The following is a 255,144-nucleotide window of genomic DNA, read 5'->3' on the forward strand; positions in this document are numbered from 1 at the left end:
CTGCCACTCGACCAAAGTTTTGAATCAGTTGTAATACTCTTTTCATACTAGATTCCGGCTCCTGTAGTGTCAAAACTAGGTCATCTGCAAAAGCTTTAAGTTTATATTGTTTCGCTCCGACCTGGATCCCTTCCACCAACCGGTCCCCCCTAATCATATTCAGGAGCACTTCCAGAACCGAAATAAACAGTAATGGGGAAATCGGGCAACCTTGTCGTGTACCTTTTTCAATTTTGAACCCTTCTGTAACCATATTGTTAACTATCAGTTTAGCCTTTTGTTCTGAGTATATTGCCTCAATCCCATTTTCAAACCCCCGTCCCACTCCCATTTCTTTTAAATTCCCCTTCATAAATTTCCAGGATATGTTGTCAAAGGCTTTCTCCGCGTCTATGAAAATTAGAACTGCTTTAGTGTTTATGTTTGTTTGCAAAAGTTCCAATATGTCTATAATGTTCCTTGTGTTTGCAAACATGTGTCTGCCCGGGAGGAAGCCTGCCTGGTCTTTATGGATTATCTCACTTAAAACTTTCTTAAATCTTCGTGCCAAAACATCTGCAAATATTTTGTAATCCACATTTAAAAGGGAGATGGGACGGTAGTTCTTAAGTTGTGTCTTTTCAGTTTCCAACTTTGGTATCAATGTGATAAATGCTTCCTTCCACGATTCAGGCGCCTTCTTCCCCTCCATTATTTCATTACTGACCTCCAACAATGGTTGTATCAAATAGTCCTTCAATATCTTGTAGTAGTTAGAGGTCAGTCCATCTGGCCCTGGTGATTTGCCCTGTTTCAAACTCTGGATGGCCTGCTCAATCTCTTGTCGCGTTATTTTACTATTCAGAATTGATCTATTTTCTTCTGACAGCTTTGCTAATCCATTTTTCTCCAAAAATTGTGTAATCTCTGCTTCATCTTGTGGCCCTTGAGTGTATAACTTTTTGAAATACCTCTGGAAGCACTTTCTAATCTCTCCCGGGTTCTGGATGTTCCTTCCTTCAACCTCTAAGTTTGTTACTGTATTCAGTCTTTGTCTCCTTTTCAACTGCCAAGCTAGCAGTTTCCCACATTTATTAGCCGACTCAAAGGTTTTTTGTTTCATTGTTTTGATCTTCCATTCTATTTCCTGATTTATCAGTTTAGAATATTGTGCCTGATGAAGTTTAATTTCTCTCAGAATCGGTTGGGACTTCGGGTTAGATCTTAACTTCTTCTCCAACTCTTCGATTCTTTCCAAAATTTTGTCTTTCTTTTCATTTTGCAATCTTTTCTTTAAAGAATTCTGTTGAATCAAGAACCCTCTCATCACAGCTTTGCTTGCATCCCAGATAGTTCTTTTTTCCACCGTGGTGCTCAAATTAATCTCGAAGTAGTCCTTTAAAGTTTTTTGGGCCTTCTTTACGATTCTTTGGTCTCTAAACAGGCCATCATTCATCTTCCATCTAAAGGAGCCGGTTGGGATCAGTGTCATGTCCATTCTCAAAGCGTTATGGTCGGAGCATGTTTTGGGGCAGATTTCCACCTTCCTCACCTTAGGTGCCAGACTTCTAGTTATCCATATTTGGTCGATTCGTGTCCAGGTCAATTGGGCTTCAGAAAAGAATGTTCCTTCTCTCCCCAAGGGGTTTCTCACTCTCCAAATGTCAATCCAGTCCATATTGTCAGTCATTTCAAAAAAAGTCTTAGGTAGTCTTCCTTCTTTGGTAATGTTTTGGTTCTGTGACTTATCCATATTTGTTGATACGACCCCATTCATGTCCCCCATCATAATGACGTTGTTATAGTCCAGATAATCCAGCATGGTCTCATGCAACTTCTTGTAAAAGTCCGATTTTCCTTCATTTGGAGCATAAATTCCTAATATCAAAATTTTTTCTCCTTGGTATTGTACTTCTATTGCGAGGATTCTTCCACTTTCGTCTTTAAAGAGAAATTTTGGTGAAAGGCTCTCTTTTGCATAGATCACTACACCTCTCTTTTTAACTGTATCCGATGATATAAATTCTTGACCAAGCCTTTTGTTTATTAACACCTTTCTGTGGAGCCTAATCACATGTGTTTCTTGTAAACATATAATGTCCAATTGTTCCTTTTTTAAAATATGAAAAATTTTAGACCTTTTTTCGGGGCTGTTACAGCCATTTATGTTCCAGCTCAAAAGCTGCAGAGACATCCTGGATAAATCTGGTTATTCTTTCTGGGGTGGTACCTTGTTCTCCGGTCCTTGAGGATCCGAGGGGGCGGGCTCCCCTGGAGGTTCTGGCGCTGGCAATCCAAGTCCTTTGTGGAGGTCTTCTCCGTGTGCTCCCAGAAACTTGTCTCTATCTTCCACTGTTTTGATTTTGATCTTTCTCCCTCTGTAGGTAAAGGATAATCCTTGTGGGAACTCCCACCTGAATATAATTGCGTTGCTTCTTAACAATCTTGCCAATTCCGTGTAGTTAGATCTGAGGTCCAGCAACTGTTTAGGAATATCCTTGTAGATTTCAATTCTCTTGCCCAAAATGTCTAGTGACTTTTCGTAGTGCAGGCCCAAAATCTTGTCCCTTTCCTCCTTTGATCTCAGTGTTATCAAACAGTCTCTGGGCTTCTCTATCCTTCTGACTCTGCCAAGCCTAAAAGCAGATACTATTTTAAAGTCTTTTTCCTCTAACTTCCAAAACTTGGCAAATTCCTTAGTTAGAAATTCAATAAAATTATCTTCTTCCACCTCTGGTATTGACCGTATCCTCAAGTTGGTCTCCCTGTTTCGCAGTTCTGTCATCGAAAAGTAAATCTGATGTTCTCCAACTTGTTTACTGAGTGGTCTTACTTCTTTCTCAAGTTCCTCCAATCTTTGACTAGTATCTTCAGCCAGTTTCCGATTTTCACCTACAGCCTCCTTTAATTCTCCAATAGACTGGGCATTCTGTGCAACTTGTCCAGTCAACTTATTCAAGCTTTCTGTGTTCTGTTCAATTTTAGCTGTATGCAAATCAGCCTTCTTGTCCAAAGCCTCTAGTTTCTCCAAAATTTTCTCCAAGACAGAGCTACTTGTCCCTGAAGCCATATCTTCCAGGTGCAACTCCTCTGTCTCGCCCTCCCCTGCCTGTATTAGGGAGGCCGCCTCTATGTCTGGAGGCAAAGTGGAAGGCAAGGCCGGCACAGATGATCTACGCTGTGAGGCTGCAGATAAAGTCAAAGTTGTTTGTTTAGTTCTTCCTCTTCTCCTTGCGCCACTCATTCCAAAGTTATCTGTAATCCAAGGTCAATCCAAGTTGTTCCCATGAGAAAGTGAAGCCCCAGATACAATAGTCAAACAGAGGCCAGGAAAGGGAAAGTAAAACAAAGTCACTGCTGTAAGACCAAAATCCTCTAGAGGGAGTTTAATGCATCTTCAGGGGAAAAGATCAAATCCAAGTCAAACTTATAAATTTAATTCCATGTCCATCAGCCTCCACAATGTATTATTTTTAGCAGAGTAAACTTAAAGCAAAACAGTGTTTCTAGCAGTGCCTTGACTGCAACAGTTTCAAAGTATCCAGTTCCAGCTCAGAATGTTTCAAAACCTAAATTCAGTGTATCCAAAGTTGCAGACTGGTGCTCAGCCAGGCAGCTCCAGCACCAGAGGTTCTCATTTATTTTGTAATCCACTAGTGCAACAGAAGAAGGATATCCTTGCACCCCAATATCACCAAAAAAGACAGTAGCTCAAAGTCTTTCACTCAAAAATCTGCTTTAGCAGGGTGCCAGCAGTTGTTTAACACATAACTTTTTGTCTCCACTCCTCCTGCTCTTTGCTTAAGGTTCAGTATAGCGGGAGGCGGGCTTCCTGCTTGTCCTCACTCCGTTTTCAGCCAAATTTCAACTTTTTAAAAAAAGTTTTAAAAGTTTCAGAAAGTTCTCAAAAAGTTTCAGAAAGTTGTCAAGAGTTTCAGAAAGTTCTCAAAGTCCAAATTTACTCACGGGTTGTAGTTTCCAAAGTTCAGAAAGTTGCAGGAAGAAAGGACAGCGCTGACCGGCAACAGCAATGCGGCTTCACTTCGCTGCTTGCGGAACGACCCACAGCGCCGCTACCCCCTCCGCGATCCGGAGCCCCTTACGGGGTCCCTTCAACGTTTTGGGGGCTGCTTTTGGCGCCCGCCGGGTCCCAAGACCACAGGCTTCTGCCACCTGTGGTTTTCCTAATTGGGTCTCCGCTTTGCCGTAGCGGACGACCCGTTTGCAGCGGAGCTCCCTTCTCCCTACTCGGAGAAGGCAGCCATTACCGGTCGCGCCGCCTCCGGAAGTCCCCATTTCTTCCCCTTCTATTTGCCAGGAGGTGATGGGACCAGTGGCCATGATCTTCTTTTTTTTTGATGTTGAGCTTCAGACCATATTTTGCACTCTCCTCCTTCACCCTCATTAAAAGGTTCTTTAATTCCACCTCACTTTCTGCCATCAAGGTTGTGTCATCTGCATATCTGAGGTTGTTGAAATTTCTTCCGGCGATCTTAATTCCGGCTTGGGATTCATCCAGCCCAGCCTTTCACATGATGAATTCTGCATATAAGTTAAATAAGCAGGGGGACAATATACAGCCTTGCCGTACTCCTTTCCCAATTTTGAACCAATCTGTTGTTCCATATCCAGTTCTAACTGTAGCTTCTTGTCCCAGATAGAGATTTCTCAGGAGACAGATGAGGTGATCAGGCACTCCCATTTCTTTAAGAACTTCACATAGGATTCTCCAAATGTTTTGGCCTACAACTCCAATCAAGCCAAGCCAGCATGACCCATCCACACAAAGGATGGAGCAGTAGTCCAGAACATTGGAAGAGGCTATCCTAGGCAGGGAAAGGCAAGGGAAACAACAGCAAAATGGGAGGTGGGGTAAACCTTATTTTTGCATTAGTCTTCCCAAAAGCTGGTACCCACGATGGATCTTTTTGGGGATGGTGCCGAGGTGATGCAATGCCATCCCTTGGAGATCTGTTGTGCCTCTTTAAACACTGAGATGTCCCTTTAGCATACCGAAAACTGTTTTGTTTCAGCAAGCCTTTGGCTCTTGAGTTTTTATCATGATGCAGCATCTAGTATTTTAATCTGTGCAGCTGTCTTTGTTTTCACAATTATTTTTATAGTGCCATCCTATGCATATCTACTAAGAACTAAGCCCGGTTGAGTTCAATGGGTATCGCGGCTTTAGGACACAACCCTATATACCCTGATGTGGAAATCTTAGTCAACCCAATGGTAAACAGGTACAGAATATTTAATTGTGTAGGTTGCTTTGTGCATCCAAGAACAGAAAAGCAGGGTGAAATTGACGCATGAGACAGAAACTATTCTTTCTCTGACATTCTATACAGTATTCTTAATTTAGTGAACTGATGGGTATGTGCTCAGACATGACTTTCCTGGTACCACCTATACCAAAGAGGCTTCAGGTGCAAGAAAATACCCACGTCCTCCTTTTCTTTGCTCTCCCTCGCATTCCCAGGTAGGACAGGGACAGACACCCCTCTGAAACTTTCCAGAGCCACTGTCAATCAATGTAGACCAGACGTCACCAACCTGGTGTGAGCCAAGTGTCTTGGACTATGACATCCATTGGCTCCAGCCAGTGCAACTGGCATAGACAATAGTGACCCAGATGGACCGCTGGTCTTTTTGGTAGAGACCTTTAAAAGTATGAGAAAGCTTCACCTGAGTTCTGGAAATGTATACATCCATATATAACGGTGAGCTGATTTACTTCATATCAAGAGATCTGAATATAGATGCTAACCTGGTAATTGAAGCTATAAACTATCCAAATTCTCACAGGGGTGCATATTCTCTGCATCAGGGTTGAGGTACATCTGGAGAGTAATTGAATCTTCCACCTGCCATTTAACTGTTCCAAGGTTAAAGACTATTTCAGTCTTCAACAACAAAGGCTGACTAAGCGCCAATATCCTTTTCTAGAAGGGCAGAGCTTAAGTATATCACTGAATTAACTGTCCGGAGATTATCTTGAAGTCTGACTCACCAAGTATGACACAGAAAAAGCAATTGGAGATGTTCAAAAATATCTTTTCATTGTGCGAGGGTTTTTTTTTTAAGCATCTCTGGATTTTTCCATCAACAGTTTTGTCATCTCCCTGAAAATGGAGTAAAATTACCAGTCTTATAAAAGTGGTGCTGATCTCGTTGGATAATATGATAAGTTCAACATTTAGAATTGCGATATGAAATTCAAGGTGGACGTGGAGCGTTCTGATCTGCCAAAACAGCTCTGGCAGTTCTGAGGGAAGGTAAAATTATTTTGATGTCTATGGAAATGTCAAATGTGTGTTTTCAAGTCCTGCAGTCAAAACAAGAGGAGAAACCTAGCTTTGAAGAAATGTCAACTTTTGGGTAGTGCCCGTATTTGCATAAATGACAAATCTAGTTCTTTGGAACATTTTTCTTTCTTTTTTGAAGAATATTGTTGATATTTGACATTGATATTGCAGTGTGACCCAGAACAAAAGCCTTGGCCTGTACATCTTAATAGAAAGAGCCACAGAGAAGAGGCAAAACCAAAGACATGCACAACTGAAGAACAATTCTTATTTTGAATTTGTTTAATGTGAATACAGTCTTCATTATTATTGCTGCAACTTCCTTTCTAGCAGATATTCAAAATGTGCGCCAGTTGATTTCCTGCTAGTTATGTAGCATAAGAGGGACGTGGGTGGCGCTGTGGGTTAAACCACAGAGCCTAGGACTTGCCGATCAGAAGGTCAGCGGTTTGAATCCCCGCGACGGGGTGAGTTCCCATTGCTTGGTCCCTGCTCCTGCCAACCTAGCAGTTTGAAAGCACGTCAAAGTACAAGTAGATAAATAGGTACCACTCCAGCTTGAAGGTAAATGGCGTTTCCATGCAGAGCTCTGGTTCACCAGAAGCGGCTTAGTCATGCTGGCCACAAGCTGTACGCCGGCTCCCTCAACCAATAAAGCGAGATGAGCGTCACAACCCCAGAGTCGGTCATGACTGGACCTAATGCTCAGGGGTCCCTTTACCTTTACCTATGTAGCATAAGGAGGCTGCTAAAATTAATTTTTAGGTTCCACCGCAGAAGCTGAAGGAAAAGTGGACTTTTAAAAATGCATATAACAAAATACCAATTTGTTTCTCTAGAGTGAACTGGAACAGGTTTTAAAAATGCTTTCCTAGTTTTCTTGTGGGAGGCATCAGCAACCTGGCAGTCTATAGCCTATATCAAGGTTGCCCCGGAACTGTTGAGTTTTTCAATGCCTGATTTGATTTGGATATAATAAAAAATAGCCTACAATAAAGATTTAGTACGTTATGATTCCTTTTTCTGCTGAAACAAATTGTGCTGCCTTCTTTTTTGTTATTTTATGAAAATCACATAAATAAATACAAAAACAGATCTGGCAGATGCTCGCCTTTAGACCTGTCATACTTTCATCAACAAGCATTATGGCTTCCAGCAACATCTGCAACTTCACTATGTTTTAAAACTTTTGGTGCCAAACCATCTCTTGTTACTTTGCCAAATCTCATAATATGGAGCACAGGCTGGAATGAGATAAGCATGCATACATTATAAGCACTTGTTTATACAGCTTTAAGACTACAACACCCATGTGAGGTGCGACTGCGAGAGAATACTCCCAAGTTAGAATAACTGTGGGTGGAAGCAGCTATATGGCTGCTAAATCTACAATGTACAGTGGTACCTTGGGTTACATACGCTTCAGGTTACATATGCTTCAGGTTACATACTCCACTAATCCAGAAATAGTGCTTCAGGTTAAGAACTTTGCTTCAGGATGAGAACAGAAATCGCGCAGCGGCAGCAGGAGCCCCATTAGCTAAAGTGGTGCTTCAGGTTAAGAACAGTTTCAGGTTAAGAACGGACCTCCAGAACGAATTAGGTACTTAACCCGAGGTACCATTGTACTACATAATGGAGGAGCAAAAACACGTGTATAAAATCTAGCTCATTTGGAAGAGCGTGAGTCTCTTATCAGGGCCATGGGTTTGAGGTCCCTCTTGGGCAAAAGATTCCTGTATTGCAGGAAGACAGAAGTGCCTGGCGTGCTCTGGTCCATGGGGTCACGAAGAGTTGGACACGACTAAACGACTAAACAACAAATTGCAGGGGGTTGGACTAGATGACCCTCATGGTCCCTTCCAACTCTACAATTCTGTGAATCGTTGATTCTAATGAATTTATGAAACAGAAAATTTATTGTGAAATGAAGAACTTGAATTAAAGGAAAGAATGAAAGTGCATCATTTGTACATCCATGTATATCTTTGCAGTCAGGAAGGCTAGGCTAGAAACACTTTGTCAGTATTCAGAAACACTTAATGCCATAATAGTTTACTGGGCACTTTGAAGCTATTTGTCCTATGCAGGTAAACTTTATTTCTTCCAGTGATTTGCAGTCAATATGCAACCGGTGACACGCTAGCTGACTGCTAATCTTTGATGTCCTTTTTTTATATAGATGGTTGAAACAGTCTCAGCAACAACAGGACTTCAGGGTATAAAGTTACAATTTGTCCTGTAGTCTGATTAGTAATGTTTCCAAAAATTTATGGGCTGTATTCACCTAACCTTTTGCATAGGTTCAAAAATTAGCACTAGCACAAGGGGATTTCTCCCCAAAACATGGGGATTGCTCTGCAAAACAACTGCAAATCTTTGGCGCCAGTTTGGAAAGGATCCCAGATTTCAGGGTTTGTAGATAATGAAGCTCAATCTTTGGGCATATTTGAAATTTAGGGAGTGCATTGCAGCAGGAGAAAAGGTTCTGTTGTAATTGGTTGGAACATTCAATTAATTAAGACTGCTTTGACTATAACCCTCCGGCTTACATTACCAGTAGATGTGCTTTAAACCTGCTCTCTGTTCTTTGCATTCCCAATAACATTAACTGGCTAATGTGTGTATTTTAAAATAATTTTAAGGGTGTCATACCTCTAATACATCATCTTAATGAAACTTTCCTTCGACTTTGCATCTATCAACTGATTTATAGTCACTTTATGAACGTTTGTCCATTATTACAATATGTACATGTTTATTCTTTGTAAGCTGCTTTGAGATCCAGATAAGGTGAAATGAAGGGTACACATCTTTAAAAATAAAGAAATATATTTTCATATTAAGCTTCTCTTCTGATTTTTTTATATCTATAATCGGGAATCTTTAACTTTAAAATAATCACACAAATTTCTGACAGTGCAACTTCCTGTGATTTTGCTGCTTAACAAAATATTTTTGAAGGTTATTGCTTATATATATATATATATATAATTTAAACATTTTTAAAAAACCTTCTCTATATAGGATTGGCTTCAGACGGCTCAAGGGTTGGAAAACTCAAAACCCTCCTACATTTCTCCAATGAAAATAGGGACGTCCTAAGGAAAAGCGCAACATTCTGAGGTCAAATCAGAAATTGGGATGGCTTTTGTAAAACCAGGACCGTCCTTGGAAAATAGGGACACTTGGAGGGTCTGTATTCATAAATCCACAGTCCAAATTAGAATGATTTCTGGCAACGTTAAATCATAGTGAAGTGATTCCAGAAACACAAGTTGAAACCTGCATCTTCCCCTCATACTTTCATAATTGTTCTGCATATGACATTATTTAACAATGTTTCATTTGGTATCTTTTCCCCACTAGCCAGATCCAAAAGGACAAAGGGATTTCTAAAGCAACTCAACAATTATTCTCTGAGCCGCCAAGGGTGCCAGATTTGCATGTCGAGGTCCCCAAGCCACCCCCCCCAAATAATTTTTAAGGTTTTTGGCACAATTTTGGCCACAACTTTATTAAAATACATAATGTGAGTGGTTGCGTAGGCATTGGTTACGACTATCTGTCCCCCTACCCAGGGACAGAACTGACTTCCGGATTCCAGCGAAAGCCAGTAAGGGAAAACAATATTGGGGAGAGAATGGGGCTGTGCACCATACCGTCACCCCTCTCCACATGCTCCCAGGGGCTTGCACGGCCCTAGCCCCTTGCCAGGGATACGGACAAATGTATGGCAAACCCCTGGATTCCTTTAACGGAATTCTTTTGCAGCAGCAGCACTGGAGGGGCAGGCACAGCCAATCCTTACCCCTCCACCAACCAAATTTTAAACAATGCCTAACCGCAACCTTACAAGTTGTGACAATTTGCTATGCAGTTTTGGGATGCAGGTAGCGCAGTGGGTTAAACCACAGAGCCTAGGGCTTGCCGATCAGAAGGTTGGCGGTTCGAATCCCCGCGATAGGGTGAGCTCCTGTTGTTTGGTCCCTACTCCTGCCAACCTAGCAGTTCAAAAGCACGTCAAAATGCAAGTAGATAAATAGGTACCACTCCGGTGGGAAGGTAAACGGTGTTTCCGTGCGCTGCTCTAGTTTGCCAGAAGTGGCTTAGTCATACTGGCCACATGACCCGGAAGCTGTACACCGGCTCCCCCAGCCAATAAAGCAATGGTCAGGGGTCCCTTTACCTTTAGGCGAAAACAAAATGGCACCAGCCAATCTGCCAAATGGACAAAATTCCTACCAGGCCCCTGCCCCAAAAGCAGACGACCCCATGACAGGCATAGCAAGGTCAAACACAACAGCCCTAAATTAGGGAAGGAGGGCGGGCGATCTGATGCACGCAGCAAAAGAGACTGAAAAAAGCTGCGTGCCAAGAATATATAACCTTCAGCCAACCCTGTAAATGGTACCATCAAAATCTCCCCAACAACCCAAATTGGCCCAGTCAGAGTCATGGCCATCCAAACAGTCCCGCCCAGTAACCAAGAGGGGGTGTCCTGTTAGACCCCATGAAGGAGAACACGCTTTGTTGAAATCACAGCAAGGTTTTCATTGCCACAGGCTGCTCTGAATCAGGAAGTTTTCTTCTTGTCAGTATTCAGAAACCATTCTGCAAATACTAGGCCACTCAGAAGGGAAATGCATACAAGCTGAATACTGAGAAGAGGAAAACTTCCTGATCCAGAGCAGCATGGGGCTCTAAAAGGGACACGTCTATCGTGAGACGTGTTATGTCACCATGGCGTTCAAACACAAAAATACATAAAAAGGCATGTAAGGATGATTAGGTGCCCTTTTTGGAGCAGGAAAAGCCATCACAAATGTGCACTGAATTCTCCCTGCCTAGGGTTGCCAAAGGACGCAGGTGGCGCTGTGGGTTACACCACAGAGCCTAGGACCTGCCGATCAGAAGGTCAACGGTTCGAATCCCCATGACGGGGTGAGCTCCCGTTGCTCGGTCCCTGCTCCTGCCAACCTAGCAGTTCGAAAGCACGTCAGAGTGCAAGTAGATAAATAGGTACTGCTCCGGCGGGAAGGTAAATGGCGTTTCCATGCGCTGCTCTGGTTTCGCCAGAAGCGGCTTAGTCATGCTGGCCACATGACCCGGAAGCTCTACGCAGGCTCCCTCAGTCAATAAAGCGAGATGAGCGCCACAACCCCAGAGTCGGTCACGACTGGACCTAATGGTCAGGCGTCCCTTTACCTTTCTTAAGGTTGCCAAAATTTAGTTTTGCAAAAAATAATAATTTGAATATAGTTTTTGAACCATTTTTAAGGAAGTTCAGCAAAATCTAGGCTTCTGACATGGGTTGCCATACTTCTGGATTTTCCAGGACATTCCAGCAATTTCCGCCCAGACACTGCTTCTGCCATTTTCTGGCTATTTCCAGGAATTTCCGGACGTATGGCAACTCTACCCCCTGCCCCAAAGAAAGCTAAAGTGGGTAGGGAGGACCTTTGATGCTGGGAAAACGTTAGGTGCTCTCCTTCCCACCCCTTCTCTGTTCTCAGTTGACCTCACTGGCTGCAGCTTTTCCTGCTGTAAAAAGCTATCCTTAGCTACATGCTTATCATCACATGTGTGTTGCACTGCAGCATGTAGTTTGGGGTCCGACGCACGAAGAAGCGCGGGCAAACTCTGTCGGCTCTGCATCTGCCAGCCGTTCTGAGCCTTTAATTTTTCAGGAATGCTTTCAAGTTATATTTAGGGGAGCTAAATTCGGGATAACTAGAGTGCCGAGCACATTGTATATAGGAGCGCTTTACCATTCTTGTTTCGCAAAGCGCACGTCCCACACCAAATCCAGGGGGCACACGAGTTTTCGCCAACAAATATCAACCACTATTCTCTGACTTGGCTGGTGGCACTTTGAAGGAAGACCAGACAGGTCTCTGTAACGTATTTTCTTGAAAACGATGTTTGGGTTAGAGCAGAATTAGACACTTTCCTTAGTTTAGGCCAAGAAAAGTTTTCTTGCCTTATGAGGGACTACATTTTTGACAGCTAGTTTCCAGACATCTTGGCTCTGAGATAGTTTGCATTTGGCATTAGCCATCCTGTTTTTTTATTTTTTGGTATTGCTTTGGTGTCGAAGGGCCAAATTACACTGCCGTGAAATGTGTTACATCGGCCTATTTTTAAAACAGTGTTAAGCCGTCTGGTCCCCGCCCTTGAGACCAACAGCAAAGAACAAACCAAGCAAAGGCCCAATGGTAAGATTTGCTCTATTTAAAGGGAGAAGAGCTACCAGCAGGAATATTATCATCGTTTATTAATCACTTGTGAAAAAGCTGCACGAAGCTTGTGCAGCGAAACTTCTCCGTCTCTTTTGTTTGTTGTTTTTATGTTGTGCACTGCTTAGATATATAAATAGTGATGATAAAATAAATATTTATTTATGCTTTAAAATAAATAAATAGTAATGTTGGTAAGCTGCCGAATCTTTCCCTGCAAACGATAGCTTAGAGAAGCATTCTTAGGATGCATTCTAATTTGCAGAGCAACTTCCCTTACCCTAGGCAGAAAGGTGGTTTCTTTGCAAAAGTGTTGCGAAAAGTAGCTTTTTTAAGGACGCCACCAAAATTGCTAAGTTTTTTTAAGCTAAACCCGAAAGCTGTTGAGTTGGGTTTCCCCCCCACAAAAACACGCTTTTTCGATTGACTTGCTTAAGATCCAGGACAAAGCGCCGCCTTTCGGAAATTCTCCCCAGACATCAATTCCGCCTTTGACATCCCAATAATGTCTGGGGAAACCGGACGTATGGCAGCCCTATGAAAAGGGTTCCTCGGGGTACAATTTTTTTAAAAACACATGCACAAACACACAGAAACAGAAAACAGATAATCAGATCAAACCATTTATCTTATTTAGACTCCTGGGAACTTGTTTGGGTGTCTCGTTTTTGAGGGAAAGCTCAACGTCCAGGAAATCATTAGCAAAGTTTCTTGAGACCTCTCCTTATCACCAGACAAGGAGACACTGGGTTCATAAACTCAGTGTTTAGTTTTTTTTAAAAAAAGACTGCTACTATCGCAAAGTTTATAATGAGAAAAAGGCAGCTGGCATAAAGGCATGCCTTTCAGGGGCCCTTCCTCTCTCCTTCTCCCCAATTATTTCTGGAACATTTGCTCTGCGATCCCACATCGAGGGAGTATTCACACTGAACTCCCGGTCCGCGCTCAGATAAATAGTGCCGAGTGTTTACTGGCCTAGGTTCAACATGACTTAATCCAGCGTTAAAAGAGATGCAAAGACACCTTGGGTCGAGTCACAAAGTATTTTTAGAGAGAACATTTGCCTTGTTGGGCTGAACGAATCTTCTCCGCTGATGCCTCTGAGGCTTAAAGTAATAATTAGGGCAAGCCGTTCGCGTCGGAGGCATTAGCACTCTGGACTTCTAAGGGAAAGGCAACTTCTGTGAGTGAGCGTTGGCTGTGCTCGGGTTTGGATGGCAAGCGCAGGTGCCAGGAAGCCAACACACACATTTCAGAGGCCTCCCTCGAAAGATAATGGACCCACAGTGCTGCCTCGATTGGATACTGGCGCAGATGGCAAAGCAAACAGCAAACAGGAAAAGAAAGGTTAAACTAAGATTAAGCATATTGCTGCAGTCAAGGATGTGCGGCTCATCTGAGAATCTAACCTCCCCCCCCCCTACTTTTGATTTTTGTTGTTGTTGTTGGAAAGCGAGTTGGAAAGCTGGTCTAAAACAAATAACACATAGTCAACTTTTTGTATTCTGCAAGGGGAGTGGCTCAAAATCCTCCTGTGCTTGTTGCATTACATTCCTTCTTGCCGATTGCATTTATATAACACCCTTTATAGATGTGCACATAATTATGCCCTTTTCCTCCCTCCTATAAAACCAAAGAAAACAGGATAATAGGAAGAGATCAGGATGTTACTGGACAACAGGACTCACGCTGGCTCTATAGCATGTCCTCCCACATGTTCTGGAAGTTCATTTTCTGGAGATGTAAGCAATACTAACTGTTATGTACTGAAGTTCTCACCCTGGGCCAGCAGGGGGATACTGTAGATAGTTATGCAAATAAGGGCTCGAAAGTGACGTTCAGTGATTGGATAGTTTTAGAAAATTGTTACAGTTACGTTGTACTGGAGCTCTATATAAGCAGGCTGACTGAACCCTTCAGTTCAGTTCTGTTCTGGCCTGTGAATAAACAAGAGCGGTTTGAAGAATCACTGTGTCGTCTGATATGTTCACCCACAACCTAACACTAACATGCTTCAGAAGCTCATGGTGCACCAGTCTCCTAGGTGAAGACCTTGAATTAACCTTCAGCTCTGCACACCTTGCCAATTTTTGCCCTCTCCTATCACCTTCTCTAACCTTTCCTTGACTCCCTTTCACCTTTCCATGACTGCCATTCTGACATCGCCTCCAGACTGTCAGTATTTTGTGGCAGAGATGGAAGGGCACACCAGAAATTTAGATTTCCGCAATTTAAGTGGATTAAGGCACTCTGTTGCCCTGATGCAACAAATCTACATTAAAAGAAGACTTTTTGCGGTTAGGGAAGTGACTGGGAAGTACACGGAAAAGTGTGGGATGAATGATTAATGGGAAGACATATAAACAGTGCACAAACAAATCAGGATAGACAGTCGTTGTCATATACCGTAAACTCCCCACAAACCAATCAGGATGCTCAATGAAGACTAGACATAGTCTGAACTCCAGGTAAGCTTTGTGCAAACCAATCAAAATGAATACTCAGTAACATGGATGTCAGGGAACTGCCATCGGAAAGACAGGAGGTGCAAAGGCTCACTGAGGTTGAGAGAGACGTAGCAGCTGAAGAGGGAACCAGTAGGGGGAGATCAGGAACTCCAAGGGAAAGTGAGTCGGAGGGATGGCTCAGAGACGCTTCCAGCGAAAACAGTGGGGAGGTCTCAGGACCTCCTATAGGGACACCCACTCCTCGCCGGAAACTGTCACGCCGAGAGTCCAGGAGACGTGTTTCCGTTAAGGAGCTTTTATGTTGGAAACGATTCCGAAAGCAACCACTTTCGGATTCTGCTAGCAATTGACGCAGCCATGCTGGAGGGGCTCCGTCACAGGCAGAGGTTTGAAAACCTGATCAAACTCTGAGGGACTTGCATTTTACGCACAAGCAGCTCATCATCCCATCACAGCAATCCGAAAGTCACCGAAAGCCAGCTTGTGCAGGGAGAGGCATCATGAGCGACCCAGCCGGAACCGGAGGAGCAGGAGCAGCTGGAGGGGGTCCAAGCCTGGAAGAAAGGTACAGGGCGTTGGAAATCCAGCTTGCCATGCAAACGGCGAGGCTTGAGGAGAGGAGGGCTCAGGATGCAGAGAAGGGAAAGGAGAAAACCACCCCGCTCGCCAGAAAGGTGCCAGGATTGGTGCAGAAATTCGGGGGGGATCCCAGAAACTATCATGCCTTTAGAACAGAGATGCAATACGCTCTCAACCTGCAGTTTGATGACTTCCCCGACGAGGAATCGCGAGTGGCTTTTGTAATTGGCCATCTCGAATCGGGGGCGAAGGACTGGGTTAGACCCCTGATGGCAGTGAATAATGAGATCCTAAAGGACACGAGGAAGTTTTTTCGTGCCATGGACCTGATGTTTTCCAGCGACATTGAGCAGGGAGTGGTGCGAAGGCAGTTAATGGCTTGCAAACAGGGGAGCCGATCTGTCCGTGAGTACTGGACTGAGTTTACTATGTTGATTCATAAATTGGGGTGGGACCTATCGGCGGAACCCATCCAGATGCTTTTCGAAGAGGGGCTTTCTTCAGCCGTTAAAGATGAACTTTCCCGGGGGCCCAGGGCGGAGTCTATGGATCAGCTGACCAAATCCGCGCTGGCCATAGGAGCGCGCCAGGAAGCGAGGGCTTTGGAAAGGCGGGAAGGGAAAGGAGAACGTTGGAGGGATTTCCGCATTCCAGACATTCCAGAGCCACCTTTCCCGCCGGCAGAGCCGATGGAAGTTGGAACAGCGCGGGCGCACGCAGTTTCAAATCCCAGTGAAGGGCGGAAGAAGGAGGGAAAGAGCGCCAAGAAATGTTATCTCTGCCAACAGCCAGGGCACTTTGCCAGAGTCTGCCCACAAAGAAAGGAATGGCAAGGGATGGCAGGAGCTGTTGGGGAAAAGGAGGAGGAAAGCAAGGAGCAAGTAAAAGCCAACGCCTGGCTGCCACCGTCGGGGCACAGCAGCCAGGCCAAAGAGCAGTGAAAGTGCCCACGCCAGAACCTCCCAGACCTGCTTTAGTGATAGAGGTGTTGCTAGAGCTGCCAAACGGACACCCACTACAGATCAAGGCGCTTTTGGATTCAGGCAGCTCCTGTAATTTCATGAGTAAGGAGTTTGCAGCTGAGCACCAGATACAGACCATCCCTTTAAGTAACCCCTTGCAGGTGACCACGATTGACGGCAGAGAGCTGTTGGGAGGAGAAGTTAGCCAACAGACTGTCCCGATGATAATGAGGGTGGCAAGGCACACCGAACGGATAGCGTTTAATGTGGCCACCTTGGGAGGAGCTCCCATCATTTTGGGGATGAGCTGGCTGGCGCTACACGATCCGCTAGTGGGCTGGCATCAGAGGGTGGTCTCCTTTGGGTCAGCGCATTGCCTAGAACACTGCAAGCAGGGGAAGGTTCCGGGAGGAGCCAGAGTCACCCTAGCCGGGATGGAAGTAATGGATAAAGGGAAGGTGCCCCCGCAATACGCAGATCTGAGCAACGTATTCAGCGAAAGGGAAGCAGACAAACTGCCGCCGCATAGACCCTTTGACTGTCAAATCAACCTACTCCCTGGGGCCCAACTCCCAGTGGGCAAGCTGTACGCCATGTCAGACAGGGAGATGCAGGAGTTGAGGGAGTTCATTGACAAAAACCTGAAGCGAGGTTTCATCAGAGAGTCCAGAGCGGTGGGGGGCAGCCCAGTGTTTTTTGTGGACAAAAAAAACACAGATAAGCCGAGACTTGTAGTGGACTTTAGGGCCCTGAATGCAGTGTCGGAACCCCTGGCCTTTCCTATGCCCCGAATTGATGACATTTTGACCAGGGTGAGGAAGGGGAAGATTTTTACAAAACTGGACCTGCGGGGGGCGTACAATCTGATACGCATAAGGAAGGGGGATGAATGGAAGACCACCATGTTCACCCCTCTGGGAGCCTTTGAATACCTCGTTATGCCCTTCGGTCTACAAGCGGGCTCGGCGTGCTTTCAAGCTTTTATGAACCACGTCCTGGGACCTTTGCTCTACAAGAATTGTGTGGCCTTTTTAGACGACGTGTTGGTGTATTCGGAGAATGAGGAGCAGCATGTGAGGGACGTTCGAGAAGTGTTGGGCAGACTGCAAGCCAACCAGCTGTGGGTGAAACTGGAGAAGTGCCAGTTTCATACCAAGGAGGTGGAATTCCTGGGGTACCGCTTGTCAGACAAAGGATTGGCCATGGATCCAGGCAAGGTCCAAGCGGTACTGGAATGGAAGACACCGAAGACCAAGAAGGATGTGCAAAGATTCCTGGGGTTTGGGAACTTTTATCGGAAGTTCATCAAGAACTTTGCACACTTGACGGCGCCCATCACCGACTGCCTCAGCAGCAAGAAGAAATTTGTTTGGACGGCGGAGGCGGAGCGAGCTTTTGAAGAACTGAAAAGGGCTTTCGCCTCGGATGAACAACTTCTGCATGTGGACTTACGAAAGCCCATGAGAGTGGAAACCGATGCGTCCGACCGGGCGATCGGGGCGGTACTTCTTCAACCGGGGAGGAATACGTCGGAGTGGAGACCGTGTGCCTTCTTCTCGAGGAAGCTGAATAAATCCGAGAGGAACTACACGGTATATGACAGGGAACTACTCGCCATTCACGAAGCGTTCCGGAGGTGGAGACATTTATTAATTGGGGCACAACACAAGGTGCAAGTGTGCACCGACCACAAGAATTTAGAGTATTGGAGAACAGCTCGAGTGCTCAACCAACGACAAGTGAGATGGGCACAGGAATTCTCCAAATTCCACTTTGAAATTTGTTATGTGCCAGGCCCAGAAAACGTCAGGGCGGACGCTCTCTCACGCAAACCAGAGTATTTGGAGGGGGAGGGGGCAATCGAAGAGAGACATGTCATCCCTGAAGACCGCTGGGTGTGTGGGGCGGCGCTGGTGGGGCAACGAGAACTGGTAGAGGAAACGGAAAATGATGAATATGCCCAGGATAAGCTCAGAGGTCTCAGGGGGGAGGGCGAGAAACCCGGAGGTTTTTGAGGAAAGAAATGGGGCATTGTATTACAAAGGGGCACTGTATATACCAGAAGGTGAATTGAGGGGGAGAGTACTCAAGCAGTTGCACGATAGCCCCACGGCGGGACATTTTGGGCAACACAAGACCATGTGGTTGGTTACCAGGGAATTTTGGTGGCCCAAGGTGAGGGAAGATGTAAAGGAGTATGTAAGAGGGTGTGACCAATGTCAGCGAGCCAAAGGGGAAAGAAGGGCGCCGGCAGGGTTATTAGAACCATTACCCACACCAGAACGGCCTTGGGAAGCGGTATCAATAGATTTTATGACAGATCTGCCGAAGTCCAAGGGGAAAACAGCCATCATGGTAGTAGTAGACCTGTTAACTAAGATGTGTCACTTTGTAGCATGCTCACATGCAGTCACGGCGGAAGAAACAGCGAAGTTGTTTGTAGAACACATCTTTAGGTTGCACGGAGCTCCCTTGAGGGTGATCTCAGACCGCGGCAAACAATTTACTTCCAGGTTCTGGAGGAAGCTCATGAGCTTGCTGCACGTGGAAGTCAATTTTTCGACTGCCCGGCACCCTGAAACCAACGGGCAGGCGGAAAGAGCAAATGGCATCCTCCAACAATATCTGAGGTGTTATGTCAATGACAGAGAGAACGATTGGGTCGAAAAGTTGGCGCTGGCAGAATTTGCCTACAATAATGCGGAGAATGTGTCCACAGGGATGAGCCCCTTTTTGGCTAATTACGGGTGTCACCCCAGGGCATTTCCAGGGGATGGAGGGGAGAGATGGAGCGTTCCAGCGGCCGAACATTTTGTAGAAGAGATGGAAGCGATCCATCATCAGCTCCAGCTCAACTTAGAAAGGGCCAAGGCACAATATAAGAAGCAGGCAGACAAGAACAGAAGGGAAGGTGAAACCATAAGGGTGGGGAATCAGGTGTGGCTGTCAACCCAAGGGTTGCCGTTCAAAGGGGGTTGTAAGAAATTAAGACCCAAAAGATTGGGACCCTTTGAGGTCATTCAGCAGATCAACCCAGTGGCTTTCAAACTCCGGTTACCCAACCACATGAAATTGCACCCAGTGTTCCACAGGTCGTTACTGTCACCCTACAGGGGGGGACGTGAAGGGGAGCACGCCAGGGGACCAGCCTTGGAAGAAAGGGAACGCAGCAATCATGTAGCAGAAATCCTCGATTCTAGGTGGAAGGGAAATCAGGTGGAGTATTTGGTGGCGTGGGAAGGGGAACCGGAGTCAGAAAACACCTGGGTGACTGCAGGGGAGGTCAATGACGAGGTTTTAACAGAAACGTTCCACCAAAGATTCCCGAGGAAACCACAGCCGGTAGCAAGGTTTAGGAGGGAGTATTTCGGCACCACCGACGAGGAAGAGGAACTGGAAGGATTCGCGGAGTCGGAGTTGGAAGAGGGAATGGACTCCGATGACGAGGAGTACCGAGAGACCAGGGACAGCAACAAGTGGAGGGAAGTGTTCGAAACTTCGGACAATGAGGAAGGTTCTTTCAGGGGTTTTACCTCCTCACAGCCTGTAGGGGAGGAGACGGGAGGGGGTGAAGGGGGCCCTGGAGGGGAGGTGGATGTCAGGGAACTGCCATCGGAAAGACAGGAGGTGCAAAGGCTCACTGAGGTTGAGAGAGACGTAGCAGCTGAAGAGGGAACCAGTAGGGGGAGATCAGGAACTCCAAGGGAAAGTGAGTCGGAGGGATGGCTCAGAGACGCTTCCAGCGAAAACAGTGGGGAGGTCTCAGGACCTCCTATAGGGACACCCACTCCTCGCCGGAAACTGTCATGCCGAGAGTCCAGGAGACGTGTTTCCGTTAAGGAGCTTTTATGTTGGAAACGATTCCGAAAGCAACCACTTTCGGATTCTGCTAGCGATTGACGCAGCCATGCTGGAGGGGCTCCGTCACAGGCAGAGGTTTGAAAACCTGATCAAACTCTGAGGGACTTGCATTTTACGCACAAGCAGCTCATCATCCCATCACAATGGAGAAACCATGATACCCTTAAATCCTAACCCCAGGTCTGAAACCTGTTTGGAATAGTCAATGAAAGGCAAGGATTTATCACTCAGTTGCAAACCTCCCTTTCCCCTAGGAGACTGGATTTGTAGGAGGTACAACAGATAAACGGTTTCTGGGTCTCTAGCATGGAAGAACCCTAAACATTTTTTTTTTGAAATGTACTGAAAGACTTTCAAGTTTCCAGAGAAAAGGTACCAGATCTCCTGAAGGGGAAAAGCAAAGAGACAAACAGACAGAGCAAGGTATTAGATTATGAGGGAGAACTTCACGTGTTGGACTGTCATTCAATGGATCTCTGCATTCCTTACTTAAATGAAAACATGAAGCATGATTGTTTCTAGCGATGGAGACCCTTTCTCCAAGAGAACTGGAGTCGGTGGTCACCACTCAAGGCCTCTTAACAGCACATTTAAGGAGCATCTCCATCCCCAAAGTTGAGCCCAGACACTGAGGTCCAGCGCCGAGGGCCTTCTGGCGGTTCCCTCACTGCGAGAAGCAAAGTTACAGGGAACCAGGCAGAGGGCCTTCTTGGTGGTGGCCCTGTGGAACGCCCTCCCATCAGATGTCAAGGAAAGAAACAACTGACTTTTAGAAGACATCTGAAGGCAGCCATGTTTAGGGAAGTTTTTAATGTTTGAAGTTTTGTTCTGTTTTTAGTGTTCTGTTGGGAGCCGCCCAGAGTGGCTGGGGAAACCCAGCCAGATGGGCGGGGTATAAATAATAAAATTATTATTATTATTTACTCCAAAGAAATTGTTGTGCTTAATGGGACTTGCTGCTTAGTAAGTATGCTGGTCTACGCATGTGGCTGTGCAATCATTCCTGCAAAATCTACAGCTGCCTCTATCTATGCAGAAAAATTACATCAAGTAATGCAGAGATGGTAGAGTGGACTGTATCCATTCAGAAAGCAGGTGAGTGATCACATTGTTGAAAAAGTCCCTGCAAGTAGAAAACCCTGCACAGTGGGCCCTGGGATCTAGTAACTCCCTGATGCCCTTGTTTTCTTTTTGCATGGGGATTTTTAGAAGGGGGAGGAAATTCAGAAGTACTACCAGCACCCTGCAGTGCTGTTGTTTTTTCTCACAACCACAATAAAGTAAGACCTGCTGAGGTAAGAACCTTCCCGCCAGAGGGAGTTTTGCCAATTGCCTTTCAAACCTGAGAGTCAGCCATGTCTGTATATGACCCTGATGAGTAATATGCACACATAATGATTAAAATGAAGACCATCGTTAGGCATTATCGATCCATAAAGTTTTATTATGGCAACTAATAATACAGAAATGTTGCTCTCTGCCCTGTTCCTTGAGCTATAAATGCACCTTTAATGACTGGAGCAAGATTGTGAAATATTATCTCATACAGCATTATCGTAAAGGGGAAACAATCAAATCCTATAACCACGACCACATACCGTACCACTTATTTTTCATTAGGACTCATCAGTAGAACATTGCCTTATATTTCCTTGGCCTTATACTGTTACAACCTGCTTCAGGCTGAAATTAACATTTCGTTCCTCAGCAGCATCTTATATTTCAATTTTCAGTGGAAAAACACATTACGTCAATTGCCTCATGGCACGGCAGGTGCCATTCTCATTGTGGAGGTTAGCTGCTAATTACTTGCCGTATTTCAACAACAGGGCCTTGAACCCGTCCCATGCACACTCGGCACAATCAACCGTGAACATAAATTAGTAACCATTTGGAATACCCGACTGTACGAAAAATATGGTGATTCGGGTTAAGCCGAGAAGGGAATTACCGCTGGCCAAAGCTTTCTTAAGCCACAAAAAGCTCACACCCCTTTTGGCAATCCTGCTAGGGGCTCAGAAGGTGCTGGAAGAATTGGTGATGCAGTCTCAGAGCCGTGCTACCTGCAGCAGAGACTCTTCGGTGTACATTCCCTTCCCTAGCACCAGGAGATTGAGCTCAGTGATGTGAGCCTCTCTGCAGCCCCAATCAGATGTTGTTTACGCAATCTCTCCTGGGAGAGTATTCTGCAACATGCGACTGGTGTCACGAAATGCCCAGCTTAATAATAATAATAATAATTTTATTATTTATTTATACCCCGTCCACTCTGGGTGGCTTCCAACACATATAAAAACATAATAAAGCATTACACATTGAAAAGCTTACCTATACAGAGCTGCCTTCAGATGTCTTCTAAAAGTCAGATAGTTGTTTATTTCCTTGACACCTGATGGGAGGGCGTTCCACAGGGCGGGTGCCACTACCAAGAAGGCCCTCTGCCTGGTTCCCTGTAACTTCACTTCTTACAGTGAGGGACAGGATACAAATAATAGGGGTGAGGTACAAATAATAAAATTATTATTATACTATTAACATTTCCACAGTTCAAACCATGCTCAGGGCGGCTTACAACATGAAAGAAAAGCACAAACCATAAATAAAACATTAAAAAAAATACACAGCCAAACTGAACCATTTCCACATAAATCACAACAAGATATCGATGTTAAATTGCATTGATGAGAAAATACAAGGGAATCCTCATCAGGACATGAGTGGGGATTTTCCCACCCCACCCCACCCCACCCCCAGCCGTGCCTCCAATACCCGTCCTAAACAGTCAGACCAGGTCAATGGCATCAAAAGCAACTGAGGGAATAGAGTAACACGGTTACTCTCTCATAATAAAAGTTGTCCATCAGGGTGATCATGGAGGAGTCAGTCCCCAAACCAAGCTAACATCTCATCTAAACTTGCTGTGATGGCCTGAGACTCGGGCTCGGACTTGGAACCAGAGAAGACTCAGTCTGCACTGGATCCTTTGCCTCAGGCATCATCTGAACCAAGTCTGGGGCCTGATCCTGAAGAGTCCCAGTCTGCACAGGTTCCCCTGCAACAAACACCAGCTGGGCAGAGTCAGGGGCCTGAGCCTGCCCTGGCTCCAGATGCGGGGATTACCTCGTTGCCTTCAGCTGGGCCATCACTTACAGCTGCTCCACTACCAGTTGGGTCAGGAGAGGCTGAGGCGGCCTCTGGGTCTAGTAACCCACCAACGTCTCCCGAGCTGCAGAGACTAAGGTCTGAGAGAAGGAGAGACCTGAGTACTCTCAGGAGAAGTGCTTGCCTTCGGGCGAAACAGAGAGGTGAGTCGCTGGGGGATCAGGACTGGCCGCTACCCCAACAAAGATAAAAGGCTGTCGGACCCTGCCCCAGGTTGCGGGAGCAACATTGCTGTATGCTAAATCCTGTACCTGTCCTTGCCTTGTGTTCTGCCTTGGCCCTGTCGGACTGACTCCTAAAGGAACCCTTGGATTCTGGTCCAGTCCTGGACCGCGTTTCACGGGTTACCCCTGGGCCCAGCACACTTGCAATCCAAGGCACCATGCTGGCTTTGCCAAGGAAGCAAGGCCTCTCTTCTCTGAAACAAGGCTCCTGAATTGGCTGTTTTTTCAAGGGCTGGAAGGACCTCTTTTTTGGTGACACAGCGCACAGAGCTGGAGTTTCAAAATTCCACCAAGGTGCTTGGATACAGTGCATAGGAATAAAACCTTCAAGGCCTGCCCTATGCCATTTGTCAAGAGGGCATGATTATATACTTAACTCAGGTCACTATCTTTCATTCAGGTCACATTTAAGGTCAGTGGCAAAGTTGAGGTCGCCTGCTTGGGCAATTTGAACTGCACCTGACCTGCGGATAAACAGGGTGATTTAGTATCTTTTGGAAGGACTTGCATCAGTCTTCACCTGCACAAATATATGCTCTAGTGAGAGACAAAAATGCTGTTTTTGAAAGAACAAGAAAGAAAGAAACGTCGGGTTCATTTGTCTATATTGCAACAGCTGTAGAACGCTGTTTACCCATGCTGGTTCACCAAACAGTTCACAGTAATAAAACCAGACTTATTATCCTTACAATGCTAGATCGAGAATACTAGGTGTCATCAGGACTGGCCCTGCCATTGGGCAAAGTGTGGTAGCTGCCTCAGGAGATGCTAAGGGGTGGTAATGGTAGTAGTTTCCCTCACCATTCTCCATAGGTCCTCTGCACCTCCTAAGCCAGTCTGCTGGTGGAGGAAGTTGCCCCATTGCCAGAGCTGAAATAAGATTCAACTCCTAGTCTGATTGAATTGTGCACATGGACTGAGAGATGCCATCTTGTCCTTTGCCCCAGGCAGCGAAATGTCTTGGGCTGGACCTGAACAGTATTGTTGTTGTTGTTGTTATTAACACTTTTCTGAGAAAGGACTGAAAAAAAGGTGTAAAATTGTAAAATGATACTAAAGCAATATAAATTTTAAAATTTGCAAATAAAATAGACCTGTGGGAATATCGGCGTCTAAACCTGATAAAATTCAAAGTGAGGGATATAATACCAGAAAATATAAGCACCACACACGTGCAGCACAAGGCTATGTACTCAGAAGTAAGCCACACTGGATCATACCTTCCAACATTTCTCTGATAAAAATAGGGATGTCCTATTCAATAAAAATAAAAATAACATTTTTATACCCCACCTATCTTACTGGGTTGCCCCAGTCACCTTCCAACATATTTTAAAATATAATAAAACATCAATCATTTAAAAACTTCCCTATACAGGCTACCTTCAGATGTCTTCTAAAGGTTGTATAGTTTCTTATGTCCTGGTCTCGGGGGTTGCTAAACTCCAGATCCTCCAGCATTTCTCCAGTGAAAATAGGGATGTCCTAAGCAAAAGCAGGATATTCTAGGATCAAATCAGAAACTGGGATGGCTTCTGTAGATCCTGGACTGTTCCTGGAAAATAGGGACACTTGGAGGGTCTGCTGTATTCAATGGGGCTTGCTGCTTATTTTTAGAGGATGATTGTTATTACCATCAATCCATGCATTGCCTTCTAAACAACAGTCTCAAAGGCAAGGTACACTACCCTGGCAGGAGCTCCTCTGATGAAGACCAAAGCCTGCAAGTAGAAATTTAGAGTCCCTCCAGACGGGTGAGTTATTGCAAGTATATTCTGCAACCTGTTCCTGACCACAATAATGGTCCATTAGTGGTGGTTTTTTTTCTGCTTTCGTTTGTTCTGCAATGCTTCCTCAATGTTACCACATTACTGCTGTGCGGAAGGGCTATAGCACAACAAAAGCAGGGCAAAAATAAAACCCGAACATTTGTGGCATAACAAAAGTTGCGGAATTTCAGCAGGAAGTTACGGGATGTACAGTGGTTGGAAGTGAAGCAGCGTGACCACCCCAAAGACTTTTTTAGGTGTAAAGAGTATCAAAAGTGGGATCACATGTGATCATCTCAATATCATCATGAACACAGATGGCCACGAATGTGTAATAAACATAATTTCTTAAGGAAGATATATGTACCCCCCCCCCCACTTTTTTTAAAAAAGCATAATCCAAAGGTGTTTTTAAATAACCCTCTAAAAACGAAATGCCGTTTACTGTATCTCCCCACCCGATTCTGCAAGTCCCTCTTTCTGAGCAGCCTCTGGCAACGAATTCAAGTAAGCTGAAAGAGCAGCAGTAGCAGAGTTTTGCCTCCTCTGCGAACATGCTGGCGATGTCTCCTCCAGGCTATAAAGCTCATCCTCTCTCTGCAAAGTGGCAAGTTTGAAAGCTATCAAACAAATGCCACACACCATTGTTTATCTTGTCATGCAACCTCCTAATCACAGACCTCTCCCAAGCGCTGGGCAGATAACAAGGACAGTATCAGCCCTGTCATTATTGTGGGAAGTAATCCGCTACAGATTGAAGAGTTCACATAAACCACAGCGGCAGTGGTTCATGCGCCTCCTTGTAAAAGGGATTGCAGAGGCTTATCTATCCTTAAGGATTAAATTTGATTATGGGCAAGATCTGTGTTTTGGGAGGGCAGCTTTGCTGAGTCGACAGCTCTGTTGGGCTGGGTTCTTCCTACGAGCACCATGTGTTTAAAAGTGGATAGCGCTCATGTGCAGAGCTTGTGCATGTGTTGCATTACCCCTGGGACAGGATCCAAGGAGCTTGCATGAGGGAACAGTGGGAGATGCCTTATACCAAGTCAGATTACGAGCCCTTCAACACTTCTTCTTGTTGTTGTTTAGTCATTTAGTTGTGTCCGACTCTTTGTGACCCCATGGACCAGAGCACGCCAGGCACTTCTGTCTTCCACTGCCTCCCAGAGTTTGGTCAAACTCATGCTGGTTGCTTCGAGAACACCGTCCAACCATCTCGTCCTCTGTCGTCCCCTTCTCCTTGTGCCCTCCATCTTTCCCAACATCAGGGTCTTTTCCAGGGAGTCTTCTCTTCTCATGAGGTGGCCAAAGTATTGGAGCCTCAGCTTCAGGATCTGTCCTTCTAGTGAGCACTCAGGGCTGGTTTCCTTCAGAATGGATAGGTTTGTTCTTCTTGCAGTCCATGGGACTCTCAAGAGTCTCCTCCAGCACCATAATTCAAAAGCATAAATTCTTCGGCGATCAGCCTTCTTTATGGTCCAAATTGGTCCATTTCAGTTTCTCCCGATTTCTAATTTTTCTAGGCTTATCTTCAGTTCTGCACATTTCCTCATCAGTTTGCATTTTTTTTAAAAAAAAAATGAGGCACACATTTGCATGAAGTTTCCCCTAATGTAAAGTCTTCTTGTATATTATTTTCATGGATATATACATTTTAATGCACACTTTACCCCAGTAAATGCATCTTTGTGTATAGTACTTGGCTAGAGAACTGCACTGCGAAATTTGAAGTGTGAATATCAGAGGATGACGCTGTTTCAGTTCACTTATTGTTTCAGAAAGTGCGATTTAGGTAGGCTTACCTTTAAATGCAAACTGAATCCTAATTTCTTATTCCAGCAACTTCATTCAGCATGCTCTATCTGCTCCTTCATACCCTCCAACATTTCTCCGATGAAAATAGGGCCGCCCCGTTCCACAATGGCAATTTTACTATTTATACCCCACACATCTTACTGAGTTGCTCCAGCCACTCCAGGCAACTTCCAATATATATAAAAACATATTGAAACAATAAACATTCAAGAAAACCTTTCCTATACAGAATTGCCTTCAGGCGGCTTAGAGGGGGGTCAGATAACTCCATACCCTCCAACATTTCTCCAATGAAAATAAAAATGTTCTAGGAATAATGTTGTCAGTTTGTGAAATGTGAGCATTAAGAACTAATGTTCTGAAGGAGCATCTCCATCCCCATCGTTCTGCCAGGATGCTGAGGTCCAGCGCCAAGGGCCTTCTGGCGGTTCCCTCATTGCGAGAAGCAAAGCTACAGGGAAGCAGGCAGAGGGCCTTCTCGGTAGTGGCGCCCGCCCTGTGGAACGCCCTCCCACCAGATGTCAAAGAGATAAAAAACTACCTGACATTCAGAAGACATCAAGTACCTGTATTTGCTGCTCTGTCATAAATTTCTTCACCACTTTCGATGTGTGACGGGGGACTAGGTCCTGCTGCAATATCCCAGTACCGTCGGGACACCTCTTTTCCAGCTCTGGAATAACTCTCCTTCGTAGAACCTCAATATATTGTGGCGAGCACATCATTCCTTCTATTGGCTGCAGGCTTCTGACACCCTAATGATCAACTGACTTTTCGTGTTTGTTTTGAGTACAGGATTACAAGTAAGATTGAAAACATGCTTTGTTTCAGTTAATTTGCACAAGGTTGTAAATCAATCTTTCTACCTCCCTAATTTCTTTAAATTAACAAGGCTTTCTCATATTATTTAGAGTTATGTACACGGGTGGCGCTGTGGGTTAAACCACACAGCCTAGGGGTTGCCGATCAGAAGGTCGGCAGTTCGAATCCCCGCAACGGTGTGAGCTCCCGTTGCTCGATCCCTGCTCCTGCCAACCTAGCAGTTCGAAAGCATGTCAAAGTGCAAGTAGATAAATAGGTACCGCTCCGGCGGGAAGGTAAACGGCATTTCCGTGTGCTGCTCTGGTTCACCAGAAGCGGCTTTGTCATGCTGGCCACATGACCCGGAAACTGTATGCCGGCTCCCTTGGCCAATAAAGTGAGATGAGCGCCACAACCCCAGAGTTGTCCACGACTGGACCTAATGGTTCCTTTACCTTTACATGGGATTCTTACATGTTTGCCCATTAAAATCCTTGGCACCGTAATCCTATGCACACTTACTTCTGGGTAAACATGCCTTGGATAGGCAACATTTTAAGTGGACAGAAGTACCACTTGCTTGTATTTCCTAATGCCCCATTTGTATAGAATACCTGGAATAGCTGCATGCGGACAAAGCTTTCAACATATTATATAGAGTCTATATAGACTCTATATAGACATCTATATAGAGTGCATAATTTTCTGCAACTGCTCGTCCGTGGTTGGAATTCCAGCTTGAGAAAAAGAGAGAGGAGAGACTAGCTTCATAAGGCTGGAACTGGACCTGAAGATAATACGTTCCAGCTCCCTGTCCTAGGGCAACCAGCACATTCTCTCCTTCCCCTTTCTCATCCATTTAAGTCACATCCTTCGGATTACAGCATGCCACAGGGGGAAAAACCAGAAACGAACAAAGCGGCTCAGGCCTCTGGAGTTCAAAGAGCAAAATGATAGCCATTGTTTTGAAGCTGGGTTATCGGCCACACGTGGTGGCGTTCTTACTTTTTGAAATACACAATCCCGCACCACCTCCACCCCACCAAAAAAAAACCCTCACAGAGTTTTAGGATTATAAAATGCCAACCATTGCAGTTGTGTCAGAGGTCAGCGAAGTTAAAGCAGGCTATGCCCACCCCCTCAACCCCAGTGGAAGTGTGAACTTTCCCTGTTGGTTTTAATGAAGTGTTAACTGCAAACTGAGTCATTTGCAACTTCACATTGAGGGCCAATTCACACATGAAGATCCGTTTTGGGATGTTTTAGACACTGCCTTATAAAAATATGAGCTTTAGATTTTTCTTTGTTTTGCTTTCTGCCGCTTTTAATAAATGTGTAATTTATTTATTGCTGTAAGTCACTTTGAGTAACTTTAGTAAAGGGGAAAAAAGGGTGACTAATAAGTTTAATAAAATAATAATAGTAATAATGCCTTTGTCTTTGTTCATGGAGTTTTCTTGGCAGGAATACTATGGTTTTCCCAGTAGTGATGTATGGAAGTGAGAGCTGGACCATAAAGAAGGCTGGTTGCCAAAGAATTGATGCTTTTGAATTCTGGTGCTGGAGGAGACTCTTGAGAGTCCCATGGACTGCAAGAAGATCAAACCTATCCATTCTTAAGGAAATCAGCCCTGAGTGCTCACTTGAAGGACAGATCGTGAAGCTGAGGCTCCAATACTTTGGCCACCTCATGAGAAGAGAAGACTCCCTGGAAAAGACCCTGATGTTGGGAAAGATGGAGGGCACAAGGAGAAGGGGACGAAAGAGGACGAGATGGTTGGATAGTGTTCTTGAAGCTACCAGCATGAGTGTGACCAAACTGTGGGAGGCAGTGGAAGACAGGAGTGCCTGGCGTGCTCTGGTCCATGGGGTCGCGAAGAGTCGGACACGACTAAATGACTAAACAACAACAACAATAATTAATAATGCCACTGCTTGGGGGCTTGCAGCAGTGTGTGTGGACTATCTCCATTAAAAAGAATCTAGTGCCTTGAGTAATATTTGGTTATTTGATAACTCTGTTAGGGATGTGGGTGGTTGAGAACCAGGAACCTCATCGTCTAGCTCACAGTCTGGCTCAAGTCTAATGTAGTATTACTCAGGTCTAGCATAGCAGTTTGGACTGTGCACATCCAAGCATTGCTTTTGTGCTGAAAAGAAGACAGCTATGCACCACCGACAATAACTGGCACACAATGTGAGGAATCTGGCTTGGGCAGGCCTACTATAAACACCAAAAGCTTGTTATCCTGCCTGCTATGCTACAGGCACAAGCACAGGGATCCTGTCTGGAGGCTAGATTGGTCACTGTTATCAATGTGGACAGGGAGGGAACTACGAAACTAGATTTTCAGGAGCAGTTTGCACAGGCGAAACCGAGATCCATTGTAGTTCAAGGGTGGATAATATTTTTCAGCCTTCTTGCTGGGCAGACATCCGGAAACCACATGCCAGGGGTGGCTGGGGCCAGAGGCAAAGGGCAAAACAATGGCTATGGCAGACTGGTTTTACACAAACTCGTGCACCCCTCCCTACCCATCCAGAGAAGCAAATGGCTTTATCAGAGACCAAGAACACATTCCGTCCGGCCAGGCAAAAACATTCAGGGAGGTTCTGAATGCAGAGCTAAGGAGGGGTGTGGCCTAAGGAGGGGTGTGGCCTAGGGAGAGTGGGCGGAGCTAGGGAGGGTATTTAGCCTGAGGCAAAACCTGAGGCCCATATTTAGCCCTCAGGTCTGAGGTTCCTCATTTATACTGGGAGTTCATGAAGCATTGGCCACTGGTTGAAGGGAGTTTGTTCGCTTGACCTGCAGTGTCTTAATGGTGTCAGATGGATAGATACAACTGATTATTATCCCATGATCTTGTTTGCTACCTTAGGTGAGGAGAGTGTCCACTCCTTGGGGCTACTGACACTATGCAGCAAACAGCAGTGAACCGATCATATTTGGAAGAAAAGGTCTTTCACTTTCTCGCCTTTCCTGTGGGCTCGAAAATCCCAGTGTTTCTAGGATTCCTTTCCCATTGCTTCACCCTGACCTTGGTTTTTATCAGTTAATTGGAGCCGCTCTGCTGTCGCTTCCTCTTCCTAGACAGCAGCTCATTATTTTCAGGTAATTAGCTATAGCACCTGGTGAAACTGCCCCATCTCTGAAGGAAAACAACATTCCTTTTATGAAATGGCTCCCTTTCATTTATTTATTTTAAAAAACTGACAATGTCTGAAGCTTTCCCCATGCAGAAAGGCCCTTCGCTCAAGCAGGCAAACAAAAGTATTTCAGTTTTATAGAGCTCCTTGTTTTCTCCAAACAAAGAAAGAACGATTGACAGCTCCAGAGCAAGCAAGGACATTAAACCATGGTTTGAAATTGGCTTGATATCCTGGTTTCTTCTGAAGAGGTTCAACATAGTTTGGATGCTTAACAGAGGCCTTCTTGGTTAGTTAGTTTGCTGGCTGGTGTGAAGGGAGGAACGAAGCGGCTGCATGTGCAAGCAGATCTGTACAAAATGTGGAAACAACATGGAACAATGTTGATTTCCTACTATTCCACCTCAAAACATCAGTGGTTAGAATGTCAGACCAGGACATGGGAGACCAGGGTTCAAATCTCCACTCATCCATGGGGCTCAATTGGTGCCTTTGGGGTAGTCACCGCTTCTCGGCCTAACTTCACATGTTAATTGTGAGAATAAGATGGGGAAAAGGAGAACCATGGATGCCATCTTGAGCTCTTTGGAAGAATTAATAATAATTAATAATAATAATAATAATAATAATAATAATAATAATAATAATAATATGCAATCATAAATAAAACAATTCAAAACTCCAAAACCCAGTGATAAATTCAGATAAATGACCATTTTTAAGACTCCTCAACATGTATTGGTTTGCCCACAACCGCTACTAAAGCCAGAAGGTTGGTACAAATCAACTCTCTGGGCATCCATCCCTAGGGCAGCATTTTAAAAACCACAGGTGTAATCAACACACCTTCAAAAATCCATGTGGGTTGAAGCCACACATTAGTAACATGTAGAAAATAAAGGTTATTGCTATGCCATTTGCTACTTTAGAACGCTGACAGGTTTGCTTTCACCGATGCAAAATGTTCCCACAACTAAGGCCCAGAAGCACAACCACATACCACTGCTGTGGCACAAGGAACACACACTCAAGTCTCATAAATGCAGCCACAAACTGCCGCAGGTGAGGAAACAGCCAGTCACAAGTATCTCTGTGGCCAAGGGGACTTTAAGACAACTGGCAGGATTCAACAAGTAATTAAATCCAGCAAAAGCACCACGAAGCTTTCTTTGTTGGCGGATGTAGAAAGTAACTACATAACCAACAAGAGAACGAATGCCAGCTTTCTTTATTGCATATTGTAGCTCTTGCTACACCTTCACTGGTGCCCTCCAGCTGTTTCAGCTCTTAGCTCCCATCAGCCACAGCCAGCAGGTAAGCAAAGACTGGCTTATTGCTCACCTGAGGCCAGGGCAGTCACCAGAAGAGGACACAAATTTGTGTGAGATAGGCACGTGCTAATTCATATGCACAGATGCAGATTTAGAAGTCATATAATTTAAAGAGGTGTTCATTCCTTCCCTCTCACCACAGCGGAAAGGACCGTGAACAGGGGACCCTTCCAGGCTGATGTTCTGACAATCGCAGGGGGCTGATGTGTGCCTGCTTGGTTCTCAGTTTAAAAAACCGAAAACTTCCCAGCTGAACTCTCAAAGCAGTTTACAGGGAGATAATTTAAACCAGCGAACCCTTCTAAAAATACAAAGCCATAACATTCTAAATTGCTAAGCACATTAAAAAGAACAGTCTTTTTATGACTTGTTACTTGGCCTTATTGTGCAAGACAACAAAACAAGCTGTTTGGTGGCATCTGCCTCTCAGTTGCCAATGCCAAAGCATAGTTTCTCTGTGCCCCTTCTCCCCTTCTACATAAATCTTTGCCTGTCTTGAGAAAAAGGAGGATAGTTTGGTGTCCTTCAGTTTCCTTCATAGAAACTACTCCTTACATTTCTGGCTGGCTGATTGGTATTTATTGCTCATTCCCCCCCACAAAAAAAGGCAGTGCAGAATGCATATATATATATATATGTCTTTTAAGCACCATTCTCAATCACTGGGATCGAGTGCTCTTTTCCCCAACACACTCTGGAGACCAGAGGCTTAATTCATTTACTAGCATAAATACTATCAGCAGGGCTGACCCACCCTGACCGTGGTTTTCCCCCCAAAGGTCCTTGCTCCGGCCTCCTGCTCCCAGTCAGATATCACAGTTTGTTAGCTCCTAGTGCTTGCGTACAGGAAATGTTAGCAGGAACTAAGGAACCCAGAAACTAACAGTCCCCGAGAAACCATGTTGCACAGGGAGATACTCTGTGTCTCACAAGCCTAAGTCAGAATTTCTTGTACAGTGGTACCTCAGGTTAAGTACTTAATTCGTTCCGGAGGTCCATACTTAACCTGAATCTGTTCTTAACCTGAAGCACCACTTTAGCTAATGGGGCCTCCTGGTGCTGCCGCGCCGCCGGAGCACGATTTCTGTTCTCATCCTGAAGCAAAGTTCTTAACCCGAGGTAAGATTTCTGGGTTAGCGGAGTCTGTAACCTGAAGCGTATGTAACCTGAGGTACCACTGTACTAGCTCTCAATATTGAAAGAAGGCCTAGGTGAGCAGCTCACTGTTCAACATGTTCCTTGTTTTGTTCCCATAGGGCAGTTTGGATGAACTCTTCAGGGTTTGCTGTGGAACAGAGGAGGAGCTACCACTCTTCCTCACACCAACCCTCTCTGCGTGGATAAGATGCCTGGGTTTGGCTTCCGCACATAAAATCCAGCGCAGGCGGCCCTCAGTAGTATGGTTGCCCCCGCCGTAAACATCAGTGATTTGACTGCCTGGTTGAGGTTTATATGTGCCAGATTTTGGATGTGTAGCTCAGGTCTGGATTTGGCACTCATACTTAGGCATCTCGCAAGCTCTTACAAGGTCTGGACTGTCTGTATGGATATGGGGGAATACCATATTTTTCGCTCTATAAGACGCACCAGACCACAAGACGCACCTAGTTTTTGGAGGAGGAAAACAAGAAAAAAAATATATTCTGAATCTCAGAAGCCAGAACAGCAAGATTTCTGAAAGCAGCAATCCCTCTTGCTGTTCTGGCTTCTGGGATAGCTGTGCAGCATGCATTCCCTCCATAAGACGCACAGACATTTCCCCTTACTTTTTAGGAGGCGAAAAACGAGTCTTATAGAGCAAAAAATACGGTAAGTAAACATTGTCAAACACAATCCACAAATTAATATCTTGATTTGTTCTTTTTTTGTGGTGGGCTGACAGCCCAGGCAACCCCCTGCCCAGTGCTTGGGCCCTGTCTATTCCTCTCCATGCCTGAAAATGATTCTGAGCACACAGAGTCCTTGAGCAAGTTACTGCATTGCATTCCAGTCTTGGACCGATGAGATTCCTGAATCACACCCTGAATTCCCTGACTGCAGCTTGGATTTCAAGCATATGTGATTTTGCATTTGGGACCTAATAAATATATAGATAGATGCGTAGCCAAAGGCTTAGTTCAAGGTACTGACTGTGATCTGCGAAATGCCTAGATGGCTGGTGGCCAATGTTTCCGAGAGAATTTCCTTCCCTGCGTTCTGTCACGATGTCTGAAGCAGCAATACGAAGCATAGTAACTTAGAAGCAAAATCCCTGAAATCCATGGGAGTAACGATGGGTGGCAGCGATGGCAGGAGTATTGGCTCTATCCAACCCACACAGTGCTGGTATCCCTGTAAAAAATTAGAGAGGGTTCTAGGATCAGGGGTAGGGAGTGTTTTTCAGCCTGAAGATCGCATTCCTATATTGCCAATCTTTCAGGGTCCAAAGTGGGTGGGGTCAGAGCCAAAACAGTGAAGCAACAAGTGTGACTCTTGCCTTCCTACATAGGCCACATTCCAGCCAGGTAAAAGCATACTGTCACGGTCTGGTTCATGGGCGATCGAAGTCCCAGCTGGGGACGTCGGGACCAGGGGCAAGATGGCGGGAGCAGGAACGTAAGTCCAGAAGCCAGGAGTCAGAAAGCCAAGAGTCCAAGGGTCAGAGAGCAGAGAGTCAAGAAGCCAAGGGGCTGAGGGTCACGAAGCAAGGAGTCACAAAGTCAGGGGTCCGAGGATCAAGAAGCAAGGAGTCAAACGCAGCAAGGCAGGAAGTGTGTTGCTGTGGCAAAGAGCCGGAGGGAAATTCTGACCTTATATCCCTTCCCGGCTCTTGCCACCAGGTGCTATGAGTTACCAATCGGCCTCACCTGTGTGGCCTTGCCTCTTCAGAACAAACTTAGGAAGGCCCCAGTCCTGCAAAGTCCTATTGGTCACAGGGCCTGGCTCCTGCATGCACACCTGACACATACCCTCCAAGTGCCCCGATTGTCCAGGGACAGTCCCAGAACCACAAAAGCCACCCCAGCTTCTGATTTGATCCCGGGAATGTCCCTATTTCCCTGCCAGTGCCGTCGCTGCCGAGCTCAGGGAGAAGGATGAGCTGACATTTGTCCCAAGCGATGGCCCTTCTTCTGATAGGAAATGCTCTGTGGAGGGGATGGACAAAAAATATGGGGGATAGAGAAGGGCGAGTTGGGGGGGGGCGGAGTGAGGAATGTCCCTATTTTCATCTGAGGAATGTTGGAGATAGGGGGTATGACATAGGGAGTGCATCAAATGTGAGGCCTAATCACACACACACACACACACACACACACACACACACACACACACACCCTTCATGCTCTAGATTCTCATATAATACTTTGCTTATTTGGAGTTTGAGGTTCGTTCTTGGTTCCTGCCAAGCCAGAAGCACTGTGAAAGCAAGATCCAGAGCAAGCCAGGTAGAAGGCTTGTGCTGGGAACTGGAGGGAGAGAAGGAGGGCAACTCTATTGGTTCTTCTGGAACCTCTCAAGCAGCTTAACCGCGTGTTTTTAGGTCACCGATTCCTGATACAGTGGTACCTCTGGTTACAAACTTAATTCGTTCCAGAGGTCCGTTCTTAACCTGAAACTGTTCTTAACCTGAAGCACCACTTTAGCTAATGGGGCCTCCTGCTGCTGCCGCACCGCCGGAGCACAATTTCTGTTCTCATCCTGAAGCAAAGTTCTTAACCCGAGGTACTATTTCAGGGTTAGCGGAGTCTGTAACCTGAAACGTATGTAACCCGAGGTACCACTGTACTTGGCACCGCCTTACAATTCTGGATCCTAATGTTTCCAGCCATTCACATCTCAGCTGGATCCCCTTCAGTTGTCTTCTTCCAACTTATGAGGGCTATGACCTAAATGGAAGCATATACTTCAAACAAAATAAATATGTACTGTATGTGCAGTGGGTCTTTCGCATATGCTACGCCATAGGCATGTATGGGAGATGCTTATCTCAATTTATGCACAATCACGCTACACCCATGTACAGTCCTACTTGTTAGGTATAATCACACCATCTAGTCCTTTTGTTTAATTTTATATATATATACACACACAAACAAACATGTTCACACACACAAATGAAGAAATACAGTAAGCCCACAACTTACACAAGGGTTATGTTCCAGGTATCACACCTAAAAACAAAATTGTGTATAGTCCAAACCCATTGGGTTCAATGATGGGTGGGATTGCCAAAGTAATTTCCTAGAAACTCCACCCCCTTTCTGCCCTCTTTTTAATTTTTTTTATTGCCACACACATAAAACTGAATACGCACAAGTTAAATGTGTACAAGTTGTGGGCTTACTGTATTCCCTCTTCCATTAATAATTTTACGAACTGAAATACCGAATTAGAGACTTATTAAAAGAAAAGCCCTCCTCGCTCTCACCCCTCCAAAAATATAGCAACACCCATGGGCGCCGCCAGCAATGATCCGTAGCGACACATTTCGGACGCGTGGGAGAGAATCTTGAGCAGATAACCAACTTGCAAATTCTATATAGACCCAGTGGAAGGCGGGAGATGGGAGTCCTGTTTCTTGTTAGTTGCTGCCCTGATAACTGCTCGGGGAAAGGCAAGTACGTATTGTAAACAGAAGAGTGTCGCTATAGCAACGCGGCCGTTCAACTTTTAACTCCTCAAAACAGAAGTAATTAGTTCTCTCAGCTTTGTATTTCTGCATTTTCGTACCAGCAAAAGATTGCGCTGCGCACTCCCTCAGCTAGACATGTCCTGGCGGTTAGGATCCAGCTGGGCTCAGATGTCCAGAGAGCATCTTGTCATTAAAACACCAGGAAATGCTCCCCCAGCCCCTCACACACTTCTTTTAAGTACTGGGGAAGGAGGACAAGACTAATGTCTCATATTCACTGCTCTTTATAGTTGTTTAAAAACACACTCCCCATACTGCTTCAAAGGACAGCGCCTACTGACCTTAGATATTTTAGGTGTGTTGGGTCCTTACGAGGTTCCCACCTGGCTTGTTGTAAATCACCCCAATAAAAGACACACACACACACACACACACACACACACACACACACCCTTTGCAGAAAGTGTGTGTGTAGGGCTCATGCTCCATGCTAGCCAATGTGTACTCTTAAACTGGCGTACGTTTAAACGGGACTGACCGTTTTGATCTGTGGCCAAGTCCACCTCAAAGGCTCAGGGCGAAGCACAAACACACATGGATAAAACAAAGCCAACGCAGATAAATATCTAGCAAGCGTTAGAACGACTACACCCACATTCAGGTTCCACAACGGCAACAAAACATTGAATGAGATATTATCAACGTCCGGCATACATTTGGGTAAGTTAACCAAGGTGGGTTTGCAGAATGCGGAAACGGTGTGGCACAATGTGGAATTTGAGGCAGAACGTGAAACCCGAATCATTTCACTTTTGGTTTTCTAAAGGCAAGACAGGTAAAAATGGGTTGGACTAGAGAGAAAGTACACAGATCACTGGCCTGTCCTTTGTGCAATGTTCTAGCCATGCAAAGCTTTCAAAACACCCACATCTCTCAATCTAGGCAAACAGCTCCAGAACACCTTCCAGCCAGGCAAAGCAACTCAAGGAGCTCATGTAGCTTTTGCTAATAAAGATTTAACTCCAGCTTGAAGGCTGCGGTTGACTGCCGGCTTGCTCTTTGACACTTGGGTAGCATCAGCTACCAAGTCTACTGCCCCCAAACTGCCATGTTCAAATTGGTGCCAAAGCCTTTACAGCTACAATCTGTACTTAGTGTTTTCCAATCTATGCTTATGAAACAGGGATGAGGGGGACCGGTGGCTCTGCAGATGTTGTTGGAGTACAGCTCCCATTGTCCCTGACCATGGCCTGTGCTGGCTGAGTCCTGCAACATCTTGGGTGGGTGTGGCGATTAGGACACAGATTCCCCATCACTGTCACAAAGCAATTGAAAACTCTGCCTGTTGTTTTCTAAGGTCACTAGTATACGGAGACACACAATACATGCCACAGGTCACGACAGGAGGAGAAATGGCAGCTGGGATTGTTGATAGAGGGCGAGAGATGCTGGCAACCCAATACTTTTCTCCTTCTAAGCAAGACCACCAAAGCCAGAATCCGTTCGGAGGAGGCGAAGCCAGCCCGGATAAAGTAAGCATTGACCCCGATTCCTCATACCAACAATCTGAAGCAAATCCAAAGCAAACTTTTCATTTGTGTCCTCAAATATTCCGTCCTGTTATTTTAGTATATTTTGCATAGCTCTGCACTTTCTGGTTTTGGCCTGAACTTTTATTTTCTACGAAAAAGTCAGTATACAAGTGCAGACAGACTAAAAGCAGGAGGCTCTAGTGAAATATGGACATAGAGCTGAGACACCTTGCCTTCGCACACAGGTCTCCTTTGAGTGCTTCACGCCAGGCTGTTCTTTCCAGGCTGCTGTACCTGCCTCCTCTCACGTACTTCATCACCGGACTGCAGTGCTGCTGCCGAGATGCCCTTCCCAGTAGCTGTTCCAACTACCATCTTACTACAGCAACCATTGACAACCAGGCACCCTCCAGGCATTTGGGATTACAGTTTCCATCAATCTCAGCCAGCACAGCCATGTTGGAGAAAAATGATTTACCAAAAAAATACACTCCTGACCAGGGAGGAGCATGCAAGGTTCCTATTTATTTTTAACCGAGAGAGAGACTTATACACTGAAATTTCAGCGTTTTGTAATAACTATACACGCACAAACACAAAATGGAAACCACATACCAAATTAAAACCACAGATCATCAGCTAACTTATTCCCAGGAAATGCTTGGTTGTTACTGAATGTCCCTTCTGTTAGGAGAGACACATCAGGAGAGGGATACCAGCATTTCCACATCTGCTGCTGCAAAACCTCAGTTCTTCCAGTTATCTCCAACATACTACATATACCTGCAGGAGTGTCTCTACCTCCATTGTTCAGCCTGGACACTAAGGTCCAGCTCCGAGGGCCTTCTTGCAGTTCGCTCACTGCAAGAAGTGAGGTTACAGGGAACCAGGCAGAGGGCCTTCTCAGTAGTGGTGCCCGCCCTGTGGAAGACCCTCCCATCAGATGTCAAAGAGATAAACAACTACCTGACATTCAGAAGACATCTGAAGGCAGCCCTGTTCAGGGAAGTTTTTTATGTGTTTTTAATCTTTGGATTGGAAGCCACCCAGAGTGGCTGGGGAAACCCAGCCAGATGGGTGGGGTATAAATAATAAATTATTATTATTATTAAAAGGTAAAGGGACCCCTGACCATCAGGTCCAGTCGCGAACGACTCTAGGGTTGCGGCGCTCATCTCGCTTTATTGGCTGAGAGAGCCGGCATACAGCTTCCGGGTCCTGTGGCCAGCATGACCAAGCCGCTTCTGGCGAACCAGAGCAGCGCACGGAAACGCCGTTTACCTATTTATCTACTTGCACTTTGACATGCTTTCGAATTGGTAGGTGGGCAGGAGCAGGGACCGAGCTACGGGAGCTCACAGCGTCACAGGGATTTGAACCGCCGACCTTCTGATCAGCAAGCCCTAGGCTCAGTGGTTTAGACCACAGTGCCACCCTTGTCCCTCTACTATTATTATTATTATTACTACTCATCTACCAATGTAGGTTCTCTTTCTGCATTTACAATGATCATACCATGTGGTTAATGAATTGACTGTGTTGACAGACACCTGTTGTCATTCATCTAGAAGGAAAGTGAATGGAAGCTGGCTACAGTGGTACCTCGGGTTACATACGCTTCAGGTTACAGACTCCGCTAACCCAGAAATAGTGCTTCAGGTTAAGAACTTTGCTTCAGGATGAGAACAGAAATCACGTGGTGGTGGCGTGGCGGCAGCAGGAGGCCCCATTAGCTAAAGTGGTGCTTCAGGTTAAGAACAGTTTCAGGTTAAGAAGGGACCTCCGGAACGAATTAAGTACTTAACCCGAGGTACCACTGTACAAAATAGGGGGAGCTGTTCAACAGTGGAACAAACTCCCTTGGGAGGTTGTGGACTCTCCTTCCTTGGAGGTTTCTAAACAGACGTTGGGTGGCCATCTGTCATGGATGCTTCAGCTGAGGTTCCTGCATTGCAGAGGGTTAGACTAGATGGCCCTTGGGTTCCTTCCAACTCTATGAATCTATGATTCTAGGGATCTCTGAGGCCCCCTGGCACTATTACGTACTTGCTTAAGTGAGTGAGTGAAGGAGCTGAAAGGTGGCTTGTCCATCCCACCCAATGTCAAACTCTCCTCTCTCCCTGTACTTTGCTTCTGCCAAAGCTAGGCTATGCATCTGTGCAGCTTCACCCAACAGAACTACAGCCCTATAGTCCAGAAAAGAGAAACATGCTAAGTGGGGGGAACTGCCAAATGTTTTCGAGACCCGTCAGAGGCTGGATCAAGAGAGGAAGAGAAATTGCTTAAGAAAAACAAACCCATTCTTGGCCCAGAAACCCAGCACTCAATAAGGAAATTGGCAGTGCCAGTCTTGGCCTCAGGGGCAAGGCCCAGCTGCCTAAAGAAATGGTATCATAGCTTATTTGGCTTCCTGTAACCCAAAACCAAAAACAGAAAAAAGGATCACTCCGTGTCACGTCCTGCACCGTGCAATGATAATTTGTTCTTTCTGAAATTCTCCATTTCCCTAAGCACAGGCTTCCCCTAAATACGTATTTTATCCACATTGCCTAAGTCAGGGCTGCGTACGCACTGTACATCATAAGGCACATTTAAAGTATGTTCCCCCAAAGAATCCTGGGAGCTGAAATTTGTTAAGGATGCTGGGAACTGTAGCTCTGTGGAAGTAAACTATAGCTCCCATGATTTGGGAGTGGGTTTGGGGAATGTGCCTTAAATGTGTAGTCATGTGCAGTGCTTTTTTTCTAAAAAAATGTTTAGGGGTACTTTCATTTTTGACTCAAGAAAATGACCATTTTATAGTTCAAACTGGGAAAAATAAATACAGTAAATGGCCAAAAGTACAAAGATTCACAAAATGTTTAGGGGTATGCGCACCCCCTGAAAAAAAAAGCACTGGTTGTGTGTTTGCAGCCCAAGTGTCTCATATTTGAAAGCAGGGTTATTTTATTTCTTTTCTCTGCTTGTTCTAGAACAGATATTTCCTATTAGTAATGGGGTTTCTTTATTCAATAGGATATCATCTCCTCAAGCAGGGAAGTGACCTGCCTTTTACAAACAAAATAGAGCTTCTGTTCTTTTTAAAAGCTACATTCTTGTTGATCTGTCCCAAAATTCCTAGATGATGTATGTATGTAAATATGTCCTAGGTAAAAGTATACTTCAAAATCTTAAAGAAAATAAAGCCAACCTTGTAAAAACAAAACCTCTTTAGTTATGGTGTCAGAAATTTGTTCAGTGTTGACATTTAACAGTCAGTGTTAACATTGTAATAGACCTAGTGCCAAGGGTCAGAAATCCTTGTATCGCGAAGCTTTGTTTTTGACATGTACACCCATAGCCCAGTAAATGTCATTTAGCCAGAAATGAGGATGACATTTGGACGTTTATTGGGGGAACTGCTAGCTTTGACGTCTAGTAGTAAATGTCAGAATCGTCTGATATTTCCCTCTGGGTCTATTAAAATCTCACAACCACAAAGTTTGTAATGCAAATACCCCCTTGCAGGTCAACTTCTGAACCATTATTCTGTTCAGCTCCCAGGCATTTGAGACTAGGCTGCACATGAGAATTCATACATCGGACTTCCGAGAAGACGGAAGACGGAAGACACTGATCTGTTAATCAGCTGGAATCAATAAAGTGAATTCCCAAGGACTCTCTCAGGGTAGCAATAGATGAGGTAACATATTGCTTTTACGATTTCTGATTTATTCCTACTCTAGTGACAACTTACAGCCTGTCTAAGGCTGCAGTGCAAAGCATAATCACCAGGCAGCAAACTCCACTGAACTCAGCAGCTCAATGCAGAGGAAATATATTTAGGGTTTGGGCTATGGTCAGGTTAGGTTTATGGAATTTATGCATCACTTCCCACTAAAAAAAATATTTAAAAAATCTGAAAGTGATTTTCAGCTGAGTGAAAGATGCAGTAATGAAAACCACACAAACCTATTTAAAGCAGATTTAACAATACAATAGAATTATTTTGCTGTTGGTTTTAATTGTTTGAAACTGTTTTCACAAAACATAAAAGCCACTACCGGAAAGCAAAGGAATACAGGGCATGCTTAGCACTCATTTCCGTGCTATTTGATTCCTGGGGGGGGGGGGGGATCCAATTGCAGCCCCCTTAACCCGGAAATTACAGGAGTAAAGTGATGAAAGTTGAAAACTCACCGCTTGGCACCCCTGTATACAGTTCTTTCCTGCTGTTTTCATGGGGGAACAGAAGCACAAATGGGCAGAGAGGGTGGGGGGCCAGTGACGTTGTGCACTAACGTTCATGGTTGTGCCACACCATCCCCACTGATATGAATGAAATTCCGTGTGCCATGCCGGCATAGGGGGCCAGAAAGCCACAGTTCCATAACACGGCAGGAAAGTAACGTCAGAGGACAGGACAGAAGCACTAGCATTATAACCAGGGAAATGAATGCAGTACCCCCACGTCTGAATGCACCCCGAGTTTAGATAGCTTTAGTTCAATCTGCTCAGTTTTCCTCACAGTTCAAACTTGGGAGAGCACCCTGCAACCCAACTAGCCAATGGACCTTAGCAGATACTGAAAGTACGTTCCATAAATGGTCACATGACTTCTGACTGAAATATACTCGGAGTCGAGAGTGGATTTCATGCTCTTTATTCAGCTGATAGTGATGAGGAGGAATGGAAGTTCCCCCACAATATCTGCTTTATATACATTATTTACACAATGGGCCCCACGTGATTGGCTAATTCCAGGATTCTCCTGTAGGCCAATCAGGTTGTGGATTCACTTCCACCTGGAGCTGGATTGGTTGGCTCCTGCGGACCAATCATACTGCTGCATTGTTCTCGGACCAATCGGACTGCTGCATTTTGGATCCTATTCAACTCAGTACATAACACTGACCATAATAAACCATTTGCTCCAATGACATTTCCCCCAACCCATCCCATGCACCAACTGGGGAGTTTCTTTTGGGGGGTAGTTACTTACTGAATGTGGATTTTGTTGTATCTGCCCCCCCCCCCCGAAATTGGTGACCCCTGAACTTTTAGCAACACAGGATTCATTGTTGTCAGAGACTCCTATGATCCTGGGAGATGGCATCTGAATGGAGACAGTATTAGCATATGGACTGACATCATTTTTAAAAAACACTCAGGTGAAGCTAGATCTGCTTTTTGAGATGGAGCAGTACACGTTCCGTTCGCCCTTTATCTCCTCTCCATTTTACCCACTGTTGCCCTTTTCCAATTTGCTTTTGCCCTCCCCCAAATCCAGAGGCTCTGGGCTGTCTGTGTGACTGCTTTGACCTTGGCTTGCCTTCCTGCCACAAATTCTCCAGGAAACTGCCATTTTTCGCACAGTGCTGTTATCTGTCCCATTGAAACCAGGAGGGCTTTGTGAAGGAGTGAGAGCCAGATAGGCAAATATTTGCATTATGTCTATGTGACTCCAAGGGAGATAAAGCTCGTCTTTTCAATTAAAAAACCCCATGCCCCCTTCTTGGACTCTACGGTGTCTTAGGAACACTGGCACACTTAGCAACAAACACTTGCATTATCTCTCGCTCCTATACCTGGAGTCCGTCACATTGGCTTGACATACTTGAAAGATAAGCGCTAGAAACAACTCTTAAGGAAGGAAATGAAGCCGGGGCAGCAAATATAGCCTCCCAAATACAGCCTCCCCAAAATATGCAATGGAAGATGTAAAGTTGAAAACACTGAGGCAGGAGCTCCTTGACATGTGCAGAAACTCTAGCGTGAACATGGAGTTCGCCCATGTATGAGAGGGACTCCCTATTCATTGTAATACCAGGAGAGCTTTGCATGAATATACCGTATTGTGTGGTGTTGCTCCACAATGGCAGAGGGCCTTCTCAGCAGTGGCTCCCCCCTCCTTGTGCAACGCCCTCCCATCAAATGTCAAGGAACTACGCAACTTTTAGAAGACACCTGAAGGCAGCCCTGTATCGGGAAGTTTTTAATGTTTGACGTTTTATTATTTTTTATATTTTGCTGGAAGCCGTCCAGGATAGCTGGGGAAACCCTGCCAGATGTACTGAGCTGAATCGACTCCAGGTATCTTTCAGGTGGGGTATAAATAAAATGACGAAGAAGATGATGAATGGGAAAGCTCATGTGCACATTAGAGAGTCATGTGAAGCCATAGTCATAATTTTTAATCTGGTCCCTGCGAAAGGAAGATGATTCTGGTGGGCAAACCAAAGTTAACTTTCTACTTTTGCAAGGTGGAGATACTGCTTGTTCCCTTCAAAAAAATAGGAAAAGACTAGTTTAGAATTAACCACCACTCATTAGGGGTCCTGGGACACGGGTGGCGCTGTGGGTTAAACCACAGAGCCTAGGGCTTGCCGATCAGAAGATCGGCAGTTCAAATCCCTGCGATGGGGTGAGCGCCAGTTGCTCGGTCCCAGCTCCTGCCAACCTAGCAGTTTGAAAGCACGTCAAAGTGCAAGTAGATAAATAGGTACCGCTCTGGCAGGAAGGTAAACAGCGTTTCTGTGCACTGCTCTGGCTCACCAGAAGTGGCTTAGTCATGCTGGCCACATGACCCGGAAGCTGTCTGTGGACAAACGCCGGCTCCCTCGGCCTGTAGAGCGAGATGAGCGCCGCAACCCCAGAGTCGTCCGTGACTGGACCTAATGGTCAGGCGTCCCTTTACCTTTACATTTGGGGTCCATTGTTTTTCCTGTTCTTTTGCTGTTGCTTTTGAGCTTCTTCTTTTTAAAAACAAATAAAGCTGTGCCTGCACAGGTAAGCCTATACCTTTGTGGATGCCCACTCAGAGGGAAAACTCTGGGAAGGCCATTCACAGGTGAAGAAAAAGAGGACAAGCAAACAGACTGCCAGTATTTTGTGGGAGTGATTCAATCACACACCATACATTTGTAGAGGATTAAAGTGCTTTGTCGTGCAACAAATCCACTGGGGGGGGGAATTCAAGTCTTAGAAATGAACAGATGATTACCTGGAAGGTGTCTGTACACCCCACAAGCAACCGATGGTAAATGCAGGATGAATGCTCGTTGTCGCATAACCGCCCTGAAATCAAATGAGAACGAAGGCACAAGGAAGGCCAAACATAGCCTTAACTTTGTGCTGGTGATACAGGATGAGGAAGGGACGCGGCTGGCACTGTGGTCTAAACCACTGAGCCTCTTGTGCTTGCTGATCAGAAGTTTGGCAGTTCGAATCCCCACAGCGGAGTGAGCTCCCATTGCTCTGGCCCAGCTCCTGCCAACCTAGCCGTTCAAAAGCACGTCAAAGTGCCAGTAGATAAATAGGTACTTCTGCGGCGGGAAGGTAAACAGCATTTCCGTGCGCTCTGGCTTCCGTCACAGTATTCCGTTGCGCCAGAAGTGGTTCAGTCATGCTGGCCATGTGATCCAGAAAGCTGTCTGTGGACAAATGCCGGCGCCCTCAGCCTGAAAGCAAGATGAGCGCCGCAACCCCTTAGTCACCCTTGACTGGACTTAACTGTCCAGGGGCCCTTTACCTTTTTTTTAAAGGATGAGGGCTTAATAAGTCTGGACTATGGAGAGGCTCCTGTGCAAGATCTGAAGCCTCACAAAGGCGGGTCTTTCATCCCCCCCCCCCCCAATTTTTAAAATTAATTTTCCAAAAAAATTAAAACAAACAAACAAACAAACATCCTATTTGTAATTAAACCAATCTTGGTAACATTGTTAAGTGACTTCCTCAAATCCCCCTGGTTGAATTTCATTATATATCATTTTAACAGTTTTCCAAAATCTATCTTCTCAAAGAAAAATTATCTTGACCACTTAACATCTTTCATTCCTTCTAATCTAGCTTTAAACCTCTTAATTCCTATCCTTACATATTTAAGTCCTAAGCCTATCTCGTATTTGCAAGCTTTTCCAATTAGGTTATCTTAACGTATTTAGCTAAACAGTCTTTAAATTTTATCCATTCTTCCTGGTACTCCTCCTCCTTCTGGTTGTGGACTCTTCTAGTCAGGTCGGCTAGCTCCGAAAAATCCCTCATCTTCATCTGCCAATCTTCCACTGTTGGTACTTCTTGTCTTTTCCAATTCTTCGCTAACAAAATTCTTTGTTGTGGCATACAAAAATAATTGAACATTTTTCTTGGGCAATTCCAAACCTGTTATTCCAAGAAGAAAGGCCTCTGGTTTCTTAATAAATGTATATTTCAACATTTTCCCCAATACGTTATAAATCTTCTCCCAGAAGTCTTTCACCTTGGGGCAGGTTCACCACATATGATAAAAGGTACCCTCTTTTTCTTTACATTTCCAACATAGATTATCACTGTTGTGGTATATCTTTGCTAATTTTACAGGAGTCAAATACCATCTACACATCATTTTCATTATATTTTCCTTTAACACTGTACATGCAGTGAACTTGATCCCTTTCTTCCACAATCTTTCCCAGTCTTCAAACATTATACAAAGGCGGGTCTTTCAAGCACATAGTTATGATGCACAGCCTGTCTGCCTGCGTCCTCCCTACGATTAGTAGTCCATGAAACGGACATGGATGTCGCCCTTCAGAATCCTTCAGAATCTACACATGCCTTTTTCGGGCAGTAATCACCCCATTATCATCACTGACAGGAGTGATAAATCTGTCAGCATCTGGGCCTGGCCAACTTTTCCTCCCCCAACCCCTGCACTAGGAGAAGCTAACTTTTGCCGAAGCCTCAAGGCACAAAAAAGAGCTGTTTTCTAAAACTCGGCTTCCTGATCCTGGCAGAATAATAGCAGGCGCACCAGCCCGCCCAGAGATCTGTGGGGATGAATCCCAATCAGCCGTCAAAGGCTATTACCGCAAACATGTTGCTGAAATCGAAAACCCAGCTGGTCAGAAGGGCTGTGGGAAGTACCAAATGATTGATCTGCATTGCGTGGGGTGGGGTGGGGGGCAGCTAGTGGGCAGTGCAGAGTTTGGGACCCTGAGCTGATTGGGTGGGATTCTGTGAGTGCTCATCTCTCCGTGGGGCCAGCACCAGGCTGCAGGGGGTCCATGGCATGGGGCTGTCAGGAGCTCAGCCTACACTCGAGTAGGACCCTGGCAGAGACACATGCCCGACTGGCATGTTCTCTCTCTCCTGGTCAATATTTCGGGAGCTTCATAAGCTTTCTTCAGCCTGAACATCACAGCGACCGATGCCACCGGCACACTTAGGGATCCACAGAGTTTGCGCATCATGCGTAACGGACCTCAGCAACTCGGCATTTTGGCTAACCTACTTTATTTACATATAAACACACAGGGAGCACTGCAACGTGGCTCCCTCTCTCTCTAGCAAAGAGAAAAAGAAGAAAGCACAATAGTCCCACCTCATGGAACACAGCAACACAAACATCCTGTTTCCGTCACTTCCTGCTCTGTGGAGTCAAAACATACACCGTCATGTGATAGACAAAAATCCCATGACTGCAATCATGGAGCAGGAATTCTAACAGGGGCTGCCGATTCCTGCCCCTCCAGCCAAGTTAATGTCTTTCTCAGTGGTGGCTGTTATCCATTTGGAGTGGGAGGGTGGAGACGGGGGCGAAAATGACAAGCAGAACCAACTAATTCTAGTTTTTGTCCCCATCCTCCTCCCTGCTGAGTTGTGTAAGGGCAATACTGAGTCGAAGGAGGAGGAAGCTGATTAAAAAGAAAAGCTGGCAGGTAGAGACTGGCTGAAGGAAGACTGGGGTTGTGGGGCCAGTGCCCAATTCACCCAAGTTCTACCTATAGTCTTGTCCCTACTGGGACTGTGTATCTATAAAATCTATTCATTTTATATATCTATGACACTACTGGGACTGTAGAAGTATAAGGATGTAGATTTTATGGAGCTATCTGGTGGGGTATTGCAGACCCTCCAAGTGTACCTGTTTTCCAGGGTTTCTCATTTGATCCCGGAATATCCCGCTTTTTCTTGGGACGTCCCTATTTTCATTGGAGAAATGTCGGAGGGTATGAAGTTATGTGACACCACACACCCCGAGCCAAGGAGATAAGTACCGCATTTACTCGAGTCTAATGTGCCGTCAAATCTAATGTGCACCTCAGTTTTCAGAACCTTGATACAAAGAAAAAAAGGTATTTGCTGATACCTTTTTTGTGTGCTATCGAATCTAATGCACACCTTAATTTTCACAATGTAATTTGGCCAAAAAAGGTGAGCATTAGATTCGAGTAAATATGGTAAATGTACAACTTTTTATCTGAAGGCAGCCCTGTATAGGGAAGTTGTTGGTTTTGTTTTAATGTTTTGTGTTTTGTTATGGAATAGGATGTCCCTATTTTCACCAGAGAAATGTTGGATGGTATGGCACTGCATTCTGGGTCATTAAACAGCTACCACAGATGACAGCCAAGCTTGACTCCCATTCAGAAGTGGCAGCGCCGTCATTCCACAACTGAAATAGCTCTGGACCGGGGTGGTTTGTCCTATTTTGCCGTTTGAGGTGAAACAGGAACATGCCACTCTCCCCACCCACTGCCGCCCCAACCCCCTTGTTGCTGTGCCACTGCCACCCTTCTGTGACCAGCCTGGGGGCACAATAAGTTCCCAGCAAGATCTCGTCGAAGTTTCACGAGACTTGGCAGAGCAGGGCTACTTCCCGACCTGGCTGAGCTCTGGTGCTGGGCCTGCCTCTCAGCTCATTGTCTCTGTGTGCGCTGAAGGCGAAACAGCAAACATTTCCTATGGGATTGTTGCGCCTTGAACATTGGAGGAGCTTATTAATTGAAAAAAGAAGCATTGTAGCTTTTCCTGTTCACTCACAGCAGAGATTTTACTACTAGTCAGCAACAGAACAATCAAGGAAAGGAAGGAAAAGAGGCCATGACCTGGATACTTAACTTCCCGGCACCTAAACGGACAGCAGCTAAAGTTGACACTTCAGCCCTAAGCCAAATGAGTGGCGCCACTGAAATTCAGTAATATGTGGCCTGAATGTGCAAGGTAGATGAAATATACTCAGAGTCGAGAGTGGATTTCATGCTCTTTATTCAGCTCATAGTGGTGAGGAGGAATGGAAGTTTCCCCAAAGTATCTGCTTTATATACATTCTTTACACAATGGACCCCCACGTGATTGGCTAATTTCGGGATTCTCCTGCAAGCCAATCAGGTTGTGGATTCACTTCCATCTGCAGCTGGATTGGGTGGCTCCTGCAGACCAATCAGAATGCTGCATTCTGAATCCTATTGTTCTAGGACCAATCAGACTGCTGCATTTTAGATAGCCACTCCCGACCTAAGGAGGGGGGGTGGTGGTTTACGGGCTCACGCCCCAGACTACATTCTTGCGGGGCTGGCGCCAGCCCCGCGGGACTCAGGGATTCCCCAGTCTGATTATTATTCATTATCCCACAGCGCCGGCCAATCGGCTGGCGCTAGGGGCGGGCTTACAATAGGGCACTTAAGGTCGGGGAAGCCCTGGCTCGCCCCTTTTCTTTCTTTGGGGGCTCTCTGTAATCCATCCGGCTTTTCCCCTCTCCCCCCTGAGCTGATGGCAGTTCCCTGACACAGTACTTCTGGGTTTGGGTGGGTCTGTAACCCGGAAAAACGCAACCTGAAGCGTCTGTAACCCAAGGTATGACTGTATAGCAAATAGGCAGCCATTTTCCTGAATTCCTTCTTTCCCAAACCCCTTCTCATTTCATGCGGTGTAGCAGTTAGAGTGTTGAGCCTGGGTGACCTGAGTTCACATCTGCACTCAACCATGAAGCTCCCTAGGAGACCTTGAGCCACATACCCTCTCTTATCTTAACCTTCCTCACAGGGTTGTTGTTGGGATAAGATAGGGAGGAGGCACAAAGCATGTACGCCACCTTTAGCTCCTCAGAGAGAAGTTGGTATATAAGTGTAACACTAAATAAGGAAAATATACAGAGGATGGGACTGGGGCCTGCAGCAGCAGGTTAGGAACGGTTAACCCTTCTTAACCCATGAAAGATGCCATTGTCAATCTCTTTTCATCAGGATTTTTTTTTTAAACAAGAACAGCAACAACTTCCAGGTCTAACACACCCTGAACACTTTCTGATTAAAGCTTGTTTAAATAATACACAAGCAGCATTTTGTTGGTTGCTACTAGGTTTCTGGGTGTTTTGGGTTTTTTTAACGGTAAGCTAAGCTTTAGGAAATAATATTGGTTTTGCCACTGGCGTCACAAAGCTGCAAAGTTGTGTTTGTTTACTCATGTGTATGTCTGAGCCGGGCTTTCTGATTTAATGCTGCAAATTAGCAGGCCTGAAGTTTGAAGCGTCCCTTTATCCACAAAGCAGGATTGATGATGAAAGGAACAGCCCCAGCTTTTATGCCCACCCTGCTGCCACAGAAGTGACTCACAGGAAGCAGTCCTGCAGGATGCTAAACCGCCATCAGCTGGTAATATCTCTCGGTCAGCCATGCTGAATCCCAAGCTCAATCCAAACAAACAGCCCACAGGGTAAGGCACCTTAATTAATTTTCCACAATTAAAACGTTTAAAGACCTTTCCAATGCCACTTCTGTTTCTCTAACTCACAGCCAACGTGCATTGGGGCGGAAGGGCGGGCGATTAATCCTCACTGGGGTTCAATTAATTTGCCGCTTCGAAAACAAAAACACACTGTAAAGAGGGATGCAGAGGGTAGGATCTCTCTCTCTCTCTCTCTCTCTCTCTCACACACACACACACACACACACACACACACACACACACACACACTTTCTACTCTAAGACTTTTGGCAGGGGGACAGCTAACATCTTTTCCATGGTATTGGGATCATAAGGCACACATAAATCAAAGTAGTTCTCCAGGCCGGCTCAACCATTAGGCAAAGTGAAACAGCTACCTCAGGGAACAGATTTCACCTCCACCTCCTAAGCTAGCCTGCTGCCTCTTGGGGCAGTGGAAGCAACTCACTGTCCCCTGCCAGTCCAGCTGGATTCTATACAGTGGTACCTCAGGTTACAGATGCTTCAGGTTACAGACACTTCAGGTTACAGACTCCGCTAACCCAGAAATAGTACCTCGGGTTAAGAACTTTGCTTCAGGATGAGAACAGAAATCGTGCAGCAGCAGCGGGAGGCCCCATTAGTTAAAGTGGTACCTCAGGTTAAGAACAGTTTCAGTTTAAGAACAGACCTCCAGAACGAATTAAGTTCTTAACCCGAGGTAATGTGGAATGAGAGGGGGCCACCTATCCTTTGTCTCACGCAGCAAAAGTGTGGCATTTGGCAAACTTTTTCGCAGAGGAGCCCTGTTGGAATGAAAAACCGTGACGAAGTTAAGTCTGTTAATTTAAATGAGCCTACTCTGTGTGATGCTAAGTTGAAGGCTCTGGAAACCAAGCCTTATGAGGAACGGTTGAAGGAATGTTTAGTCTGGAAAACGAGGAGACTGAAAGGAGATATGATAGCCATCTTCAAATATCTGAAGGGCTGTCACATGGAAGAGGGAATGCACTTGTTTTCTCCTGCTCTTGTAACCAATGGCTTCAAGTTACAAGAAAGGAGATTCCGACTCGACATCAGGAAGAACCTTCTGACAGTAAGAGCTTGTTCAACAGTGGAACAGTCTCCCACAAGAGATGGTGGACTCTCCTTTCTTGGAGGGTTGTAAGCAGAGGTTGGATGTCCATGTGTCATGGATGCTTTAACTGAGATTCCTGCATTGCAAGGGGGTTGGATGAGATGATCTTTGGGTCCCTTCCAATTCTTGAGATTCTATGATTATGACCCAAAATGTCTTTTGGATCTTTTTACTTTCTTGGGCTCCATGATCACTGCAGATGGTGACAGCAGCCACGAAATTAAAAGACGCCTGCTTCTTGGGAGAAAAGCAGTGACAAACCTAGACAGCATCTTAAAAAGTAGAGACATCACCTTGCCAATAAAGGTCCGTATAGTTAAAGCTATGGTTTCCCCAGTAGTGATGTATGGAAGTGAGAGCTGGACCATAAAGAAGGCTGATCGCCGAAGAATTGATGCTTTTGAATTCTGGTGCTGGAGGAGACTCTTGCGAGTCTCATGGACTGCAAGAAGATCAAACCTCTCCATTCTGAAGGAAATCAGCCCTGAGTGCTCACTGGAAGGACAGATCCTGAAGCTGAGGCTCCAATACTTTGGCCACCTCATGAGAAGAGAAGACTCCCTGGAAAAGACCCTGATGTTGGGAAAGATGGAGGGCACAAGGAGAAGGGGATGACAGAGGACAAGATGGTTGGACAGTGTTCTCAAAGCTACTAACATGAGTTTGACCAAACTGCGGGAGTCAGTGGAAGACAGAAGTGCCTGGCATGCTCTGGTCCATGGGGTCACGAAGAGTCAGACACGACTAAACGACTAAACAACAAGGACCACCCTGCAGGAGCTCTGTAATGTGACTATCCATTTAAGACATTTTTGGTAACACCCACCAGTATTCCACGCAACCCTCTCCCCTTGTGTGGGGACTGGAGCAACTTTAGCTAAAGGCCTTGCATACAGAGAGTCCTAGGCTCAGGGCACTTCCAGGCTGTTGCTTGTTTTTTCAAGTCGGATTGAATCACGTGCTGGAAAATTCAGGTTGCAAAATTACAGTTGATTGAAAGGTCTTGTGCAACGAACCTGCTTCCTGGAAAGATTGGCCTTTTTGAGATAAGGATAGTGGGGCAGGGGGAATTGCACCGGAAAGCGTGGGATAGCATTGTTTGATGCAACAGGGTCTAATCCCTGCCCCCAAACAAATCAAGGCGCTTGCCGAATAGCTAGTTTTGTCTAATCTTCTTGCAATCAGGATGAATGCTTTGATAAACAGGTCACCTGGAAATGTCCTCCCGCCTCTCAGTCCTTGAAAATATCAAGTAGCATAGCGCTGGGGGACCTGCAGCACTCCAATATCCCTGACATTGGCCACACTGGTTGGAGTTGAGGGGTTTGGAGATGTCTGAAAGGCCACAGGTTTCCCATCACTGAGGGAGGCTTGAGCCCAGAGTGGCTGGGGAGACTCAGCCAGATGGGCGGGGTATAAATAATAAATTATTATTATTATTATTATTATTATTATTATTATTATTATTATTATCATGCCATTGTAGAAATGGGTTTATTTCCTGTTACAGTGGTACCTCCGGTTACGTACATAATTCGTTCCGGAGGTCCGTTCTTAACCCGAAACTCTTCTTAACCTGAAGCACCACTTTAGCTAATTTGGCCTCCCGTTGCCACCGCACGATTTCTGCTCTCATCCTGAAGCAAAGTTCTTAACCTGAGGTACTATTTCTGGGTTAGCGGAGTCTGTAACCTGAAGCGTATGTAACCCGAGGTACCACTGTAGTTTCATGGGTTTGTAATTGTTTACATTTCTATCTTACTTTTTTATTGCAGCCCACTCTGGTAACTTAGGCAGTTTATAAATCTGGAAATGCAATAAAAATGGGGAAAGACCCTAGAGAACCACTGCCAGTCCGAGTAGACAACATTAGGCTAGATGCATGACTAGTCTGACCTAGCATAAGGCAGCTCCCATTGTTTCTTCCCATTCCTGTCTTGCAGAGGGCTGGACTGGATGACCCTTGGGGTATCTTCCAGGACCGCAATTCTATGATTCTGTGGCAAAGTTCTGCTACCTGAGCTGTTTAAAACAAACAAACAAACAAACAAACAAACAAACAAACACGGTGCTTCTAGACAGCCTGTTTGCCGAAAATTCATCCCAACTGCTTTGCAAAGTTGCCTATTTAGTGAGCATTCACATCTTGATTTGTTTACAGGGAGGTTAGTCAGTGTTGCATCTAGCACGTTCCATCCCATGCTTTTCCAGTGCATTTTCCTGTCGCTTTCCTCATCGCCCCCCCAAAAAATCCAGTCTCTTGCAGAAGTTGGGGTTGTTTGTTTGTTCAAGACCTCCTAATCAGCTAACATGCCTGCTTCTTGGGAGAAAAGCAATGACAAACCTAGACAGCATCTTAAAAAGCAGAGACATCACCTTGCCAACAAAGGTCCGTATAGTTAAAGCTATGGTTTTCCCAGTAGTGATGTATGGAAGTGAGAGCTGGACCATAAAGAAGGCTGATCGCTGAAGAATTGATGCTTTTGAATTATGGTGCTGGAGGAGACTCTTGAGAGTCCCATGGACTGCAAGAAGATCAAAGCGATCCATTCTTAAGGAAATCAGCCCTGAGTGCTCACTGGAAGGACAGATCCTGAAGCTGAGGCTCCAATACTTTGGCCACCTCATGAGAAGAGAAGACTCCCTGGAAAAGACCCTGATGTTGGGAAAGATGGAGGGCACAAGGAGAAGGGGATGACATGGTTGGACAGTGTTCTTGAAGCTACCAGCATGAGTCTGACCAAACTGCGGGAGGCAGTGGAAGACAGGAGTGCCTGGCGTGCTCTGGTCCATGGGGTCACGAAGAGTCAGACACGACTAAACAACAAAAACAAATCAGCTGCCATTGTGCAACCTGAATTTGGAGCGAAGTAATTGAATCCCAGCCAAAAATAGTGATGGCAAAACCGGTATTTTTTCCCTAAGTGTAGTTTAGCGTCTGTGCAACGAGGACAGAGAAACGTATTTCTCCTTCTCTCATACCACTAGAATTCAATCTAATGAAGCTGAATGTTGGAAGATTTCAGCAGAGCATATTTGAGCAATGGAATTCGCTCCCCTGGGAAACAGTGATGACCACCAACTTTGGATGGCTTTAAGAAAGGTCTAGACAAATTTGAGGAGAGGGCTATCAATGGCTTCCAGCCATGATGGCTATGCTCTGCCTCCACAGTTGGCACCAGCACTGCTTCCGAATAGCTGGAAACCACAGGAGGGAAGAGTGCTCTTGTGCCCATTTTCTGTTCCTTCATTTCCTACAAGCGCCTGGTTGTCTGCTGTGAGAGTAGGATCCTGGACAAGATGAGCCATTGGCATGATCCAGCAAGCTATTCCTATGTTATTAACCAGCGGCAATCTTTAAGACCCCAGAAAGCCAGGCAATAGATTGTGTTGGACGCAAGACCCCAAGAGATATGTCAGCTTTTAGTGTGGGTGTTGCAAAGAAGTTGAAATAAAAAAATTAAGGTCTTATATATATATATATAATGGGACGCGGGTGGCACTGTGGGTTAAACCAGAGCCTCGGGCTTGCCGATCAGAAGGTCGGCGGTTCGAATCCCCGTGACGGGGTGAGCTCCCGTTGCTCGGTCCCTGCTCCTGCCAACCTAGCAGTTCGAACGCACGTCAAAGTGCAAGTAGATAAATAGGTACTGCTCCAGCGGGAAGGTAAACGGCGTTTCCGTGTGCTGTTCTGGTTCGCCAGAAGTGGCTTAGTCATGTTGGCCACATGACCCGGAAGCTGTACACCCACGCCCTCAGCCAATAAAGCGAGATGAGCGCCGCAACCCCAGAGTCGGCCACGACTGGACCTAATGGTCAGGGGTCCCTTTACCTTTATATATATAATAAATGTTCATAAATGTACCAACCAAGCACGTACATAGATATGTGGACCACTTGTCAGGAGCAGCACAGGAAGACCGTCCTGAAACCATTTTGACTCCCCAACTGACCAAATGTTTTTTCTGCAAGGAGGGAGGGGGTGTGGGAACCTTTGCATTGTCTCAGGAATTGGGTAATCACCATCTCAAAGGAATGGGCAGACTACCAGGAAAGGCAATCAAGGCATTATCAGATAACCTGGCAGACAGGAAAAACAGCAACATTCAAATTTCTGTTGTAGACTGCCTTTTGTGTGATGTATGTATGATGTATGGAGGCAGTGGCGTAGCGTGGGGGGTGCAGGGGGGGCCGGCCGCACCGGGCGCAACATCTGGGTTTAGGGCAAATCCACGGGTTAGAGGGCGCAAATCCACGGGTTAGGGGGCGCAAATCCACGGGTTAGGGGGCGCAATTTACTTGCCTTGCCCCGGGTGCTGACAACCCACGCTACGCCACTGTATGGAGGGGTGGTCTTGAGCTACAGGGCAGGGAATTTGAAATGTCTATATAAGGGCAGGCACACCTTGGTTCTGGGTCCTCCTCCGTCCTTCTGTGTGTGAGGGGAGCACCCTGTTGCAACAGTTCAATAAAGATCAGGCTTACTAGCTGCTTTGCTTCTCAATATTCTCTGGTTGGCCTCTGTTATTTGCTCCGACCAATGGAGAACCTACAAAGGACTCTATAAAGGGCTCTTGTATACCCCATAAGGGAATAAGGGCAGATTTTGTTTACAACAAAGCTAAACTGCACTTAGGGAATAATATTGGTTCTGTTCTTCATTAGCAGGAATTTAAAACTCTGAGTCAGCAAAGCCTGTTTGTAAGCAATGCCCTGACCTAATATAAGGCTGCTTCCTATATTCCTGGATAAACTATCCAACCACTTTAAAACCTGACACTGCAAACAATAAGAGGGGAGGAGGAATGCAAAGCAGCCGAGGAAAACAGTTCTCTGTCCTATTAAATCATCAACCTTTGGCTTGAGGACTGTGCTTAATGCAGCAAAAACTCCCCGTTGAAAGCCCTGGCCTCAAATTCTACACAGAAAGGGCAAGAGAAATTTTCCATCCTGTTGATGTGGCAGACAGTCTAAAGAACATTATATATGATCTCAGAACCGCCCAGCAGTGTCACAATTCTGGCTTTTGTTCATTATCAGCTTGGTTTCCTAAGCCTTGCAATTTATAATGCACTCCAAAGGACTATACTTCAATCCCATAGAATCACAGAGTTGGAAGGGATCCTGAGAGTCATCTAGTCCAACCCTCTGCAATGCAGGAATTTCAATGAACAGGTCACTACAAATATAGGCTGTGTGCAAGCCTAACTGTGAAAGGGATTAGCCTGCCAAAACTTGACAGGTGAAATTGCTGCTTCCCTAGAGCTTCTTCACACATTATACGGAAACACAGGTTCAAGCTGTCTCTACACACGTACAAGTCTCTGTGTGAAAGACTGTACACTTTTTTGATTTGTACAGCTCATCTGCAGTGTGCTCAGGTGTACCCAAACTGTACACTTATTGAGTAGTGCACCTGAATCATTATGAATGTACAGCTCAATTGATTTGTGTCCATGTTGTATACCTGTTAGGGGTAGTACCTCAGGATGGGGACATGTTGTTCTGAGGTAGTCTGTCCACCTTTGGTCCTGCTCCACACTCAGCTCTCACCTGTGGCTCCTAGAAGCTAACAACATGCAACATCAGCCGCAACCAGGAAATAGCTTTGACTGGCTGACTAAACCAGGTGAGGGCAGCCGATGGGTCTCAAACCCTCAGAGAGTTAGGGATTTCCCCTGCAGGCAAATACAGGCTCTGGCGGGTTGAGGGGACGAGACCAATAGTAGGTTCAACGGTCAACCAGGTGGTTTCTGCACGTACTGGAGAGGGAAATGAGGGACAAATGGGGCTCATCAACCTCGGAACATAGTTCATCTAAGAGAAGGAAGAGTCCAATCCTAGATAGAGATAGATGATAGATGATGAGATAGATAGATAGATAGATAGATAGATAGATAGATAGATATGGATAGATAATTTATTTCGGTCGGAGACCAGCTTATAAAACACACTTGGGGGTATAATCCCAGAAGGAAAACAAACATTTAAAACAATGTACAACAATAAATTTAAAATTTATAAATGCGATAAGCGTATAGACACTTAACACTTTAAGATAAGCTACCGGAGAGAGATGACCCAGAGTTACCCATGGAACCGAGTTTGGGGATTTTCTTAAGGAACTAGCTTGGGTTAGGGGATGGTCTGCGCCTACAGATCTGTACACAGAATCTGGCAACCATCCGGGTCGCCTTATGATCTTTGCCTAACAGGAAAAGGTCAAATTTTTGCTTTTCCGGGAGGTCAGCGAGCCTCGACTCCGATCCTAAACCTCCGCTGCTGAAATATACTCGGAGTCGAGAGTGGATTTCATGCTCTTTATTTAGCTCATAGTGGTGAGGAGGAATGGAAGTTCCCCCAGAATGTCTGCTGTATATACATTCTTTACACAATGGGCCCCCACGTGATTGGCTAATTCTGGGATTCTCCTGCAGGCCAATCAGGTTGCGGATTCACTTCCACCTGGAGCTGGATTGGGTGGCTCCTGTGGACCAATCAGACTGCTGCATTCTGGATCCTATTGTTCTAGGACCAATCAGACTGCTGCATTTTGGATCCTATTCAACTCAATACATAACAGCTGCCTGTTCAGGAGAAGAAAAGGCTAAGGAATAAACCGTACACAAATCCAGAGTGGAGTCCCTAAGGCAGTTGGGGGGCACCTTGCACACCTCCTTCTGGCAACTTCTACAGCTAAACTGGTGCCAAACATATTGCTCTTTCCTTTGGACCACATTAGCAAGGCCGAGAGTGGGGTCTTGTCATCTGCGCAGTCCAGGACCTCCATACACACTGCCCAGGCTTGCCCCCTGGGGAGGTCCCTTTGGCGCTGCTAACACAGTGGTTTGACGTCACCCCCGGAGGCGCACTCCATTGTCTATTGAGTCAGCCAGTTACCAACAACAACACCCCTCAGATCACTGCTATCTGACCACACTATCAGAGGACTCTTACAGACAGAGAAAACAAGAAGATGGACATCATATACCTGAGGACCTTTGTTTAACTCGGAGATAATCAGCTTAACTGTTCAACATGAACAAACAGAACAATTATCAGATCAACTTGCATGACACTTGTTTTTTATCTTTGTCCCCCTCCACCACCCCCCAAATTCTTTACTTCCCCTTGTCCCAAATAAAATGCCATAAATTTATTTTTTATCTTTTCCTCCCACTATCTATTGCAAGTAAATTTATTTACCCTCCCTCCCTTACTTTTTGGCTGAACATTTAGGTTCGGAACGGACATGATGTAGGACATCTGTGATTAAATTCCCTCCTTCAAAGCTCAACCTGTGATACAATTCCACCCTTCTCAGCTAAACTTTAAACTTCAAAGCAGCCATGGTGGGGTGGGGGGGTGATCTTAGGCTAGATCTAGAGGGTCATGATGGACATGTTGCGGGAAATCCATGATTCAATTCCCCCCCCCTTTAAACGAAACTTTAAACCATTGGGAAGGCAGGTGATTGGATCAAGACTGGGGGAGTGGAGAGGGGTTAAGCCTCACTTTATTTGCCATTTTCCTGGTCAAAATCACTCCTTTCCTAAAGCTCCTAATCAGCCCTACCTTTGAGCTCCTCACAGCTTGATGAGAAAGACAGTTTCAATCAAGGTAATGGCATGGGGAGGGGGAGGATTTAACCCCCCCCCCCACTTTAGCCCCAATCCAGCTCAGTCTCCCACAGTAGCAACTGCTTTTATTATTATTACTTATTTTGAAAATTGGGAGATCCAATCATAGCTCTCCAGTGTCACATCCATACCAACTCTTAAGTTATCAGATCGTTTACATTAACTTGCTTGTGTTTTAGAAGGCAGCAGCAGCAGCAACAACAATGCATAAAAGCACCGTGTCTTTTAAAACTGGGGTCAACAGATGTAAACCACAATAAAACTTTGTTTAAAAATGAATTGGAATTGTTTTGCCCATGTCTGCAGCACGCCAGTTTGCAGTAATCCTTACAATCATGCAGCTGCCACACATTTATAGATCAACCCTTATGTTTTTGGCCTACAACTCCCATCATCCCGGACCACTGGTCCTGTGAGCTAGGGATCATGGGAGTTGTAGGCCAAAAACATCTGGGGACCCAAGGTTGAGAAAGGCTGGCGTAGATGAACTTTGCTGAGAATAGTAATATATTCTTCTTCTTCTTCTTCTTCTTCTTCTTCTTATTATTAACTGAAACAACCAACCCATCGTGTCAAATCGTGGCTTCCTGCAGGCCTTCATTCAGTGGTAAGCACTCTGGCCAAACATACGGCAAAAAGACTGAAGTGTTTTGGAGGCTACGGTACTCTGTTTAATATATCTGTACGTGTCTCTATATTAAGAATAGCCAAAATGGTGCTCTCAGGATGTTGTGGACTGCAACTTCCATCACCCATGACCATTAGCCAAGCTGCCCAGGGCTGATGGGAGTTGTAGTCCATACCATGTTAGCTACACCTGGGCAAATGCATATGTGTACAGTAACAAAAATCAACCAACAATTAACAAATTTTCTAAATACTGCCATTGTTTTCTGTTAACCTAATATAATATGCTCTGGTCCATGGGGTCACGAAGAGTCAGACACGACTAAACGACTAAACAACAAAATATAATTAAGAGCCTAAATACTGAGACTCTGTGAAAATATTCCTAGGCAGGCTGTAGTATCCTTTCCCGGACATTACCGGGATATCAAAGGCGGAACTGACGAATTTCCGAAAGGTTGCGCTTTGTCCTGGCAAGTCAATCGAAAAATTGTGGGTTGTTTTGGCATTTTTGTATTTAAAAAAAACCTCAACAACTTCTGGGTCTTCAATTTTGTGGTGTCCTGGTTTTTACTTTTGGAAATAGTTTTATACAAGTGTTAATAGATGGCCCACTTAATATAATGTGTTCCAACCATTACTTTGACTTTAGAATTCCTATCATGCTTGCCTCAGGATGAAATCATGTGAGCACAATTGTTGCTGCATACCTCACATGGTGGCCTTAATTTATTATTATTTTCCACACAGGGTCTTCCTGTTATCCTCTCAACAGAGCCCCCTGAGACAGATTACTGTGGACACAAAGGTTATGCAGTGAGTTTCATGGCTTCTCTTATGGCTTGCACATTTTGGGGGCTGTGTACAAAATATGGTCTGAAGCTCAACATCAAAAAAACAAAGATCATGGCCACTGGTCCCATCACCTCCTGGCAAATAGAAGGGGAAGAAATGGAGGCAGTGAGAGATTTTACATTCTTGGGCTCCATGATCACTGCAGATGGTGACAGCAGCCACGAAATTAAAAGACGCCTGCTTCTTGGGAGAAGGGCAATGACAGGCCTAGACAGCATCTTGAGAAGTAGAGACGTCACCTTGCCAACAAAGGTCCGTATAGTTAAAGCCATGGTTTTCCCAGTAGTGATGTATGGAAGTGAGAGCTGGACCATAAAGAAGGCTGATCGCCGAAGAATTGATGCTTTTGAATTATGGTGCTGGAGGAGACTCTTGAGAGTCCCATGGGCTGCAAGAAGATCAAATGCATCCATTCTTAAGGAAATCAGCCCTGAGTGCTCACTGGAAGGACAGATCGTGAAGCTGAGGCTCCAGTACTTTGGCCACCTCATGAGAAGAGAAGACTCCCTGGAGAAGACACTGATGCTGGGAAAGATGGAGGGCACAAGGAGAAGGGGGCGACAGAGGACGAGATGGTTGGATAGTGATTTCGAGGTTACCAGCATGAGTTTGACCAAACTGCGGGAGGTAGCGGAGGACAGAGGTGCCTGGCGTGCTCTGGTCCATGGGGTCACGAAGAGTCGGACACGACTAAATGACTAAACAACAACAACAAATGTACACATTATAACTTTAAAGCACATTCAAAGCACATTTCCCCCCTCAAAGAATTCTGGGTACTGTAGTTTGTTAAGGGCTGCTGGGAACTGTAAGTCTGTGAGGGGCAAACTACAATGCGCAGAATTCTCTGAGGGGGGAAATGTGTTTCGAATGTGCCTTAAAGGCACAGTGTGTACGTAAAGGAGTGTGTTGACCTAATATAAATTGACCTTTCCGCTCAGAGAAAAGAAAACAAGAGGTCGTTGCTCATTTGTAGATGCCAAATAATTATAAATTAGCCCAAAGCGTAACGCACAGAAAACAAGACAATAAAGTTAAACTGCAAGGCTAGTTCAGTTTATCTTCTTTAAATTAGAGGTGGGAGGGAGGAAAAAAAGACATGGCTAAACCTTGGACGTTTCTTCTCTTTAATCGGAATTTCATGTCAGAGGTTAGCGACTGAACCGTAGCTCTAGGAGAGAGACCAAAACATGGTGGAATTTCTGTGGAAATTTAAGCTTTGAGGATTTGTGTTGCTTATTTTAACCCCAGGGGCCATTTCTGGAAAACTCTTGTCAGTAGCAATGTGTTCTCTGATAGTCTGATAGTAACACATGCCAATTAAAGCAGAAAATAATGCTGACAAGTTCTTGATGAACTTATAGTTGTCTGATTTCCCTGCAGGCTCATTAAAATGGGAAAGACCCCTTTCCCACTCTGGAATCAAGAGAGACAACCTATTTATCTGAATGTTTGGTGGTGAATTTGTGAAAAGGGCCCGCCGACCACCCCCAGGCTGTTTAATTCCTAGCTTATTTCATTATTGCTATTATTTTTACAAGCTGTTTATTTAACTATCATTCTGCAAGAACCTTTCAACACCTGAAGGTATTTCTGCATGTTTACAAGTGAAACCTGATATTTTTGCTAGCCTTAAGTAAGTAAATATAATTCTCCGCCTATCTGCTTCTCCCATCCCAAAGGAACCTCCTCCAATTTTAGGCATTTGACAGTGATATTTCATTACATTTATGACTTCTCATGCATCTTAATTATCTGTGCTTTTAGCCGGAGAGGGTAATATGCAAAAATTTACATTTCCTACCCAGATTGAAAAGGTTTGCAGAAAAACGAGATTCCTTTGAGGTCATGGTTCTGTGAAAAGCCTTGCATCAAAACAAAGCAGAATCGTTCATTTACATACAGCCCTCAAGTAGATGTCACCTCATGAGAAGTTCTTCCCAGCCCTACCTGATAAATGCAGGGCAGACGTTCTTCTACTGAGCCACAGCCTTCCCCCCATGAATAGCGCATGGGGTCCAGCGGCTCACTGGCTCAACCCTGGAGTTGCCATTTTGCATTGGACTTCGTTTGATGGGCTTCGAAGCCCAGTAAAAGACCAAATAGGTCCCACAAGCATGAGGTCTGTCCACCCCACGCCAAAAGGAATGAACAGAGTAATTGCTCGATTGATCAGATAACAGTCCATCTTATTCTGAATCCCGTTTCCATATCTGCCAACATTTCTCTGACGAAAACAGGGACACCCCAACATTTCTCTGATGAAAACAGGGACACCCCAACATTTCTCTAATGAAAATAGAGACATCCTAAGGGAAAGCACGTGACACGGGTGGCTCTGTGGGTTAAACCACAGAGCCTAGGGCTTGCCGATCAGAAGGTCGGCGGTTCGAGTTCCCGCGACGGGGTGAGCTCCCATTGCTCGGTCCCTGCTCCTGCCAACCTAGCAGTTCGAAAGCACGTCAAAGTGCAAGTAGATAAATAGGTACCGCTCTGGCGGGAAGGTAAACGGTGTTTCCGAGCGCTGCTCTGGTTCGCCAGAAGCAGCTTAGTCATGCTGGTCACATGATCCGGAAGCTGTACGCCGGCTCCCTAGGCCAGTAAAGCGAGATGAGCACCGCAACCCCAGAGTCGGCCACGACTGGACCTAATGGTCAGGGGTCCCTTTACCTTTTAAGGGAAAGCACAACGTTCTGAGATCAAATCAGAAATTGGGACGGCTTCTGTAAATCCGGGACTGTAAATAGGAACACTTGGAGAGTCCAACATGAGGTAGCCTCTGAACGCTCACATGCAGACCGTAACCATTTGTCTCCAATGGCCCCTAAAAATGGAGCCATTTTATTAGCGTATTCAGTAGCGAATGTGGTAATTCTGTATTGATTTGTTTTGGATGTTTGTAAGTGATGCCAATAAAAGGTCTGAGGATGATGAGTATTATTTAGTGTGGTTATCTACGCTTTTGAGGAAGTATACAGTATCAACTTTGGAAAGAGAACCAGGGGAACAAAGAAGGAATGCTCTCGTGGGTTTGAAAAACTGAACGGGTGCCTCCAGACTTTCAGTATTTTGCCAAAGAAATTCAAGTGCATACCGAGAAATTGAGGTTTATGCAATTATTGTGGATTAAAGCTGTTTGCTGCTGTAGCGCAACATTTTTTTTTATTTTTTTTTAAAGAAACCTCCTTTTTGTGGTTAGGAAAGTGATAGGCAAATACATTGACCAGTGTGGAATAAGCAAATGATTAATGGGAAGATGTATAAACACCCTACAAGCAGATGGCTCTTTGTGGTGTAACCTCTCTGTAAACAAATCAGAAAGAATCCTCAATAAGGACAGGTTATAATCTTACATCCACTTAAGCTTTGTGTAAACCTGTCAGGATGGATAATCAATAAGCAGTGTGGTGTAGAGCTGTGTAGTATAGTGGTTAGAGAATTGGTCTAGGACCTGAGAGACCAGGGTTCAAAACCCCGCAACCAGAAAGCTCACTGCATGGCCCTGGCCCAGTCACAATTTTGTAGGCCACCCCACCTCACAGGGTTGTTGTGACAACAAAAGAGGGGGGAAATTGTGAACATGGGCTTGAGCTCCTTGGACGGAAGGTGGGATACAAATGTAATCATTATAAAAATAATCAGTAAGCAGGTCATTTGAAGGAGCCCAAAGCACATGGAGAGTTTATGGCTGTTGGGGCTTGACAAGCCTTCACACGTTACGGCGAGCAAACAAAAAGGGGGAAATTGCCATGAGCTTCCCCATAGTTTCCATGTGGTATGGTGCCCTGAATTCTTGATCTGGGTGATCAAGCCGTTAGGCCTTAAAATTACAGATCCATCTCACGGCGCCAAGACAAACATTTACCTACCGGACCTGATGCCAAAGAGTCCTTTTGGAACTACCAGACGGTGCTCTTAAGCAATGAAGAGTTTCTTTATTATCAAGCCTTACCCCCCCCCCCGCACACAACTGAAACAGGGACACGAGTAAAACTTCGCTGAAGTCAGCCATCTAAATGTCCCCACCTTTAACCCCCTGTTTCTTGTATCTCCAAAAGCGCAAGACGCGATTCAGCTGTGTTTCCTTTTGATCTCTAAAACAGCTGGCATACGGAGTCTATGACTAGAGGTTATTTCTGGTGGAATGAAGTCACCTTAATTGCAAGCACCTTTCTGTAGAATTGGATCAGGCTTACCCACAACGCCCGGCGAAAGCTTTGATATTTCAAGGGTACGCCATGCTTGCTGCTGCTTCTCCCTTCCTCCTCCCTTGCCCCCACCCCCCCCCCGACTGCAGCTGCATATTATAAGAACCACATTCACTGGAGCCGCCTTCTTCCCTCAGCTGTTGTCTTCTTCAAAGGGATTTTTCTGTTTTGTTTTAGGAAAGTGTTGCCATTAGCAGACAGCCTTAAAAACCTTTGATCATTGCGAAGGAATTCCTCTCCCCCCCCCCCAGCGTTGATGACTTCATTGTATTATTATCTTTTTCGCGCATTTCCACCGGACCCCCCCCCCCAACACCTCCCCACGTTGCACGCATACAGAATTGTTCTTAGGTTCTTAGCTGTCAGTTAAGTATCAGAAAGCTACACAAAAATTGCATTGGGGGGCATATTAGACATATATGCATGCGTATATATCACTGCAAATGCTGATAAATGCTACCTTCTTTCATGTGGTTCAACTTTAAACTCAATCGCCCTGCAGGCAAAAGATGAGAGCAGATGGACAAATTCTTACGACGGACGGGCTGTTGAAGGAAAGTTTGATGTTGAGTCAAGGCAGGAACTAGTTTGTCAATAATAAATCATTAGCAGGTGTCTCAGAGAGGGAAAAGGTTGAATGAGGGTCTTCAATAAGGATGGTGTTGTGTTGTTTTTTTAGGTTATTACTATCTCTGGCCTCAAGGATTGATGTTTCAGCGTTCGCCAACATAGGACAAAAACGAATGCTTGTTCATGGACAAAAGATACTGGTAGTCATTGGAGAGAGATTGGTGGAGATTAGTTAACAGGACCAGAGGAATAATGGCTATTTTAGGCCATTTAATATTTTAGGCCATTTAATGTTTTCATTTTGGTTGGAGAACTGCACCACAAAATTCAGATAAGTGCAAATTTGTCTGCGTTTCTGTCCCCATGTTGCTTCAGAAAGTTCAGATTTCAGCTTTAAATGCAAAATGAATTGAATCCCCGACCCCCCACCCCACCCCAAATACCTAAACTGCAGTCTTAGGCACATTTTTGTGTGTATTGTCGAAACAGTGGATAACATCGCTTCTCCTTTGGAACTCTTTTAGGTAGTAAAATAATCGGGGAGGGGGAGGGGAATCAGTTGTTGTGCTCCGAGATGTCACTGAAGAAGCAAATGGAATTTAAATGGAACAGGGACATACATTTACAGAAGGCTCAGGTGGGCTTTATCACCCGGACAGCAAACATTTGTTGGTAGGGATAAAGAGGTAGCCTCACGTTGTCCTCATGTGGATACTTTTCTCATTATCTTCAAAGCCCTTACCTAAAATCCATTATTTGCTGGTGCAAATGCTGCTGAATCCTTTCTAAAAACAAACAAACACGGGTCACGATTCTGTCAATCCAATATATGTGGCAAAGGAATAGGAGTGAAGTGTGACTGCTTATAGACAATGCCACTTCCCCCTTAGGACCAGGAGCTATCCCTTCACACATGACGTTTGCTGGGTGACCTTGGGCCAGTCTCACACTCTCAGCCTGGTCTACCTCACAGGGGTGTTGTGAGGATAAACTGGGGAAGCACCATGCCTGTTGCCTTTAGCTGCTTATTAAGAAAAATAACTTATTTTAAATATCGATAAGATGCCTCTAGGGGCAAACCCTTGCATCCTGCTCAGTACAATCACTGAAAAGAAATAGGTCATTAAACTGTTAAACTTCTCTTTATTGATTGCTGGAGTTAAAGGCATAACAACCCCAGGTGCAACTAAACCACCCTCACCACACCTTATTCCCATTCTATCTTTGACCCTCTTGAATAAAAACCTATTATGACGGCTGCACAATTTTGGCAGCTCACAAACGTAAATGTTTGGAGAGTACGCAGACAGTCCCCATGTTTACAGAGATCACACCTCCATGTAAGACAGGGGTGCCCAAACTTTTTTCAAAGAGGGCCAGATTTGTTGAAGTGAACATGTGTGAGGGCCGACCAAAGTTGTTGAGCTCTTTTTTTAGGATTTTACCCCAGGACATATACTGCCACAGGGGCCAGATTAAACTAACCGGCGGGCCAGTTCCCCTGGCAAGACTTTGGGCATGCCTGATGCAACACACGCACCCGCCACACACAAAAGACGCACACATGCATCCCCAGAGGGTGGGATGCTCACCTGGGGGGCAGCCGTAGGTGTGTGAACTGTCTCGGCATGCACAACAGAGGTGCGTTAGCTTGGACAAACAATAGAAATGAGACGCCCCGCCACTTCAAAACTCCAGAAGCTTTGATCTTTACGCAGCAACAGCTTGTGATCTTGAAAAGGTCAGAGCCATATATTTAGATTAAACTGTACTTGCAGCATGTGGTTGACAGGTGAAAAAGAAGAAGGGGGAACAGCCTGCTTTTGAAAGGTACACACACCAGCTGCACCTCACCCTGTTTCTAAGGGTGTATACACACACGGCCGTAAAAGTTCACTCGCTGTTTTTCACAGACACTTTTTTGGGTCAGTGTCATCTGCATGCTGTTGGCCTGTTGTTATTTTGGTTTTTCGAAAGCGACCCTGGGGTAGAGCAGGTACATTTCACAACGCATTCTGACGCGTCTCTTGCCTTGTGTGGAAGCTGAGAGCACCTTCCAAGGGAACCTCGTATTGGTGAGGGATTTACAAGTTTGTTGGGCTATACCTTTGCAGTCATTCCCCACCCCCCACCTCTGTGCAGATTACCGTATTTTTTGCCCTATAAGACTCACTTTTTCTCTCTTAAAAAGTAAGGGGATACGTGTGTGCGTCTTATGGAGCAAATGCAGGCTGCGCAGCTATCCCAGAAGCCAGAACAGCAAGAGGGATTGCTGCTTTTGCTGCACAGCGATCCCTCTTGCTTTTCTGACTTCTGAGATTCAGAATATTTTTTTTCTTGTTTTCCTCCTCCAAAAACTAGGTACGTCTTGTGGTCTGGTGCGTCTTATGGAGGGGAAAATACTGTAATTTGCAAGACGCTGCAGCCATTGGGTGTCCTAGACTCCCTCAGAGATTATCAAGTCAGTCTTTTAAAGTAATTTCCCCTATGCATATTAGTATGGTGATAATTTCCATCCTTGTAGAACTGCACAGGGCATAAGAAACCTGTTTTCTGCTCAAGGGTAATCTCTCTCTGTGTGAGGAGCAGAACCAAATATGGGGGGGCACCACTCTTTCTCTCCCCCCCCCCCCCGCACCAGACTATCTGGAGACAGATCAATTTTGCCACAGGTCTGATCTGATAATTTCCCATCACTCCATCCATTTCAGCTTTCCACCCCAACTCCATTTTCCACTCCTCACCAGAAGTCTGAATTGATCGCTTTCAGTGAGCTTTCCCACATCTTCCCATTGCTCCCTCTGTATTGGCTTGTTGCAGAATTTTCCCACTCTTGTCATCTTTCCCTCCCACCTAGACATTCCCCACTTGCATGAAATTAGGCCAAGAGTGGCATGAAATCAGGTGCAGGTTCGCTAACCCTCATGGAGTGGGTGTTGGGAAACAGAGTAAGATCAAGGCAGAGGAACTCACCTATTTACAGGTGCTGAGACAGCTTATGAGACCCATATCCCTCTCAGAGGGTGTACAGGGTGATTTAACAACCAACCCCTTTCTTGCCAGGGAACTCTGGCAATCATAGATCAGTGAGGAGGCTATTCCGGTGGATCTACATGGCACTGTAAACAAAACATTCCCTTCTCATTTTGCCTTCTCCCCAGCCTCCTTTTTTCCTGAGTTCAGAAAATCTGACCTTTAAAAACTCAGCGGAATGAGAACACACAGGTGTAGATCATAGAATCTGATCTGATGCCTGATTTTCCTTAGCACATCCCTATTTTAATCGGAGAAATGTTGGAGGGTATGGAATAGGACATCTCCAAGGCTTTATTTAGCTGGAACTCACTGGAACTCAATTACAGCACCCCTCTGGTGGGCACCATTGCCATTTGAAGAGAACAAGGGAGGTGTTCATGGTGAGTTCTGGCACCTCTTTTTCTAGAAAAATAGCACTGGGTGCCCCTATTTTCATCGGAGAAATGTTGGAGGGTAAGATCACAGGCCAACTGAGAAGGGAGGTAGGAAGCAACAGGAGCCTGGGAACTGGTGATGGCAAACCATGGGTCCATGTCCCAGGTGCCGGCTCCAGGGGGCCGAGACTGCTTGGGCCCCCTCAATCTTTTTTATTGACTAAAAAACCCGAAAGCATGTGCATGTCAAGCTGTAGCAAAATGCCTATCATGTAGATTAGCCTGCAAACACTCATAAGCAGGGCACATCACAAGGCCCTGTGAAAGTGTCTCGCTTCTTCGCTAATATATTATTAAATCTATCGTAAATGGCTCCATTTTCTCTCTTGCCTGAGCCACCACAATGCAAGCACATTGTTGACCCTCCGGAGCATAAAGATGGGTTTTGGAGCAACTCATCTTGCACCCTGAGCTGGAAAAGGTGGAGCAGATGCACTCAGATTTTTGAGTCCATCACTCTAGACAACTTGAGCAAGGGCTTCAGCAAAAGGTCAAGTGGAGTGCAAAACCTTCATTACTGTGTTGATTTCCCCCTGCAAGCCGAGACAGCGCCAGGTCACTGGCATGCTCCAGAGAGCCCAATGTTGACCTTTGCCCTGGCATCTTGGTGTCGAGTTGCCATGTGCGTTAACTCAATTCACTGGCATTCGCTACACAGGCTGGGTGGTGAAATGCGGCTGCTTTAACCCTTGTCGCACCCAACAGCAGAAAGAGATCTGATCCTGGCTCATCCATAAGACACTGAGCATGGCAGCTTGCACTTAGGGGTGGGATGAACAGGTCTCCTGAGAGGCAGTTCGGGAGATGGGGTGTGCCCAGGAAGATCTCAAGGTGGCTGGCTGGCAGGTCGAGACTAGAGTACCCTCCAACATTCCTCAGATATAAATAGGGATATTCAGGGTATGGGATTGCAACAGCAGAGGACGACAGAGGACGAGATGGTTGGACAGTGTTCTCGAAGCTACGAACTTGAGTTTGACCAAGCTGCGGGTGGCAGTGGAAGACAGGAGTGCCTGGCGTGCTCTGGTCCATGGGGTCATGAAGAGTCGGACATGACTAAACGACTAAACAACAACAATTGCAACAGCAGAAAGGCTGTGAGGGACACTTCAAGTTTCTGTTTGCACATGGGGAAGGGGCTGGGACGACATCCCCCAGCATCCCTGCTGCCAAATTGAAGCAATTAACATCTGGAAGAGACCTCCCCACACTGCAGAAATAGACATTAATATCATATTTTTTTCTGTGGAGGATGCAGGGATACGTAGCCCCAAGCCATTCCCAGAGGTTGCTCAGCAATTGCTGTGCTAGCTGCCCAGCAGATGCATTGCTGCTGCTTAGATGGAGGGAGAGGTTTGTACCATCCCTCTCCCTCCAGCTAAGCAGCAGTTGGACTGGCTGTACTGGTGCATTTGCACTGCCTCACCTCGCCTCCTCAACTCCCTTCCAGTAAGCAACAGTGCCTCACTGTTTCAGCAGCATCATACCCCCTCTAGTGAACCCGGCACCGTCCAGATCCAGATCAGCCCCCAACCAGCTGACAGGGCGGATAGGAGTCGCAGTGCAGACCATCTGCTGCAACTAAGTTCTCGAGCTCCTGAGCGCCTCATCTCGTCACAGGCTGTTTGGCAATCAGATGCTCAGTCATGTGAGAGACGGAGTATCCTGCCTTTCAAGGCACTTAAGCCCAGCGCTTGGCTTCAAGGGCAGGAGCAGCGGCCGCAGGGGTTCACATTGCATGGCCAGCAACGGGAGAGGCAGAGGGTTAATCCTGCAGCTGGAGCAGGGAGCAGGAAAATGGGGACCAGAGGAGAAACCAGTGACCCTGGTAATGGCAAAGTGTCAGCTGAGGTCCTCTGATGAGACCGGAGAGGACAGAAAATTTAGGAACAATATAAATAAGGCCCCTGGGAGATATAAACAGCTGCCTGCTTTTCTGCACTGCATATTTCCCGTCCTCATTTCCAAACGCCCATCTCTTTAACTCAAAAGTGTCCTCGTCAAGCTTTTCTTCCTCCACATGCCCCAGATAAATGGAAGCAATAGACTTTTGCTTTGTTTTCCTATTTAATAAGGACATCCTAACAAATAAAGTGAATTAAGCCTTCCTTTATCCCAGGAGATAGTGGCCAAACCAGATTGGGGTTTTGCCAGTGGTCCCAGGTTCAGTTAAAGCAGTGTTTCCCAACCGGTGTTCCGCGGCACACTAGTGTGCCGTGGAACGTTGCCTTGTGTTCCGTGGGAGGGAGGCGGGCGAGTCGGGCGGCGAGAGGCGGGGCGGCGGCGGCGAGCACACGCGGGGCGGCGAGCGAGCTCCCTCCCACATCCCATCGCCGCTCGCTTCAGCCGGCCTACTGGAGGAAGGCGCGAAAACCTCGCGCATGCGCAGGCCTTCCACCTGCGACAGCCCAGTAGGCCGGCCGAAGCGAGCGGCGATGGGATGTGGGAGGGAGGGAGCTCGCCGCCCCGCGTGTGCTCGCCGCCCGACTCGCCCGCCTCCCTCCCATGGCACACCAGCCTACCTCCGTGGGAGGGAGGCGGGCGAGTCGGGCGGCGAGAGGCGGGGCGGCGGCGGCGAGGAGAGGCCGCCCAGCGCGGGGCTCTCGCCGTCTGCCTGTCTGGCTGCCTGCGAGCTTGGCGGGCAGCACTTCCGCCCGCAGCGCCCGCCTCGCGGCTCTCATTCCCTGCCCCTGCCAAAGCTCACCCAGCCAAGCCGCGCTCTCCTTCCTGCCTCGCTTTGCTGCCTCCTCCCCAACCCACCCCCAAAGCTTGGAGGTTCCCCGGCAGGAAGGAGGGAACTTAATCCTCTCCAAGGGCTGCGGAAAACAGACATGCCAATGGGGGCTTGCCAGCTCTTCAAGCGCCGCCGGCTTTTTTCGGGAATTACCGCCCGCCGAGCCCGGTAACGCTGACAGGCCGAGCCGCGGGGCTTGGCAGCGCAGCCGGCAGAGTGTGGGAAAGGGCGGCCGCCACGCGCCGGGCAAGGCGAGACTCGACGGGGAGGACACCGGCAGCAGCACCCCCCCCCCCAGAAACCCGCTCCGGGCAGGTAATTCACAGAGAGTGGACAGAAGGAAGCCTTAAAGGGCTTCAGCCTCCCAGAGTGGCGGGGAATAATAATAATAATAATGATAATAATAAAAATGACAGGGGGTGTTTTTCTAGGTGAGGGGGTGGGGACTGTAATAACAAAAAAATCAGCTCTATATCAACCGCTGTTTTGCAATGAGGAATTGCAAATAAGGAAGATCAAAAGGAGAATGTTTTTTTGGGGGGGGACTCTCTTCCTCTTCCTCCTCCTCCTCTCGTTCTTGCTCCTCTTCCTGGCAAAAGGGCTGCTGAGACCCCTTCTCTCTTGGGTGCCGGTGGGTGCTGTGACGTTGACGCTGCTGTGGCAAGTGCCTTTACTTAGCAGAGTGCATTCCCCTTTACACAGGAGGGGAGGGGAAAAAATTGAAACTTACACTTTTGTGCGTCCCTCCCGGCGCGGCGCTGCGCGCTGACGTCATGGGGCTGTAATGGTGGTGTGCCTCAAGATTTTTTTCATCAAACAAGTGTGCCTTTGCCCAAAACAGGTTGGGAAACACTGAGTTAAAGGGCCGTTAGACAAAGAAGAGATCTTCAAATCTCAGATGCAGTGATTTCAGCAAGCCGGGAGGAGTGTGTGGCCATTCCCTAAGTTAACTTAGAGCACAGTCCTGAGGATCTGGCAGCAGAGGGGTCTGTCAGTTAGTCAGATTAATTTGCCAAAAGCCGTTCATCATCACCACACACACAAAAGATACAGTTAAGTTGAGGCATGTTTTAGCATAAGTAGTCTCAGCACACTGGACCCCGTGTTTATTTCTATTTTATTTTTTAAACAAAAATTATACACCACTTGATTGTAATAAAACATCGAAGCAGTTTACAAAAAACAAACAAACCCCAAAATCCACACCGTTAAAATTATCAGCGGAAGACAGTTAAAAACAGGTATTTTCAAATATTAAAAGATCAGTTAAAATCGGCAATGAACTAAAAACAGACTGAAACCCATGTAACTTCTACATGATTGGCTCAGCTTGCCTAAACAAGTTTTTAAGCAGGTAATAGAAAGAGAACAGCAAAGGCACCAGGCTGGTATCAAAGGGCAGGGAGTTCCACAGTGTAGCTGCTGCTAAAATATTGATTTTGTACAACTGTGGAACGATAATTATGTACAAACTGGTCCCAAGCTGTTAAGGCGCTTGCATACTAAAAGCCAGCCAAAGATGATTCAGTTCCAGTAACATTAGATCAGCCCTTCGCAACTGTCAAGCATGAGACTTTTCATCTCAAAGTTGTAGGTTTGAGTCCCACGTTGGGTGAAAAAAATTCTGCATTGCAGGCGATTGAACTAGAATGATCCTCGTGGTCCCTTCCAACTCTGTATGTCCTGTCCTGTTTATAGTTCTTCCAGGTCAGTGGGAACCAATAGGAAGCTTGGGTCGGCAATGTAAATTTGAAGCCTAGGAATCCTTTAGCTTTCAGGAGATAGTCCAACCCCGTAGGAGAGAGATTGCCACACAAGACAGCAACCCCCAAGACTGATGCCTTTCTGCTTCTAATGCTGGAAGCCCCTGACGTCCACCAGACTATAAATGCAGCCTGAAACCCATGTGTCGTGGCAGTTCAGCCCAGTTGTCTTTGCTTGTTGACTTCTCCCTATGGAGATGATACACCATTAGTGGGCAGTGCCTGGTATGATGGGTCACGATTTTTTGCAGGTCCAAAGACCAGGATAAAATCCAAACAAAACAACTTCCAGTGTAATGTAGTGGTTAGTGTGTTGGGCCAGAACCTGGCTGACCACTGCTTGACATTGGGCCTGCCACAGCCTCTCAGCCTAAACCTACTTGGCAGGGTTCTTGCGAGGATAAAACAAAGAAGGGGTCTGCCACCTTGAGCTCCTTGTGTAGCCTTATTGGAGTTCACCGATTGGGCCTTTGTTGCTCCCGGACAGGGGGAAGGAAGTCAAATGACGCCGAGGGTTGGTTCAGAGAAAGGCACCTGCGTGGTGTGTCCACAGCATGTACAAAGAAATGAGACATTTCATGCAGTATATATATCCTCCAGGCACCCTCTCCCCCTTCCCCAGGAATCCAGCCACATCAGCTTATAGTACATGCAGGTTGACATCACAGATGTTCCTGCTCCGGCACTCTTAACCATAAAAGGGATTTCCTTCCTGCACTCCCGACCATAAAAGTATATTTCTGTTCCTACTCTTATCTTGGAGCCAGAGGTCACCATTTCCGAGAACACACTCTGGCATTGTTCCCAGACTTGGGTCTGTGCGTCTTTTGTGGTCAGGACGTAAGATAAGGTACAGACATGTCTGTGTCTGTTCTACTGGTAAAGTCAAGGTCAGCCTTGCCGTCACAAACTGATAAAGGAGAGAGCTGTGTTCTTGTTATGCATTTGCTCAACGGCTCAAGTTTATGCATTTTAGCTAAGGAAAAATAGGGACTTTGGTGCAGTTTAAAACTGCCTGCACAGTCAGTTTTTGGGTTTGGGAAACCCATTCCTTCACTTGGAGGCCAGGGTTCAAATCCTTGTTCCACCACGAAGCTTACTGGGTGACCTTGGGCCAATCACTGCTTCTCAGCCTAGCCTACTGCACAGGGTTGTTGTGGGGAAAGGGGGAAACCAAAAGCTCCATGAAGAAATATTATTATTATTATTATTATTATTACTATTATTATTATTATTAATAATAATACCCCACCCATCTGGCCGGGTTTCCCCAGCCACTCTGGGTGGCTTCCAACAAAGATTAAAAATATATTAGAATGTCACACATTAAAACCTTGCCTGAACAGGGCTGTCTTCAGATGTCTTCTAAAAGTCAGATAGTTGTTTATTTCCTTGACATCTGATGGGAGGGCATTCCACAAGGCGGGCACCACTGCTGAAAAGGCCCTCTGCCTGGTTCCCTGTAACCTCACTTCTTGCAGTGAGGGAACCACCAGAAGGCCCTCAGCACTGGACCTCAATGTCCGGGCAGAACGATGGGGGTGGAGATGCGCCTTCAGGTATACTGGGCCGAGGCCATATAGGGCTTTAAAGGTTAACAGCAACACTTTGAATTGTGCAGTGCAAAGCAATGAAATAAAAGATGGGCATTAAATGGAATAAACGAAACAGACAAATAAGAATACTTATATGCTGCTCTTAATCATTACTTCCCTGCCACTGAGTAATACTCACATTTAAGTGTCCAAACTGGAGCAGTCTGGCTGTGAGTTTGATCACAATGGCCAAGGATGCAGAGAGCATGGCAAGACTGGAGCAAATGTCTAGTATCTGCAGCGCCAGGTGGTACCACTCGTAGCCTGCGGGGTCCTTGCACACGGAAGCAAACTTGCCATAAGGAAAGGGCAAAAGGACCGCATAACCAAGGTAGTTCATACCCGAAACTCCGGCGAAAGAGTAGTAGCAATAAGGTCCAAGAAGGAGGGATGCAAAGGCGATGGCACCTTGAACTGGAGAGCTGATGATGTTCAAGATGCTAAAGGTGAAAGCGGCTTCCCACTGGAATGGAAACAGAAGCATCTTGTCTTATCTGGCTAATGGCAGAGATATATTAGGTGCTTTAGAGCAGGGGTCAGCAAACATTTTCAGCAGTCCACTGTCCCTCAGACCTTGTGGGGACGACTATATTTTGGGGAAAAAATATGAACAAATTCCTATGCCCCACAAATAACCCAGAGGTGCATTTTAAATAAAAGGACACATTCTACTCATGGAAAAACACGCTGATGCCCAGACCGTCCGCAGACCGGATTTAGAAGGCAATTGGGCTGGATCCAGCCCCCGGGCCTTGGTTTGTGTTATGTACTGAAGTTCTCACCCTTGGCCAGCAGGGGGATACTGTAGATAGTTTTCACTCAGGTCCACATATGCAAATAAGGGATCAAAAGTGACATTCAGTGATTGGATAGTTACAGAAAATGGTTACTGTTGCGTTCTAGTGGAGCTCTATATGAGCAGGCTGGCTGAACCCTTCAGTTCAGTTCTGTTCTGGCCTGTGAATAAACAAGAGCTGTTTGAAGAATCGCTGTGTCGTCTGATATGTTCACCCACAACTTAACAGTTTGCCTACCCATGCTTTAGAGGATGGTGTGAATCTGCCCTAACCTCTCCCCCCTACATACCCAGACTCCTTCACAGCAATCTTACTGTGATCCTAGAACAGTATAATGCTCAGTTAAGCAACCCATCTCTCTCAGACTGTGTACAGACTATACTTTTAAAGCACAATGCCGCCCTCAAAGAATTCTGTGCACTGGGGTTTACCCCCTCACAATTCCCAGAAATCCTTAGTAAACTCTAGTGCCTAGAATTCTTTGAAGAAGGAAAATGTGCTTGGTATGCGCTTTAAAAGTTATGGTGTGTGCACAGCCTTCTGTATTGACTCCTCTAACTTAACCAGAGTCTCAGAGGAAGGCCGCCCCAGCTCTGCTTCCTGAAGGCAGCTTATTAAAGAAAAAAGGATACTAAAAAGCCTCTGTGACAGCAATACTAATTAAACCCAATCAATAAGCATTAACAATAAATGGCAGGGGAGGGTAGCAGTGCAAAAAAACCACAACATATGCAGTGTTTATGGGGGTAAAGTATAATCTCTTTCTTCAAAACAACTACCACCTTTTGTTATTGGCAGAAAAAAGAAATGTACCCAAACCTGCAAAAATCCCATAAGGATCATTTTGCGAGGATGGGGTTATTATTTATGCACTTTCCATATATCAAGGAAACTGAAAATAATTAAAAAAGAAGAAGGTTCCACTAGTTTGATGGATTTTATTGGTTCTCACAACATTCCCTTTCAAGTCAGGAAATATCGCTGGATCCTGCTCAGTCTTGTAAATCTGGTAGAATGTTTTAAAGTGTGCCTGCTTTAAACCTTGTATTCTTTATCTGATCTGTAGCTTAAGGCTACAGCTGTGTGCCTTTTCTTCCTCAAGAGCCTATGCCTGGATTAACTCTGCCTGCCTTCTGCCTAGAATGTGGCACTGTATAGAATAACCACATAAATTTACCAGGTATCTCTGGGTCCATTGTTTTTCAGCCAGAGCAACCAGTACACCTGCAATAACAGCCTGTAGACAGAGGGGGAAACACATGGTTACACATAATAAAGTTAGTAATGTTTAATAGGCCTTTGTTCTCTCCAAAGGACTTTGCAAAACAGACTCCTTTAAAAGAAAGAAATCGCAACGCAAGGAAACAAACCCACTATGTGAAGCATGCAAAAGCAGAAGCTGATGGAAAATAATTCATTCTATTTTTAAGAAAGCCCTTCTATAGGTTACTACTATAGGACAGATAGATCCTGTTTAAGGGAGTAATCCTATGCATAATCCTATGGAACAACTGATTGGTTCAAAATTGGGAAAGGAGTACGACAAGGCTGTATATTGTCCCCCTGCTTATTTAACTTACCGGTATATGCAGAATTCATCATGCGAAAGGCTGGGCTGAATGAATCCCAAGCCGGAATTAAGATCGCCAGAAGAAATATCAACAACCTCAGATATGCAGATGACACAACCTTGATGGCAGAAAGTGAGGTGGAATTAAAGAACCTTTTAATGAGGGTGAAAGAGGAGAGTGGTGGAATTTGCTGCCAGGGAGTGTGGTGGAGTCTCCTTCTTTGGAGGTCTTTAAGCAGAGGCTTGACAACCATATGTCAGGAATGCTCTGATGGTGTTTCCTGCTTGGCAGGGGGTTGGACTCGACGGCCCTTGTGGTCTATTCCAACTCTATGATTCTATGATTCTATGAAAATATGGTCTGAAGCTAAACATCAAAAAAACGAAGATCATGGCCACTGGTCCCATCACCTCCTGGCAAATAGAAGGGGAAGAAATGGAGGCAGTGAGAGATTTTACTTTCTTGGGCTCCATGATCACTGCAGATGGTGACAGCAGTCACAAAATTAAAAGACACCTGCTCCTTGGGAGAAAGGCGATGGCAAACCTAGACACAGCGGCGTAGCGTGGGTTGTCAGCACCCGGGGCAAGGCAAGTAATTTGCGCCCCCTAACCCGTGGATTTGCGCCCCCTAACCCATGGATTTGCGCCCCCTAACCTGTGGATTTGCCCTAACCCTAGATGTTGCGCTCGGTGCGGCCGGACCCCCCTGCACCCCCCACGCTACGCCACTGCCTAGACAGCATCTTAAAAAGCAGAGACATCACCTTACCAACAAAGGTCCGTATAGTTAAAGCCATGGTTTTCCTAGTAGTGATGTATGGAAGTAAGAGCTGGACCATAAAGAAGGCTGATCGCCGAAGAATTGATGCTTTTGAATTATGGTGCTGGAGGAGACTCTTGAGAGTCCCATAGACTGGAAGAAGATCAAACCTATCCTGAAGGAAATCAGCCCTGAGTGCTCACTGGAAGGACAGATCCTGAAGCTGAGGCTCCAATACTTTGGCCACCTCATGAGAAGAGAAACTCCCTGGAAAAGACCCTGATGCTGGGAAAGATGGAGGGCACAAGGAGAAGGGGACGACAGAGGACGAGATGGTTGGACGGTGTTCTCAAAGCCACAAACATGAGTCTGACCAAACTGCGGGAGGCAGTGCTCTGGTCCATTGGGTCACAAAGAGTCGGTCACGACTGAACGACTAAACAACAACAACACCTACGCATAAAAGGCGGGTATAGAGGATAGCTCAGTTGGCAAAGCATTAGGCTCTTAATCTCAAGTTCGTGGGTTTGAGCCCCATGTTGGGCAAAGGTTTCCTGCATTCCCACATTTTGTGATGCAGCTCTCCAGCCAAATAATGTTTATAGAAATGCATTTATTAGTGGATAATGTGCATGGAAAGTGAACATGCTTGGGGAGAAATACATGAGAAGTTGGAAAAAATGCTTAAAACCCCATTAACGAAAAAACCAGAGGCTTACATACTGGGCCCATTAGGAAAAGAAATACCGAAATAAAAAAAAAGAATTTTCTTATATGTGACCACCGCAGCTAGGATAGTAATAGCATCTAAATGGAAAGCTAAAGAACTACCTATTAAGGAGGAATAGATTCTCAAATTAAATGAATATTTAAAATTGGCTAAATTAACAGCATCTATACGATAGGAGTCAAATCAAAAAACTAAAAAATGAATGGCAATGCTTTGATGACTATATGACAAAATACTGCTCTAAAAAAGACATGCTAATATGCTTAGACTAAGAATGTAAATGCATCAAAACAATAATCTATCAAAGAGATATACTGGTATATGTATATAGAGAAAATAAAAACAATCAGAATGCAATGATAAAGGTAAAATTGATTCTAGAGAAGACTAGTAGCGGGGGAGGGAAGCTAAACAGTGTGGTGAGTTTGTTTTATTTTGTTTTATGTTTCTTTCTTTAGGGATATTGTATAATGATTTAATGTTTCTTTTCTGTTATGGATTATTTCTCTTTCTCTCTTGAATTGTATGACAGAAAATCTATTATTTTTTTTTAAGTGAACACGCTAGTGAAAACAGCATATGAAAAATGCATTACTTTAGGAGAAATTGCTTTCAAAAATGCATACGTTTCTTTAAATTGCGTACAAAAATAAGTTTAGGAAAAGAAATTTGCACCAAACTGGTTGAAGAATCTCTGCGATCATTTTTTGGTAAAGCAAGCAAACCGTGAATTGCTGCAGAAATGCAGAGAACAGAGTTTAAGATTGGAAAAATGAGAAACCGAAAGAACGGAAATTGACTGGTTCTGCCCCCCCCCCCCGGCCCCCGCTACTGCAGCCCAAGCCTTTGGATGAAATTCCCCAACAGTTTCAAACAGTTTCCTCTTTCAATAAGCCTTTTAAGCTGAGGTCTTCCTAGACTGCATCTGCATTGGAATCGTGTTAAATATGCTTTAAAAACAATTTTACTGTAGTATTGCTTGTTGCTTGCCCTCTCCCCCTGAGCTCTCTTGGGGTGAAGGGCAGGATATAAATTTAATAAATAAAGTATGTAAGGGCAGTGCAGACCCCTGTGGAACTCCATAACACACAGGGTGGAGCACAACTTCCCCAGCCCTGCCCTCTGAGAACAGGCGTTGAACAGAGTTCTTAGGCAAAAGGAGCTTGAAATCGAGGTCTTGGCACCATGTACTACTGTAGTGTAGAGAGTTCCCAGGAACGAAAGCAGAAACATCTGGAGAAACTGTGCTGGCTGGGGCTGATGGATGCTGTAGACCAAAACATCTGGAGGGCACCCGGTTGGGGAAGGCTAATCTGGAGTCACGGGAAAGGTTGGCAAAATTCATCAGGCAGAAAGAGAAGAAGAAACGTTGCACAGGGTCCAAGAGGGGTTTTAGCCAGAACAAATAAGACAGCAACGTAAGAACATTGGGACGAGCCAATGTAGGAGTCAAGAGTGGCCAAACCTCTTTTCCCATCTGCTTTTCCAAGCGAGACTCCCTCAATTTACACATGTGGTGGAGGGAACAGAGAGAAAGAAAGCCAAGAGGGATTAGTTCATCCTCAGAACTGGGCCAACTCCAGCCAGGGAGTTTCAGCTATTAGATGATCAATTTCAACTTTGCTGCAAATGTGCTGCCCAGTGATCTTGTTTTCTCTCCCAAACTTCGCAAAACTGCACTTGTTTACAGATAATGTTGTTGCCTTTTCTCCCCTCGAGCCAGCCCTAACATTTTGTTTTCATCTCTAAACACAAAGGGAGAGGAGGGATCCAACATTGCGTCAAAGCCCTTAGCAGTGTAACATAGAAGTATCGACCAGAACCTGGTGATTGGGTGGGATATTTCAAATCGATATGGAAAATTCGGGGGAGATGTCTGTATGTGCATTCACCCTCTCTCACATAGGGGCCAACTCATGGGGGGACTGAGCTCCCTTCGCCCCCAATAAAATATTTGAGGGGGCCAACCGCCCCCCAAGGTTCATGGACATAGCCATTCAAATTGTGTATATGTGCCTCATCTTGTGATAGAGGCCTATCAATGGCTACTAGTCATGTAGATTACATTTGGCAAAGATTTCTTTCACCCATTCTTGAAATTCCAGAACCTTAAAAGGTTCCAGATTAAATGTCAGCAACAAGGCAGATCAGCAGCAATGTTACTATCGTTTCCCAGTCATAGGTAAAGGGATCCCTAACCATTAGGTCCACTCGTGGCCGACTCTGGGTTTGCGGTGCTCATTTCGCTTTATTGGCCGAGGGAGCCGGCGTACAGCTTCCGGGTCATGTGGCCAGCATGACTAAGTCGCTTCTGGCGAACCAGAGCAGCACACGGAAATGCAGTTTACCTTACCTATTTATCTACTTGCACTTTGACGTGCTTTCAAACTGCTAGGTGGGCAGGAGCAGGGACCGAGCAACAGGAGCTCACCCCATCGCAGGGATTCGAATTGCCGACCTTCTGATCGGCAAGTCCTAGGCTCTGTGGTTTAACCCACAGCACCACCCGCATCCCTTCCCAGGCGTACAGCTATATAAATTTAGATATAATTCAGTTCTGCCTACCAAAGCTCCGCTCCAGATGGGAGAAGCAATGCGAACGCTCCATCCGGCAAACCATGGTTTATAGGAAAAAACAGGGAAGAAGGCGATAATTCCAGAGACGATGCTTAGAATCCCAAAGGAAATCAGCATTCTTCCAGTCACCACAAAAAGGCAGCCTGCGTTCATTATGAGCGTCTCGCTCTCTGCCTGCTCTCTACTCACACCAAGGTTTTGCAATAGGAGCCTGGGCACACCACATACTGTCTTGGAGACAGTAGTCATGATACTTTTCCGTTGTTTGCTTCCTTGAATGAAACACGCCCAAGGCACTGAAAAAGATTCAGACAGCAAGGCCTCTTAGTACACCCTATAAGGAATGTGATCCATCCCTTGGGCTCAACTTTGTGTCTGGGGGTGGGATTCCCACAGAGAGTGTAGCAGACCCTCCAAGTGTCCCTATTTTCCAGGGACAATCCTGGATTTACAGAAGCCGCCCGGTTTCTGATTTGTTCCTGGAATGTCCTGATTTTCCTTAGGACGTCCTGATTTTCACCAGAGAAATGTTGGTGGGTATGGAGTTATGTGACCCCCGAGCCAAGGAGATAAGTAACTAACTGGGTTAGCAGAGTTAGCGGAGTTAGCGGAGTCTGTAACCTGAAGCGTATGTAACCTAAAGCGTATGTAACCCAAGGTAAAAAGTAAAGGTAAAGGGACCCCTGACCATTAGGTCCAGTCGTGGCCAACTCTAGGGTTGCGGCGCTCATCTCGCTTTACTAGCTAAGGGAGCTGGCATACAGCTTCCGGGTCATGTGGCCAGCATGACTAAGCCGCTTCTGGCGAACCAGAGGAGCGCACGGAAACACTGTTTCCCGCCGGAGCAGTACCTATTTATCTACTTGCACCTTGACGTGCTTTTGAACGGCTAGGTTGGCAGGAGCTGGGACTGAGCAATGGGAGCTCACCCCGTCATGGGGATTCGAACCACCGACCTTCCGATCGGCAAGTCCTAGGCTCTGTGGTTTAACCCACAGTGCCACCCGCGTCCCTTAACCCTAGGTACCACTGTATTATTATTATTATTATTATTATTATTATTATTATTATATAGAACCAGTGCTTTTGCCTCTAAAAAAATATTTACGGGTACTCTCATTTTCCTACTCATATTGAAATACTGCCCCTCAACGAGGCCAAACTTAGATTCACAAAATGTTTAGGGGTATGTGTACCCTTGCGTACCCCCAGGGAAAAAAAGCACTGAATAGGACATCCTTATTTTCTTTGGCGAAGTGTTGGAAGGTATGGTGTTCCACTGACCTTCAGCCAGGATGTTTTTGCTGCCAGATAATTCAATGAAAGTGAGGCTTCTCTTTGCCCTTCACAGAATATTCAATGCCACGCTCCCCTTCCAGGTTATCCAGGGATCTGGAGGCAAGGAAGCTGCTGAATGCATCCATGTGGGGTTAAGTGCAGTACAGAAAAGCTTCTTCACACACGAGGTGTGGAAGACCCTCACAATCATGGCAAGGGCCACGCTCATCGTGACATATTTGGCATTATCATATGCATACTTGAAGTCTGCTGGGAAGTAGAAATAGGGACGTGTTTAGTTGTAGTAGTAGTAGTAGTAGTAGTAGTAGTAGTAGTAATTTATTATTTGTACCCTGCCCATCTGGCTGGGTTTCCCTAGCCACTCTGGGTGGCTGCCAACAAAGATTAAAAACACATTAAAAACTTCCCTGAACTTCAGATATTCTCTAACTGTTAGGTAGTTGTTTATCTCTTTGATATCTGATGGGAGGCGTTCCACAGGGTGGGTGCCACTACCAAGAAGGCCCTCTGCCTAGTTCCCTGTAACCTCGCTTCTTGCCATGAGGGCCGCCAGAAGGCCCTTGGCGTTGGACCTCAGCGTCTGGGCAGAACGATGGGGGTGGAGACGCTCCTTCAGGTATACTGGACCGAGGCCGTTTAGGGCTTTAAAGGTCAACACCAACACTTTGAATTGTGCTCGGAAACGTACTGGGAGCCAATGTAGGTCTTTCAAGACTGGTGTTATGTGGTCTCGGCGGCTGCCCCCAGTCACCAGTATAGCTGCCGCATTCTGGATTATGCCCCATGGGCAGCTCAAGGTGGGTCTAGTGTTGGAAGTACAACAGCAAGGACCATCTAGTCTGTAACTTGGGGGTAATTCTGCTATTGGTCTGTCTGACAGCAGACTATTGGCATGAAGTTCTGGTCAGTTGGGAATTAGCTGTCAGTGAGGAAGACAGTTGAGATTTAACAGCTGGAGGATTTGGGGTCGGGGAGTGGTTCTGAACTAGTTTTCTTCCTGCGTAGGCCTGACCTAAGAAAGAAAAACCTTTTGGTTTATTCCTCCATGTGTTATATGCTGTTTTTGTTCAGTTTACGTCAGGGAAGTATTATCAGTTTCTTTTCTCCCCGCACTCCATCTGCTTAATCCCAGTCACTCTGCTAATACCTAGATGGGTTGCGTTCGAAGTGTTTTTGTAAAACCCGGTTTTGTTTTCGAACTGCAAATGCAACCCGCCCCCCCCCCCGCCCCCCAAATACGTCATTTAGGTGATGATTAAAAAGCTCCTCAGGCAGCAGAGCACCATCAGAAATACTATCATTCCAGCTTGGTTCAAATAAGGGTTAACACAAATTCCAAATGAAAATGGAAATCGTAACATTAATAGAATCAGGATGTTTGGACCATGTGTTCAGCTCTTGAGTTACAAATAATTTAAGATTACTAGTGAAAAGCAATGAACTTAAGACACAGTCATCCTTAACTTGGCTGATTTATTGTGTAAACCTTTTTGCCCATTTTCCCAAGAGGAGTGACCACTTCCTGGTGTACACAGAGTTATTGACACTCTGGCTGAGTCACAGCCATTGTTTCCAATTATGCTCTGCGGAGCTAAGATGAAAAACCAACATCCTATGTATCCAAATAAGCCAATAATACTGACTGACAGAAAAGCAGGAAAATGAAAGTATGTTCTCAGCTTGAGATAGCACTGGCTTGTCGTTATTAAATATAAAAGCTTGGTTAAGGGAGCCTCAGAGGGAATGTTGCTTTCTCGTGTTTTATGTTTACCGCCGGCTCTCTCTGCTCAATACATGAAGGATTCTTCTTTGGGCCTTAGAGATGTGAAAGCCAGAGGGCGGAATGGGGTGGGGGCTGGAACGGGACATATTTTTCCATGGCTTCAAAATTTCCAGAAGTGTTGCATCTCTATTTGGGCCAACATCAAAATTCATCTAGAGCAGCTTTCCCTGGCATGGCTCTCGCCAGATGTTTTGGACTACAGTTCCCATCAGCCTCAGCCAGCACGAGAAGCGGAGAACAAGGCTTCTGTAAACATCTCATTGCTGCAAAGTGGGGAATTATGGCAGGCGCCGCAGCAGAGATAAGCTGTAGTTCCTGAAATTCTCTCTCAAGAGCCCCGTCCGCCTGCGGTTCTGCTCAGAAGCTCTTAAAGTCTAGGGCTTGGCCTTGGCCTGGATTCAAGTAGGCCGGAGTCTAGAAGGAAATGTTGGGAAAAAGCTCCACCGCCCCTGCTTTTGAGAAGGAGCAGGCTCGTGTCACCCCCTGGGCCAGCCTGCAGAAGGGATGCAGACCCTCCAGGTGTAGCTGGACTACAAATCCCATCATCCTTGCTTTCTGGCCACGCTGCCTGGAGCAGATGGGTTGGAACAGTGATGGGGGACAGAAAGGCTCAGGTTCAGTTCTTGGGTTAAAAGTATCTCCGGGCATAAGTAATCTGTGTTGCTGGACTGTTAACTCCCATGCGTCGGCCCATGATAGGAGCTGTAGTCCTACAAACTTCTGGAAGGCCACAGGTTGCTTATGCATGCCTGTGGTAGATCCTAATTTACAGATCTCTTGTTCTGCTTCTGACAACATAAGTGTTAAGTTGTGGGTGAACATATCAGACGACACAGCGATTCTTCAAACAGCTCTTGTTTATTCACAGGCCAGAACAGAACTGAACTGAAGGGTTCAGTCAGCCTGCTTATATAGAGCTCCAGTACAACGTAACTGTAACAATTTTCTAAAACTATCCAATCACTGAACGTCACTTTCGAGCCCTTATTTGCATAACTATCTACCGTATCCCCCTGCTGGCCCAGGGTGAGAACTTCAGTACATAACAATAAGAGCCCAACTAGATCAGCCCAAAGGCCTAGCAACTCCAGCCCTATGGAGCCTATGCTCCATGAATTTGTCTAACGATGGGAATTATAGTTCCAAAATATTTAGAGGGCCACAGAATGCATGCCCTTGGTCTACTGGGATTTTATCTCCCAATGCTTCACACACTGCACATATTTAAAGTGCATACCTTCCCCTCCCCTGAGAATCCTGGGAGCTGTAGTTTGCCCCTCACAAAGCTACAATTCCTAGCACCCTTAACAAACTACAGCTCCCAGGATTCTCGGGGGAAGTCATGTGTTTTGATTGTGTGCTTTAACTGTTCAATGACGTCCACAACATGAAGATTTCTATGCTTTCTTCTTAAATTATTAGTTGTTTCTTCTCACCGCAGCGTATCAAAACCCACAACGATAGCTTCATCCTTGTCAGTCAAATGGGTGATGGAAAAGTCCTGGTCTTAATTAAACGACACTTAGCAAGCCCCTGCCGTTTCCGGCAATGTTCACGCATTATTGCACTCGCAAATGCGTGTTTTGCCCTCTTCAGACTTAATCATAAATTCTCCTCTCTTCATTTAGCATGTTGGTAAAGCGATCCATGCGGAAAATGATAACTTTAGTGACTCTGTTAGAAGCAGATATTTTACACAAGATTGCACGCACGCTCAGATAGGCAGGCCAGAGACTCAAGAGACCACGACCCCTTTGAAAGATGCAGAAATGTCACATGCAGATTGTAAATGTAATTTCATGCCTTGACTGGGAGCAGCAGGGGAGGTAAGCAGGAGAGAAGATCCATTCACTTAGTATGACTTTGCACGTCCCATATAGCCTGGCCCAGGGGTCCCCAAACAATGGTCTGCGGGCTGGATAAGGCCCGAGGAACTCCTTTATCCGGCCCATGGCGACCTCCGCCGCCCACTGCTGCTGCCCGCTCTTACCGGTGCTATGCTGCGTGGCTTCCCACTTCTGGGTCAGAGAAGCACCGGAAATAGCTTGTGCACATGTGCAAGCGTTCTTTGCGCATGCGCATGCGTTATTTCCAGTGCACATCCAGGTCGGAGGAGGCCCGGGCACACGCGCACAAGCTATTTCCGGTGCTCCTCCGACCTGGAAGTGTGCTGGAAATAGTGTGTGCGCACACGTATGGGCACGCGCTCCCCTGCCCTCCAGCCCACTGTGCAATGTGCACTAGAGACATCAGCCCGAGGCGCAGTAGGTTTGCTGACCCCTGGCCTGACCAATAGTCTTCCATATGCTGGCAGCCTCCAGGCTGGACGACTGCAATGTGCTCTGTGTAGGGCTGCGCCTTGAGGCTGACCCAGAAGCTGCAACTACTGCAATATGTGGCAGCTTAACTGCTCACTGGGCCAGGATATCACCACTATGTTGTACTGCCTCTGAAATAATTGCACTGGCTGCTAATTAGCTCTTGGGCTAAGTTCAAGGTGATGGTTTTGGTGTAAAGAAAGTGATATAACTGGGGATCAGGAAGCTTGAAATATCATTTTTACCCTTTATGTAGCCAGCTCATCACTGTATACTGCAGGTGAGACCTTCTTGCAGATACAGTGATACCTTGGTTCTCAAATTTAATCCGTTCCGGAAGTCTGTTCCAAAACCAAAGCGTTCCAAAACCAAGGCGCGCTTTCCCATAGAAAGTAATGCAAAACGGATCAATCCATTCCAGACTTTTAAAAACAAGCCCTAAAATAGCAATTTAACATGAATTCTACTATCTAATGAGACCACTGAGCCATAAAATGAAAGCAAAAATCAATGTATTGTACTTTAAAATAAATAAGACAGTATTGTAGATGATAAAAATTAATAAATAAAATAAAAATTCTTACCTGCACTGATGATAGTCATTGTTTGAATGGGAGGCTTTTTTTCCATTTCCGCAGTCACACAACCAACCAATCAGTAGATGACTGGTTCCAGTCTCAAAAACAAAAACGCAAAATAAATAGCAAAAATAAAAGCGCCAAACTTAATCCGTTCCGGAAGTCCGTTTGACTTCTAAAATGTTCAAAAACCAAGGCACAGCTTCTGAGTCTTGCAGGCGCCCCGGAAACAATAGCTGACAGCCGCATCGGACGTTCAGCTTTCGAAAACCGGAACACTTACTTGCGGGTTTTGGGCGTTTGGGAACCAAGGCTTTTGAGAACCAAGACACCACTGTACCATATTATCAGGAGATCCACTCATCAATAGCTCAGTTGGTTAGAGTGTGGTACTCATAATGCCAATGCTACAGATTCAATCCCTGTAAGGGACCGCTGCATATTCCTGCATTGTAGGGAGTTGGACAAGATGAGCCTAAGGGTGTTTTTCAATTATATGATTCTGTGCAATATTCAAGTGTTGTGGCACCTAAGTGCAATTCCCTCCTGTTAAACATCCCCAATGTCTTCTCAGAACCTTCCACTTCTAACAAGCCTTTTAAGCAGAGATGTTACCCAGTCCTGCACCTGTATTGGAATTGTTTTAATTGTTTTGCAGTTTGTGTGTTTTCCTCTCTGGGCTCCTTTCGGGAGAAGGAGTGGGATACAAATTTTAAATACCTAATATAATTTGCTTTTGAGTGACAGCTGATCCACTGTTATTTGGTGTACCTTTGTGGACATTTGACTTTGTAATGTATCTGTTATCGTATCACAACCCGTTATCACTGCCCGGACACTGAGGTCCAGCGCCGAGGGCCTTCTGGCGGTTCCCTCGCTGGGAGAAGCCAAGGTACAGAGAACCAGGCAGAGGGCCTTCTCGGTGGTGGCACCTGCCCTGTGGAACTCCCTCCCACCAGATGTCAAAGAGAACAACAACTACCAGACTTTTAGAAGACATCTGAAGGCAGCCCTGTTTAGGGAAGCTTTTAATGTTTAATAGGTTATTGTATTTTAGTGTTTTGTTGGAAGCCACCCAGAGTGGCTGGGGAAACCCAGCCAGATGGGCGGGGTATAAATAATATAGGATTATTATTATTATTATTATTATTATTACAGAATATGCAGGTATGTCATTTCAATCGCTGTATTTTATTGTAATAGATTTTATTTTATATGATTGCCAGGTGATGAAGAACATTTATTGAAACAGTCTATTATCCTGAAAGGACTGTTCTGTTGCTGTTGCTGTGTTTGGAGCACCTGCCATCATTCTTCTGTGTTGCTGTGCTTATAGCACCATCTCTCTCCAGCTCACTCTCAGCAAAATTCTGTATAGGATATTGACTTTGGAAGGCGTTTAGCCTCAATATTGAGTGATTCTTTATGGTCAGATATTAATCTGATCATTTCTTTTCATAGAATATCTACTTGACTCATATTAGTTCGTGACTCCATGTACATATTGTATGTTTTCAGATTGTGAATTAAGAAGCAGTTCGATAGTGTTATATAAATATTGTTCGTATACTGTTAGCCTACATGTTGCTTTGTGATTGTCAGATTAATCTTTGTTTTGGCAGTGAGGATTCAACTGAGCTTCCTCCTGCCGGGACGATTCTCCCCTTCTGTGTTCCCCTTCTAGTTTCAGTCATCAGACGGCTGACCTCTGTTCCCAGACACCTGGAGACTTTCATACATGGAGCTGGCAAGGATTTAGACCTTGCTTTGCTCTGAAACACATCTTGTCTTCAGTGGAGGTTGAAGCAACCAGGCACATCAATAGAGATGGGAGATAATAATAACAATAAATAATAATTTCTTATTTATACCCTGCCCTTCCCGGTTCAGAAAACCGGGCTCAGGGCGGCTAATAACACATTTAAAACACTTAATTGATGCAACAAAAAAAACAGCATAAAACGCGAATAACAATAAATTCAGAATTCAAAAATCAATTTAGGGGGAAAAGCCATCCAATAAACATTAGATGATCACCAGGGCAAGCTGGCTAAATTAGTCCTACTTGGGCCAGCGAGGAGACCAGGGGAGAATTAGCTGTGGGATCCAGAGCGGGTAATCTTTATAAAAAGGGGAGGGCGAGGGAAGGAAGGGGAATAAAAGATCGGGCTAAGTTCAAATTGAAAGCCAGGTAGATCACACATCACAGATAGCTGCTGCACATGGGTTTTTTTAAATGAGAAAAAAATAACAACTTGTACTAGTATCTGGTACGGGACACGGGTGGCGCTGTGGGTAAATCCTCAGCGCCTAGGACTTGCCGATCGCATGGTCGGCAGTTCGAATCCCCGTGGCGGGGTGCGCTCCCGTCGTTCGGTCCCAGCGCCTGCCAACCTAGTAGTTCGAAAGCACCCCCGGGTGCAAGTAGATAAATAGGGACCGCTTACCAGCGGGAAGTTAAACGGCGTTCTGTGTGCTGCGCTGGCTCGCCAGATGCAGCTTGTCACGCTGGCCACGTGACCCGGAAGTGTCTGCGGACAGCGCTGGCTCCCGGCCTATAGAGTGAGATGGGCGCACAACCCTAGAGTCTGGCAAGACTGGCCCGTACGGGCAGGGGTACCTTTACCTTTACCTTACTAGTATCTGGTGGCTGCAGCTGTTGCCCCCAGTTAGAGCAGTATGGTTACTGAATTGAGTTAAGTCTGGGAACCATAGAATCTTAGAGTTGGAAGGGACCCAAGGAGCATCTAGTCAAACCCCCGACATGCAGGAATCTCAACTAAAGCGTCCACGACAGGTGGCCACCCAACCTCTGCTTAAAAACCTGGAAGGAAGGGGAGTCCACAACCACGCAAGGGAGTTTGTTGCATAGCTCTTAACCATCAGAAAAGTCTTCCTGACGTTTAGTCAGAATCTCCCATCCCATTCCCCCTCACTCCCTGTTTTCCGATACCCCTTCTGATACAGTCAGTCTAAGCATGTTCAGTCCTGCTGACCACTGCTCTTCCTGGAAGATCCTTTGTGCTTTTGCAAACCTTGGTGCTTCCTGGAGTCTGCGTACACCTCTCTTGGGTGCGCAGGTGGTGCTGTTTTGGCTACATCAGCCGCAGCGCTCTTCCCCTGAAGCCTGGAAATAGAGGGAAATATCCTGTGGTGGCAGCACTTAGAAACCCACCAGCTTTCAGCAGCCAGAAACACCATAACCAGACACTGGAGAGACCTATCAGGAGTAAGCATGGACCAATGGTACCAAATAGTACAGTGGTACCTTGGGTTACATACACTTCAGGTTACAGACTCCACTAACCCAGAAATATTACCTCGGGTTAAGAACTTTGCTTCAGGATGAGAACAGAAATCATGCTCCAGCGGCGCAGCAGCAGCAGGAGGCCCCATTAGCTAAAGTGGTGGTTCAGGTTAAGAACAGTTTCAGGTTAAGAACGGACCTCTGGAACGAATTAACCCGAGGTACCACTGAATGGGAAACAGCCTTACTAGAAAAATTAACCAATAAACTGAAACTGACACGGGGACAAATAGAAGAAGACGCCTTCACCCCGGTATGGCTCCCCTTTATCACATACACAGCCCAACAAGACAATGACAAAAATCCACCAACAGCATACAAATCAATATGGCTAACCTGATCCAAAACACCCACCCACCCCACTCACACATGAAAACAAAGACCACCACAGCCAACCACAAATGAACAGCCACACCACAGGCCAACCCCAACCTCTCTCACCACCAAAGTGAACAGCAGAGAACCTGCACAAGCGACGCTGACACCAAACCCCACATATATTAAGTAAAATAGAAACATCGCCACCCGACCCTACCCCCACTCATCTTCCCCCCCCACCTCTTTCCCCTTTCCCCCTTTTCTTCCTAATGCCTCAACAAATGAAACCGATTTGTAAAAAAATGTTACATGGAAAAGAAATACGAGAGAGAGACATTGCACATACTTTTGTAAACCAATAAAATCTTTAATAAAAATACATTTTTTTAAAAAGAAGTGATTCAACACCACTGTATGTATGAATAGGCCATTGGTGAGAGACCCGGCCAATGTTTGGAAGTCCTCCCTGGCAACCTCTACCTACATCTGAACCAGAATCAATCCATGGCCCCAAAATAAAAACCGCGGTGTTGTGATCTTACCCTGGCTCAGGGTAGTATCAATTTTAGCTCCCGTTTATCTAGGATCCCTTTCACAGGAGGCTTATAAAATGCGGAAATATTGAAAAAGAACACTAGGTGTCACTGCATCAATGCATTTGAGATGTATAGCCTCCTACTGCAGCCCTCTACATCCAGCAGTATCCTCACGAATCTCAAGTTTTCTGTGGTGCTTATAATCACAGAATTGCAGAGTTGGAAGGGAACACGGGGGTCATCTAGCTCAACCCCCCTTGCAGTGCAGGGATCTTTTTGCCCCACGTGGGGCTCAAACACACGGCCCCAGGATTAAGAGTCTCGTGCTCTACCAACTGAGCTATCCTTTCTCTTTGTTGGGATGCCATAATGCACATTAAGCTGATTGACAAGTTTCACATGTTGGTATTGCTTGCATTATGTCTCCCGCCAGTGCCCAGCAGTGGGGTGCCATGTTACTAACCTGACTCTGCCATCAGCCAGACCCCCAACCCAGTGGCGTAGCGTGGGGGGTGCAGGGGGGGCCGGCCGCACCGGGTGCAACATCTGGGGTTAGGGCAAATCCACAGGTTAGGGGGCGCAAATCCACGGGTTAGGGGGCGCAAATCCACGGGTTAGGGGGCGCAAATTACTTGCCTTGACCCGGGTGCTGACAACCCACGCTACGCCACTGCCCCAACCTGCCTGTGCTTTGACTTAGTCTGTCTAAGGGTAGCATCTTCCTCCTTAGTCTCAGTTCTGCTCTCCTGGAAATCAGCAGGGAGGAGGGAGGAAAGGAAACTCACCAGTTGTTGGCTGTGGCTCCGCCTCTCGCTGGCTGTGGCCCCGCCCACTCTCGACCTCCCTGCCCTACCAATCCCAATGGCACCCAGAATACTGAAAAAGCAGGGATATATCCTTGTGTCCACCCCCACAATTCTCTGACCAGTTTAAGTACTAAAATTAAGCTGAATGTTTTACATTGCTTTGCTTCAAATATTTACTTAAACTCTGCTTAAAAGAATTTTTGCAAGCTGAGGGGAATGACACCATTAATTTGATGGTTCTTGGAACCGTCCCATGGCGTTGCAAGGCCAGAAAGAGAGTTTGCTTATTTTTTGAGGGGGGGGGGGAGGCATCAACAACAACAACACCAATTTTAAAGAAAAGGTTTGGCTCTGCTGGGCTTTTGACTCCCACACATTTGAGTGGGAGAAAGGACAAATTTCTAGGACACTGAGTTCCCCATGGCAACGGAAAACGGAAGTGACTTTAACCCTATGTAGCGACGGGTGACTCATTCTTGTTCATGTTCTAAGCACAGTAATAGCACTGTATTGGTGAAAGAGAGTAAAAAAGCTCTGTTGCAAGCTCTCTTACAAAGCTGGACCAAGACAGTCTGGCGCCCAAGGCAGAAAATCCAGTTGTCCCTTCTGGTTCAGAAAATAGAATACAGTAATGAATGAAATAATGGGTGATTTGCTATCTTTTTAAGGTGATCTGCTACTTGACTTCCCAAAGTCAGCTTCTTGGTCTAGACAGTCCTAGATCGCTTTCAGATTGCCAGAGTTTGGCAGATAGCATTCAAGTGCATAGCAGAAATTTAGGTTTGGGCTCCAGTGCAAAAAAACAACCCATTTTCAAACTGACATTTTGCTGGTAGGAAAGTGATGTGGAAACCCACTGCAGAGTGTAGGGTGCAAATGATGAACATGAAGATGTATAAACACTGTGCTAGCAAACCAGGAAGAGTTCTCAAGTCTGCTATAACCTCACTGCAAACAAATTAGAACAAGTGTTCAAAAAAGACCATAGGCTTATCCTTTTTGATCATATCTGCAGCAAACATCATGACTGCCCTCCGAAAACCCCGAGAACTGTAGTTTACTCCCCACAGAGCTATAATTCCCAACACCCTTAACAAACTACAGTTCCCATGAACCTTTTGAGGGAAACCACGTGCTTTAAATGTGTGGTGTAGATGTAGATGTGATAAGAGAACCAAGGTCATCTGGGGGAGTTTTTGCTTATTTCATGCCAGATACTTCTGAATGAGAAGAGATAACATCTGATCACGATTATAGTTCAGGAACAGTTCAGTGTTTCATTCAGCAGCTACTAGGGAATGTGATGTTGGTTGCACAAAGTAAAAAGATCTCTCTCTGTGTGTGTGGTTGACTATTCGACACCGACACCCCCGCCATTGCCATTTCTCCAGTATGGGGTGAGCAGGGAACCAAACATCCCAGATTGCATCAGTAGTGTGGGTTTCTTCCTGACCACAGGAGGGTATGAATAGACTGTGTTTTATATAACAGGAAATAATGGGCTTTCAACTCTATACGTAATGTGTCTTTAGACAGAAGGTAGATTCTTGAGCTGTAACCCTGGAGAAGTCCACTGATACAAGTATATCCTTTTTGGTCTGAAGTTGTTGTCCATATTGATTTTATACCGGTGAAATTCTTGATATTTGAAGATGCTGATATGTTTTTAAATTGCATTCCTGCAGCACGAGGACTAAGAAAAGGACAGCAAGCCCTTTCAAGAGATTTGTCCTTTGATTCTGGAAGGAGAAACACCCACAATCTATTATGCAGTGGTCTGAGGTCCTCGCTGGCTTGGCTATCCTCGAACACATTTCTTATGAACATCCATTTCATGTGAATTTCTTTCTGGTTGGCTTATATTGATTTGTATGTTTAAATTAAGATGGATGCATTGATGGCTACTCAATGTGAACTGGTGAATTTTATTTACGTCCACTCCCTTCCCCCTTTTCTCTGTTGTTCTTTCTTTGTTAAACTTGTTGTTATTATTTTTAAATAATGAACAAACGAATGAATAAGAGAGCACAGGAATGACAGCTCTATTCACAATAATACTACTTGGGTCCATGAAGCACCCATGCTGGATTGTCAGAGGACTCAGGTCCTGGGTCTTCCAAGCTTCCCTGTGCGAGGAGCTATCGTCAGCCCTCTGTACATAATAGGCAGGCCAAGTGCCCTGCTTTGTAAAGGACACTCTTCTGTCTGAAGCAGTGTCTGGTCCAAGTCCAGTTCAAAGACGAAGAGCCATGAGACAGCAGAAGAACCTTGAAGCTGCTCACCAGCAGTAAGCGCTTGGAAAGCAAACTGACACATGGGTCACCTGGTGTCAAGAGCGAGCCAGCAATAAATCACATGCAGCAAGTGAAGTTATTAGAAGAAACAGGGTCTGCTCAGGAGTGCCAGGCCTAATGAGCATAGCAGCTCTTCCTTGGTAGGTTTTGCCCCTATGAGGCAATTGTGGAGGTTGAAGGTCTCTGCTTTCCCACAGCTACCTAAGTCCCCTCCTCATCTGGTTCTTTCCCAAGCAATCTGAGACTATGCCGGTGTGCCTGCCTTTGCTCCTCCCACTTCATGCCTCTCCCAGTCCTGGGAGACCAGCGGGGAGGGGAGATTGTCACAGCAGGAGGGGAAGACACCAGTCTGACTCTTCTCTACCTCTAGGCCTTCCTCATAACACCTTCCTGCTTCCACTTCTACTCGATTCTGGACTTCTCTCTGCCACAGCCTCTCCCTGCTCACTAAACCCTGTTACCTCCTCAGCTTCCAGCACCTCCTCCTCCCAGTCTGCTTCCTCTTCTCCCTCTGAAACACTCATCAACATCCCAACATGTCCTAACATCCCACCATGTACCCTGGCTATGGTATATATATGCCATACCAGAACATAGGAAGTTGCTTTGTACAGAGCCAGAGCATTGGTCCATCTAGTGCAGTATATTGCCTGCACTGACTGGCAGCAGCTGTCCAGGGTTACTTTCCAGCTCTGGTGGAAAATGCCAGAAATCAAACCAGGGACTCCTTGCATGCAAAGAAAGTGCTCTGCCACTGAGCCCATATATCTGCATTTCTCTCTGTGTGTGTAATTCTTCATCCTCTGTTGTTGGCTGCAATGAGGCCCTTTTGACTTCCTTCCCATTGAGAGGAACATCTGTAGCAGAGATAAAACAACTTCCCCCTGATGGGTTGCTGTTCCCTTTAATCAAGGAAGAATCAGCAGTTGTCCCTTGCCTGTGCAATACATCTGCCAGCTGGCAGCAACGGCAAAGCCACAAGACAGCTAGCCGCTGTGTCAGCAGCTGAAGCCTGCTCAGCTTGCGCCCCAGCAAGCCAGATTCAGCCCACCCATGGCCCACCGGCCACTGCCTCCTGGGCGGCCAAATAGGAGATTTATGAAGCCCACGGCAAGCTGACATGCATGTGATTTTACAAGGGGTGCAGTTACTGTATGCTGCAGGAGGTAGTGATGACTACAAACTTTGTTGTTGTTGTTGTTTAGTCGTTTAGTCGTGTCCGACTCTTCGTGACCCCATGGACCAGAGCACGCCAGGCACTCCTGTCTTCCACTGCCTCCCACAGTTTGGTCAAACTCATGCTGGTAGCTTCGAGAACACTATCCAACCATCTTGTCCTCTGTCGTCCCCTTCTCCTTCCCCTTACCTTTCCCGCCCTGACCTGGCCACAGTGATCCATGCAACAGTCATCTCCAGGCTTGACTACTGTAATTCGCTCTATGCGGGGCTGCCCTTGAAGCTGACCCAGAAACTCCAGAGGGTGCAGAATGCTGCAGCGAGGCTCCTCACGGGGTCTCTGCCACGGGAGCATATTCACCCAGTGCTTTTCAAACTGCACTGACTCTCGGTAGAGTACAGGGTCAGATTTAAGGTGCTGCTTTTGACCTTTAAAGCCCTTCACGGCCTAGGACCCTCGTACCTACAGGACCGCCTCTCCCGGTATGCCCACGGAGAGCCTCAAGGTCCATAAATAGCAACACCCTAATGGTCCCGGGCCCTAAGGAAGTTAGATTGGCTTCAACCAGAGCCAGGGCCTTTTCAACTCTGGCTCCGGCTGGTGGAACGCTCTGCCTCATGAGACCAGGGCCCTGCAGGATCTGATTTTTTTCCGCAGGGCCTGTAAGACAGAGTTGTTCCGCCTGGCCTTTGGCTTGGAGCCAATTTTATTCCCTCCCTCCCTCTCTTTCTTTTTTCCTTTCCTTCTCCTCCTGCGATGAGGCTACATTTTAATATTTTAATTTTTCCATATTTTAATGTTGTATTTTAATTTTGTTTTTAAGTTGTAATCATTCAACTTGTTTTTATTATTGCTTGTAAGCCGCTCTGAGCCCGGCCTTGGCTGGGGAGGGCAGGGTATAAATAGAATTTATTATTATTATTGTGCCCTCCATCTTTCCCAGGGAGTCTTCTCTTCTCATGAGGTGGCCAAAATATTGGAGCCTCAGCTTCACGATCTGTCCTTCCAGCGAGCACTCAGGGCTGATTTCCTTCAGAATAGATAGGTTTGATCTTCTTGCGGTCCATGGGACTCTCAAGAGTCTCCTCCAGCACCATAATTCAAAAGCATCAATTCTTCAGCGATCAGCCTTCTTTATGGTCCAGCTCTCACTTCCATACATCACTACTGGGAAAACCATGGCTTTAACTATACGGACCTTTGTTGGCAAGGTGACGTCTCTACTTCTCAAGATGCTGTCTAGGCCTGTCATTGCCCTTCTCCCAAGAAGGAGGCGTCTTTTAATTTCGTGGCTGCTGTCACCATCTGCAGTGATCATGGAGCCCAAGAAAGTAAAATCTCTCACTGCCTCCATTTCTTCCCCTTCCACTTAGATGGCTTTAAAGGAGAATGGGGCAAATCATCATCTTATCAGCTGGGCTACGTCTAGCTCAGTAATGTTCCCAAACTGATCCATGGACCATCAGTAGTCCATAAGCATCATTTAGGTGGTTCATGGCATTAAATATGCATACTGATTTTAAAGTAGAGTATGGGAAGGCACTTGCTCTGTTGCAACATCCTCTAACCTCCCTGAAAACAAAGCAGAGTGAATGTTCATTAAATAGCTGCTGTTGTTCTATTTAGGACTGCCGTCAAAGATCTCACTGCACAGACAGGTACTTATGGAGACAGGTGGTCTTTCAATTGCCTTTGCCTTGGTCCTTATCTATGAGAAGGGCTTCAAAGGACCAAACCATCACTTTGAAACTGAGCCCAGGAACAGGCTGGGAACCATAGCAGTTGACATAGCACAGGTATAAAATGGCCATAGCATCCAGTTAGAAATCTAACAGCTTGCATTCTCCAAATAGCCTTCAAAGGCAGGCCCATGTATAGCACAGCACAGTAGTCTTTCCTAGAGGTAACCAGGAGCATGGGTAACTGAGACTAGGTTATTTCAGTTGAGGCAGGGCCAGGTGGCCTATCAGCAGTACCTCAGATACAGCTTGCCCATCTCACAACAAAAAGGTCAAGGAACAAGACCCTCAAGCTGTAACCCTGTTCCTTCGGTGGGAGTATCATTGGAAGCGTTGAGACGAAAGTCAATTTGCACTGTAGGCTGACTTGGGAAGGGTAGATAGAGAGGGTCCTCCAACTTTCCTAGACTTACCTTCTTGCACTGACCTATTGAACCTCCTTCAATGTTAGACTGATTCTCTCAGGATTGGTGACATCATTTTCTTCTCCAGCCTTTCCTTGGGAGAGGAGACATCTTGGTGTGTCTCTCCTGGAGAGATGAATGAGCAAGCATGGCTCTTTGCATCTCCACCGTACATAGTTAGAACTAGCATTTTCCCTATCAACAGTGGCGGACCTACATTTTTGTAGTTTGAACTGTTATGGGCTCCCTTTGCAACCAGAAACAAGATTTGGGTAACCACAGTTATCTTCTTCAGTGGAGTTGCTCCATGACAGATCACCACACCTTTACAACATCTCTCAAACTTTGGGATTGTTGAAATATATACAAAATAAAAACAAAAATGGTAGACCCAAAATTTGAAAACAATGTGGACCCACGTTGCTTCTGGGGCCCCTCTGGGATCAGGGGCCCCAAAGTTTAAGCTTCATTAGTTTTATAGTAGATCTGCACCTGCCTATTGTGTACTTCCTGCAATAGATATAGCTTTCTTGTTTTCCCAAACTCAGAGTCTCTGTGTGATTCTATCTAGTGTAAAATGCGCTCCTCCAGCAGGAATAAAACATTCTGTTCAACTTCTGTGAGTGTGTCAACTCCAAACACCAACAAGTACACCAGAATCAGAAAGTACCTGAAAGCAATTTTAGAATAGCAGATCTCCTGGCCACAGCCTGCTCTAACTCAAGGGCGGAGAACCCTTTTCACCTCGAGGGACGGATTCTCTTTTGGGCAATCTTCCAGGAAAAATAAATAAATTGTATGTTTGTGCAGTACGGCAGTTCCTCCGCACCCTTCCCCATCCAGGCAGTGGAGAAGGCATCATCCTAGGGCAAATTCCAGCCAGGCAAACACACTCATGGAGGGTGAAAAGCAGGGCTGGCCAGGACTGAGGCCTGGGGCCAGGTAGAGAAGCCTTGAAGGCTGCATCCAAGCCACCTAGGCCCAAGGTTCCCCATCTCTGAGGTAACCGCTCTAGCTGCCGGAAAGAATGCTATGGACACGTAATGCTCCCCGTTCGCAAGAGAGAGTCGAACTTGCCTCAGGGAACAACTCAGTGATACTTTCTGCTAATTGGCACTCGAGGTGAGGCCCTTGCAAAACCGGTTGCGTCGCTCGTGTGCATTTTCATAGGCCTACGCTGGAGCACTTCTTCCTCTCCCGCAAGGGTTGCCAGTCCAGCAGACACACCTGCAGCAAGGAGCACTTATTATTCTGACAGCGCACTGTGATTAGGAAGGCGTAAGAATGCCAGCCATGACTTCTCCCCATCCAGATGGATGGCGACACTTCAAGGAAGAAGGAGGGATGCAAAATTTTGTGATAGGTGGCTGGTGTTGCTATGACACATTGCAGAGATGGATGGAAGGCACCACCTGAACCTCTGCCCACCCCCTTCCCAAAATCGGATTGCTTATGATAAGAAAAGTGACTTGAAAATGCATGTCAAAGCGTAGGATTATACTTGCTTGACTTTCCAGGGACAAAACTGCCGGCAGAGCACGAGGCTCTTAATCTCAGGGTGGTGGGTTCAATTCCCACCTTGGGCAAAATATTCCTGCTTTACAGCGGGTTGGACTAGATGACCCCCAGGGTCCCTCCAACTCTACAATTCTATGACACAACATTGTATATAACCTTTGGATAACATGCAGCTGTCTCATATGGGGCTTCGAACTCGCAACCTTGGCGCCATCAGCACCACGCTCTAACCAACTGAGCTAGCGCTTCCCCAGCCTGAAGCCCTTCAGCTGCTTTGGACTACAATGCCCATCATCCCTGACCATGATGAGAATTAATAGAATCACAGAACTGTAGAGTGGGAAGGGACCCTGACGGTCATTTCTAGTCCAACCCCCTGCAGTGCAGGAATTTATGTGAGATTTTGTAGTCCCAAAGCTTGGGGAGAGGGCACCAGGTTGGAGACGGTTGTCTTCTCAAAGCCTGGCCAGCCTTTCCTGGAAGCCAGCTCCCTCTGAATAAACACATCGAGGAGGCAGCTGCCTTTCTTTGAGCCTGCGGCCCAGGCCTTAGGATCAACAAGCATTGTGCATTGTCTGTTGTTCCTACGAGGAATGCCCCTTGTTGTTCGCACTTCCAGCAAGCGGACAGACAAAAGGATTATTCCGGGAGATGCCCAGCAGATGTGAATAGCCAAGATGCTGCATTAACAGAACTGCTGCGAGAGCCTCGCATGTACCCAGAGGGGCGCAAGGGATCGTGCAAAGCGCTGCGCCCGCCCGCAGCCTCGCCAGATGCTACCAGCCCCAGCGGGGCTCAGTATTGCCTGCACGGACCGGCGGCAGCAGCAGCAACAGCAGGTCTCCTTCCCAGGAGATGCCAAAGGCTTGAATCCGGGGCTTCTCAGCTGTGATTCCACCACGGATGAGGCTCCACGGCCCTCCTTCCCCTTTCGAAGAATCGGAGACACCCAAAGCCAAGGTCTCCTCCTCGCCGGAGTTGCGCACCCGCCTCCTGTGGGCGCGGGGACTGCCGTGACCCCGCCCCGCCCCGCTTCAGCCGGGCGTCCAGCTCCACGAGCCAGGCAAGAGGACTCCTTTCCCGGGCTCCTCCGGCTCCTGGCGTCGTGCGCTCTCTCTTTCTCTCCGCGGTGGGATCCAGCTGCGCGCTTTTTGCAGGTAAGCCGCGCGCGCGCCCCCCGCGCCAGCGAAGCGCCCCGGCGAAGAAACGCGCCACGATGCCCCTCGGCGTCGCCGTTACTGCGATCCGGAAATTTGCTAGACAGCAGCTCCGGCTGCGTCGCTTTGCAACTTCTCGGGAAACTTTTGAAATCGCTACCTCTTTCCCGCTCCAACTACGAGAGAGAGAGAGAGAGAGAGAGAGAGAGAGAGAGAGAGAGAGAGAGAGAGATCCCCTGGGTGATCTCCCTTTCTCTCCTTCCAAGGAGTAACTTGACCAGCTACCTGCCAAAGGTGGAACTTCAGCCACTTCAATAACAGATATCGCTCTTCCTATGATGTCATTGTTTGCTGATGGGAGTTCCCCACCCAGGGGCATAGCCAGGGCATGGCCGGGGCAGCTGCCACCTCTTCAAGTAAATAAATAAAAATACTTAACTAAAAGTAGAAATTGTAGAAAGATGTTGACAGATTTTTTCCCTAGTTTTTGTTGTTTAGTCGTGTCCGACTCTTCATGACCCCATGGACCAGAGCACGCCAGGCACTCCTGTCTTCCACTGCCTCCCGCAGTTTGGTCAAGAACACTGTCCAACCATCTCATCCTCTGTCGTCCCCTTCTCCTTGTGCTTTCTTTCCCAGCATCAGGGTCTTTTCCAGGGAGTCTTCTCTTCTCATGAGGTGGCCTTTCTTAGTAAAAAGGGTAAAGGTAAATTAGGTCCAGTCATGACCGACTCTGGGGTTGCTGTGCTCATCTCGCTTTATTGGCTGAGGGAGCTGGTGTACAGCTTCTGGGTCATGTGGCCAGCATGCTTCTGGCTAACTAGAGCAGCGCACGGAAACGCCATTTACCTTCCCGCCGGAGCGGTACCTATTTATCTACAGTGGTACCTCAGGTTAAGTACTTAATTCGTTCCAGAGGTCCGTTCTTAACCTGAAACTGTTCTTAACCTGAAGCACCACTTAGCTAATGGGGCTTCCTGCTGCTGCCGCGCCGCCGGAGCACAATTTCTGTTCTCATCCTGAAGCAAAGTTCTTAACTTGAGGTACTATTTCTGGGTTAGCGGAGTCTGTAACCTGAAGCGTATGTAACCCGAGGTACCACTGTACTTGCACTTTGACATGCTTTCAAACTGCTAGGTTGGCAGGAACTGGGACCGAGCAACAGGAGTTCACCATGTCGTGGGGATTCGAACCGCCGACCTTCCTAGGCTCTGTGGTTTAACCCACAGCGCCACCCGTGTCCCTCAGCCTTTCTTAGTACTTGGGGTCAAATTAAAACAACTGCTGTTGAGAGACAGATGGGTGTCCTGCCCCTGCAACATAAATCCTGGCTACACCATAGCTGTCAACCTCCCCTTTTTTTGTGGGAAATTCCCTTATTCCAGCGCCGTTTCCTGCTGCTTCCCGCTGCTCTCCCAGATTGTTAGCTATCCCGCAGACTGTCCTCAGGACAGGTGAGGCTGCTGATCCCTTACTATCAAATCTGAAAGTTGACAGCTATGGGCTACACCCATGCCCCCACCCACCTTTTGCAAATTCTTCTCCCAACCTTTGTACAGACTTTTGCTTGTGTGTTTGTTATTCCCGACCAGGAAGTATTTTTAAATTGTTATTGTTTTGTAGGGGTTTTTTGTGTGCACACATGAATAATCTGAGGCTGAGTGTCTGGTCTCTCTCAGAAATTCCACCATGAGCCCATCTCATGGATGCAGCTGAGAAGCAGATTTGCTCCAGAGGAGCCTTACTGTGGGAGGACCTGCGAAGTTTCTGGCATCTCGCTGTGGGTGATGCTGGGACTTCCTGGTGTCTCTTGCAGAAAGGGCTGTCTTCTCAGTGGTGAACATTGAGGGGACATTACCAGACCTGCTTTCTTCTTCTTCTTGAAATGAAAGGTTCTTAGACTTCCATCAGCTCTTGCATGCATGGCCAAGGATGGTGGGAGGTGCAGCTGAAAAGCTGGATGGCTGCAAGTTTCAAAGAATGGTAAAGTTGGAGGGGACCCCAAAGATCATCTAATGCAGGAACGTCCAACTTCCAAGAGACTGTGATGCACTCCCAGTATAAAAACACTGGCAGTGATCTATTTGTTGACCTTTTTGGGGGGAGCATTGCCCAGAGTTGTTGAGCGATCGACCCCCTGTGGTGCAGAAAATGAATTTAGGTCTTAGTTCAAGTTGAAAAGTGTTGGGATTTTTCTCTTAGCTGCAGTTTAGATGTCAGTTTGCAAGCCGTTTTTAAATGTGCATTTGACCTCGCACATGGTTTTTGCATGCCTTTTGTAATTTTCGCTCGTTAAACTGACTAATTCGCTTTTTAAAAAAAGGAAAGGAAAACGAAAGGCGGTGTATGCATTCTTCTAAGAATAATACGAGGTAGAGATGCCCGATTTGCTTTGCAGGGAGGTTATAGATAGGAAGCCGCTGTCATCAGCTTTAATTGCACAAACCCAAATTTATGGTAGGCACTGGAATGCCTCCCATGAAATTCTGCAAGTCTGGAGGCAACCTGGGAGCCGTGCTTGTGCCTGAGAACTTGCAAAACTGTAATAATCTGAATTGTGGCATGCATATCTAGCTTCATTCATTTGTTTCTTAATAAAAACCTCATTGGGGAGCACTTGGTGTGTTTCACAGAGTACCATAAACAGAAGTCAGATCTCTGGGCCCAAGATGCTCACAGTCTAAATTTAGAATAGGGGAAGGAGGAGAAATAGACAACAGGGGGAGCAAACAGTTGCGTGATTGCAAGCAAATGCAGTTGCACGTAGAGTAAGCCTGCAACTTTTGCGGAGGTTATGTTCCGAGGATCATGCCTAAAACCAAAACCGTGTATAGTCAGAACATATTGTGTTCAATGGGATTGCCAGAGTCCCCTTTCCCTGACTCCTGCCCCCTTTCCTCCCTTTTTTATTTTAATGTGCTTAACTTGCATGCTTACATACTGCACTTACTGCCCCATTCTGTGCATGTTTACTCAGAAATGTCTAGCATCTTGGAGTCACACTTCTGCTTAGAGTAGACCTATTGGAATCAACAGAACTTAAGCTAATCGTAATTCAAGTCCCATTGATTTAAATAGGTCTGGATCCAACCTTCTCCCTCCTGGGCTCTAAGCTGAGAAGAAGGTCATATGCTTCCTTTTCAATCATTCAATCAGTCAATAAAATAGTTGCATGTATGTTTTACAGCATTACCCTTAGCCAGAGTATTATGTGTGTGGAAACAGTTTTCTGCACAGGGATCAGTAATAACTGGGTGTGCAAAAGCCAGGTATCAGGGCTCTGGTTTAATAGCAAAGCATGGGATGGGAGTCCACACCTAGCAATCTGGTTTATCTATTTAGGTCTTTCCCAATGGCTTGCATATATACTTTTACTCAACAGCAACACCTAAAAAGAAAACAAATAAGAAAACCATCTAGCCAGTTAACAGTTTTTATAAATGCAGGTAAAACCACCAAAGTTATTATTTTAAAATCTATTAAATCCTCGTCTGCATCATATCTGAGTCGCTAAAAGCTCTTTGAAATAAAAAAATCAGGCCATACTCTTGTTAGGACCGGCCAAAATGCCACACAATTGCGAATGAGTTTTCAAGTTCTGTGTCAGGCTGAACATAGAGCAGGAGACGAGACGTTAGCCTGACACTGAACCCACAGCCCTCTGCATTTAATCACAGTCTCAAGGCCAAACTAAAGATGCCTCTTTCAGTTGCATTAGTTTAAGAAACCCGGTTAGTTGTAGGTGTGGCAGGTTTTCATGAGGATCGTGGCAGAGAAGAAAAGGATTGACCATCCAGATGAAAATTGCTCTTCTGGGCTTAAATAAAAGCTCACACAACTGCAAATGATATGTTTTGCCTGCAGTTTGGTGGAGCGTTGGAGGAAGTTGCACACTTAGTTGGACAGTGATAGGGAACCTGCTGCCCTCCAGATGAAGCTGGACTCTGTGACCAGTGACCAGCCAGCATGACCAATGATCAAGGATGATGGGAGTTGTAGTTTCCAGTAGCATCTGGAGTAGGGATGTAAGACAGCAGCAATGCCCATCCTTTCCTGGATTTGTTGCAATCAGCACTGTTTCTGTTCTACTGCAGTTCGGCTTCCACTAAAACATACATTGTTCATGTCGCTGTTTGTGATAGCTGAAACAAACTAACAATGTAGTTTACTTCAGGGCATTTCAGTGGAAAGGAAACATCAAAAACAATGCAGAAAACAACACAATTATTTACTTAATGTGCACAGTCTTAAGAAACAGAAATAGCTTGTGTAAGCTCATATTAGCTCATATTAGCTTGTGTAATTCCCATTCCTGATCTCAAACGAACATGCAAATTGTGGCAATTTGTACTCCCATTTCTGACATAGTTCTCTAACATCTCTAACCTGGAGGGATGCAGGTTTCCAGGCCTTCTCTGGTAGATGCTATGCAGAGTTTATATTGTCGCTTGGGCTGCTGGGACAAAGAATCAAATAATGACTGATCCCACATTCTTGAAAATATATGTTGGATTTGTTGTTCCAGCAGGGCAAGGTGCAACCAGGGACCACACAGATCCTCTTAAATTAAATCTGCAATCTCTTTCTACTTGTTTATTTTGTTGGCATCTGAGAGCCAGTGTGGTGTAGTGGTTAAGAGCGGTAGTCTCGTAATCTGGGGAACCGGGTTCGCGTCTCCACTCCTCCACATGCAGCTGCTGGGTGACCTTGGGCCAGTCACACTTCTTTGAAGTCTCTCAGCCCCACTCACCTCACAGAGTGTTTGTTGTGGGGGAGGAAGGGAAAGGAGAATGTTAGCCGCTTTGAGACTCCTTAAAGGGAGTGAAAGGTGGGATATCAAATCCAAACTCTTCTTCTTCTTCTTCTTCTGTCCCCGGAGAAAATGGTGGAGTGTGCCTTTGGGGGTGAGGTCAAGCTCTTGGAAGGTAGCAGCGCTTCTTGCTTGTGCCTGTAGAGACCAATGTGGGAGAGACATGTTTTGTTGCAGCCAGGGAAGATGGAGGCGTCCGGTTGTGCTGCTGCAGTTGCACCATGGCGTTTCTTTTCCCTGTTCCCAGTAGAAGGGAAAAGTAAATCAGCAGTCTCTGTATTGGCCTTGGATCCAGTCTCATGCTATCTAAGAGTACCGGGTGGCTTAGTCATGTAAATAGGTGTTCCCCATACTTAAGCAAATAGATTGTGCCTTAGATAAACACTTAGGTGAGAGGAGTTTTATTGTTTCCTCTGAGCCACACTGGAGAATGTTTCGCCCGATTATGAACTGCTTTTTGACTTCCCATTCCAGGTGAATGCCAAGGTCTGGTGTGCGGCGTAGGTGCTGAGTTGGACACCTGCTGCAACCTGAAACATCTCCAGTCCACCAGTTAAGGGGCATAAGACACTTTTAGGCCCCATTCCCAGCACAGCTGACTCTTGCTGTAGATGTGTCCGTCCTGTGCCATGTGACAAAACCATGGGCACAATTTCTGTCCAAAGTAGGCCTTTATCTTGGCACACCCACTTCTGATACAGACTCCACCTGCTTTTAGCGGTCGTCACCAAATTACAACACCACGCACACATCAAATAAAATATCCCACCTAGCCCGGACGACGGTGTTTAGGCAATACATCAAAAACAGCAATCCACATAACATAATTTCCTGTTGAAGAGCTGTCATATGTTCTCTGCATCATCTCCTCTAAAGTGGGGCCTGTTATGTCTTTTTGGTGGAAATAATTCTGATTGCCAACAGAGAACTTCCTGCACAAGTTCTTTTGTACTGTTTGCAACATTGCATGTTATGTATTCAAGCCTGCGGATCAAAATAGCTCACAGCATTGTTCACCGTTCAGCCACTGACTGAAAAACCACTGACTTTTGCAATACATGAACACAATGGAGTAAGGTGTTGGAAGCTGCCTAACATCATCTAGTCATTAAGAGGCATATAAAATATGAAGTAAGCTCTTGGAGACCTCACTGACTTGGCTTTTGTTACACTGTGCTTCATGGGCTGTTCATTAATCTCCATGAAATATTCAGAATGCACAATACCTCAGAGTATTCCTGCACTGAAATATTAACCATTGAGACTGTGTACTATGATATATACATATATTTACTATAAAATAAGCATTTCTTCTCTTTCACAATAGATCTAGTGACCTGTCCTGAGACAATAGTTCACTTTGCATCCAAATCTGTTAAGTCTCTTGATCTGGAAAGGGGCTTGTATAAAAAAAATCTGTCTAAGTAATCCGGGGATAGAGAACCTGTGGTCTTCCAGATGTTGTTGGACTACAATTCCCACAAGTCCTGACTGTGTTGGCCATGGTGGTTGGGGCTGATGGGAGTTGGAGTCCAACAACATTTGGAGGGCCATAAATATATAATAGTTTGTATTCAACCCTTGAGGACGTGACGCTTCCTTTTACTGCCTTGAAAATACCTGTTCCCCAATCCAGCACATCTCATGTGGAGGGGAACAAGTATGTGCCTGTTCTTCTAGTGTGTTAGCCTCACGTCTTCCAGGCCTTCCTCACTGAGGTGGGATGGCATGTCCATGACATTTAGGATCTTATGCATCCAGTCCGTGGCTGGACAGGGTTTTGAACTTGGGCCTCTCCAGTCCAAGATGAAACACAGATGAATTATAAACTGTTGATGGGTAAAAGGATCTCGACACCTGATGTTTAGAGGCTTCACCTGCCTCTTTTATGATTTCACAGTAAGCTCACAGTAATTAGTACTCTGCCGATCGCTTGCATGCCACTCACATGGCAAGCCATGGGTAAGAAGTGGGAGAAAGATGTAGGAGTAAATATACCACAGGAGCTGACAAGCCACTCTTGGAAGTTTATTTACCTAGGTTTGTATCATGTCCTGTTCCCAAGGCAGCTGATGCAAATGTTTACAAACCTATGTTTTAACAAGCAAAAGGAGAAAAGGAAAGAGAGAGAGAGAAATGCTTCTGGGTTGCCATAAAACAGAAGTGGGGAGTTGTGTGTTGTTGGATTACAACTCCCATCATCCCTGACCATTTTGACCCCGCTGCCTAAGACATCTGGTTGAAGCCCAGTAACATCTGGAGGGCCGCCGATTCCCCATTCCCAAGAACAGCCATGCTGGATCAGGCCAAAGTCCCATCTAGTCCAGCATCGTGTTCTCACAGTGCATAGCTGTCAACCGTCCCTTATTTGGTGGGAAATTCCCTTATCCCAGTGCCGTGTCCTGCTGCTGTCCCTTATTGATGATGTCCCTTAAATTTCCCGGGTTTCAAAGGAAGCAGCTCCTCTCCCTCCCTCCCTGCTGGCCAGGGAGGAGGGAGGCTCCAACTGTGTTGCTTGGCTGCCCGGCCTGCCCCCCTCCGGCCTCCTCTCACCAGCCTCAGCCCCTGGGAGCCCCTGGGAGGCTCCAACTGTGTTGCTTGGCTGCGTTGCTCACCCAATAAGGAGTCTAAGAACGACTGGGGGGTGGAGCTTGCATGCCTTGTGCCGATCAAATTGGCCACGTTGCCTGGGGACTCGCCTTTGCTCAGCGCTTCCCAGCGGAGAGGTGACGGCGGTTTTCATTGCTGCATCCCCTTTGCTGGGTTGCTGCACTGTGGGAACCGCCGCTTGAGGCTTCGTTTGGCTGCTGGCTGGGCTTTCTGCCTTTGGCTCAGAGGGCCTCAGAAATTGAACATACCTTTGCTTGGAATCGGATGGAGACTTCATCGACGGCCCACTCACCCTTGCCAGGGAAAAGGTCTGTCTGGAGCGGGGGCACATGGTGGGGCAAAAGGAAAGGAGCTGGTTGAGTACAATGGCGGGCGGCGATCTCGTGGGAGGGGGGGCTTTTGGATTTGTTTTGGAGGCTCCTTCGATTGACTGTTATGGGGGAAAGGAGCTGGTTGGCTAAAATCCCTTATTTTGGCTGCTGATCCCTTATTTTCGAGGCTGCTGGTCCCTTATTTTCAAATCTGTAAGTTGACAACTATGTCACAGTGGCCAGCCAGGGACCCACGGGAAGCCCAAAAGCAGAGCCTGAGCACGACAGCGCTTCCTCTGCTTGAGACTCCCATCAACCCATGTACAGAAACCTCCAACCTGGGAGGCAAGGCATAGCCATCCTGGCTTGTAGCTCTGCAATAAATCAACACAGAGGAGACAATAGAAGAAGGGGAGGAAAATGGAGGGAGGGCCCACGGCAGAAGTCTATGCTATTATTTCATTCACACGTACTTGGGATTAATCGCAGCATACAAAATGGGGCATGCAGAGGAGGGATAGCCTGCTGCGAGGTCTCTGGTATGGCTTTTTTTTTTTTAAATATTTTTTATTAAACACTTTCAACATACCAAATTATCAGTCCAAATAATCAATTGCATTATTTTCCCCCCTCTCCCCCCCCCAAGGACTTCCCTCAGCTCTCCTCTCTTATTTCTTTGCACATATTGTTCTCTGCGTGTTATAAAATTGTACATATCCTTGCCTCATCTGTCATGTGTTCAACTAATAAATTTGTGGATGTTTATTCAAAACCTGCCAAGGAGTCCAAGTCATTTTGCTGTCTTTTTAGATAGTTTGTAAAAAGGTCCCATTCTTCCGTGAAGTCATGATTGTCCTTGTCACGCAGTTTATATGTCAATTTAGCCAGTTCTGCTTAGTTCATCAGTTTTTCTTCCCACTGTTCTTTCATTGGGGTTTCCTCATTCTTCCATCCTTGTGCTAACAAGACTCTTGCCGCTGTTGTAGCATACATAAATAAGTTCTTTATTTTTCTTGGCAGGTCTTGTCCTACAACCCCTAACAAAAATGCTTCTGGGTTTTTTTTACAAATGTCATTTTAAACATTGTTTTCAATTCATTTCCCAATTTTTTTAAACTTCTCTACATTCCCACCACACATGATAAAAGTACCTTCTTCTTCTTTACATTTCCAACATGTATTCGACCCGGTTTTATACATTTTTGCCATTTTTACTGTGCAATATACCATCTGTACATCAAGAGTGGTACAGCTTTCAGCCTCCTCTCCACACCTACATTCCATGCCAGGGAATTCCCTCTCCTCCCAGCCCAGGTGAGAGGCCAACCCAGAGCAGAGGTTTCATTTTTCCTGGGCGGGACCTAGATACTGTTCCATCCCTGTCACACTGTTGTGAGGCCTCTACACCCACAATCCAGCTCCTGGTGGCTTCTGCCACAGGGGCTGTAGAGCCTGGCAAGGCAAAGGAGGAAAGCAGCGCAAAAATTTCTTCAACGCATCGTTACAAGCCAGTGGCACACATAGCTGTAATCTCTGGCGAAGGAGAATGGCTGGGTCTGAGGGGCTGCTGCCCCCCAGAATCTGCCTCCTGTGGCGATGGTCTCACTCTGACGAATGACAGGGCCTGTTCTTCTTCAGATAGTCCTTCTTCTTTCAGCATGAGCCTAAAAGCGAACAATTTGGATGTGACAAAATAGGCGTTTGAAAACAGTCGCATCACGCAGGCCACACTGATCTTTGTGGCCACTATTGGTTGCACCTCCTTGTCGCGTGTACAGTGGCAAACCCACGCTTGTTTCTGTGCAGTGTGTGGCGAAACCGGCCTTACTTAGTATTCATGCTCTGCTTATCAAACAGGTATTTAGATTACGTATGGCATTCCCATCGAGCACCTTATCTTTAAAGATACGCTCCTGCAGTCTGCAGATCTCAACCTGTGTTAAGTCAATACGTCAACTTGTGCTTTATCAGGTCCTGTCTATCTGATGAATCAGTCCACAACCATTATTTGGCCATGATACATCTTGTCCCCATATTTTTCCACGGGGCCACAAACTTCTTATTCCGTTTGCACCTGAAATTCCAACAAGGATATCAAGCCTGCATTGTAAATCACACAACAGCTCTGTGAAAAGATTACGCTGAGAATTTAGGACTTTCCCAAGACCAGATAGTGAGCTTCATCACTCCGTAGAAATTTGGACCTGGGATTCCATCTCTTTAGTCCAACAAGCTAGTCACTACAGTCAAAAAAGAAAGAAAAAGAAAGATAGGATGGTCTTTGACTTGATCTTCTCTTCTCTTTCAGTGTCATATGGCAATGTTCTCCCTGATCATCTTTTTCCTATGTGTTATTGCTGGTTGGAGTTTTATGTTTTGTTCTACTGTGAATTATGCACAAGGATGCTGCCACTAGGTGGCAGCCTAGTGATTTTGTGTAAAAGAATGCCATCCTTGTTTACAGAGGCAGTTTCCCTCTCAAGTTTATGTGATGCATTTATGTTAGGCCTTTAGCAGAAGGAGAGCTTGTCTGGATCAAGCTTGAGGCTGAGGAGAGGAGGACAGCCTGAGGCACATGTTGCTTTGGGTTCTGTAGAAGTGTTTGAGTTCACTCTTAACAGGAGAATTTTAGGGGCAAACCAGATATTAAATCTCCCAATGCCTGTTTAGTGAAAAGCCACAGGGAGGGGAGATTTGAACTGAATATGTGCCAATAGAGGAGGGTTTTTTATTTTTTTAAAAAAACCTCTTTATCTCAGCGCCATAAGTCAGTGACAGAATCTGTGTATTGAATGCAGGTGGTTGCAGGTTCAATCACTCATATAATAGAATTGTGGGTTCTTAGAGCTGAAAGGGACCCAAGGGCCATCTAGTCCAACCCCCTGCATTGCAGGAATCTCAGCTGAAGCATCCATGACAGGTGGCCACCCAACCTCTGCTTAAAAAAGAGACCACCACTTCCCTAGGGAGTCCATTCCACACTCGAACAGCTCTTACCATTAAAAAGTTCTTCCTTTCTTGTATATTGAATCTATTGGTTTGAGTTCTACCCTCTGGACCAGGAGGAAACAAACTTGCTCCATTCTCTGCTTGACAGTCCTTGAGATATTTGAAGATGGCTATCATATCTCCTCTCAGTCTCCTCTTCTTAACACACCCAGCTCCCTCATAAGGCTTGGTTTCCAGACTCTTGAACATCTTGGTTGCCCTCCTCTGCACATGTTCCAGATTGTCAATGCCTTTCTTGGACTGTGGTGCCCAGAACTGGACACAGGACCTGACCAAGGCAGAATAGAGTGACTTCCCTTGATTGGGATACTATTCTTCTGTTGATGCAGCCTAGAATAGTATTAGTGCCTTTTTTCTTTCCTTTTGCTGCTTTGTCTCATATTGACTCATGTTAAGCTTGTGGTCCATCCCTCCCTGAGTGCTGTGGGCCACTAAAAACCCTAGATCCTTTTCACACGTACTACTGGCATAGCTAGTTTTAAAAATAGTATCAAGTAGCAGGTGGCATGGAAGATCTCTGCCTGCGGCTCCAAAGAGAGGGGTCAGAATAGAGCAGGGGTCTCCAACGTGGCACCAGTGTGCCCACCAATACCTATTGCGGTGCCCGTGAAAGGTCTCAGTAAATATCTCTTCAGAAATCCACAATACATGAGAGACCACTTCCTGTTCCTGTTCCTGTTTGCACTGGCCCAGCCTCTCATACATTGAAGATGACCTCTTAAATAGTCGCAAGGTTGGACACCCACCCACCCTTCCTTCTGTCATGAGCAGAAGAGAGGTGCAGAGAACGTCTCTGTGTCAGCAGGCATGGTGGTGGTTGATATTTGCAGCTTTCTAACTGGCTGATGGAGGGACGCAGGTGGCGCTGTGGGTTAAAGCCTCAGTGACAAGGACTTGCTGATCGAAAGGTTGGCGGTTCGAATCCCCGCGGCGGGGTGCGCTCCCGTCGCTCGGTCCCAGCGCCTGCCAACCTAGCAGTTCGAAAGCACCCTCGGGTGCAAGTAGATAAATAGGGACCGCTTACTAGCGGGAAGGTAAACGGCGTTTCTGTGTGCTGCGCTGGCTTGCCAGATGCAGCTTGTCACGCTGGCCATGTGACCCGGAAGTGTATCCGGACAGCGCTGGCTCCCGGCCTCTAGAGTGAGATGAGCGCACAACCCTAGAGTCTGTCAAGACTGGCCCGGGCAGGGGTACCTTTACCTTTTAACTGGCTGATGGAGGAGGGGCCATGCTCAGTAAAAGTCAGGTTATGAACCTTAAGAAGCATACATAACTCCAAAACACTAGGGGGAGGATTGTCTGAGTGTTATTCAACTACATTTACTAAGAGTAGACCTATTGAAATTAACAAACATGGCCAAGTTAGGCCTATATGTTTCATTCGGTCCAGTCTGAGTAAAACTCAGTTGTATATGACCTTCTGTCTTTTTTCTCTTCTGTTTCTGATAGCTTTGGTTTGCACGTCGCTTTGGGTTGCCTTGGGCAAGTTAACAAATTTAATAAATAATAATAATTATAGCTTTGGGTGGAAGAGGGTTGATTTAAGCCAGGGAAATGGTGGCATATTGCCACCCGTCCCTGAGTATCGTCCAGTTCTAACACTTCTCACCTCCCAGTCAGCTGCTTTTAACATAAGGGTGTCCTACTTAGTCTGGATTTCAGAGATGGACATTTGGGGATGAATCATGAAGGTCTAGGGATCCGTTTGTTGTGCAAATGGCTGCATTGCTAACTACAGATTTATCTAATGAGTTTTGGCCTGTGTGCGAATGAATGTCTTGCTTGTGTTCTTTGGCTTTGGTGCACGCTGTCCCCTTTCTTTCATTAGAAGAATGCCTAGGAGAAAAAATAAAAAAAGGAAACTTTTCACTAGGTCACCGAAAGGCACTGTATGAGTCAGGAAACAAAATATTCAACGGAACATTAATAAATCTCCCAGCAGCCTTCCTTTGTCTATTTCCCGTGCTTTATGAATGGCTCTTGGATGTCTCACTGTGACTTTTTGTCTAGTCGCAGCTTGTGATCCCCAGCATACCTATTTGGAAGTTTTATTTATTTATTATCTACTTAAATTCCAACAAACCGCGCTTCGACATAAAATAGCATAAGGAGGTAAAGGTAAAGGGACTCCTGACCATTAGGTCCAGTCATGAACGACTCTGGGCTTGTGGCGCTCATCTCGCTTTATTGGCCGAGGGAGCTGGCGTACAGCTTCCGGGTCATGTGGCCAGCATGATTAAGCCACTTCTGGCGAACCAGAGCAGCACACAGAAACGCCATTTACCTTCCCAATGGAGCAGTACCTATTGATCTACTTGCACTTTGACGTGCTTTCGAACTGCTAGGTTGGTAGGAGCAGGGTCCGAGCAACGGGAGCTCACCCCGTCGCGGGGATTTGAACTGCCGACCTTCTGATCAGCAAGTCCTAGGCTCTGTGGTTTAAACCACAGCACCACTTAAATTCCAACAAACCACACTTCGACATAAAACAGCATAAGGAGGTACACAGGCTAAGAAACACGCCTAGCGCAATAAAAGCATCAGCTGTATCTGTAAGAGCTGGTTGGCCAAGAATCTCAGTTTTGAAAGTCCTGTCTGAGTAATAATACAGTTTTCAGGAGACATTTAGGGGGCAAGATCTGCTGGGATGGGCAACTTAGAATGTAGTGTCTGGCTCAGCCGGCATTAAGTCCCCAGCCCCAGCTCAGCCAAAGATACACTGGCTCAAAGGTAAAGGTGTCGGATCTATGCGACGGGGTGAGCTCCCGTTGCTCTGTCCCAGCTTCTTCCAACCTAGCAGCTGAAAGCATACCAGTGCAAGTACATAAATAGGTACCGCTGTGGCGGGAAGGTAAACGGCGTTTCCGTGCACTCTGGCTTCCATCACGGTGTTCCGTTGCACCAGAAGCGGCTTAGTCATGCTGGCCACATGACCTGGAAAGTTGTCTGTGGACAAACGCCAGCTCCCTTGGCCTGAAAGCGAGATGAGCGCCGCAACTCCATAGTCGCCTTTGACTGGACTTAACCATTCAGGGTTCCTTTACCTTTCTTTATTTTAAATATCGGCTCAATTTGCTAAACTGGGGAAAGGGGTGTTAGTGGGGGCAGGAGCAGAGTGGGGAGACATAGTCCGGATCCTAAGCCCATTCAGGATGGAGCGCCATTTTAAAGGCTTGTTTTCCCTCTGCCAGGGTTAGGCAGAGCAGCAGCAGCAGCTGTCCAGCTGCTGAATGAGGTTTGAATCTGGTTCAGGCTCTACACTGGCTTTACATCCAGCTTCTTGTGCATAGGATTGCTCCCTTAAAAATGAGCAGGGATGTCTCCTGCCGAAGCTCTATTAGCAAGGAGTTCCACAGGGCAAGGCCTGTCCCAGGGAAAGGCCAGTCATACCTGGGATTACCAGAAGTGCCCTGTCAAAAGACCTCAGCAATTGGGATGGAGTATAAAGAATCAACATCAAAAAAACGAAGATCATGGCCACTGGTCCCATCACCTCCTGGCAAATAGAAGGGGAAGAAATGGAGGCAGTGAGAGATTTTACATTCTTGGGCTCCATGATCACTGCAGATGGTGACAGCAGCCACGAAATTAAAAGACGCCTGCTTCTTGGGAGAAGGGCAATGACAGGCCTAGACAGCATCTTGAGAAGTAGAGACGTCACCTTGCCAACAAAGGTCTGTATAGTTAAAGCCATGGTTTCCCCAGTAGTGATGTATGGAAGTGAGAGCTGGACCATAAAGAAGGCTGATCGCCGAAGAATTGATGCTTTTGAATTATGGTGCTGGAGAAGACTCTTGAGAGTCCCATGGACTGCAAGAAGATCAAACGCATCCATTCTTAAGGAAATCAGCCCTGAGTGCTCACTGGAAGGAGAGATCGTGAAGCTGAGGCTCCAGTACTTTGGCCACCTCATGAGAAGAGAAGACTCCCTGGAGAAGACACTGATGCTGGGAAAGATGGAGGGCACAAGGAGAAGGGGGCGACAGAGGACGAGATGGTTGGATAGTGTTTTCGAGGTTACCAGCATGAGTCTGACCAAACTGCGGGAAGTAGTGGAGGACAGAGGTGCCTGGCGTGCTCTGGTCCATGGGGTCACGAAGAGTCGGACACGACTGAACGACTAAACAACAACAACAACATAAAGAATCAGGCAGTCCTTAAGGCACTTTGTTAAGGGCCTTGTTCCATCAAAATCAAAGCGATGAGTTTTCCGTCGTAACCGGGAAATGACATGTCTGACGCAATATGTAATATTTGTTTGCTTGGAAGCTCCACTTCGATGCTCGTTGATTTGCTGTGTCGTCAATGGGCAAATTGCTTTGCAAAGTGCAAGAGGAATTTGCAATATAAAATTAAAACACAGAGGAGACAATGGAGGAAGGGAGGTGGAAATGATGGAAGCGCTTAATGGGGAAAGAATAAATATGCATTTGGTTTAATTAAGCTTACTCAGGTTTATGGTTTGGGGATTGCAGAGTTCAAGAGGATGTGGTTCCATTTAATTGTGCTTAAAGATGGAAGCTTCGGGTCTATTGTCCTTATGAACTAGGCATTCCTCTGTTTCTGGTTCAGTCCCAGACTCTTCCTTATTAGCCTTGTCAGGCAAGTATGTTTAAAGGTGGGGTTGCTATATTTCTAGTTTCTAGTCATACCAACCGGTGCCAGTTTTCACCATTAGCTGCCCCAGGGTCCCACCTTTCATTTCTTTTTTTCTTTTAAAAAAATGTCTCTAGCCCTTAGAGTGGCTAAACGACTAAACAACTAAACGACTAAACAACAACAACAATGGTGGGGAAAATACAGGAACGCAGAGCTGAGATTGAGGATGCATCTAAACGGTATTTTATTTGCAAATAAGTCTTCTGAGATAATGTAAATGGTTCTTTTGCATATTGGCTTTCCCCCCAGGAAAGGGTAAATCTGAATTAAATCAGGGTTGTGGAGATACAGACAGGTATTTTGATTCCAGGGATGTTATGCCACTGCTCCAAAAGTATTTCATGCACAAAGAGCTTCTGCCTACAATTAGAAGTGTAGGGGGGAGAATTTCTATTCAATTAGCATTTAAAGGTGAATCTATCTCATTAACACTTCCTGGAACAATGGAGTCAAAATACAGTCCCAAATTTTCCATTGCAATTCTCCAACCAAGTATTGTGTACAAAAACACATGCACTAGGTAGAGTATGCTTAAAAGCTGTTATTATTATAGATTACATTTATCAATAGTTTCCCATGAGGCAACCTGGAGCGATTTGCAATGTGATAACATGTTTAAAGAATGTACAAAACAAATTTTAAGAAGCAATTATAGATACAAAAACAGTTTGAAACAACAACAAAACTTACATAAAACCAATTCAAATCCAAGACGGCTACATATTTGAATCAGTGAAGGTAATGTACAAAAATGCACTACATTAGGGTAAATTCCTTGCAAAGATATGCACACTGCACCCAAAATATTTACATTAGAAGAAATTTGCAATGAAATGTTGGTGAATTTTCACAAGGACTTAAAAGAATAAATTCACAAACTGATGTGGAAATGTATAAAACTGCACCGAAGGTTGAAAAAAGAAACTGAGAGAAACCGGTTTTGCTCATCCCTGCCTACAACAAAAAAGGACAAAAAAATAATCAGTCTCTTTAAGTGTGAATTATTACATATTTTTGCATGCAATTTTGTCTAATACATTTTTTTTGCCCTGCTTTAGTGCATTTCTGTATGTTATTTCCACCAAACCTGTTTGTTCTTATGCACACTTTACCGCAACGCTTTTGTATACATTGCTTCGCTGCAGAAGTGTGTTGCGGGATTAGGAGAAATGCGAATTTCAAAGGGCGACTGCGTTTCAGTACTTGTACTGTTTCAAAACCGAATGATACATGTTTGCCTTTAAATGCAAGCCAAACCAAAGTTCTTCCTCATCCCTATCTCAGACTGTCAATCATTACAACTGGGGTTGACAGAAGTTGGAGTCCAATGAGACCTGGAGGCTGCTGGGATCTCCCGCCCCCCCAGCCTTTGCAGTAACAATGAGTAGGCAAGAAATATGGCTGTATCATTTTTTGAGAGGGCATACTTGTGGTCTGAAATGAGGGGAGGGAGTAGGAGTCATGCCCCCCACAGTTTCTAAATTTATTGTGGTTGCTCTTTATTAATTTTACATACTGCCTGTATGCCAGAATGGCTTCCATGTGGTTTGCAACTCTAAAGCAATATTTAATATTTAAAACAACTTGTTGGAAGACACCCTGGGGAGGCCCGACCAGGTGGGTGGGGTATAAGTAATATATATATTTATTTATTATTTTAACTGCTTGTTTTCCCTCTGCCAGACTTTGGCTAGCTTAGCCAACTTTATCCCCACTGCTGAACAGAGTTTGGATCTTGTGTACTTTATGCAGGCTTAATTTATGATGGTTTTTCCTACACTAGCTAAAGGTAAAGGTAAAGGGACCCCTGACCATTAGGTCCAGTCGTGGCCGACTCTGGGGTTGCGGCGCTCATCTTGATTTATTGGCCGAGGGAGCCAGCGAACAGCTTCCTGGTCATGTGGCCAGCATGACTAAGCTGCTTCTGGTGAACCAGAGCAGCGCACAGAAACGCCGTTTACCTTCCCGCTGGAGTGCTACCTATTTATCTACTTGCACTTTGACATGCTTTCGAACTGCTAGGTTGGCAGGAGCAGACACTGAGCAACGGGAGCTCACCCCGTCGCGGGGATTCGAACCGCCGACCTTCGGCAAGTCCTAGGCTCTGTAGTTTAACCCACAGCGCCACCCACGTCCCCCTACTTGTGTGTTAAGATTGCTCCCTAAGACACTGTAATAGAAGGAAAAGAACAGGGAAACCCAGAAAGATAATAGGACAGTAAGAACAGCAGTAAAAAGCCTTTCAACCTGTTAATGCAGACATTTCAGCTATTAGAATTAAAACATCTTATTTCAGACTTTCATAGCGATCTGGGTGTCATGGACTGTGGGTTTTGTACCTGTCATGGAAGCAGCTGTTGAGAGAGGAAGCGAAGCTCAAGCATCGCTATTGAAGTCTGCTAGATCTCAGTGAAAGTTGCTTTCTGGAAAGGCTCCAATCCTATGCACACTTTGTTTTGTGTGAATTTGCAGTGAATGGAATTTGCTATACATGTGCTGAGGGTTGCAGCCTAAATAAGAACTCCTAGCACATTAATAATGATCACTGTAATATGCATGGTTGTGTTAAGAATGATATGAATTCTGTACCCAGATTGTGACTCTGTTGCTTTGTCGAGGGAAGAGTTGAGCAGCCACCGTAATGAAAAATTGCATCAAGTCCTTTTCTAGGTTTCTCCCACCTCTTTGCATTTGCAATTGGGGTAATAAACACCGACTGTTTAAATGGCTACAATAGACACACCTGGTTGTACAACAGCGGCATGTGATCTGTAGGAACCGACACTGAACAAGCATTGAAAATTGCAGGCTTTTTCACTGCGAACTGCTTGACTTTAAAGAGGGTTAAAATGCAGTGGAATGAATAACATATTCCCCATCATGCTGCAGCTGTCTTCAAAGGGATGCACAATGCAATTCATTTGCATTGTAAACAAGCGGCAGAATCTTGCGCTTTGTGGGTCACAAATAGCTTGAAGAGATGTGGGTAACAATTGCAGATGAATATATCTCCAATGAAGTTCATCTACCTGCACCGTTTAAAAAAATAATAATGCTCCCCTGGGTTTTGAGAGAGAGTGTCTAGGGGCAAAACACAGAGGGCTTAATAAGCTCATTCAGACTGTGGCTTTTCCTCTCTGCCTCCCTCCCATTCGAATTGGCTCCAAGGGGAGTGGCTTCCCTTTGATCAGCTCGACTTCATAGGCTGAAGGATCTCGTGGGCTGGATTTTCCCTTAAACTGCCTCTGTGGAACAAGCTCAAGATCTCTGAGCTAAAGAAGCTAGAAGCCGTTTCCCAGTTTCTGAAGAGACCCTGGGAGCTCAATTGCCTTTTCCTGAACACTGGCATGGTCATTTAACTTAACACTGAAGGAGAGAACTTGGCTATTCTTTTTTAAAAGGAGAAAAAAACACACCAGGAGGACAATGGGTTGCTTTCCTCCCTCGGGGCACAAGGTTAGTACACTTCAAACTTCTACGCGTATATGTCAACTGTCCGTGTTGATTCTCTCAACTTGTTGCCAAGCTGTCATGGAGCTGGCGACAGCCCTAGGCAGTCGAGGCTTCAGCTTCCTGCCTGCTAACAAGGGGAGAAGGATGACTTTATATAGGGTATTTTTTTTAATTTTTGCAGAACAGGAAGGGTTGCTTTCAATGTAAACGATGGCAGGGATCTGGCTGTTAAAGGATTAAAAATGGAAGTTTCCTCAGGAAAGCGTTTTGGCATGTACAATTTAAAATGACTTTTCTTGCCGGGTTTCACTTTGCTTTTGATTTGGCTTTGCTCCCAACACACTGAGCACCCCAGAAGTTTGGAAGGGGAACGATCAACTCCTTTGCAAGGGGCTGGCCTCTTAAAAGATTATGTAATGGACGTATTAGAAGCTATGTAGTGCCTGAACGTATAGATCCGAAACTTCTGTAGATTTCAGATGGCAAATGGGCAAAGATGGATAGCTCTTAATTAAATAAACTTTTCTGAGAAACCCTCAAAGATCTTTGCCAGGCAAAGAGAGCCGGTACTTCTCTTTCTCTCCCTCTCGTCACTAGAGTGGGCAGCCACAGTACAATGCTTGATGGTCGTCCTTATTGGTTTAACCAGCAGTCTTTTTGTTGTGACCACAACTTGCTCCTGTGAAGAAGAAAATGTGCAAATTTGTGTTGATTCCTCAGCTCCAAGTGCTAGCAAGCTCAAGCCCAGAATGGATGGAGAAGTTGTATGGCTATGTCCTACCTCTTGGGAATCCTGGTCCCCTGCTTGCAGGATCCTCTTAGGCAATTGGTTGGCCACTGTGAGAACAGGATACTGGATACAGACTTTGGTCTGATCCTGCAGGGCTTTTCTTATGTCCTTAAGGGCATGGAGCAGAAGGTCCAAAGGCCTGGAAGGGGAACAATCTGGCATGATAGAGAGAGGGCCTAAGTGGCCTTCTTGGTGAAAGCCAGTGTTGTTGTTGTTTACAAATCTCTTCCCTTGAGGCATCCCGAAGCAATTTAAAATAATAGGTATGTATAAAGAGATCAATATCAACTTATGCAAAACAGCTGCATCTAAAAGGATTGCATATGTAAAGACAATATATTAAAACGACAGCAGTGCATACATAAAATCAATTCAAAGACAGATGCCAACTGGGAAGAAGATACTGACAGGCTCTTGACAGGAACATCTTTAACAGGTGCCAAAAAGACCACAGGGATGTGCGTTGAGAGGGAGTTCCACAGGACAGGTGCTGCCAGACTGAAAGCATGATTCCGACACTGCGCAGAATGGACCTCCTGATAGGGTGGTCTCTGCAGGACACTCTAGTAGTTAGAGACCTGGGTTCAGATCCTCACCCAGCCATGAAGCACATTCAGTCACCTTCAGCCTCACCTACCTCATGGCTGATAACAGGATAAAAGAGGCGGACATGGAGAAGGACCATAGAAACTACCCCTTGCATCTTCTTGGTATAAAGACTGGCTGTTGAGGCAGATGAAACTATCAAGGCTGAGGGACTATGCTAGATCTTAGATCTATATAAACAGGCAATGGCATGGGGTTGGCCATCTAGGATTACCTGGGTGATTCAGGTCTGTGGTGCTAGTGAGCTGGCTTAAACGGCCTCGGGTTTCTTCCACCACAGAGATGTAGGCGTCATGAAATGGTGTCTTCCCTAAAAGTCTCCCAGGTGTGAGCACATCAGTGTTGACACTATGAGATACGTAGGTGTGTTTTCAAACCTGCTATGGACACGCTAAGGATTCTTTTCTGCAAGTTGCTGTCTGTCCATGCATCTGACTTGCCAGCAGACCTGGTTCATTAGTGCAATTCTTGGGAGCAAGGCCTGGGACTGACTCCTGTGTAAAACTGGTGTGTGTGTGTGAGAGAGAGAGAGAGAGAGAGAGAGAGAGAGACAGAGACAGACGAGAGACAGAGAGAGAGAATGTGCACACACACATGCTTATACAAAAAATATATTGGGATTAGTTTTGTAATTATTTGGAAAGTGAGCAGAGTCCTAGCTTCCTAGCCAGCACATTTACCTCAGGAAGAGTTCCGTGAATGGCCAGTTCTAGCATAAACACTTCAAGTGCATGTGATCAGGGGCAGTTGGTGCAAAAGGGTGACATCCTATTAGTGGGGATGTAGTGATTACAAGGGACACGGGTGGTGCTGTGGGTTAAACCACAGAGCCTAGGACTTGCCGATCAGAAGGTCGGCGGTTCGAATCCCTGCGACAGGGTGAGCTCCTGTTGCTCGGTCCCTGCTCCTGCCAACCTAGCAGTTCGAAAGCACGTCAAGTGCAAGTAGATCAATAGGTACTGCTCCAGCGGGAAGGTAAACAGCGTTTCTGTGTGCTGCTCTGGTTCGCCAGAAGCGGCTTAGTCATGCTGGCCACATGACCCGGAAGGTGTATGCTGGCTCCCTCAGCCAATAAAGCGAGATGAGCGCCGCAACCCCAGAGTCGGCCATGACTGGACCTAATGGTCAGGGGTCCCTTTACCTTTACCTTTCAGTGATTACAAACATGAGCATTTGAAGCAATAAAAGAGGGGGGAACCAATGTGTTTTTAGCTTTTATTAGCTCTTTATCAGGGAAAAGATAGATGCAAACTGTTTTCTCATGGGATCCCTGCAGGAGTTCCACTCTCTGAGCATCAAACATGTGGGAATTGAGCCAGAGTTAATTGACTCTGCAGAGAGTTATCTAAGATAACAGGGATTCTATTTTTATTTTAAAAAAAGAAATTCTCAGAAAATAATCCCTGAAGCATTTTTGTCTCCTCTGGTGCCTCCCAAGTTGCACAGGGAGCAATGCGCTTATTAAATTACTTGCATGCCATTCCTTTAATAGAACTTTTGAAGAAGAAAAAGGGAGTCTAAGTGTCAGCCTCACTTTTATCTCTTGTTTATTGCTGGAGTGGAGTGAACCTGGAATTTCTCTAGATAACCAGGGAACAGCCCAAGTCTGCCAAGGTAACCTAGGGGAGTTTTAGGTCACTAAGACTGCCTTCAGGCTTGCTTGGCAGGGAATCTCTGAAGAGGAGCTTCCCAGGTGTGAACTTGGACCCTTCTGTTTGCCAGTTACCTGTTTTACCACTGAGTTCCAAACCCCCAGCCAATAAGCCGAAATGGCCTTCTTACCTACTACACGTGTAATTTTTGCTCTTTGAGGTGGGAATTGTGCTGCTAATGGATTCCAGTCTGTTGTTGTTTTTTAATGTGTTCCTGCTCCCTAGGGCCTAGGGTAGCACCAGTCCAGGTTTTGCATAAAGCCGAGGAGCTCTAGACCTGAGAGCAATTGCAAAGACAGATTTCTAATGGGTCTTTCTCTTATTTATTTATTTCTATTATATATATATATATATATATATATATATATATATATATATATATATTTGCTTTCGTAGATTTTCACGGGTACAGGAATGCAGGTTTTGGTGTCCTCGGGTGTCCTGCTCTGTTCCAGTAACAAGAAGCCGAAAGCACCAGCCTGAAGATGACGAGTGAGACCTCGTCGAAACGTCGCCTAGACACCCCAACTTTTACACGGGAAGACACCCGAGGACACCAAAACCTGCATATATATAAACTCTTCACAAAGTTCAAGAGGTCAAGACACAAAGGCCTTAGCAACTAATCCACACCTAATGACCCACCTAAGTGGTACTCAGGATATCACTCAAGAAATCACTCAAGATATTCCTCAAGTAATTAAGGAACAAAAGAAGAAAAGGCACACTAGCCTGGGAACTTCCTCTCTGCCCAGAACATTGGAGGCTATACACCACACCCCCTCAACAGTATTTATAGGAACTCAAACACTGAGATCCTGCTCTGTTCCAGTAACAAGAAGCCGAAAGCACCAGCCTGAAGATGACGAGTGAGACCTCGTCGAAACGTCGCCTAGACACCCCATCTTTTACACGGGAAGACACCCGAGGACACCAAAACCTGCATTCCTGTACCCGTGAAAATCTACGAAAGCAAATATATATATATATATATATATATATATATATATATATATATATATATATATATTTAACATATCAATTCCAACAATCATGTAACATAACTTCTTATCTTATACAATATTTTAGACTTCCGTCAACAACCTCTGAAGATTTTCCGTTCTTTATCACTTGTTCTGCATTTCTTAATTTCTCTATTACTTTTAATTGTCCTTAACTAATAATTCTTTTCAATATTTCACAAAGTCCTCCTGACAGAACTTCTTGTAGTCCTACTAGTGCAATCTGTTTCTAATGGGTCTTTCTCCTGTCTGATGTTAGAATTTGTTCTCAAGTAAGGTGTTTTGGTCCACCACTCTTCATGTAAATATTACATATTTCATAGAATCATAGAGTTGGAAGGGACCTTGAAGGTCTTCTACTCCAATGCAGGAATCTCAGACTAAAGCATCCATGACAGATGGCCATCCTGCCTCTACTTAAAAACCTCCAAGGAAGGAGAGCCCACCACCTTGTGTAGGAGTCCATTCCATTGTTGAATAGCTCTTAGCGTCAGAAAGCTTTTTCTGATGTTTGGTCATAATAATAATAATAATTTATTATTTGTACCCCACCCATCTGGCTGGGTTTCCCCAGCCACTCTGGGCAGCTTCCAACAAAGATTACAAATAAATTAAAATGTCACAATATTAAGAACTTCCGTGAACAGGGCTGCCTTCAGATGTCTTCTGAATGTCAGGTAGTTGTTTATTTCCTCGACATCTGATGGGAGGGCGTTCCACAGGGCAGGTGCCACTATCGAGAAGGCCCTCTGCCTGGTTCCCTGTAGCTTTGCTTCTCGCAGCGAGGGAACCGCCAGAAGGCCCTCAGCGCTGGACCTCAGCATCTGGGCAGAATGATGGGGGTGGAGATGCTCCTTCAGGTATACTGGGCCAAGGCTTTAAAGGTCAGCACCAACACTTTGAATTGTGCTCGGAAACTTACTGGGAGCCAATGTCGGTCTCTGAAGACCTGTGTTATGTGGTCTCGGCAGCCGCCCCCAGTCACCAGTCTAGCTGCCACATTCTGGATTAGTTGTAGTTTCCGGGTCACCTTCAAAGGTAGCCCCATGTAGAGCACATTGCAGTAGTCCAAGCAGGAGATAACCAGAGCATGCAAGACAGTCCGCAGGCAGGTAGGGTCTCTCCTTTCTTGTAACTTGAAGCCATTGGTCTGTACCTATCCTCCTATCCTCTGGAGCCGGAAAACAAAACAAAATAATCTTACAGGACCAGTGGTCCTGCTAGCTAGGGATGATGGGAGTTGTAGTCCAAAAACAGCAGAAGACCTCTGCAAAAACACCTCTGCAAATAGACTGCACCATTTGCAACAACAACAGTGCTTACTGGTACTTCTTTTGCTCAGCTTGAGAGTTTGCGTATGAAGAGGCATGTTTCAAACTCCATGGTTCTGAGGGAATGTTGGCTTTGCAGACCCTTGTATTAAGAAAACATGTTGTGAAATAAATGCATGAAACTTGAATTTGTGCCCTTGAGAGCAGCAGCATTTATTTATTGATTCTAGGGATTTATAGTCTCCTTCAACAAGTTCCCAGGGTGGCTTACAAAAACATTAAAATAAAAAAAATTGCAATATGAATCCATTCATGTTGTTACGGTGTGATGAATGCACAGGTGAAGAATCACAAAACATTGCCCAGCCATGCACAGAGCTGGTGGTTAATTAGATAGATAGATAGATAGATAGATAGATAGATAGATAGATAGATAGATGATAGATAGATAGATAGATGATAGATAGATAGATAGATAGATAGATAGATAGATAGATGATAGATATAGATAGATAGATGATAGTAGATGATAGATAGATGATAGATAGATGATGATAGATAGATAGATAGATAGATAGATAGATAGATAGATAGATAGATAGATGATAGATAGATGATAGATAGATGATAGATAGATGATACATATAGATAGATATAATGTTATGGTTAAAACATTGTGCTGGCACATTTCAATTTGGAATATGTTTTGAGCCTCCACCTTAACCTTAGAACATCTGCATTCTTTCTGTCTCATCTGTCTTACTCATTGAATATGGTTTTTGAACTGGATTTCAGTGAAGCTAATCTGTTTTGACTCTTTCCCCCTGGATCACTTGAAGCCATATAATATGATGAGCAGTTGTAAACTAAAGTTAACAAACCGTAGCTTATCCTAAAAAACCCCAGAATACGCGTAGCTGCTGATGCAGAAGAACCTGTCTTTGCAAAACGCTGCATAGCCCAGTGCCCCTTTGGCTTCTGTGCTGGGTGGGCTCAAGCGTTTGTGAGGTCCACAAGGAATGTCCTTCACTAGTGAGTGACTCAGCAGGGTTTCCTCCTCTTTCCACTGTCCTGTATGTGACAGGATTTGCCACTGGGCGTATGCTTGACAGCCAACCCTAGTTCCTGGCACCCCTATGAAGAACAGTTGCAGTATTTGACAGGTGACATGATAGATGTTGATGCAATTATGTATGGCATGGAGGAAACGGATAGGGTGGCACTGTGGTCTAAACCACTGAGCCTCCTGGGCTTGCGACTCAGAAGGTCGGTGGTTTGAATCCCTGCAAAGGGGTGAACTCCTGTTGCTCTGTCCCAGCTCCTGCCAACCTAGCAGTTCGGAAGCATACCAGTGCAAGCAGATAAATAGGTACTGCTGTGGCGGGAAGGTAAACAGCATTTCTCTGCGCTCTGGCTTCAGTCATGGTGTTCCATTGCGCCAGAAGCGGTTTAGTCATGCTGGCCACATGACCTGGAAAGCTGTGGACAAATGCTGGCTCCCTTGGCCTGAAAGTGAAATGAGCGCCACAACCCCATAGTCACCTTTGTCTGGACTTAACCATCCGGGGTCCTTTACCTTTTTACCTTTTACTAGGGTTGAATGAGTTCTTCCTTTTGTCCCATATGCCTCTGTAATTGTGCTTGCATGTGAATGTCTCCTTCTTAGAACTTCTTAAAATGCTCTCAAACGTTTGGTCAGTAGGGAGTCTAGAAAATTGCCCTGTTTGAGGAAAGAGACTGTTGCTCACACAAGGACCCTGGAAAGCAGGCATGTCATCAGTACGCAGATGACACCCAGCTCTACCTCTCCTTTAAATCAGAACCAGTGAAGGCGGTGAAGGTCCTGTGTGAGTGCCTGGAGGCGGTTGGAGGATGGATGGCGGCTAACAGACTGAGGTTGAATCCTGACAAGACAGAAGTACTGTTTTTGGGGGACAGGGAGCGGGTTGGTGTGGGGGATTCCCTGGTCTTGAATGGGGTAACTGTGCCCCTAAAGGACCAGGTGCGTAGCCTGGGAGTCATTTTGGACTCACAGCTGTCCATGGAGGCGCAGGTTAACTCTGTGTCCAGGGCAGCTGTCTACCAGCTCCACGCAGGCTAAGACCCTACCTACCCGCGAACTGTCTCGCCAGAGTGGTGCATGCTCTAGTTATCTCACGCTTGGACTACTGCAATGCGCTCTACGTGGGGCTACCTTTGAAGGTGACCCGGAAACTGCAATTAATCCAGAATGCGGCAGCTAGACTGGTGACTGGGAGTGGCCGCCGGGACCATATAACACCGGTTCTGAGAGACCTGCATTGGCTCCCAGTACGTTTCCGAGCACGATTCAAAGTGTTGGTGCTGACCTTTAAAGCCCTAAACGGCCTCGGTCCTGTATACCTGAAGGAGCGTCTCCACCCCCATCATTCAGCCCGGACACTGAGATCCAGCGCCGAGGGCCTTCTGGCGGTTCCCTCATTGCGAGAAGTGAGGCTACAGGGAACCAGACAGAGGGCTTTCTCAGTAGTGGCGCCCGCCCTGTGGAACACCCTCCCATCAGATGTCAAAGAGATAAATAATTACCTGATATTCAGAAGACATCTTAAGGCAGCCCTGTTCAGGGAAGTTTTTAATATGTAACGCTGTACTGTTTTTAACACTGATTGGGAGCCGCCCAGAGTGGCTGGGGAAACTCAGCCAGATGGGCGGGGTATAAATAATAAATTATTATTATTATTATTATTATTCAAGTTGCAGCATTTCTGTCTGGCTGTATGCACACAACAGCTTTAAAGCACATTCACAGCACATCCTCCCCAAAACGATTTGGCACGTTAGTTTGTTAGGGGTTGCTTGGAATTGCAGTTCTCTGAGGGGTAAACAACAGCAACCAGACTCCTTTGAGGGAATGAATGTGCTTCAAATGTGCTTTAAAGGTACAGTGGTACCTCGGGTTACATACGCTTCAGGTAACATACGCTTCAGGTAACATACGCTTCAGGTTACAGACTCCGCTAACCCAGAAATAGTACCTCAGGTTAAGAACTTTGCTTCAGGATGAGAACAGAAATTGTGCTCCGGCAGCGCAGTGGCAGCAGGAGGCCCCGTTAGCTAAAGTGGTGCTTCAGGTTAAGAACAGTTTCAGGTTAAGAACGAACCTCCAAAACGAATTAAGTACTTAACCTGAGGTACCACTGTATAGTGCATACAAAGCCCAAGTCCAGGCTGTTCAGATCCAACAACAGTTTATGGAACAACAAACACGAGTAAAAGAAAGATGACTACAACCAACAGGATTTGCGGAGACACACACAGAGAAAGATGTAAATAATCGAGACTACGCAATCTGTGAGAGTCTGCAGCTAAGAGCTTGCTGCAGCTCAGAGCTTGCTGAATCCTGAGGTTTGCGTGGCAAGTCCCCTCCCCCCATGTGAAATGAAGACACTGGACACATTATTTAAGGTTAATGGGCATAAAAAGGCCACAACTTTATTGATTACAGAATCGAAAGGTATTGGCTTTAGGCATTGGCTCCTATCGACTACCCGGCATGGGAACCGGGAAGGGTTGCCCACAAGCCATGGGAGTCCTGTTGAAGTACGCCAACTAGGATCCCACGGGTGTCACCGCTCGGGGGCGTGCCGGAGGCCCTTACCTCCCTAGGTTTCGGACAAGGCAACGCCCCCCGGAGTCCTCTACCGGACTACCCCTTTCCTTGGGGGGAAGGTGATGGCGCTTCCTTCCCTCCCATTCATTTGCATAACAATTAACCCCTGCCAATGCCTAGCCGCCAATACCACGGAAGTTGTGACATTTGCTACGAGGTAGGCGAAAAAACCAAAAGGCTCGAAATGTGCCAAGTTGGAAAAATTCCTACCAGGCCCCTTGCGGCGACCAACCGAAGTCCATAGCAAGGTCATCGCTAGCCTAGCCTCAGGGAGCCTAACCTCAGGGTGGGTGGGATGGGAAAACCTCACAGCTGGCAAGGGGAAAAGAGGGCGGTCCCCGGGCGTGCCTGGGCTTAAATAGGCTATGCCCCACCTCCCCGACCCGCTGATTGGCGGGCCGGGTTGGAGGCACGCCCGGGGATTCCCTGTTCACGCGGGGGCAAAGGCCGGCCCCCGCGCGCGTGTGGGAGGGTTTAGCCCGCAACCCCCTCTCCTCCCAGGTCGGAAATGGCTTTAATTTCTGGGAAAGCTGTGTCTTAATATTTGGAGGGACCAGTTCCTGCAGCAGCGGCAGAAGATAATGGGTTCTGCTTAACTGGGCTGAAGGTGACTGACTTTGAAGAGAGAACAGATGTCTGATGTCATTCTGAGAAAGGCACTTGACAATCCTGAGATACCATCAGGAGCTTGAACCACCTTCTTTTACTATCGGTTGTCAACACTTGCTAGTGACAATATTCTTTTATATACATATTTGCTGTCGAGTTGAGGTGGGCGGGCAGAAAGTGTTAACTTTTGCTGAAATGATGCCCATACCTTAACCTGGGAAGGAAGTTGGCGTCTTTCCAGCTCCCTGTTTTATCAGTGCTTGCAAAACTGGATTGTAACTCTTTGTGTACTGTATTTATGTGTACCTCTTCAAGCAAAATCCGAGTTTATTGTATATTTGTTCCTCTTTATATGTGGGTGGAAAAGAAAGAAAATTATCTCACTTGTGTCGCCCAGTATAGAAACAAAAATATGTGGCCAAGAATTGTGAGTGAGCTACAGCTGGCCACAGGTGGATCAGAATTCAAAGCCCAAACTGATCCATATCTCAGGGCTGAAAGTGGGGATCATCTTGCATTAGGAGGCAGGAGCGCAATGTGTGAATGACTTTTTCTGCCTTTTTTGTAGCAAGACGCTTGCACTAGGGACTTAAGGCTATGGTATTCCCTTCCTGGGGGACTCCAGTAAGCACCTTGTACTTTAAGCAGGGTGGATAAAAATCAACAATTTAAAAAAATAAAAAAGAAATCGAATTTTTAAATAAAATGCTTTTGGAGGAAAAATCTTTCTAAAGATAGTTTTCTGTTTAATGAAATAAGGATTTGTTTTAAGTTTTTCATGTGCGCTAACACTCAAAGTTGTTTTTTTTTAAAAAATTGTTGAACCACATCAGTTAACGAACATGGATACATATGCTATAATATTATTCTTTTAGTTAAATAAATTGTTTATATTGTTATTAAGGAAATGATTATTTTTCTCCTTCCAATAAAGTACAGCACAAAAGTTGTCCAAATATAAACAGTTAACTTATTAAACCTCACAATAATTTCATAATTATCTGTCTATGTATTTCTAATAGTAATTTTTGATAGAACTGTAAAAACTACTCTGAAAATTTATTATTGTCTCAGGAGGTACAAATGATGTAGGTTCATGAGCCGAATTGAATTTCTCACCCATCTCTAAACACTCCATTCCAAATTACGTGTTTTGAATTTATATAGTATTTGGTACTTGAGTATTCATAGGCAAGTTTATAAAATTCCCACTGAGACCTTCAGACATCTGTAAAGGGGGATATTCCTGTCGTACATCATAAGCCCGTGGTTAATTAGGCTCTAGAATTCAACCTGCTCCTTCTTCAAATTTTTCTTTCCTCCTTTCATTTTTTCTTGAAGACATTTTTCTATTCCCAGGAGCTTTACAGTCTAACGGGCCCAATCCTCTCCTCTTTTTAGAACTAATTTAACACAATTCAGGCATGGAGACAGTTGATTTCATTGCTGTGTGTTCCCATGAGTATCACTAGCTTAAATATAAAATATTTAAGGGGAAGGGTTAAGTATAAAATATTGAGGGAAGGGTTATTTCACTGCATTTTTTTCCACCAGAGTTCCACACCTGAACTTCAATCCCAAATCCAGGAGCGGCGGATGCTATCTTGGAATAATTACAGTTATGAAATGAGTCATGAGTCCTCAGGCCTGCCTATAAGTGTAAGGCATAGTAGGCCTTGAAGACAGGCCTGCTTTGGTGTTACATGCATACAGTAGCATACTCAATGTGGACTTCAGGATAGAGCCCTCACAGAGTGCTTTTTGCCTGGTTTAAATGTGTCTTTGGAATGCAGCTGTGGCGTTTGCCCGTTCGTTTAGAAAATGTCTGTACGGGGGAGAGAGAAAGGGTTAAAAAGGTAGACCAATAGGAAAGCCGGAGGCGGAGCCTACCTGTTTATAAAAGGGCTTAGCCAGAGGTTTGAGTTAGTTGTTGGTGGGTGGTTGGGAAAGGCAGTTGGCAGGCAGTTGGAAATAGAGACAGTTACTGCAGTGGGTTCTTGAGTGAGGGGAGGTAGAAGAGATAATAAGACTAAGAAAATAAAGAGTAACAACGTTTGGAATGCCGTTAAAGTTTGTTTCTGAAATAAACTACACTCTTCTTTATTAATTTGAGAACCTGACTGAGACTGAAGTGATTTTACCGGGTAGGACCTGGTTGGTGGCAGCGGATTAGTGGTGTACGGGTCAATAGTCCGTGAGACGACCGGGGGCTCCGTACGAACGCCACAGCCGCAATACATCTTGCTTGCCTGGGCAGATAGAGAAGAAGGAGGCAATTCAGAATTACAACAGGGATTTGAGGGAGATCAAAGCTCAGAGGCAGATGAGGGGGAAAGCTGGGAAATAATGGGAGAGGAGGAGGAAGAAGAAGCACCAGAGGGGGAACAGCTGAAGGACAGAAGTGTCTTTAGAAAGCATTCCAGACCCCCCCCCCCCCCAAAAAAAACCTGGTGGGCATTGAAAGTAGGAGAGCAGAGAGCTCAGAGGCAATCTCAGCACCTGTACTGAGGACACATAATGGGAGGGAGGGAGCAGGTGGAGACTCACTTGACTCCCAAGTGGCTGCATGTCTAAGTCTTTCTCTGTGAATATTGAATAAAAAGCATTGGTAAGAAATTTCCTTGTCTTACCAGTTCCTGGCAACCTACCATGGGGGGTTGGATCCTCTGATGCCTGACAGCTAGGTGGGCCATTGGCCTGATCCTGCTGGCTAATCTTACGTTCTTATGTTCTGGAGGGAAAGGAGGTGGTGGGGAAGAAAAGTGTAGGAGCCTTTGGCTTTTGCACGACTGCATTGCAGTCTAAACGGGATGCGAGTGGCGCTGTGGGTAAAACCTCAGCGCCTAGGACTTACCGATCACATGGTCGGTGGTTCGAATCCCCGCGGCGGGGTGCGCTCCCGTCGTTCGGTCCCAGCGCCTGCCAACCTAGCAGTTCGAAAGCACCTCCAGGTGCAAGTAGATAAATAGGGACCGCTTACCAGCAGGAAGGTAAACGGCATTCCGTGTGCTGCGCTGGCTCGCCAGATGCAGCTTGTCACACTGGCCACGTGACCCGGAAGTGTCTCCGGACAGCACTGGCTCCCGGCCTATAGAGTGAGATGAGCGCACAACCCAAGAGTCTGGCAAGACTGGCCCATACGGGCAGGGGTACCTTTACCTTTACTATTGCAGTCTAATGTACAAAAGCAAGGTGCACATTCCTTGCTCCGCCCGCTTTTGTCCCGCCCCCTCCCGCCGGTATGTGGTCCTCAAGCAATTCCCCTAAAAGGAATGGGGGATATCCTGCTGGGGGGAAAGGACCTGCGTCCCTGTTGTAAGCACTGGCTGCAGGGGTTCAGCAAGGGTTGAATTTCACATGAACGGAGCCTCTGGGGCCAGTTTGGAGGTCCCCGCTGAGGCAAAAACAGCCGTGCCTTTGCCCGGTAATCCACCTTGCGGCGGCGATCAATCATAGTGCCCAACAGATTGCAGCTCTCATGTCGTGTCCCGTTGTGTCTGCCAGACTGCTACCCCGAGCCTACATAATAATAAGTAAATCCTGTCAAACAAAATGGGCCTAAAGTCAATGTGTGTAGAAATAGGCTGTCAGAATGATGGATGGTGCCGCTAGCCCCCCCAAGCTGAGTCTGTTCCTGCCCAGAAACTTCTACCTCATTTTTTGATGGACTCAGACACTATCTTCACTAAAGTGGTATGATACTGCTATATATAAACAATCATGGCTTCCCTCAAATAATCCTGGGGATTGAAGTTGGTTTAGGGTGCAAAGGGTTGCCAGGAGACTCCTGGTCCCCTCACAAAGGTACAATTCCCAGAGTCTCTGGGAAGAACGATTGACTATTAAGCCACGGGCGGAGGAAGAGGAGGTAAAGGACCCCTGACAGTTAAGTCCAGTCGTGAACGACTCTGGGGTTGTGGTGCTCATCCCGCTTTACAGGCCGAGGGAGCCGGCGTTTGTCTGCAGACTGTTTTTCCAGGTCATGTGGCCAGGATGACTAAGCCGCTTCTGTCGAAACCAGAGCAGTGCACGGAAACGCAGTTTACCTTCCCGCCGGAGTGGTACCTATTTATTTACTTGCACTTTGACGTGCTTTCGAACTGCTAGGTTGGCAGGAGCAGGGACCGAGCAATGGGAGCTCACCCTGTTACAGGGATTTGAACTGCCAACCTTCTGATTGGCAAGCCCTAGGCTCAGTGGTTTAGACCACAGCGCCACCCGCGTCCTAAGCCTTTGGCTGTATGCAATCAATTGAATTGAATTGTTATTGTGGGCTCTCACCCCACACAGCAGACATTAACTTTCCTTCCATATTCTCCCACCAAGTCACACATGTTCATCCAACTGGGGGCCATAAACAAGACTTGGGGGGGGTGGCCCCTTTGCATGCACTCTCCACAGGAAGTAGCTCAGTATGGGAAGGGCTGTGTGGCAGAAGTTTGTGTGCAGACAGACAGTCCCAGCTTCAATCCCCAGCACCTCCAAGTAGGATTGGTAACGTTCCTAGCTAAAAACTTAGAGAGCCAATTGGACATCACCCAGCCAGATGGACCAATGGCTGGACTCGGAGTTAAGGCCGTTTCCTATGTTCCTAGCAGGTTCCTGTGCACCGCCGAGCTACAGTGCTTCCCCAGAGCATCGTTTGAAAACCCTGCCTAGTGAATGCCTGCATAGTTTGGCTTTGATTTTGTGAAACGATTGCCTTGACACAGCAACAATGCACTCTTTGATACAGGAGGCTTAGGCGGCAAAGCTTGCCAAGTGCTGGCTTCTCTGCCTTATTTCCCTGCTAGTTTTGTGTCCCTTCTCCTGCAATGAGTGGGAAGAGAAAGACATGCACACACACTGAAATATACTCGGAGTCGAGAGTGGATTTCATGCTCTTTATTCAGCTCATAGTGGTGAGGAGGAATGGAAGTTCCCCCAGAATGTCTGCTTTATATACATTCTTTACACAATGGGCCCCCACGTGATTGGCTAATTCTGGGATTCTCCTGCAGGCCAATCAGGTTGCGGGTTCACTTCCACCTGGAGCTGGATTGGGTGGCTCCGGTGGACCAATCAGACTGCTGCATTCTGGATCCTATTGTTCTAGGACCAATCAGACTGCTGCATTCTGAATCCTATTCAACTCAGTACATAACACCCACATACACAACTTTGTCGCTGGCTGAATTGCTGAGGCCAGCAAAGCAGGGAGCATGCATGCATGCTGGCCAATGCTGCATGTGCCAGTTCTCCTCGAGGTACGGGGAGGGTGCATATCTGCGGCGCTCGCTGCCCACACAACTTAAGTTATATAAGTAAGAAACTCATGCTTATTGTTCTGATTGCTTCTGGTTTTGACACTTTCCCAAACCCACCGATGCCTAGTCCCCTCCCTGGGCCCCAGAATGTTGTGGGTGTTTTCTCTCAATTAAAAGCAGATGAAACAACATAAGTGAAAAATTATATAATCAAATCCCAGACCCTGCTCTTCATTTGTCAGACAACTCACCCACTCTCTGCCTGCGTTTCGGAGGTGCTCTAATCACAGAGAAACCATCTGTCTAAACAGACGGAAGAGGGGAGAAGAATGTTCTGCGGACTCCCAGGCGTGCGAGAGTGTTTATGTTTGGTGGCGTATGTGTGGGAACAGAGGACCTCAACATTTTGTAGATGGGGACATCCGAGTTTAACTCCTGCAGTGTGCTCCTTGCTTCCTAGAGTGGCGACAAGTTCCAGGGGTAACAGCACTAGTTGGGTTTGGTTCCCTTTTGGTCATGGAAGCAGATTAAATCTGCTTAAGTGGACTTTAAGTGGACTTTAAGTGAAAAGGAATGGCAGGAGAGAATGTGCAAGGCTGCCAATCTGGCTTTAGCCGTCAGCTCACTCACAGCTCGGCCACATTTGCACCATACTTTTAAAGCACCGCTAACGCTTTAAACACCTGTGGCTTTCCCCCAAAGAATTGTGGGAGCCATAATTTGTTAAGGGTGCTGAGAATTATTAGGAGACCCCTATTCCCCTCCCAAGTGGGACGCGGGTGGCGCTGTGGGTTAAACCACAGAGCCTCTTGGGCTTGCCGATCAGAAGGTCAGCGGTTCAAATCCCTGCGACGGGATGAGCTCCTGTTGCTTGGTCCCTGCTCCTGCCAAAGCACCTCAAAGTGCAAGTAGATAAATAGGTACCGCTCCGGCGGGAAGGTAAACAGCGTTTCCGTGCACTGCTCTGGTTCGCCAGAAGTGGCTTAGTCATGTTGGCCACATGACCTGGAAGCTGTACGCTGGCTCCCTTGGCCAATAAAGCGAGATGAGTGCCGCAACCCCAGAGTCGGTCACGACTGGACCTAATGGTCAGGGGTTCCTTTACCTTTACCTTATTCCCCGCCCAGAGCTAAACTAGAGTAGTTTAACAATCCATCCCTCTTCCCTGGGAACTCTGGGTATTGTAGCTCTGGGAAGGGGAATAGAGCCCTTAACAAACTACAGCTCCCAGGATTCTTTGGGGGGAAGCCATGAGTGTTAAAATGGCACCATAGTGCTTTAAACCAGGCATAGGCAAACTCGGCCCTCCAGATGTTTTTGGCCTACAACTCCCATCATCCCTAACTAACAGGACCAGTGGTCAGGGATGATGGGAGTTGTAGTCTGAAAGCATCTGGAGAGCCGAGTTTGCCTATGCCTGGCTTTAAACGCATGGGGTGCATGTGGCCTCATTTTCTGCGTTTGCATATTCCAAAGGCAAGGTGCCGTTTCTGCACAGCACCTCCCCTTACTCTGTGTGTGCAAAGAAGAGAGAGGCCTTAAGGAGCCTAAGAGAAGTGCTGCAGGATCAGGCCCAGCATCCTGCTCTCACAGTGGCTTAAAGGTAAAGGTACCCCTGCCCGTACGGGCCAGTTGTGTCCGACTCTAGGGTTGTGCGCCCATCTCACTCAAGAGGCCGGGGGCCAGTGCTGTCCGCAGACACTTCTGGGTCACGTGGCCAGCGTGACGAAGCTGCATCTGGCGAGCCAGAGCCACACACGGAAACGCCGTTTACCTTCCCGCTTGGTAAGCGGTCCCTATTTATCTACTTGCACCCGGGGGTGCTTTCGAACTGCTAGGTTGGCAGGCGCTGGGACCGAACGACGGGAGCGCACCCCGCCGCGGGGATTCGAACCACTAACCTTTCGATCGGCAACCCCTAGGTGCTGAGGCTTTTACCCACAGCGCCACCCGCGTCCCTTATGCCTATGGCAAGCCTGCATGCCCTGCTTTCCCAAGCTCTGCCTGATGTCGCCTTCAAAACTCACAGGAGATGCATTCACCATCTTGGGCCCTACAATATGCAGGGAATGCTTTGCTGCTGGCGCCGATCCACTAAGTGAAGTTTTCAAGTAGTGGAACGCCCTTTCTCGCAAGGTGGATCTGTCCCCGACATTATTGGAGGTGGCGCAAAGAGTCAGTGTGTCTTGCTGTTAATCAGGAAGTTGGTGGTCCAAGCCCACCCAGGGACAGCTGTAGGCAGGATTCCTGCATTACGGGGGGGGGGGGGGGTTGGACTAGTTCACCCTCGGGGTCCCTTCTGTTATGTACTGAAGTTCTCACCCTGGGCCAGCAGGGGATACTGTAGATAGTTTTCACTCAGGTCCACATATCCAAATAAGGGATTGAAAGTGACGTTCAGGGATTGGATAGTTACAGAAAGTGGTTACTGTTGCGTTCTAGTGGAGCTCTGTATAAGCAGGCTGGCTGAGCCCTTCAGTTCAGTTCTGTTCTGGCCTGTGAATAAACAAGAGCTGTTTGAAGAATCGCTGTGTCGTCTGATATGTTCACCCACAACCTAACACCTTTCAATTCTGCAATTCTACGAAGTGTCAGGAGACCATCTCCTAACCATTTGCTCACACGAACCAGTATTTAGGGGTTATTAACCACCCATTACCAAGGAAGCTGTGGCCAAAACATGACTGTTTCCATGTCCTGATGTCCTGATCTAAAGGGCCAACCTAGGCATTTGTTTAATATGTAACAGGCAGCTGTCTATCTTGTTTTTCCCTAACTAATTACTGGCAACAGGGAGCCTGAATTTCACTGTGAAGAAAAGTACAGTGGTGCCTCGGGTTACAGACGCTTCAGTTTAGACTCTGCTAACCCAGAAGTAGTACCTCAGGTTAACAACTTTGCTTCAAGATGAGAACAGAAATTGCGCGGCGGCAGCGGGAGACCCCATTGGCTAAAGTGGTACTTCAGGTTAAGAACAGTTTCAGCTTAAGAACGGACCTCCAGAACGAATTAAGTTCTTAACCCGAGGTACCACTGTAATCCCAATAAACCTGCCCTCTTCCTGTGTTTCCGTTGCAGATAGAATTGGGCTCGTCCAGGGTTGTTGTTTTTCCAGCCGAAACCCAACTTCTCTCAGGTGGGCGCCATTGCCATTGTAAGAGAACGAGGGAGGTGTTCATGGTGATTCCTGGCACCTCATCGCTTCCCACCTGTAATTAGTTAAAGGAGAAGCAGAGATTAAGCATGGTGTCTAGTTGGCCTGTTTTTTGGCCTGTAGTAGCAAATTGCAGTTACTTCCCAAAAGACCTTCACATGGAACAGAAATACTATAGCTCCCTAGTGCCCATGGAAAGTTATAATATAAATTCAGTCTGGTATACCTCCATGTAAAAACTGTATTTGCGTATCTTTCCCCTTACCCTTAAAAAAAAAAAATCCATTTAAAACAGGGATACATTCTCCAAATTTGTTAGGGGGTGTGTATCCATTTAGTATGATCTAATCATCATAATGCTATTTGACATCTGACAACCATACAATATCCTTTTGTTAACTGTAAAAGTGCTGATAGAATGGGTGGCATTATGTCACCTGGGTCAGATAAGAGATATTGTACGTCCCCTGTCCCCCCCCGTCCCCCCCCCGCATATCATAATTAAGGGAAATACAGAATTTGAGTGCTTAATTGCATCTATTAAAGCTGAAAAGCCAAATGAGAAAAATGTATCCCCTTTTGTTAAAATTAGGTATGGCATGGTGGCCAATTATAGACATAAGTGAGAGAGAGAGAGATTGGGATAATTATTTCTTTTCGGAAAACCGTTTCTGATTTTGGGGAAAAAACATCACAAGTGCTAACTCAAACGTAAGGCACAGTTTTTCTGGGATTTGACGGGAGATTAAAACATACGTGTATGTTTTTTGTGTATATATGTATGTACACTGGTACCTCTGGTTGCGAACGGGATCTGTTCCGGAGGCCCGTTCGCAACATAAAAAGTGTGCAACCTGAAGTGCCATATCTGCGCAGGTGCGCAGCGTGATTTGGTGCTTGTGCGCATGCACAAGCGGCGAAACCCGGAAGTAACCTTTTCCAGTACTTCTGGGTTGCCGCAGGACACAACCTGAAAAAAGTAACATGAAACAAACGTAACATTAGGTATGACTGTATATGTATATATATTTGTGTTTGTGCAAGATCTGTTCTCAATATAGCAAGAATTTAAAGTGTGTATCATTTTATTTACCCAGAAATAGTACTTTTGGTTTATCTAAATAACACTGATGCCGCAAATTGTATCTTGAATTATTCTACAACAAGGTGCCTTTTCGTTGGGAAAACACCATCACTGATAGATTGGTTTGAATGCCTTTAGACTGCTCCATCGAAGGTGGATTTTAGTGGCCAACTGAAATAGTAAATATCAAGGTTAGAATTGGTTTGTCATTATTGTAATTAATTTGCATATGTTTCTCTCTCTCTCTCTGTCTCTCTCTCTCTCTCTCTCATGCAATCATTCTTGGCACTGACATTACTAACAAGCAAGTGAGAATGTAAGAGCAACTTGGATGCCTTTGAAAGGTGATCCAGAGGGCATGGAATTGGTAGCCAACCCCTTGGGATGCTGCTGGAGGGGTGGGAAAATACATGCGCCTCTATCCTTCCCATCTCCCACAAGCTCAGGCGTATGAGGCTCCCCGATGTTCCCTGCCTCTCCCTCTCTCATGCATATGCATAGTCACACACAACAGACAGCTGTCAGGGAATGATATGTGTCATAAATGGCATTGGGCAAACCTGAGAGGCCTCACCATAGCCTCACCCAAGCCCCATATGAAGAAATGTGAGACCTAGAGTATTTTTTACTTTTACTATTATTATTAATATTCCATCCTTAGCCTTAAGATCTCAAGGTGGGTTACAACAATTAAAGCACAACATTAACCAAAGTTTTAAACCACTAACTCTCTCCTGCAGCAGGTCTAGCCCTTTCCCCCAGAAACTTATCTACCATTTCTGCCCTTTTCATTTGAAAAATCCTGCCTAAGCTTCAGGTTTCCCCAGCCAAGCAGTTCAGAAACCTCTTCGCTAAGCATTCCATTAGGCCCAGCACTTTTGAAAGCAAAAGTTGCTCAACCTTGGTTTCTTTCATGAGGTGAGCATTAGGAGGAATGTTTGTTTTATCTTATGGAAACAGCTCTCAGCCATTGGACTTTCCCCAGCTTAACACGTTTGGTTTTTATATCTAAAGGATCAAGCAAACCGCACAATAACCTTCACCTCTGGTATTCTTAGCTTGAGTCTGTAGAGCTGAGTAAATCGTTTCGGTTTTGTGGGTGCTCGGCGCTTGAGTTCCTGCTGTCAGTCTATTGATCTCAAAATTTGACTGTGCTTTCGACCTTTCTAAGCACTTTCCCACTGCTTAATGTACAAAGATCACTGCAAGGCTGGCTGAGAGACCCACTTACAGCCCAGGTATTGTAGGAGCGATGATAGGATGAACAAGCAGCTGTGTCCAATTTGGCTTTGCAAATGTGCTCTATATCGATGATAAATGAACACTTCCCACAACTGTGTATATAAGGAAGTGAACAGAATTCAAGGACATTTTAGATGCTATATGTGGAATGCCTCGTAAAAGCCACTGGCTCGTAAGAAGAGTTTGGATTTGATATCCCGCTTTATCACTACCCGAAGGAGTCTCAAAGCGGCTAACATTCTCCTTTCCCTTCCTCCCCCACAACAAACACTCTGTGAGCTGAGTGGGGCTGGGGGACTTCAGAGAAGTGTGACTAGCCCAAGGTCACCCAGCAGCTGCATGTGGAGGAGCGGGGAAGCGAACTTGGTTCACTAGATTACGAGTCTACCACTCATAACCACTACATCACACTGGCTCTCGTAACCAGCAGAGTGTTGGACTGGAAATCCCTGCTCCGCCACGAAGCTCACTGGGCGATCTCGGGCCAGTCTCTTGTCTCTCTCAACCTCACCCACCTCAAAAGGGTTGCCGTGAGGATAAAATGAACCTCGTGCTTTTTATTACGACTTTTAACTTCACCCTGCCTTCATAAGAAATGCAGAATGGCACCTGCCTGTCATTGGCCCTCCTTCCAACTATTGCTGGCATCCTTGTCTTCTATCTGACCAGCCCCAATGCACTGGTGGATGAACGGGAGTGCAGAGGGAGTGGGCTGCCCCCGGCACCACTATTCTGGTAGGGTGCCATTGCGGCAGTCCCCCCCCCCCCCAGACACGCGCCATGCCCACATCCTGCACCAGCGCCACGCCCCCACAGGCGGTGTGTCACGCCCCCAGAACGCGCGCCATGCCCTTGCGAGCGGCATACCATGCTCCTGCGGGCAGTTTGCCACACCCCCGGGATGCTCGCCACACCATCCAGGGGGGCCAGCAGCTGCGCCCCCGCTTGCTCTCTACCCCCGGTAGCGGAGCATGCAGCTTTGCCACTGCCCCAATGGCCATCGTCAGCCACTGTTAATGAACATGTGTGAGACTGGCAGGGTCAGAAAAAAGACTGATGCTTCCATCTGTAGTAGGACCTCTGAGAACCACACCCAGCCAGAGGAGACTCAGTTGCCTGAGTCTGCATAAGACAGCCGACAAAGGCCCGTATAGTTCAAGCTATGGTTTTCCCAGTAGTGATGTATGGAAGTGAGAGCTGGACCATCAAGAAGGCTGATCGCCGAAGAATTGGTGCTTTTGAATTATGGTGCTGGAGGAGACTCTGGAGAGTCCCATGGACTGCAAGAAGATCAAACCTCTCCATTCTGAAGGAAATCAGCCCTGAGTGCTCACTGGAAGGACAGATCCTGAAGCTGAGGCACCAATACTTTGGCCACCTCATGAGAAGAGAAGACTCCCTGGAAAAGACCCTGATGTTGGGAAAGATGGAGGGTACAAGGAGAAGGGGACAACAGAGGATGAGATGGTTGGATAGTGTTCTCGAAGCTACCAACATAAGTTTGACCAAACTCTGGGAGGCAGTGGAAGACAGGAGTGCCTGGCGTGCTCTGGTCCATGGGGTCACGAAGAGTCGGACACGACTAAACAACAAAAACTAGGGGGGAAATCTGTCAACATCTTTCTACAATTTCTACTTTTAGTTAAGTATTTTTATTTATTTACTTGAAGAGGTGGCAGCTGCCCCGGCCATGCCCAACAACATATTCTTTAAAACTGGCATCCACCTTTCTTTCTACATACTGTGCCGTGCAACCTTCAATTTGTCCTTATTTGCCCTACAGATCAGGGATAACTTTGACAATTAGAATAGTGCGCTTCCAGAATTATATAAGTTAACACTCGTTATTCTAATCATTTCCATGGCAACACGCAACTGATGTCAAGTCATCTCACTAGGAATTGGGAAATAAAAGCCGTGGTAGCATTTGAGAGATTGATTCCCATTCAGTGCTTCTGCCAGCAACATGGCATTCGCTAATAAGCTGCCAGAGGTTTAGAGATGTATGCAGAAGACATTTATTTGTATCCCTCCAAGGAGCTCATAGGGACGCGGGTGGTGCTGTGGGTAAAAGCCTCAGCGCCTAGGGCTTGCCGATCGAAAGGTCGGCGGTTCGAATCCCCGCGGCGGGGTGCGCTCCCGTTGCTCGGTCCCAGCGCCTACCAACCTAGCAGTTCGAAAGCACCTCCGGGTGCAAGTAGATAAATAGGGACCGCTTTCTAGCGGGAAGGTAAACGGCGTTTCCGTGTGCGGCTCTGGCTCGCCAGAGCAGCGATGTCACGCTGGCCACGTGACCCGGAAGTGTCTCCGGACAGCGCTGGCCCCCGGACTCTTAAGTGAGATGGGCGCACAACCCTAGAGTCTGTCAAGACTGGCCCGTACGGGCAGGGGTACCTTTACCTTTACCTTTAAGGAGCTCATACATGGTCCTCCCCAGTCTTACCCTAACAACAATCCTGTGGAGTAGGCTAGGCCGAGAGGCTGGGAGTGGCTGAAGGTCCCCCTGTGAGTATCATGGCTGAGATTTGAACCTCTGGCCTCACAGGTCCTAATCCAACACTGTAACCACTACACCACACTCTCTCTCCAGTGTCAGATGTTATAAAAGTCTCAGATGTTATGAAATGTATTACCGTTGCAGATAAAAGTTCAGTTCCAAACAAAACAATTTGCCCCAGTTTATTCTTATCCAGTGTCTTGTGTTTGTTTATTGCATAAAAATTATACACTGCTTGATTGTAAAAAAAGGAAAACAACCCTCAAAGCAATTTACAAAAAGATAAAATCAAGACAAATCTACAGCCGTACTTTAAAACATACAAATGTTAAACGACTAAAACAGATTAAAGTTACATCAACTGTCAAGGATGTTTTAGCTGGGCATTGGACTAGGCGACACTTGGGGTCCCTTCCAACGCTACAATTCTATGATTCTATGAACTTTCTGAACATCTGGGTAGACTTGTCTAAACAAGGATGCTTTTAGCAGGTGCTGAAAAGAGTACAGCGAAGGCACCTGCTTGATTTCAACAGGCCGGGAGTTCCAAAGTCTAGGTGCTGCCACCCTAAACGATTGAGTTCTTAAAATGCATTGTCTTTCCAACAAATGTAATCAAGATGTGTGCACAAAATGACTAAATATACATCCCTCTCAAATATATAAAATGAAAACAATTTTTAATGGATGTAAAAGATTGCAAATGCGGTCTTTACCTCTACTCCCTGCCTGTGGGACTTTGCAGGAACAGATTGATCCCTATGGTGTTGCATGATGTCTGTGAGATAGGCTTGGGTTCCAGCAGATATCTCTGCCCTCAGAACTTCCTGTTTCAGGGTTTTTTTTAGTGGGCTCTGATGGCAAGATGCAAATAGCTCTGCTCAGTCCAACCCCTCTGCTCCCTCAGCCTGGTATAAAATGGTGGGGGAATTTGATTGCTCTGCCCTTCTGTTTTCATAAATTCCTCAAAGAACACAGCACCACTTTAAACTTTTTAAAAAATATATCTATTGCCAGCATTAAAGTAAATACTAGTAGGATGCTGGAATATTGTACACACACAAAAAAATCTTCAGGAAACAAATTTCACTTAGCTACCTGTTAAGAGAAAAATTGGTACAATCGATGTATTTTATAAGTTAAAAGTACATTATGGCAGGTACATTATAAGTTCAGAACTGTGGCACTGAATATGCCAACAGTTTTGCATTCCCCTTAGTTGGGCACATACACACAGAGAGATCTTAATTATTTAAATATCCAGACTGTGAAGTATCATGAATCTAGTTTCAGATCCTGTTTTGGAATGGAGGCAAACTGCAGTTTCTTGTTTCAGCTGTAACAGAAAACTATGGCACAACAACCCCGCAAGTGTTCCATTTCGGGGAGCATGTGGGCACAATATTCACCCTCATTCAGTCTAATAAACCATGGTTTCTTAGACCGAGCATAACTGCTTCCAATCTACAATTAACTTGTTCTGTTGCCGATGCAATCTGAAGTGTACTTAGGTCATAAGATGTTTCAGAAGATGCTCATCTTCAATTGAAACAGCAGCCCTGCCTCTCTTCCTTGTTATCTCCCAGCAATCCAAAGTATGTGATGTGAAGTTGCCAAATTGAGTGTCTCTCTTCCTTCTTCGCTTCATGGCCATTTGCTGGGGCAAAGAAATTCTGAGCAAGCTGGTGTTACATTGCATGTGTTGTATTACAGTAAGTTACCGAGGATACAGAGAGAGGAGCAAACTACAAGTGATTACTGTTATGTGATCCCTTGGGCTTGTGGCTCATGAGAATCCAAACCATGCTCTTGACTCCCACTTTTCAGTGGCACCAAGATAACAAAAGTCACATCCATGTGTGCAGTTTTTTCACAACTATCATGCAACCCGCAGATATAAGCTGCTCTCCTGACTGATGGGCACAGCTGCCCCATACATTTCATTCCTAACTGGCCCTGTATTTGAGCTTGGCTGCAGGTCCAGGCATGCAGTCTTGGAAATCCAAGGACTGAGAAACCATCTCTTTCACCAGCTGTAATTTCAGAACTCACAACATCTTATCAGGCAGATAAACCTGACATCAGAAAGATGGAGAGCATTTCCCCTGTGGGTTAAACCACAGAGCCTAGGACTTGCCGATCAGAAGGTCGCGGTTTGAATCCCCACGACGGGGTGAGCTCCCATTGTTCGGTCCCAGCTCCTGCCAACCTAGCCATTCAAAAGCATGTCAAGGTGCAAGTAGATAAATAGGTACCACTCCGGCGGGAAGGTAAACGGCGTTTCCGTGCATTGCTCTGGTTCGCCAGAAGCGGCTTAGTCATGCTGGCCACATGACCCAGAAGCTGTATGCCGGCTCCCTCGGCCAATAAAACAAGATGAGCGCTGCAACCCCAGAGTTGGTCACGACTGGACCTAATGGTCAGGGGTCCTTTTAAAGATTTTTTCTTAAGATTTTCCCATGATACAGTAAAATTACAACCACAGAAGATACAAATCGAAAAAGGAGAAACAGAAGGAAGGAAGAATAGGAAGAAAGAAAGGAAAGAGAGAGGGGAAAAGAAAAGATTTGTTTTAAAACTTGTGTAAAAATATAACTCTTTTTTTTTCTCCTCCCCTGTTTTACACAGGGTGTTCTTTTTCACAACCGCCCACATGCGTTTATAGGAATGACAGATAGTACTGATTGATATTTCTGAAATGTTAATTAATGAATTAATGTTGGTTTTGTTCATTTTCAGACTTGATGACATTTTGAGATTTAGATTTTTTTGTCCTAAGGGTAACTTCCATTTTGTTCAGATGAGATTTGTACAAAAACAAGTTTTGTTGATCTTCACAATGCGTCACGATGGCTGAACCTTTAGGATTGAGTAGCAAAAACTAGTTCATTGTCATATACTCTCAGAAGCAAATGTTTAGGCAACGATGTTTTGTCATTGTTTTCTGTCTTCTCACAAAATTACTATGTGGACTATTTTGGAAGTAAGGAAGAAAAAAATGTGAAATGTGAGTTGTTTATTCCCCCCCTTATATCATTAAGCTTAAAGGCCCTAAAAGTCTAAAGAGTATAAACACGTAAGATGAACTAATTTGTTCAAAGTTCTACCCCCGCCCCCAATAATACTAATTTGTGTTCAGTTCACTCAGCAAATCAAAATCTTTATTACGGCCATAGGCCAGTATTAGGTAAAAACATCTATTTAGAGCATGCTAAATAGGTGATAGAGCAACTATAAGTACAGAGTGTTTGCGGACCGGGACATTCACAGGGAAACCAAAATGCTTGTTTACAAAGCTATTGTACTACCAACTTTACTGTACACTTGTGAAACATGGACCACTTATAAACACCATCTCCAACTCCTCGAACGATTCCATCAACAGTGTCTCCGAAAAAAATTTACACATCACTTGGGAAGACAGGCAAACTACTGTCAGTGTATTGGAAGAAACAAAGATCACCAATGTCGAAGCAATAATTCTTCAACATCAACTTCGTTGGACTGGTCATGTTGTTTGGATGCCTGATTATCGTCTTCCAAAGAAACTAGTATATTCCCAACTTAAGAATGGAAAACGAAATAATGATGGACGACAAAAGAGGTTTAAATATGCTCTCAAGGCAAATCTAAAAAAAATGTAATATAAGCATGAATAACTGGGAAACACTGGCTTGCGAGCGCTCCAATTGGAGAACAGCCTTTACCAAAGGTGTCGTGGACTTTTAAGAAGCACAAACTCAGGGCAAGAAGGAGAAACGAGCTCAGAGGAAGCCACGTTTGGCAAACCCTCACCATGATCAACTCCCGGCCGGAAACCTATGTCCCCACTGTGGAAGGTGGATCCAGAATCGGCCTCCACAGTCACTTACGGACTCACTGTGAAGACCGTGTTCAAGGAAGACAATCTTACTCAGCCAAGAGTGATCGCCAAAGAAGAGGGGGTACACATAGTCTCTCAGTTACTACAGACCAGGGGTAAGATAAAAACACCTAAGGTACATAAAGCAAAGAAGGTGTAAAACTATTTTAAGGTGCAAGTCATAGATTTTTGAACCAATTCCATCAACTTGCCGTTAAACCAAGCTAGTTCAGTCCAAGCATTATTTTGCAGGAGATCATCTTAAAAAAAACACCTCACTCAGCTGTCTCCTGTTCTTTGCCATTGACTCCTCTCAGATCCTACCAAACAAAACCAAAGCAAACCCAAGCCACTCAAGGCATCGCTGCATAGCATATAGGAAGCCAATGTAGTATATCTCGCTGCCAGTGGGAGTTAATCAAGGCCACATTTATGCCATGATTCTGTGAGAGCAGAGGACACCCACAAAATATTACCTCGGACACAGAATTTCAGCTTCCTTACATCTTCCGCTTTCATTTTAAAGAAAGCACATTTCTTATGGTTGCGAAGCTGTGTTTGAAAGTATATGGGTCATGGCTTTTGAAATCTTGGGGTTAGAGGGATGTTAGAGAAAGCTTTTCAGGCTTCAGTACCCTTCATAGCAAAGCCAGAATACAGTGGTACCTTGGTTTGCAATCGTTTTGGATTACAACCGTTTTGGATTACAACCACGTCAAGCCCAGAAGTGTGTGTCCCTTTTTTTTTGGATTGCAACCCATTATTTTGGATTACAAACCTCCCCCCTTTCTTTGAGGCCCCATTGGCGAAAGCGCGCCTTGAGTTACAACCTGTTTTGGTTTACAACCGGACCTCCAGAACGGATTATGGTTGTAAACCAAGGTACCACTGTAGTCTGCCTGCATAATATAGTATGCGGAGTGAGGGAATTTTGCAAAATTTGCTTAAAATTATCATGGTTCAGAAGGATGCGGGTGGCGCTGTGGGTTTTAACAGAGCCTAGGACTTGCCGATCAGAAGGTCGGTGGTTCGAATCCCCGCGACGGGGTGAGCTCCCGTTGCTCGGTCCCTGCTCCTGCCAACCTAGCAGTTCGTAAGCACGTCAAAGTGCAAGTAGATAAATAGGTACCACTCCGGCGGGAAGGTAAACGGCGTTTCTGTGCGCTGCACTGATTTCACCAGAAGCGGCTTAGTCATGCTGGCCACATGACCTGGAAGCTGTACGCCGGTTCCCTCGGCCAATAAAGCGAGATGAGCGCCGCAACCCCAGAGTCGGTCACGACTGGACCTAATGGTCAGGGGTCCCTTTACCTTTTTATCATGGTGCAGAATTCAGCTTTTCTTAGAAACGCAAGTGTGGGTTTTTAAAAAAAAAAATCATGCAGCCTTGGACTGCAGGCTATAGAGTATGTTCTATGTACTAGCTTGACTCCAGTCAGCCTAGTGAATCCCTTGCAGCCTGCCAACAGGGATTTCTGGACCATCGCCGTTAATTTGATCTTTGTGGATCTGAAAGGTCTCCCCCACTCCATGACTTAAAGAGGCTCACTAAAATGCGAGTATCTAACTTAGCAGGGCTGTTATTAACGTGGAGCATTTGATGTCTGGCTTCTTCAGCTCTGCCTAAGCCTGGCGAATGCAGTCTGAGCAGAGCGCCAACAGAATCCCATGCTGTCGTTCATCTTGTAGTACTTGAAATTTAATGCAGGAATATGACTTGGCAGGTGGTTATTTTATCTGCCTACCCCACATGTATAAATCCCAGAATAGCTTTCTGCCTGATGCACAAGAACTTTCACGCAGGGCCTTGGCCACCTGCCTTATGAGCGTTTAAGATAATTAAAAGCATGCAATGATTTTTAAAGGTTTTTCATTTTGCAAGTATTTTTGATAGCCAAGGAAAGCTTGGATTGGAAACGAAACTGAATTAAACATAGCTGCCTGGGACCTTTTCATTAAGCTAATGAGCAAAACTAATGCGTGTAGCCCAGTCATTCTTCCTTATCCATTCGTTATTGCTCTTGTTTAAACTGCAGAGACTCCTGGGTTATCTTTTTCTAGTAGTTGTTAACCTGGGACCAGAAACTGGTTACCTTGAAGAAATGTTCTTTATTACAAGCCATCCTTCTTCATTAGAATCAGTGGGAGGTAGCTGCATTTCTGGGCATGTTTACCTGGGCAAACTCACTTACTTCTGAGTAAACACATACACAAAATTGTGCTGTTAGGCTATACAGTCAAACCCTCGTTCTCAAATGGCTCCGTTTCCGAACTTTTCGGCTCCTGAACGCCAAAGATCTGGAAGTAAATGCTCTGGTTTTCGAACGTTTTTCGGAACCTGAATGTCCAACACAGTTTCCATTTGAGTGCGAGAAACTCTTGCAACCAATCGGAAGCCGTGCCTCGGTTGTCGGATGTTTCAGAATGGTTTAGGTTTGACAACCGAGGTTTGACTGTAATTGTTAAGCATACTTGCCAGGAACTGAGCCCCAATGAACTTGTGAGATTTCCTTAATTAACCAAAATATGCTTTTCAATAGTTAGCAAAACCATGGCTTGCACACTTGCTTAAGGCTTTTGCTGGAACTCCTGAAACCTCTCACTGCTTTGTGTACATAAAACATCTCTCCTGCAAATGCCTCCATTTGTAGGTCTATAAAATGTATAAGGCACAATTCTGTTTTATTATTTGCTTGGCAAACAAACTCCTTGCAAAGGTAAGGCTGTATCTAGGTGTGTGGAAATGGGCTAGAGGTGAGGATTGGGGGGGGGGGGGATTCAGTTCGGTTCACATTTAATCCAGTTTCTGAAACAATACACAGACTGAAAAATTCACATTTCTCTGAATTGTGCAATGCAGTTCTCCAGCCAAGCCATGTGTACAAAAATGCATATACTAGGGTAAAGTGTGCTTATAAATGAATGTTAGCAGTGAAAATAATGCACAGATTTGCATTATGAAGGGGGAAATGGCTTTGCAAAAAATGTACATATTAGGTAAAGCTGTGTATTACAATGTTTATATTTGGAAAATTTCACCGTAAAATGCTGATGAATTTTTATGAGGGCTTAAAACCAGAAACTGGTGTGGAGATGTAGAACTAAAGATTGGAACAAGGAGAGACTGGGATAAACCAGAAACTGACAGATTCACCTGTTCTTAATCGCAGGTGGATTGAGAAGAGGAAAATGCAGGAGCGAGCATTTTCATTCCCGCCCAAGTATGTACGCTGTCCTCTAGCGCTCGCATATTAACCATTAACAGATATAGGTGAGGGAAGAGGAAAAGCTGATAAGTATTCTTAGCTGTTTGTATGGGGAAAAGCTTGGGGAGAAAAGCCTGGAAGAATTTGTTAGAGGGAAAATTGACGGCATCCCCGAGCAGCTGTTTCCAGATGAGTCAGGGGCTGCCAAAACGAAGACGCTACATGGCGTATAATTACATAGAAGTGGTAGCTTGTAATTAGGAAAGTGAAAAGTTCTGTTTAGACAAGAGATTGACCCAAGCTGCTAGCAAGAATCTGGTTTTTAATACAGTGTTGTTCGACTACATCAAAAGCATAAAGAAACACGGACATTTCCTCTGCCTCTTTTGAAGTTTCTGCTTGGAGGTTTTTTAGCAGAGGTTGGACGGCTGTTTATCACGGATGCTTTAGCTGAGATTCCTGCATTGCAGGGGGTTGGACCAGCGGCGTAGCGTGGGTTGTCAGCACCCGGGGCAAGGCAAGTAATTTGCGCCCCCTAACCCGGGGCAAGGCAAGTAATTTGCGCCCCCTAACCCGGGGCAAGGCAAGTAATTTGCGCCCCCTAACCCCTAACCTGCCGCCGTTGCCAGCTTCTTCTTGCTGCTGCCTGGGCTGGGGTATTTACAGTAAGGTAGCCATGGTGGTGGCGGCGGGTCCATGTCAGGTGATCTGAGGCAAGTTGCCGCTGGCGCTGCCGCCCAAATGACGCCGCTTGCCCGGAGGAGGAGGGCAGAGAGGCGAGGAAAATGCAACATGGCCCAGCAGCTGCAGCAGCAGCGGTGGCGGTGGGACTGTGAGGAGGGGCTGCCTGGCGCGCCCTCCGCGGCCCTGACGCACGGGGACCGCGGCGAGCGCTGAGAGCCGCTGCCAGCTCGTCGGTTCCGCGAGACATGGGGCTCTGCTACAGCCTGCGCCCGAGGCTCTTCGGCGACTCCAGAGGTGGCGAGTGCGCCCCCCCAGATGTTGCGCCCGGTGCGGCCGGCCCCCCTGCACCCCCACGCTACACCACTGGGTTGGACTAGATGACCCTTGGGTCCCTTCCAACTCTACAATTCTATGATTAAGAACAAGTAGCAAGGAGCTTGTTTACTTGGTCGAAAATCCCAGGCTCGTTTGGGAAGAACTTTGCTCCAATTTTATATATATAATTTTTATTAAATTTACTGTTTTACAATTTAAAATATTCATTTTACATACTTAAGATATCAGTGACTTCCCTTCTTCTCTTTCCATGGTTCATGTTACATATCATGAATCCCTGCATATTTTTTAAAAACTATACCATTCAGTATTCCATTATTGCATCCATCAAAACTTGTTTACACTGTTGAATTTATCTTAATACTGCCAGCATTTTCAGCTGTATACAATTATTTCCCATATATTCAATAAACATTTTCCAATCTTCTTAATCAACATTATTGGGGGTAGGGTGTGGAAAAGAACAGACGTTCTTCAAAAGAAAGAGAAAGAAAGAAAGAAAGAAAGAAAGAAAGAAAGAAAGAAAGAAAGAAAGAAAGAAAGAAAGAAAAGGATTCCATCCAAGCAAAGATTAAACAGCACAAGGCTGCAAGCTAAGGAATCTGCACCTAACAAGATGGGATTCTTTAAGTAAAGGCAGCACGTGTTATGCTTTAGGTCTGCTTGTGAGTGCTGCTGCATCAACACCCAGTAGCTGTTTGTTTAATATTGCAAATATCCAATATATTTAAATCATTCGCTCTCCTTTGCCAAAGGAGAGCCTAAACAGTGAGGTGTGCTATGCACAATGTCTAAAGTGTTCAAACTTAGTTGGTCTTTAAGGTGCTACTGGAAGGAATTTTTTTTGTTTAAAGTGTTCAATAACATTCTGATTCCGACTGGGGGGAGGCGGGGAGGAAACAACCAGGCTCTATTTCCTAACCGTTGCCAAAGTTATCCCATTAAGCAGACTCGCTGACTCATGGTCTGACAGTCCGTTTCCCTTCCGGGCAAAAGGGAGACAGGAATTTTAAATCGATTTAGCTCCAAGGCTGTTCATTCTAATTGCTTCAGTCCCAAGTATGCTAGCAATGGAGCCCTTCGTTCCATGAAATCGGGGGTTGCCAACCTGGTGGGCACCTTTGCAAGCAAGAGAAACTGTTGAGAGCAGCACACACAGACGTCAGCGCAGCAGCCACCACAACCAGTGATGTTGCCTAAAAGAAAATGCTGTTTTTAAGTCTAAATTCAGAGGGGGCAGGGGGTGGGCCACTGTGCGCCCCAGTGAAGGCCCCTTGGTACACCTGGGCCATAGCAGTCAACTTACAGATTTGAAAATAAGGGACCAGCAGCCTCGAAAATAAGGGATCAGCAGCCAAAATAAGGGATTTTCAGAGCACAGGTATGTTCGACCTCTGAGCCCCTCTGAGCCAAAGGCAGAAAGCCCAGCCAGCAGCCAAACGAAGCCTCAAGCGGTGGTTCCCACAGCGCAGCAACCCGGCAAAGGGAACGCAGCAAGGAAAACCACCGTCACCTCTCCGCTGGGAAGCGCTGAGCAAAGGCGAGTCCCCAGGCAACGCGGCCAATTTGATTGGCACAAGGCATGCAAGCTCCACCGCCCAGTCGTTCTTAGATTCCTTATTGGGTGAGCAACGCAGCCAAGCAACACAGTTGGAGCCCCCCTCCTCCCTGGCCAGCAGGGAGGGAGGGAGAGGAGCTGCTTCCTTTGAAACCCGGGGAATTTAAGGGACATCATCAATAAGGGACAGTAGCAGGACACGGCGCTGGGATAAGGGAGTTTCCCGCCAAATAAGGGACGGTTGACAGCTATGACTTGGGCACCTGTGGGTGCTGCATTGACAACTCCTGCATTAAATTGTGCATGCTTAAGAAAAAGGCTATATGGCAGCATTGCAACCCTCTGGATTCCTTTATCTTGCATCCAATATCATATCGGAATCTTTAACGTTTGTTGCTGGGTTAGGTTTTGCCATTGAGGAGTCATTTAGACAGTTATCGCAGGAGCAATGTTGAAATGTGGGAAGCTGCTTCATGCTGAGTCAGACCATCAAGCTCAGCATTGCCTACATGGACTGGCAGCAGCTCTCCAGGGTTCCAGACTGTGTACATTCCCAGCCTTACCTAGAGATGCTTGAGGATAGAACCTCGGAGGTCAAGTAGCTGCTCTGTTGCTCCACAAATGCATAAGACTGATATTTTGGCGATCACACCGAGTGGGGCAAGAGCTTGGTTGTTTCGAGCCTGCAATTGGCCCAATCCCTTTTTGACACCATCTACCATCACCATGAGGGACGTGGGTGGCGCTATGGGTTAAACCACAGAGCCCAGGACTTGCTGATCAGAAGGTCGGCAGTTCGAATCCCCACGACAGGGTGAGCTCCCGTTGCTCAGTCCCTGCTCCTGCCAACCTAGCAGTTCGAAAGCATGTCAAAGTGCAAGTAGATAAATAGGTACCGCTCTGGTGGGAAGGTAAACAGCATTTCTGTGCGGTGCTCTGGTTCGCCAGAAGCGGCTTAGTCATGCTGGCCACATGACCCAGAAGCTGTACGCCGACTCCCTCAGCCAATAAAGCGAGATGAGCGCCGCAACCCCAGAGTCGGTCACGACTGGACCTTTACTTTTACCTTACCATCACCACAACTCTCGTGACAGCAAATTACCGTATTGGCCTGAATATAAGCCTCACTTTCCCCCAAAATTCTGACATGAAAAGTTAATGTGTAGCTTATATTCGCAACTTTACGTTATGCACCAGGAGCGCGGGGCAGTTGTGCCTGCCCCATGCTTAGTTCCCCATCCTCTCCCCCAAGGCCGGGAAGGGAGAGAGCGAGGAAGGGGAAAGGCTGCCGGCAACACAGTGCTGCTCCCCTCCCCCCAGTACGCAGCCAGGAGCAGCCAGGAATCGAGCGGCTTATATTCAGGTATTTCCCCCCCCCCCCCAATTTTAAAGGTGCGGCTTATATTTGGGCCAATACGGTATGTAAGTTAACTGCATGCAATTTGCTTTGCGTGAGATTGTGATTGTCCCCTCTGCTCCATACCACTCCCTGCACATAGAAACCTAGCAGGTGTATATTACACCTGTCAAGCTAGCAAAAATGTACAGAGTGAGCAGTAAAGCATGTTGGAAATGTAAAATGGAAGACGGAGAGTTTTTTCACATGTGGTGGACATGTGAAAAAATGGAAAAGAAATTGGGACACGATTTACAACGAATTGAAAAAAACTGTTCAAATATACCTTCCCCAAAAAACCGGAAGCCTTTTTGCTGGGATTGATAGATGAATTAAGAAAACCAGATCAGAGACTATTTATGTCTGCTACGACTGCCACCAGAATCTTAGTAGCCCAAAAATGGAAAACTCAGGAAATACCAACACTAGTGGAGTGGCAGACAAAAATGGTTGAATATGTAGAATTAGCAAAACTGACCCACAGGATCCGTAACCAAGAGGAAACAAAGTTCAAAAATGAATGGAGTGAATTTGTCGAATATATAGGTAATAACTGTAGAAGTTTAAAGACGGTAGTAGGATTAAAATAAATGTTGTGATGTGTATAGGATGTTATTAAAAATCTGCAAAAAAAGAGAAAATTCAATATGAAAACCTGTTGAAGGGAGGGAAGGAAGTCCGTGTGCAATAGAGCGTTTAGAAAATAAGTAGACATAAGACTGTGGAATGTTAGAGTATTTATTTTGGTTGTTTATGTTAAAGAAAACTCAATAAATAGCATTGGGGGCGGGGGGAGAAACCTAGCAGGCCAGGGAGAAATCTAAGCCAGCACCCTCTCCCTATGGTAGAGATCATGGTTTGCGTGTTCAGTCCCCCAGCGATTGAAAGAGCCATGCCCAAAACACTGGGGAAGCAACTACCAGCCTAGATGGACCAATGGTCAGGTTTTGTATGAGGCAGCTTCTTAACTTCCCAGACATGCTAGCTTTCTGTATGCAGGGAATTATGAATATAAGACAAGCCTGCTGAACCAGGCCAATGGCCTACCTAGTACAGCAAGATGCCTGTGGGAAGCACAAGAGCACTCCCCGCCATGGTTTCCAGCAGAGCAGATGGTTGTATTTGTTGCGTCGCATGATGGAATGCCCGCCCCAGAAAAAAACCCCTGCTCATGGAAATCTAGCATGTCAGGAAGGAAGCTGAGTTAGAGTTTCTCTTGCTTTCTCTTTGTGGAGAATGTCTATATGGGGGGGGGGGGTTGCATTTAATATACAAGCCGCCTTCTGCAGTCTGAATCGCTACTAAGAACTAGGCCACAAGCCTTTCTTGCAACTGAATTAGAGGAAAAGAGCACAGGGTTCTATTATTGTTCAAGGTCCCGAAAAAATCACAAATCTAGCCTCGTCAGGGCAGAACAAGCAGCTTTGTATCGTGCCGGGTCCTGTCCGGCCCTGTTCCCATAGCAGCATTTAGTCAATAGTAGGAACTGTAGGATATTTCCAAAGAAACCTCGCCAAAAGGGTCACTGGTTGCAAAGGGTTGTGGGAACTGGGTGGGGAGCGCAGGGACTATGGGCTAAGCAGTTAAGAGTCACTGATGTGGGGCAGGGGAGGCAGAACAGTGCTATAAAAGTCCGGATTTTATCCTGAAAGAGATTGTGATGTGTTTGGCCAGGCACCTAAAATAACCTGCCTCAACATCGTAGCCGCATTAACGGCTCTTGCTGAAATGTTAGGCTGTTATGGATTGGCAAGCCTGAAATGCAAAGGGAGGAATTCATATATGATTACACAATCAAAACCAAATACACCTCTCATCAGGCTTGGGAGCCTCAGGACCGGAGGCCCAATGCGGCCCTCTGAGCTTTCATATCTGGCCCTCAGGAGGCCTCTCCTCAGGCCATATCCCTCGTTGCGCCTGCCTGCCTGGAATGTGGTTTCTTAATTGTGATACAGTGGTACCTCGGGTTACATACGCTTCAGGTTACATACGCTTCAGGTTACAGACTCCGCTAACCCAGAAATATTACCTCGGGTTAAGAACTTTGCTTCAGGTTGAGAACAGAAATCCTGCAGCAGCGGCAGCAGGAGGCCCCATTAGCTAAAGTGGTGCTTCAGGTTAAGAATAGTTTCAGGTTAAGTACGGACCTCCAGAACGAATTAAGTACTTAACCCGAGGTACCACTGTATTGCTTTTTGCTTGGTGGAAGGGCAAAGTGTGTGCGTGTTTGTGTGGATCAATGTGTTCCAAAACCTCTGACTGTGGCCTGTTTTATGACTCGGATGGTGAAAATACTGTTCAGTTGGCAAAGTGACACCCTCAGTTCACAAACTCTATCCTCTTGCTGTCTGTGAGCAAAAGAATGATGCCATAGTTGAGATGGGTAGTTGAGATTATCGGCCAGTGGCTTGGTGTCAGGAGTTATATGGAATCTTTTTGGGGTGTGTGGATGTTAGTAATGTTGGTATGGTTGTTGAAGAAGTTAACAAACGCCTGAAGTTGTGGTTTTGCAAATGGATGCAAAACCAACACGCGCCCCTTTCCTCCCTCCTATAAATTATGCCGTTGCCCGAGGTTAGTTGCTACTCAAAACATGTTTTTGTAGGGACGTATTGCCAAGCAAGTACCAAGTGTGGCAATTAACATGGGTACAAAGTGCACACTTATTTATTACGGTCACAAGCGTCTTTAAAATCCAGATCACTGCAAACCTGTGCTCTAAAACCTTTATACCTTTCTTTCTTGACATTTCTCTTTCTTCCTCACTCTGCTCTGCTCTGGAGGGATGGGCAGGGTCTAAGTGCCGCCATTTATTTCCCAGCAGGGGTGATGATGATGATGATGTCCTCTGCCCCTGGGACACTGTTTGCCAGTTCTCTGCCTGCCAGATAAACAGGCCTTTCTCAGAGAGAAACCCAGTAGGCGAGCTGAAGAGGGAAATAGTTAGATTACATTCCCATGCGTGCCTAAGAGTTGAACGGCCAGCCTTATTTTGGAAAATCCCCAAATCCTTTTTTTTATAACCAACCAAAATATCTCAAAATAGCAAGCAAACTTTTGAATTCACCAGAGATCTTTGCGAGGATAAATGATATCCAAAGCAGGGTGAAGGGTATATGTTTGTGAGGGGGGGAAACATGCTTTGTGTTGAAAGCCACAATTTTCTGCATTGGTCAAAAGTTTGTTTTTGTTGTATAGCCCTAGAGCAGGGTTTGAGAACACTTTTTCAGCTGAAGATGGGAACTGGAAAGCCAGGGGAAGGATAATGGAATCCAGTCTCCTGGGAGAGATAGTTGGCTGTAACACTGCAATATTTTGTTGCAGCATCCTACTTCAGTCTTCCTGCTTCTTGGTTTTAAAGAACAATCCTTCCACAAATGGGAGACCCTTTGCACATGGGTGCTGTTTGCATAGTCAAAGTTAATAAAACCATGATTTTGTAAATTCTTTATCGCAAGTGCTATTTAATCTTGCCCGACAAGACTTAATGGCCCTAACCAGCCAATAAATTATCTTAAGGCGATGTCAAGGATGAGGGCACAGTGGGAGAGAAAGAAAATAAGAGTCATCTTGGTAGTGCCGGCGTTCCACCTTGTGCCTGGCACAGCCAGGCCTCACTTGTCAGATGAACTTGCTTTGTACATTAATTAGTAAGTTATTAACTCATTGCTGCAAACACCTGTTTTCAGTCGACTAGGCAGCAGGATGGCAGGGAACAATGCCTCCTCATCACTGTGTTTCAGGAAGTGCCGTTTCCACGACTCTCCTTTGCAAAATACTACAGCCAATAGGGGTGATTTAAGATGCCCAAATTTTAAGCTCAGCTAAACCACTGAGTCTCTTGGGCTTGCTGATCAGAAGGTTGGCGGTTCAAATCCCTGCAATGGAGTGAGCTCCCGTTGCTCTGTCCCAGCTCCTACCAACCTAGCAGTTCAAACAAGTAAATAAATAGGTACCGCTGTGGCGGGAAGGTAAACGGCGTTTCCGTGAGCTCTGGTTTCCATCACGGTGTTCCGTTGCTCCAGAAGCGGGTTAGTCATGCTGGCCACATGACCCGGAAAGCTGTCTGTGGACAAACGCCGGCTCCCTCGGCCTAAAAGTGAATTGAGCGCCACAACCCCAGAGTTGCCTTTGACTGGACTTAACCGTCCAGGGGTCCTTTACCTTTACCTAGTCTGTTAGGGGGAAATATGTAATATCACCCAAGCTCCTAACTGCCTTTTTAAAAAAATATCAACATGTCCAGTTGGTAATGCTTTGTTGTTGTTGTTGTTGTTGTTGTTGTTACAAATAAGGTGGCATCTCATTTTGTTCAATGGGACTTACTTCCATATGCCTGCATAGCTTTCCAACCTGAAACTTGCCCAAAGCTGCTCAGTGAGTTTCATGGCCAAGTGCTAGGCATTTGAACCCAGGTCTACATCTCCAGGTCTTATGCGTCACACCACCCTGCCTCCACTCCGTTATCCCTGGGACAAGAGTTAGGGCTCATTTTATGGGCTTTCCCTGTTTGAAGTCAATGGCCATTGTTTCGTCAAAGAGAGGCACAGCCTGTACCTACTGCGAAAATAAAGTCGTCACTTAATTTGTTTCTAAGTGTCCCCATCTGTGGGAGAGCTATGGATGAATATGTTCCCCTAAACCATTTAGAATATTTGCTGCCCACTATCGTGGAAATTTGCCAACAATCTTGTTCCTTCAAAATAGGTACCAGCAGAATTCTTTAAAGCATGCCTAGGAGAATCCATGTTAAGGAAGCAGTGATGGGTAATAAATGTTTATGAGAGCTGACGATTGCAAGAAGTGTAAGGACATCCGAAGAGCCTGGCTGCCAGATTCAGGCCATAGGCTCTTCTCACAGTAGCCAACCAGAAGCCCATGGGAAGCCCACAAGCCAGACATGAGCACAATAGTCCTTTCCCTGCTTGTGATCTCTAGTAAGCAGCACCAACAATGGAGGCAGAATATAGCCATTGTGGCTAGTAGCAATTGATAGCCTTTTCCTGGAGCCAAATTGCCCAAGGGCAAAAAGCAGATCGTGCTTTTTATTTTTATTTTTAAGAAAGAGGGAAGGGTATGTGGAAACAAAGCCGCTGAGCAGCTGATCGGCAAGCGGTCGGGAGGGAGATAAGAGACTCTAGAGGGAAAGGAGGCTGCCTGGGAGGGGGGAGGTAAAAGCACATGGATCCTCAGGATTTTTGCATTGGGTCACACCAAATTCACCATCAGATCACATAGCATGTCCATGGCTGCAGCCTGCACCCAAAAAATCACGCACCCACTGTTTCGTGGGGCCGCAATTGTGCAAAAACATGGTTACAAAGCACGGATCCACATGGATCCTCAGGATTTTTGCACTGGGCTACCCCAAACTCACTGTCAAATCACATATCATGTCCGGTGCCACAGCATGAACCACAAAAATCATACATCCAGTGTTTCGTTCAGAATATTTTTTTTCTTGTGTTCCTCCTCTAAAAACTAGGTGCGTCTTCTGGTCATGTGCATCCTATGGTGCAAAAAATACAGCAATCCTCACTGGCTTGATGCACTGGCTCCTCTTACAGCCTGCACTAGAGACTATATTAATGGCACATTTTTATCTTGCCCTTCCTGTAAAGACTAGAATAAAAGCTGGAATGTGTGCAGAGTAGGGCGACCAAGATGATCCAGGGTCTGCAAGCCAAGCCTTATGAGGAACGGTTGAAGGAGCTGGGTATGTTTAGCCTGGAAAAGAGGAGACTGAGAGGAGATATGGCAGCCGTCTTCAGATATCTCAAGGGCTGTCACATGGAAGAAGGCGCAAGCTTGTTTTCTCCTGCCCCAGAGGGTAGGAATCGAACCATGGCTTCAAGTTACGAGAAAGGATATTCCGACTAAACATCAGGAAGAACTTTCTGACTGTAAGAGTCATTCGACAGTGGAACAGTCTCCCTCAGGAGGTGGTGGGCTCTCCTTCCTTGGAGGTTTTTAAGCAGAGGCTGGATGGCCATCTGTCATGGATGCTTTAGCTGAGATTGCTGCAATGCAAAGGGGTTGGACTAGATGACCCTCAGAGCCCCTTCCAACTCTACAATCATATTGGTTCTGTGAAAAGCCACCCAAGTTGGTGGCCCTTTAAGACTGTAGGCCATTGGTGGCACAGTGGCCATTTTTGTTGGTTTTTAGTTTCAGAAGTGCCTGGCGTGCTCTGGTCCATGGGGTCACGAAGAGTCGGACACAACTAAACGACTAAACAACAACAACAACAAAGTTTCCTGGCCTTCTCAACAGTTTGGGATAGCTCATGAAAGATATGTTTTATCCTTGTTGCCAGTTTGCAAGCGTTCTCAAAAATAGATGCCAAAACCCAAGAAGTCCCTTGGTGTATTTGCTCAGTGAGGGTTGCTGATGCACAGAGAGAAGCTTTTCAGGTTTTTCCTCTAAAACCGCCTTGCTTCTCCCAGCCGCTGATGCTCACGGTTCACAGGAAGAGGAAGCCAAATAATGAGCAACTGACTCACCTCCCATTGATAGTGTCAGCGCTGTGCTAAAAGGAGAGAGATTTCTATATGCAGTACGTTCCTGTGCAGAAGAGCGGTTAGTCATGGAGATGGCTGGAGGTGAACTTCGGCTCAGTTCCAAGAGGTGCCCAGGATACGGTGCAAAGTGTAGAGAGTAGTCACACTGGTTGGGAGCAGCGGCTGCGGTGCTATTGAGTTCAACAGAAATGAAGGGGTTGGCTAACTGTAAGTTGAAGAGGGTCATGTCTCTCTAGGAGCTATTACAACATTTTTTACAAGAAAGATGCTACCCACAACTGCATAGGATAGTTGTTGTGGTCTCACTGTGCGAACAACACAGGCTTGGGCCTTTCTAGGGATTTTGGCAGGTATTCAGACCCTTTAAGTGAGGGATTCTACAATCAAGTGGAATATAAATTTTATGAAATCAGTAAAAATAAGTATCACCCAGGATTAACAACGCGGTTTATTTGCAGAGAAATTAAGTGTGCGATGAATGTGATTAGGACCTCCTAAACCCAAGGATAGTCAAGGTTGTGCTTTCCAGATGTTGTTGGACTGATCCCCCCTGATAGCTCAGTCGGTAGAGCATGAGAGTCTTAATCTCAGGGTCGTGGGTTCAAGCAAAAGACTAGATAACCCTTGTGGTTCCTTCCAATACTACAATTCTATGATTTTCTGCAGCTTCTTGGCCATTGGGCCTGTGGGCGGGCGCTGATGGGAGTTAGTGGAAATTGTTCAGTTTGGTTGTATACTTTTTGATGTTTATTACTACTTTTGTTATATTTGTAGTTATGGAATTTGAGCATGGTTTTAACTTTGGAAAGATGGCATACAAATAAAATGATTGATTGATTGATTGATTGATTGATTGACTCTATGCGCCTTGGAAAGCACCATGTTAGCTGCTCCTGTCTTAAACCCATTCCCACCCAACCAATTCCCTCTGCTCTCTCCCTTCTCCATCTTCCAGTTTACAATAATCCCTCCGCCCCCTCCAACTGTTAGGCCATGCTCCTTTCAATTGCTTCCTCCCACATAGCATTCTGTGCTGCAGGCTCCCTGCTCTGCCCCAAACACAAACACAAAACATGGTTTGTTAGATAGGCATCCCCTGTGGTGCTATCCCACATGGTTATAGTACGTGTGCGAATCCTGTAGCCATCTGGCTAGGGCGGACTGCAGAGGTCTTCCCCAGCCAACCTAACAATCTGGTGGGAAAGGGGATTAGAATATTCACACATACACCACAACCCTGCTCTTTGTGGTGCTACAGGTCTGTGTGTGCACAGGTGTACGAGAAGCAGGCCACAAAGGGGTGATATTTGGTCCACTGTGATTCAAAACACGCCTTGGGTTAATTGGTGAAGGTGTATTATGCATCGTCTTTCTCTTTGCCAGTTTGTTTGTTTTTTAAATAAATAATTAATAGAAGAGCTTAGGGAGATAAACGGATGCTTGTCGGTTTTTGAGGATCAAATGGCTTTGTGTCTTATTATCCCCCAACCCCCGGAAAATGCAGCACCGTTACGTAAGTTCATGGTAAGGCTGAGTCTCACGTCTGAAGCATTAGTGGCCTGAATCGGAATTGGTATTCCACATGCTTCAGGAATGCGTTGCATTGTGTCTCTTCCCTCTCCTATTAAATGTAAAACACCTGAGCGTGGGCATTTAGAGATTAGGGTTGGTGGTTCTGGTAACGGCGTCTATACTTTCGCTGGCTGCAAGGACCAGCCCTGTGCTGTCCTTACCTGTGATCAGGAATCCTGATCCAACCAGCGTCACTGATTCATGTGTAGAAGCCCTACCAGGTGTGTGCACATAGGGGCCCATTCTCACCTTTGGTTCCAGCGCATGGAAGCTGGGAGCAAAGCCCTAGATGTGTCCACTCTGCAACGTCGCATGCAGGCGAGAATGAAGCTGAAAAGGTTTTATGTTTGCTTGTGGTGTGGCTTGGGTAACCACAAACACAGGCAACATCCAATTTACGCGGGAGTTACGTTCTGCAGCTCTGCGTGTGTAACCAAAATTGTGTACAGTATATTTGGAGCACCCTGGAGAGGGCAAGGAGACCCTCCCCAAACCCCAAAAAGGATGTCCTCTTAGGGATCTGGGGAGGGTCCTCTTGTGAGCCAGGGGTGAAGCGAGACTTTGCTGAGGCCTCCCCCCCAACAGCTGACATGCGGGGTAGCGCAGCAGTAGCAGTAGCAGCCACTTCCCTGCACCCCACTGTCTCATGCGAACTGGAAGGACAGCGTGGCTCCCTTGACCGGAAGCTTCCAGAACGAGCAGAGGGATAATGGGCCTTGCACAGGTGACGCATGGGGAAGCAGCTGTTGCAGCTGTGCTACCTTGCATATCAGCTCTCCTCTTCAGGCTCTGGGAAGGGTCTCCTCGCAAGCCAACAGGACTGCCCTGAGTTTCCCCTCTGCTTCTGGGTTCCCAGCACCGCATGTGTGTGTGGTCACACGCAAATGGAGCATGCATAAATGGAGGGTTTCCTGTACAAAAATGGATCATTATGTAGCCAATGGCGGACAACATATTGAGGCTGGGAATGGTGAATGTCAGCATGTGGTTCCATGCATAATCCCAAAGGCTTCCTGCTTATGCTGTGATCAAATTGCTTCGCTGTTTTCCTGGGAAAAGAAAAACATGAGAACTATGCATGTAATGAACTAATTACCTTGTTCTTTGCTTACAACCTATTTCCTTTAATTAACCTTATGCCCCTGTTTAGCAGCTTGTCCGATGACCTGGGAGCATTCAGTTCCCACAAACAACCAAAAATCCCCTCTGGACAGTCATCATTGAAGAAAACTCATCAGTTTAAAACTGCTTTGGGCTGCATAATGTTGACGTGCCTTTGAGATTGCATAATACTCACCAGGCAGGAACAATGCAGTGTTAATAAAAGTGGAAGAAAAGACCCACAGATAGTTAAGGGAACGAAGAACAGATTCTTCCTGCATCCCATTCAGTTTTGTCACTCCTGAGACAGCAGTGCTTTTGACAAGTGAGGTCACTGTTCTGCTGCCCTTCAACATGTGGCAACGTTATTATTTTGACCCCACAGGCAGAACCTGAGGGGATGCATTGCAATATGGGGACAAAGGGAAGCCACTGTGGTGTTGTGGTTAGAGTGCTGGACTAGGGTCTGGGAGACCAGGGTTCAAATCCCTACTCAGCCATGAAGCTCAGTTCCCTTTTGCCTCTCCCTGCCCCACACATTTGTGTTGGGAAGCCAGAAGACAGCAGCACTGCCCTTCCTGTGCTGCCCCATTCCTAGCCCTGTGTCTGCAGCCGGAACAACCTTTGCTCGTCTCTACAGCCCTATAGGATGCATGAAGCCCGGCGCAACTTGAAAACTCAAAAGCAATTGAAGTTGCTTCAATAAAGGATACTGCTATCATTGGTTATTTGGCTCCAGGGCAAAAAGACTTAACCCTGGCGCTTCGAGAAATGTCAAGAGCTTTATTACTTTTGCAATTACGCTGCCTGCAAGAAGACCAGCACATATATGAAAGTCAGACGTGACGGAGCAAATCTCTTGGGCTTTGTCCTCAAGCTTAATGGGTGAAGCAACTCAGTTCCTACGACTGAGGCACACGACTCGGTGTGAAAGACTGCTGATCTGTTGTACAAAAGGAGGATATTGCTTCCTGGGGCTCATCCACTTCACTCAAGCTTGTGTCATACTGTTGTTTCCATCTGCCTTGAGTTTTCACTGGTATTGTCCTGTACAACAATGCTTTATATATATATTAAATATCTTACGATATTTGCACTTCCCATTTCTGATGGGCTGTACCAGGTGTGTAATTCCAACCCTCCCATAAAATGATGCTTCCTACAAATGCCAGGCTGATTCATTCATATAATTAGCTGTGCATTTCTCTCTCTTTTATTGGAACATACATAGAATGAGCTTGCAATAAGGCATTTGGGGTGAAATGAGTGTGCCCAAATGAGCCTTTGCGGAAGCCCAGGAAGGCTCACAATTAGACCTCGAGTAGGAGAGCTGCCAATATATTTCATATCTAGCAACCCTTTGGTTTCAGATCGTAGATGGGTGGGCGAGTCTAAAAAGCCCAAGACACCTATTTTTATGGCCCTCTAACAGCTATAGTAGCTCATTTACCAGAAGTAATGCATTTAGCATTAATTATGGAAGTATATACCCAATTCTGAGCAAACTAAGCCTCCTGGAGCAAAAGATACATCAGGAGGAACAGTTTGGCCAGAATCGAGTACACACTTCCAGAGTATATTCCATTGAGCCTTGCAAAGCAAGATTGCTTAGAAGCCAGACCCTTCTCAAGACATAAACCTAGCTTCCTGGTATTATTTCACACTTGGTGGTTTGAATCCCTCATCCAAGTACACTATACTCAAGCACTCTTACATTTTCTGTCCTATTGGAGTTGTACCTTTTAAAATACTTGGCAGTGGTGGTAGCGAAAGGATTGTGGTGTCTACTTTTGAATATTTTAAAGGGATGCATCCCTTGTCATACAGAAATGTGCCCTTCATAAATGATGAAGTGCTTTGTTCTTAAATATTTATACAAACCAAAGGCTTTTAAATTTTAGAGAGCTCCAGAGAGCTGGGCTGGGGAGGGGCCAGAGAGGGTTGTGTGTTGCTGTTTTGCTAAGGTAATCAATATAAGCTTATTTCAACCAGCATATTCTGGAGTGGGGGGTCCCATTTTCCTTATTCCAGTCTCTACCTTGAATGGAGAGAAATAGGTTGCCTCAAGGCGCGCACACAAGGCCAGGAATTCATTTTCAGTTCTTGTGCTGAGCTCACAGCCTGTTTTATACATGTTTATTATTTATTTACTTCATAAAATTTATACCTCGCTTGATTGTAACACGCCTCAAAGATTGTCGGCGCTTTCCTTTCTCGGCGGACAGCGGAGGTGTACGCCTTTGGGTGTGAAGTCAAACCGTTGTAAAGTTATTGTGCCTGCGGTGGCTGCAGAGACTGATATGGAAGAGACATGTTTTGTTGCAGGTGGGGTAGAGGAAGGTGTCCAGTTTTGTTGCTGCAGATGCGCCATGGCGTTTCTTCTCTCTGTGCTCCTCCCAGTGGTCATTCCTCCTCTGGTCACTGCTATGAGGTTGAATCCTGACAAGACAGTACTGTTCTTGGGGGACAGGGGGCGGGCTGGTGTGGAGGACTCCCTGGTCCTGAATAGGGTAACTGTGCCCCTGAAAGACCAGGTGTGCAGCCTGGGAGTCATTTTGGACTCACAGCTGTCCATGGAGGCGCAGGTCAATTCTGTATCCAGGGCAGCTGTCTACCAGCTCCATCTGGTACGCAGGCTGAGACCCTACCTGCCCATGGACTGTCTCGCTAGAGTGGTGCATGCTCTAGTTATCTCCCGCTTGGACTACTGCAATGCGCTCTACATGGGGCTACCTTTGAAGGTGACCCGGAAACTACAACTAATCCAGAATGTGGCAGCTAGACTAGTGACTGGGGGCGGCCACCGAGATCACATAACTCCCAGTATGATTCCGAGCACAATTCAAAGTGTTGGTGTTGACCTTTCAAGCCCTAAACGTCCTCTGCCCAGTATACCTGAAGGAGCGTCTCCATCCCCATCGTTCTGCCCGGATGCTGAGGTCCAGAGCCGAGGGCCTTCTGGTGGTTCCCTCACTGCAAGAAGCAAAGCTACAGGGAACCAGGCAGAGGGCCTTCTCGGTAGTGGCACCAACCCTGTGGAACGCCCTCCCACCAGATGTCAAAGAGATAAACAACTACCTGATATTTAGAAGACATCTGAAGGCAGCCCTGTTCAGGGAAGTTTTTAGTGTGTGACATTTTGTTGTATTTTTAATCTTTGTTGGAAGCTGCTCAGAGTGGTTGGGGAAACCCAGCCAGATGGGCGGGGTACAAATAATAAATGATGATGATGATGATGATGATGATGATGATGATGATGATGATGGATACATGACCTGACTGACCATCTCCAGTCAGATAAAACAATAAGACCGGGGGGGGGGGGAATCACAACCATACTTTCGAGCTCCTCCAGAAATAGGGCAAGCCAATGGCTCTTTGACGTTGCCGCAGATTTCAGGTCATAACAGTAATGGAAATTCTTCGTTTTCTTCTCTCAAACAGCCCCCCCTGGGTGAGTGTGAGCCTTTAAGATGTCTCTCAGCAATGAAAGGAAATTGAACACCTCAGCCTTGAGGAAAATAGCCAACGACATGACCAACATCATCGAAAGCCTGGACACGAGGGAGCTCCACTTCGAAGGGGAAGAGGTGGATGCGGACGTGCTGAATGACCCCAAAGCACCTGGTGAGTCAGTGGCGCAAAGATGTAGAATAAGGGCCTTCTTCTGCTGCAGAATCAGACTGCTTTGGAATCACTGGGCTCGTTTTTTTATTATTATTTTAAAAAGTTCAATTTGCTAGTCCTCATGACAGCAGTGCAGGGGGAATCAAATTGTGGGTGGTGCATGGGAAAATCTCAAAAGGGAAACAGGCTGAATGAGAGATTTCGCAGTCACAAGGGAAGTCTTCAAGGAGCTGCGTAGCTTTTGAATGTAGGAATCTGCCTTATCCCAAGACAGACCATTCGTCTATCTAGCTCAGTACAGTGGACGCTTGGGTTGTGAACGTGATCCGTGCGGGATTCACGTTCTCAACCCGCAGCAGCGTGCCTGTGCACACATGGGTTGCGATTCGGCGCTTCTGCGCATGCGCAAAGTGCGATTTAGCACTTCTGCGCATGCGTGACTCCCGAAACCCGGAAGTAACCCGTTCCAGTACTCCCGGGTTTCAGTGGTCCGTAACCTGAAAAAACGCAACCTGAAGCGTCTGTAACCCGAGGTATGACTGTATTGTCAACACGGACCAGCAGTGGCTGTCCAGGGTTTCAGACACAAATCTTGCCCAGTCCTACCTGGAGATGCCAGGGACTGAACCTGGGACCTTTACGAAGCAAATTCTCCACCACTGTGCCAAAGCCTCTTCCCCAAAGCTGCTTGCTCATCCACCTTGGCTAGTATTTCCTTATTTCCTGTGCTCCAGCAGCCTTATCTCCAGTTGTCATAGCATTCTTCCTTCTGTTACCTGCTATAAAACAACCCGCTTTTTTAATGAAAGGCTGCTTTGCTTTAAAGTCTCTCTCAAAACCTGCTTCTTCTACAAAAGGTCAAAGTCAAACCAGTTTTGGTTCGGCTCATCATGGGAAAGAGCAAAAAGCTATGCAAGATTCTCTGCTGGAATCTTCTAACATTCAGCTTCAAATTCTAGCATTATGAGAGAGAAAGAGAAACTTTTCCCTAACCGCTTTCTGTGCATAATTTTATTTACTTCTATAAAATGCTGGCTGGGATCCAGAGAGGCCTATAGATGCATGTGATGTTGTCAGTGTTTGACTTAGGGGCCCAAGTTCAGAGCTCCACTCAGCAGAATGAGCTAAAGAGCCCCCTTTTCTGGGAAAAAGGGTGGGATATACAGTAAATAAATATAATAACAATATTATGGCCTGAATCGCCATGTATGTCGATCCCAATTTCTGCTGTTGCACATGAAAAATAGAACACGTAGCTCTGTGCTTTTATAAGAAGCTAGCACACATACAGCAAAATAATAATTTGAGCAGGGAGCTTTTCATTCTTCTTTGTACACAATGGAAGCTTCTTCCTCTCTGCCAAGCTGCCTGTCTCCCCTGTATTGCTACTTAAATTATAATATTCCCCTTCTTTCATCACTTTCCAATCTTTCAGTTGCCTAAATGAATTAACTGCAAACAAATAGCTGGGAGGTTGATGAAATGCCGTTTATTTTTCTGGCTTCCTAGTTTCTGCTGGTTTCCAAGAGACTTGCGTAGAATTTATGGCAGGAGCAAATCGGCAAACCCAGCACAGTCAATAAAAGGAGCTGCTGCACCAAGCAGGCTGCGCCCCCACTTGTTTGACAAGTAGAGTTTAGTTTAAAATTCATCTGCATCGCTGAGCAGCAGTAAATACTGTGAAGCATATTTTCTTTAACAGGAACCATAGTCTTTATCATACTTTTCATAGAACTGTAGAGTTGGAAGGGGCCACGAGGGTCATCTAGTCCAACCCTCTGCAATGCAGGAATCTATTGTCCAACATGGGGCTCCAACCCTGAGATTAAGAGTCCCGTGCTCTTCTGACTGAACTTATCCCAGCAGTATCTCAGGTAAAGGTAAAGGTACCCCTGCCCGTACGGGCCAGTCTTGCCAGACTCTAGGGTTGTGCGCTCATCTCACTCTATAGGCCGGGAGCCAGCGCTGTCCGCAGACACTTCTGGGTCACATGGCCAGCGTGACAAGCTGCATCTGGCGAGCCAGCGCAGCACACGGAACGTCGTTTACCTTCCCGCTGGTAAGCGGTCCCTATTTATCTACTTGCACCCGGGGGTGCTTTCAAACTGCTAGGTTGGCAGGCGCTGGGACCAAACGACGGAAGCGCACCCTGCCGCGGGGATTCGAACCGCCGACCTTTCGATCGGCAAGTCCTAGGCGCTGAGGCTTTAACCCACAGCGTCACCCGCTGCTAAATCTTCACCCATGAGTTAGAATGCAATGGGACTTTGATGTATGAATGAGCACCGCCAGTCTGCTTCAGGTTTTCTGTGCCTCTTCACATTAAAATCTGTATTTATTGCAAGGAAATGTAGGACACTCAGCATATGATAGGACAAATTCCTTGGCACATAGAACTCCTTGGTTTTTAAAAAATAAATTCTGTGGATTTTAGCTGTTTTTTTTCTGCAGTTTAATTATGTAGGTTGTCACCTGAGGCTCTTGTTCTGAGTCTCCCGGGTAAACACTAAACTTTAAGACCAGATTTCTGAAGCTGCCCCAGTCACAAGGATTATTATGGAATGTGAGTTGTGGTATGTGCAATGATCCACCCCCCCCTTTCAAACACACACACACACACACACACACACACACAGAGAGAGAGAGAGAGAGAGAGAGAGAGAGAGAGAGAGACCAAATTCAGGTGTTGAGTAAATGCTTTAAAACCCCAGATTCAATCCCTGGCATATCCAGTTAAGGACTAGAGATGGGTGTAGTTTTTTTTGGGTGGGGGCAGGATAGAGAAACACACCTGATTAGTTTTCATGACAACTTTTTTAAAAAAAAAATCACCAGCTGATGTAGAAATATGGTAATGTTGTTCTTAAATTTATTACTTGTCGCTCTCTCTGAGATCCCAGAGTGAATAACAATTTAATTTAAGAGTGAAAAGGTGAGAAACTGAGATTTAACAGAAAATGACAGAATCATGCATTGCTACTTAGTTGGGGGGGGGGGAATCTGTTATGTGCTGCAATGTCTCTTATTTAGCAGCTTTCAATATTAAACTTTTGCCTGCTGTGTTCCAAGTTGTGCTTTAAAGGACTGGTACCAAAACTGCCATTTCATCATTTGCAGTGGGCATCCCGTTCTCTGCCATTTATAACACTAAAGGATTTAAAGAGGCTCATACACAGCCCTACCTAACTGGGTGTCCAATCCGAGTGCGAGTTTTGGAAGTGGAACGCTGTACCTCAACAACAAAGGTCAGATCTTATTTGCCAGTGCAGCGCTTTTTAATATATATATATATATATCAGTTCACATTTCATGATGCATCCATGTTTCTGTTGCTAAGTGCTTTGCTTTTTGAGGTGGAGAGTGGGATGGAAAGTTGCATGAAAATAAAATGGTAAACTAAGGACTGAATTCAACTAACAATAATAATAATATCTTTATTGTCATTACCCCCTCTCGGGGACAACGAAATTACTTGACTGCTCCATAAAAACACTAATTAAAAGAATACAGTATAGTACAGCAAGGAAGATTAGATGACTTTCAAAGTCCAGGCTTCCCATTCAGGGCCGAGATCGCTCTGGAGAAGAAGCTGTTCTTAAGGCGGCTCGTTCTTGTCTTCATCGTCCTGTATCTCCGTCCCGACGGCAGAAGCTCGAAGAGACAGTGACCAGGATGCGATGGATCTTTTACTATGTCCAGTGCCTTCCTATGGCACCTTGTGGCATAAATCTGCTCTAAAGTGGAGAGTGGGCAGCCAACAATGCTCTCTGCTGCCTTAACAACTCTGCACAACCCCATCCTGTCCTGGGTAGTACAGCTTCCGTACCACACACATAAGCCATAAGTGAGCACGCTCTCAATGGCACAGTGATAGAAGGCAAGCAGCAGTTTCTGCGGAAGATGGTTTTTCCTTAGAATTCTCAAAAAGTACAGTCTCTGCTGCGCCTTCTTCACAAGCCCCCTTGTGTTGACACTCCAGGACAGATCCTCTTGTAATTCAATGCCCAAAAATCTGAACGTTGTTACCCTCTCCACACAGACTAAGTCAATTGAAATAAGTCATTGAAATAGCGGAAGCCAACTCAACAGAACTTCTCTTCCCCCTGCACCCTCCCAAAATCTGCTCAGGGGGTTGGGAGAACACCCCCAGCCCAGAACAGGGCAAGGAGGGAGAAGAGGGGAGCTTGTTCCACCTGGGAGGCAGAAATGTTTGCACTAATTAAACCAGGCATAGGCAACCTTCGGCCCTCCAGATGTTTTGGACTACAATTCCCATCATCCCTGACCACTGGTCCTGTTAGCTAGGAATCATGGGAGTTGTAGACCAAAACCATCTGGAGGGCCGAAGGTTGCCCATGCCTGGATTAAACAATCTCGTTAGCAGCTCATCGTTGAATTCCAACCTGCATGTTTTATCAGACATACATAACAGCCTTTAAACTTGATCCATAGAAAACTGCTATTCTAAAACAATAGGAGACCATATGTGGTCCATCTGTAGAAGCTGATGAACACACTGACTACTAATTGGAATTTGCATTATGGGACCTGAAAGCTTTTTAAGGCAGAGATTCTCTCATTTTGACATGGTGAAACTTTGCCGAGTCAAAAATAATAATAATGCAATTGTTCAAGCTTCTCCAAATGTAATGAAGACTTGTGGAACTGACACTTTTGCAAGGGCCACATAATGTCCATTCTGCACTTGCGAAGAATTGGTCCTTCAGTGTGCTCTCAAAGAAGCTCTCAAATGTCTCAGGTAGAGGCCTTTCCTCGTCTTGCTAACTTACAGGTCCTTCAGAAATGGTAGAGGTAAGATTGACAGGATCCAACCAAAGAGTCCCCAGCAGTGCAAGGATTTCCACTTGTGCAATGGAAAAACCCCCCACTCCCCCTCGTGCACCCCCTAAATCTGTTTTGGGAGTTTCCCCCAACCCTCCAGAGCAGATTTGGGGAGGGCACAAGCCACACGGAGGAGAGGGGAGAGAAAGTTCTGTTGCACAAGAGGAAATCCTTGCACTGACAGAAGTCATTTGTTGGATGCCACCCAAGGTCTCCCAGTTCCAAGGTCAACTCTTGAGCCTGGCCTTCCTAAAGGTTACCAGAGGATAGATGACAGAAGTTAGGCTGTCCCTGTCCAGACAAGGGGCACAGCTTGGTCACTAGCCGAAGCTGATGGTAGTCACTCTGTGCCATCGAGGCCACCTGAGCCTCAAGCGACAGCAAAGGGTCCAGAAGTACGCCCAAGCTACATACCCACTCCTTCAGAGGGAGTGTAACCCCATCAACAGCAAGCAATATCCCATCCATCTGGTCTAGGGAATGGCCCACTAACAGTGACCCCATCTTATCTGGACTACAGGAAGGCTGTACAAAACTGATTTGTTTTAGGATGCAATGGGGTTAACACCATTAAACGATTTTGTTCCTTCCTGAAGGTGCCGAGTCTACATGTTTACACCATTGAGTTGACACACGGGGAATTTACATGGCAGGTGAAAAGGAAATTCAAGCACTTCCAAGAGTTTCACAGGGAACTGCTTCGGTACAAAGCTTTCATTCGGATCCCCATCCCTACAAGAAGGTAACAACGGCGCAAAGGCCTTTCTAGGCCATGATTTGCTTGTGGTGGAATTTCCTCATGGTATTTTAGGCTTCACAGGACATAAGAGCCATTTCCAGAAAACGAATGGAATACCTTGAACGTTTAGCGCTCATTTCCGTGTTATTTGATTCCAGAAAAAAACACAAAACCTTTAACCCTAAAAATCACGGGAGTAAAAAGTGACAAATTTGGAGGAACCAAAGTACAAATGTTTGGAATGGATGGCTGAGTAGTGACATCGCCCAGTGACGTTCTTCGTTGTGTGACGTATGAATGAAATTTAGCACTACATGCTAGTATACTTATTGAAAAGCCACAATTCCATAACACAGCAGGTCCTGGAGTGTAGAAGGAACATTAGAAAATGGGACACAAGCACTAGCATTATAACCAGGAAAACGAACGCAATATTCCTCATGTCCATGCATCTATGGATAGATGGCTTGTATCCAGAGGCACTTTATGAGCACAGCTACACCATATGTTTAAAGCATGCCCATAGCTCATTTTAGCAGTCATGGAGACCCCTGGGAAACTGTAGGTTGCTAATGAAGCTGGGAATTGTAGCTCTGTGGGGTCTGCAGCCTTAACAAACTGCAGTGGTATAAGAACGCTTTCAGTGTAGCCTGTTTACCTTAACATGTGAGATTCTGTTCTCCTGCATGGTGGGCAGAATACATGAACATTGTAAAAATTTGAAAACCAATAAAAAAGATTTGGCAAAAAACTCCCCCCAGACAACCCAATCGTTGTATTTTTCAGACACACGGTCCGAAGGCAGACCATCAAAAGGGGAGAGGCAAGGCAAATGCCAAACCTACCGCGCACCTCTGACAATATGGCCAGAGAAGAACACCTGTCCAGCAGAAGGGTAAGCATCCTTCCTCTTGTGGATTGTCTTCAACCCTATTCCAAGCCCTTCTCTCAGGCCCTGGGGACTCTCCCTGAACCACACACCCTTTCCCCAGGCCACGAACCCTCTCTGGCTCTGCTTCACAACTCAAGTGTTTCTGCCTGGCTGGAATTTGCCCTTGAACTTTGATGATGCTTCTTGCTTGGTCTGGATGAAAGACAGAGAGGGGAGTGTGAGTTTGTGTCAGGAACTGGCTGGATACTGATGATTGAGCACCGGGAGAAAGCGGGTTGGAGACTGACTTGGAAGAAGGGATCCATGATCTGGGGGAGCCCGTTACAGCCAGGAGAAGAGAGTCAGAGGCAGGAGAAGCTTTAGGATTGGAGAGGGAAGAACCAGGTGCAGGAGGAGGGAGAGAGGGGTCAGGCTGGCTTCCACACCTCCTCCTCCTCTCCCCGTCTCTCCTGCTCCACTGTCTCCCAGGAACAGTAGAGGGGTGAAGAGGGAGGAACAGAAGGTTACCTGCAGGCGTAGTCTTCGGCTGACTGTGCACAGCTTGGAGGGGGGAGATACATAAGTTGAAGTCGGGTGCAGGGCCTCTCTGTTGCGGCAGCTGCCTCATTGGGTGCACATCTCGGAGTAGCCGAGAGATGTAGGACTGATGGACATGCCTTTTCCTAACATGTAAGTGTGCTTTTTGACAATAGTTAGTTCCTTCCTTGCCTGGCAGTGCTGTGACAGTTTGTGTAGAAGCCAACTTGCAGCACACGGGTACAATTTGCATTAATTGTCCTACCCAGGCCACCACTCACATGTGGGAATGTGGCTTTCAGGATGATAAATGTGTACTACCCCTGCCTGGCCTATTGATATCGACTTAAACTTATTGATATTAACAGCTGACCATCCCTAGCTTGACCGGAATGGCGCCTTGGACAACAGAATGGGATTTTGCGGTAACAACAGATGTGCAGTGCTAACTCCCCAAGTCGATGACTGGTGTGTGAGTGTATGTGTGTAGGGTCTTCTCTGCCAGCCTCCAGCAGCCAAGAGGAGTGTTACTGGGGGTGCCCCACCGCAGTAGAGGCCCCAAGTACCTCCTAGCAATTCTGCCATCAGCGTATCAGGGCACAGATAGGGCACTGGTGGCTTTGGATGCGAGGAGGGTGCTGTTATTGTTGTTGTTTAGTCGTTTAGTCGTGTCCGACTCTTCGTGACCCCATGGACCAGAGCACGCCAGGCACTCCTGTCTTCCACTGCCTCCCGCAGTTTGGTCAGACTCATGTTTGTAGCTTCGAGAACACTGTCAACCATCTCGTCCTCTGCCGTCCCCTTCTCCTTGTGCCCTCAATCTTTCCCAACATCAGGGTCTTTTCCAGGGAGTCTTCTCTTCTCATGAGGTGGCCAAAGTATTAGAGCCTCAGCTTCACGATCTGTCCTTCCAGTGAGCACTCAGGGCTGATTTCCTTCAGAATGGAGAGGTTTGATCTTCTTGCAGTCCATGGGACTCTCAAGAGTCTCCTCCAGCACCATAATTCAAAAGCATCAATTCTTCGGCGATCAGCCTTCTTTATGGTCCAGCTCTCACTTCCATACATCACTAAAAAGTGATAGTGGAGAGTTTTGACCAAATGTGATCCACCTGGAGCAGGAACCGGCAAGCCACTCCAGTATCCCTGCCAAGAAAACTTCATGGACAAAGACAAAAGGAGGGTGCTAGCAAGAGGAAAGGGGAAAGGAAGCCGTTGCCCCACTTTCCGCTCTGGCCAGCATGAGTTGGCTGGGCTTTGGATGCAATTTTGGCTCCTGTCCTGATTCTCCCAGACCCCAGTTAAGTTCAGATTGCTCTGCTTGTCGATGCTCTTGTAGCTGAACAGGAAGAAAGAGACAAATCCAGGACAACAAATGTGGGTTAGACACAAGCATCGCCCACCTACAGTTTTTCACTGCAAGCAAACTGTTGCTGGCAGTGGAGGATTTGTGAAAACGCGAACGTTTCAGGTGCGAACCTGCCCATAGTCTTGTGCGCAACACTTAAACATGCTTCTTGTTTTGCATCCATTGTGTTCACCATGAATAAATGCAGTCAGGCGGGTTAGCTGCATTGTGTGGAAGGAGTGGAGTGAGTGACGGATTCGTGGGATGGAGATCCTTGCTGATAATCCATACTAGACAACTGTAAAAGATGCTCTGGTTTTCCTGAATTCTCTGTGCTGTTTTCCTTTTCCTTTTCTGCACATGTCAAGTTACTAGTCATTCCACGTAACACTTGCCCTGGCGCCTGGGATCTTTTTCTCTTTCCTTTCCCCTTCATTCGTTCGACACCTGCTATTAATCATTCCTCTCCCCTTCCTTCTTCCGCTCCTGCCCCCTTTTTCTCATGATGGAGAGCAACAGCTAGGTTCAGGTTGCTAGTTCAAATGGAGACTTGCTTGTTTGTACTGCTTGGACTTTTCTGATTCTGAAAAGCAATGATAACCCAAGTAAGAAATGAGATCCAATGGAGTATTTTGCGTTTGCCTTGCAGAAACAACTGGAAGATTATTTAACAAACCTCCTAAAAATGCCGTTGTACAGAAACTATCATGGAACGGTAAGTGATACGCCTCTTCCCTTTGCTTTTGTTTGCTAAGTTTATTTATTTTATTATTTATTTCACAACCTTTGTATGCTGCTTGATTGTAGAAAAACAACAACAGCTCAAAGCTTTTTACAAAAGTTCTTCCAGGGTCACACAGCAATTGCACAAGCAGCCTGAGGTTAAAAGAAGAAGTCTTAGCCAATTAGTTGTATCGGTTTCAGTGTATTTAATTTATTTTTAATTGGTTTCAATCTGCATAAATTTTTCATATCAGTAGAAATCGTATATTGCTTTTGCTTGCAGAAGATGCATGGAAGGCAGAGCTATAGTAGCTAATAGGGTGCCCCCCAGAAGTTGCTGACTACAACTCCCATCATCATGGCTGGGGTCATGTGAGTTGTAGTCCACAACATCTGAACAGCACCACATTCTCTGTACCCACCTGATGTATAGGTTGCACTAGGAGCCATCACAGAAGAGGTACAGTGGTACCTTGGTTCTCAAACTTAATCCGTTTCAGAACTCCATTCCAAAACCAAAGCATTCCAAAACCAAGGAGCGCTTTCCCATAGAAAGTAATGCAAAATGGATTAATCCGTTCAAGACTTTTAAAAACAACCCCTAAGGCAGCAATTTAACATGAATTTTACTATCTAATGAGACCATTGAAAGCAGTAAACAATTGCAGTCACGCAATCAGTCAATCAGTAGCTTGCAGTCACGCAATCAATCAATCAGTAGCTGAACTAGGTTCTATATAGTCACAAAAACAAAACAAAAAATAGCCACAAAAATGCAAAATAAGTAGCAAAAACAGATAGACCTCAGTGTAACACTCAAAACGGAAGTGTGGCACTCAAAACAAAGCACATTCGTCTTCCAAAAAAAGTTTGCAAACCGGAACACTTACTTCCGGATTTGCAGTGTTTGGGTTCCAAGTTGTTTGAGTACTAAGGCGATGGAGAACCAAGGTCCCACTGTATTCCCTTCTGCATGAAATGAAAAGAGAATACGTCTTGGAAGAGGAGAATACCTCTTGCTGTCTACAGATTTTTGTAAACATAAGTAACACAAGTAAATGGGTTTTTTTAAGTGTGCTTCCGGATAAATCGAAGACTTTTTTTTTTTTTTTTTTTTTTTTGAGAATCAGGACATGCCTAACTGATTAATACAGTGGTACCTCGGGTTACATACGCTTCAGGTTACAGACTCTGCTAACCCAGAAATAGTACCTCGGGTTAAGAACTTTGCTTCAGGATGAGAACAGAAATTGTGCTCCGGCAGGGCGGCGGCAGCGGGAGGCCCCATTAGCTAAAGTGGTGTTTCAGGTTAAGAACAGTTTCAGGTTAAGAATGGACCTCTGGAACGAATTAAGTACTTAACCCGAGGTACCACTGTATATCTGATTCATTTACTAAAGATTGCAGTTATACAAGTCATCCAAGTGCACTTTTAGGGATGCACGTCAGGATCTCTTTCCATGTTGCACAGGATACTTGGAGCGGGACAGATTTTAGACCTTGTGCAAGCATCAACTTAACCATAGTTTGTTTTCCCTAACTATGGTTGAGCATGAACATCTGCACTTAGCCAGCCTTGATAAAGGCACCTTCCTACCTCTTAAAGTTCTCTGTTTTCAAGGCAAATAAGAGCCCTCCCTTGTGTTTCCTGATAACTGCTCTCTGAGAGTAGGTCTTAACTTGGCAGACTAAACCATGGTTCCACCAAATTGCATACAAAATGTGCATATTAAGAGGAATTAGCACTAAAATGCTGATTAATCTTCATGAGGGCTTTTAAAAAAAATCACAGACAGATGTAGAAATGTGAAGAGGCTGAAGATTGGAAAAATTGGGAGAAACCAAGTTGACAGATCTGCTCATCCCTACATGGCAAAGGGTTGTTTACGTTCTATGCTGGTGATCTTCCCAGAAGTGAGAAGGTTTCATAGGAAGCGATTCATAAATCAAATGAAATAAATGAATAGTTTTAAAGCAATTGCAGGACTCGATGGACCCTTGGCCTGATCCAGTGGAGCTCTTATATTCCTAGCAGAGTTATTGCAACAAGTCTGCAGTATACGTAGGTTTAGATTAGCATGCATGTGTAATAATATAATTACCTTTTGCTCTTAGAAGCAATGCTATGCCAACTTGGCACCCATAAATGTTGAGTCATTGGAGAAGCTTAAAGTACATAATGCTTTGTCTAAAGTTCTGTTCTTGTGTGTGCTGCCACACAGAGACAGCCAAACCTCCCTCTTTAGATCTGGCAATGTTTTTCAAGGGTCATGCATTGTGTGGGGAATATTTCTCTAACGCATCTTAAATGAAGGCTAGTCCTGGTAGCATGAAGGAGCGTCTCCACCCCCATCGTTCAGCCCGGACACTGAGGTCCAGCGCCGAGGGCCTTCTGGTGGTTCCCTCCCTGCGAGAAGCTAAGTTACAGGGAACCAGGCAGAGGGCCTTCTTGGTAGTGGCACCCTCCCTGTGGAATGCCCTCCCACCAGATGTCAAAGAGAACAACAACTTTTAGAAGACATCTGAAGGCAGCCCTGTTTAGGGAAGCTTTTAATGTTTGATGTATTACAGTATTTTAATATTTTTTTGGAAGCTGCCCAGAGTGTCTGGGGAAGCCCAGCCAGATGGGCGGGGTATAAATAAATTATTATTGTTATTATTATTATTATTATTATTATTGGGGGGGGGGAGCTAAATTCTCCATGGTTTCAAAAGTGGCTTACTGTGTGTGCCATGGCAGGCAGTTCCTAATGTTTTCAAAATAGAAGCTGAAAACAAAACAGAAGCTTCCTAGAACTAGAGGGGCGGTTCTTTGGGTTCTGACCATACAATATTAACTCTAGCAGCCTCATACCCGGCATTGCTCAGGAATTCTGAGAAACCAAAAGAATCAGTGCAGTTTTGTAAGGTTCAGCCCACTATCTTGATTCAAAATGGCACCCAAGCACAGATACAAAATGTGTTTCTTGGTCTCGGGAACCATCATGCAGAATTTGGTTTCGACATCTTAAGAAGTAGCAAACAAATAAGCAGCTTTGAAAAATATACCGTAGGTGCTACAAGAGCTACCATATTTGTTTCCCACGTAAACGGAACATAACAGAAATAGCTGCCAGAAAACGAGGCCTGCTGCTGGTGCCACATTGCATCAAGTTTTCCTTCAGTTTTGGCTTATGAGAATCTGACTTGTGCAGTCAATGGGCACAAAAGGTCCATTGGGTTTATCTGCACCTAACAGCTGTCACTTTGCTGTTTGTTTATTTGTTTGTTTGCATTGCATTATCCCTTCTCCCTTCAGTTGATCCCTCCTCGATGTTCTTTTGATGCAACAATAGGCATTGATACCAAATCCTTCACATTCCTCTGCTGCATAGTTAGGCTATTCCTGCCACAGATCATTCAGAAACCTGAGTGGGTTATTGGGCCTTTCTGAGGACAGCTGGGAGAGGGTCAAATTTCAAGCACAGACACAGAGGATGTAGTTATCCTCTCTATATGTCATTTCTTGGTGATGGAAACCTGCAGGTTTTAAAGGCATCCTGTGTTGCTCTTAATGATCACTCGGGTAACATTCACAATTTGAGTGACCTGAAAATCTGCAGAAGCAGAGCCTTACTTTAAATAAATGCCTAAGGCAGTCAGGGATGAGTGAATCTGTCTGATTCTCCCTGATTCTCATTTTTGAAATCTTAGCTTCAGTCCTCCATATTTCCACATTGGTTTGCAATTAAAAATAAATAAATCATGAAAATTCATCTGCATTTCAGTGCACACTTCTCTGAAAAATGGTTTAATGCAATTTTGCATAATATACATATTTTTGCCAAGTAATTTTCCCTAATAGAATGCTTTTTCGTTAGCTGTTGTACTAATATATATGCATTTTAAGGCACGTTTTATCCTTGTATATGCATTTTTGTACACCTTACTTATCTGGGGAACTGTATTGCAAAATTCAGAGACGTGCCAGTTTTGAAGGATGACTGTGCTTCAATTTGCATATTGTTTTGACAAATCTGAATTAGGTAGATTCATTTTTCAGGGTGAGCTCAATCAAAATTCTCCCAAATCCCCAATGGCAGCCATAAAAAAAATCACACACACATACATACATCTTTTTCATTTTAATAAATGAACAAAGTAATGTGCTAAAGATAAAACGCAAGATTTTAATGATGATAACACTGATGACTCTTAGCACAAGTTACTTTTCTCAATCACTGCTGTGAGAGAAAAAATAAAATATTGTGGTTTCAACTTCCCGATACCAAACCACACTTCTTCTATCCTAGTACTGAGACCTGGGCACCCAGTGCATTATTAAAATGACCACTAACCTCAGATTATAGAAAAATATTAACCTTGTTTGTTTTTAAGAGCTAATGCACTTTAACTTTCGTTATGTAAGGTTTTCGCCAAACGCAAAAATTCATGTATACAAAAATGCTGCACAATGTCCGGAGATCCGTGCAGCTACAGTATATTGTACATGCTTTGTGGGGAGGAACTACAGCTCAGTGGTAGCACTTTGCATGCAGAAGGTGCCGGGTTCAATCCCTGTCACCTCTAGTTAAAAGGGTAAGGTAGTGGGAAAGACGTCTGCCTGAGACCCTGGACAGCCAGGGCCAGTCAGGGTAGATAATATTGGGTCAATGTTCTGACCCGGCATGCATTCATCTCTGTCACAGAAGACGTGGTTGGCATTGCCTGCATTGGAATCTCTAGTTCAGGATGCAATGGTGCTTGGATTCACAAGCCAAATCCAGATGTACAGGGGGGAGGTTCAAAAAGTATCTGCATGGTGCTTAGAGAATAACTAGCACCTAAATATTAGCTAGACAAAGGAGATGGCGTTGGACTTTCAGAGGAAGAGAGGGGAACTAGCCCCGTTGTATATCGGGGGGGGGCGTTGTGTGGAGAGAGTCTCTTCCTTTAAATTCCTGGGAGTTTACCTTACTGAAGGCCTCACTTGGAAAAACAATATAACTCAGGTGGTTAGGAAGGCCCAACAGAGACTCCATTTTCTCAGGGTCTTGCGAAAGAACAATGTTAAACAACAGTTGATGACTTCCTTTTACTGGTCCACAACAGAAAGTGTACTCTCATACTGTATCACAGTGTGGTACGTTGGCTTGACAGCCACGGACAGAAAGTCTTTACAGAGGGTGGTGAACACAGCACAGGATATCATGGGCTGTCCCCTGAGCCTGCTAGATGACATCGCAAGGGATCGATGCCTTAGGAGAGCGAGAAAAATATCAGGGACGATTCACACCCCGGCCATCACCTCTTTAATCTTCTACCTTCGGGCAGGAGATATAGAAGTATAATTAGTTGTACCAAGAGGCTAAAAAACAGTTTCTATCCGTGGGCTTTTAGGCTGCTGAACAGAAAATAATATAGTGCAACTGACCTTCGGGGTTGGTGTGTTGTGCAACAAGCACACAGAGTGCAATGAGATTGAGTGTTTGTGGAGGAGGGAGGCTTGGTTAATTTCATTGTACACAGGTTGTACATTGACAATAAAGGTATTAGTACTACTACTACTAGTAGTAGTAGTAGTAGTATTGCCAAGCCATTGTTAGTCTGAGGTAGGATAAGGATGGGTTCAAAGGCAAAGTCCGTACAGACTTCTTGTCCCCATCACAAACTCACAGGGTGGTGGTAAGGAAACAGCCACCTTTGTGCGTGGGCCCCCCCCCCCCAAAAGGTGCCCCAAACCTTTAACTATTTTCTGGACTTTTGCATTCAGTTAATAGGTGTCCTTTTTGTATTTTCAGCTGGAATTCCTTGGTGTAAGTCAGCTGTCATTTATCCATGATCTTGGACCGAAGGGCATGTAAGTTTCGTTGTTTCCTTGCTTCTAAAACATATATCCTGCCCTTTGCCCATAGACCAAGTGGAGGCCTCTTTCTCAAGACTGTGCCTGCAAAAGTTTCGGGGTGCATGTGCTGCCCCCCCCCCAGACAGCAAGCATTCGGTAACGCTGGGGAAGCATTGCAGAACAGCTAATCAATCAAAATGATGTGCAAACAGCGCAGTACTACCGTTGTATCAGGGACATGTTGCATAATACGCATGCAAAAATGCAAACAAACCCCAGTCTGGAGGGGCCCTTCGACTAGGAAGCTGTTCACCTGAACAAACAGGAATACATTAAAGACAAGCCCTTTATGGAAATTGTTAGGAAATGGAATCGCCTATTGGAGATCATTTCTGGTATGTAAAATGGGATTGCATCAAAGTCTTCTTGTATGACTGTAATCTGGCTCAAAAGACTTCAGTAGTGGTGAGACAGGTTTTGCATATAGACTTCTCTTCGCAACAGGTTGCGAACTATTGCTTCTTCCAAATGCTTGCTAAAGCAATGTTTCCTCTCTCTGCCCTTTGCTTTCAGAGAGGGCATGATTATGAAAAGGTCTGGAGGACATAGAATACCTGGTTTGAATTGCTGTGGGCAAGGACAGCTGTGCTACCGGTGGTCAAAGAGGTACTTTTATAAAAATTGACTTTTCAGGTTTGTACAGCAGGGTGGGAAAGTACCGTATTTTTCGCTCTATAAGACGCACCAGACCACAAGACGCACCTAGTTTTTGGAGGAGGAAAACAAGAAAAAAAAAATTCTGAATCTCAGAAGCCAGAACGGCAAGAGGGATCCAGCTTTATGCCAAAACTTTGGGCTCCAGTTGTGTATAATGCTAAGCCTAACTATGGTTTAACATGAATGAGAAAGCATGCTTGGGCACATTTAGAAAATTGTAGCTACTTCACTCCTGCCCTGGTCCCACTGCCGCCATGACACCAGGAGCTAAACCATGGCTTGGCTTAGCAATACATCCAAACCAAGACTTGTGGTTTGTCTCCCCTAAACAGACCATGAATGGTGAGACAAACCATGAGCCCAGATGGAGATGCAAGCTGTATAATTCGAAGCCCAGCAATGTCTTCAACATTCCCAGTAGCATCGCAGCAGGAGTGAAGTGGCCTTGATTTTCCAAACATGCACCAGCATGTTTTCTCATTTACGCTAAGCCATAGTTTTGCTTAGGATTTACAGGCAAAGCAAGCTGATGACAGCAAAAGGAATTGCTTAAGAAAAAAATTACCTGCAGGTACTACAACTAATCTATGATCTCACACCTAGTTTAGCATCCAGAAGGATCTCATACATCTCCAGTTTTCTAAACTAAACCCCAAATGTAACCTGTAATGTAAACATAGGGGAGTTTATCCAACACCTTGGTTATTTTGGTTGCCCTTTTCTGAACCTCTCCCCGTTCTTTCTGAGCTGCAGCAACCAGAATTGGGCCACACTTTCCCAAGTAAAGAATCCTTTTTGCTATACCCTGGTTAAAATTAAGTACAGCTTCTAGCAATCAGATAAATTGCTTTAGGGTAGAAAACTGTCCATTAGGACAGTTGAAAGCTGGGGCTGTCTTTTAAAGAGCAAGAACGAGGAGTTTGATTTGAGAGAAGGTGCATTAGTAGTTACTGGAGTGAATCAATAAAAGGTCTGTGTGAGTCAGGTCTTGGCTGCACACTGAGATCACCTGTTGAATTAAGATCAATTTGAATACTGTTGCTAATGCTCCCGAGATTCAGTTTTTGCAGGTTTTTGGGACCTGCTCAGAAAACACTCCTGTCTAAACAAACTATTTTATAGGCAGGCTTATGTCTTACGCATCCAGTTGAATTGTCATACTTTTAACTTTCAGCAGTTTGTGTTTCTAATGTGTGTGGGGGTGGGGGCTTTGAGTATGAATATTCAGTACTGAACAGAACAATCCTATGCCTGCTTATTTGAAAGTTATTTTTGGTAATTAATTCTTCCAAAGAGTGCTGCCTTAGTAGCCTTTGAGTGCTTTTTAGACAAATGTATGTAGTTGTATTCAGACTTAGTCTTGTTCATTTCAGTGAGTCTACACTATATCTGATTAAATCTGGATCCAACCGAATAGTAGCAGTACCCTTGATTTGGCTGGCTTTAAGATATTTTCCCATTCTAGATTCAGTCTGCTGCTATCAGCCCGTCTTCCCCTTTCCCTCAACACAGTATATTAATTGCGCCTCTTGCAATTTTCATTCTCTCAGGTTGCAATCTAAGCAAACTCTCTAAGGAGTGAATCCCACTGAACCCTGCTTAGCACTGTAGTGTCAAAGGACTCAACCTTAAGTCCACCTCTTCCTTGTTCAACAACAAAATTCTCTTAAGCCTGTTTTCCCTCTTCCTCCTTAAAAAAATATTATTTTGTTATGCGCCAGAGGCAGATGTGAGACAGCCTTGAGCGCCAACTCAGCAAAAGTGCATTGTGTTCCCTGCCTCATTGTCCCTTCTGAGAAGTACTGGACTGTCCTGAGGCATCTCACAAAAACTCGATTCAGTCTGCAATGAGAACACGATGCTGAGCTCTGGTCCTGGCCAGGCTGGGGTCAATGTTACACTCAAGCCATTGTCTCCACCAACTAGCTTTGCCACCAGAGAAATGACCTCAATTCCTCATGTTATGGGGCATCCGATGTCTGGCTCAACTCCCGTCAAGGGGAAGGCAGAGGCGAATCCCTGGCAGATATGCCAAACAGCAGAATCCCCCAAGGCCTAGTCTTATCTAACTTACTGTGAGCAGCTTGGCTCTGCTATGAGGTGGGGTGGAGCCCCTCGCTCAACTGAGGGGAAGCCCCAGCTTCCTCATCCTGTTTGGCAACACAATAATAATAAAATAATAATATATTTTCTTTATACCCCGCCCTCCCCAGCCAAGACCGGGCTCAGGGCGGCTAACAACCAAGAATAAAAACAAGTTGATTGAAGTACAACTTAAAAAACAAGATTAAAATACAACATTAAAGCATTGAAATGCAGCCTCATCACAGGAGGAGAAATGAAAAAAGAAAGAAAGAGGGGGAGTCAAATTGATTCTAAGCCAAAGGCCAGGCGGAACAACTCTGTCTTACAGGCCCTGCGGAAAGAAATCATATCCAACAGGGCCCTGGTCTCATGAGGCAGAGCGTTCCACCAGGCCGGAGCCAGTGTTGAAAAGGCCCTGGCTCTGGTTGAGGCTAATCTAACTTCCTTAGGGACCTCTAGGGTGTTGCTATTTATGGACCTTAAGGTCCTCCGTGGGGCAAACCAGGAGAGGCTGTCCCGTAGGTACAAGGGTCCTAGGCCGTGATGGGCTTTAAAGGTCAAAAGCAGCACCTTAAATCTGACCCTGTACTCCACCGGGAGCCAGTGCAGCTGGAAAAGCACTGGGTGAATATGCTCCCATGGCAGAGACCCCGTGAAGCAATGCAAGAGAGGGGAATGAGAGGGGTTGGCAGGTGTGCTTTGCACTCAGGTCCTGCTCCCAGGCTTCCCATCGTTGGCCGCTTCCTGGCATCTCCCGTTAGGGCTAGGAAGAAAGGCCTGTCTGAAACCCAGGAGAGCTGCTTCCAGCCAGTTGTAGGCGATAGTGAGGTAAATGGACCAATTATCTGACTCAGTCTGAGGCAACTTCCTTAGTTCCTATGTCTCAGGTTCTCCACACAGGGCTGTGAGAGACCCCTGCTGGAAACAATGGACTACTGCTGCCAGTCAGTGTAGACAGTACAGTGGTACGTCAGGTTGCATACGCTTCAGGTTACAGACTCCGCTAACCCAGAAATAGTGCTTCAGGTTAAGAACTTTGCTTCAGGATGAGAACAGAAATCGTGCTCTGGCAGCACGGCAGCCACAGGAGGCCCCATTAGCTAAAGTGATACTTCAGGTTAAGAACAGTTTCAGGTTAAGTACGGACCTCCGGAACAAATTAAGTACTTAACCTGAGGTACCACTGTACTGAGCTATTTGGATCAGTGACCTGACGAAAGCACCTTCCTATGTTCCTAAGCGCAATTTCCTTCCCCTTGGGGTAAATGGATGCATTCCAAGAACGAAGCTTTGCAAAATGTGCATTTCAGTACACCAATTACGTGTGCCCATGCCCAGCTGGTAAAAATAGCTTTGAAGAGATTTTAGCTATAAATCAGCTCCTCCTCCCACAGTTCTTAGGAAGTGTATGTTGAAGAAAGTGATTGCCATCTCTCCCCCCACCCCACCCAGATTGGTGTCTGTTATGCTACGGAGCCTGTTGCTTGGCAATTAAACCTTTCTCAAAGCATTGCAGTACCCTTCCCATTAACTTTACTGGCATTAAGGAAGCATGCCTTTATATATAAACCATTTGGAATTCTGATTCACATGTGTCCCAGCCCTGCAGGGCTGGGCCTTAGGTGCTCACACAACGAGATAAATCGGGAGCTGGAAGTCACAAGCCAAAGGGACGGGAGTGAGGGCTGGTATTGTCAAGGCACAAATCCCAGTCTAACCTGGAAGCCTCATTTATTTCTGGGTCGGGCAAGCCAGTGGCAGGTCTGCATGGGTCACTAGCACAGGCTCCATATTGTGGCTTACCATGTTGGGCAGGATCACCCACACACAGAGACAAAATCAAGGTGGTAGAATCCTGAGGTGGCAGAGTAGGGGCGAATGAAGGCATCATGACACCCGGGGCAGGGCATCGCTACGTAGGGCGCATGTGCAGCGTCGCTACGTACAATGCATGCGCCCTACGTAGTGACGCCGCACATGTGCTGAACATAGCAGTTTGCTGCCGGCAGTGCTCAAGCGCCGTACGGATGGTGCTGGGATCCCTCCTTCGCCGCTACAGCCGCGAATGGAGAATCCTCTACATGCAGCTGTAGCGGCGATGGAGGGATCCACTGCCATCTGTACGGTGCTTGAGCAGCAAACCGCTATGTACAGTGCATGTGCGGCATTGTAATGTACAGCACATGCATGCAACGCCGCACATGTGCTGTACATAACGGTTTGCCACCTGCGCTGGGATCCTCTGCTCGCGGCTGCAGCCACGAATGGAGGATTCTTCACATGCGGTGGCATGATGGCTGCTCGCGCTGCCACAAGCCCCCGCAGGGTGCCTTCTTGTCCCCGTCCCCCCCGACACAAAAGAATGGCTGGGCTGCCCAGGTAAAGCAACCAGTAACCATTGTCAGGTATCCTGTGTTGTATTTCTGCTGTAGACCACCTCCTCCTGTGATGTATGTATGATTTTTTGGGGGGTGGTCTTGAGGTACAGGGTGGGCAGTTTCAAAAGTCTATATAAGGGCTGTCACACCATTGTTCTGGGTTCCTCCTCCCTCCTGCGTGTGGTTAGTGAGGACCATGTTGCAACAGTTTAATAAAGATCATGCTTACTAGCTGCTTTGCTTCTCAATATTCTCTGGTTGGCCTCTGTTCTTTTCTCCTACTGATAGGGAACCCACTTAAGGACTCTTATACGGCCTCTTGGATACCCCATAAGGGAAAAGGAGCAGTTTTTTCCTATAACACTAGAGATGGCTTAGATTGTACCCATGACTTTCTGTGTGCGGAGCAGATGTTCTACCACCAAGCCACAGCCACTTGCGATTTCTGCAAACACATGTATTAAAAAACAATTAACCATATAAAAAAGCCTGATTAATTAGGGACAGTTTTGTAATTGATCACAAAGGGTTTTCGTTGATTTAGCTACCGATTCATGGGCTAAATGTTGAAGCCCTGATGAATATATGTAATTTTGTGTGTGTGTGTTTGTTTTGTTTTGTATCTCTTTCCTAGGTGGCTAGTAGTCAAGGACTCTTTTCTCTTGTACATGAAGCCAGACAGTGGAGCCATTTCCTTTGTCTTACTGGTAGATAAAGAGTTCAGCATAAAGATTGGCAAGAAAGAGACAGAAACGAAACACGGGCTGCGAATAGACAATCTCTCCAGGTGAGACCTTTTCACGCCACGGCTTGTGGTTAGGAATGTGGGAGAGATTCGATTCAGTTCACACTGAAAGGCAAACTTTGCATCTCCTTTGCACCATTGAAACAATACAGCAAATTGAAACACAGCCATTCTTTGAAGTTCACACTTCTCCAGATTGGGATGCAGTTACACACCCACGTAATGCGTGCAAAAAAAGAGAAAGGGTATATGCTAGGATAAAAGTGTAAGTGTAAGTAATGTATGCAAATGAATTAGGAGAATTAGGAGAAATTGCTTTGCAAGAATGTTTATATTAGGCAAAATTGCATGGGTATTTGTGAGGCAAAATTCACACTAAAATGCTTCTGAGTGGGGAGGGAAATGCAGACTGACATAGAAACATGGAGATCTGAACTTAATACTGGGAAAACGAAAAACTGAGAGAAGCCATAGTTGGGATATTTACCCAACTCCCTATTCGTGACACTCTTCATTATTCACCTGACTGTACAAGACTTGTCAAATATTGATAACCCATTGATACATAACCACTTGCTCTCTGTGCCTTGGGCCTCCTTGGTAACTTTAAGAGCTGCTATATATAGCACAGTCAAATTCAGCATTGTGCCGTTTGTGGAGAAGGATCTTAGCGGCTGTTAGCTAAACGAAGGTGGGCAGGGTAGTGTGAAGACCTTGCTATGGTACCTTCGGCCGCCATATTCGGGGCCAAGGCAGAATTTCTCTGGTAGACGAATTCCCTCACTTCCTGTCTCAGCACAGTCTACAAGGGAAAGGCTGTAGCTCAGTTGTAGAACATCTGCTTTGCATTCAGAAAGCCCTGGGTTAATCCCCAGAGTCTCCAGACAGTGGTTTCGAAAACAGCTGGTGCTGCAGAGGGCAGCAGATTTTGAGGGAAATGTCCAAAACGGCCCCACTGTGTTCGTTCATCCATCTTCCTGCATGGATTAAGGCACTGTCTTTGGATCACCATCTCTATATAGTGCCAGCTTCTGAAACAAAGCTACGTACCTTGTTAAGCAATCATCAGTAAAATGAAAATAACCTGCTTGCCCAGTCAACATAAGAAGATCAGAACATGGCTGGATCAGACCAAAGGCTCATATATTCCAGCAGTCTATTCACACGGTGGCCAGTCAGATACCTATGGGAAATCTGCAAACAGGACCTGAGTTCAGGAGCTTTTGCTCTCCTTGTGACTTTCAGTAACTAGTATTCAGAGAGATACTGCCTCCCAAATCAAGACTTTATTGTTTGGGTCTTCCTTTTCTTTTCTTTTAATGTGAACTGCCCTGAGACCTTCGGGTATAGGGCAGTATAGAAATAAAATAAATAATAATAATAATAAATAATCCCCCCCCCTCTCATTTCACGGCTTTATTTCCCCCTTCCAGGTCACTGATTTTGAAGTGCAACAGCTACAGACATGCTCTCTGGTGGTGCCAAGGGATAGAAGAATTCATTCAGAAAAACGGCACTAACTTCCTCAAACATCACAGATTTGGCTCTTACGCAGCTGTCCAGGAGAACACCTTGGCAAAGTGGTAAGAGGTGGCTTACTGCTCTCATAGCTTTTCCCTGCGTGAGATGCAGTGAGGTGCAAAACCTGTTGACTGCCTGTTGATGACACAGGAACCATACCATCTAAAAGGGGGGAAGGCGGCAATCTTTTTCTCTAAGCTAGTTTCTGTGGACTCCTGTGTGCAAACCCCCAAATGTGATGTAATTATACTGCAAAGAATCTCTGCCTTTTAGCTTTTTGTGGGAAATTGGCCTTCCTGATGAAACTGTCTGCTACACCTTGATTAAGAGTTAGTAAATTGCCGAGCAAAATCCCCCCTCAAGCTACTGCTTGTCCAGTGGGAGTAAACATCCAGGAATTATGCAGCTAGAGTTTCAACTGGGGAAATGGAACTGCAGGGAAAGGGTTTTTTTAAAAAAAAAAAAAAAAAACAAAACACTCTGGTCCCAATCTATTGTCGCTGCTTTTATTTTATTTTATTTTATTTTAAGTGGCTGGTTATATGTATGGATGCCCTACATTCAGGACTTTTCTTTATGACAGTCCTCACCACTACAGGACACAAGTATTTCTTCTTTCTTTTTCTGTTTTTTTCTGTCCATTGAACCATTTTGTGTTAGCACTTTTATCAATGCATGGGAAACCCAGTCAGATGGGCGGGGTATAAATAAATTATCAACATCTTTTTTCTTTTTCTTTTCCAAAAAAAAGGGAGCACTCCTACATCACATCTACTTTGGCCTCTAGTGACCCAAAATATTCTTTTGAGGCACCCAAGGGCAATTTTCTTGGTTTCTGGATAGACTTTTTGTTTGTTGTCAAAACTCATTTGTTTTGTAACACGTTCATTAAAATCATAATCAGTTCATTCTTTTTTATTTTTGGTTCATACTGTAGATTTGGGGGGGGGGGGGATTACTTAACCTTCAGTCTGTGTGTGTATCAGACGACAGACACCTCACACAGTGGCCGGGGGCTATTTTGGGGTGAGGGTGGCAGCTGCCAGGAGCAGCAAATGAAGTCGCTTCTCTTCCCGCTGCCAGCGAATGACTCTTCTTTTCATATCTGTTTGTGTCCCTCTGTCTTTGTCCCAAACTACATGAAAAGTTAACCGTATGAAGCCTGCTGGGCATACCTCTGCCATTCCCCTTCCTTCTCTCTTTCCCTCTCAGTTGGACAGAAATCAAACTACTATTGTTGCTTTTAGGTACGTGAATGCAAAAGGGTACTTTGAAGATGTCGCCAACGCCATGGAAGCTGCCAAGGAAGAGATTTTCATCACAGATTGGTGGTTAGTATTTAATTTGCACGGTTTGATTCTCTATCTCCATCTGTCTTGTGTGAACACACACATTTACTTCCTAAAGCGTTCCCTTTGCCAAAACCAGAGGTTTTGGATTGGAACTCCTATCCACCCCCAGTCAGCAGGTCCCCAGGCCAAAGTGTTCAATGCCCACACGGCCCTCACGCCACTAGCGACGGAACCAGGTTTGTGGGGTTCAGAAAAATCCAGCTAGATTCCATGTTACATCACAAACCATGCTGACTAGGGGCTGATGGGAGTTGTAGTTCAAAACATCTGGAGGGCACCGGGTTGACTGCCTTCCATTAAAATGTTCTAAGGCTGCTCTGTTAAGGGCCCTTTCAGCATGGAGGCTGAACAGCAGGACCAGATGTTTTGGAAACAGAAACAACCGTCGCAGAGACAGGGTGTTTAATGTTGCTTTGCTGTAAAGGTCTTTTCAGGACACTTGGCCAGGAAACCAAAGTGGAACCAGCCAAAAATGAAAATGAGAGAGAGAGAAGTAACTTTTCAGCCAGTGCTTAGTTTTCCATGTTTGCATTTTCACCTTCTTGTGAAAAATCGAGGTTTATAAGCTGCCTTCTCTTAACACTTAGCAGCCCAATTGAAAGATGTGAGGCACAAAGACTGGTGCTCAAATTACAGGGGAGCGGATACTTGCCCATTTATCTTTTCTACCAGTTCTCTAAGCTACTGTTTCCAGAATCTTCCGGCTCCCCACTTCCCCCTTATCATTCAAACACTGGTGCAGACTGGATTTTCCATTTGGCAGGGATGGAAATGTCATTATCCACCCAGAGTAAGGACTAAGATAGACATGACAGTGGCAGACATTATTATTATTATTATTATTATTATTATTATTATTATTATTCACACACATTTGTTCCGTTCCCATATAAAGGGCAATATTTACATCTAAATATGCAACATAGAAGTGAGGCAAGCGGAACTAGGACTGAGTGAAATTGTCACCCACCCACACCCAAAAAAATTGACTGCTAGTTGGCAAAATTGGAGAGGGAGGGAGGGTGTAGATTATTTGCAAGTTTCTGTAGTGCTTGCCTGGTAACATTTGTGGCAGTGATAGGGCAAAAGGTAAGGAGACCTAACAGTAGGTTGACCGGCAGAATCACCCCTTGACTGGTCATTAGTAAGGCCACATTTGCACCATACATTTAAGGCACTCTGATGTCACGGCTTCCGCTCAAGAATTCTGGGAGCTGTAGTTTGTTAAAGGTGCTGAGAGTTGTTAGAAGAGACCACTTTCCTTTGCAGAACTCCAGTTCCCATAGTTCCCCGAGAAGAGAGGTGGATTGTTAAACCACGCTGTGAGGGAAATAGGTAGGGTTGCCATATTTCAAAAAGTAAAAACCAGGACACACCAAAAGTTGCTGAGCTTTTATTATTGCCTAAGATCCAGGACAAAGCTCTGCCTTTCAGAAATTCTGAGGTTGGTGGGGCAAGAAGTTCCATTCTGATCCATGTTTGCAATATTTAGCTCTGTTTCCATTCTTCATTCGTTTGACTTCTGACAAAAAACTATGTTATTTCTCTTGTTGTCAGCTGTTTGGCAGAACTTTACATAGTTAATTATGTAATTAATTACACAGTTAATTATGTCATTATTCTGTTACTCCACACCATTCATTTCGATGGGAAGGAAACATCAGTTACGTATTGTTGGGAGACTGAAAATTGTAACAGCAAACGGCGATCATATCTGTCGAATTGATTTGCATTCTGGATGTGGGATGAAAAAGTGAACATTGGCAAGTTAAGCTTCTGTTTCCATCAGAATTCTCCAATGCTCCATTCAGCCTAATGAACCAGCCTCTAGTGATTTTCAGCTGGGCACTTTTCCATTTTGAACGTGTGTACCATCAATTTAGCCCCCACTGCAACCCCCCCCTTGCATAATATAGCCTTGATATGAGAGGCAATTTTGTGTGTGGAAAATGCTAGGACCTAAAAAAATGGCCACCCAAAATCTACCTCAAAATCCGCTTTCATCATCTGAAACCGCCCCATTTCGTCCTGACCCCTGATTTCATGCCCCAAATTTGTGACCGAAAAGCTCCAACATTTCAGGGACTTATCTCATCTTCATGGCTCACTTTCAGCAATGGATCCAGACTGGAAAAAGATTCATTGGAATGGTGGATGGGGCAGTAGATTCAATTCACCTAGCACCACCTGTGTGTACCTTTTGATTTTGAAGGGGGAAAAAGCCACACCTCCCGTTCCTTTGCGAATGATAAATATGGCAGCCCTCAATATATTGAATTTGCCCTAAGTGCTGCCACCCTAAGCTCACGTACAGGGGAGTACATCTTGCGGCACCCACTGGAAAGTAAACACCATTACGTTTTGCGCTGCATGAATAGATTTGGGTCTAATTTACAAAACAGCTGCAGTAATTTCAGAATAATTCATGTTGGCTAAGATAGCATGGTGTCCTGCATGTGCTCTGGATTTAACAGGAGCTTCTGCTGCTCCTCCTCCTCAGAACTTGAGTGACAAATTCCTCCGTGAGCTCACTCCACAAACAATAGATTTGTTGACTCAAATCACAGATGTCGGCCGTCACATATACTGCAGCATTGTTGAAAACAATGGATAAAAAGAACATTCAGAAAATAAATCATTCCAAGGGGCTTTTTATTTATTAATGCATCAGGGCGGATACGCTGTTTTTACAGAAGTAGGTAGGAGTGGCCTTCAGTGCCTGAGATTTGTGTTTTCAGAATCTACCCTATTCTTCTGAAGGTAACATACTGAACTGTTTTTAATTCTGAGTTTTTAATTGTTGTATCCTGCCCTGGGACCTGCTTTTGAAGGGCAGGTAATAGATCTTCTACTACTAGTAGTACTACTGCTAATAAAAACAATTTCCAATAGATATGCTTATATTTGAAAATATATTTGAAGTTGGTGCAACCAACTTTTCTTTCTTTCTTTCAGGCTGAGCCCAGAAATATTCATGAAACGGCCAGTGGTGGAAGGCAACCGCTGGAGATTAGACTGCATTTTGAGGCGGAAAGCTGTAAGTTTTCTGTGCTCTCCGAGTCTTTACACAGCTCTGAAAGCTAAGCCCAGAGGCACTGAGTTCCGCCTGACTTGGGGTGGGGGCTCGTCGTGTGTGCGTGACATCACACATTTGACACACGCTTGTGACATCACGTGTGTCTGGAGGAGACCGCTAGACCTGACAAGGCCCAACACCACTATTAAGCCTCCCCCCACATACTTTAGGGGGCTGAGGTGTCCTCATCCCCATAGAGTTAGCGCCTATGGCTAGGCCATATTATCCCCATACTGCAGACGGGAAACTGAGGCTGAAAGAGGGTAGTTCACTTGTAAACACTTGATGAAACTGAAGTGTTATAGTAATTCTAAGGTCTCAAATATAGAATGAATGTTGACAATTGCACAAGGCAAACACACATACCTAAGTATGTAAGCCATAAAATAGTAGAGGAGAGCAATACAAAAGCCATCTTGGCTCTCCTAAAGGCTCTAAATATTTCCTCTGCCTCCTTAATCCCCCTTAGCTGAGAACACGTAGGCAGACAGCAACCAGGGGAAGTTCTTGAAGAGATTCCTCTCTTATATCTATGAACTTCCTGTGTGTTAATGGTCCTTGTTTGCCCAGATGCTCTGCATTGAGGAATGTATGACCTGCATCCTGATGGTCTTACCAAACCCTGTTCCCCCTCCGAAACAGCCATAGCTTGAGGACAGGGGAAGGAGTAACAAGGGGGCAGAGATTAGGAGCCTTCCTTGAATGCAAATAACCCCAACCAGGGTTCCAGAGCCTTTGTAGAGTTTATAGGTGTTCCATCTGAACTCTTAGGAAGCCCGGCTGATTTTTGTTGTAAGCTGAAGCAGGTTTGCCCGTCATTCATCCTGTGTTCCTGCCTGGTCTTGGCTGTACTCTTCTCTGTGTACTCACTTTGGCCAACTGCGAATGATATAAACGTTGATAACGGTAGATAGCATAAATTGGCTTTTCGAGAAGTTGCCATCGCAGTGCAGCCTGATTTATAATGCGTGCCTGCTTTCAGAATGGATTCTCATTACACGGATAATGGTTGGCATCAATCTCCTCCAAGGGAGATAGAGATCTAATTAGGAGAGAATTTCGCTTGGCTGTCTCCATACTCCATACTCTATTCTTATGTGGGCCAGAGCGTGATATTGAGCTTGAGGTGAAAGATTATTTTAATGGGATCTTTCTGTCATCATCATAAAAGGCCTCGGTCAGGAGAACCTTAAGTGCCTTCTCAAGCTTTTACGGGTCAGAAAGGATTACTCCCTTCGTGGCAAATGGGCTCCTTCCCTGAATATTGCCTTGCACTCTGGGACTGAGATAGAAATCAAACAATCCATAACATTCAGACTCACGAAAGAGTAGCGAGTAGATGCAGAGAGAACACAAGATTCTTTATCACACTAGAGGGGAAAACAGTTTTCTTGAACGCTGCAGGCGGAGGCGAGTTTGTTCTGATTTCAGAACTTGGGATTTCTAGGCCAGTCCTGTGATTAGTATTTTTTAGGGTAGGTGTGAGGAACCTTTGACTCTCCAGATGTTGTTAAACCTCAATTCCCATCACCTCTGATCATTAGCCATGTTTTTTGGGACTGATGAGAGTTGTAGTTTATCAACACCTAGAGAACCAAAGGTTCCTCACTCTTTCTTTGGGGACTAACGAGATTTTAAACACTGAGCAGTATTGTTAGAGTGAGTTTTTGGTTATTAAAGTATTCTTTATTTATTTATACAATTATTTATAGCCAGTCTAAAGTGGCTATAAAACACAATGCAAGAAAAATTTACAATAGCAGCACCGTTAACAAACATTTAAAAGCATAGACCAGCATAGACCAGCTAAAATAAATGTCCTTTGCAATATAGAACTGCAATATAGACTCTACGTGGGGCTACCTTTGAAGGTGACTCGGAAACTGCAATTAATCCAGAATGTGGCAGCTAGACTGGTGACTGGGAGTGGCCACTGAGACCATATAACAGTGGTCCTGAAATATCTTCATTGGCTCCCAGTATGTTTCCGAGCACAATTCAAAGTGTTGGTGCTGACCTTTAAATCCCTAAACAGCCTCAGTCCTGTATACCTGAAGGAGTATCTCCACCTCCACCATCCAGCCCAGACACTGGGGTCCAGCGCTGAGGGCCTTCTGGTGGTTCCCTTGCTGTGAGAAGTGAGGTTACAGGGAACCAGGCAGAGGGCCTTCTCGGTAGTGGCGCCTGCCCTGTGGAATGCCCTCCCTCCAGATGTCAAGGCAATAAACAACTATTTTACTTTTTAAAAAAGTGGCCCTGTTTAGGGAAGTTTTTAACGTCTGATGCTGTATTGTTTTTAATATTCAGTTGGAAGCTGCCCAGAGTGGCTGGGGAAACCCAGCCAGATGGGCAGGGTATAAATAAATTATTATTATTATTATTATTATTATTATTATTATTATTATTATTATTATTATCTTGTAGAAAGAGACCCAGTTTGCATGCATCTCTAAGCCAAACCATGGCTTAGCTCAAACAAGCAAATGTGCAGGTTTCTGATGCAAAGATTGTAGCCATGGTGTTCCTCCACTGTTCCAGCTTCTCTTGGGCTAAGCCATGGTTTGGCTTCCCATTACCTCCAGACCCAGGCTAGTAGTTTGTCTCTCCCAGGAGAACCACGAGCTGCAACCAAGTTTCTTGATTTACTGCTCGTGGTTTCTCTGGAGGTGGCAACAATGTGGCTGCAGTCTTCACTCTGCCAACCGGAATGTGTGCTTGTTCATGCTGATCTATGGTTAAAACCAGGAGGAAGGATCAATAAGCAACCCGTAAGTCAATATCAGGAGACAGGACCAAGGATATAGGAACACTCCAGAGCTCAGGAAGACCGTGTTGTTCAAGTGAAGCTCAACCGGAACAGAAAGTCCTTTTATACTTCTGCCAGTCCTGCAAGATCCAATGGCTAGTCTGGATGGGCAGAGTCAGTCCAGCGCCTCAGAATAGTTCGCTGAGAAGCTGCTAGATACCACTCAGTAGCTTGCCACAGCAGCTCATGAGAGAAGAGACCACATAAACTTCCCTGGGAAGCAAATTCCACAACAGCATGCCACTACCAAAAAGGCCCTGTTCCTAGTTAATCACCGTAAGGTGGGTCCGGAGAATGATGGCTTAAGTATATGGGCAGATTTATCTGGGGAAATGCCGTTCATGACTAGCAGAAGCAAAATAAGGAAAAGATATACAATTATTATTATTCTGTACCTTGTTTGCTGTACACAGGCAACAGACTTCAGTTTTCCTGCACAGTGGGAGACCTGGAAATTGGTCTTGCAAACAAAAGAGAGTGTGTTATAAAATGACCACGAACCATCTTGTTTCTGACTGGTCAGATCTGCATAGAGTCGTAACTCCTGTTTTGTTTTTTGACAGCAACAAGGGGTGAAAATCTTTGTGATGCTCTATAAAGAGGTGGAGCTTGCTCTTGGCATCAACAGTGAGTACAGCAAGCGTACCTTAATGCACCTGCACTCCAACATCAAGGTATTCGTGCCCTTTATGATGTGCATGCTTATTAATTCCTTTTATAAAATTCATATTAAAAAAAGAAATACCGTATTTTTCTGTGTATAAGACAATATTTTTTTCCTTAGAAATAATAGGCAAAATTATTTCAGGTCGTCTTATACACAGATAGCAGAGGGGGCACGGGCGATTAATGGCAGCAGCCAGCAAGAGATTGGCAGCAGCGATTGGGCGTGTGATTGGTTGCTGCGGCAAGGCCTGCTGACGATTGGCTGTGGCAATTGGGCCATCTATTTATGGTAGCGGCGAGGCATGCGTGCAATTGGCTGTGGTTGCGTCGAGGTGGCAGGTGGGCTTTTAGCAGTGAGCGTGCAGTCGATTGGTGGCCACGACGATGCGTGCGATTTGCAGCGGTGGGCATGTTGTAGAGCGATTAACGGCTATTTGGACTATTTTGTTGTGATCCAAAGAAAAGGGGGGTTCGTCTTGGGGCGTGTTATGCACGAAAAAATACGGTACTATACCATACTGAGCTTGTAATTTCAGGATCAACTTAGGAAGAAACAGCCCTTTTGCAGAGGATGCTATGGTTTTTTAATATATATAATAGGCGTGACATTTTCAAAGCAGTTTCCCCTCCATTAGGGAATGGAGTATGCTGGAGAGGACAGAGGTGACTGTCTGGGACACCGAACAGAATCTCCCACACTGTAACATTATGCTGCTGTTCCCACTTGTAAATTGTAACCGTAAAATGTAAAGTCTTCTCAGGGATTTAGAAATTGTCTTTTAAAACTCTTGGCAGCTTTTCTTGCAACATAACCTGAGCTTGAAGTTGGGTTTTTTCTCTCTCTCTCTTTTCCATGCAGGTAATGAGGCACCCAGATCACGTGTCTTCAACCGTTTATTTGTGGGCTCATCATGAGAAACTGGTGGTCATTGACCAGTCCATAGCCTTTGTCGGAGGCATCGACTTGGCTTATGGCAGGTGGGATGACAATGAGCACCGACTGACCGACGTCGGCAGCGCAAAACGAATGACAGCGACCAAGTCTGCATCTGTGGTCAACCTCTCAGTGAGTTCAGATCCCACAACCTCAGCTGTTGGTCTGGGGGATGCATATATCTCCAGAGCTGTATCTGAGATTGCTTCTCTGTTCATACTTGGGGTAGATAATCTGTCGGTTTTGGTTCTCTCCATTTCTCATTTTTAAAATCTTAAATTCAGCTCTTCACATTTCTGCAGCAATCTGCAATTTGATTTAAAAAAAAATCCTCAGCATTTTAGTGTGAATTTCTCTTAATAAACACAATTTTGAATGCAGCTATGAAATATATACGCGGGTGGCGCTGTGGTCTAAACCACAGAGTCTAGCGCTTGCCGATCAGAAGGACGGCGGTTCAAATCCCCGCAACGGGGTGAGCTCCCGTTATTCAGTCCCAGCTCCTGCCCACCTAGCAGTTCGAAAGCACATCAAAGTGCATGTAGATAAATAGGTACCGCTCCGGCAGGAAGGTAAACGGCATTTCCGTCTGCTGCTCTGGTTCGCCAGAAGCAGCTTAGTCATGCTGGCCACATGACCCGGAAGCTGTACGCCGGCTCCCATAGCCAATAAAGCAAGATGACCGCTGCAACCCCAGAGTCTTCCACGACTGGACCTAACGATCAGGGGTACCTTTACCTTTACCTATGAAAAATATACACATTTTTTTGCTGTATGTACATTTGTAGCCCTGCTCCCGGCCCTCATTTAGGCTGACCCACAGTTGGGGGGGGGGGGCTAGGAGCATCTCCTTCTTCCCTTTGCAGTTGAGATTCCTGCCTTGCAGGGGGTTTGACTAGTGACCCTCGGAGTCCCATCCAACTCTACAATTCTATGGGTCTATGATTGACTTCATGGGAGAGAATTTGGCTTTGCAATTGCTTGGAGAATGTGGTTGATAGAGCCGTTCGTGGATGCATGCAACCAGCCCATCAACCTTTCCAATAGCCTCTCGCGTGCAAGTATATGAACCCTTCTAGCTTTCTGCGGGAGTGAGTGTTCGGTCATTTTATTGGCCCATCTGCCTTCAAAACGGCCTTTGAAGACTGTACCATGTTCTCCCCACTACCACCACAACTGTTTAGACAAGCCCTTAACCTGTCTTCTTTCCTGCCTCAAGCCTTCAGCTGAACCCACTGACGAACAGCCAGCCACCGTCCCTCAACCAGAGGCCCCAACGAAGCTGCAGTTGCAGGAGAACAACGACGAATCTCTGGACCCTTTGAGGATGAAAGGAATAGGGAAACCCAAGAGATTTGCCAGGTTCAGCATCTACAAGCAGCTCCACCGGCACGGCCTACACCACGCAGACAGCGTGAGCAGTATAGACAGTGATTCCAGTGAGTGGGTCTTCACTGTTTTGACGGGCAGTGGGAGTATAAGGCAAGAAGGACTTAAGATTTTGGCGTCACGTGAATGTTCAGTCAAGAAAGGTGTTTATCTCCTCCTGGATCTCAAAGCAGGATACCATCTAGGAAAAAAAGTTAGCTGTTCCAAGAACAAAAATGCTTGGCGTTTATATTACATTTATGTCTTATATTACATTTATGAAGTAGATTAGGCTGAGAGACAGTGAGCTTTATGGGGATTAAAACCAGGATCTCCTCACTCCTAACCACTCCCCTGTGCTGGATCTCAAGGGTATGTGAAGTGCTGACATACGTTATATTGGCAATCCTTTCCACAGTCGTGTGTAAGCGCTATTATAGCCATAACACAGATAGAGCAATTGAGGCTTTGAACCCGTTTGCTTGCTTCGGGGCTTGTTTGTTTATCAAAGGATTGAAATTGCTAGGGACAGTGCCAAAATTAGAAATGGCAAAAGACTTTCTAGGTGTAAAAGGAAAGAATTAGGAAAGAAAGCAAAGGAGAATAGAAGGGTGAGTTCCTGGCTGCTGTGCAATTTGAACGAGGGACTAGCTTTGGCACCCATGCTGGGTGTTGCCAGTGGGGTAAAGTTGATGTGCGGTTTGTTGAGCTCTCCAATAAATCTGTGTGTTTTCCTGTTTGGGGCAGATAAAGGCTCTATCCGGAGCATGAAGACTGGCGTTGGAGAGCTTCTGGGTGAGACCAGGTTCTGGCATGGGAAGGATTATTGCAACTTTGTCTTTAAAGATTGGATTCAGCTTGATAAACCCTTTGCTGGTAAGCACTATTGCAATTGGGAACCAGGATCATTTCTGCACCCATTTTGTCTTTGGTCAGGGAAAACTCCCCAAACTGGTGTTCCTTGGTGTGTTGGGTTCAGTTCACACAGCACATTGGGGCTGCTGCTGCTGCTTCTTTCTTTGATTACCCCTTGCAGCTGAGTAAGGTTGTCTTCCATGAACGTGGTCTTCACAGTGAGTCCGTAAGTGACTGTGGAGGCCAATTCTGGATCCACACGTCCTGCCACAGTGGGGACATAGGTTTCCGGGTTGATCATAGTGAGGGTTTGCGAAGCGTGCCTTTCTCTTAGCACGTTTCTCCCTTTCATCCTGAGTTCCAGCATCTTCAAAGTCCACGCCACCTTTGGTAAAGGCTGTTCTCCAACTGGAGCGCTCGCAGGCCAGTGTTTCCCAATTGTTGGTGTTTATACTACATTTTAAAAAAAAGATTTGCCTTGAGAGAGTCTTTCAACCTCTTTTGTTGACCACCAGCATTACGCTTTCCATTTTTAAGTTTGGAATAGAGTAGTTATTGGGGGCAGCAACTCCCACGCTATTGAGCACAGATCTTTGAAGGTTGTCCACATAGTTTTTAAGAGAGCTGAATGTGGGTTAAGATGCCTTAGCCAGTTTTTCCAGGATCCCAGCATTTATCACAACTTTTTCCAGCCTTCCCCCAGCTCCACACAATTGGACATTTGAGATGTAACATGCATCCTTCCTTCCTTGGAGATTTTTAAGCAGAGGTTGCATGGCCATCTGTCATGAAGGATCTAGTTGAGATTGCAGGAGGTTGGACTAGATGGCCCTTGGGGTCCCTTCCATCTCTACAGACTATGATTCTGTGAGGCATGATTTCCTGCTACATGAATGTGTCATGACGAGCCTTAGGGTCATGCCCTCCCCCACCTCCTCTTTTGTGCACCAGCGGATATTGAAAGTTTTTGCCTGTGATTTTAAACAAACCACGGTTCCCGATGGCATTCAAATATATGGAACTCTGGTTTGTTTGAATTCTAGTTAGTGAGAACAAATCAGACCAGGTCATGGTTCTAGTGCTGGCCCCAGACATTTTGCTTAAATAGTGTCCCACCCCATTGCTAGGCTCAGCGTTTCAAAAAGTCTTGCTGCATCATTCAGACACTAGTTCCTCCCTACATCTATTCTCCTGCTTGTAGCACAACCTGATCCACTTAACCTGCTGCATTGCAGGGTCAGGCCTACAGGGCTTTAGGTCATCTTTGTTAATCAACAAGAGCATAAGCAAACCAGTTCGCCAAGATTGAGCGTCATAGGAAAGTATGGTTAGTTTTAAACTGGAAGTAGAATCTTGCAATCTCTTTAATGGCTTGAAAGAGGAGGAGGGAAGTGCTTTGACTAATTCGTTTCCTGCTGCATCTTAACCAGCACTTGATTTTATGGAACATCTCCATTATGAGCCTGTGAGTCTGTAGTGTAATAATACCAGCACCTTCTTTGCCACATTACCCAAGCAAATACCTATGGGAAGCATATCTAGGGCCCCTTTTAAAGCACTATTATACCACTTAAAGTGGACATGGGTTCCCCCAAAGAATTCTGGGAGCTGTAGTTTGTTAAGGACATTGAGAGTTGTTAGGAGACCCCTATCCTCCTCACAGAGCTACAAGTCTCAGGACTCAGCTGCAAATAAAACATTTAAAGTTGTAAAGTGCATTATACAAACATGGCACTAGATGGCGAAGGTGAGCTATGGCAAATTCAATATGTTTTTCAAACTTATTTTTTAATAAAAAAGCATTTTCACAACTTTTTTTTATATGTGTGTAGATTCTACCTCAGAGTGGTTTAACTATCAGTCCCTGTTCCCAGGAATCTCTGGAGAGGGTATCTTCATGAAGGGAATTGTGGCCTCATTACAACACTCAGTACCCATAGCTAACTACAGTTCCCAGAATTCCTTGGGGTAGGCTATGCCTGTTTAAAGTGGTATGATACAGTGGTACCTCGGCTTACATATGTTTCAGGTTACATATGCTTCAGGTTACAGACTCCGCTAACCCAGAAATAGTACCTCAGGTTAAGAACTTTGCTTCAGGATGAGAACAGAAATCGTGCTCTGGCAGCGCGGCAGCCGCAGGAGGCCCCATTAGCTAAAGTGGTGCTTCAGGTTAAGAACAGTTTCAGCTTAAGAACGGACCTCCGGAACGAATTAAGCACTTAACCTGAGGTACCACTGTACTGCTTTAAATGCATAGTGCAAATTGGACCAAAATTCCAGGTGATACTTCTCAGGTAGATCATGTACGCTTCCTTTTCTGCCTACATAGACTTCATTGATCGCTACACCATGCCCAGGATGCCATGGCATGACATTGCCTCGGTGGTACACGGGAAAGCTGCCCGGGATGTGGCTCGGCATTTCATTCAGCGCTGGAACTTCACAAAGGTGAGTTTGCGTTGATGGAAGACCTGAGCCTGCATAACTACCTCCTTGTAGTTTCTTAGTTTATACGATGAGTTCTATGCAGAGCTGCATTCTGAGGCTTGACCTACAAAGGCAGCAAAATGAGGAGGGGACGAAACAGGAGAGTTCTAAGGTGTGAGAATGGGACGTGGGTGGCGCTGTGGTGGTCATGACCTTTTGGTCATGGAAGCAGATTAAATCTGCTTCGTTTACAAACCATACAAGTGGACTTTAAGTGAAAAGGAATGGCAGGAGAGAATGTGCAAGGCTGCCAATCTGGCTTTAGCCGTCAGCTCACTCACAGCTCGGCCACATTTGCACCATACTTTTAAAGCACCGCTAACGCTTTAAACACCTGTGGCTTTCGCCCAAAAAATTGTGGGAGCCATAATTTGTTAAGGGTGCTGAGAATTATTAGGAGACCCCTATTCCCCTCCCAAGTGGGATGCGGGTGGCGCTGTGGGTTAAACCACAGAGCCTCTTGGGCTTGCTGATCAGAAGGTCAGCGGTTCGAATCCCTGCGACGGGGTGAGCTCCCATTGCTCGGTCCCTGCTCCTGCCAACCAACAGTTCGAAAGCACGTCAAAGGGCAAGTAGATAAATAGGTACCGCTCCGGCGGGAAGGTAAATGGCGTTTCTGTGTGCTGCTGTGGTTCGCCAGAAGCGGTTTAGTCATGCTGGCCACATGACCTGGGAAAACTGTCTGCGGACAAACGTCGGCTCCCTCGGCCTGTAAAGAGAGATGAGCGCCACAACCCCAGAGTCGTGGACTTAACTGTCAGGGGTCCTTTACCTTTACCTTTAAGGTGTGAGAATAGACTGCACCACTTCAGTAGGCAGGGAAGCTGGGGAAGAAACTTTCTCTCTGGTTTTCAGGTGGGGTGGGGTTGCTCACAGGGATATGGGCCTGCATAAGGAAGCATTCACAAATTCTACGAAGTTTTCAATGGTTGATGTTTTATTGTGCTTTTAGTATTTTGTTGGGAGCTGTCCAGAGCGGGCTGGGGCAACCCAGTCAGGTGGGTGGCATATGGGGGAATATGCATAGGATTGTAACATGATGTTGAAACTGAACATATGGAAGTCTGACACTGTATTTTATGCTTCTTTTGTGGTTGTTCTTTCCAAGATCATGAAGCCCAAATACAGATCCCTTTCCTACCCTTTTCTGTTGCCGAAATCTCAGCAGACGGCTGACGAGTTGAAGTACCAGGTCCCCGATGCCGTGTGTGCCAGCGTGCAGGTAAGGCTGCCATTTGTTGTAGGCAGTTTACAACTTACACACACACAGAGGCGTAAGGTGAGCTTTTAGACTTCTCATGAGAAGCCTCGTAAAACACCCCTTAAACTGAAACTGCCATAAACTACTAGAACAAATGCCATTTCTTTTTAATAGACTGCACTAGATCTTTGACATCTCAGGAGACACCGTAAAAGAGACGTTTCCTCTCCAGTCCTCCTTTTTAGCACTCACAGTTCTTGATTAAAAGCATAGTGATAGGTAAAGGTAAAGGGACACCCTGACCATTAGGTCCAGTCATGACCGACTCTGGGGTTGCGGCGCTCATCTCGCTTTATTGGCCGAGGGAGCCGGCATACAGCTTCTGGGTCATGTGGCCAGCATGACTAAGCCGCTTCTGGCAAACCAGAGCAGCGCACGGAAACACCGTTTACCTTCCCACCGGAGCAGTACCTATTTATCTACTTGCACTTTGACGTGCTTTTGAGCTGCTAGGTTGGCAGGAGCAGGGACTGAGCAACGGGAGCTCACCCCGTTGCGGGGATTCAAACCGCCGACCTTCTGATTGGCAAGTCCTAGGCTCTGTGGTTTAACCCACAGTGCCACCCGCGTCCCTATAGCCATAGAGAACCTCAACTAATAACAGAGCGATCCTAAGGACGATGACTCAGAAGTGAGTCCCACTCTGTAGTCAACATGTTTAGGACTCCAGCCTAAATTACTAGTCCTTGGGGCAGGACAGAGAGTCTTTGAAAGTATTATTATAGCTGTATTTTGTAACCATAAGGTTCTTTAGTCTCTATTGCGATTTATGGGGTTTCATGGATGATGTTGGATATTTGGGATAAGCTGTACTCGAGTTCTCTGTTACATCTCTTGAATTTCGTTAATGACACAAGGCACTCCTTGGTCCTGACTGTATAGAATTTTTGCACAAATGATCTTCTGAAGAACTGTGTGGACTCAGTCTGCCACTGAGCTCTCTCCTCAGTATTAGAAGCCAGTGTCGGTTGCTGCAATGGGGATGAGATGAACTTGTCAGGTTCTCTTTCCTCAGAATTGTTGGAAAAACACCCCCCGGGAATGGCTGCCAACTTCCCAGGTCTTCGGAGCATCTCTCTGGTGGTCCTCCCTAGCTGTAAATCTCCCTCAGTCCAGAGAGACCGGTGATAGGCGTCCCTCCTCTCCTGAAAAGAACACCCCAGTCTTCTGGCATATCATAGCAGAAGAAAGACTCAATCGTAGTTCTAAAACTACTTTATTTACAGTCTTATATACAGAGACTCCATCAGTACGTCTGTGCTCTCTGAACACCAGTACAGAACTGCGACACATGCAGAGGTGAAACTAACTTCCACTAGTTCTTAGCAGATAGGTAGCCGTGTTGGTCTGCCATAGTCAAAACAAAAAAAATTCCTTCCAGTAGCACCTTAAAGACCAACTAAGTTAGTTCTTGGTATGAGCTTTCGTGTGCATGCACACTTCTTCAGATACACTGCTTTTCTTGCATATTCAGTGGGATACGTGGATTGTAGAGGGTTCTTAATTCTAAGACCCTTGGGTATAATGTCCAGGTTCTTGCATTTAGTAAGAAAGAAGATATCAGTCTGTACCTGTGCAAGTTTCTTGGTGAGGTTGATGGACTTCCATTTCATGCGGCTCAATGTGGTGCCTTCCATAGTTCCAGTTACAGATAGGTAGCCGTGTTGGTCTGCCATAGTCAAAACAAAAAAAATTCCTTCCAGTAGCACCTTAAAGACCAACTAAGTTAGTTCTTGGTATGAGCTTTCGTGTGCATGCACACTTCTTCAGATACACTGCAGTGTATCTGAAGAAGTGTGCATGCACACGAAAGCTCATACCAAGAACTAACTTAGTTCGTTCTTAGCAGGAAGAGATAATACAGACTTCCTTTCTCACGCTCTCTCAGGCACTCACATGATGTATACAAATCATAGTACCACTCACTGGTACAGCTGGAGCAGCTCGGATTGATAAAAATCCTAACATGTACCAGCTGCAGAAATGGTCAGGCATTGGTTGCCAGGGGCCAGGAGACTCTACAGATCATCAGTCAGCCTCTGACTTCATCTGCAGCTCCTTCTGTTCCATCTCCATCTTGGGGATAGAGAGCTGGGATCTGTCAGGGGCCAGGACAGATGATCCCCAAATGCACACTCTGAACTTCTCCCTAGTTATAGTGCACCTGTGTTTAGATCCGAATCGTTGCCTGCTTTGGGAGCCAGTATTGGCTGAATAGCATGGTTTACATATAATCAATTAATAAACAGTAAATAAAATGACAACCAGCAGGATACAGCTGCTGAAAGGACCATAGCCCCTGGAGCAGGTAAGCCTCTCCAGGGTGCAGATGAGGAACGAATGAGTTCCCGTTGCTCTGTCCCAGCTCCTGCCAACCTAGCAGTTTGAAAGCACACCAGTGCAAGCAGATAAATAGGTACCACTGTGATGGGAAGGTAAACTGCCCTGGCTTAATTCTGGTTTGGTTTGCTGCCCTGCCCCAGATGATTGCCTGGTGTTTCAGTCTTGAAGTTTCAATGTTATTAGGGCTTTTAAGATCTTCTATATACTGTTGATGTTCCCTATAGCTAGTTTAAAACTAGATTTAAAACTAGCTGCAGGGAACATCAAGAGTATAGAAGATCTTAAAAGCCCCAATAACATTGAACCTTTAAGACTGGAACGCCTGGGGAAAGGAAAAAAATCTCCACCTGGTGCTGAAAAGACCCCAACTTAGGTGTCAGGCCAGCTTCTCTGGGGAGGATGTTCCACAATCAAGGTGCCAACACAGAAAATACCCTGACCCACATAGGTACCTCACAAACCTCATTTGGCAGGGGCAGCCAGCAAAGGACCTCATGCAACGTTAAGATGTGGGAAGGTGTATATGGGAGGCACAATCCTTCAAGGAACCTGATCCCTAGCTAGTGTGGGCAATACTGAGCTATATACGAACCAATAGTCTGACTCAACATTTGGCAGCTTCTTATATGCCTCCCCAAAAGCGCTCCCTCTCAGCTTTCGTTCCCTAATTGTGTCGTGGAAGGAATATTGACCTACCTAAGAGGACAGAAGTGTTAGAGATTCTTTTGTACATTTAAATATATTATTAGTCATATTAATGGCTTTTTCTTTTCTTTTTTTAGAAGCAAGCACACAATATATACATATATCTCAAATGTTTTTCTTAAAGCACAGGTCTGAATTAGCAAACAGGATGATTCAATGTTTCTCGGTTTTTGCAACGAGGATAGATGATTGCAACGAGATAAAAACTTGACTGGTACATGGATGATTAAAAAACAAGGAATAGATGGATGATAGATAGATGATAGATAGATAGATAGATAGATAGATGATAGATAGATAGATAGATAGATAGATAGATAGATAGATAGATGATAGATAGATAGAAAGAAGCATTTTAGGCCTTGTTTTATTGCTGGTTTTTAATGTTAATGTTATTTTCATTGTGTGAATCGCATCAAGGCACTTCATATAAAAAGCACCTAATAAACATAATGCTAAAGAACATCTGATCTTTCCCTGTTTAGGTGCTCCGCTCTGCTACGGACTGGTCTGCTGGGATCAAGTACCATGAGGAATCCATTCATTCTGCTTATGTTAGCGTGATAGAAAACAGCAAACACTATGTCTATATAGAGGCAAGTAGTCGCCATCTGTAGGTATAAAGAACACATCAGGAAATCAGTACCACATTCTAAAAGTATTATTATTACCTGCATTGCTTCTGCTTATCTGTTCAAAGCTGTTCTCGAAAAATCTCCAGTCGTGAACATCTTTACCTTTTAGTAAAGTGTGTATTTATATATACAGTAGTACCTCGGGATGCGAACGGGATCCGTTCCAGAGCCCCGTTCACATCCCGAAGTGAACGTAACTCGTGTCCGCTCTTCTGCATGTGTGCAGGTCACGTTTCAGCGCTTCTGCGCATGCGCGTGACATCATTTTGACGGTCTGCGCATGTGCGCGTGGCGGAACCCGGAAGCAACGTGCTCTGTTACTTCCGGGTCGCCGCAGAGCGCAACCCGAAAATGCTTAACCCGAAGTGTATTCATCCTGAGATATGACTGTAGATGTGAAACACCAAACAGATTGGTCGTCTGGGTGAAATCCAGACAAAGTAAAGATATATTAAAGTGTAGCTGGCACCCATTGAAACTGCTGGGGCAGAACAGCAGCAGGTGGATTCATAGAACTGTAGAGTTGGAGTGAACACAAGGGTCATTTGGCCCAATCCCCTGTAATGTAGGAATCTTTTGCCAAATGTGGGGCTCGAACCAACGACCTTGAGATTAAATGTCTCATGCTCCTATCTTGAGTTAGCCCAGAGACAATGAGAGGAAGAGCCAACTGATTCCAGTTTTGTTCCCATCTTTTGCCCCCATTGACCCATACTTCCCATCCCACCCTGCCCCACACCCCTAGTGGTAACTGGTAGGGCAGAAGTCAGGTAGCCCAGCAGTAGGTGGCACCAGATCCAAGGGCAGGCAGAGCCAACTAGTTCTCATTTTGTCCCCATCCTCCTCCCTAGTGAGTTCTACAGAGGCAACATTGAGACTAAGAGGGAGGAAGCAGTCAGCCAGGGCCACCCTTGGAGTGGTTGTAAGTGAGAAGGTGGACAATGTCCAGGCAGACTGAGGTTGGTGGGGCAGTGCGCCATTTTGCAGAGTTATAGAATTGTAGGGTTGGATGGGACCCTGAGGGTCATCTAGGTTAAACCCCTTCAGTGCAGGAATCTCAGCTAAAGCATCCATGCCAGTTGGCCACCCAACCTCTCTGCTTATTTGAAGATGGCTATCATATCTCCTCCCAGTCTCCATTTTTCCAGGCTAAACATACCCAGTTTGACCCAATGGAGCAGCCTCCACTCATTACAATGAATTTGAGTAGAATTTGTATAGGTTTCACCTCCTTTGGGTTGCAGCCTGGCTCAGAAGCATCCTTCTCCTAGGTACCCCCTTATCACCAGCATATTGGTCTTCTGAGAAACCCCCTGTGTGTTGCCAAGGATTGTGGAATCCATCCCAGGCTGCGTTCTTTGGTTTCACAGTGGGCTGGCTAGACCTGATAATAATAATAATAATAATAATAATAATAATAATAATAATAATAATAAAAAAATTTCATTTATACCCCACCCTCCCCAGCCAAGACCGGGCTCAGGGTGGCTAACAACCAGTAATAAAAATAAATTGATTAAAATACAACTTAAAAAACAAGATTAAAATACAACATTAAAACATTAAGATCCAGCCTCTTCACAGGAGGAGAAAGGAAAAAAGAAAGAGGGGGAGGGAATCAAATTGATTCTAAGCCAAAGGCCAGGCGGAACAACTCTGTCTTACAGGCCCTGCGGAAAGAAATCAGATCCTGCAGGGCCCTGGTCTCATGAGACAGAGCGTTCCACCAGGTCGGAACCAGTGTTGAAAAGGCCCTGGCTCTGGTTGAGGCTAATCTAACTTCCTTAGGGCCCGCGACCACTAGGGTGTTGCTATTTATGGACCTTAAGGTCCTCCGTGGGGCAAACCAGAAGAGGCTGTCTCGTAGGTACAAGGGTCCTAGGCTTTGTCATTGGGTTAGACTTTGCCATTGCCTCACACAAATGGAAGGCACTGATAACACCCCCTTGCCAGCTGGTTTAGGATGACAGCTTACATCAGCTACCACAGCCATGCTCGCTGAGGCCGATAAGAGTCATAGTCCTTATGACTCCGGAGGCACCAGATTGATGGGCCTAGAGTGTCTCTGGTGCTCTCCTAAGGTTGCACAGGAAGACTGGTAACTGGGCAAGCACTCTTTCAGAAGAGCTTGTCTGCCATAACTGATCTCATCACCAGCGTAGCTATGATAAGTTTCCAAGGAGCCTCAAGGTTCCACGTTTGAAAACTACTGCCTTGGCAGGTACTTCTTACAGCCGTTATCAGATTTATGAACAGCGCAGTCATTTCCCGCTTCTTTCTGTTTTGCTTTCCCACACCATAGAACCAGTTTTTCATTAGCTGTGCGGACGACAAAGTTGTATCGAACCGGATTGGTGATGCCATCGCTCACCGCATCCTCAAGGCGCACAGGTAATCTTGCTGAAAAACACAGTCTGGGTGGGGATGAAGAATGCAGCAGGGGAAATTTTGTTCCTAAGCCAAATACCTCAGCACAGACTTTAAAAATGCATTTCTGAGTCATTTTTCAGGGAAAAGTGGAGAACTCAAAAAACGTTTGCACGGGGTGAACTTACTGTTAAAAGACAAGGTGACTAGGCAGAGATGGGAGCACAAACTGGTTTTCCTCTAGTGATTATAATATATGGAAACTAACATGAAGATAACTAGTTCTTGGACTTGGTGAACCACAAAGACAGTCTTTACCAGTTCATGTAAAATTATTTTAAGTAATTAAACTTTTGGACCTGGTGGGACAAATGATCTTGCAAATGATGTCAGGGTCCTGGTAGGCACTGCTGTCTACATTGTCTATAATGACACCATTTTGCTCATCATGTTTTGCTACCACTTCCATCAGTGGTTCCTTGCAGCTTGGGGCAGCTTGGTGTGTATAATGTCTGTCTGAATTTTCAGGGAATGGGTAGAAATATTTGATCCAGCTGCAGATTAACTGAGTTACAAGTGTATATACTACAGTGTGTTTTTCTGAGTAGACCTTTGCGACAAAGAGATTGTGTGTGTTCAGTTCAGGGGCACCTGGGCACTGCAACATCATGGGTCTATTATCCAGTATATATCTCTACTACCTTCTTCTTCTTCTTCTTTGGCGATCACTCGTAGCCAAGTAAGATTGTCTTCCATAAACACGGTTTTAACAATGAGTCCGTAAGGGGCCTCTGAAACAAATTCACCCCTAATAGTTCTTTGCACCTGGTTACTTTTGGGGGCTCAGGTTGATGCTGACAACCTGGTTGTCATTCTTCCTGCTCCTAAATGCCTGAGGACACCTTTGAATGTTTGCATTTCTGCTTCTTTAATCATTTAAGCTCAGTGGTTCAGGGCGTGGGTGATTTCTCGGCAGAAAGCAACTGGCTTTTAAGCAGGAAGAATAAAGGCTCTCCACCCACTGGGGGATTCTAATATGATTAATCTGTGGATCGTTGCAGTGTTCCTAAGCCTTGTCTCTGGAAAGTGATCAAGGATGTTTACAGTCTGCCCTGCGTTTCCAAAAGGCAAGCTAGTATATCAAGCCTTGCAATCACGAAGAGCAGGCTGCATTTATCTAAAGCTGGAGAAGTCAATATAAATAAAGCCGAGGGTTTTCTGCGCGCCCACAAGATCGCTGTGAGAGGAAGGAGTTTAAACAGCGATCTAAAATATAGAGGGTTGAGATGGGAAACAACACCCAGCACAATGAAACTTCGTTTAAGAGACACAGACAGAGCCAGGAAGGTCAGAGAAGAAAAAAACGAGTAGGTGTTTTTCTCCCCTTCAGAGGGTAGGGGCGATTTGGATCAGGGGAAGGGAATAAGTGTTTCCTCCTCCAGTTCTGTTGCTTCAGTTGAATGTGGATCATTCCAGCACATGCATTAAAGTAATTCATAAACAAAAAACAGATCACAGATCTCCTGAGCAATCCATCCATAGACAGGGACAGGGCCAGACTCGCTAGAGCTGAGTGTGGTCAGGGCTTGAACCTTCGAGCGTTTCTTAGCTCTTTCACCTTCTCGTATGTCTGCTGTTACCTGACTTCCCTTGTTGTAAACTGCCTGTTTCTCATTCCTTCCCTGGCGGAAAGTGTTCCAGACATTTCTGCAAAACCTGGGGATCTTGTTAGCGGAACAAATTATGCAAATGCACACACACATTAGCATAATTCTAATTGGAAGCCTTGGGTTTCCATGGTGCAGAAAATAGCAATTTTTCTTTTTAACAGCACAGTATATGCTTGCCTTGGTATAATTGTGATTCAGGTGGTGCAGTCGTCGTAGCAGAATGCATTCCTGTCAAACCAAACCAGTTCATTCACAGCCTCCAGAGCCGTTTCCTGCAGTTTGCAGGAGCCTGGTCTCAGTCCGAGAGACTTGCTTCGCATAACCTGAACCCCGCAACCAAGCTCCTCAGCTTACAGAGCATAAGCCTGTTACAGCTATTTCCCATAACCCATCTTCCTTGCAGATGAACAAAATGTTCATTATCACAGAGTGTGTGAAATGTGGAATAATGTGTTTCTACATGCTCTGAACAGGGACGCAGGTGGCGCTGTGGTCCAAACCACAGAGCCTAGGGCTTGCCAATCAGAAGGTTGGCGGTTCGAATCCCCGCAACGGGGTGAGCACCCGTTGCTCAGTCCCCGCTCCTGCCCACCTAGCAGTTCGAAAGCACATCGAAGTGCAAGTAGATAGATAGGTACCACTCCAGCGGGAAGGTAAACGGCGTTTCTGTGTGCTGCTCTGGTTCGCCAGAAGCGGCTTAATCATGCTGGCCACATGACCCGGAAGCTGTACTGGCTCCCTCGGCCAGTAAAGCGAGATGAGCGCCACAACCCCAGAATCGGTCACAACTGGACCTAATGGTCAGGGGTCCCTTTACCTTTATATGCTCTGAACAGCTTTGCACCACCACCTATAAGCATCCACTGATGGTCAAACTATACATGAAGTTAAATAACTTTCATTCCATGCAAATTTATAACCAAATAAATGATACACTTGTGTTTATGCCGCCCACAACCTCGATCCAAGCAAGGTTGTGTGGCGTTGTGGAACAGATCAGTTCCCTGTCTGATCGCCCAGTGTGCAGTCTGAACACCCCAGTAGGACTGCCAAGGAATACCCTTGGCAATTGCCACTGGCGCAACCCCATCGTGGCACAGGCCATGCAACTGGGGTCCTGCTGGCAACCAGAGGTGTGTGATATTATGCCTGGGCAACCCAAGCTCTGGCTATGAGCTTGTGCACCACCTCAGGAACCCTTATGGGGATTTCCTCACCTCCCTTCTGGGCAGAGCAGAGAAGTTTCTGCCCCCTCTCCTGCCTCTGGCACATGCCTGCCTACTTTCCCCCAGCTACCCCAGCTCAGATGTGCTTGGAAACAGCACCAAAAGCCAGGAGGCAAGCTGGGAAAAGAGGGCAGCGTCTGGCTGGGGGAAGGTGGCTGCGCAAGGGAGGGAAAGAAGGAAGAAGTCACCAACTTGCAGAAAATATTTGGGGGGGGGCTGACTCTCCTAAATATTTTTTTGGGAGGTGAAGGGCCCCAAGCCCCACAGAGTTGGCACCTATGGTCCATATGCGTGATCCATATGCAGTGTGCATGCGCTTTTCTCAGTCTTTTCGTCCAGCAAGTAAGAATCGGCGTCTGCATAGAGATCTCCCTTGCTGGATCAAGGTGAATTAATTCTAATGCTATTACAGTATGTTCACTATGAAATTTTTGAGGGTGGCTTGAACGGGGAGTAGGTACTAATATATGAATCCCCTGGGTCTCATGCAAAAGACGAATTAGCTCTTGCATAAATATTTCAACCTTAATGGAGGGGCTTGATGGAGTTTTCCACCCGAGTGTAAGGACCTCTTTGTTCTTTAGGCAGTACACAGCATATATAATTAATTAGCTCAATATCGACATTCGTAGATTTTTCTGGTTGTGGTTTCCCCTCCTTCTGAGCTGGCCATGCTGCTTTTGAATGATGAAAATGGGAAGCTCATAAGTGATTTATTTTTGTAATTAATTTTGGTAAGTATCAACTAATACTCCTCGCGCCCAAGCTGTTTGCCTTGTCTCATGCAGACACCTTTAATTTAAGGCGAAACCCGTGGGTCAGAATGATAACAATGAGCGAATGTACCTTGATTTTCATTTTTTTTACAGAAACAAAAATGCACCACTTCATTATTTTCACATGCCGTTCATTTTAGGAAGCGGTCGGTTAAAAAGACTATATACCAACTTTTTCCAACGGTGCCAATTTCAAACACCTATAGTGGTGTTTGGGAGTGCCACAGTGTAGATTGTTTGAGGATTGCAGTTTTATGACCTGATAGTCAATGTGACTTGGGGTGTGTTGAAAGGACTTAACCGTAAGAATACAGAAGCTGCCTTATACCAAGTGAGATGATTGGTCCACTTTGCTCACTCTTGTCTACACTGATTGGCAGCTGCTCTCCAGGGTTTTATGCAGGTGGCCTTTCCCATCCTTACCTGGAGATACCGAGAATTTTACCTGAGACCTTCTGCATGCAAAGCAGAATCTGTACTCCTGAGCTATGCCTTACAAGGCTCTTCTGTGCTGAACAGATGCTTGTCTGTTGGGATAATTCCTAGTTCTCCTTGCCTGTCCTGCTGATGTCCTTGTGATCCTTGTCGATCACTTTCCTTTGCTTTCTTTGCTGCCAAACTGCAGATTGTAAACTCCCTGGACGGCGGGATGCAGGCTGCCTCTCTTTTGCTTGTGTTATTCTGTAACGCCCCATGCATTTCGATGGCACTGTAAAACAATGAATAGCGAGCTGACAATCACCTTACCTATTTGACGGGGCTGGATTTGGAGAAAGCGGTGCTTGGATTCAACCGTACATATGCATGCTTATGGGGCCTTTAGAGCCAGAAGAACAAACTATGCACAACATACTTGTGCAACATATGGGTTGAGATATATTTCCTAATTTATGGATCTCCCCCAAAGTGCATTCTCAGTTTTACTAATGGAAATATTTTAATTGCTTTTGCAATCTAGAAAATTATTTCAATTACGACTTTGTGGTAAAAGATGGCAATGTTCCCATTTATTTCTGAGCCCAGTATTAACTGCAGAAAATGAATCTGAATATTTGTTGTTTTATAAATACTATTCCTAGGAAGAATTACTAGGAAATGCTGTATCTGCCTGGTAGAATCTCTAATGGTTTTCAATGTTTCCTGGAGTTTTATCCAAACTATAAGATGCTCGCCACCTGGTGGTTGTTTCCTACCCTTTTGGCTTACGAGAAAGGAAGTGTCACTCAGTTTTCGCACCCCTGAATTATATTATGGGTGCCTGGAAAGTCAGACTCCATACGAATGCTAATTAGCTGAGATGTAATTGCCTGGCAAATTACTGAGTTAAAAATAAATAAGGAGAGGGACTCAAAGGGTGTCTCTGGAAATGCAACTGTACAGAAATTGACTGGCCAGCATAATAATCATCTATCTGTCAGCCAGAATAAAAACAAATATGTTATAAGGGAGAACGGAGTTTGCAAATTGCTCTGCAATTGTGGCAAGCTTCTAATGGACTTGGCTGCTGAAAACACAGGGTGGGATTCACCTAATGAATCTCGGCAGTGGAAGCCCTGTGCAGGGATGATTGCACGGCAATGTGGTTTCCTCCTCCTCCCCCCTCCCCAGAATTGGCTCTGAGAAACCCCAGAACGGTGTGCAGGGGAAAGAGAGGGAGGAATCATTCCATCTGGCCATCTGAAATGCCAGCGGATGGAAGGATAGGAAGAGCGGAAGGTTGAATTCCATCCACTATTTCTATCATTTTTTTTAAAGGATGCACTCAGAAGTAACGGTGTGTGAATTCTGACCTTGAGCACTAACAGCATATCCGCACAGCAAACTTCTATCAGTTTCTATCCATATATCCAGTTTGAGCTGCCATGGATTCCACCAGAGAATTATGGGAATTGTAGTTTGATGAGAGTGTTGAGTTCCCTCTGGTCCCTCACCTGACACCTCACACACAGACCGGCACTAAAGTACCCAGAGTTCATTGCGGAGACATACAGATGATTCACACAGAGCACAGCTAAACTTTCAAAAGACGCAGTGATAGCTGCCACAATCGCTATTAAACAAGTCTGCAGTGTATATGTTTTCGTTTCGCCCGTTGAAGGTGAAGGGAACCAGCTCCCAACCCTTTCTAGAAATTCAATAATGGCCCGTGACAAATCTGTGGTGCCACCACGCTTGAAATTCTGGGTATATTTATGGTTGAGTTGGAAGAGGTGCAGAAAAGGGCAACTGAAATGATCAAGGGATTTGAACAACTTTTCCATGAGGAAAAGGGCACAGCATTTGGGTGCCTTTTACGCCTGGAAAAAGGTCAAGTAAGGGAGACACGATAAGGGGGGGGGGGTTGCAGTTATGTGTGGTATGGAGAAACTGCGGGGGAGGGGGAATCTGTTGCTCTTTGTAAACTTTGGATCATCATTTCTGTCAGCCCTTGTAAGCATGGCCAATGTTCAGGGATGATGGATGTTGTAGCAACATCTGCAAGGCTACAAGTTCCTCATCCCTGGAATCAGGAGACATTTTCCTTTCCTCTCTCTCTCTCTCTCTCTCTCTCTCTCTCTCTCTCTCTCTCTCTCACACACACACACACACACACACACCTTACAAGTACCAGGAGACATGCAATGAATCCAAATGTTGGGCGATTCACACAGAGCACAGCTAAACTTTCGGAAGACGCAGTGATAGCTGCCACCATCAGCTTGAGGCTTGTCCAAACTTACCTTTCATCCCTTCTTTCCGGGCATGGACTGCACTTTAAAGCTCTGGGTTTGTTGGTTTGTTTTGCTCTGGTGCTTCCTCCGCGAAAACCCTGCTCTTTAAAGCTCCGTCGGAACAAACAGTATTCTGTGGAAAACCTAAATTCATGGTTACTTCGGTGGAGCGCTAAAGAGCAGGTTTTTGCAGGGAAAGCTCTGGGGCGAAACGACGACGACGACTCGGAGCTTTTAAGTGAAGACTTGGGGCAAAATGTAAGCGTTGATAAGCGCTTCGCTGGCTTTACGCCTGGCAGACAAATTCACGAAGGAAAAGGCTAGGAATGGCTACTAGTCATGATGGCTGTAGGCTACCTCAGAGGCTGACTGTCTCTGCATACCAGCTGCTTGGGAACACAAGTGGGAGAGGCCTATTTTCCCTCATGCTCTGCTTGCGGTCTTTTCACTGAGCATCTGGTTGTCCACAGTGGGTAGCAGGGATGTTGGACTAGATAAATCTTTGATCTGACCCAGCAGGGCTTTCCTAACATTCTTACAATGTGTTCCTGCCCCAGTCCCTTGCCAGTGCTGTGGGGATATGTTCACTGTTCACACTGGGGAGCCAGTGTGGTGTAGTGGTTAAGAGTGGTGGACTCGTAAGCTGGTGAACTGGGTTCGTGTCTCTGCTCCTCCACATGCAGCTGCTGGGTGACCTTGAGCTAGTCACACTTCTCTGAAGTCTCTCAGCCCCACTCATCTCACAGAGTGTTTGTTGTGGGGGAGGAAGGGAAAGGAGATTGTTAGCAGCTTTGAGACTCCTTAGGGTAGTGATAAAGCAGGATATCAAATTCAAGCTCTTCTTCTTCCATGTTTTTTCCTTTCTTATCTTTTTTTTGGGGGGGGGGGGAGGAGCAGTATCACTGAACTATAGAGGCCAGAATTATGGAAGGTCATATCCAAGAGCAATATTATGATAGATCATTACCTAACACCAGTGTTGGCAAACAGATATGGGGGGAAACCAGCTTTTAAATAAAATCTCAGGCCGACTTAAGAACTTCTGCAGCTTCTTGTTATCATGATAATTTCAATTATATTATCATACATATTTTGGGTTTTGTCCCCCCCCCCCTTTGTATTTAACAGGCTCATCAATGACTATTTAAATTGGTTAACTGATCACTGCTTTAATAAAAGGAAGAACTTCTGCGTTTCATAAATCACACCACTATTTGGAGTTTCAGGGTTTCTTGTTCTGGGACTGAGGCAAGGCTGGCTCACCTTTTCTTGTGTTTTCTCTCCAGGGAAAACAAACGGTACCGAGTCTACGTAGTCATCCCACTGCTGCCAGGATTTGAGGGCGATATTTCAACAGGAGGAGGAAATGCACTGCAGGCAATCATGCACTTTAACTACAGGTATCTTGGGTTGTTCCGACTGCCCCAAATTATTTTGTTCTCAGCCATATGCTGTGGTGTGTTAGTGAAGGGAATCTAGGCAGCACACAGCTGAGGTCAGCATCGGTCTTCTGTGGAGTCTCTCAGGCAAAGGGATAAAAGGGGATCTCTGATTCAGGCTTTGCCCCAGGATCCAAAGACCTGACGCATGGAAGACCTTGTGCACCAGCTTGCACTCTGCAGGATAACAGTGTAATTAAAAAAAGGTAAATGATAACATGTAAGGGGGTAGGAGATGTTGGGGCCACCGGACAGAGTTGGAGGAACAAAGTTGGAGCCTTGGGTGGTATCCAGTGTCCTTGTTCCAATCCGCACCCTCTCCAAATCTGCTCCAGGGGTGGGTGAGGGGCATTGTGGAAAACCCAGAGCAGATTGAGCGGGTTTTAAGGAGTGGGAGAGAGAGAAGAGAAAAGTTCTGTGTTGCAAGCATGAATTCTTGCAGTAATGCAAAGAAGGACTTAGCATCACTGGAAACCAGCCCTTGGATTTATAAACAGAAGCTTGGAGGGAGTGTGTTTGGTGTGGAAGGGTATTTTATAGTCAGTTGCCAAAGCAGCTGAAGAGTTTTCAACCATTCCACTCCTCAGAGGCCTCCGTCAGAGGCACGAAGAGCCCTGTGTTTCCTCTTGCCAGTTCAAATGAATATGTGTTATTGCACATTTCTGTCAAATAGCCAGCAGAGGGAGCACAGGCTTTTTGTGTTGGGCCTTGCTACGAAAACCTCACAGGGCACATTTGCACATTGGCTTTTAAATTAAGCTTTCCCCTTCTATTTCCTAGTATCTCGCTTATAGACAACAGGCTGTGAAAGCAAGAGACTGCACTTAGGTGCCATTTTCCCCAAACGTCATTTTCCTTTTTAAAAAAGTTGCTCGGTAGGCCTGATTCGTGGACCACGACTTGGCAGCTGTGCCATGGCTGCCTCTGAGCCAGGCCTGCGACATGCAGCCATGTTGTCAGAGTGACTCATGTGTATGATCCACTCCCTGGCGGGTCCATGGATCACTTAAATCATCCCGTGTCTGGAAATGGTGTTGGGTGACTGATTGCTTCTGGCTTCCTACACATGTGGTGATTTAGGAGCTTAAGACAATGGCTTATCCCGGATCAGATCAATCTAGCCCAGTGTTGTCTCTTCTGACTGATAGTTGCTCTCCAGGGTCCCAAGAAAGGATCACCAGCCCTGCAACATTTTGCCTTCCTTATGTTGTGTTGTGTTTTCCTTTGGAATCAGTAGTGTTGCTTGACACCACCTCCCTGCTTTATATATGAAAGTATCTGTTGATTTTAATTAGCCCCATTCTTGTCACCCATTCACATACCGCTGCTTTGTGAGTTTAATCGTGGCCTTAACTCTTCCAGGACCATGTGCAGAGGAGATAATTCGATCCTGGGACAGCTGAAAGCAGAGAGTAAGTGCTTTGCTTGGCTCTGTGCACACTGCACACTGTTGGGCCTCGAGGACACTAAAGTTTGATTGATACTCCATAAAGCACCCGTTAGCTGGCATAATTGCAGGATGGTAAAACCAGTAGCATAGGAGGCCTCCGTTATGTCAAGGAGATCTTCAGAATGAAGTAGCAAAACAACATCTGGGTGTCTGCTGAAAACAGAATAGAGCTGCAGTTCTTGGCATCCCTTTGGATGCAGCTGAAAATGAATTATTCCCTCCCACGCCCAGCATTTTACTTGATGATACTATGGTGAGCAGACTCCCTGCACTAGGTTATGTGATGGGTCGCTGTTAGGTAGAGTTGAGGGATGAATTCGGTTCGGTTCCCATTTTTGGTGAGAACCAGCACAAGGAGAAGGGGACGACACGAGGACGAGATGGTTGGACAATGTTCTCGAAGCTACTAACATGAGTCTGACCAAACTGTGGGAGGCAAGTGGAAGACAGGAGTACCTGGCGTGCTCTGGTCCATGGGGTCACACAGAGTCTGACACAACTAAACAACAATGTCATTCACATTTCCCAGAATAACGCAGACACCAAAACGCAGCGACCCTTCAAAATCTACACTTTTCTAGACTTTGCTAAACACTTCTCCAACCCAAAACATGTGTGCATCATGGGAAAGCGTGCATTAAAATGCATACATTTGTGAAAATGTGCATGTTTTGCAAAACTGTGTACAAAAGTGTTGATAGTAGGAGAAATGCAAGCTAAAATGCTGATGAATTTTTTGTCAGGACTTAAGTTAAAACAAAACAAATGCAAACTAATGTGGAAGTATGACAAACTAAGTTAAACAAAAATTGAGAGATTTGTCCACCCCTAGTGTCAGGTATGGGGTACATTGTGGGTTCTGTGTCGGGACAATTGAGTGATCAAACTCTGAACCAAATTATTTCTTGATTATTTTTTGTCTTTGGTTTATGCTACCTATAAGGTACAATAAGGAAGCTACAGCTGTTAACTCATAAGTTGACCTGGTAAGGTGGTCAGTACTGCAACTATTCTCAAACTGCAGTAGCAGAGATGCTTCCTAAACTTAGAAAATATTATATTTGTGATATCTAATTCCTGGTTGGCTTCAAAAAAGTGTACAGGCTGCCTCCCTGTCTTTCTCAGAGACGTGGTCAAGATCAGGCAGGGCTTGGAAAGTCCTGTGGAATAGTAGACAACAACATCATCATCGTTGTTGTTGTTGTTGTTGTAAAAAAATTATATACAATCCTTCATCCAAGGATCACAGGATGTTTTACAGCATAGAAACACAAAAATGCATAACATAATAAACAATACAATATCCCCCCTTATTATTAAAGTAATCAGGAGAATAGATAGAGTGACAAATTAGAACTATACCCAATGGTTATTCTAATGGGAAACTTAAGGGGGAACAGTGTTCAGAATAGATAAATCCATGCAAATGTGCTAGTGGTAGCCAGAATTATAATTGCCCAAAACAAGACAGGTGGATTGGGGGAGACAGAGACAGACAGAAGGTGCCATCTATAAAAGAATGGAAAAAAGCAATCTGGCACAAGATCTTAGTGTATTTTTTTAAAAAAATGTCCATATTGTACAAGAAGTATGGGAAGGAGCAGTTGATATGCAAAAAGCTTAAATGACAGCTTGGCAGACATTTATTATTGGAAGAGCAAAACAATATATTCAAATATCAGTAAAGCTGTTTTGTAGGCAATTTAATTAAAGAGCAATTTGTGTATGTCTATCTATCACCTGTCTATCATTATTCTATATCTATCTATCATTATCTTTTTTTATTTTTAAAAAAGTTGTGTTTGAACCATACTAAGCTAGGAAAAGAAAAACTATCTGTATTGCCTGTCCAGGAATAAGCAAACAAAGGAGGATGTTCATACGACAGTTTGCACCTATAGTGTGCCTTAAGGGCTGGATCTAGACACATTAAAAAAAAAAGTTTCAGAAAAACGCAGTGTAAAGCTTATACTGTAATGGGAAATCACGTTGCCGAAGGAGCAAACTCCTTAGCGCCACCTAGTGTCACAGTGTAATGACTACCTCTTAATATTCTTACTATTCCTACCACTTCTGTGCAGCTACAATAGCTGCTTTATATGGTGCTGTTAGTTGTCCCACTGCCACACTTTCTTATTCCTAAAGCCTCTTTTCCCCCCTACCCTTTTCCACCACCTGCCACTGGCACGCTTCAGTTGGAGACCAATGGATTAATTACATTTCATTCTGCGGACTCCGAAACCACGCCGAGCTGGAAGGAAAGCTTGTGACAGAATTGATCTACGTTCACAGCAAGCTGATGATTGTGGATGACAACACAGTCATCATTGGTAAGTGAGAAGCTTGTTAAATAAGAGTGTGTTGCTACAAAGCATTTCAATTAAAAGTCCTCTGCAGGTTTTGGGGTTTTTTCTAGGGTCTGTCCAATCCTAGGACTGGTGCTGCTGCTGCGCTGATTGCTCAGCCCAAAGTTGCATCCTTAAGCTGATACAGTGGTACCTTGGTTCCCAAACTTAATTTGTTCCGGAAGTCTGTTCCAAAACCAAAGCGTTCTAAAACCAAGGCGTGCTTTCCCATAGAAAGTAATGCAAAATGGATTAAACCGTTCCAGACTTTTAAAAACAACCCCTAAAACAGCAATTTAACATGGATTTTACTATCTAACGAGACCATTGATCCATAAAAAGAAAGCAATAATCAATGTACTGTACTATAAAATAAATAAGACAGTATTGTAGATGATAAATATATATATTTTTTTCTTACATGCACTGATGACAGTCATTGTTTGGATGTGGGGCTTTTATCCATTTCTGCAGTCACACAATCAATCAGTAGCTGAACTGGTTTCCACACAGTCGCAAAAACGAAGTCACAAGCAGTGGCGTAGCGTGGGTTGTCAGCACCCGGGGCAAGGCAAGTAATTTGCGCCCCCTAACCCATGGATTTGCGCCCCCTAACCTGTGGATTTGCCCTAACCCCAGATGTTGCGCCCGGTGCGGCCGGGCCCCCCTGCACCACCCACGCTACGCCACTGGTCACAAGCCAGTCACAAGTCAGTCCCATAAAATGAAGAACAAGTCACAGTAAAAAAAAAAAAAACACACACACAAAAAAGCCACACAAACAAAAATTCAAAAAAAGAGCAAAAACAAAAGCTCCAAATATCACCTCTGTGTTGCGTGGGTGCTTGGGACTCAACAGCCGACAGATTCGACAGGAAGCCTCTGATTAGCAGCGGGGGACTCAATTTACAAATGAAACACACTCAACAGGAAGTGGGACATGTTCAGCTTCCAAGGCAAAGTTCACAAACCATAACACCCAGGTTTGCAGCGTTCCATTTCCAAGCTGTTCATAAACCAAGGTACCACTGTATTAGCATCAGGAGAAAGTATATTTCCCCCCCGAAATGCAAAATAAATCGTGACGAGCAAATGATACAGATCAGCCATGGGACACTGGAAGTCAAAGACTGAAGGCGCAAGCTGTGAGGGAAACTTGAGTTAAAGGGAATGAGTCAGTACAGATTCAGATGTTTACAGATGTCCAGGAAGCAGCTGACCAGACCCAGGGATGTTTACGTGGGACTTTCAGTCCTTCTGGGAGCAAATGAAGGCATGAAGAAATGATCTGAAGAAACTGCAGTGAGGTAAAATACTTTGCTAACACTTTCCAGGCCCTCTCATGCAGATTGGAAGATTGAGGGTCCCTAAACTCTAGGCCCAAAGGAGAATCGACTCCCTCTAGACATTCGCCCTCTTGCATTTCTCCTTGTGCTGCAGCTTTGACAAAAGCACACCAGGCACAAAAGGAACGGCAACTTTAAGCGAGACTCCCCTGGCTTGATTATTGCACTCTGTGCAGTTTGGCATAACTGGGAGGAAACGATGCCCAAATCACCGACAGGAAAGAAATTTGCCCTTCTCCACGACGGTCTTCTGCGGGGAACTGGGCCCATCTGGCGCGTCTCAAACTTGGGATCTGCCTTGAAACTTTGGCGACTTGTCATCCGCTCTTCAAAGTACAGAACATGCTGTGAAATTTGGATGCTTTAGGCTGACATGTGTGCTCCATTGGCTCCTTTTCCAAGGGATTTGGGGAGGGGGGAGGGGGATGTGTTGACAACAAGGCAGTCATCTTCCTGCTTCTCTTCTCTCCTGCTAGTGGTTGCAGAGGGAAGACTTTACTCATTCTCCTCCTTGATCTCAGAATAGGAAGTAGACACAGCCTTGTTTAGGTTGCCTTCCAAGAAAGCTGTTGCATCAGTAGGAGCGTTGTGTACAGTAGACTTTTTGCCTAAGAATCCAAAACTGCAAAAATCATGGTGCTGCTATTTCCTGTCCCCAGAGTGTCACGGTCCGGTCTACAGGCGATTGAAGTCCCGTCCGAGGACGTTGGGACCGGGGGCAAGATGACGGGCTGGGAGCAGGAACAAGAGTCCAGAAGCCAGGGGGTTCGAGGGTCAGGAAGCAGGGAGTCACGAAGTCAAGGGTCTGAGGGTTGAGAAGCAAGGAGTCAAGGAGCCGAGGTCCAAGGATCAGGAAGCAAGGAGCCAAACACAGCAAGGCAGGAAATGTGTTGCTGTGGCAAAGAGCCGAAGCAAAATGCTAACCTTATAGCCCTTCCCGGCTCTTGCCACCAGGTGCAGTGAGTTACCAAATGGCCTCACCTGTGCGGCCGCGCTTTGTCTCTCCAGAACAAACTTAGGAAGGCCCCAGTCATGCGAAGCCCTACTGGTCACAGGGCCTGGCTCCTGCACACACTCCTGACACAGAGTAGCTTGCTTATTGTATTACTTAAATGTTTCTCGGTTTTAATGGAAACTACCCAGAATGATTTGCAGCACATTCACACAACATCAGTGAGAACACCTGGATACTTGTAAACAAATCATCCACTGAAGCAAAGGAAGACAGACCTCTGGAAGGTATTTCTTACATGGCTGGCATTAAGTGGAGCTGAAAAGGCTTCCCTCAAAGAAAGGTTTTTGAGCAACGATAAAGAAAGGCTGGGATGCGGGTGGTGCTGTGGTCTAAACCACTGAGCACGGCCCAAGGGGCTTGCCGATTGGAAGGTCGGCAGTTTGAATCCCCGCAATGGGGTGAGTTCCCATTGTTCGGTCCCTGCTCCTGCCAACCTGGCAGTTCGAAAGCATGTCAAAGTGCAAGTAGATAAATAGGCACCTCTCCGGCGGGAAGGTGAACAGCGTTTACATGCACTGCTCTGGTTCGCCAGAAGCAGCTTAGTCATGCTGGCCACATGACTCAGAAAAACTGTCTGTGGACAAACGTCAGCTCCCTCTGCCAGTAAAGTGTGATGAGCGCTGCAACCCCAGAGTCGTTCATGACTGGACTTAACTGTCAGGGGTCCTTTACCTTTAGAGAGAAGGCTAAAGTCTTTGGGGGGGGGAGTCTCATCATGGAGGTGGGTTTCATGGATTTTTTTTGCCTTAAAACACCATAATTTCCTGATCTGGCAATCCTGTGTAAGCCAAGGAGGTGAATGAGACTAAAATATTGGAGCAGGTAACCAGTTTCCAGGTAACCAAGGCTGAGTCAGAACCAAACTAGACTTTGCACAGGAGACACACACAGAGAGAGTTCAGTTATTTTAATTAAAAGCATCCACAAAAAACCTTGGATTTGATCGGTGACACAGTGATATGACAGGAGTGGTTTGGAGACTGGGGCAAAGCTTTGAACCTTTTTTCCTCTAAGCATATTTTGTTCAAAATCCCTACTTTTTCACCTGCAGGGAAAATATGTTTTGGCTTTTCCTCTGTGGATTTTAAAAAAAAACCATATAGCTGAAGGGAGGGTTAAGCTTTTAGTATGAAAATGGGCAGAGTGTTAAGTTGCACCTCCCCTTTCTGATTGCAGCCTCCTGTGTCTTGTTAGTTATTTTTAAAGGACTGGAAATAGTTACTTTCCAGGGCCCCTGCATATCTCTGTTTTATTGTGCATTCATGATGTTTTGTGTTCATGATGCTATCAGGGCAGTCATACGTGACATGGTTTCAGTCCTGTTTGTGTCTGCAAATGTCTGCAAAAACAGATTTTGCAGGTATTCGTAGTTCTTTGGTTGGTAAAAAGATGTCTGGAGACCAGGAATGAGACACAGAATATAGAAGGGGGTCTTGGGTGACCACTTACATAAAAAGAGGTGTTTTTAAAGAAACAGTTACCAATTTGCATAAACTCATATACACATGCACATTTAGCAATGATTATTGTAATTTCCACGGGACACGGGTGGCGCTGTGGGTTAAACCACTGAGCCTCTTGGGCTTGCTGATCAGAAGGTCGGTGGTTTGAATCCCCGCGATGGGGTGAGCGCCCATTGTTCCATCCCAGCTCCTGTCCACCTAGCAGTTCGAAAGCACGTCAAAAGTGCAAGTAGATAAATAGGTACTGCCCTGGCGGGAAGGTAAACGGCGTTTCCGTGCGCTGCACTGATTTCACCAGAAGCGGCTTAGTCATGCTGGCCACATGACCTGGAAGCTGTACGCCGACTCCCTCGGCCAATAAAGCGAGATGAGCTCCACAACCCCAGAGTTGGCCACGACTGGACCTAATGGTCAGGGGTTCCTTTACCTTTACCTTATTTCACTATGCATCTTGCTGTAGTGAAGAAGACTATGGCCAGGTGACCTGTGTGCCTACTGGTGATGGGTGGCTTCAGGTTCCCTGCCGCTCTTCCTTTTTGGGGATTCTTTTAAACTGCACTAGGACCAGATGGAGGACTCTCCTCTGTAAATTAGGATCCACATCACAACCCGCGTTGCAACCTTTGTAGGTTTCAAAACAGTGTTTCCCAAACTTAGGCCTGTTTTTTGGACTACAACACCCATCATCCCTAGCTAGCAGGACCAGGGGTCAGGGATGATGGGAATTGTAGTCCAAAAACAGCTGGAGACCCAAGTTTGGAAAACATTGTTTTAAAAGAAACCCTTTTGCAAGCACTTCCATGCCTGTCTCTTGACAACCACAAAGAGGGGTAACTTATTGCCAGTGCTTATCCTATTCTCAATCCAACAACAAATATGTTCTGTGAAGACGAAAAATCCGACAGATGCTGCGCTGGGATATAAATTGAATTATTATTATTATAGGTTTCGTAATCTGTGCTGCAGCGCAATCTGAAATATGAGCGTCCTTTGGTCAATTGCCACGTGGTTCTTTCGAGCCACTTTAAAGCATTAACTTACACAAACCATGTTTCTGTGTCTCTTCCTTTCTCCCTCCCAATGTCTTCCATAGGCTCTGCTAACATCAATGACCGCAGTATGCTGGGCAAGAGAGACAGCGAAATGGCCGTCATCGTGCAGGATACAGACACCCTTCCTTCAGTGATGGACGGAGAAGACTACAAAGCGGGGCGGTTTGCTCAGTCTCTCCGCCTTCAGTGCTTCAGGTACCACCGCGGCCCAAAGCTGCTTTGTTAAAAGTAGGGCAGCAACCCAACTTAAGAAGGAAAAAATAAATTGTTTCCTAATAGGAGGTTTGGAGTGCAGTCCTATCCATGTTTGCCCAGTAGTGAGTACATACAGGTTCTGCTTACCAAACACAATGAATTCCCAGAAGATCATTCATTAAACAACTGTTCACTTAAAAAGTCCACAATTTCCATTGATTCCTATGGGAACATTTCTAATCTGTGATTTGTTCAGTCTCTCCCCGCTGTCCCTCCATGGTTTCTTCCTGAAATGGCTGCAGCCAACTAGCAAAAGAGAGACAAAGGAAAAACTGATTTGTCCATCTCTCCCTACATGATTTCTGCCCAAAAATGGTTGCCGCTGACCAGCAAAGCACAAATAAGTAAGGAAGTGGGCAAACTCCATCTGTTTGGATATCTGAATCAGGCGTCGTGTGGTGAGATTTGGGCATAATTCTTTATGTCTCCAATAGTGTATAATTCCCATACCCTTCTTTTTTCATCTTTCCCCAATTCTCAGAGTTGTCCTTGGCAATTCAACAGACCCTAATGATATCCAGGATCCTGTTTGCGACAAATTCTTCAAGGAAGTGTGGGTTGCAACGGCTGCACGCAACGCCACTATATATGATAAGGTGATATATTTACTCCTGCGTTCCACTCTTCCTTCGTGAAAGTTATGAAGGAGAATAGAGAGTGCCCTTGCTTTGTGGGTGGGGCATTTAAAGGAGGGGCAATTCTTTTAGAACCTTCCACAAGATACTCTGAGCAGCAGGGAGGTGCAGAATAACCGCTTTTGGGGCATTGAGCCCCAAGAAGCTGGGCTCTGTGCCCTTATCTGCTGTTAGATTTAGCAGAGTTTGTTAGTTTTCAGTTTTGTCTGGAAAATAGTCGCAGAAACCCAGGGGTACATTTCAGGTTTTCCTCTGTAGTGGAATGGGTGAGTAACTTAAAATCAGTCAAAATGTGTGTATGAACTTTAACATGGATTCACCCAAGGAATCTTGGGAACTGTAGTTTGATGTGAGTACTAGAGAGGGGGGAGAGGCAAGCATACCTAATTGCGCTTTCCAAAAGAATATGTGAACCAAACACAGCTATCCTTTGAAATTCGTACTTCTCTGAATTGTGCAGCGCAGTTCTCCAGCCAAGAAGCATGCACAGAAGTACACATACTTGGATAAAGTATGCATAAAAAGGCTTATGTCTGTGAAAATAGCATACAAAATGCATTGCGTTGGGGGAAACGGCTTTGCAAAAATATATATATTAAGCCAAACATGTATATTAGGAGAAAACCATACTAAATGCTGAGTTATTTTATGAGGTGAGGGGAAACATTTGCAAACTGAAATGTAAATATGGAGAACTGAACATATGTTTGGGTGGGGAAAGGAGAAAAACCAAAGCTGACAGATTTCGGTTGTCTGTTTGAGATCCCTAGCCCTTGGCACAGACCTGCAGTTCTGTGGGGAGAGGTGGTGCCCATTAAGCCCCTTGAATAAGTCTCTGGTGTAGATGGGCCTTTGGAAAGACTTCTGTGCTCACGCTCCTTTTCTTCATCCATCTCTTGAATTAGGTTTTCCGAAGCCTTCCCAATGACGAAGTAACTAACTTGGCCAAGTTACGGGAGTACATCACTAAGCCGAAGCTCGCTTGCGAAAATCCTGCCAAAGCAGCAGAAGAACTCAAAAAGATCCATGGGTTTTTAGTTCAGTTCCCCTTTGGTTTCCTGCAAGAAGAGAATTTGCTTCCCTCCGTCGGGACAAAAGAATCAATGGTGCCCATGGAGACTTGGACATAAGAGGATCCAGCATACGTTGGGTTTAAGAACACAAAAAGCAAAAACAGGGTTCTCTGGAGATCTGCTGAATCGATTGTGGTTGCATGGGAATCTTTTTGCCAAGTCCGCACCGATCCAAAAGTGCCTTTTGGTGGAAGAGCTTCAGAGAAAACAACAGTGTAGCAGGGCGAAATGTCGAAAGCAACCGATAACTGACAAGTTCTGCTCACGGATAAAAGAGGACTTGCAATTAAGCAACCCAGGAAGGAGGGGAATTGCCAGCCACTTTCTTGAAAGACCACAAGTCACATTGCAAGACGCCACTTATTCCATGCATGCTTGCTCTGCTTGGCCGATGGCCTCAAAGGGAATTCAGAAACTCATTGCCATAAAGAACTGGGAGAAAGCGCTTGTTCGTCCCACCTGTCTTTTACACTGGAGAATGTTTGGCAACCACTTGTCACAACAATAACTAAGGCCACCACTTCCAAGGAAGTACCTCTTGCACTAGGCAAAGTGAATTTGCACCCATGTGTCTGTCCTGAGCTGTGCACAGAACACGGAGTTATTTGCTGCAAATATGCATCTACTGTCAATGTAATTATTACACCCGTGGTGGATTGTGGGCTATAGCAGTTGGTTAAATCTTTGGCCGTAGGCTACCTAGCTAGAATTTATTTCTTTTTCTTTAAACTCCTGTTTTTTGCGGGGGGGGGGGGGACAGTATTCTGTAAATTGACTGCTGAGAAAACAATGCACGCTGCCACTTTGGGCCATGACTGTGATCACTGTCTGTCTGTTGGCACTCAGCTCTTCAGTGCTGTGTTTACAGCAAGAAAATGCTTCTAGTTTTGGAGTGCTTGCATGCATCCCATTACATCAGTATGGGCTGGAACATTTGGAGGCAACGCTCAGGTTTAGTTCCCACTGTTTAATGCACTGGTTTGCATAAAAGCGCTTTTGACGCCGTGGATCGCCAGGGTGCACAGTCCCCCAGCAGCAAGGGTGCTGGCAATGAAGGGTCAACACCACCAAGTGTGAGAGCCCGTGTGGTGTAGTGGTTAAGAGTGGTAGACTCGTCATCTGGTGAACCGGGTTCGCTTCCCCATTCCTCCACATGCAGCTGCTGGGTGACCTTTGAAGTCTCTCAGCCCCACTCATCTCACAGAGTGTTTGTTGTGGGGGAGGAAGGGGAAAGGAGATTGTTAGCCGCTTTGAGACTCCTTAAAGGTAAAGGGACCCCTGACCATTAGGTCCAGTCGTGACTGACTGGGGTTGCAGCGCTCATCTCTCTTTATTGGCCGAGGGAGCCGGCATACAGCTTCCGAGTCATGTGGCCAGTATGACTAAGCCGCTTCTGGTGAACAAGAAGCAGCACATGGAAACGCCATTTACCTTCCCACCAGAGCGGTACCTATTTATCTACTTGCACTTGACGTGCTTTTGAACTGCTAGGTTGGCAGGAGCTGGGAGTGAGCCATGGGAGCTCACCCCGTCGTGGGGATTCGAACCTCTGACCTTCTGATCGGCAAGTCCGATTGATCCATTGTGCTGCATAACGTCATTTAAGTCGTGCCCTTGTTAGTGAAGCACCTGCGGTATGGATGCCCTTCGTCCCCATGCGATGGCTTCCTGGGGCACAGCCAGTCACCATGGGATACAAAGGTACTTTGGGTGCCAGCAACAGGAGACCTGACAGATGCTGCAGCTGGTGCCCAAGGAAGACGGCTCCCTTGTCCAGACAAGGCCCCAAAGCCTGAGCGGTAGTATTTATGACCTGGAAAGCTGTCTGCGGACTCCGGCTTCCTCAGCCTGAAGCAAGATGAGCGCCACACCCCATAGTCGCCTTTGACTGGACTTAACCGTCCAGGGGTCCTTTACCTTTACCTTATTTATTTAAGGCTACCATCAGTAAAGGAGACTGCGATTCGGCAGTCGAGATATGCAGCCACCTGCTAGAGGGAATTAGATAAATGATGTTGTACTGTATCCTTTAGCTGTAAAAGATTATGACAGGGTTTTATATATATATATATATAGACTCCCACCTGAAACATAACTGGCACCTCCATCTTCATTTCAAGCACCTTGTTGTCTGTATAGTAAGCAATTTCATTAGGCGGAGGACAGTCTAGTGCTTTGCATTATGCTGATAAATAAGAAAACACTTAACATTCCTCAAGGGCAGGCCTGCTGCCCGGCTTAGTTTCAAGTTGCTATACAGTGCCTGGCATTTCATGCTGCTAATCCATAGCATGGGCAGAAATCACATGCCTTCTTTGCCGATGCTGAATTAGACGTCTGTCGTGATGGTTCAATAATTTATGCAAAGCATCCTTTTAGGAGAGAAAACTGCATGGCTAATGTATGTCTCTGTGACGTGCTGCCCATGGCTTACGATTTCTCAGGAAGTGTCGGCTTTCGAATTCGTTCTGCTGCTGCTGCTGCTATTTGCAAGTGGACTTTGGGGATAATTGCTAAGAAATCGGGTTGATTCAGAGGACTACTGTGATGTGAAGGCACTGTTGTAGATGGAATTGGGTCGCCATGGAGCTTTCAGTTCAGTCAATGCTATTCTGCATATTTCCAGGCCAGGGGTCACCAACATGGCATTTGCCAGTATCCCCCTGCCATGGCGCCCGTGGAAGGTCCCAGTACATAACCCTGCAAAAATCCACAATACGTGAAACACAGTTTGTTCTTCCTCTTCAGTTCCTGTTTGCGCTGGCTCAGCCTCTCCTACTTCGAAACCACGATGCCGCTGTTAGGATCCCCTGCTCTCGAGTAGGACCCTGGCAGAGACACATGCCCAACTGGCATGTTCTCTCCCTCCTGGTCGATTGTTCGGGAGCTTCAAAAGCTTTCTTCAGCCCAGACATCACAGCAACTGATGCCAAGAAACATCAGCACACTTAGGGATCCGCAGAGTTTGCGCAGTTGCGTAACAGAACTCAGCAACTCAGCATTTTTGCTATACTTTATTTACATATAAACGCACACACAGCACTGCAACATGGCTCCCTCTCTCTCTAGGACAATAGTCCCACTTCACGGAACACAGGAACACAAACATCCTGTCTCCGTCACTTCCCACTCTGTGGAGTCAAAACATACACCATCATGTGATAGACAAAAATCCCATGACTGCAGACACGGGGAATGAATCTTCAACAGCCACACCCAAACAGCAGCCATTTTGTGACTGGCACCCACGGCACTTTCTTGAAATTCCAAAAAAGTCCACCGTCCCAAAGACGGTCGGTGACCCCCGTTCTAGGTCAGGGGTGGCACAAGGAGCGAGAACAGGAGAGGAGCATGCAAACTTGTCTGCCACTCTCATAGTACGCTGCTGCCCAGGCTGAGCAGACTAGAAGTAAAACCTTACTGAGTCATTAGGGGCACTGTTGCAATTACACTATCTCATACTTGGGCATTATCTGGTGCTTCCGACTTCACTTCCGGAATGCTGACCCCCAAAGGATGGTCACTACTATAATCTGGGCTGTGGTTGTTTTGTGGGCGAGTGGTTTGTAGCCTTCTTTGTAGTTGCATGTTGTGAATTATCAGTTCTGTGTTAGCAGCGTTTGCTTTGTAGCCTGAAGGCTTCACGGTGAATACTGTTGCATCAGGCGCACTGTAGCGTCACTAATATAAAGCAAATAATTTCAGAGAAATGTGAAGACCTATAGATTCACCATAAGAAACACTGAATGGGGTTTTGCAGAGAGAAGGGTTTACTGGCCTGCGTGTTATTATCGGTCAGCTTGACTACCAAGATAATGTTCATTGATAGACTGCTTGTGAACTTGGTTGGCCCTTTGGATTATTTTATAGGCGCTGCAAACTCTTCTCCCGGAAAAAAATTACATGGCCTAGACAAATGGCAGCTTCAACTGCAGACTTCATGCCCAGTTTACGGCCATTTAAGCTTGTATAGTAAATTTGCTCCATAAAGCTATCTGTTGTGCTCTAGCTATGTTACCAAGATTTTAACATTGGCATGGATTAATGTTCCTGTGTAGTGCCTCCCATCTACAAAACTTGCTGTGATTTAAATTTTGTTTAAATTTAATTTATGAAAATTAATTCATAGAATAACGCTGAAACATTGGATTCCTTAGATAGGAGTGCTAGCTATATCACACAGCCAGATTTACGAAGGCTTCCATAGCAAACTACTAGGCATCTCATGGCAAACTTTCTGGCTGTGGATCTGTTCAGTTTGCTTGTCCAGTTCACCCATTCTTTATTCTCCTTTTAACTGACTACCCACAATCAGTCATGCCTATTTATTGCTGCTGAAGCGTGTCCGGACCCCTTGGTAAATCATTCCAACTTGACTCGCCTTTCTGGATTAGGCTCTTAGTGTTTTGCTGACTTTGAATCCCTTGTGCTTCCATCTATATAGTTATTTCCCATGTAGGGTATGGGGGGGGGGGGGAATTCAGTCTGGTTTGCATTGTAATGCAAATCTACCTAACGTTCACTTCTCAAAACTATCCACAGCTCTCCTCTGAAATGCACACTTCTCTTGAGTTTTGCTATTCCGTTCTCCAACCAAATAATGTGTACAGAAAAATGTGCATATTAGGGGAAAGTGAGCATGAAGATGCATCTGTTAGTGAAAGCAACATACAAAAAAAAAAGGATTATAATTGGGGGGAAAGCATGCTTAGACGCTAATGAATCTTCATGAGGATTTTTTAAAAAGAAAAATTGACAAACTGGTGTGGAAATTAAAATGAGCTAAAGACTGGAAAAAATGAGGAAGTGCAAGAAACCAAAATGGGCAGATAACCCATCCCTATTCTCAGCTACACGCCTTTCAGGCAGAATGTCCTGGGTTGATCCCTGATCCTGCAGCTAAGCAAGAGAGCTCTGCGAGTCAGAGCAAGCAATTCAGGACTAGGTATATCAGTGGTATAAGATAGCTTCATATAGTGTCCATATGATTTACAGAGCCTTGGCCTACTGAACACCATGCAAAAAAATGCAACTGATAGAAGATCAATTTTTATCATACAATTCCTTATTTTATGAAGTTCAGTACCTTTATTCATGCATTGAACCTGCCAGAAACTCTTGGCCATGCTTGCTTGCGGCTGAAGGAATTTGGGAGTTCGACAACCTCTGGAACACCATGGCTTCCCCACTACCAAAACATAGGACAGGGTTGTGGCACCCAGACTATGGAACTCTGCCCTAGGAGTCTTGTCTGCCTTGCAGGGGGCTGAACTAGATGACCCTTGTGTTCCCTTCCAAGTCTACAATTCTGTGATTAATTTCTCTGTTGGCCTTCAGGTGTGAGATATAGAAAGGTTATTCCACTGCACTTTTGGCATGAGTAATAATTTCAGGTCTTTTCTCTCCTATTGTGCGCTTTAAGCTGACTACTGTTCTTTACACTGGTATGCCTGCATCCCTGATACTGTATCACAACACTGATTGCTAATTTTCTGCACTTCTTCTCGTGGCTGATTGTTAGCTGCCTTGGGGGACCCAAATGTGGATGAAAAGAAATGTTTCAGTTAATAAGTAAAAGAGGAAGCTTGTGTGGCCAGGACGACATCCTGTTCCGACCACCACTACTCATGTCACTACTTTGAGGACTTGCCAGAAAACTCGTCCATTGCTGCTGTAATTGATAAGCCTCTGAAGCCTGCTGAATCAGGAATCCACGAGGTTGAAGGACAAAAGTCAGTATTGATCGAAATAACCTGCAACCAGCGCGGAATCAGAATGAAAAGCCACACAGACAAATGGAATCCAGAACTTCTTTTCCTCCTGACCTTTTAAGGAGTAAAAACAAAACATGCTGTCGTCTATGTTTCCCCCGCAATTGTCGCTGGGCCATTTGCACCATCGCAGTTTCTTAAAATAGCTGTAGACGCCAAGAATAATTGTAATTTACTTGTCTCCATCCTTGACGCAGAGATAATGGGAGAAAAACAAAGTTAGCTTTTTAATTGGCTGGTCAAACCACTTTCTCCGGATTAACTGAGCAGTAAGACAAACCTGCATCTTTTCGTGTGTGTGTGTGTTTTTCAGAGGGGTTGGGACAATTCTAAATATCTGTGCAACTACATGAACACTGTGAATATGCCTTCTGTGAAGGATTCATAATCGTCCTCTGTTTTTTGTTTTGTTTTTGATATTGCTAATCTTGCTAATGCCTGCTTTTATTCTTATTTTTCCTTCTTCTGTGATTGTGACTAAAACGTAATGTATCTGAAAAGAAAATTGCATCCGGGCTCTTCATTTTGAGAGTTGCTTCTTTCTTCTTACAGCCAGTTTACACATTTTTCAGCGCAAGAGCTGTTATTCCCTTCTGGGCAGCTTTCCTGGACCACATGCTGGTCATTGAGTGGAAGGAGTGAAGCAATGGATGCTAAGTGTTACTTTTGTATAGTTACTTTTGTATTCCTACACACACACCTACACCTGTCTTGGACTGGTTGGATGCAGAGGAAAAGGTGGGAGGAACCAACTGGGGAACCACCAAGGAAAGAGGGCTCAGAGCTTGGGGATTAGTGGTGGAACTACTACGAGGGAGAAGATGGAGAAGACTGGGAAGAGGTGGTGTCAGAAGCTGAAGAGGTAACCGAGCAGGAAGAGGCTGGGGCAGAGATGAGTCCAGGCTCAGAGGAAGATGCTGAAGCAGGTGAGTGAGAGGAGGGAAGCCAAGAAGCAGGTATGAGTCAGGTGGGGGAAGAGGCACAGGTGTCTCCCCCTCCTGCTACAACAAGTTCTCCCAGAACCAGGGGTGAATCGGGCAGAGCAAGGACAGGCTGCACATAGGTGCTTTCTTCGATTGATTGGGGAAAGCCCTGGAGAAGAGGGGGACTTAGGTGGCTGTGAGGAGACGGGGACTTTCCATCTCAGCAACTGATTTATGGGGTGGCTACTGGGGATGAGCTGCTTAGGCCTGGCCCTCAGCCAAGTCTGCAGAGATCATGCTAATAAAGAATTAACTCCAACTTGAGCATTGTGATTTACTGCCGGCTTGCTCTTTGACATCAACCCTCTTCCATCCAGAGGTGCAAGAGGGCCTGTTAGCACAATCCAGCTACACAAAAAGACACAAGGAGAGGGCAAGGTAAGGTCAGTAACACGCCTGCCCTCAGAAGAGTCCGTAGGGCCAGGTAGAAAGATGTGAAGGGCCACATTCAGCCCTGGGCTTGAGGATTCCCCAATCCTGTACTAAAGGCACAGCTAAGATAATGTTATTTAAATAAGCGCTTAGCCGTGAATGGGGACCTGCAGTGACAGAAACACACTGTTGTTGTTTAGTCATTTAGTCATGTCTGACTCTTCGTGACCCCATGGACCAGAGTACACCAGGCACTCCTGCCTTCCACTGCCTCCCGCAGTTTGGTCAGACTCATGCTGGTAGCTTCGAGAACACTGTCCAACCATCTCGTCCTCTGTCGTCCCCTTCTCCTTGTGCCCTCCATCTTTCCCAACATCAGGGTCTTTTCCAGGGAGTCTTCTCTTCTCATGAGGTGGCCGAAGTATTGGAGCCTCAGCTTCACAATCTGTCCTTCAAGTGAGCACTCAGGGCTGATTTCCTTAAGAATGGAGAGGTTTGATCTTCTTACAGTCCATGGGACTCTCAAGAGTCTCCTCCAGCACCACATAAACACATCACACATAGCCAGCAATAAATGTTGTTGGGACTCTGCCAAAGTGGCAGGCATGGGAACCCATGCAAGGACCCAATAAATAGCACTGCAAGTTGTAGTGATGGTGATGGGCAGTGATGAACCTGTGGCCCATACCTGGCAGACCAAAATGCAACTGCCAGAGCACCTTTCTGTCTGGCCCCATTGCTAGCAAGTCTTATCAGCCAGGAAGCAGGAGGGGGGGGCTCCATCCTTTTTGCTTACCACAAATGCCTCCTAGCAATTGTGCTACACTAGGGTTGCCATGAAGGGACGCAGGTGGCGCTGTGGGTAAAAGCCTCAGCGCCTAGGGCTTGCCGATCGAAAGGTCGGCGGTTCGAATCCCCGCGGCGGGGTGCGCTCCTGTTGCTCGGTCCCAGTGCCTGCCAACCTAGCAGTTCGAAAGCACCCCCGGGTGCAAGTAGATAAATAGGGACCACTTACTGGCGGGAAGGTAAACGGCGTTTCCGTGTGCTGTGCTGGCTCGCCAGATGCAGCTTGTCACGCTGGCCACGTGACCCGGAAGTGTCTGCGGACAGCGCTGGCCCCTGGCCTCTTAAGTGAGATGGGCGCACAACCCTAGAGTCTGTCAAGACTGGCCCGTTCGGGCAGGGGTACCTTTACCTTTACCTTAGGGTTGCCATATTTCAAAAAGTGAAAATCCAGACAGAAAAGTAGTTGAGCTTTTTTGCCCAAAGTTGTTGAGCTTCTCTCGCAAGATTGCAAAGAAATTGGACGTCTTGATTTACAGAGCTTATTCTTATGGCTAGAAGCTGATTTGCTTATGGAGGAACATAATGATGGGTTGGGCACACAACTCTCTTGGGAGTTGTATCCAAGAGATTCGAGTGTTGGAGTCATGCAGTGTTATTGCAATTCTGCTTATGAAGAAAGCATAGGAACAGAAGAATGGTGCTGCTGCGTCAAGGCCAATGGCCCTTCTAGTCCAGCATCCTGATCTCACAGTGATCAGATGGATCCCTATGGGAATCTCACAAGCAGCAATGCTCTTCCCCTTCTGAAATTTCAAGCAACCGTTATTCAGATGCATTTCTGTCCCCAACAGTGGAGGTAGAAGATAGTCATTGTGTCTAGTAGTCATTCGTAGCTTTCTCCTCCGTGAATTTGTCTAATACTCTATGTCTAAATGAATCCAAAGCACCAGAAGACAGCTCGACCAAGCCTGCAATCCAGGCTGCCCAATTCGTTTGTGAATAAAAAAATCCAGGAGATCTTGAGAGAGGGCCACAGATTTATTGCAGGCCTCCAGGAAAAATGTAGACCAAAGCTGCTGTTAGCACTTTCACAGTTCTTTTGCAAAACTCCCAATGCCTAGTAACTTTGTTTCCCCCCCCCCCAAGCTCCTTGTGATTGGCCGTCCTCACCACTTACTGGAGAGAGAACTGTTTTCTCCATATGCAAATTAAGAAAAAAAGGGAAGGGACATAGAGAGGCAGGGAAAAGGACCGAGAGAGCTGGGGACTGCTGATTGACAACCTGTAATCCTTGGCTGCTGAGACTTCTGTCTCCCAATTAACTATCCGCTTGCTCCTTGCCGATTGACATGATTACGGATGCTAAGATCACTATAGCACAGTAGGTTCCAGTCAAGGCCCATTATAGAGACCTAGCTGGAAAGGGATATAGGCAGGATGCCATGAAAAAGTCAACATTTGCCCAGCCAATACCACATTGTTTTAACAGCTGTTTCCTCTTTCCACCACATGATGATTTGGTAATAAACTACCACGAAAGAACTGTCTTAAGATCTTGTTTTCGGGTTGCATTATCCTTAACATGCCTCTGGCTTTTTACGAGGGCAAGGAGTTTCTCTGTTACAAAGCCGCATCAGGTCTCCACGCTGCCTGTTTCAGGCATTTTCATCCAGCATTGAGAGGCCAAACAAGCAAGATTCAGGATGCTTTTCATCATTAAGAAGGGCACTTCTTTAGCCAAGGAGCTATGAAACAGAGTTGTAACAGCTTGTTCACACTTCTAGGTTCCTCACAAGAGATCGTTGTGACTATCTTCAGAGATAATTGGAGACTTCCAGCAGGCTTCCCATGTTTATATGTAAATCTATAGTAAGGTTACAAGACGTGCCCGGTTTCTGGGGACAGTCCCCGAATTCACCAATCTGTCCCCGGCCAAAATCTGTCCCTGGATTTTGATTAATGTCCCCTGATTTATGCCAGGGGACTTCCGGCAAGGCAACATGGCGGGTGCCATGGTAGCAAGCAACAGCGGAGGTCCCGGCCACGTCAAAGTTCCAGCCAACCAATCTGCTGGCGGGGCGGGGGGCTATTTAAACCGAGGCATGAGCCAGAGAGCTTCCTTCTGGCTTGCTTCCTTGATCAACGCTCACCCCGAAATCACGCAGAGCCCCTGGCGCGCTTCTGCTGTGGGCTCTGCGCACCCGAGTTGGCGGGGGCGAGCGAGGCGCTGAGGTGGTGAAGAAGAGAGAGAGAGACAGAGCCTTGTGTGTGTTTTTTAATGCGTGTTTTCCAAAGACCAGCGAGCGCCTTTACTCGATCCTCCCCCCCACCTCTTTTTTGGGGGCGTTTGTGTGTTTGTAGATGGGCTTCTCCACCTGCCTTGTGTCGAGGTGCACGCCTGACAACTTTGGGGTCCCCCCCCCCCAAAATAGGTCAAGAACTCTGGGCAACCCTTTCCTAAAGTAATAAAACATTTAATTAAAAAAAAAAGTGTCCCCGGATTCCTGGAAAAAAATCTGGTAACCATAATCTACAGTGGTACCTCAGGTTACATACTCTTCAGGTTACAGACTCCATTAACCCAAAAATATTACCTCGGGTTAAGAGCTTTGCTTCAGGATGAGAACAGAAATCGTGCGGTGGCGGTGCAGCGGCAGCAGGAGGCCCCCTTAGCTAAAGTGGTACCTCAGGTTAAGAACAGTTTCAGGTTAAGAACAGACCTTCAGAACGAATTAAGTTCTTAACCCGAGGTACCAGTTGGGGAGTGCACACCCACTGCTGTGTCCCCTGCCAGCTCCCCCCTCCGTTGGGGGAAGAACATTTGCAGATGGAAGCTCCCCGCTTCCCGCCGGCCACCATGATTTAGAAGCCTGCATGGTCAGAGATGTGTTGGGCTTCAGGGAGCAAGCCATACAAAGACCTTGAAAGACAAATGTACTTTACTGCAACATAACCAGGTTAAGGGAAAGATCCGTCCAGCAGCTGGAACTGGAGAAGATCTACAGGACCTCCATCAGCCCCCAAAAGCAATAATTTAACCCATTAACACCCACAACCATCAGGGTTCCAGATCTCACATGGGAAGTCTCCGTAAATGTAGCAGCCTTCCATCTACCCATATTCTCCCTCCCAACCTTTGGATGAAAGGGCCAAGAGTGGGGGGCCTGGATAGGACTTCTGTTGCACCTGTAACCTTTGATGCAACTAAAATGCCTAGCTCCCCAATGCTAAATCTATTTACTGTCTATGGAAGGAAGCAGTGTTAGAAACTGAGATATAAAAGCTAAGAGCTAAATGGCACCTTAAACCTAGGTTTATGGGCGCACCTATGGAATGTCTAGACATGCTTCTTTAATAACAAGAATACAACGCTGAAAATGAATGAACTGCAGCTAAAATATTATATTCATTTTTCACCTGGTCGAGTCCTTCCCCTGCCCACCCCCCTAATATTCTTCAGAGGGTCTCTTCTCCAGTCTTCAGAGAGTAGCTGGAAGTGGGGAGGCAGGGAAAGGTTCTCCTTTCCTTCTGCTCTGCAGTTTTAATCTGAAATCTTAGGCGCAGTACCGCACCCAAAGCTCAGAAACTGCTTGTGCTGCTGAAATCCCATCGCAAAACGCGCCTAGTTTCGAAGACTGGAATTTCACTTCCAAGAACGGATGCATGCCATTGATGATCCCTCAAACACCCTTAACTAGGGTGTCGTCATGCTTCGGAATATAAAAAGGTAGATTTCCCCTTTCCACTCCTTCAATAGAGTCAGAATTAGAGGTAGGTGCAGGGCATAGGGGAACACCAGCCACAAGTAGTGCCCGGGCACTGTGGTTGGTTCTCCCCTTGAAATTAAGATGTAATGAATCAGAGGCTAGCATGGCTTTATGAGTTGCTGTCCAAAGAAATCAGACTATGTAAAAAGGCCTTTTTTTAAAATGTGGGCCTGCTGGGGGGGGGGACGGACGTTCAATGCTCAGGGGAGTGTTCTCTTGCCTCCCACCATATTTTGGGAGGACCAATCTGTTGAATGGTCTCTTTAAACTTGAAGGTTCATTATTGTTCCACAAGATGTGTATTTCTTTAAGGGTGAGAGCAAATAACAGTGACCTAGTTTTACAGCTGTGAAGCAGTAGAGCAGGTGCTGTTAAGTTATGTTAATTAAGCTGTTGGGTATAGTATATAAAGAGCAGCACCTAGCTCTCTCAGTGCCCTGGGGGGTGGGTCATGCTTATTGATATATTTAGTGTAAAAGGAGTTTTTGTTTTTGTTATTAAAACCTCGCAAAAGTTTATTTGCCTTCCTTGTAATGTGTGGTCTCCCCAGCATGCTTTCTGCAGTGCAACTAATCTGCAAATAGCCAACACAATCACGGATTTTTGGAGCTCAAATCAGAGTTTTGAGGATGGCTCTATATGCTGGTGCTTCATCCCCAAACCCAATAGCAGCCAGTGATCCAGTATTTAACTATTGAGGGCCACACACACACACACACACACACACACACACACTTTACTTCACGTGGCCTCAGGAACTTTGTCTTGCTATTCGGCCTTGCTATCTAGCATCTTACGCTCTTACGAATGTCACATTTATGGAGGACCACTAGCCATAACTGCTGCAGGAGGTATCCTGCCTTGGCATTCCAGCTGCTGAGAATTGCAGGTGTGAAGAGTGGTCAGCCATTGTGAGGGCATGATGTTGGAATATAATGGGTCTTCCGCCTAATCCAGCGGGGATCTTCTTATCGTCTTATGCTATGTCTTCAGGTGACAGCAAGAAAATAAAATATAAATTAAAAATTGACTTCCTGTCAAGGCAAGAAATTTCACCCAGGAAAATATTCCATTCATCCCAGCCTACTTTTGGCTGACCCTATAATTGACAGAGACTGTCTGCTTTCTTCTCCAGTTTTTGCTTTGTTTTGTTAAAATGTGGTGGGGTTTTTGGGAGGAGAGGGGATATTGTTCCAGTTTCTGGGTCGCATTTTCTTAGGCTTTGTTTCCACGCAGGTACCTCTCGTCCAGTCAAGTCTCCAAGCATCCTCCCTCTCCCTCCCTCTCAAATACACAATCAATCTGAATTCATTTATCCACAGCGCACGTGTCAGCTCATCACGTTTTGCGTACCATCCCTCAGAAAGCACCGATGCAAGCAGACTGATGGGTTCTGCGAGCTCAAATCCCAAAGGGGTGGCGGAAGAATACTCATTTTTTATTGGGAAAATCAAAAGTGACGGGAACAAAATTGGTTCTACCGTTTTGATTGATCACAGGGAATATTTAGCTGGGAATGATTACAGCCAGAGTTCTCATTAAAGCTGTTTCTGGGATGGAAATTAATTTCGGGGATTTTTTTTATAATAAGAATAAAAACCCTTTGAGAGGGAGAGGATATATGCACACACATGAATGTACTGGCACACATACAAACACACACACAAACGTAAATACACACACAAAAATCACACAATATTCTGCACTGGGTGACAGTTTGTATCATGATGAGAAGTTCTTACTATGATGAATCTGATTTTTAAAAAAAAAAAAACAAACACAACAATGTCTGAAGTAAAAGGGAACCAGCATTGCAGAATGATAACGTTATCATGCTTCTCCAGATTTCTGTTATCTAGAGATTAGTCTGGCCCAGGAGGAAATGCAAGAGTGGTTAGCATGCTGTTCGACAGCACAGCTAATGGCCTTTCTACATTGTCTGTCCCTTCTGGGAAATCTTGCTCCAGTTGAGGTTTTATGCATTTAATCAACCTTAGGAAACCCTTAGTGATAGGTGGATAGAACACCCCAGCTAGAAAGATCAGAACCAGTGGAAGAAATTCTCATCCAGAGGCGCTGGGCAGTGGAGTCAGTGGCTTGGGGATGCTGCTAGAGTTTCCTTCTTGAGGGTGGGAAGGTATGTCAATAAAAGGTTGTGTAGGCATGGGAGATGAGCAGGTCCTTTTGGCTGCAGAAACAGACTTCACTTAAACCAAGATGGAAATGTGATACGTTTTTTTCCAGCCTTCTTGTACCCGGCACAGACTAAATCATAGATGCACTATACCCTCACATGTAATAACTACAAAACCCATTGTTATGTACTGAGCTGAATCCTAGAACAATAGGATCCAGAATGCAGCAGTTTGACTGGTCCACAGGAGCCACCCAATCCAGCTCCAGGTGGAAATGAATCAGCAACCTGATTGGCCTGCAGGAGCAGCCAATCAGGCTCCAGGTGGAAGTGAATCAGCAACCTGATTGGCCTACAGGAGCAGCCTGGAATTAGCCAGTCACGCAGGGCCCATTGTGTAAATAATGCATATATAGCTAGACATTTTGGGGAAAGTTTCATTCATTGCTACTATGAGCTGAATAAAGAGCATGAAATTCACACTCTGAGTATATTTCACCCATGATGCAATCCAAGTGTCAGAACATCATCCAAGCCATATTGAGCCTTGCATACCCATTGCCCTGCGATGATACATGAATCCTGGTGCTTCTTGCCCTGATGGTTTCAATAGTTTTCACCCTGCCAAGGAAAACAAGCACCAAAATTGTGCAGTCTGATCAAAGTTTCCGCAGGTTCCCATTGCAAAGTTTATCCCTTTTGTTTTCTTTAGACGCCTGCCATGTAAAAATAGGAAATATTACCAAACATCAATTACATTTATTAATTAATATTGATAAATATCTACAATGTATACATAACTGCAAACATAAATAGGATGCACCATGTACAGTGATTTATTTTTATAGATGTTACCATTGTGACAAAATCTGACTTCGTACATCTGCCGTTGAGTTATTCTGATTCGAATAAACTATAAATGGTTGCCAATTTCCCTTAAATAGGTCAGTGCCATCTGTTCAGTCGTTCCTCATATATAGAGCGGTACCATTATGTTGTTCATTAACCTGATGTGCCAAACATGTCTAAGCCTTTCCTTAGTGGTTGGCTGTTTCGTATTGCTTTGCTTTTTCAATTCCTTGCTGTAATAATTCTGGCATTGGCTAATTCCAGCTGGTTCCTTAAGAAAAAAGAAAAAAAATAATACTCATTTCTTCAGTTTGTTCAGAAGAACCACTTGGAATGCAAATAAGATACTGTTTCCTATTATATCACCTGTATTTTTAAATATCTCCTCTCAATAGTTTTAGGATTCTGCAATTTCACCAGATATGTAGCAAATTTGCATTTTTAACCCTACACCCTCCATGGCACATCTCCCATGAAAATATGTATAGGATTGCAGCCTAAATTTCAGGTGCATAGGAATTTCGAAACAGTAATTTGCAAAAACTTACACTTGTTGCTTTATCTAGAAATACTACGTACTGGTCCTGCAGTTCAAATGGGCTTCCATTTATTTTCAAATACATTCAGCTGCCAAATCTTTTCCCTGTTTCGCTTTTCTTCAAGATAATGGTGTGCATTTTTTAGAAGATGCCTTTATGGGGATTGAATGTTATTATCAACAAATCAGATTGGCTCAGATCCCTTGTTCAACTGCGCTCTCTTTCTATCTTTAAAATCACATTCCTCATCTCTGGATGTTGAGGAAAACAGAAGAGGCACCTTCACATTCTATGTCTTGGCTCATTATAAGTTACACATTTCTTTTCAGCACATCAAACATATCGGTGTGTCAAGTAAGCATTTTTCCATACACAGAACTTCTTCTACCAGAATGTCTAGTACATGGGTAGGCAAACTAAGGCCCAGGGGCTGGATCCGGCCCAATCGCCTTCTAAATCTGGCCCACGGACAGTCCAGGAATCAGCGTGTTTTTACATGAATAGAATGTGTCCTTTTATTTAAAATGCATCTCTGGGTTATTTGTGGGGCATAGAAATTCATTCATTTTTTTTCAAAATATAGTCCAGCCCCCCACAAGGCCTGAGGGACAGTGGACCAGCCCCCTGCTGAAAAAGCTTGCTGACCCCTGTAGTTCCCAAGAAATCTAGTGAGTTGGCACTCACAGCTTGCAATATTTCTCCTAATGTTTAACGTAATATTTCATGTTGCTTTTTCTTCATCTTCTTATCTCTCACCTTTCCACTGGCTCTGTTCATTTTAGCCCTTCTGTTAAGAGCCCAGGAATATTTTGTGTGTTGTCGTGGTTAGAGTATTGGACTAGGACATGGGAGACCAGGGTTCAAATGTCCACTCGGCCATGAAACTCACTTGGGTGACTCTGGGCCATTCATGGCCTCTCAGCCTAACCTACATCACAAGGTTGTTTTTACATTTTTATATAATTGTAACTGCTTTACTTATTTACTTTTTAAAAACTATATCCTATGATTATATTGCTTTAGCCACTCTGGGACCTTCACGGGAAAGGACGGGTAAGCCTCCTTGTAAATAAATGAAAATGAAAATATTCCCAGCAAATTCTGCGCTGATGGTTGACAGTTTTGTTGTTTGTTCCTTTCCTGAAATGTAAATGTTCCCGTTGCAGAATAAAGACCGCTTTTTCCTTTCAAAGAAAAACAAAGGTATCCAATTCCTAGGGCTGCCATACGTCCAGGATTTCAAATTTCTGAAAGGCGGTGGTTTCCTTAAAAAAAAAAAATCAGCAATTTTGGGGTCTCCTGGTTTTTACTTTTTGAAATATGCCAACCCTACCAATTCCCAAATCTTGGCAAATGGATTCGAAATGTCTCAGAAACCAGGAGCCATCTTCTTCCTGTCCTCTAGATGGCAGATGCAAACAAAACATGATTAAGTTACTGTAGAGAAGAGGAGGAGGTGCCATTCCACTGAATGAAAATGACCCTGATTTAATTAAAGTTTAAATATGGGTTGTTCCTTATTTTTTTAGGCCAGGCCCGCTTAACAGGCTAGAGAGATATGGCAGGGGACAGAGGATGTTCTGATTTTCAATTAAAAGAAAAGACTCCAGGTAAAAAAGGTAAAGGGACCCCTGACGACTAGGTCCACTCGTGACCGACTCTGGGGCTGCAGTGCTCATCTCACTTTATTGGCCGAGGGAGCCGGCGTACTGCTTCCAGGTCATGTGGCCAGCATGACTAAGCCGCTTCTGGAGAACCAGAGCAGCGCACGGAAATGCCGCTTACCTTCCCGCTGGAGCGGTACCTATTTATCTACTTGCACTTTGACGTGCTTCCGAACTGCTAGGTGGGCAGGAGCAGGGACCGAGCAACGGGAGCTCACCCCGTTGTGGGGATTCGAACCACCAACCTTCTGATTGGCAAGTCCTAAGCTCTGTGGTTTAACCCACAGCGCCACCAGGTAGGGTTGCTTAAAAGCCTGGAGAGTCTCTGCCACTCATTGTGAACAGTACCGAACTAGATCAACCAATGGCCTTACTTGGCATAAGGCATCTTCCTATGACATTTGACACCCAGTGGTGCCTAGTGTCCAGCGGGACTGGTGGGACCGAAGACAAGGAGACCAATGGCAAGTTGGAGTCAGTGCCAACAATAGACGGAGCCAGCTCACTCTAGCTTCATCCCCATCCTTCTCCCTGCAAGGGCGGCACAGAGAATAAGGAGGAGGGAAATGACAGGCCCTGCTGGATTGGTTGCAAGAAAGGAGGCAGGCAGGCAGGGGCTGGCTGAGCACAGACTGAGGTTGATGGGGCAGTGCCCCATTTGCCCCAATGGAACAACCTTCACCGCTAGAGGGAGCAGAAAGATAAGAAGCCAGGCAGGAACTGGGAGCTGCTGGGAGTGGGGAAATAATAATAGTTGTTGTGTCCTTGAGCTGTGATAATAACCTCTTGCTTTAAGCTTTCGTGTGCATGCACACTTCTTCAGATACACTGAAACAGAAGTCACCAGACCCTTATATATAGTGAGAGGGTGGGGAGGGGTATGTGACGTTAACATATGAGAGAGTGCTGGAGGTGAAATAGTTAAACAGGTTACCCAATCAGAACCCAGGGGGGTGGAGTCAGAGGGACTCTAAAACTAGCTCTGGGAGGGGCGAAAGGGGGAGTTCGTTGGGAGTTGGGTGGTTGGTTGGAGTGGGAGTGATTGGGATAGAGTTTGTGGGTAGGTTGAGTTAGTGTAGTGAAATAAGCTGAGTCAGGAACAGTTAGGGGCTAGGCAGACAAGTAAATATTGGAGAGGTGGTTTAGTGAGTGAGAGCAGGTAGCGAAAGTTATAGGTCTGGATAGGCACCCCATGATTGTAATTGACTGCTACTGTTTATGAGACCACACGCTTCTTAAAATTGCAATAAATAAACAGAAATTTATGTTCCAATTTAACCCTGACTGGACTCAGTATTGTCCCAGGTAGGGCCTGGGTGGTGGCAGCGAGAAATAAAGTGGTGGCACAGGGATCAATAGACGGTGAAACGTCCGGGGACCCTGTGTGATAGCCACAGGGTGTTACTCAGAAGGGTGGTGGGAATGGGTGATTGGCTGATAGGTGTGGTAAACCTATTGACGACTGTTAATGACTGCAATTGGTCTTACAGGAAAAAGCAAGGGGTGAGATGGCCAAAAATAACTTTATCGTGTATAATGATAAAGTAGGAGAACACTTCAGTCTCCCAGGACAGTCTATACAAGATCTCAAAGTAGCTGTCCTATTACAAAAGAATTTCAGAAATATACTGGAAAGAGAAGTTTCCAAATTACAACTCATTACCAAACTTAAAACCATGGAGAGACCTGGTCTGAATAGAGACATTGGATTCTTATCTCATTATACCAAGAACAAACTTAGTTGGTCTCTTAATGTGCTACTGGACAGGTTTTTAAATTTTTTATATATATTTCTACTGCGTCAGACCAACACGGCTACCTACCTGAATCTAGAACCTCTTGCTTGTCAGGGCTCAGGATGGAGAAGTAGAGTCAGGGCAGGTGTCAAAACCTCTGGCTTTTGTGTGGCTGGAATGTAGTGTGCCGTACAACTGAGTTTTAAATTGTCATAACCTGTTCTGGGACCTGCTGGCGAAGGGTGAGCAAGCCATTGAAGCATCTTCATCCAGGTGACCTCATTCCTGCTATGCTGATTTTGGCTGGCGTGTGAGTTTTTGTTTGTTTGCTTTTTGTTTCTACACAAGGGAATATTTTAACATGCTAAAGCCTTCTCCCTCACCACCTGCACTCTGGTGAAAGAGCAATATTATCCTTTTACACCATTCTGAGCATCACACACAAATTAAATAGTGTTAATTTATCTAATACAGATGTGGGGGACCTTTGCATACCCTCCGACGCGTCCAGGCGAAAAACCAAAATGGCCGCCGTGCTCTCATGCAAAAATAAATGGGATGTCCCGGTTTTATCGGGACAGCTGAGGGGTAGGCCTTTGGCCCTCCAGATGTTGCTGAACTGCAATGCCCACCACTCCCAGACAGCATGAACAATGGCCAGGGAAAATGGGAGCTGTAGTTCAACAACATCTGGAGGGCCAAAGGTTCTCCACACTTGATTTAACAGGTTTATATCCTGCCTTTCTTCCACCAAGGACTCAGGGTGGTGCATGCTGGGATGTTGAGCATTTTTCCTTTCTTGGACTTGACATCTGTCTGTTTCCAGATAAATGGATTCAGGACTGGGTTTGCAGATATTTTATTTGCTTCTGGGGGTATAGTTGCAACTGGGTTTTGACTGTAGCATTTGACTGTAGCTACTGGGAAGCCATTACTATCTCCAAAGGGAATTGTAATTATCTCTTTCGAGGACATAAAGTGTGAACAAGCTGTTACAATGCTACTTTTCATTATACTTCCTTGTATAAGTAAGTATAATTATTTATGATGAAATACATCGTATAACTTGCTTGCTTGCCCTTAAATGCCGTAGTTAAATGTTCTTCCCAGAAGGTTGGATTTACTCTCAAATTATGAGTCACTGGAATGCATAATCATCGCCCCCCCCCCAAAAAAAGGTCCTTGTGGCCTATAATATTATGTCATCAATTTTGTTTAAAACTAGTCTCACAAACCATTTTCCTGCAGTGGCATCATCTCAACACAAACACACAAGGAATACCTCTTGAGATATTCGGATGAGAACCTAGATGGTGGATTTAGAACATAGGTAGACAAACCAAGCCCTGGGGGCTGGATCCAGCCCAATCGCCTTCTAAATCCGGCCCACGGACGGTCCAGGAATCAGTGTGTTTTTACATGAGTAGATTGTGTCCTTTTATTTAAAATGCATCTCTGGGTTATTTGTGGGGCATAGGAATTCGTTCATATTTCCCCCCCAAAATATAGTCTGGCCCCCCACAAGGTCTGAGGGACAGTGGACCGGCCCCCTGCTGAAAAAGTTTGCTGACCCCTGATCTAGAATGACTAACCACTTATTTGCCAAAGCTGTTTCAGTCAGCGGCCAACTTTGGTTTTCCACACTCTGACTGGACAGCTGTGGTTCAACAGATGTCTTGCATAGACCCAGGTGTCTTTCTTCAAGGTAGTAACATAGTTAAACCTTCATTGTCTGTGGGGCTTTCGTTTATTTTTAGTTTCCTCTCCTCTCTGATCAAACCAGTTTTGCAAATGCATGCTGCCCTTTGAGATGCACGGGGGTGGGGGGTGGGGGGTGGGACAAAGAAAGAAATGAACGACCAGGAGAAAGAAACACCAAATCTGGTATTGATTTCCTGTAGCAGATATGTGCATATGTTGGTATCACTATCACCTATTGGGTAGTATCTGTGACGAATATTTTCCCTAAACAAACCACATTTGGCACACCAAGAACAAACCTTAGCTTCATATTGTAGTTTGTTTGGAGATAAACAAGCCACGAGCTGCTGTTCAGATGTCGCAGTAAGCCAAGGCTTATGAATGGTTGCTCCCACTGTTGCAGCAATTTATGTATAGGTTGGGGGGGGGGTTGCCCCTCCAGCAGATATCATGCACATGCAGCCCACTACCAAAATCAGCACAATCACTTTTGTGACTTTTGTGATTTGTCCCCACAAAACACTTCATCACAGTTTCTTCCTATCTATTCAAACGGCCTCTGCTACACAATACCAAATGTAACAATTCACTGATGTACTGTATCTATGTACTGGCTCACTGGGTAAACTTCAGAAATTAATATAGACGTGAGCTCAGCTACTCAACAGCCCCTCTGCCTGAGTGCCAGACAGGTAGCCATTCCAGAAATAACAAACCCAGATGAAGACAAAAGGGTGTGGTTAACTTGGTTGGGAAACAGGGAATATCTCTTTTGTTACACTTGATGGGTGTTTGGTGGAGGGCAAGGGGAACCATGGGGCAGGGTCCAGGATGCTCAGATTACTGCCACCAGACCTCCCCTTTCATGATGTAACCATGATGTATGAGTGATGTAGTTTGGGGGGGGTAACATGGGGATTAGCAGCTAATAAAAGTTTGGGTTCTCTTTTGTTCGGGGCTTCCATCTTGTTCCACCTTGTGGCAGGTGGGAGTCCTGTCGCGATAGTCTTCAATAAAGACCAAGCCTACTGGCTATTGTTTTGCTCTGGTATTCCTGGCCGGTGTCCTTGTTTTTTGTCCAAGGGAGCCCTCAGATTTCTCCGTTAACATCACTCAGCCACCCAGAGTGACTGGGGAAACCCAACCAAATGGGTGGGGTATAAATAATAAATTATTATTATTATTAATACACACACTCCCAACTCTTACCACGAGAGGTAATCTCTCTCTCTCTCTCTCTCTCTCTCTCTCTCTCTCTCTCTCTCTCTGCGTGTGTGTGTGTGTGTCTTTTGATCATGCAAAGTAATGTTTAACCTGAAATTGATTAGATCAGGAGCTCCTGGCAAACAGTCTAGGTGATTTCACCAGTCTAATCGCAGGTGTGAAAGAGGACACACCTGCAAAACTTGTGACCTAGAAAGCCAGTTCCCAACTCCTTGTATTCTTGGTCAGCAAATTATGAAGCCAAACTGAAGCTTCCCGAGGAAGGGAATTCCATGGTCTTGGCATCACCATGGAAAAGGCCTAATAATAATAATAATAATAATAATAATAATAATAATAATAATTTATACCCCGCCCATCTGGCTGGGTTTCCCCAGCCACTTTGGGCGGCTTCCAACAGAACACTAAAATACAATAACCTATTGAACATTAAAAAGCTTCCCTAAACAGAGCTGCCTTCAGATGTCTTCTAAAAGTCTGGTAGTTGTTGTTCTCTTTGAAATCTGGTGGGAGGGCATTCCACAGGGCGGGCGCCACTACCGAGAAGGCCCTCTGCCTGGTTCCCTGTAACCTGGCTTCTCACAGCGAGGGAACCACCAGAAGGCCCTCGGTGCTGGACCTCAGTGTCCAGGCAGAACGATGGAGGTGGAGCCTTGTCCTTTATCTCAACAATCCTTGCCTCCTAAGGCAAAGGGACATGGTGCAAGGATGGCTGTGATTCGCTGGTGAATCCCAAGATGAATGAGGCCACACCTGAATGAGGCCAAGCGATGGAATTAGGAACAAGTAAAACAAAATAAACAGGCTTCTGCCTCTAGGGTAAGACTTCCAATCTCCATTACATTTGCACTGGCACCTAGTTTACTAAGCAAAGTCATTAATTGAAAAGAATTGCTAAGGTCGGGAAATTCCCTGCTCAGCTCCACATAAATGATTGTCTACCCACAGAGACATTTCCCAAACACTGTGTGGAATGAGAATGTGCAATTGTCATAGATACCTCCTGGGAAATGTTCATGATATCACCGGAGATCAAGGGACAACTACACCATTTTGTCAACTCTTACAAGTATTGTTTATAAATTTTGTTGTTGTTGTTGTTGTTCTTTAGTTGTTTAGTTATGTCCAAGTCGTGACCCCATGGACCAGAGCATGCCAGGCACTCCTGTCTTATAAATTTATAAATTTCTGTTTATAAATTTAAGGGAATAGAAATTCAAGAGATTATAAATTTAATATCAAATGTATTAGGTTATGAAATCCCAAATGATTGGGAAATGATCTACAATGAAATTAAGAAGGTCCTTAAATGTACCTTTCATAAGAAACCAGAGGCTTTTCTCCTGGGCATGGTCGGCCAACTGGTGTCAAGGAAGGATAGGACGTTTTTTATGTATGCCACTACAGCAGCAAGAATTCTTCTGGCAAAGTATTGGAAGACACAAGAACTACCCACTCTGGAAGAATGGCAGACGAAGGTGATCGACTATATGGGACTGGCAGAGATGACCGGCAGAATCCGTGACCAGGGGAAAGAGACAGTGGAAGAAGACTGGAAGAAATTTAAAATATATCTTAAAAATTGTTGTAAAATTGAGGAGTGTTAAGATGTTAAGGAACTAAGAAATAGAGAACTGCAGCTGTAATCAATAAGTTAAAGAAAAAAGAATTTAATGTAAATAATAAATAATAGGGGGGATAGGGGGCACCCCTGGCGTGTTCCTTTTTCAATATGGAACTCTTCTGTCACCACATTGTTCACTATCAACTTAGCTTTTTGTTCTGAGTAAATTGCTTCTATACCATTTTCAAACCTGGAGGTGCTACTGAACATGATTAGGAGGGACCGGCAAATACAAGGGATACAGGTCGGAGTGAAACAATATAAACTGAAAGCATTTGCAGATGACTTAGTTTTAACATTACAGGAGCCAGAATCTAGTACAAAAAGAGTTTTAGAACTGATTCAAGAATTTGGTCGGGTGGCAGACTTTAAGTTGAATAAACAAAAAACTAAAGTTTTGGGGAAAAACTTGACATCTTCAGAAACAGAGGGGTTTCAGAAGGAAACAGAACTAACTGTGGTTAAAAAAGTGAAATACCTGGGGGTCAACTTGTCTTCCAAAAATTTGAACTTATTTAAAGACAACTATGAAAAATGTTGGTCAGAAGTTAAAAAAGACCTAGAAATTTGGTCAAGACTGAAACTTTCCTTGTTAGGCCGAATAGCAGCTATAAAGATGAACGTTTTGCCAAAAATGTTGTTTCTGTTTCAAGCCTTGCAGATCGTGGACAGAGTGGAATGCTTTGGAAAGTGGCAGAAGGATATTTCGAAGTTTGTTTGGCAGGGCAAAAAGCCCCGAATTAAGTTTAAAATATTAACTGATGCAAAAGAAAGAGGGGGGTTTGCCCTGCCGGACTTAAGGTTATACTATGAAGCTGCAGCCTTCTGCTGGATGAAAGATTGGATTTTGTTAGAAAACACTGATGTCCTAGATCTGGAAGGCTTTAATAATTCGCTAGGTTGGCATGCGTACTTGTGGTATGACAAGGTGAAAACACATAAAATGTTCAAAAACCATATCGTCAGAAAAGCAATATTTATGGTCTGGACAAAATATAAAGACTTACTCGAAAGCAAGACTCCGAGGTGGTTATCACCAGTGGAGGCCAAGGCGTGGAAAAAACCCAATATGGAGGCCGGCTGGCCGAAATATTGGGAATTAATAGAAAAAATTGGAGACAATTGGAGGTTGCAGAGCTTTGAAAAACTAAAGGATAAGGTGCGAGATTGGTTTCATTATGCCCAAATTAATGAGGTTTTTAAGTTGGACAAAAAAACAGGATTCCAGGTGGAAAAATCGAAACTTGAGACAGAGCTGTTAGAACCAAAGACCAAGGTACTATCGAGAATGTATAACTTGCTGCTTAAATGGAATACTCAGGATGAGACAGTTAAATCAGCCATGATAAGGTGGGCTCAAGACATTGGGTACAATATTATGTTTGAAGACTGGGAAAGGTTATGGACCACCGGTATGAAATTCACGGCATGTAATGCCTTGAAAGAAAACATTATGAAAATGGTATACAGGTGGTACATGACCCCAGTCAAGCTTGCTAAGATATACCACTTGTCTGATAACAAATGTTGGAAGTGTAAGGAGGCTGAAGGAACATTCTTTCACCTTTGGTGGACCTGTCCAAGAGTGAAGGCCTTCTGGGAGATGATCTATAACGAGTTAAAAAAGGTGTTTAAGTACACCTTTCTTAAGAAACCGGAGGCCTTCCTCTTGGGCATTATGGACCAAAAGGTGTCAAAGAAGGATAGAACGTTTTTTATGTATGCAACCACAGCAGCAAGAATTCTTATCGCCAAACACTGGAAGACTCAAGATTTGCCCACACTGGAAGAGTGGCAAACGCAATTGATTGACTATATGGAGTTGGCCGAGATGACTGCCAGGATCCGAGATCTGGGAGAAGAAGCGATGGAGGAGGAGTGGAAGAAATTTAAGGACTATTTGCAAAAATTTTATAAGTTATATGAACTATAAGGTGCCGCATGATTTGGAATGTTAGCCCCAGCAAGGAAAGTGGAATTTATATGAAATTGGATAATATTATTGAAAGAATCAAAGTTTAAATGGTCAAAAATGATAATATGTTTTGTTTTTAGAGTAAATGGATAATTAGGGATTTAAACTTAAATTGCAATTGAAAGTACAAAAGAAACACATGAAACAAGGTTATAATTTGCTGATAAATTTATTGTTGGGAATGCACTGTGAGGGAGACGTGGGGAAGTTCGTTGGAAAATTGAAGTAAGTTGTTGAAACGTTATGCTTTTTTCCTTTTTTTTCTTTTTTCTCTTTTTTTTATTTCTTTTGCTTTGTTTGTAACTGGAAAAAATGCAATAAAAAATTATTATTAAAAAAAGAAAAAGAAAAAAGAATTTAATGAAAGTGAACTTAATAATTAGTTAATTGGAGGAGTTGCTGAAGAAATGTGAAACAAGGATGCAGAAAAGGGGAGGTATGGGGAAGTCCGGGAAGCAAGGTGTATGAAAAAAAGGTTACGAAATTATACATGTTTATATGTTTGTATGTTTGTGTATTGTGTATTGTTTGTGTTTATTTTGTGTTTGGAAAACCAATAAAAATTTATTTTAAAAAAAAAAGAAATCCCAAATGATTCAATAGTATTATTATTATTATTATTCAAATTTGCAGAGGGCACCAAACTGGGAGGGGTAGCTAATCTTGTAGAACATGGAATCAGAATTCAGAATGACCTGAACAATTGGAAAACTCGGCCCAAGCTAACAAAATGAATTTCAATAGGGGCTAATATAAGGTTCTTCACTTAGGCAGGAAGAACCAGTTTGCTGGGCAGTGTTTGAAACTCCCATTGTTCTAGGCGCATTTTGTGACAGGGGATTTCATCAGTGCGAGCAGTTTCTGAGCTGGGTGCAGTACTGCACATTAAAACTGCAGAGTGGAACATTAGAGGGGTGGGCAGGGGAAGGACTAGACCGTGTGAAAAATGAACATAATGTTTTAGCTGCAGTTCATTCATTTTCAGCTTTGTATTCTTGTTGTAAAAAGAGCGTGCCTAGACATTCCGTTGTGGCGCCCATATCCTAGGTTTAAGGTGCCATTTAGCTCCCAGCTTTCATATCTCAGTTTCTTACACTGCTGCTGGGGTTGGTTTTGTTTTCTGTTTTGCTTGTTTGATGACGTGCAGGTCCTTTTCTCTAGGGCCAATTATCCTTTATTTTAAAAGTTTTGAACACAAGGCTCCTCCTCCTTATTTCCTCCATTAAGTGGGGCTGGGGTTTTCTGCTGGGTTGCAAGCAGCTTCGGCATTGTGCAAATTCAAAGATCAGTTCCTGTTGTTGCTTTTAAAAAAATCCCGAAAGGCCCCCAGTCAGC

The 255,144-nt window shown here is 45.5% G+C and overlaps 2 protein-coding genes across 2 annotated transcripts; one reads left to right on the forward strand and one right to left on the reverse strand.

Moving 5' to 3' along the window:
* Positions 1-75,659: 75,659 nt before the first annotated feature.
* Positions 75,660-82,650, reverse strand: TMEM212 (transmembrane protein 212). The gene is made up of 3 exons (XM_028728489.2): positions 82,259-82,650; positions 77,808-77,867; positions 75,660-76,296 (listed from the first exon to the last, which is right to left on the reverse strand). Exons 1-3 carry the CDS (start codon positions 82,517-82,519, stop codon positions 75,937-75,939), a joined length of 681 nt encoding a protein of 226 aa, XP_028584322.2. The 5' UTR covers positions 82,520-82,650; the 3' UTR covers positions 75,660-75,936.
* A 37,451-nt stretch (positions 82,651-120,101) lies between these two features.
* Positions 120,102-234,960, forward strand: PLD1 (phospholipase D1). Its single transcript, XM_028731576.2, has 26 exons — positions 120,102-120,359; positions 166,859-167,041; positions 170,159-170,286; positions 172,480-172,625; positions 173,409-173,517; positions 176,027-176,092; positions 181,881-181,939; positions 182,498-182,590; positions 187,739-187,891; positions 189,283-189,432; positions 190,618-190,701; positions 193,678-193,759; positions 197,168-197,278; positions 198,130-198,336; positions 199,424-199,643; positions 200,320-200,448; positions 202,760-202,878; positions 204,026-204,139; positions 207,712-207,822; positions 210,164-210,252; positions 217,898-218,011; positions 219,413-219,462; positions 221,696-221,830; positions 226,763-226,916; positions 227,458-227,572; positions 228,517-234,960. The coding sequence occupies exons 2-26, from the start codon at positions 166,888-166,890 to the stop codon at positions 228,739-228,741; spliced, it is 3,117 nt and encodes a 1,038-aa protein (XP_028587409.2). The 5' UTR covers positions 120,102-120,359; positions 166,859-166,887; the 3' UTR covers positions 228,742-234,960.
* The last annotated feature ends 20,184 nt before the right edge of the window (positions 234,961-255,144 follow it).

The sequence above is a fragment of the Podarcis muralis genome, chromosome 6 (assembly GCF_964188315.1).
Source record: "Podarcis muralis chromosome 6, rPodMur119.hap1.1, whole genome shotgun sequence".
NCBI classification, from domain to species: Eukaryota; Metazoa; Chordata; class Lepidosauria; order Squamata; family Lacertidae; genus Podarcis; species Podarcis muralis.

Excerpts from the sequence above, each read along its gene's own strand:
- PLD1 (XM_028731576.2), top strand. The coding sequence starts at position 166,888 with ATGTCTCTCAGCAATGAAAGGAAATTGAACACCTCAGCCTTGAGGAAA. Across the intron at positions 193,760-197,167 it reads GCATTTTGAGGCGGAAAGCT|CAACAAGGGGTGAAAATCTT; the intron begins GTAAGTTTTCTG and ends GTTTTTTGACAG. Across the intron at positions 207,823-210,163 it reads AACACTATGTCTATATAGAG|AACCAGTTTTTCATTAGCTG; the intron begins GCAAGTAGTCGC and ends CCCACACCATAG.
- TMEM212 (XM_028728489.2), bottom strand. The coding sequence starts at position 82,519 with ATGACTACTGTCTCCAAGACAGTATGTGGTGTGCCCAGGCTCCTATTG. Across the intron at positions 77,868-82,258 it reads CCATCTGGAGCGGAGCTTTG|GCTGTTATTGCAGGTGTACT; the intron begins GTAGGCAGAACT and ends CTCTGTCTACAG. Across the intron at positions 76,297-77,807 it reads AATGGACCCAGAGATACCTG|TGGGAAGCCGCTTTCACCTT; the intron begins GTAAATTTATGT and ends TTTCCATTCCAG.